We start from the raw sequence: 259,599 nt of genomic DNA on the forward strand, positions 1-259,599 counted from the left end.
ATCTTTCCTCTTTCCCCTTTATTTACCTGTACACAATTATTTATTCACTTAGCCAATGAATATCTGCTATTTAGTACTATGTAAAACATAGAAATGCACAAGATATTGTCCCTTTCCTCAAAAAGTTTATAATCCATATACTAAAATTTGATAACTAGCAAAATGAGTGGGTTCTTATCCATATAGTACATTAGCTTAAGCAGATAGTGACTTTAGGAAAGAATTCAGTTACTTATACAGGTATAAGACCAATGATTAAGTTGATTAAAAAGGAAAAAAAAAAAAAAAAGATTACATAAGAGAGAATTCTTTCCACGTCTAACTTAGAAAATTCACAGGAACAATCTAAATGGGAAATTTCAACAGTCTACATGAATTCAAAATTCTAGATTTTCAGAAAGTATTTCTTTAAATTCTAGATCACTGAATTTATAAGCTATAGCTTGTCAACCATTAGCTTTCTATAAATATTTCATTTATTGGACTTAAGTCAAAGAGTAGTTCTGCCTTGTGGGAAGAGAAAGGGATTGAATATCAGGGTTCTAGTTCTGATTTGGTCTGTAATGAATTGTGATTTGGGGGCAGCCATTTGGCTGCTCTGTGTCTTTTATCAAATAGGGATATTTATCTCACAGGGTGTTGAGGGATCAAGTGTTGTTCATTTGTATGAGGAAGTGATCCGTGCTAAGAAGAAGGCAGAAGGGCTTATCACTAGGGAAAGTGCGGCCCAGAAAAGTAAAAGGCAGTCCAGAACAGGAGTCCTAGGAGAAATTATCAAGAAAAATATTCTAAAAAGAGAAAAAACAAAGAAAAGAAATGAAACAGGAAGACCAGGGAGGAAGAAAAAGGATAGGGGAAAATGTGAGCAACTTTGAGAATGGGAAGATTTTGTGAGAGAGAACCCCTTCTGGAGAATAATTTTGAGATTTCAGAAGGAATCTGCTTGGCAAGGGATTTTGTGATGGAAGGTGCCATGTATTTGGCAACATAAACTGATTGGAATTTGATGGAAAATCTGCAAATAGGCAAAAAAAAAAAAAATCTCAAAATAATCAAATTCTTGTCTATCACAAGGATCTTGACTAAATATGTACTTTACCCAGATTTCCTTTCTGGTATCTGCTGCTAGAACCCAGGCAGACACAATGATTACAGAGAGGAGCAACCTCTGAAGAAAATAAACAGTTGACTTTGGCCTACTATACAGAAACCCTTTTATCTTATCTTCCTAACTAATGCCTTCAGATCTATAAAAATCTAGATCTTTTCCATCAAGGATCTCCTCAAATGTAGTGGAATGGGAATTGCTGGCCCTCGGTTAATTTTACTTAATTTTCTAAAATAAACCTTCTAAAATAGTACCACCATTTTCTCCCATTTTTTTTTCTGAGTCATTTAATTATTTTATTAAGTCCATCATGTAGTTAATAAAAGGGTAGTCACTTGACTGTCTCTCTTCTACCAAAGAAACCTAATAGCAGTGGGGTCACGGGTTATATATCCTTTGAAGAGGTGTTCCTGAAAGATAGCAATCAGTTCAGATCAGTTAATACAGACAGATGTGGGCTATGTTAAAATCAAGATCTTGAAATGTGATTTGGACTAATCAAGTCTTGATCAGAGAAACATCAGTTTTCCTATCACCGTATTATCTGTTTTGAAATAGGGAGAATCAACCTTTCCCCAGGCGTATCTGAGCAAGCACAATGCCTTAAATCTCAATTTCAATAAATAAATAGTATTGTAGCCATAATAAAAGACTAAGGTCCCATAACTGTCCACATGGTGTAGGGGACTGACAGATTTTGACATTAGGAAGAGTCTGGAGTCAAATGAGTGGGCTTTATGAGCTTCAATTTCCTCATCTGTGAAATGGAGATAACATACCCAGAGTCTTTTGAAGCACACAGGAGATCATGTAGGTAAAATGACCTGTAAACTTTAAAAGCTTCATATACACATCAGTTATTACCACTATGCATTTGTGCCCTCACTACGTAAGGTTTCTATTCTAAAGATGACATTCTTTCCTCCTTTCTCCAAACTCCCAAGAGGAAAAGTAGATGATCAAGTAGTTTGCCCAAAGATGAAGGATTAGTGGTTGAAGTACTTGTGATTATTGGGTCCAGGATCAGGTTGGGCAAGCATTTGGACTAAGTATGTTAGGTCTAGCTTAAAAAGGTTAGACCTTGGGAAGTGAGAATTGATAGGGTTGGAGATAGTCCCTGGTAAAGCTAGAGAAATCAGAAAGGGGGTTGATTTTGAACTCTGAGCTGAGGATACAAGATATTGTAGGAAGAACAGACTAGGTAGATGGGATAATATCCTACCCCTCCCTCTAGTTTGTGGTGATCTCACCATGCCTCCTCTATTTCTGGGTGTCGCTCCCCCCCCCTTTATTTTATTTTCACTTTCCCTCTGTTATTTCTTTTCCTTAACTACTCATAATATGGAACTAAAGAGCTTTTAAAAAGTGTATTTATTGAATCAAGTTTTATGTTTCCAGTTCTTGATATAAGGTGCTTTATATTAGTTCATGGTCCTTGTATTTTATTTTCTAATAGAAAACAGGTCACAGCCTCATGCTGTATGGTTTCCATGCCTTGATTTTCCAACTGTCAAGAGATTTGCTAGATAGGGAGGGAAGGAAGAATGAAGAAATAGGAATCTGTGTTTGAACCTATGAATGAACAATGCAGTTCACCAATTCCTGTTTATTTGGGAGAGTTGGGGAGTGGAGTGGAGAAGATGAAGATGATACCAATAAGAAAAGTAATAGATATCCAAAATGGGTATGGAGAAAGGCATGGGCTAGAGCAGTAACACTGATTCTATAATTGGAAAGGAATAGTGCACATTCGTAAGTACCTGGTGCAAGTCTTATAATAAACTAACTCACAACTAAGTACAGTGGAATACTACATTATACATTCATACATGTTTCTACCATTTGATGATTTTGTATATACAGTATATGTTCTGCTTTTATAAATGTACAGCTTGAGGAAGAGTGATCCTTCTTGTAATAGGTACAACATTACACATAAAACCAACATGGGCCAGCCACATTCCAATTTAAGACACAAAGAAGGCAACATGGATAACCCATTCCTCCTATGCCCCCTGCTCCTGCCCAGCCAGACCATCCCTTACAACCAAGTCTGGGCAAAGTGCAAACCAGCTGTTCCATATCTGCTTGAAGAGATTTTTAGCACAGCATCCCTCCCCTTCAGTTTGGATGCAAACTGTTCACTCATACTCTTAATTGTCAGTCTTCTCTCCAAGGGTGATCCAGAGTTTTGTTTGGGATAAATCCTTCCAGGGAGAGTTGCAGCTTTGGCAGAGAAGTGTAGAGAAGACTGTATCAAAAAGTTTGGGGTTTTTTGTTTTGTCTTTTTTTTTTTTTAAACCAGGGACTTCAACTAAAAGGCACTTGTCAACAAACAGCCATTAACACTTTCCTGGGCCTGCATTGGAAAATGACTTGCTGCTTTGACAAAAATCAAAAGGACTGAATGGACTTCACCTTCCATCTAACCAAGTTTAAATACAATAAATAAATCTCTGTCCTTCTGTATTCCTATGACTTAGTCTACCTGGTTGCCTTTTAGATAAGAATAATTCCTAACAATACCCCCCCCCCCCCCCCCGGCTTCTTAATAAGCTCCCTAGTGAAGGCGCAGTTCCGGGCCACAGAGAAGAAATTGCTTATTACTTAGAAGGGGAGTCATCTAAGATGTTCTGTGCTTCATCTGTTTCTAGGACTCCTTCCTAAATATGGTCCAGCATCGCTTTGTGTTCAGATCTTCGTCACATAGTTGTTGGGGAACAGTCCTTGTTTGCCTCTCAGTCGACCTGTCCACCAGCCTGAGGGGTCTGTGGGTTCAAAGAAAGATGAAGTTATCATTACTATTCAGCCCCAAACCTCACTTTTGCTGTGGGGCTGAACCAGCAGTTCCGTTTGCATGGGAAGAGAAAATTTTTTTTGCAATATAACAGTAAATACAGAATCATAAAACATCACAGCTGGGAGGGACCTTAGAGGATAACTAGTCCATCTCCTTTCTTCTTCCCTTGTCTTCCTCTTCCTGTCTGTCTCTCCTGTCAGCTCCCCCAGAGTAGGGCTCTAGGTCTGTTCCTCCATATCTCTGTGATACTGTGAGCTTGCTTCTGGGTAACTGATAAGCTTGATGCTTCCAAGACTCAGTCATATTTCTTTTTGGTGTGGGTAGATGAAGCAGAAGCCTTCTGGCTGAACCTGGAGTATCAAGTTCACTATGATCTCAGATACATCTCAGCTGTGACTCTGGACTAATCACATACCCTCTGCCTCAATTTCCCAAGTGTGGTTGTGGGAATCAAATGAAAGACTATTCATAGAGGCAGCTAGGTGGCGCAGTGGATATAGCACCAGCCCTGAAGTCAGGAGGACCTGAGTTCAAATATGGCCTCAGACACTTCTAGCTGTGTGACCCTGGGCATATCACTTAACCCCAATTGTCTCTGAAAAAAAAAAAAAAAATTCTGTCTAATCAGGAACTCTGTAAGTTGAATATTTGAACTCGGGTTTTTTTCACTGTAGAATTGGCTCATATCCTGATATTCTGATTTAAATGATGCACCTGACTTGAGATCTATCTGCATTTTCCAAAACCCATCATTTTCTGAGCACCAGTAACTGCAAATTTCTTAAGCCCTGGCTTTCTGACCCCAGGTTCTGAATCTCCCAGCTTGTTTCTGCATCTTGGCCACCCAACCTGGTGCAATGCTAAGAGTTTCCAGAAATAGTCTCAGATGATCAAACTCTTACCTTCTTTGATAATATCGATGATATCATTGGCATTAAAGCTGAGTTCATCTGTATCCTGAGCATCGTAAGCATACAGAGCCTTGCACTGTGGTACCTGAGGCTTAGGTTTGGGCTGGGGCTTGGGTCTGCCACCTGCTGGGGGAGGCCGATTTGTTGTCTGTCTCCGGACACTGTAGAGAGGAGCAAGAGAGTGGTGAATACACAGTCTATGGGGCATTCTCACTGCACAGGAATGAATGACTTCTGAAATGGAGACAGCTAATTCTAGCGCTCCACACTAGGCACATTTTTAGTGAAGATTGTGTGTGTGTTTTTAAGTTGTTTTTTTTTTATTCCTCTGACAACATGTCATTTTCCAATGGTTCTTTTCCTGTGATAAAGAAATACATGTAAGCAAAGCAAATCAATACATTTTCCATGTCTGAAAATGGGCTCCTCATTTCACTCACATAGCCCAACACATCTCTTTTGAGAAGCAAGCAAGTGACAGTTCTCTAAAATCACAGTTGATTACTGCATCAATCAGTTATATCTCTGATATAACTTGTGTTCATTACATAAATTCTTCTCCTGCTTGTTTTAATCTCTGATTAAAATCTCTGGAGCTTATTATTTCATCATGTCTCTGAATTCTCGATTAATCATTTCTTAACAGTATAATAATTTCTGATGATGTTCATATATAATTTGTTTAGTTGTGATGGGAGCTGTGTCATATCTCAGTCACTAATGAATAAGTTATGTAATTATTTCCACATAGGACAGAGAAAGCAAGTACTTAGTGGTCATTTTAAAACCTCTTAATTAAAGTATGAAATGCCTTTAACTAAAGATAAAACTTTTCATCACAAAATGTAGTACGTGAGAAAGACCACGATGCCTTAAATTCACACTAAAATTTACACCACTGACAGCTGACCGTCTTTTTCTAAGAGAAGTTTTGTTATAGCAAGAGAGCTAGGACAAAAGCTGGAAAAGTCTTTGAGAAAGGAAGAAGAGTACTGGAAGAAAGAGAAAGCATGCAGAGAAATCCTTCTGTTGTCTCCAAGATAAATGTGGTATCACTATGAGTGTGTGTGTGTGCACATGTGCACACATACACATATGGTTTCTTTGGACTAGTTGAACTTAATTTGAAAAATAGTAAGCATCACGACTTATCTTTCTTCTGCCAATCTATTCATAGAATGGAAAAATAAAAGGGAAAATCATTACATAATCCAATTCTTTAATTTTTTCATGTTGGTTGAAAGTTTCATTTTAAAGACATAAGTTGTATATATATATATATATATATATATATATATATTTTTTTTTTTTTCCCCCCTGAGGCTGGGGTTAAGTGACTTGCCCAGGGTCACACAGCTAGGAAGTGTTAAGTGTCTGAGACCATATTTGAACTCGGGTCCTCCTGAATTCAAGGCTGGTGCTCTACCCACTGTGCCACCTAGCTGCCCCTTATAGGTTGTATATTTTAAAATATCATCTGTCAGTGCTCCAACAAGGCTCTAAAAATGGAACAACCTTTAACTAAGCCCCTACTGCATCCCAGATGCTGGGAATACAAAGAAAGTAAAATAGTTTCTGCCATCAAGGGACATAAATTCCTTTGGAGAAAACAACAGATACCTAGAAGGACATACAAAACAAATAAAGGTGAGTAGATGTGGTGGTGTTGGAAATGAAAAGCACTAGCAGGTGAAGGAATTGGGGAAGGCTAAATAAGCTAAACTTTGAAGAAAAACTAGGGATTCCAAGAGACAGACAGGAGCAGGATGTGCATACCAAGCCTGTGCAAACTCATAGGAGCTGGCCCTGATACCTTTAGTACAGCTAAAGTTATATGATATTATACAATTTCATTTTACACCTGATTTTACTACTCAATCAAATGCTTAAAAAAGGCAACATAAACCTCATGAACTCTTGTAGGTTCTATGCTTTTCAGTTGTCAAGATATATTTTCTGATAGAAAATCATTTATGAAACCTCCCAATTCCCTTCCTTCTCATACATATGTATGTTGTTCACATAAAGATTTTATGGATATGTTTGTGTGTGTATAATATATTGTTGTTGTTCCTTCATGTACAACTTTTTGTGACCACATGGATGATACTGTCCTTAGGGTTTTCTTGGTAAAGATACTGGAGTGGTTTGCCATTTCCTTCTCTAGCTCATTTTAGATGAAGAAACTGAGGCAAACAGAGTTAAGTGACTTGCTCAGGCTCATACAGCTACTAAGTATCTAAGACCAGATTCGAACTTGGGACTTCCTGACTCCAGGCCCAGTATTCTTTATCCATTGATCACCTAGCCTGTAATACATATTAAATATTAACTCTTTTTTTCCCTTTCTTTCTCTCTTTCTTTCCATTTCTTGGCTTCCTCTTAATTTTGCTATTTCCCCTCTCCATAAGAATGCGTAATATTGTGGAGCTTACTATTTGACAATGAGCATCCTCCTTTGCCTGTATCAGTTTCTTCATCTAAATAATACAGGGGTTTACAAATTTTAAATATATATATATACACACATGCATATATACTCTTGTATTTGGAATTGATATCTCTGTAACGGAGACATAACTTCATATATCCTTATTTTCTGTACTACTTTGTATCTAGAAATCTTCATGTTTATTGCTTTTTATTTTTCTTCAGAATGACAAGAACATTAAAAAAAATTTGGGTGATTTCTTTTTTATTGAACACAATTTTGAGTGAATGTGAATAAAAAAAAAATCTTGATTAAATGCCCATGCATTATGCATGGGGAATACAAATATAGTGTGTTCCAAAAATTTTGAAATTAAATAAAAATACTTTGATAATTGTATTCTGGTATAATTTGAGTTTTCTTTATAATCCCATGCAACATATTTTATGCTTTTCAAACCTTGTTCTGAGAAGGGGTCCAAGACAAAAAAGATGATGTTAGGGGTTCTTTTCAGCTTTAAAACCTATATTACTATCCTATGAGCTAGAATTGATTGAGTCAAGTAGAAAGAAATCCTCTGCTCTTTTGCTTTCTGAACTGAAGTCTATCTTAACTTGTCTACCTACTATGAAATATGTTTCTCAAAAGGAGGATTCCATTTTTGCTTGTTGTACCCTACTGCCTAGCACACAGTAGGTACTTAATCAGTGCTTTCCGATAAGATGAAATCATGCATACTTGCACAAGAAGCACAGTATGAAAGTGGGTTTTTTTTTTTTTAAACCACCAAAGAAGGAAAATCCCCGGTATTTCTACTCATCTTTTGCTCCTACCTTCAGAGAAAATTGGGGGTTGGGAGACAGATTAGAGATGACAAACTGCTGGTGAGCACACCTGGCTCACAGTAATAATCACAAACAGGTGGGTGGGGAGGTGAGGGAGAGGGCTGCTGGTAGGAGAGTGGGGCCCCAAGAACCAGCAGGGGGAGATGTTCCTCCTGCTGTGAGACTCACTCATTCCTTTGGAACTTAGGCAATGTACCAGGAATGTGGCAGAGCCCTTCCATCCAGGAAAAATGGGACAGGGAGTAGGGCGGGAATAGAACCTAAAGGTCACTCAATATCCACTCCCTGGAACTGACCTCTTTTTCATACATCCAAACTGCTTTGCTTTCCTCTGAGAGGCAAATACACCTGCTATGCATCTCAGGCATAAATCATTTCCTAGTTAATGTTTATTGAAAATCCCAGCTTTCCTGTTCTGAGAAATGCTTACTGTGAAAGTATGCGGTGTAAGTAGTTTCTTAATTAAAGTAGCTTATACTGAGACTATGTCAGCACTGTACTAATAAAAGCCATTAGCCTAGGTATTAAGAGGAGTCATCTGATTTCTCTGCAATAAGCAAATTTAAAAAAAAAGGAAGGAAGGACTGGAGGTGGGAAAGAAGCTAAGAAGTAGTTATTTTACTTTCCATTTATGGAAGGTCAAATCCCATTATAAGAAAAATACAGCTGACATTTCCATTAAAGCAGGTTGGAGAGCACAAAACAAACTAAATACTGGGTGTGGGCAAGAGAGAATATTTGTCTGTTTCTTTATGCCAGGAAAAATGCACCATTAACACAAATTGGCGTGGCTCCTGATTGGTGCTTTTCTCGTAGGAAGAATTGGAAGCAACTGAATTCTACAGAAACTACTAGGAACCTTCTTTGTGCAAAGCACCATACCAGATGCTGGGCAAACAAAAAAGCTGAGGAAAAAAGTGGTTCTGGAGTCAGGGATTCTGGGTTCAGATCCTGCTATAATGTTTACTATCTGTGTGACCCTGTACAATTTACTCCACCTCCCTGGGGTTCATTTATCTTATTTATAAAATGAGAAGGTCCAAGTTTCTTTTCAGTTCTTAGTTCGTGAGCTTAAGGAAATGCAGAATTTTAACAAATAGGAGGAACAGAGGAGATTTTACCTGAACCTGTTCTTGAAAGAAATCAAGAACTCTTAAGAGGCAGACATAAGAGGAGGAAGTACATTTCATGACAGGCTTTGCAAACAGTCACATGAGATTGGAGAACAGTAGATTAGTGTATCATGACCATTGTATTGGAAGGAGAAAAATCTGAAGTTTGGAAAGGTTGGCTGGGGCAGACTGTGAAGCCCTTTCATTGCCAGTATGAAGGTTTTATTTTTATCTTAGAGACAATAGGGAGTCTTGAGCAGGGAAGTGAAATGGTCAGACCTATGTTTTAGGAATACTAATTCAGCAGCTGTATGGAAGACAGTAGGAGGTAGAAGAGGCTATAACAGTAATCCAGCTGAGAGGAGATGAAGACTTAAAGCAGGTTATCAATAGGTCATCAGAGAGAAGAGAAAACATGAAGGAGCTGTTGGAATCAGACACAGAAGTTGAAACCTATTCCAACCTATTCCAACTGGAATCAAGCTGTTAGTAGCTTGTAGAAGTTAGTGGCCTGGGATAGAGGAAAGTTTGAATTGTATAGTGAATCAGTAGTAGCATGTGAAAGAAGAAAAAGGAACTCCCCCCCCCATAAAAAAGCACACATGTAAAAATCATGAAATAATGTGACAGCATTTTGTTCCTTTCAAAATAGTCTCCCTGGAAAAATGTGCATTTATTTCAATAAAGGTCCTATGCTTAAAACACAAGCGACATGCCTGTTGTAGGACTGCCTTCAGGGCCAGCCACATCATAACCCCAGAAAAAAGTTAGTTTCCTTATTCTTGTGATTATGTTTTACCTTATACCTCAAATGATATTAGCATGTGCACATGTGTGTATGTATGAAAGTTCACCTGGTCTCCCCAGGAATCTTTAAGAACAAAGACTATTTTATCCTGCTTCTATATCTCCTAAAACATCTATCACAGCTATTTGTTGAAAGACTGCTCAGATATGTGAATGAAGGTTTTGACTAGCATAATCACTGACAAAGCAAGCAGCATTTCTAATTTTTACAACATTGGCTAGTTAAAGCTGTGAATTCTTCCCACTTACTTATGAAACAATTTGAAATAATATAAATTAATCTTAACTGCTCACACTCCTCTTCACCTAAAATTCCAACTTCTGTTCATTTACCTCAGGGAAATTAAAGACAGAAAGGTGCCATTTATGTAAATATATTCATGTGGTAGAAAAAAGCCAGAAACAGGCACCTATTGACCAGGAAAGACTGAACTAATTACAGTATGTGAATGTAATGGAATACTGTTTTTCTGTAAGAAATACTTAAGTATGAGGGATTGAGAGAAACATGAAAGAACAACGAATTGATGCAGTACTCATCTCAGAAAATAAATGAAAGAAAGCACTTCTCAGAATACAAATGAAAAAATGCACCCCCTTGCTTCCTTTAGAGGCATGGGAGTCTATGAGTGCAGAATATTGCCTCTGATGGTTGACTTTTAACTTCATTTATGACAAAGAATTCAAGATGGAGGGGGTTATACTAATAAGTTATCATCCAAAAAGGTAAATAATAATAAAAAATTTGATAAAAAACATTCAAGCAGATTACCGGAAAACTCACTTGCTGCTCTTGGGCCAGACCAACTTCTTTAGGCTGTGCAGGGAGGCACTTATTTACTAAGTGTGACCTCTGCCAACATGCTCTGAAGAGAACTGTTTGTGTATACTAAAAGGTGGAGGATGGTGGTGGAAGGTAATAGTTGGAAATGCATGAGAGTCATAGGTCTCAGTTTGCTTCCTTGGGACAGTTTCCTATTGTCCCCCCCCCCCAAAAAAAAAAGAAACTTGAAAATTTATGTACTCAATCAAGGCAGCAAAGACAAGCCATCAGAATTCAGCCAAAATCCCTACTTTAACCAAAATGACTCAAGCATTCTCTTCACTTAAGATTTGCAACACTCCCTTTGTTCTGGGTCATTTCACTTGGCTAAACAAGACACTCGTCATTCAGCAGCTGGAGCTTTTTTGAATCCATTACAGCTTTGAGATAATGGAGTATTATTTACCATTGAACTGAGCCCATGCCTTGAGAGAAGGCATGTGTTTGTGCTGATAGGGAGCCAGGCAAATGTGTAGGGAGAATATATGTTGGGGGAAGGGAAGAGAAGAAGACATAGGGCAAACAGCATTCCACTTTGCATTGCTGGATTTTTTAGCAGGTACTGGCCACACTATTGTCTTTCTCCTTTCAAATTTTATCCCATGACAGAAATAGATAGAAATAGGCAGGAAGCCTATTTCTTGTATACCCTCTCAATGTACATTTCCTAAACTAAATCAAAGTTCATTAGTTCAGAAAATTACAGATCTCTCAAATTTCATTCTTAGTGGATGACACAGTGGATGATCATAAAAATCACTGTGTACATTCTTAGTAGATGATCACAAAAATCATAGGATTTTAGCAAGTTGGAAAGGATTTCTGAGGTCAAATAACCTAACCTCTGAACTCAGGTGAGGATCCTTTCTATCCCTGATAGGTCATCTCTATACCAAGGGTGTCAAATTCAAAAAGATCCAGATCCCTTGGCTGCCTATTAGCTTAGAAAACCACAAATTAGCATCATCTGTGTTTTACTGTAACTTCATTTATATGTTAACCATTTTTTCAATTATATTTTAATTTGGTTTGGCCAGATTTGGGAGTTTTGGTGGGCTGTATATGCAAGTTAAACTTTGAATTTGGTCTTTAAGTTCTTCTAGTGACGAGGAACTCATTTGACTGTTGGATTATTAGAAAATTCTTTATATTGACCTGAGATCTACCTCTGTAATTTGAGTGTGAAGTATTTGGGGTTAAGTGACTTGCTCAGGGTCGCACAGCTAGGAAGTGTTAAGTGTCTGTCTGAGACCAGATTTGAACTCGGGTCCTCCTGAATTCAAGGCTGGTGCTCTAGCCACTGCATCATCTAGTTGCTCCTATTTCTTTGTAACCCTTTGGTGCCATATACAACATCTATTCTTCCACAAATTCTAATGTTCTTCAAAATAAGCATCCTTAGTTCCTCTATCTGTTTGTTATAACATGGTTTTCAAACCCCTCATGTTCCGGGAGGCTTTCCTCTGGATATATTAATTTGTCTATCAGTCAATTAATAAGTTTTTATTAAATCTATCATATATTAATGTGTAGCATTAGGCTACATAGGAAAAAAACCCACTATCACAATATTCCTCAAGGAACTTGAGGAAATTAGATATACTCATAAAATATATAGAACAACTGGAGAAAGAAAGACAACACATACATATTATGACACCCCAGAAGGGGCTGCAGACCACAGTTTAAGAAACTGGGGTCTATCATACTTTATCTTAGATTATTGAAGTTTTACTTTTTCCCAGTATCACGGGGAGCTGACAATATTTTTTTTCCAGTTGCTCATAAGTCACTTAATTAGCTTTGCTGTCATAATGGAAGAGAAAGCAGGACCAAGGGTCTTGTGTTGGTCAGAATGGCCATGTAGTGACCTAACATAATGTGCAGTGTAGAATAGAACATTGACCCAGAGACTCTCCACCCTGCTGATCTTATCTAAACATCACTAGCACAGACATGCTTGTTAATCAAAAGTACTACATACATGAGCAAAAGGCAATTTGTGAGCTTGGCTATGTATGTTATTCCCAAGAGAGGATTGACAATTCTAGTTTTCTATGAATATTCTTTTCTCTCTCAGTTTTCCTTATGTCACTGGATCACCATCTATATCTAGCCCCCAAGCTGTGAATATTATCAGCTAAAGCTCTGTACTCTTTATAAACTATAAATTTTCTCCTGGCAACTTCCATAGGTTCAAAGATCATCTCTACTCAGATAACTCCCAGCTCTCCTACCCAAGTTCCAATCCCATGGCACAAACTGCCTATCAGAAATTTCTAAATGAATAACGTAACTCAACATGTCCAAAACCCACTCCTTTTCCAAACTTGCCTATTTTTGTTAAAGGCACTACCATTATTCTTGACCTCAGGTTCATCTTTTCTCTACTCAGTCACTCTTTCTCACCACTCATATCTTTGTCAAGTTTTATCATTTCTACCTCTACAATATTTCCTGTCTCCATTTTCTCCACTGATACAGCCATCAACCTAAACGATTGTAATAATTTGTCTGCCTTTCTAAAGTTGCTCTCTATCCCCCTCTTCTGCACAGCTTCCAAAATGGAATTCTTGAAGCATAGATTTGACTATTCCTCTCTCTTATTCAAGAAATCCTGGTATCTTCCTGTTACCTCAACGATGCAAGCTCCTTTGTTGTTTAAAGCCCTACACAATCTAGCTCCAACTTACTTGGTGCATTTCACAATTCACCTCTACTGTTTTTTTCTATACTTCATGATGCTCCAACTCCAAGCTTTTGGACTGGCCATCTCCCCTTCCTTGATTGTTATCTCTTCTCTCATTTCTACTTATTTGAATAACTAGCTATTTTGCAGGCTTCATTCAAGTGCCATATTCTCCATAATTCCTAGTCCCCACCTCCAGCTGTTAGCGTCCTCCTTGAAATGGCTTTGAATTTATGCTTTACAAAATTATGTATACATTTTATCCATCCCAATAGAATATAAGTCCCTCAAAGACAAGGACTGCTCTGCATTTGTCTCTGCATCTTAAGAGAGTGACTGGCATGAATGAATGTGTTTGATGGTAGCAAAAATATTTTAAAAATAAATTTGTTTGACAAAGAAGGTCTTCATCAGAGAAATTTGCTTCAAAATTCTTTTCACAATTACCACTGCTAATTGTATATCTCCCCTCTTCATTTTATTCTCTTTACTTTCATCTTGTCCTTCCTTAAAAGTATTTTGCTTCTAACCATACCTCCCCTGATATTTACTCTTTTCCATCATCCTCACCCCTTCTCATATTTCCTTCCCCCTCCTACTATCAGTTTGGAACGGTAGGAAAGAGAACAACTGGAGAAATAAAGACTAATTAAATTAAAGTGCTTTTGCAATACAGAATGAGAACAAATGGGGAAAATGTTGTGACGGTAGAAATAATAAGATTGGCAAATAGTTACATATGGGGTCTCCATAAGGGACTTAGATTTCTTACTGTCTTTTATGGGCATAGTTGTCAATACCTATTCTGCTGGGCATTCCCCAGACCAGAAGGCTATCGAGTAGGCCTTTTTTCCTATTTTGTGTTGCCTCTCATCTGGAAATGGAGTTAAGTAACATCCATCTCCTTTCGTGTAACTGCTAATAGCTCTCTCCAACAACAAAGCACATGGGATGATACGAGTTGGCAAGCTTGACCAGCGAGATTTTCCATATTGTGGGTGACTTGCACTCATGAAGATCTAACTCTACAGGCTGTATCACTATTTCCCCTTCTTGCCTTTTGGAAACTGCTCATTTGCCTTTCCTTAGGTAGTGGGTGCCCCAACACCTATTTAGGCAAATAGACTGAAGTTACTTTTTGCACCACTAGATGGGGACTCTGCATAATCCAAATAAGACAAAAAACCCCAACAACTTTCTAGTATTTCTGGGAACTGACTTTTAAGTTGATAAGGGATGCCAGCAAAGTGGTCAAAAAGAAAGTGCTACTTAACAGCCAGTTTGGGCCTATACTATAGTTCCTATCAACAACAAAAAAGAAACTATAAACTCTTACTTTTGAGATTAATTTGCCCTTCCAAATGTAGACTCTTTAGTGTAAGCTACAGCTCACTGACAGCCATGGCCTATCTCATGTTGATAGGATCTGAACAGCAGGTTTATTATGCCATTGGCTTGGATTGGCTCAGTACCAAGCTTCATCCTTTGGGCTTTTTTTTTTTTTTTTTTTTTTTTTTTCAATGGTTTCAGCTGTGTCTGACTCTTCATGATCATTTGGAGTTTTCTTGGCAAACATATAGGAGTGATCTGCCATTTTCTTTTTGGGGTCATTTTACAGATGAGGAAACCGAGGCACTAGTGACTTGCCCCAGTCATAAAGCTAGTAACTCTGAAGCCATATTTGATCTCAGGAAAAATGAGTCTTTCTGACTGCAGATACTCAGTCTGAGTTCCAGATGCTCATTAGTCTACTATATTGCCATGATTTTCCTTTTTTGACCATTACACACTTGAATTGTTCCTGGTCCTTGGAGTGGTTCCTGAATTCTACCACGTCTGACCCTTTGCTATTAGTTGTCACTACTGCTAATATATACTCCTAATTCATCCAACTGGCTCTGATTTATAGTATTGTTGCTGGTTACTATGCAGATTTTTCTAGGCCTAGTTACTGGTCTTCCCTCCCTTTATAAAGATTAAATTTTATGAGGACAGAAGAATTACATAGTTTTTTCCCTGTCACTGACATACTTTAAAGACTAAACACACACATAATGCTCTTGTAATGTTAAGCTTTTTGGAAGAAACCAAGTGATACCCACACTTTTACTTTGTAGTTGAGCAGGGATAACCTTAGTAATACTGGTGGAACAAAAACTCAGGCAGGTCTGACCAAAAGAGAAAGGTTTTGAGTCCAGGTCTAGAGAAAAACTACCTATTTGTTTTCTCAAACCCAGCCCTGCTAAATTTAGAGAGGGCTGCAACTACCAGAAGATTAGCTACCAGATAACATTTTAACTCACAGCAATATACAAAGATCCTCCACCAAGGCACAGTAGGGCTGTAATCAACATTAGGAGTGCCTGCACTGATGAAACTGCAGACCTTTTAAAATATTGGATCCAGATAATAAGTGGGTGAGCCACCAAGACAAATATCAGTTTACGCCAATTATATTTTTTCTCTCTCCTAAAGAAAAACAAAAAGATGAGCCAAAAGGGTGAGAGGACAGGGCAGTATTAGTCTTGGTTCTGTTAAATATTAAGTGCTAAAAGATTGTTGTTCCTGAGAGGTTTTTTTATTAGGTTAATAATAATAATGATGCACATTTATATAGTGATTTAAGGCTGACAAAATGCTTTACAAATATTTCTGGATATGCATAAATTTCTATTTCTGAAATAATACCAAAGTATCCATTTTAAACCATCATAATCCTCATTTGGCTCCCTTATGGGATTTAGGAATTCCCTTCTGGGCCCAGGATAATGTTCTAACAGCCTCCTATAATAGAAGACAAATTCGATTCTTCTTGACATAAGAAAAACTATTATCCTTAGGTAATCTTGTAGCTTCTGAAACATCCTGTACAAGCTTTCTGGCTTCAAATGAGAGAAATTCAGTCTCTTGTCCTTTTATAAGATTTTAGAAAAAGTGCTGCTCTCAGGCCAAAGTGCCCTCTCTGTTACGGACACAGGACAGTTACATTAGATTTTTGTTCATAAAAGAAAAAAAGATAGTGCTTCATACAGTGTTCTGCACACAGTAGGCAGTCAGCTTATGCATTGTGATTGGCTAATGAATATATGGAAATACCAGTCCTCCTGTTAATGGCATAGTCAGTGGCTGAGATAATGAACTAAAATCTAGATGCATGATCTTTGGCTGTAGAGGAAATAAAGGGTATGCTGTACAGCCCAGGGGGGCGCCAGGCAGCTGAAGGCTGCACATGTGCCAGCTGAGTTAAGACACAAATTTTCTAAATTGCCTGCTTTTGGCTGACAGATGTTGCCATTCGTCTAGTGTATGAGCTTGTAACTTGCAAATGGACAGGAGATATTTTTGGGGACTGCCAACTTTGAAACAAGCAGGGGGCAGGAAAGACAGCAAAGGGATTTGGTTTGTTTTAATTTACTGCTTATTTTTCACACCTTGTCTACCCTGGAATAGCATGGCATGCACAGGAGGTGGCACAGAAGGTGCCACATGCGGCCCAAAGGCTCACCTGCTGCACCAGCTCATGCTGCTTGCCCCTGGCAAGACAGCCCTGTCCAATGGTGGCAGCTTCCATTGCTCTCGGAGGGAGGGGCCATTTAGCACAACTGGCATCATTGTGATTTATAAGTACATAACTCCAGCGTATAGTGGCGTGCATTCGCCTATGTCAGCTGCCTCACTTTCCCAACAGCATTACAAGGAAAAACCCTGACTTTATTAAGCACAGCCAGTCAGAAAACAGTCACCTTCTAGCCCAATTTAAGGCAGAAGACATCTAATTAGGCTGAGTACTTGGGGAAACCATATTGAGAACCCATTCCAGGGTGAGTTAATATGACTACCTGCTAGCTATTTATTTACTCTTTAAGGCCAAGTTTTCCCATCTGTAACACAGCTACAGTAAAGCTGGCCATTTTACAGAGAAGAAGCTGGCTAAGAGTGGTTTAGGGGATTGGGAACTGATTTTTTCAAATATCTCAATAAATAGGTTTCAGTATAATTAGTTTCCTTTACAAATCTATGTATTTTTGTTCATTTAAAAACATTATTCTGAAAATAGGCTTCACCACATGGCCAAAGCACAAAAAACTCCATTAAGGACCCCCTGTTGTAAAGGTTTTTGATACAGGGGAGAAAAGTGCTGGAAAAAGTAGTATAATGTCTACATCTAGCTACCCAAGTGTAAGTTGAATTTCAAATTAAATGAATGGTTGTTGCCCATCCAGGAGAAGGGATACAAAGTGGAAGCAGATGAAGAAGATGTTTCACAGCTATTATTACTAGAGTCAAAAGACTTGCTGAGTCTTTACTCAATAGTGGGTGATGTGAGTTCTTTAGTTAGCTATGTTGGTTTTTCTCTTACTGAGGGTCTATTTAAAGCCTTTTCAGAATGGTAGTGCTTGTAAGAGTACAACCCAATAGTGTAGCCTTCAAGAATCCAGGGTGATTGCTATGCTACAATGAAGCTTCAGAACAGGAGAATCAGAGTTTTTAGAAAAGCAATAAACTTTAATTTGATTTTTGGTATTTTAAATGTGAGATCTTTGTTAAATGCTCAAAGAGCATACATGGTTTTGGAGGAGCTACATTATATCAATTTAGACAGTCACTATAAATAAAACCAGCAGAATGAAATTGCAACAAAACAATACTCCTTGGAAATATAACTAAAAGAGAGTTGGCTGAGAGGGTTTTGGTATATTCTTGTAGGCAACAAGAAACATTATTGCATGAGATATTGTGTATCCTTATGTAGTGCAGTTTTGATGATAAACATTTAATAAAAGATAACCATGAAAACAACTACAGACTATTCAACAACATCTACTGATGAAGAAGAAAGTGAGAAGCTCTTTGAAGCACTTGATAACCTTTTCAACAATGTATATGCCATGTTAGTGAATTCAAAGGCATAGAAAAATAAGAGAAATATAGAAAGAAAAGAGAAATACATGGGATGGCATAGCTCAGGAAAAAAAAAAGCAATGAGAGAGACTTGTAGAATATAGAGGAGCTTCACACCTCTGATGTGTTCTTTGAAAAAAGAATTGATTAACTTTAGATATGGATAATACCAAGTAATACCACAAAGAACAAAAAAGATGAAATTCCATTTCCTAGCTATGTGACCCAGGGCAAGTCACTTAACCCCAATTGTCTTAGCAAAAAACAAAAACAAACAAAAAATGAAATTCCAATCAAAATGAAGACTTGGTATTAATGTAGGAATTTTCTCTGAGTCAGTTCTCATCATTTATAAAAGCTAAGAGCAAAATTAGTTTTTAAAAGAGTGATAATGAGTAAAAGATATGGTGCACAATTGACAAAACTTAACTTTAAACTAAACAAGAATTGAAAATAAAAAATTAGAAATCGACAACAGAAACAGTACAGATAATGGGTATAATATAAGTTCTGATGACATATATTCTCACAATAAAGAGACCAGAGGAGCTCAAAAAGTGCTTTAGTCAGCAAATGACTGATATACTTGCCAAATGGAAGAGAGATAGAAGCCAAAAGCAACACTAGGTTAGAATATAAATTAGTTTATAAGATCTTACACACACAAAAATATATGGACATATGAGAAATACTGTTTCAAAACAACAAGCAGTGAAGAGTAGAAATTCAAAAAAATCTTGGCGAGATATCTAACTAAGTAAGGTCACACCAAAGCATTCCAGAAAGAAAATGGAGAGACTACAAATAGAAGAAAAATGGAGATTTGTAAAAGGTGTAAAACAAAAAACCCTATTTTAACAAAATAGTTCCCCCCCCCCCAATCAAAGATGTTGAAACCACTATAGTTGAACATCACATATCCAGTGATGTTGGAAAGTAAAATAGGCTCGAACGAGAATCAAGCCTGAAAAAGTAGTTAGATTGGACAAAGTATAGAGGAGACCCATTATGAAGGCAAAACAATTATGAGAGTGCTGAAGGAGCAACATAGCTGAAGGAGAAGATACCAGCCAACAGCACCTTAATACAAAAGAGGCAGTTGAGAACATTTATCTGGCTTGCATTAGTAGAACTATTCACTAACTTAGATGCCCATTCTCCTTTCTATATAGAATCCTTGAAAATCAATTCTATGTAAGTAAAGGACATCTTCAATGAAGGCATTAACAGAGCATAAGAAAGACTTTTGTAAGCTATATTAAATAAACTGAAAAATATTAGGAATATAATATCCCATTATGCTTCTTATTTGATCATGAAAAAACATTTAATTTGGTAAAATAGCACCTCACAGACTCCATTACAACAAAGCGTCTCATCTATGCAGTAAAATCATTTAAGATCCCTTGGAAGAGGACATAATAATAGAAATTGTTCCTGTTCAACAATCCTTTTACAACAAATATCAGGGAAGTCATAAAACAAAATGCTCTCTAAAGGTATTAGCCACTATGATGAAGAAATCAAGTGCACAGTTCAAATCAAAGGGGGTTCCTAATGAGGTCCTCCAGATGATTCTATTTGTGGATGACATGTTGAATACATCAACACTTAGCATCCTGGAAGAGATCTGTAATCATTCAAAAGAGTGGCTTTTCAACTCACCATGTCAAGTCTGACCAACAGTATGTATATCTCTGGGCACATCATACAGATGGACAATGATGTGGACCTATAGATGAACAGGAAGAGGCAGAGAGTGGGCTGGATTTTGGCATGAAATTGCAAAACTGATTTACTGGCCAGATTATGGACAAATCTTTATCACTCTCTTAATTCAGGCTTCTTGTTGGGGTGACATGAGATACTCATAGATCGTTGAAGAGTTGATAAATGAAGGTTTATTTAGTCCCATTAACGCAAGAATTATGTAATAAAGATCAGTTGTTACGTTGGGACTCTTTATCTCCATGTGGAAAGGTTACTTCAACAGAGCAAGTTCTCATTTACATGGTCTTTCAGGATACATCAAATCTAAAGGGTCCTGACCCTATATGGGTAGGACCTTCTTTATCCCTAGATGCTAATATAAAGCCACATCAGCACAGCCAGCAATGACCACCTTAAAATTGGGTTAAGGGAGACAGTTTGAGGCTTGCCCCAACCCTGAGTCAAAAAAGTACTTGTTTTTTTTTTTTTAGGATCCCTCCCCCCTCCCTCCTAGTCCCTTCACTTATTCTCCTTTTCCTTTTCCCTTTTCCTCTCCCCCCTTTTAATGAGGTGAGAGAAAATTCTCTGAAAAACAAATATGTTAATTATTTACTCTTTGAGCCTCTTCTGATGAGAGTAAGATTCACACAATGATTCTCCCCCTCACTAAGTTCCCTCAGATATGGTGTATTTTCTATGTCTCTTCCTGGGATGTAGTTTCCCTCTTTTTATCATTCCTTCCCCTTTTTCTGAACCGACCTCCTTCCCTTTACTACACCCCCCTTTTTTTTCTTTTATATCAGTAAAATCAAATTATCCTTGAGTATTTTTTATATACCCACAACAGAGTTACAGTTCTCAAGGGTTCTGTGTACCTTTTTCTGTTTCTCTTCAGTCTTGTGGATGTAGATCAAATTTTTTGTTTAAGTCTGGTTTTTTTCTTAGAAACATATAGAATTCCTCTGTTTCATTGAATGACCATCTTCTTCCATGGAAAAAGATGCTAAACTTAGCTGGGTAGTTCATTCGTGGTTGCAGTCCTTGATCTTTTGCCTTACGGAATATCAGGTTCCAGGCCCTTCTATCTTTTAATGTGGAGGCAGCCAGATCTTGGGTGACCCTATTGTGGCACCTTGGTATTTAAATTGTTTTTTTCTAGCTGCTTTCAGGATTTTCTCCTTTGTGTGGTAATTCTGCAGCTTAGCCACAATATTCCGTGGTGTTCAAAAAAGTACTTGTTTTGCTATTTTTTGGGACCTAACTTATGTTGGAGTTAGCAAGCAGGACCTTGAGCCCATCATAGTTTCTCATAAAAGTTTTCAATATTAACATTTGATTGGTGTTTCATGGCAACAAGACATGGAATATTAGTTTATTCTGAAGAATTAATATTGAATATCACATGGGCACGGAGAAGTACATGGTGAGTGGCAAAAAGCTGCAACACATAAGAACTCTGAAAAAGCACAAGAATAAAGAAAACAAACTAGACTGGTTAGTAGCAAGTATGAAGTATAGGATGTAGAAGACCAGAGATCCATTGATATCCTTGCAATGCCAGGAGAAATAAAGGAGGATCTTTGGTATTTTGGGTGGAACTTTGGGTTTAACTTTCGGGAGGATGTGAACAAAAATAGCACTGGACAGCAGGCATAGATGAGTAGCAATCTGCACCATGAAATGAATCTTCTGAATAAACGAGAGGCTTTTAAAAGTAGGTAATAGGAAGCTAAGGAACTGAAACTTCAGATAAAAAACTAGGCATGGCCCTTATTTTTACAGCATGGTCATGTACCTCTTCCCTAAGCATAAGCCTAGAGTAAAAAAATTCAGTTTTCTTTGTGCCAAAGAAAACAAAATGAATTCAGAGAACTGTGAGAAAATCTGTAGATACTGATGCAAGACCAGTAGAGTAACATACTACAATATTCAGAAGAAATACATCATTAATGAGCATCTAAATGCAGATTAACTGTAATTACCAAACTTATTCTCAGAGGATAGATGATGAAACATGGTTCCCTCCTTTTATTAAGGAGGTTGGGGAACCACAGGCACAGAAGGTGGCATATATGGTCATGTGTATATGTAGGGATCACTGTATTGGTTGATTTTCCTTTAACAGTGGTGGTTTTTTTTTTTTTTTTTTTTTTTTTTTTTTTTGGAGAGGGGCTAAGAGAAGATACAAAGGAGAGTTCTAAGATAGGTGAGGAAATGTCAGGAAATGGATGATATTAAAAAATGGAGGATCCAATAAGTTTTTTTAAAATGTAATTAATAATATGGCAATTACTTTTTCCCCCCCAAACCACTGAACTAAGACTCATGTGACTTGTATATCTTCTTATCTCACCTATTTACTATGTAGACACAAGCACTTGTTTCTTCTGACTTAGTAATTTTGTGAAGACCAGACTTATATTAAGAGTATCTCCTCAGGAATGTTCTGAATATATCACAGCTATATGCATCTCTGCCTTGTCCCTTATGTGGCTAAAACTCCTTTGTATCATACACACACACACACACAACCAGGTGGCCATAATCTGTGCTCTTTGGAAGATTAAAACCACTTAATAACACCTCAGTCCTTTGCTTCAGGAACAAACTGAAAAGCCTCTGAATCATTCTCATCAATCATATGACTTTGGAATGGAATACAGACAATTCTGATCCTCATTCAAATTCTGTCTAGTCCTTTATGGCTTTCCTGGTCTCCCCAGATGCTAATAACTTCTCCTTTCAAGTTGCCTTCACATACTCAGTTTATATCTTATTATATCTTTCCCATTAGAATGGAAATTCCTTGAGGGCAATGATTATGTTTTGCCTTTTTTATTATCTAGGTGCTAAGTAGTGAGATGGATAGAGTACCCAGCCTAGAGTCAGGAATCCCCATCTTTGTAAGTTCAAATCTGGCCTCATATACTTACTAGTTGTATGACCCTAGCCAAGTCACTTAACCTTGTCTGACTCACTTTCCACATTTGTAAAACCACTTTAATACCTCTGCCAAGAAAACTTCAAATGAATTCAGACACGACTGAACAACAACTGAAGCTGGCTCCAAGTAAGTGCTTAATAAATGCTCTTTTAACTGACTGGCTACATGTGCTGGCATGTTACTTAATCTTGCAGTGATCTAAACAACTCTGTATCCCTAAATATCAGGAAAGATGCCATCTTGAATTAGCAGAAAATTCTTCAACTGGGAATTTGTTGTATTAATTAAATCCCAAGATGCAGTCAATAGCCTCTCTTTCTGTTATAGCCCCGGTAATACCTTTCTTAAAGGGCACATGGTATGTAAAGATGGAACAAAGATGTTTCAGAATCTGTATTGCTATTGAGACGACACAAGCTGCCATCTTGAGCTAGTGCTATGTGAAGACTCACCCAGCAGCTCCTTGATCTGGGACCTTTAAGAAGTCCAAGCTTTCAAGTTGCTGGGAAACTCGGTCAGAGCCAGTTGATTGTTGTCGAGGTAAGGGTGGACGTGTCATAGATGTATAAAGGCCTTTCTGATTGGACCTTGTGTTTCCAGGAGCCTGGGGATGGGAGACAAACTGGGAGGTTTTGATGACTCCATTTTGATGATATCCTAGACAGAAAATGGAAGGAGAAAGAGGAGAAAATACTGCTTAGTTTTTCTAAACTGAATTAATACATCTTATTACTCTTTCTTGAAGTGATAAAGAACTTCCATAACTTTCAAACATTTACATCCAACTTTCAGTTGTGCATTTTAAAGGTTTAATATGAATCAGGTAGTTACCATCTTCTCACTGACTCCATAAAACAGTCAAACAAGGTGGTACTAGGAATTGGAATAGGAGGGGGCCTAGACAGGCTAACTGCCTGGGCTGGATAGCAACTGCAGCTGTTTAGTGTGTGTGTGTACTGTTGTGGCCAAAAGGGAAAAATACATAGCTGTTTCCTAAGAGGGCTGGCCAAAAACTAGGCAGGCAAGTAGGCCACTGTCTAGCTAGACACATTTCCTCCTGAACCCAGATTCCAAATTTTCTTTAGGGGACACTTAAAAAAACAAATGAGCTTGACGCATGCAGTGGCAAATACCCTTTGGTTAATTAAATCCATTGGGATTGGGAGAACTCTAAGCCAAATACAAGTTAGTTGTCAAAAAGATCAAATTTCAACCCCGTGTGATTTCTACTCCTTGAGCCAATGCCAGTCTGCCTTTTCTTGGTCTCTTTCCCATAGACAAAAAGGGTCAGTGTTATTCTGCACTTGGGCCTCCTCTGATGCCAGCTTCCTGCTCCGGGGTGAAGAAGAAACAAGGGGGCAGTCTTAGGCTGGGATGACTTGGGTTTCATTCCTCCTTAAGCAAATTTATATGCAAGCCAGGAGAAAAATACACTTTGATTCTCACATGATGCTTAAGGAGATGTAGTCTTGGCTGAGTCATCCACTTACAATTGGAAAGTCACTTCTATTTCTTTTCTGTAAAAACTTGGTTGGGGGAGGTTGGGCTAGACAAGGTCTAGCTTGAATAATGTAGGAATCTCTGTTCAGTTTTCTACTTTTCACCATCTTTGGGAAAGTCTTCTGTTTTAAATAGTGACAGGTCCCACTATGCACAGGCAGGAACTGAATCTCTCACACTCAGACTCAAAATTCAACAGCATTATATTGAAAACTCCAATGTGATATGGGATGCTGAAGCAGGGGACTGAAGCAATCTGTTTAATTACTTGTCCTTGAAAACTCTAATAAAAGGCTATATTCACCTGTCTGGGATGATGAGAGAAGTCTTATTCTGAAAGGAGTTGGTAAGATGATCCTTTAACCTCCAATTCTCAAAAGTCCTTGTACATTTTAAAAAACTAAATAAAAAATATAATTTTTTGCTGAATTTTTCTTTTTCTTTTTTTGAGGCTGGGGTTAAGTGACTTGCCCAGGGTCACACAGCTAGGAAGGGTTAAGTGTCTGAGGCCAGATTTGAACTCGGGTCCTCCTGAATTCAAGGCTGGTGCTCTATCTACTTCGCCACCTAGCCACCCCCTTGAATTTTTATTTTGAGAGAGGGAGGTTTATGCTATCTCATCCGGGGCCATCTCCAGTCATCCTGATCTAAATCTGGCCACTGGACCCAGATGGTTTTGGAGGGGAAATAATTTCACAGCATTCAGTTTCAATTATAAAAGGAAGCGTTAATGCTAAATAGGAATAATAGGAAAAGGCCTAGAGAGATAGTGGATTTTTTTCAAATATTAACCAGATTCTTTAATGAAAAGAGTCTCATTCTATTTTACAATTTTAGCATATAATTTTTTTTTATTTCTTAAGAAATGAAAAAAACAAAACAAAACAAAATAAAACATTTGATTATTAAATTCCCAAAAGTCTCTAAGAATTCTGACTCTCATTTTTAAACCCTGGACTTTGGAGGGTAGTGGAAGGTTGTAGTACTCTAGGTAATGTTTGACTAAGAAGGACATTTTCCTCACTTCTCATTTGGGCTTGTAAACCACTAGTAAGTTATAAATGAAAGCCTGGTCAACTTTTTATTATGATAAAGCATCTTATGTCTTAATAGTTGAGTAGGAAAATGAATGTAATGAATGAGGACTTCTTTCTATTATAATTGATGGAAAGATGTTTTCCTTCAGTTAGGTAATGAAATGTAAATAGTTAATTCAGCTATAGAATTCAAATGCTATTCAAGTAGTCAGTGAAGTTATAACATTCAAGATTCTGTGTTCTCATGAAGGAATATTTGTTCCATTGTTCCAAACTGATCCCAAACAGACTTAGTAAATGCTTTGAGTGTATTCACTGATAGTTTCATTCACAAATAGGCTTTGCATATATAACAAGTAAGTTCACATTCATTGGGATTAATTCAAGAAATAATGTTTAAGTAGAAGAACCAGATCAACTTACCTGGAGGTGGGGGAGCAGCTCTCATGGGGTAGTTCGGATTCTGAGGTCTATTGGAATAACCTCTATTTTGGGTAACACTCCTTCTGGTGGGGCCTAAAAATCAACATAAGATACAGCATGAAGACGGCTAATGGGGATAGAGGATAGAGGAAGTGAGGTGTTTTTCCCCCTGTTTTATTTGATTTTCAGAAAGAAATATCTGGAAGAATTTGAGACCAAAATCCCAAATGGATTTGCAGAAAACAAAGGAAGGATGGTTAATAGCACCATATTATTAGATACAAAGTCCATGGAATCCTAGCTCTGCTACTTATGAAAGATGTGATCTCCAATAAATCCTTTAATCTCTTTGGGCCTTTGTTGCATCCTTCGTAAAATAGGGAGACTGGACTCGATGACCACAAGGATCCCTTCCAGCTTGAAATCTATGATACTGTACGTCTAAGATATATAGGACTACAATTCCACAAAGGTGGGGACAGTGGGCATTAACAGACTGGAGCTGTATAGGAAAATGAACTGAGCCATATTCTTTAATTACCATTTGCTGGCAGATGGTTCATTTGTATTACCCTTGTTCTTAGATAGCACTGTGTGCTTTGTCCTTTTTGAATTAAATTGTTGCAATACCAAAAAATGGAGTATGCACTTTAGTGTGTAAAAGAGAGATTTCTGAAGCCAAATTATTTATACAAGTTTTCTTTTGTATTCTAGGAATTCTAGTGTTCTTTTTCATAAAATTAAACTCGCTGTAGCATTAGACAATAGAAGGTAAGACTGAAATATAAACAGAAACCCTGTGAGCAACCTTGAAGACCAACATGATTGGAAGGCTCTTTGTAGAAGAGAATAATAAGATTCACTCCTGTGACCATCAGAAAGCATTCTTGCATGCCCATTCACTGATGGAGCTCTTTGGTGATGGTCTAAGGGATCCTCTTCTCAAGCCTCTTGTTATCTTTCAATAAAATTTAAATTTTGTTTTTGGGGAGACTTTAATAATATACTTTTTTTTGTTATTCTGCACTCGACAAACAGAGAACATGCACATTTTAATATATAAAGTACAGATAACAAAGATTGGATATGAAGGAAGTCTCTAGTACATTTCGCTTACTTTTAAAAAGTCTCTTTCTATATATGTTTGCAACATGGCTAATGTGGAAATGTTTTGCATGACTTCATATGTATAATGTGTATCACATTTCTTGCCTTCTCAATGGATGATGGTGAGAATAGGTTGCAAAGAATTCAGAACTGAAAACCAAAAAATTAATAAAAAGTATATGATATCTAACATATTAGTTTCAAATTTGTCTTGCTCATTTTTGTCTCCCATTGAAGTTCCTTCTCTTATATTGCATTTTTAAAAGAAGTAACTTACTGCCTTAAGACAGATGACAACAGAAAAAAATTACTTACAATGGAATAAAAGTACTCTTATGGGAACCTGGACTAGACTACATTGTGGGAAATAGCTAACATGTGTCCTTTTTGAAATGAGCTCACATTATTATTTTTGTGGAGATTTAACTTCTGTGAAATAGAATAAAATACAAGACAATAAAATCCTGAACAAAAAATTATTGGATGTTGATCAGCAGGATTTGACCAGGAGGAAATGACTAGGAGAGTCAGGTTGGGGGTACATTTCAAGTGAAACAAAGATAAGGAGGTAAGTATGAATACTGTATCTGAGTGTGTAGGAGGGAGGAAGGCAGCTTGGTTATAGAACAGAGCATATGTTTGGAAGAGCTTCAGGAAATAAAATGGCCATATAATTACAGTAGAGAGGATGGTACATTGATGAGAAGAGGATGTAGAGATTTAAACCACAGTGATTGTATGTTTTAATCCCACTTCAGATAGGATCATTCCAACTTGAAGTGGAATATTGTAACAATAGCACAAAACACATGGGTTCAAATTCTGATTCTTGACAGTGAACAGACAAGTAACAAATTCTCTGAGTCTCAGTTTTCCCATATAATAACCTGGAGATGATAAAACACACCTCAAATGTTTTTTGTGAATCTCAGATTAGATAGTATATGTAAAACATTTCTGCAAACTTTAAAGCAATATACAAGTACTATTAATATTATTATTTGGGGCTCTATGAATGGTGAATATTACTTATAAAAATACAAACATTTTAAGGAGAGATTTCTTTTAGCAATAGAGACAGAGTGGCTTTGAGATCTGCATCTCATATAGGACAATATCCAGGCAAGCTATAGCTTTTTGGATATAGGAGGGCTTCCTTCTCGTAAGAGATTCAGGTTTTAGAGTGTATGTAAGTGAAGGAAAGGCAATAATTTGATGGGCTCTTGCAAGAAAAACATTTTCAGGAAGTAATGTAACATGAAGGTGAAAGGCAGGAATGTGACAATCTCACAAAGTAATATTTGAAGCATCTGGTCCAGAGGACTTGAGAAATTCTGAGGATTTCAAAAGCTCAGTTAGTGTAGGGGACCCTGTGACAAGTTTGGGCTTGATTCATAGCACGATTGGTAAAACTAATGGAAAGATTAGGTAAAAAGAAAATGGGTAGGGCCAACCAAATGATAGCTCATTCATGTGGCTAATTAATAGTGTGCACTATACTGAGGCAACTTTTATGCAGGGGGAAGAATGTTGAAGTATCACCTTGGGCAGTAATGATAACGATGTAACATAGTGTTTTAAAGTTTGTAAAGCCCTTTGGATATGATCTCATTTGATCCTCAGGACAACACTATACTATTAGAACTTCAGGTATCATTGCAATCATATTTTATTGATGAGGAAATTGAGGCACAGAGTGGTTAACATCTACCTCAAGGTAGCCAAATAGTGCCAGGCATGGGTTTTGAACCCCTATCTTTTTGATCAAGACCAAACTTGAGCCACTGTGCTTGCCTAGTTATGAAAATATGAATTGTCAGCTTGAAATGCCCTCAAGTCCAAACCCTTCAAAAACCTGACTTGGCTAGGGTACACAGCAGGTAAGTATCTGAGGTAAGATTTGAGCCTAAGATCTTCCCAATCCAGTTTTCCAGTCCACAGAATGGTTATAATGAGAATAATATTTGCACTATTCCAGATAGCTGACATCATATTCTATGGCATATACATAATATTTCTTAAATCTTAAAGCATTTTATATAAGTATGGCATTATTATTATGCTAGGTACAATACACTTATCAGATTAGTCTAAGAAAATACATGTGCATTTATAGTTATATATGTGCAAAATATAGTTTTCTTGGGTTAGCATGAAATATGTACATTTTGGAAAATCTACCCAGATGTATGCAACTTGAAAATCCTGAATAAGAAGCTGATTTCATTAGGTCCCTCTTGGCTCTACGGTATATTCTAGACATCAAAGATGGAAGAATAGTATAAGAGAACTGAGCAGGGAGAGAGAAGAAAACCATCCCTCTTACTTCTTACTCAGCAAGGGGGAAGGGAAGTCACACTTACGGGAATTCTTAGGTAGCCCTGGTCCGATGCTGACCTGCAGCACTTTGTTACTGGGTTTGAGAATGGCGAGATCCCCAGAGCCTTGGTGGAACTGCACTTGTCGTGAGCCCCCTGCACTCCATGGGCCCCAGTTCTCCTTTTTCAACTTCAGTTCAAGCCTGTGACAAGTACATTATAAAAGTGGGATAAATGATTGAGAAGAGAGGCAGTGTAGCATTGTAGCTAACGTGAGAATCAGGAAGACCTGCCCTGATTTCAAGTCCAGCATCAGGCTGGAATTCCACTGGAAAATTCTTTGGGCAAGTCATGGAACACTGGCCAGTCTTTAATGGGAAGAGAGTATTTTCCTGAAGTTCCACACACCAGTGAAATGAGAGATAACGCAGAGATGATGAACAACAAGAACTGGGAAGCCCTGTCTATCCTCGCTGAGAAGTAAAGTTGGCAAGGACTGCAAGGGGTGGCCTGAGGCTCCTCAAGGCTTGGCCAGCACTAGTGTTTGTTTAGTGCCAAAGGTAGAGATATTCTAGCTCTGGTCCTTGGATTCTGGTTTCTGCTCGAGTGAAAAATGAATAGGGGCAGAGGAAGGGATGCCAACATGAATCTGTCCAAGCTACTCGAGTGAAAATAATTCAGCTGGCTCTGGTACTGGCATATTCACTTTTAGTGTATTAGCTAACTGGTAGGAGGATTTCTTTGCCGCAGACACATTGTGTGATATGCATGGGCCTTTCCTTCTTTCCCATCACTAGAAATAGAGCCTATACACTGGTGGCAGGGGATACAACAAACATATTCAAGTATAAAAGAAAACAAAAGGATAATATATTTAGAACTGGGAGGGACTTTAGAGGGAAACTGAGGTTGAGCCTAAGTGACTTGCCAGGTTGTTACAGCTACTAAATGTCTGAGAAACTTCTTGAATCCAGTCCTGGCACCCTATCCATGTACCATGGAGCTGGAACTCACTTTATTAGAGGCTTCCACATTCTATTCAAAGTAAGGATTAGCCCTCTTAAAGCACAACTATCCTTATCATCTTGGATGCTCCAGGAATGCACATTACTTTAATTTAGCAAGCATTTGTAAAACACCTACTATGGGTAAGGTGAGATAGCCAGGTGATGTAGCGGATGGAACACCAGGCCTGGACTTAGGAAGATCTGAGTGCAAATCTGTGATCTTGGGTAAGTCACCTTATTCCTATTTATCTCTGTAAAATGGGGATACAATGGAGGAGGAAATGGCAAACTAGTTGAGTATCTTTGCCAAGAAGACCCCATGGATGCTATCATATAGTACTGTTGGACATAACTAAATGGCTAAATAGTAATACTACCTAAAGTAGAAACATTGTGGTATAATATGTAAAGAACCAAAATCAAAGCTAGGAAGACTTGCATTAAAGTCTTGCCTTTGATATTACTTGAATTGAATACACAAGTCATTCTCATGCCCAAGGCAGCTCTCTTAAGACTGTAAATTGGGATCTGCCTCTCCTAGTTGAGGAAAGAAGTGGATGCTGCCCCAGGAAAATCCCAGAAGAGGAAGAACTTTCAGATAAACAGTGAAGAAGAAGAGGGGGTGGGGGGGAGAGTTACTTTCCTTGAGAGACAATGAACATTTCCATAAAAAACCCAAATTTGACAAAGAGTCAAGATGGTCAACTATGATAGCTGGGAAGACAGGCAGAAAAAAAATTATGAAGAAAACCAAACTGAACCCATTTGCTAGTTCTACAAATGAAGAAAAGAAAAAACAGAAGAATTTTATGATTATGAGGTACAATATCCTATCCAAAATGAAATATTCCTTCAGAAAAAAACAGTTGATTCTTTTGAAAAGCTATTGAAATAACCATTACACAGGGGTGACAAGTGCCATTTTTGTAGTATTATGTTGGAATAGCAAGGGATTCTTATTGCTATCAGAAGGGATGGGAACTCCTATGTTGGAAGGTGTAGACTTACGGAACCTCCAAGTTGGAAGAAACTTCAGGAGCCATCTATCTAATTCTGATCTCACCCAAAAGAACCCCCACATTAACATCCATCATAAGAACTGGTCATTCTGCCTGGAGAGGATGCTCTTATTGATGGCACAAAATGTAGCAATACTACTTTTATTGAAGATGTAAAATTGCCAGTATCTATAAAAATTTATAGAAAACAAATTAGTGATTTGTCCAGTGGACATTTATTTCATTAGTTAACCCAGGATAGTATAGTGTAGATGATATTGCAGGTGTTAAACCCTAGCTTGAAAAACCACTTTGTGTTTGTTCAATGAATCTGGGGACTAATCTACTAGTACAATTCATGCCAAAGGGTTGAATATATTTTTTAATGTGCATAAAGAAATAATTGGTGAACATCTTACTTAAAAAAAAAAAAAGACTAAATTGGGGTAGCTAAGTGATATAATGGATAGACCAGTGGACCTAGAATCAGGAGGAGCTAAGTTCAAATTTGGCCTCAGAATTACTAGGTGTTGTAACCCTGGGCAAGTCATTTATAAGTAGATGTGCATAGAGATAGGCATTAACCTCATGAGACCTAATGAGATCACTGAGGAAGATCACTGAAGATGATGGTAGGGAGAGAAGCGAGTTGCTGACCTCAACTAGTGGGCATCTGAGAGTCTCAGGGCATTCTAACATCTGAGCCTTCTACTGTAGGGAAAAAGTTACCATAGTAGAGGCTGAAGAAACAAAAATAGGTGATTATACTATAGATAAGCCAACTTGGTTGGTCACCCTTCTTTCTGTTGTTGACATGACAAAGAATCTGCACTCAGGAAGCTTAGATGCTAATAGGAATAAGATCATACACAGTAGTAATTAAGCTACAAGGGAGCATCAGAAGAATTCAAAGGAGAAGTCTAGGGAAAATGTAATGAGAAGTCACAATTATCTGGGAGGAAAGGGATTATGGAAACTTCCATGGAGGAAGGATGGAGAGATGGGTCACTGAATTGGGCCGTAAAGTGCTTTTCTTTAACATATGGATATTGGGGAGTGAGAATGAGTCTGCGCTCACACTTGACAGAGGAGAGTTACAGAGATGGAAAAGGACAATATGAGAATAGAATTGGTCAATCAATTGACAAAGATTTATTAAATACTTATTGTGCCAGGTATTTTGCTGGGGATTCAAAAATGCAAAAAATTTTATTCTGTGCTCTCAAGAGATATTATATTCTATTAGGGAAACAGCCCATGACCAGAGAAGCAAATAGAAAGTAAATGGGGCAAGAGGTTGGTGCTAATAGCTGGGAGGATTTGGAAAGGCCTCCTATAATAAATAGGTGGTGAGTTCAGTTTTTAAGTTAATTTGGAATTCTAAGAGTAGAGATGAGGAGGAAGGTCATTCTGAAAATGGAGTACATCTTGTACAAAGGCAAAGATTGTGAAGATGGCACATTGGCATGAAACCAATCTGAATGAACCATAGAGTACATGGAAGGAGTAATGTACAATCAGCACAGGAAGATGGGCTGTGAAAGCCAACTGCCCAAAATATGTAGTTTATTCTAGAAACATTAGGGAGCCACTGAAGCTTTCTGAGTAGAAGTTATCAGAGTTTAACCTGTTGGCTTTAGGAATATCACTTTGGCAGTTATATAAATTGGCATGGGGAGAGCAATCCCCTCCCCAAACAGGAAGCAGGGAAACCAAATACGAAGGAATAATAATTCCTGAAAGAGGTAATAAACTAAGGGGGGAAACCTCAACTAACAGATTGGTATGGGAGTAAAATGGATAAGACTTGACACATGATTGGATATTGTGAATCTGGTTGACAGGAAGGATGGTTTATTGTATTCCAGAAACTTCAAAAGAGTAGGTTTGGGGGAAATAAGAGTTTTGATCAGGCTGAGTTTGAGATTCTTATGGAACATCCAGCTTGAAATGTCTAAGTCAGTTGGTAATGAGGGACCATGGATTAGGTCTCGTTATAAAGACCAGAATCATGTGGGGGGAATTAGCCTCATGAGACCTAATGAGATCACTGAGGAAGATGGTAGGGAGAGAAGTGAGCCCAGCCAGGATCCAATTCTGAGGTACAACCACAGTTAGGGGACAAGATGTGGAGGATGATCCAGGAAAAGAGACTGAGAAAAAACAGCCACACAAGTAGTACTTGACAAAGTGTAATAGGAGATTAGATTGCCCAGGGATGGTGAAGTCAGATTGTAAAGGGCCATGAACACTAGAGGGAGAAAGGCAGAGGAGAGCCATTAAAGATGTTTGAGAAGAGAAGTGACATAAGTAGGGTAGTATAGAAGAGACTAGAGAGATGATAAATTGGAGGCAGGAAAAACCTACTCAACAGTCCAATATGAAGATAGTCAACTGAGAAAGCATGCGAGTGGTGAGGAGATACTGTATTGAGAGACAGAGGCTGATTGGGTGGGTGCAGGGGAAGAAAGAAAGGTAAATCTCAGGTTTTGAGCTTGGGATACTAGAAAGATGATGATGCTATTAACAAAAAAAAAAAAAAAAAAAAGACATTTTGGGTGGCTGGCATGAAAAATCCTATTATTTCCCACTTCATTTTGCTCTACTTTCTCCAAAAAAGGTTAAATAAATTACTTGATTTTGTCCCTAGTATCCTAGAAATGCATTCCCAGACTGAGTAATCCAAAGCTTTGATTGTCACTTGATTGGCTCCCACAGGTAACAAAGGAAAAGAATAGGATAAGAATGCAGACTTTGCTGAGATTGAGGAAATCAGGGAAGTTGTCTTGCTTTCCCTGCCTCCAGGGATCTTGTGGAGAAGGAACCATCCTTTAGTTAGATTCAGAAAGCCCAGCTTCTCAGGCCCCACTACTTACGTATTACTGAATTTCAGAGGTAGTTGCTTCTGGGTTTTCTCCTCATAACGTTTTGCTAAGAGGCTTAGGAATTCTGTCTTGAAGACTGATTCAAGCAAACTGTCATATTCTTGTTCATGGAGAATAAATATATCATCTTGTAGTGTGCTGCAAAGAAAGGAGACAGAACATCAGGTGAGGGGTTTGCACTTCTGACCATGCCCCCATTATAGGATCTCAGATCTCAAGGTGGATGAGACTTCACTACTGAAATATTGTGCAATCCTGTCATTTTACAGATGAAGAAACTGAGGGAGTTGAAGTGACTTACCCACAGTTACATAGGTAGTAAGCAAAGGGATTTTTGACCTCAAACTAATCAATCAACAAGCATTTATTAAGCAGCTGGACTCCTAAGTGCTAGGCTCTGAGAATACAATGACAAAAATCAAATAGTCCTTGACCTCAAGAAGCTTACATTTGATCAGGAGAGATAACTCCTCCAAACATATAAAGACATGCAAAATGATTTTTTAGCTATTCTTTATCTGCTCTTAGGTTCCAGCGAGATTTGGCATCTTTCATTAGCAATGATTATGCTACTCATGTACAAAACCAAATTCTGTTTTTAATATTTATACTAAAGCAAAACAATCCTTTCTCTTTCTGATATTTATAAAACTTTCCTTTTAAAACAAAACTGTGTTGTTTCATGAAGGGAGCCCTGGACAAGTGACCCTCATTTTAGACCTGATGCTGCTATTGAATAATCATATGACTTGGGCAAATCACCACCATCCTCGTAGGGTTTATCTCCCCAGTTGTAAAGCAAGGAACACATTATCTCCAAAGTTCTTTCTAGCACAAAAGTTCTATGATTCATTTCATGTTCTGTGTCTTTAAGATTAATAAAATAAAAAACAAAAGCTTAAGATAGCGTTCCTAAAACAGTCTTGTTAAAATAGATTGTTTGAGGAATGAACATACAACCAATAAGAAAAATTCTGATTGTCCTGGATCTATGACATAGAATAAATTGGCAATGCTATCCGACTTCTTTGAAACATACCAAAAAAAAAAAAAAAAAAAGTTTTAAAAACAGACACAATCATGAAGGTATCAACAGCACTAGTGTTACTTAATGAAAGGAAACAATTATTCTCAACACCACAAAAATGCCACAATAAAACAAAATTTTTGAGCACAGCTATGAAATTAAACACTGACAGGGAAACACAAGAAGACAACTCTTCAGAGATCACAGCATTTGGAATTTGAAAGACTTTAGAGTAGAGTTGTTAAGCATACGGTAGCATCCCACGTCCTGTAGCCCAAACCAGACTGAAATGAAACTGGGAAATAGGTCATGTTAACATATGGTTTTCTAAATCAGTATGATATCCACAAGGATCTTTATGTATGGTTTAGTGATCTTTGTTTCTATTTGTGTTTGACATCCCTTCATTTTTACAGATGAATAAAGTGAGCTCCAGAAAGGGAAAAGACAAGCAACATCACAAAGTTAACAAATATTTTTGCCATGATCCAAATCCAGATCTCCTCACTACAAATCCAATGTTCCTTCCCTTACAAGCTGCTACTTTCCAAGGTAGGGACCAGTAAAATTCAAGCCATATTCATGCCCTATAAAACAAGGGGTAAGGCATGTAGATTTTGTGAGAAGAAAGTGGAATGCTCCAGACAGGGTGTGTCCATGGGTGAATAATGATAGCTAATAAGACTGTCTAACCCTGCCACTGTTATTCCCATTTTATAGAAGGAATCTTGAAGCACAAGGAGTTTAAGTGATTTGTCCGGGATCACACAACATCATAAGTAATATCTCAAATAGGATTGGAACCCAAGTTTCAGTGATTTCTTGTCCACTGCCGTAGCTACTCCACCATCCTCAGGAAAGTTAGAAGAGACATCATCTCGGAAGAGCAGAGCTGAGGGAGGGCAGGATCCAATATGATCTTGAAACGCTGCAACTGATTTGTTTTTTAGGTGGGGCAACTTCAAAACTGCATCAGATGTAGACAACTCTGTTGTCTGTCTCTCCCCCTCTCTCTCTCCATGGCCCTCACCCTTTCTTTGTCTGTTGGTCTCTCCCCTTCCCTATCTGCCCTCCCCTTCCCGTTCAGTAAGACTTCACAAAGCTCCATGTTACATGTGCCTTCAATTACCTTCTAGTGCCACTTAACAAATGATCAGTAACAGCAGATGAGCCTCCTCTGGGAAGGACATTTTGCCAGGGGAAAAGAAAATTGTTTTTTCCTATTATTAAAAATAAATTAAGTGTAATGTGTTATTCATGAATTGTTGAGGGTGAAAATGTGAAGTCTTAGCGTAGGAAATAACCAAGAGCTGGTTGCCACAGCAACAACTGGCAGACTCTATTGTACTAAGATAGCCCTCTCTCCTCTATGATCTTTTAAGGTAGTCACCTAGGAATCCTTGTTGGTGCTTCCATCGACTGTTTCTTAGGATCCAATGAGGAAAGGGAGGTGATAGGGCAGAGCAGACTTTGTCACAGAAGCAAAAACTTTGTTTTGGGACTAACTTCTGAAACCTGGGGTGTTCTCTCTATTGCAAAGGAACTTGACCATATTTTCAAGGTGACCTCCATGGCACATTTTGCAGGCCAAGGGATGACAAAGAAGAGCTGCCTGAGGCTGTCTCGCACTCAGACTGTGCCAAGCTGTATCAACTGTCCCAGCTGTCTCATCCGGAAGCAGGGAATGACTTGCTATAGAGCTGACCATGAATGGTGTTTCCCTCCACCAGTTGTGGGCTCCTTTTTATTCCTGATCCTAACTCATGTCTTCTTGGCATTAGAAGGAATGGCTGATACATGCAGAACTTTACACCTTCCCCCAAACTGGCACTACTTCCAAATCCTCATGGATCCATGGATTCAATTTCTGGTTCTTTCTATTAGAGGTAAATAATAGCTTCTCTTTGTCTTACTTTTTTTTCTGGAAAAACTAAGACAAAAAACATCTGCAAAATGGGATAATAGACCAATCTCCCTTACAGATAACATGGCATAGTGTTGGCAAAAAGTGAAGAAATTTTGTTAAGGGTTAAGAAGACCTGGATTCAAATTCTGCCTCTGATATCTATCTACTAGCTGTATAATTCTAGGAGAGTCCTTCCTTTGCTTCCTACAAAGTCACAGACTGAAATATTTACATTAGTGAATGAAGTTCCCGTGCTGAGAATTTCTTATTTGTGACCAACTTTTCAGGATGATTATGATGATCAAATGGTCCACATTTGCCACCGTACAGATAATAGACAATTATATTAATGTATTCTCACACTTCTTTCTACAGTGTTTAAAGGTCAACAAAACAGTTTTCTCACTATCGCAAGTGAGATAGTGAAAATATAAAGGGGCAAGTGTGGTTATAGTGAAAATAGCACTTAAAACAGGAAAAAAACCCACCTAGGTTCAAATGCTGTGTCCAACATTTACTAGCTGTGTGATCATCGGCAAGCTATTTAATTTCTTCATTCTAAAATATGGAGTAAAAATCATCTTTTCTATGAAGCAAAAACCAGAATGTAAGAAATGGGGGATGGAGGAGGGCCAGAAATGGACAGACATAGGAGGCCACTCAGTCCAACTTGTAATTGAGCAGAAAATCCACTGTAAAATCTCCTGGACAAGCTTTCCCATAAACTGAACCTAATTTTCCTCACCTGTAAAATAGAGATAGTGATTCCTTTACTACTTACTTCCTTGGAGTGCTTTGAGAATGTATAAAGGGATGTGGCAAATATTAAAAGACTAATTAAGGCAGCTAAGTAGTTCAGTAGATAGCGCCCAAAGTCAGGAAGACTCATCTTTGTGAATTCAAATATATCCTTCCCCCTTCCCCCCAATATATCCTTAGACACTTACTAGCTGTGTAATCCTGGGCAAGTCATTTAACCCTGTTTGCCTCAGTTTCCTCATCTGTAAAATGAACTTAAGAAGGAAATGACAAACCTTTCCAAGAGTTCTCTGCCAAGAAAACCCCAAATGGGGTCATGAAGAGTCAGACACAACTAAACAACAGCAACCTATGAAAGTCTTTCAAACCATTTTGCTCATCAGAACCATATTACAGCAATTCAGCAGACTAGATCAACAGATTCATTCAATTCAATGGTCTATCTATCTATGAACCCTTCTTGACAAATTCAAGAAAATATATATTCTTTGGTTTGGTTCAGTTAGCTTCTCAGCAATGAGAGCAAATAGATGTTTATGCTTCTTTCTTGCAAAGAGACTTGTATCAGGAAAGTCTATGGAAATAAGTATCTCTAGTTTAATTGGTGACATAAGTAAGAAGATATCTTTGCATCATTAGTGGATGAACCAAATTCAAGTAACCTAGAGTGGCTTAATTTGTTTGCTTATCAGAAGAAGAAAGGCGATAAGATTATTTATGATCCTAGAGATGAAAGGGGTCTTATAAATAATTTCAGCTAACCTTTTTAATATTACAGATGAGAAAACTGAAGTCAAAGGAAGTCAAATAAGTTTCTTCAAAAGAGCAAAAATCAGTGCTGGAATAGGAAACCAGGACCTCTGACCCACCTTCCAGAACTCTTTCCACTACAATATATTTTTGGAAATTTTGTATATAACAAATCAGTGAAAAACCTCACTCCTAAGACCTAGGAGAATAAGTTGGCAATGCTATCCTACTTCACACCAAAGTCTTCCCTCTTTTGCCTTTCCTCAGTGCAGACTCATGAGCCCCAAAGCAAAACTTAAAAGTTTGTTTTTTCTAAAAAAAAATCAGACTTATCCTTGGAACTCACCACTGTCTTACTTGTATGCTCTAGCTGCAATTTCTTACAGATGTTTGACTCTATATAGAGTGTTGAAAGATGCCCTCTACTATCCCTGGATCTGCTGTGTACTCAGTTCTCTTTCATCTCTGGGGCTTATGGCTAATGGGACTTGAAAATATTGTTTTATTTCTTCTTTTTTCCCCCCCTCAAGAACATTAATTATTGAGCAAAAAAAAAAAATCAAAAGAAAATTATTTATTTTTCTAAACTGTGAAAATAATTTTTGTTGTTGTTGCTATGACCCAGTTTTATATATTCATAAGATTTAAACTCATTTGTTTTTCCTTTTTTGCCTCCAGAGGCAGAAAAGGCGTGGCATAGAGTGGACTCAAGAAACAAAGTGAGAGCAAGAGGAGGAACATTTGGGGACAAGGCCCAGCTATTTGGGGGCTTGGGTAGAGCCGACAGGAAAAACAGAGTTGGGGGCAGAATGTCGGGGCTGGAAAAGAACACCGACAAGGAAAACATGGAGGCCAGGAACAGCATCCTAATGTGGATAGAAGAGAGATGCAGAGGGGAAGGTACTATGGGGGGGGAGGGGAGGGTGGACAGAGTGAGGCAAAGGTCTTCTCTTTTTTCCAAGCCCTCATTGTAGGGGAGGAGATCTCTCTATAATTCTGAGCTTCTGCTTTTTCAGTTGGAGGTTTTTTGTGATATTTCTTTACAGTGGGGAGGCTGGGGCTAAAGGAGAGGGAAGTACAATACTGTACAATAAAGATAACATGCATGCTTTTTTGGAAAGCAGATTCCTTTCAAAATTACTTCATATCTATCTTTACATGTGTTTGGAAAAATAAAATACTATCAAAGGAAAAAAAATTTTTAAAAAAAGGGAAAAAAAATTCTTTCATGAAGACAAAGTCAATTTGCATAATGCAAATTTACATAAACCTACAACTGTTGGTATAGGACTTAATGAGTTGCCAGGCTTACTTAAAAGAATATGTGATTTGCATCCAGGCCTTCTTGATAGATTCCAAATTTGTGTCCATCTGGTGCTGCCTCTTAGGCGGCTATTAGAGAATGTTACTTTGTGAAAGCACAAAGGATTATGGGATTATGAACCAGAAGGTCAATTAATCTAGCCCTATCTTTTTGCAGATGAGGAACTGAGTTTAAGAAAAGTAAAATATCTTAGTTGGTCACATAACTAGTAAATGGCAGAACCATGATTTTGAACCCAGAGCTTAGACATCAAATCCAATCCTCTTCCCATTATACCATTTATGGCATTTATGAGTCAAATGTCTAAGTTTTCAAAGTTATCAAATAAAGGTCATGGTGATTCACTATTGTTCAACAATACTTCTGTCTTCTGTCCTGGTGGAAACCTGCGATGGAATGGATTGACTAAGGGTCTTAACCAACTCATTGGTCTATTAGTAAGGATTCAGGAAGGGAGGTCTGACAACAGTGTTGGAATCTATTTCTAAAATTGCTTATCAGATAAGTAAAATTATATAAATTCAACTTTCAATTAAATGTTTTTAGATTAAAAAGCATTAAATGATATCTTACTATCTTCTCACATTACTATTAGAGTGTTTTGGACAGTTATTTCTTGATTGATTTGGACATAAGCTATACAGTCAAGTAAGTATATTTATGAGTTTTGACATAGAAAAAGGAGAGTTTTGAAATAGGTTATCTCAAAGATTCTTCCAGCTCTAAATCTAATTTATATTCATTTTATCTGTGGAATTTGGTTAATTTTCCCACTGAAGAATGAGGAAGGGAAAAGCAAGCTGGCTTGGGTGGCAGCAGCTCTACTAATAAATATTTATACAGTACCTAATACCTATGTATTAGATCCTATGTTAAGTGCTACTTTTTCCTTCTCCCTTCAAAAAAACACATATTATCTTATCTAATCCTCACAATAATCCTGAAAGATGCTATTATCTCTATTTTACAGTTGAGGAAACTGAGGCAAGCAGAAATTAAGTGACTTGCTCAGGATCCTTCTATTTCTTTCTTTTTTTTTAGGCACATAAAACAGATTTATTACAGCATATTTTAAAAATTAATTTTATAATTATAATTTTTTACAGTACATAAGCATGGGTAATTTTTTTTTTTTACAACATTATCCCTTGTATTCACTTTTCCAAATTTTACCCTCCCTCCCTCTACTCCCCTCCCCTAGATGACAGACAATCCCATACATAATGTATGTGTTATAGTATAGGATCCTTCCATTTCTAAGGTATCTTTGTGATCTTTGCCAAGTCTCTTCATTTTTCTGGACTTCAGTTTTCTCATCTATAAGATCCCTATTTTACAGATGAGGAAACTGAGGCAAACAGAAGGGTCATATAGTTAGTAAGTGTCTGAGGCCAAATTTGAGCTCAGCATGATTTTTCATTGTTAGAAAAATAAATTAAAGTCGAATCAATATGAAATGCTTAGATGCACAACACATTCTATAGTTCCTGTATACTCCCCCTTGCTGAGATTGCATCTGGGATATTATGGTTGGTTCTGGACAGCAGAACAATGACAAGAAGGTAACCAGAATGGCTTAAAGGACAGGAGACCATATCATAATGAGAGGTAATTGAAGAAGACACCGGGAGACAGGATAGCTGCTTTCTAGCATTTGAAGAATCATCATGCTGGAGAGACTCTAAGCAGCTTTTGCTTGGCTCCAAACGGCACAATTCAATATCAATTGCAAAGAGGCAGCTTTTTGGCTGGATATATCAAATTATTAGAACTATTCCAAGGGGGGATGGGCTGCTTTAGAAGATACTGGATTTCTCCATGACAGGATATTTTCAAATAGAACTTGTATGTTATTCAAGGGACTCCTGCTTTGATGTAGGTTAGATTAATTGTCTTAGCATCATTGATTTAGATCTGGAAGGGCCTTGGACATCCATTCAATCTTTTCATTTTACAGATGGGAAAACTGAGGCCCAAGGACTGTAAGAAGTTTGCCAACGTTATCCAAGAAACTGCACAGTCAAGATTCAAGTCCAAGTGCTCTGATATCAAATCCAGAATTCTTTTCCCTAGATCGTGTGATCCCTCCTAACTGTCACTCAGTGAGTCATCTCTTTCACTCTTAAGCATTTCATAGGCTGAAGGCAGAGTTTTTAGACAATGACAGCCAGGTGAGCTAAACATAGTTAAGCTCCGTCCCACCCCCAGCAAAGATTTCAGGTACGCTACCCCCTGCATACTTGAAAAGTTATTTCAAAATGGTTCCAGGAACTGATTTCATTGGTTTGAAGGCTTGAAAAGATATTCTTTTCAGGTTCCTTCTACATCTGACATTCTGAGACATATAGGCCTGTGGTCATGTCCAAACACACCCGTCCTGCCAGTCAACTGGTCATCAGGCATAGGTTTGTACTGCCAACCTCAGAATATACTTTCCTTAAAACTAAATGGCTTCTCAAATGGAATTGGATTCAGCCTCCCTACTATGGCCTTTCTCCTCCTTTACCCATGCAAATCCTACAGGTCTTTCAAGGTGACTTCAACAAGGCACCTCTCAGCAATACTACCTAGAGGAATAAAAAGATGCTGAGACGTCACAGCTTGAGGTATCTTACTAATGGTCAGAATTTTTACAGACAGGAGCTGGATCAGCACAATGCATGGAGCAGGAGTCAAATTGCCATCTGAAATAAGAAGTTATGACTCTGTCTTCTGGGATTCAGGAAACATGCCATAGCTCTGAAATCTGCAGATGACTAAATCTGTGTAGGTATATTTACACCCTCTGATGATTCCACATCCTGCCAAGTCATCCATTATTGTTGGATTTGCTGATGTCAGTCTTCAAAGGTAGTTTTTATTTTAGGTCAGGGGGTTCTTCCCATTTTAACTGATCCTGGCTAAGGTAGCAATTACATTCTCTTAAATGCTGTATTGATGATATTGAAAAGAAAACTGCAGTTATTTTGCAATGAATTTTCCTTCTTTACTCCAGCCCCAACAAAGCTATCTTATAACAAAAAAAAATATGTAAAACAAATTAACATGTCGGCCTTGTTTGACAATGTACAGCTCACTTCCCATCTTGGTTTGCCATTTCTGATGACAGCATCATCTTCACATTCTTTTCAAGCTCCTGGCCCTGTTACTATCGTCAGTGAACTAGATGCCCCATTTTGTCAGTATTGTTACTATTTACAAAATGCGTTGTTGGGAGGTGTCAAACATGGTCTGAAGACTACATGCAGTTCACAACACTCCCTAAGTGAAGCATGACCCAGATTAAAAGTAATTCCTCTCTGATTTTAATGTCTTGTCGATACATTTATGAAAAGATATACAAAAACAGGTTGTTTTCTAAGTCAATATGTGGCCCACTGGGATTTGTTTGTATGGGTTAGTGGCTCCTATTTCTATTGGAGTTTAATCCCACTGACTTAAGTGATCTAAGGGTCTCCCTTGCATTGCCCATTCAAAGCAGCTGTTGAGTACAAGAGCTTTGGTGATCTGTGATTTTGTTCAGTTGGTTTTTATTTCCACTGACACAGGTTGCATCTGGGATCTACCTTAATTGGAGTCTCCCTGGGTAAATGGCTAAAAAAAGATTCGTCCTTAGTACCCAACCTGCTGCTTCTGAACATCCCTGAATTCAACAAAGCTCATCCTCATTGGAGACTGGACATGCCAGTTGGTGGTTAGGCCCCTTTGGACTGGTCAGAACTTATGTTCAAGAACCATAGCAGAACACAATTAGTCTTATCAATTTGAAAGGAGTTCAGCAACTATTTTATTTTTCATACTTTTGTATAAATAGGACCAACTATCAAGTCTTATTTTTGGAATTTCTCAAAATAATTTCGAGAATACAGAACATCAAGTTTCCATGTCTGTTTCCCCCTCAGTTCCACACCAAGTTTCGCCTGATTTTTTTCTACCAGATTTCTAGTCACTGTTGTAATACATGGTCAAAAGATATGGGAATAATCTCCATCATTTATTCCAACCAAAGTTTATCAGGAATGAAGCTTTCTTTTTTTCTCTTTAAAGGTAGGTTTTCATAACCTAACCCTTTCCTGCCTTATTTTCCAGATGCTCATAATACAAGGAACAAGCCTAAGGACTAGGAACAGAAACACACCAGTATTATTAACAGGTGCTTCACCTTTCACAGTGAATCAGAAAAACAAACAAGGTAAGCAATCTAGAAGGAAACATTTTAAGAATATAACTTAACTGTTTTTTTTTAATTGTTAAATACAATGAAGTCTAAGAATGTGGATTTAAATAATGTTCAGTCTTAAAAGCATCTTTCCTTCATTGAATACACACACACACACACACACACACACACACACATACACATACATTTGGGAATGGGGAAGTACTAATACAGACATACCTATAATCCTTGAATGTGTCTTTCTTGTAAATAATGTTCAAATTATTAAGTGATAATATAATAAGCAAGGCCTGTTTTTATATTTCCATTGAGATTTGTTTGCAAGACAGCATAAAAAAAGAGGCCAAGAAATTAAATGTGAATTTAAAAAAAAAAAAGGTCCAATATTATATGCAGGATTTCTCAATATATTGGGTAGGTTTGTTGAATTCATTTTTTAAATTCCTTTTTAAAAAATAAGAGATGGTTCTTTGCAAAAGGAAGGGGAACATTAGGTAACATAAAAACAAAGAGATATGAAATATGTACTTACCTTTATATCATAACTTACATCTTTATCTTGTATTTAAAATATAAAAATAAAGTTATAAAGTATATTAACAAAAAAAAGGAATGTTACACCCTGATTTCAGGTATGTAAGCAAAAGAATAAACTTTAGGAAGGATCTCTACTCTCTTCCTTAAGAAAATGAGCCACACATAGCTAAAAAGTTCCTGCTTCCCCAGCTTTCTTCTGTGGCTACTGTAAAGTATACAGAGAAAACAGCAAAGAAAGCAGAGCCGGGATCTTCACAGTCTAGCAGGAAAAAAAGACTCCCTCTTGGGGCTTTTGGAATAACTAGAATGATGCCTAGGGACTATTAGGGGTCCTTAGTGAACTGGGCTAAGTATGGAGAGCAGGAAGTGTTAACGATAATAGTAATAGCATTTATGTAGCACTACGTGCCAGGCATTATGCTGAGCACTTTGTAATAATTGTCTCATTTGATAAACCTTGTCCAATTTTCTGGACAATGGCAACAAGCAATTCCTCTCTATGAGATTGGTAATTTGTGTAACTGCTGTGAAGGGCATCTGAAAGCCAGACACAGGTCCAGGCCTTCCCAGTTAAATCTTCAGTGATGAAATATATCAGACATGAATTGGTGGGAAGACAGGAACTTGATGGACTCATTTGCCTAAAATCTTTACCACATCCTGAACTGGCCATCTTTTAAAATTCTTTGCCTCTCCAGCTCCCAGACCGCTTTTATTTGGGACAATTAAGTACAGAATTGGAAACCATGATGACACGGACAAGAAGAGGCACAATTTGAAGTCTGCTTTAGATTATTCAACTGATCACTTTAGTGCCAGGACTTTGAGTCTAGGGAGACAGAGACTTAAGCACATCAAACTTTTGAATTCCTGCTATTTGGGCTGATTACATTTTAGGAATTTTGAGAGTTGGCTTCCTCCCTACCCCAGCCCCGCCCAGTTTGTTTAAACAAGCCACATTCCTGGTGCTCATCTTTTACACCATTCTTTGTAAAATGGGGACCAAAGAGCTTCTCTGGAAGGGGATCAACAGTCTCCAAAAAGAGCCGGAAATATGACTCAAGGAGGAAAGACTTGGAATGGGAAGCTGTGGGGATCAGAAGCCTCTCTTCCTGTTTTGCATGCTTTGAGTTATTTCCTCTCATCAAAGCTTCATGAGGATGAGGGGTTTTCCAGGTGTACTTTTAGCCCCCAAAGGCAACCCAGACTACTTGGCGATGACTTCAGGATCTTTGAGCAGGTCGCCAAACAGGCCACAAGGCAGCTGCTGGGAGCCCCTGCTCCAGGTCATGTTGCAGGAACTGGCTCTTGGTACTGCTGTGGTCAGTAATCCCTGCTCCCTTCAGGCTGGTGGGTGGCCTTGGAAAGTACTCTGTGGTTTTGAATCATACTGATCATCTTCACCTCATAGAATCCTTAACCCAGCTCAAATGTCATCTTCTGAGGAAGGCTTTTTTTCCCAGCCCTGTTTTCTTTCCTCTTCCTCTCTCCTATTTCCAGGTATAAGAGGCTTCTTCCCTAAGATTATTTTTTAATTATTCTATATTATCTATTTTAAAAAATGTTGTCTTCTCCATTAGAATGTAAGCTTTCTGCAGGCAAGGACTATTTCCTGCCTGTCTTTGAATCCCCAATCTCTTACCAGAATGTCTAGCACATAGTAAGCATTTAAAAATTGCTTATAGATTTGACTAAAAAATAATTTGTTCTCTTTTTTGCCATCATTACATTATTGTCATATTAACATGCATTAGTGCATTGGAATAGAGGATATAATATTGTTCAGGGTCAAGGGTCAAAGAACTGGATTCTGCTCTCAACTCTACCTGCTTAAGTAGTTCTATGACCTTGAGCCAGGTGCTTTAGTTATAGAATAGGGATAATAATACACATGCTAATTCACAGGGTTCTTGAGGATCAAATTAGGTAATATATGCAAAATGCTTTCTACACCAAGAAGCATTATACAAATGCAAACTGCTATTATTACATACACAGCCATAAATAGCTTCTTGGTGTTTTGTTCCCATTGTACCAGGGTCCACGTGGCTGCTCAAAAAGTTAAGATTTCCATTTTGGGAGGAAGGAAAAGAAGAAATGATTTCTGCCATACCATTTGTGCAGTTGTTCTTTAAGCTTCCCACTAGCTCTGTCTCTGATTCCAAGCAGCCATAAACTTTTCTTTGACCATTCCTGGCAGGCTGCAGGGAGGTGATGGAGCCCTGATTTAGACTGATTTTGTCACTCACCTGAGAGACACAGACAGAATCCTCTCCATCTCAATTTTCCGCTTCAGCACCTCCTTCATCTGGCCCTTATCAGGCCCCTGCTTCACCTTTTCTCGGCCAATCAAATACAAACACTTTGGGGTCAGAACTAAATCTCGCTTTATACCCTGTAATAAAAGATGAACATGGAAAAGAGGTTGAGTAGAGTTGATAGTAGTTAAAATGACACTCATGGAAAGGAGCCAAACAGGAATATATTGAATGGTTTGGATCTGTGCTAGTAAAGACATGTTTGAGGCTACTATGGAGATTATCTTCGGGAAAGCAAAGTAAAACCTCCCCTTTCCTATCATCCGAAAGGGTGAAGGACAGAGGTATGATAGCACAGGATATAAAGCGCAATGATGAGAAGGGAGCACTGTGTAATGAAAAGAACACTGAACACTGTAACCAGAGGACCTGAGTTCAAGTCTACACTTCCCTACTTCCTGTACATCTTTGGGTCATTATTCAGCCTTTACTTTCCTTACTGGAAAAATAAGAGTTGGATGACTCAGGGTTTCTTAACTTTTTTTGTGTCTTGGACACAGTCCAGTGAAACACTTATAGGCCCCTTCTTAAAATAATATTTTTAAATGTAAAATACATACACACACAAAGGAAACTAATTATATTGAAATATAGTTATTAAAATTTTTTAAAAGTTCACAGACCCCAGGTTAAGAATTCCTGATTGTTCTCTGAAGTATCTTTTAGCTGTAGATCTAAGATCCTACGAAGAACGCTGGGGACAATAGTGCAAAGATTGCCTACCCAGAGGCTTGCAGGACTGTAACGGCGCCACATCAGCAGCTGGGTCAGCATCCAAAGACAGCAGCTTTTATAATTACTTCCCCATCCTCTGTAATGTACCGGGGCAGCAAATCTCATGTCGAGGCAAAAAGTAAAACACTTTGTTGCCAAAACTTGAGCATCTACACAAAGGAACCCAGGCTGTGGTTGGAGTTTTAGCTGTTGCTCCAGTCAGTCTCTGGGAAAGGGACTAACAGGCAGTGAAATAACAAGGAGGTGGCTGCTGGTGGTGCCATGGAGCAGAGTATTCATAGTAACCTCAACACTGAATAAACACTCCCTAAATTATCAAGGTTCTTTGTGCCTTTTACACAGTAGAAACAGTTTCTCCCTAATGAGAAAACTGTTTATAGCTGCAGAGGATATACAGAGAGAAACCAAATCTTTGGTGACTGGAAACCAAGTTGCCTGTTGGGAAAGAACCTTCTTTTATTAATCTTTGGTGTCTCAATTGCAATTATCAGCTCCAAATTTTCTACACCTGGGGTATGAAGCTGGCATATATGGAGCACAGTGCTGGACCTAAGAGGCAGCAGGCCCAAGATCAAATTCTACTTTAACCTCTATGGAACTCTGCATTAATTCACATAACACCTCAGCCTCTATTTCTTCATAAGAAAAAAGAAAGGATAATAATCGTACCTCACAGGATGGTTGTGAGGACCAAATTAGGTAACTTCAGTAGATAACTTAGTAAACTTCAAAATGCTATATGCATGAGAGCTATTATCTAACAGGAACAACAAATACAGTCACTAAAGATGGTGGAGGATATTTTTGGTTTGATTGTTTATTTTGAGTGATCCTGACTAAAGAGTCCTGTGGGGAAGAAGAGAAAGAGAGAGAGAGAGAGAGAGAGAGAGAGACAGAGAGAGAGAGAGAGAGACAGAGACAGAGACAGAGACAGAGAGAGAGAAAAAAAGAGGGAGTGTCCCTAAAATGAAACACTTTAAAGGTATTCATGGCAGAAGAACTAGGATAATTGATGAAATCTGAGCCTGGCACAGCGATCTGGATCCAGCTCCTTACTCTGCCACTACATTAGAACTTTCAGATTCTCAGATTTGGAAGGCCATCTATTCCTATTCATTCTTGATCAAAGATCTTTATGATATCATAATGATGTTAACTAAAACTTAGATGTAACTGCAAAGAATTTTACATACATTATCTCATTCTTTGTTTTATGAAGAAAGTGCTGTATTTCTCCTATTAAAGAACCTGAGATTCAGAGCTCTGTCACACAGGAAGAGACTGAAGTGTGAAGTGATGTGTGATTCTGGGTCTTGATGCCCTCAAGCCCTAGGTACCGACTCAATCCATATCTACTTGAACGCCTCTTGCAAGGGAGCAACTCCCACCACCTGAAGTCATCCATCCCACCTTGAGATAGCTCTAATTGTCAGAGTTTCCTCCTTAGATTAAGCTTCACTCTGCCTTTCTCATCAGGCAAGATTGTCTTTAGAATCTTTGCTGGATTCTGCAGCCTTGTAAATGTTTACCCACCAATTATTTATCAAATTATGTGGTTAGTAAAACTAAGTCAAATGAACATTTATTTCTTACTTGGTGTAAACTGTCAGTTGCTTGAAAGGAATTGTTGAGCAGCTATTTTGTAAAGTTGCTGGGGAATAACAAAAGATACAGCTCAGTGCCAGTCTTGTGGCTTCTGGGCCCTGGTGCCTACCTTAAATCTTCTGTCATACTTGATGACTGTGTCTGCAAAGTCAATCTTCTCTCGTTTGCCAACAAACTGCCGGAGCTCTGGGTGTTCATCCATTCCAATGTAATCACCGATGAAGTTCCTGTTAATGCTATTTCTTCTTCTTTCTTTCTTGTTCAGGAGCAGATCAGAGGCTGAGATTCCCCCAGAGGATAAAGGACACAGAGGGAAGAAAAGATCATGTAAGAAGGGTTAGAACAGAACTTAGCATGAAAATATCAGAGAATATTATGTGAATCTTTTAGGGGAATTACATGTTAATGTGCTGGTAAAAATTCACCATCTGGTACAAATCATTATCAATTTATTTATATACCTTCTTCTCTCATTTGGACATATTTTTTCCGGGCCACAAATTTCCTCCAAGTTTTTTGTATCACCCGAGCATATCCATCATATTTTCTTTCTCTCATTTCTTCAAGAAGAAATAACTGTTGAATGAAGAGAAAACCAAATATCAGCTATTTTCTGAGTTTTATTGATGTCTTTAATTTTATATCAGTCATTACCCTTTTCCTCCCTCTCCCAGGGAACCCTGCCTAGTAACATCAAAAAAAGCTAACCTAGTAACAGTGTCTGACACCATATGTAACAACCTACCAGCTATTTTTTTTGTTTTGTTTTATTTTGAGACTGGATCTTCCTAGTTCTCCAAGTTCTGCTTCAGTGTGGACCTAGGTTAGCCTTCTTTGTTATATATAGTCTTAAAGAGTTGCCTAAAATACTATAAGGTTAAAGGACTTGCCCAGTGTCTCAAAGCCCAGTATGTGATAGAGTACCTGAACCCTGGACTTTGACTCAACTCTCTATCCATGCTTTTTTCTCAGGTTTTCTATCCTCAATGGGAATTCATTTCAGCAACCAATTCTCATGCAGATATTCTTTCTCATAAAGATCTTGTGTTGGAAAACAAATGAATCTGATTGTATAGTCTGCATCATGTAATTTAGCACAATTTCATATGTTTGTATTTTAAAAATAATAACTTCCATTTTTTAAAGCTCTAAGATTTGCAAAGTACTTTACAAATATTATTTAATTTGATTCTCATAGCAAACTTGAGAGGTTGTGTGCTATTCCTGTTTTACAAATGAGGAAATGGAGGGATGATGTGTTTAAGTAACTTGCTCAGGCTCACACAGATAGTAAGTATCTAAGGTCACATTTGACCTGGGGTCTTCCTGACTCCAGCTCTTGTGGTCTATCGACTCAGCCTCCTCACTGCTTCATTTCTCTAAAAGCCTATTTATTTTAAGAAATTGATACTTGGTAAAAGAGTTCTTTTAAAAGAATTTGAAAAGTCCATTTCAAGATAGGAACAAGGCAGATCTTGGGCCTTGAAAAGGAGAGTGGTTGATTTTTCATTAAGTAAAAAAAATATCAGTTTTCTCTCTAATAAAATTTTGCAAATGATCTCTAAACTGAAAGTGATGAAACATGAAATGAGGGATGGAAAAGACTTTTGCTTCTGTAAACCCATATTATGTTAAGGCTATTGTTTGAAAGAGTGATTGGCATAGGTTGATCAATCATGAAAGTATGTTTTAACATGGGCAAAATAATTTCTTTGTCTTTTGCTCCATTCCTTTTATACTCATCAATTTTTTTTTAACATAGAAGAATATCTCTTAATTCCTATAATGAAACTGAAAGGAATAAAAAAATCACACAATGAAGAAAATTGAGAGCCCATAGTAAAAATATTCTGATAAAAATAGTTATGAAAGAACAAGACTTGATTTCTTATTTCAATATTCCTCACCACCCACATTCCCATCAACTTTTTGCAATCTGTCTTCTGTACCCACTGTGCCACTGAAGCTGTTCTCGCAAAGCCACCAATGACTTCCTAATTAGCAAACCCTATGGTTATTGATCATCATTTGTTTCCCTTGACCTCTCAGTCAACAAATATTAAGACCTACCATGTGCCAAAAAAATTTTTTTTTGCTTTCCTTTCCTTGCTTGTTATTAGAGATGCCACACTTTCTTTCAGTTTTCCTCTTACTTCTCAAAGGGTTTGTTTCTTTTCTTTTCTTTTTTTTTTTTTTTGGTCTCCTCTCCCTGACCCCATGTATTCGATGTTTCTGTTGGGTCTGTCCTTGGTCCTATATTTCCTATATTTTCTCCCTTGGCAATCTCATTCATCCTCATGGCTTCAACTATTATCTGGATAAAGTTGGCTTCCAAAATCTATGCTTCCATATATGAATAAAGTGGGATATATACACAATATAGACTTATAGATCCAACTACCTAATTGGCACCTCAATTTCACCATCCTCTATCAGCACTTTAAATTCATTATGTCATGAGATTATCATAGATCTTGAGTTGGAAGGATCCTTTAAGGTAATCCAGTATGACAATTTCAATTTAGAAAAGAAAATAGAGGTTCTAAGATTCAGGAACTTGCTCAATGTTGTACATATAGGCAGAAAATGGCAAAGCTCTGATTTAAATCTGGTCTTTGGACTCTAAACCCACTTTTTTTTTTTCTTTTTCATTTGCACTAGGCTAGGAGGGAAAGGAAAGGGAAGAGAAGAAAATAAAATGGGAATCAGCTTTATTAAGCACCTACTACGTATGCCAGGCACTGTGCTAAGTTCTTTACAAATATCATCTCATTTGGTCGCTAAAACAACTCTCTTGAGGTAGGTATGCACTTTTTAGTTGAGGAAACAGACAGAAAGAAGTTAAGTAATTTGCTCTGGGACATAAAGCTAAGTGTTTTGAGGCTAGATTAGAATTTAGAATTTCTTGATTAAGCCACATCACTGCTTCTAATACACAAGAATGATTTCTTCTTTAGATTTCACTGCTTTGATTAATGGTATGAATATTCACCTGATCTCCATGACAGAAACTTTGGTGTTCTCATTGACTCTTCTTTTATTTGTACTATCCAGTAAGTTAATAGGCTCCATTAATTGTACTTCCAATGTATTTCTAGTATTCTTGCCTAAGTCTTCATTATTATTGCTACCACCTACCTGCTGGGATCTTATTTAGCAGGGTTAAGGAGAGGGAGAGTCAACCAAAATGAAATCATTTTCCCAGTGGCAGACAACTAGTAAGTATCTTGAGGTTGGATTTGAACTCAGGTCCTTCTGACTCTCAAATCTGGTGCTCTATCTATTTGCATGACCTCTTTGTTCTTTGGCTGGAATCTTTTAGTATCACCCCAACAACTAATTTCACTCTTCTTTTCAATACAGATGTTTTACACACAGTAGAGAGGCATACTCTTTACACTAAAATCTAGTTGTATGGCCCATTCCTGAAAACCCTTTAATTGATGCCTACTGTCTACTTAGCAAAATTAAAACTCTTTTATCTGGAATTCAAAGCAAGCATGTCTTCAGAACCAGAAGGAACCTTGGAAGTCTTCTAGTTTAGCTTCCTAATTTTAGAATTAAGGTTAACTGAGACTCTTAAGAGGTTAAATGATTTATTCAAAGTCAGAAAGGTTCTTAGAATTCAACCCAGATTATCTGGTTTAAGAAGTCAGTTCACCAATATTTAGTGTATTCTAGGTACTAGAATGCACTGAGAAGGTGAGTAGTATAGTGGATAGAAAGTTGGAATGGTAATCTGGGAGATCTGAGTTCAAATCCCACCTCTAACACTTACTGGTTGTGTGACACAAGGCATCCTGGGCAATTCTATAAAATTATAAATTGTAGAGAAGATACTCACTTGCACTGGGAGAGAGAGTTCTCTATTCTAGTGTTCAGTCCTTCTTACCTACCATATTGTGCTTCACGATCTTTCTACTTTATTAGGTCATTCCCTTTACATAGTGTACACTCCAATTTTCTAGTTCTTCTGTTACTATGGCTTTATTCAATCACTCCTCTATGTCTAAATATTCTCCCCGTTCCATTTATCTGCTCCATTTATACCTATCTTTCAAGCCTAACTCAAATGTAACTATCTTCATGAAGACTTCCTTGATGCCCTCAGCTGGTAATGACCTTCCCCAGCTTGAATCTCACATATGCTGTTTTATCTTTTATACACTTGATATTTTGAATTATATTCATTTCTCTATATGAAATATACCACAGGAGGATATTGGGATAATATGCAGTAGGTTGATCTTAGAGTCAATTAAGAAAGCCTAGTTTCAAAAACAAGTATTTAATCTCTCCAGGTATCCTAAGCAACCCTCTAAGACTGTAACTAATAAATGAGTTTCCAATCTGCAATGATAGAATCTGTTTCCACATTGGAAAGTCCAAATTCAATAATAAAACTATTCTAGATCTCTCTACTTCCCCAAACAACTAAACTCTAAGTTCAATGAGGGACCTTTTCTCTTTCAGATAAATATTTGTTGAATAAGTTGAAAAGAATCCTCAGAAATGACTGCCCATACCCAGAATAACTGGTTGAAAGGGGGTCCTATCTACACATAATGTACTACCCCTTGTCCCAAAGTCACTTTTATGCTTTTCTTTGAAGCCTAATGACTACATGTCTACAAGAAGACAAAAAAATGAAAATTGAATAGGAAATGAGAATTCACTAGTACCTACAACTTAAGTGATTTCAGTTCATGTTATTTGTCCAAAGTAATCATCTTTTTAAAGAGGCTAAGTGAGTAATTCTTATCACTCTGAGAGCATTTCTGAGCAAACACATTTAGCTTCCTTTTGGTTTTGGAATTATTTTGGGAGTACCGGAGAAAAGACACCAGTGACTCACAAAATAGAACAAAGAGGCTACCAATTCACAACTGCCTAGAGGCTGTTTTGATGCCAAGTGGGATCTTTCCCTCCAAGATTAGCTTGATTTTTTTGCATTGCTGGCAAAAAATAACAACAACAACAGCAATAACAAATAACTTCTGGGATTAGAAATTAGGGAAATTAGCAGAAGGAAAAACATTCCCATCTTTGAGCCTTGCTCTCCAAAGAGGCTTCTTAAAACAAAGGGATCACTCTGCAAATTCAGCAGCATCATTACAAGGGCCAAGGCTAAGTTACAAGGTGAAAGAGCATTTAATGGTACCTTAGCAGAAACACTTGGAGGTTAGAGACTGATGAGTGTGTGCACAAGCTGGGGGCAGGAATTGGGGTGGTAAAAATTATTTTAGTCACACAATTGGGGAGGACACATGCAGAAGAAAAAAACAAAAATAGACCTTTGAAATTTTGGAGCTGAACCTCCCAATTCAACAAAAGAGTAGAGGGAAGATAGAAAAGGGCATTAAAGTGTGTTGAATATTTTAATTACATAGAAAAATCTACAAGTCAAAAAGCAAAAGAAGATCTAGAACTTCAGAGGGTATTCAGCATTGGACCAATAAATCAGTTGGTCCTATTTTAGAAAAAACTGGAGAAAAACAAAAACAAAAAAAAAAACAAAAAAAAAAAAGGAACTGTTCTGTGGGTTGCTTAATGATATGTGACGCAACATTTTAATTTTAAATATAGAAATAAAGTCACTGTGAAGCTACAAATAACCCAAAGTACAAAATGCTACCACATCCTTTTCATAAAAGGATTTTATCGATGTGTGCCATTTAATTTCTTATTTTGAAGGCCAAGAGGCAGATGTTCTGAATTGGAACAAAAAGCCACGAAAATACTCTGACCCCTTAGCCTTAGGAAAGCATCGCAAAACCTGATGAAAGATTCTTGAATGTATTAAACCAATTGCACAAGGATCATTAAATATTAACATGACTTATGTGGCTTTTTTCTAGACTGTTCTACTTAAATGCAAACAAAAAAGACCTTGACAAGCAAAGATCCAAATTGGTACTGCCCTCATCTCAAAACCATTTTCTTTCCTCTCCTGAAAACATTGATGATTGTTATTTTTTTGGGCGTCTCCTTTATAATATAAACCAACCTCTACAGTCATTTAATTTCATTCAATAACCATTTATAAATAATTACTATGTGTAGGATGCCACAGTAGGAACCTGAAATACAAAGAAAAATAGTTCCTGACCAAAAGAAGTTTACATTCATGAGCAAAAACAATATAGACAAAGACATATTGAAGAGAAAAAAACCAAAAAAAAACACAAAAAAACCCAAAACCCACTATTAAGGAGTTCAAGGGACCACTATGTTCATGATTCCATATCAGTTAACTCTTGAAAGATAAAAATTCTAAGATGGAGAAATGAGGAGGGATTTCTTTAATACCTTAAGGGATCTGAAGACTCATTATTATGGATACTTCTTTCAATAAATGGTATAGCTGTAACCCATTTTGACTTTTATATAACTTGTCCATATTTTTCTCCCTTTATACCATAGCAGGGAAGTACAATGGATAGAGTACTGGGACTAGAGTTAGTAAGACCTGAATTTAATTCCAACCTTAGAAGTCTTACAAACTGAATGATCCTGGGCAGGTCACTTCCCGTCTTTTTGCCTCAATTTCGTCATGTTTTTCCCATGTAAAATGGGGAAAATAATCATACCTATTTCCCAGAATTGTTATGAGGATCACATAAGTTAATAACTGTGAAGTGCTTAACACAGTGCCAGGCACATAGCAAGTGCCATACAAATGCTGGCTATTATTGTTTTCTATATCATTTGCACAGTGTCTCACTAGAATGTGAGGAGAGGTACCACATTTATACTTTTCTTTTGTGTACCTAGCACATAACACTTAAATGCTTTTTGGCCGACTGATTGAAACTTTCTGGTATATCCTCGATAGGAGTATTACTGAACTATTAATATTTAACAATGGAAAACACTGGTATTCCATATTCTCACTATATGACTGACCAAGCTCATTTTCTAGTCATACATCTTTCTGACCATGTCTTTTACAATAGTTAATGCAGTTTTTCCTAGGTATTATGTCATAGTTTTTGACCCCCCAACATAACACTCCAATGCCTACTGGGTGACCCAAAGTTTTCACTTTTTAGAGACTGTCATATTCTATTACTCAGCCATAAAGAATTACTGGAAGAATACTAATTTTAAAAAGATAGATCTTAGTTGCAGGGGGGAAAACTGGAGTCATTAAAAGCACTGTGAAATTTCCCAAAGGGCAATCTAGCTTTCTTTCTTCTACTTGTTTAGCTCTGGGTCTGCCTCATTGAATAATATAATTTGGATAATAGACATTTGTTATTTACATAGTTTTCCACACATGAATAGTTAGATTGAACTTTTAAAAGCAATTTATGGATCTCATTTAGGAGGGTCAGCTATGTTCTAGGGCTTAGCACAATGTTATTGGTAATCAGAAACATATATTGAGAACTCACTGTCTTCTATTTAGACCAGTGGTCCTCAAACTTTTAAAATAGGGGGCCAGTTCACTGCCCCTCAGACTGTTGGAGGGCCGGACTATAGTAAAAACAAAACCTCATACTCTGTCTCTGCTCCTCAGACCATTTTCCATAATCTGGCTGGTCGCATAAAAGTCCTCAGCAGGCTGCATCTGGCCCGTGGACCGTAGTTTGAGAACCCCTGATTTAGGCCCTTCCCTCAACAACCACCTCCTTAGTGGTGGCAAATATATTTGAAAGATTCATCTTAGTGAGTTCAATTCTAGTTTCAGATACTTATTATAGCTCTGTGACCCTAGGTTAATTTAATTCATCCTGTTCGCCTCAGTTTCTTCATCTATAAAATGAGTTGGAGAAGGAAATGGCAAAATCAACCCAGTCTCTTTGCCATAAGATTATCATGAAGAATTGGATAAAACTAAACAAACAAACAAACAAAAAAGATTTCTGCTAGTTTTAACATTCTCTGATTCTATGATTTAAAAGGGGGGTTATGTTTCCTTTCAGGTCGTTCTAATTAGGCTCTTTTTACCCTCCCTTAGATTCCATTTTGTAAGTCTTTTTCTACATGTAACTGAACCCTTCATGTTCTTCTTAAGCTGTAAAGCACAAAGAAGATACTCTGATATCCTAAGTAAAAATTTCATGACTAAATATAAAAACTTAATTTCTATATAATTTTTATATGTTGAGGACCTGATGCAAATATTACTCCTTATTCTATTTTTCTGGGTTAAGAATATATTTCTGCTCAAGTCTTTATTTTCTACTTCTTGGAAAAGCTGAGGATATACTATCTTCCTATTTACAAAAGCCTTTTACAAAATAGTTAGGGCAACTTCTGTACAATAAAGAGCGCTTAATACATGTTTATTGACTTGATGTCAGTTTGTTTGTGCTCATCCATGCTTGCAACAAATTACTGAGTTCTGTTTCATCATTCTGTTTTGATGTAGCCAATGAATATAATGTTTATGATTGCTAGTCTGGCGTGGAAACAGATTTCACAAAATCTGTTGATTTCCTTAAAAGGAGATCTAGCAGTTCATGGGGGTACATTTAGGAGCCCCTAGGGCCAAATTATTTGAATTTTATCACTTGTAAATCTTCTAACCTAGGATGTGTTTATTCATTTCAAAGTTGCCCATGATAATTTGGTGACCATATTGGGTTTTCCCCTTTAGAAGGTAATTTTACATATCAATGTTTAACACAGAGCTAACTTCCTCATCAGAAAAGACAGAGAATTCTCTAAATTGGTATACTGAGATCTAACAAGTGTGAGAACTACAAGACATTTATGCTTGACTGGGTTGCTTGCATAATTTGTATTTCTACCAATTTCCTCATAAGTGCTTCTAACCTTGTCTTTTTTGTTCCTCAATGAGTCAAAAAACAAGTACTTATTAAGTGTTTACTGTGATACCAGGCATTATGCTAAGACCTGGGGATACAAAATAAATTATTCTATCAAGAAAGTAGAAACATTTTCGCAAATAAATAGAAAACACACACAAAGTAAAATCAAAATAAATTCAGTGGGGATTTTGAGGGATGAACTTTAGGAGGCAGGAGGAGATGTTATTAGCAAAGGTCTCATGTATAATATAGCATTTGAATTGATCTGATAGAAGACCAATAATGATTCAATACCAAAGTCAGCCCCCTCCCTCTACAGCTTTTTAATAACTCATTCACAAGTGTGCTAAATACATTAACTTTGTGCTCCTCCAGAGTATAAGCACATTATTTATCAACAACTTTCCTTTTCCCTAAAGGTTCTTTCCTCCTTCCCATATTGATGTTGAGATAGTCCTGCATACCTTCAATCTCTAAGCTATGTGGATATATTATTGTCTAAGCATCCTATGCTTTGCTCAGCCTTCTGAAAAGAGGCATAGCTATGTATTAAGATGTCTTAGACCACCCTTAATGATTTAGAGGTCATTCAAGTTGCCACAAGTGCTCTTGCCTGGATGATTGGGGGCCTCTATCCCATTCAACCATGTCATGCTCAATCATGTATGTTGTTACACATACTTACAGATTCAGGGGCTTTGATGAAGACTTTACTTTTCCCAAGTTGGAACTGATCAGCATCCATGTTGACTGACTGCAGCAGGTGGATTACACCATGTTTTTCATCTCCTTTCCACGATGGCCAAGTTGCTTTGGTCAGAATGGCATATCTGAAACAATTGAGGAGAAAATAAGGAGAAAGAACTCAAGATTTAATGGCAGGATTCTTGCCCTAAATGGTGACTACAGTTATTGCAAGAATAGCTGACAGACTTGGAAATCCATCAGAATGGTTAGGAAAATGTTTATCTGGAGCATGTACAGCAAGAACTATGGTGAATACCCATCAATTTTAGAGCTATACATCTCTTTCCTATATGAGCAACATCTCTTTCTTGATCCTCTGAAATCTAGCTTTTATCTCTCCTTTCTCCCTCCTCCCATGACATTCTTACAGTATTACCCAGGAATTTTTTTTTTTTTTTAACGTAAATCTAAAAGTCTTAGTTCCTATACTACTCTTTAGTCTAGCACCCTTTTTTTGCAATGTTATCCTCCCTTGACTATTTGGCATTTGATGTCCTGCTTCTTTTCTTTTGTTTCCTCAATACCCACTCTAATTTCTTCAATTTCTTTTTCTTCTCTTACTGCTAAAGCTAACATTTCTATTGTAATATTGAATGGTAGCATAATAGGAAACCTTTTTTTCACCCCTGACCTTATTGGGAATGCTTCTAACTTATCTCCAACATTTTTTTTTTTTTTTTTTTTTTGGTCTGTTTCTCTTTTGCCTCTTCCTCTTCTTCTAACAATAAGTATAAAAGTTCCATTTTTGGTCCTCTAATTGTCTTTTCCTTATACTCACTGACTCTGATTTCCAAATTATCTTCAGTTATAACCTCTCTCATTACCTGTATTCCATTTCATTATATCCAACTATTTACAGAATACCTTTACTTGAATACCCCCAACTAATCTTTCTTTAAAAATCCTTCATAATATTCTCCTGATCAAAAAGCTACAACAGCTTCCTAATACTTAGTACATTAAATCCCAATTCCCATACTTAGTATTTAGACTTCTTTATATTCTGGCTCTAACTTTGTATCTATCCAATCTTACTTCTTCTCCTCTCTAATACACATACTACTTCTGACAAATGGATTTCTCAAGAGGAAGTATTACTAGGTATCACTTAATAAGGCACCATTTTCAATTGGCAAGTGAATTTGTGGTATGTATGGTTATTACCTCAGTGTTTTAAAAATACTCTAAAGTTTGTTTTTTTAGTAGACTAAACATTTCCTTGAGTATAGTCTGGTCTAAACTATTAAATTATTTAGCACATTTTGTGAAATTTAAAAGTAAATTCTAACCCTGCTCAGGCCCAGATAATCGTGACTCCTGCCCAAATCAATGGGAGTCTGGTTAATGAGAAAAGTCTCTGATGCTTATAGCTCTCAACTCATGCTGATCTATTTTAAGTCCTCCAATTTGCTTTTCTATAAATTTTATTTAAATCATCTATAAAATGTGCTGAAGGCCTGTTTGTTTGTTGGGTTTTCTTTTTCTTTCTTTTTTTTTTTTTTTTTTTAAGGCATTCCACCTGTTAATTTTCATTTGCAAAACATTATAGCTTCACTTTATCACAATATCTTTTAGTGCAAGCTATACATAGCTTATTTATACCCACTGTATTTCTACTGCACCTTAGGCTACCTGCAATTTCAACCCTGGTGAAATGGTAATAAGTCATGATTCAAACCTGAACAGCTAGACTGCTTTTGTTTCCATAAACAATTTGGAATCATTTAAAGTACTATATAATTTCTAAAATGGGATCAACTAAGGAGAATGCAATGTGTCAGGCATTAAGCTAAGCAATTTACAAATATCTTTTTCTCATTTGATTCTGGAATTATACTATTTTTAGCAAAGATATTAACAACAATTTCCCTGTCTCTGTGTATGTATATGTCTGTCTCTTTCTCTATCTGTCTTTCCTCATTTCCTTCCTCCAACTATTTATCTATCCATCTATCTAATCCAAAGTAAACCTAAGGGGCTGGCTGTCCATTCAAATATAGGCTGTTACTTGAGCAAGACATAGATTATAGATCAGAACAAGATAATTTCTTAAGAAGATGCTTAGTCCAATTATCCCACTGTATATTTGAAGAAACTGTAGATCAGAAAGGATAGACAATATGCAACAGACCTAAAAATCTGAATCTTGATCATCTATTTCCAGATGTTTTTCATTGACTTTGTTTTTCTTTTAGTTAAATTTCCTTTCAGTTAAGCTGATTTCTTTTGTGGGACAATAAATTTCAAAGAGAAGACTGTAGACTTTTGAGATTCACTACAATTATTATTTTTCTTTAAAGATTAATGTAGTCTTCTCAAACAGAATAAACACCATTGACAAAAAAGAAATAAAAAACCCTAAGGTCAATAAACAATTAAACAAAACCACATTAAAAAGTAGCACACATAAGCTATACCTTTTTATTATTTCCCAATTAGTAAGTGAAACAAAAATCATATGCATTAGTTTTAGTGATTGGTATAAATATTAACTATTATTTGGGACACTTAGTAGATAAGAGTCAGGAAGACCCAAGTTCAAATCTGACAGTAGACACTTATTAGTTGTGTTACCTGGACATAAAAGTAGCCCCATATTTGCCAGGGTTTTTTTGAGGGTCAAATGAAATAATAATGTGAAGTGGTTACATAGTGCCTGGCACATAGTAAGTGCAATATAAATATTAGATATTATCACTGCTATAACTAATATTTATATCTGGAGAAGGACATAGCAAACCAATATCTTTGCAAAGAAAACCTCAAATGGGGTCACTAAAAGTTGTACATGACTGAATAATAACAACAAAAATATTTATTTAGTGGTTTAAGATTTGCAAGGGACTAAATATTCTCACCTTATCCTTATAATAACCCAAAGAGGTAAGATACTATTGTTATCCCATTTTATAGAAAAAAAGCTGATGATCACATAATTAAATTAAGGGTTTGAGGTAGGCTTTCGACATGTGTTCCGTATTCTAAGTTCTGTGCTCTAACTACAACACCTTGCTTCCTTTCACCTCTATTATCCATGTTGTACCATTATATTTGTTGCTGCTTCCTGTTTTCTTCCATGAAATCATTGTGCATATTGTTTTTTAGGCAGTAATATTTCTAATCTATATCAGTTTTTGTAAAGCTTACCATGTTTTTCTGAATTCACAGGATCATAAACTTAGAACAGGAAGCAACCTTAGAGGCCACTGAGTCTAAACCCTTCATTTTCCAGATGAGAAAACTAAGGCTCAGAGAAGTTAAGTGACTTGTGCAGAATCACACAACTAGGAAGAGTCTGAGGCTGGACTTAGAATCAGGTCCTCCTAATTCCATGTCCAGTGTTCTACCTATTATACCACACAGAACCTCACTTTTCATATTCAATATACCTTATGACATAGAATATTTTTCTGTGGTACATTTTATTTAGCATTTCCCATTCATTAGATACACAATTTGTTTCCAGTGTTGATTTTCTCTGCTATTAGAAGGTTATGCTCTGATGAATATGTTTCTATAAAAGGGTCCTTTCTATTTTCCCACATAGAGAATTGAAGATAAACTGGAGGTTTAAAAGATTTTGGTATTTTTCTATCTTCTTTTGCATTTTGATAAATTTTATTCTATTTTACTTTGCTTTCCAAAATAACCACATCACTTCATGGGTTCTGCAAAAAAGAACTAGCATGATGATTTCTCCACATGTTAGTGAGCATTTATGTATGTTACTTTTTATCATTTCTTGTATAAGGCCTCAAGGCTTTCCTTGTTTCTCAGTGTGAAGGGTTCAGAACTCATGCACACTGGATAGACTCCTTAGGCAAACTTTTGAATTCCTCAAAACTGTTTTACTATGGACATATATCTGTATGTATGTTTTTTCTTCTCACAATTATCAACACTTTTAAAAGAAATTATTGATTGATGGATAGAATCAGCTACACCCACAGAAGGAACACTGGGAAATGAGTGTAAACTGCATTTTTGTTTTTCTCCCCAGGTTATTTTTACCTTCTGACTCCAATTCTTCATATGCAACAAAAAATTCGGTTCTGCACACATATCTTGTATCTAGGATATACTATAACATATTTAACATGTATGGGACTACTTGCTATCTAGGGGAGGGAGTGGAACAGAAGTGAGTGCATGGGATAATGCTGTAAAAAATTACCCATGGATATGTAATGTCAAAAAAAAAAAAAGTTATATTTAACATGTATTGGTCTACCTGCCATCTAGGGGAAGGGATGGGGGGGAAGGAGAGGATAATGTGGAACAGAAGGCTTTGCAAGGGTTAATGCTGAAAAATTACCCATGCATATCTCTCGTAAATAAAAAGCCATAATAATAACAAAAAATTGTATCCATTCCCTGCAATTAACATATTAACATAATGTTCCTCAAAAACTCTGCCAAAAGAAGGAACCCAACCTCAATTTGGAATTCTGAGAAGAATGTCCTGAACACCTTTGTTTTATGCATAGACATGACCGCTTATTTTATATCATGATACTGATTTTTAGTAGATCACTGAACAAAATTATTTCCAGTTATTTCTATCTTAGGACCCTAATGTTGAGTTATGTATGCATGGGAGACATCTTTAAGGCTAAATTTTGTTCTACTGATTCAAATGCTTTAAAAAAAAAAAATCAACAAATAATAGAGTGATATGATATTCGTTGATACTCTTGATTAATTGTGAGATTGGAAATGTTGGTTGCTATAGAAAATCATCAGCAAAAGCCTATCTATTTTCCTCTCATATTTTCATCAAGGATACCCTAAATACATAAAGACATCCTTGGATAGTTTATCCATTGCATTTTTTTTATTTTTTAAAATAATGCTTTATATATATTTACATGTTAAATATATATATATATATAATGGATTATTTGCCATTTAGGAGAGGAGGTTGAGGGAAGGTGGAGGAAGGAGGAAGAGGAAGGAAGATATATTATATCTTGGAATACAAGATTTTGCAAGGGTCAATAGTGAAAAGTTATCCTTGCATATGTTTTGAAAATAAAAAGCTTCAATAAAAATATAAAAAATTAATGCTTTTTTAATATTCTTTTTTATAATGATGAAAATGGTTAAGTAAAACTAACAGATATTATATTGAGTTGCATACATAACATCCTATACCTTTACCTCCCTACCTTTGAGGTACATTTTCTCATCTTTTTTCTGAGATGAAGATTGGTCTGCATTTGACTTAATTTCAGGGCTCTTTTCAAATACATTTCTGAATGACTATAGTAATGTATATGAAAAGAAGACTGAAATAAAGCCAAATGCTGCTCAATTGTAATGACCAACCAAGATATTAGAACCTCTGCCTACATCTGAACTCTTCCATTCTGGTATGCAGAAAATTAGAAACATAGTTGATGCCCAAAACCTGGGGAATGACTGAAATAAGCTGTGATATATGAATGTGATGGAATATTATTGTGACACAAGATAGTACAAATGTGGAAAATTCAAAGAAATGTAGGAATATGTACATGAACTGATGCAAAACAATAAGCACTAACTTTTCATGCCTAAAACTATTTCTGTCTTTACTCGAGTTAGATTAGACACTCACCATTTAAGCAAATCAAAATTAAAAAGAGGGGCAGCTAGGTGGCACAGTGGATAGAGCATGAGCCCTGAATTCAGGAGGACCCGAGTTCAAATCTGGTCTCAGATACTTAATACTTCCTAGCTGTGTGACCCAGGGCAAGTCACTTAACCCCAGCCTCAAAAAAAAAAAATAAAATAAAAAGAACAATGAGTTCTCTTGACATGATATTCTACCATCAATACATTGTGTTCCTAACATAAGCTGCTGTTATCTCTATCAAACAACCCATAATGACATTTTTTTCCATGAAATGCTCAATTAGAGTGAGCTATTACATGACTTTAGATAACAGACTGTAGACCAGAAGGCCTTTGGAAGCTAGCTGTCCATTTCTACAATTCTTTCAGAGACACTTTATTATGATGAATGGGTTGGTTATATAAAATTGTTCTTTTACATATGTACTTAAAAATCTAGTTCAAAGATCTACTCATTTCATAGAAATTGACAGTTTCTTTGAAGTGACTACTCCCAGATTTCTATTTGTTTGTTCTCATAATAAAAATTTTCATCATCAGAAGCCTTTTTGGTTTTTGAAAATTTATGGAAACTTTTGTTGAAAAATACAGACTTTATAAAACAACTGTTTGGACATGTATATATATATTGTATTTAATTTATACGCTAACATATTTAACATGTATTGGTCAACCTGTCAAGGGTGGGGGTAGGGAGAGGAGGGGAAAAATTAGAACAAAGGTTTGGCAATTGTCAATGTTGTAAAATTGCCCATGTATATATCTGGTAAATAAAAACTATTAAAATATAATATAACATATACATATATAAAGAAAATACAGACTTTACTGGTTAAAAACTTCTCTTTTCTCAAAAGCATGTTTTCATATACTCCATTCTTGCTGCATGTTTCATATTTGCACAAAACCAATGACATGTAAGAAGACTGAGCACTTTACTGGGGATGAGATGTTGGTCCATTTTCCAAAACAACGTTAAAGAATCATAGATAATTAGAGCTAAAGAATCTCAAAACTCCAGCAACATAGATCCAAGGATTGGAAGGGACCATATCACTAATTTAGAGCTATGTGATTGGTCTAAAGTCAAAAAGGCAGTGGGTAGATCCCAACAAAAAAATATTTAAGCACCTACAATGTACTACAATGTACAATGTATCACTGTACTGAGCCTACAAAAGATATAATTCTATTATGATCTACTTGGATTTAGCAGCTATTACTTTGTTAAATCCAGACATTTCTGCTTTGAAAATATTTCCTATATTATACATACTTGGCATATCTTTAGCTATATATTTCCCAAGACGTCGTTAATAGGAAGGAGCCACACTAGGTGGTAATTTATTATTATAATTATTGTTATTATTATCATTTTTAAAACCTCAACTAACATTTCATGCTAAGTAGTCTTGGTCATCTTGCCAGGCAGTCTTGAATGTATGATATCAGAAAGAGAACACTAACTCAAAAGGAAATGTTCTTTTTGGAAGTATTAGGTTTCAAAGGCTAGAGTTGAGTCGTCAAGTTCTCTATTACATCATAACTTTATATCCCATTTTTCAGGTCACTACAATGGATTATCTAGAATTCTATCTAGAACACGATCATTCTAGGGTCAGAACATGGGTTACATTACAACGTTCAGTAAGAGAAGATATTGAGTAGATATACAAAATAAAATTAAACCTCACTTTAGATTCACTCACAGGTCACACTGAATTAAAGTCTGAATTATAAGACAGTCATAAAAAAAAAAAAAAAAAAAAGCAGTAGATTTATTTATATACAATCCAACAAAGCAGAAGTCTTGCCAAATCTGAAATAATGTAGAGATAACCATTTGTAATTAGGGCATTGACTCATATGTGGTCCTCAGTTTTTTCTCCTGGATTCCTTTGAGTCCCAGGTAAAAAAGGAAGCTTGTCCCAGTCTCCTGATTCTAGTTCCTCCCTTCTATTAATTATTCCTACTTAATCTGTGTATAATTTGTGCTTAGTTCTTTGCATATTTTTTCCTCCATTATATTGCAAGTTCCTTGAAGGAAGAAACTGTCTTTTGCCTTTCTTTATGTAATGCTTGGCACATAGTAGGCACTTAATAAATGTTTACTATTGAAAAACTTCTTAAAATAAGTAAACATTCTTTTGAAACCTTGTTTATACTATTAACTTCAAGATTATAAACCCTTTTCCCATTCACAGTACAAAGATATACAAGCATAGCTAGGGTAATAATTATAGTGACATTTGAATTTATGATTCTATAGTAGGTCCACTAGCCATTAAGCACAGTTTTTAGCAAAACTTTGCATTCTATTGCAAAACTCTGTCAAAGAGTAGACAGTGATATCACTTTTTCATTACCTCTGTAAAAATTTCTGGAAAACTCGCCGATAAGCATAACCAGCTCTTCTGACCCGAATATTTTCTTTTAATCCCAAGTATTCCACTTGATGTTTTACCCTGTAAGGATCAAAAGGACATGAAGAGATTTAAAGTTAAGTAATATTCAAAGGTCCCACACTTTGTATTTCCTTTCTTAAATATTATTTTTCTCCCAATCACATCAAAACAATTTTTAGCATTCATTTTTACAAGATATTGAATTCCAAATTTTTCTTCCATCCTCTTAAAAATAGAAGGCAATTTGATATAGGTTATACATGTATTAACATGTAAAAGCACAGTTCCATATTAGCCACAGCTGTGAAAGAAATAGAACATAAAGAAAAAAAAAATGAAACAGAATAAAGTGAAGGGGAAAAAAGGCTTTGATCTGCATTTAGAGTCCATTAGTTCTTTATCTGGATGTAGATAGTATTTTCCTATGTGAATCCTTTGTATTTGTCTTTTGGGTCACTATGTTGCTGAGAAGACCCAAGTCTCTCGGGGTTGGTCATTATACAATGTTGCTGATACAGTATACAATGTTTTTCTGATTCTGCTCATTTCACTCTGTATCAGTTTATACAAGTCTTTTCAGGTTTTTCTGAAATCTATTTATGATTTCTTATTGCACAATCATATTCCATTACATTTATATACCACAGCTTATTCAGCCATTGTCCAAATTGATGGGCATCTCTTCAATTTCCAATATTTTGCCACAATGAAAAGGGCTGCTATGAATATTTTTGCACATATAGGTCCTTTCCCCCTTTTAAAAGGATCCTTTTGGGATACAGACTTGTAGTGGTACTACAGAATCAAAGCATATGTACAATTTGGTTGCCCTTTGGACATAGTTCCAAATTGTTCTCCAGAATGGTTGGATTGGTTCACAACTTCACCAACAGTGAATTAATGTCTCAATTATCCTCTCCAACATTTTTTTTTTGGTCATATTAGCCAATCTGATAGTTATGTTTTATGTTGTAGTTCTCTAATCAAAAGTGTTTTAGAATACTTTTTCACATGCCTTTTGGTAACTTTGATTTGTTCATCTGAAAACTGCCTGTGCATAACCTTTGACCATTTACTCAGTAAATTCTAGTAGATGCTCACCAATTATCTATAGGATCAAATTAAGATCCTGCTTGTCATTCAGACGTCTTTCCAGCCTACACCATTTGTCCCCACATAATTTTATTTCATTTTTCGTCGTATTTGATTTTTTGTAACCAAAGTTAGAATTTTCTTGGCAAAGATTGTGGAGAGGTTTGCTATTTTCTTTTCCATTTCATTTTACAGATGAAGAACTGAGACAAATAGGGTTAAATGACTTGTCCAGAGTACACACTTGTAAGGCTCAAAGGCCAGTTCTAAATGTTTCTTGAGTTCAAAGATGACTTTATGACTTATGACTCTCTCTACTACACCACCTACTTGCCTGACCTGCCTCCTATTTTTCCAGTATTCTTCCACTTTACACCTCAATATGCACTCTTTGACAAATGACAAGACATATCGCCTCTCAATTCTGGATATTTTCATTGACTGCCAGCCATGCCTAGAATGCTCTCCCTCCTCATCTCTTTTAAGACTCAGTTAAAGCATTACCTTTTATAGAAATCCTGTTCCAAGCCCATTTCTAACTTACTTTTTAATCTTTGGTCCTTTTTTTATTTCCAGTGCCTGGCACATAGTAAGTGCTCAATAAATACTTACTGACTGACTGTTTCTCTTCTTTCTCTTTCAGTGATCTCAGATCTATTTCCTTATCCAATACTTTCTCAAGTTCTAGGCCCTTACCTCTAACTGTATAACATATTAGCACCTCAGACTCTATATACCCTTTATCCATATCAGAGGTCATTCTTATCTTTTCCCCCCTTTCTTCCTAATGTTTTTGTTTCTCTCAAGGACATCCACATTCTTCTAGTCAGTCAGAAAAATATAATTTGAAAGTCATCCTTGACTCCACTGTGACTCCCTTCTCCCTCTGTCTTTTCAATTGATGGGTTTCACAGATTCTAGCTCCACAGTCTCACTACCAGGAGCCTCATCATCTTTTGCCTGAATTATCACAATCACCTTCCTTTTAACCTTTCCTCTTTTCATTCTATGTTAGGTACAGCTACCAAAATGACACTCTTGAATTGCAGAACTGAACATGATACTTTGCTACTTAAGAAATTTCAATGGTTTACCACTGTCTTTAAGATAAAACACAAAATCTTCTATGCAACATTTAATTCTCTTTGTAATCTGCTCTAGCCTATCTTTCTGGGCCATTTGATTACATATCATTCTTCCTAATGAATTCTATGCTCCTGTAAAACTGATGTCTTTGTTGTTCTCCATACAGGCCTTTTCATCACAACTGTGCCCCACGGCAAGAATATTTTCCCCTCTTCACTTCTGCTTACACCCTTAATAGTGTTTTCTCAAAATCAATATATATTTAGTTTGTATATAGCCTGTATCTATTTATCACTCTTATTTTCAACCCCCAATCTCAGAAAACATTTTTCTCTTAAAACTAGTAACTCTCTTTCTAGCATCTAGCATAAAGCTTGGTACTAATTCAGGGCTTAATAAATGATTGTTGATTGATTCCCAATTTTAAGGCTAGCCTTCTGTCTACTCTACCACACCGTTTCTCATGACCTTTATTATTATACCAAATTACAAATACAATTGTAGTTCATTACTGTGTTTCATCAATGGGATCTAATATTAGACCACAAGAAGGTAAAGTAAATAGAGCATAAGTCATGGAATTAGGAAGATATGAATTCAAATCCTGCCTCATATTCTTAATAGCATTATGACCCTGGATAAGTTACTTAACCTGCCTTCCTCAGCAAATTATCTGTAAAATGAGAATAATAACAACTGTTGTGATAATAAATGAGACAAGATTTGCAAATTACTTTATAAATATTAAAGCACTACATTACTGCTAATATTACCAGTATAACCTGGAGGAAGTTGCATGCCTTGAATTTAGCTGAAAGACTCCAGACCCAAAATATGAATTCTTTTTGTTTTCTTAACTGAAGCTTAATTTTGATTCAAGTTGAAGAGACTGTAGCTTTTGACTATCATCTAAATTTAGAATAAGACTAATAAAAGCTCATAACTACAAATGCCCACACAAAGTACTTGTGACCAATGAAAACTCAAATATCTTTGTTCTGCAAATCCTTTTTAAAGTAACTCTATTTTTCTTTTTGTTAGTACACAGCACTAAACTAGCAATATATTTTGGAACATGCATGGAATAGAATAAATACTGAGAAAATCATCCTAGAATCTACCATCTAATGTTCCACAGGGTGAACCAAAATTATTTTTCATAGGATAATATGACTTGTATATACACACAGAAATAACTAGATCAGTCCTTATTGCTAATTATATTAGAAGTTGCTGAGCATAAGATGGTAAGAGAAAAAAGGCACGATCCAATGTACATCAATGACTATGTTAGTTTATTTATCAGTCATCTGACAAGCATTTATTTAGCACCAAGTCTATGACAAGAACTGTACTTATAACTTATTATTTAAAACAACAACAACAACAACAACAACAAAACAACCAATACATACTTTCTAGGAATTTACAGTCTTAATAGGGAAGACAAAATGGGCAAATATAAGCACATTTGGAATTCAAGCAAAATGAATGAATACAAAGTATATTCCCTAGTAGATAATCGCTCATGAAGCAGACAGATCACTTTACAAAGAGACAGGAAGACCTGAGTTCAAATCTTGACTCAGATATTTGTTAGCCCTATGACAAGTCACTCAGCCTCTATCTGCCTCAGTTTCCTTAACTGTAAAAAGATGATAATAACAGTACCTCCTGCCCAAGTTGTTTTGAAGATCTAATGAGTAATATTTATAAAGTGCTTTGTAAACCTTAAAATGCCTTATAAATGCTAGTTACAGTGATGATTTAAAAGCTGGCCCTTAAATTTAGGTCTTAAAGGAAAACAGGGATTTTGAGAAGTGAAGGCAAAGGCATGGAGATGCAAGATATGTGCAGATCAGAAATACACCAATATGGCTGGATTGTATGCATGGAGGGAAATAATGTATGAGATGTCTAAAAAGGTAAAAAGCTTCTGGTCTATGAAACGTGCTCTAAATAATGAACCAAAAAATTTGGAGGAATGAAAAACTGTCAATTTTCAGAATCTCTTTCTTTTTATTTATTAGTTGAGATTTGAGAGTTCTACTTAGCTGATCAATTTAGCCTCCCATTTTGAACACCAAACTACAATCACTTAAGCTAATGACTTTGTGGGTTACTGACATTATTACAGATTAGAACACCAGCTCTAGAGTCAGAAGGCTCTGAGCTCAAATTTGGCCTCACTTATTAGCTGTGAGACTTTAGGCAAATCACTTAACCCCAATTGCCTAAAAAAAAAAAAAAAAAAAAGTTAAAGATCACCTGATCAAACTGCCTTATTGTATGGATAATAAACTGAAACCTAGAGGTCTAAAGCCCTAGCCAAGAGTGTAGGAATTAGTAGCACTGCTAAGACACACAAGATTCAGGTCTCCAGAATACAAGTGCAGTCCTATTTTTATCAATGGCTGTTCTCCCTTAACTGGATATTCTCCCTGTTCATCTTTGCAGCTTAGATTCTTTAGTTTCTTTAAAGCTCAATTCAAACACCACCTACTCCTTGAAGCTTTCTTTCATCCTCCCAAATACCGCTACCTTTCCATCAAGTATATATATAGATTTATATATATATATGTGGGTATTATGTATATAATATCATGTATTACAATTTGTACCTGTGATATTCTCCAGCTAAATTATAAGTTCCTTGAGATGAGAGACCATTTCAAATATTTAGCACAATGTTTGGCACAAAGTATGTATGTAAAAAATGTTTATTTGAAAGTTATCCATGACATCCATGCACTGTATTTTCTCAGCAAAAATTTGCTATTTAGAGCCTTAATTATTATTATTATTATTTTCAATTATTTTAACAGCTTACATAAAGGGGAAGGGGGGACTTTATTTTAAAATGTCCAGGATGAACTTTGAGAATTTTTTAAGAAATCTATTATAAAGAAATGTATAACTGTGATTGGGATAAGACTAAATAGTCAGGACTATCCAGACAATCCATTAAAAAAAGAAAGAAAGAAAGAAAAAAGAACCTACTTTCATCCCAAATATCTGGGTAATAGCAGCTGCATACTTTGGCTTGCAAAGGACTAGATTATTCCAATTCAGAGACAACAAGCTACCATTTTTTCCTATCCATTTGCTCTTACAATCAGATTCAACCACATTTTGGGAGGTGGCTCATTTTAATAGAAATTTCATAATTTTCAAATTTAGCTTAACTCTGAGATTTCAAAGTTCAGGAGCTACTGTCCAAATCCATTCTTTTGGTATAAGTCACTTGTAAGAGGAAAATATATTTTTTTTAATTTTAAAAATCCCTTAAAAAAACTCATTATGATTCACTCAAGCAATCAAGCAATTTCTGTCGGAGAGACAAATCCTTGGTAAAACAGATTTGCCGATCATATCTCCTGTGAGAGTACCAGAAATCTGTATTTTTTTTGTAGTCAAGGAATCAAAGGAAGTCCTATGTCCAACTACTAGCAGCAGTCACACCACCTTCATGATAGAGATCGGATGCTGAAAAATTATGTTTCCCTGTTTGTAGCTTTCTCTTGTGTTCACATCTGGAGAACACTGCCAAGCCTCATTATTCTTCCTTTTGCTGCCTCCTTGCCAACATCAGACAGTTTCTAGCAATACGGCGTTGTTTCAGAACCTGAATTGTTTTCCCCTCCAGAGAGGAGTCCTCTCATCAAGCCTCCCATTAGCCATTAACCTCAAGTAGGTCAAGGCCTGAGAATTGTGCTATGGCAGCATTTCAGATTTCAGGCCAAGTGGTTTTGCCAGGATCCAAACAGAAACACATTTTTCAAGGAGGAGTAAAGAAACCCAAACCCACAATGCACAAACTGCACACAGTTTCTGATCTGAGTAACAAAGTCCACCAATAGCTAAGCTTTGACTGCATAAGGACATCCAGCAATGCAGATGCCTTTTGATTAATCATTGTTACCTAACATTCTTGTTGTGTCTGCTCACAATTCATAGGTGGGGGAAATTAAATAACCCCAGCAAAGCTAATGTACTGAAAAGCTATTTCTTATTTAGTAAATAACAAAAAATTAGTAAAATTTAAAGTAAATTTTTACTAAAATTTAAATAAATTTAGGCTATATCTACTAGGGCTTAACCCACTAAAGTTATCTTTTTGAAAAGATGATGCTATAGTATTAGGAAATTACAAGATGATTTACTTCTGAGATTTCTTGAGGTCTTGGTCCATGAGTACTGGAATTGAAGTCAACAATAATCTGGGTTTGAGTTTTGATTCTGAGGAAGCTATGTGGAATAGCAGATAGTTTATATTTAAGTAAAATGAATACAAAGTAGTTTTCACTGGTAGCTAAGTAGTGAATAGAGTGCTAGTGCTGAAGACCTGAATTCAAATGCAGAAATGTGGCAGCTATGTGATCCTGGGGCAGGTTACTTAAAATGTACTTGCCTCCTTTCATTCAATATAAAATGGAGATAATAATAATACCTACCTTCCAGGATTGTTGAAAGAAATAAATGAAATAATATTTATAAGGCATTTAGCACAGTTCCTGGAACATAGCAGGCACCAAATAAATGCTTATTCCCTTAATCCTTTCTTTTTTCTTGTTCAAGATTTCTATAAATGTTACTTTAAACTGCCTATGATAGAGAGATGACTAAGGGTATGGGATGGATTGTATCAATTTGAAATTTTCTATAGCTAGAAATTCTTGAATTTAGAATGTTAAATAAATAAAATTGTTTCCAACCAACTTATGTCTGAGTATATTATTGATTTTTTTCTTTCACGAGTACAATGGTGATTCTTTTCTTCCCTTCTTTCTCTTCCTCTGACCCACCAGGAAAGGGAGGATATATTCAGAAATGGAGTATGCTGCTGCTAATCCAGCAAAATTCAGTAGGGTAGGAAAAGATATATTGGCTAACCTAGACTCAAAGTCACCTGACTTTTAAGAACCTCAGTTTCCCCTTCTAGGATTGTTTGAAGATCAGGAGAGATAATGTACATAAAATGCATTATAGCCTCATGTGAAATATAAAAAAGTTTATTTCTAGGGCTACGTGGAGATGAAGGGTGAAGTAAATACATCCTTATCCTATATAGTGTAGTCTCTAGCCTCACAATGGCCATAGTAAGAGAATTGGTTGCATGTGATGGTGCATGGTAATTTTCCCACCCATTTACTCAAGAAATAACCCTAATTTGAGGGGAAACGTTAAAGATACAACACAAGAAAAATTATCTCCCTTACATCACCATACTAGAAGTCTCCTGGCCTTGAAAAGAAGTAGGCTTGATTTTTCAAAAGGAAAATTAAAAATTGAAACGGTGGTAAAACCACTTATGTTGTAGAAGATGAATTGGAAGAGATGTTCCTAATAATAAAGATATTTACTGAATACAGTTTGCTAAGTTTTCTGAAAGTGATGCTTTCTATTAATTTGTAATGAGAAGCTGGGGAGGGTACTATATATAGAGAGAATGTCCATAAACATTCAGATCAGGTCATTATATTATTAGCCTCACTTAATTAATATACTGTGTTATCAGAAATCTCTCATGAAGTCATAGTAATCTATAAAGTTTTATAAAGTACAACACAAAATACACCAATAAAACTGAAAGTTAAAAAAAAAATTAGTTGAACTAAAATAACTGATGCAATTCCACTGTTCAAATGATACCTAATGATTTTTTTTTTTTTTTTTTTTGGATATTGACTTACTGATACCAAGAGAGGGTGATCTTGAGAAGGATGTGTTAAGAATTTCCTTTATTGGAGATTTCTTAAAATATAAAGTTGATTCCTAGCTGTTTAGTTCAGCTTTTTCACAGGATTAAGAATGAGCAGTTTGGAAAATTTTAATCCCAGCTCTCCTCCTGACTTGTATGTGAGCTAGGGGAATTGCACTTGGAGAAGTCCAGAGCTCATTCCTAAATATATCACTTAAATCTTTTTAGGCTTCCCTTTCTCCATTTATAAAACCCTCTCATTTTATAAATGGAAAAGGGTTCCTTCCAGACATGGGTGTGATGTTAAATGTCTAACACAGGCTCTTCTGAGAGGAGAAAAAAAAAAAAAAAAAAAGGTATACAAGACACCCTTTTCAGTAAGTTGCATTATTAACTTCATCACCTTACGTTTGGCAATCAACAAAATTATAAATCAAGCCATGACGTGTAGCATCTGCTGATTTCTGAGACGTAAATACATTAAAAATTTAGAAATGGGCTCAATTGAGTTACCTTTGTGCTGCTTCGGTACAACCCTTCTTGCAACTCTATATTCTTTATTGACGTCTATGTCTTTTCCCTTCTCCCCACCTGCCCTGGACCAGCCTAGCCTGATAAGGTAAGTGATTTTTAGATTGTAACAATACATATGTGTGTGTGTTTAATATAATACACAACAGAAGGGGGGCAATAACATAGGATTCTCTTTTTCTTGACTTATTTTCCTTTTATTTTAATTTTCATAATGTAGGATAATAAAAAAAATAATTGTATATGAAACTAATTCCACCATGTATAATTTGCTATTCCTTCTAAATATACAAAGTTATTAAGTAAATTTCTTTTTCCTTCCTGCACCACACTAGAAATGGTCTAATGAAAGTCCACAAATATACAAATATTATTCTGAGAATGGTTCCACAGGCTTCACCAGCCTGCCAAAAGTTAGGACCACAAAAGGGGTTAAGAACCCTTTATCTACCAGCTGAAATGGGTACTTTGCTCTAAGATTCATGGTGTTGGATGGCCATGATTTCTCATCTCACATTCCTTCTCATGTTCTCTTAGGTTCAGGATCAAAACTCCTGAAATGGGTTTTTTTTCAGTAGGAGACAATGATTACATCTGTGAATTACCTTCTGGCACTGCCTGTACCCAATCAAGTACAGGACAGGTCTCTCTGAGATATTTATGAGGGAGAAGGATCTGGACGACTGCAACTATGCATCTGTGTGACATGGGGCTCATTAAGGAGCTAAGAAACTGTGGCGAGGGTCTCTGAATGCCATCTATGTTCCCCACTGCTCCCAGAGCTGTTTCCCCTCTAACACAGCCACTCTTTGAACATCAATACTTTCCTTGGATGGAGAGACAGAACATAGAGTATTTTCTCCTTGCTGCTTTTATAAGCAAGCTGATTCATGAGAGCAAAAGTAAAGGACAGCTTGCTTTTTAAACCAGCTCTCAGAGTCAGTGTTTTTGAGGCAGAGCCTAAGCATTATATGCCACATCCTGCTAATGTCTTCAAGGATCTGGATACATAAAGAATGCCTACACAGAGCTTTGAACTAAATTTAAAACCCATCACGACCCAGTAATATTATCAAACCTGAGGAATTTTTGTCCCTGGATTATACCCAGACTGACCAAAATAATTTTCAGAGATGGTGGAAAATCTATATAGGTTTGACATTGTAAAAATTTCTCAAAAAGCCTTTGATGGGTATATCTGGGAGCCATTCCAAATCATCTTGTGGTAAGGTGACATAGAATGATTAGATGGATGAGCATGTTCTCTGACTATTATAATACATCTTTAGCCACACTTAAACAACAATCTCCCTCCCACTCCTTCTTCCCCCCCCCCCTCTCTCTCTCTCCCTCCCTCTCTCCTGCAGCAGCAGTCATGACTCAAAGAAAGCATTGTTTATATCAGGCTCCCTTCCCCCATCCTTTGATTTCACATTACCTGCTTTCTTCCCAGTCATGGGACTTTTTGGTCTCATTGGGCTTTATGCAGCGAATATAGTGGGGTGTACATCTCATCAGGGTACTGACAAGGTCATTGGCTTGTTTCTGGGGAGAAAAGGAATAGATACACTTTTAGATGCATAGAAGATCCCCAATATATAGCAATTTTCAGATTTTTTACAAGGCGTCTTTATGGAACTATTGCTGAGTATAAATGTTATCAATATAGATTAAATTTAATAAGCCACATGATATTTTATTAACAAAAGCTATTGATTTTTCTTGTTCCTCTTTGCCATCCTTCCAATGCTTTTGTTATGATCCTCCTACAAAACATGCTGATTGGAATATTTGCCTACTTGAATTATGGACATTGAAGTCATAAAGACATTTCTAGTGCCACCAATAAAGCTCATTTTTATTTAAAAAGCAGACTGATTCAATATGACAAACGCTTAGTAAATGCCTCCTGTGAACAGCATTCATTGTACAAGATACTGGAAGGGATACAAAATTTTGCACAAGTACCTGTCTGAACCTTCCTGTATCTTACAGCACAGTGTAGAACCCAGACCCAGATGACAGTGCTAGATGATAATGTACCACAGAGATGATTTTTCATAGAAGAGGTGATATTTTTATTGATTTTGACAAAGGTGCTCAAGGAGAATATTCTAAGCATAAAGTATCTTAAGTAACATAGAAGGGGGAAAGTGCATGTGATGTTTAGGACTCCAGGCTGGCTGAAGGTGATATAATGGAGAATAGACTGAAATCAGATTCAAAAAAAGGCAGGATCCAAATTGTAAAAAGATTCAAAAATCAGGAAAAAGAGTATGTCATGAATTTAGGAGTGATGGTGACACCTCACAATTCCTGAGGCAGTATGGTGCAATGTTGGAAGTTTGGAAGAGCAGGATTGCAAACTTGCATTGGACACTTACTAGAGGTGGCCATAGATGAGCTATTGCTAAAACAGAGGGAATGCTGAAAGAAGTTAAGATGGCTAAAAGACCTTTGGAGGAATAACTGCCTTAAGTGATTTAGATAAAGATAACCCAGGAAAGGAGATAGAGAGGTTACATTTAGAGAAGGAAGAATAGAACAAGGAAAAGTTTTCTCTCAATCCAAGAGAGACAATGTCAGAAATTATAGAGAGAATGAGGAAAATGAAGACTGAAAAAAGCTCATTTAATCAGATAATTAGGAAATCACAACTGACTTTCTCTAATAGATTCAGTACAATGGTGGGGATACAAAGGCTTACATGTAGATAATTTTTTTTGGGTGGGGGTGATTGAGGTTGTCCAGGACCACACAGTTAGTGTCTAAGACTGGATTTGAATTCAGGTCCTCCCCATTCCAGGACTAGAAATCTATCCACTGTGCCACCTAGCTACCCTGTAGGCAAATCAGCTGTAAGATAGAAATGGAAGAGTAGCTGAAAAAACTTAGTCATCCATGTTCCTTTTATACTATCCAAGCAAAACAGTACATAATTTTAAAAATAGGAAGTAAAGTGACTCTATCCTTTCCTTTTAAAATATGAAATTAATTCTGGACTCAAATCTGATTTACTTAGAATAATAGAGAAAAGACTGAACAACTCCAGAGTTGGTTATAATAAATCTCTCCCTCACTGTCCTTTCCACTCCTGCCCTGGCTTACTCCCTTTCTGAGTGAAGAGATGAACTAGAAAGCTTTTAAGTGCTGGCTTTGCATTACAACTTCTACATAGTAGCATTAGAAAAATCCAAAATGCCAAAGATGACTTAAGCTTCTGGGTCATTCAACTCAGATAAGGGAAGATTTAGAGAATACAATAAGAATTACATCAGATGGGTGAGACAGCTTTAGGCAGGGTCCAATAATAAGTGGAGAGAGAATAGTCATTCTATTTGAGAAAAATAAGCCATAGTTATCTTTATTAGGTACTAGGTTTCTCTAAGAAAAATTAGGAATTTATAGATGACAATTCTCCCATAAGATCAGAAGGAAACTGATGAATTTAAGTTAGAATCCACTTTTTCAAACACCACCAGAGATTTAGGCAGCTAGGTGGTATAATGATCAGAGAGCTGGATCTGAAGTCTAGGAAGACCAGTTCAAATTTAGCCTGAGACACTGAATGACCTTGGGCAAACCATTTAACCTCTCTCATTTGTACATTTCCTCATTTTTACAAGGAGGATAACAAAGCACTCACTTCCCAAGGTTTATTGTGAAGATAAAATGAAATAGTATTTGTAGAGTTTTGCAAATCTTATGATATAAATGTTGGCTACTTATTATTAGAAGGCCTTCAATAAATATACAGCTACACAAATTCTTGGTAATCCACTCTTGTCCAGAGAATTTTATTAGATATTAACTATATAGAAACCCTCATCTCTGAAGGTGGGGCAATATTGAAGACAATTTTAACCTGCCTTCTCACCCTATGATTCAGGAAGAATGTTAATTTCCATTTAGTGCTACTTTTGTTCATAAAATTATAAATAGCTTGATTTAAGAAGTGAAATGTTTGACATTTCAAATAAACATGGAATGTAATCTTTCTTACAAAGTATAGCTAAATGCTAGATAAAATTCTGAAATATAGAAAAAATTTGCCATATCTATTGATTCAAAGAATTCAAAGAATTATCCAATCCCAGGTGGAGAGCTGAAAACCTTGGGATTTGCTCACTGACGATAACTCTTGGATAGTGAGTGATTTGGCCCAGGCCAGAGAGGCTTTTGGCCCTTTGAACTTAAGAGACTTGCTATTGTTCATATAAATATTCTCAAAAGTTTCCACCAACCTCAACTCCTATTAGACTCTATACTTCTCATATGGCTCCTAGCACATTCTGCCTTCCAGTTCAGGTATTTGCATAAATGCCATGCCTCCTTTTCTTTAAAGTTAACTAACTTTCTTAAGATCTTGAAGGAGTCTTAGCTTAACCCTTAGTCCAGAGAAAGGAAAGAAATAAACAAGGTCTGAGACTCTTGTCTTTAAAAAACTGGGGAAAAGGGAAATTAAATGAATGAACATCCTTAGAAAAGACTTATCTGTCATCTCTCTTAGAAGAAACAACAATACCACAGTTATAACCTAAGTCTCTGTCTCTCTCTCTCTCTCTGTATATATATATATATATATATATATACACACACACACACACACACACATACACACACACACATGACACTTGAGGTTTAACAAATACTTTATATATACTGTCTCATCTGATTTCCCCACCAAGTCTGAGGTATGTGCTATTATCAACTCTACCTCGCTGTTCAATCTTTTCCAACTCTTTGTGACCCTATTTGGGATCTTGTTAGCAAAGGTACTAGAGTGATTTGCCTTTTTTGAGACCTTATTTGAATGAACAAAGATGAGTCTTCCTGACCCCAGAATCATACTCTAGCCACCGTATCTCCTAGTGGTCCATTTTAGATCCTAATAAATTGAGGCCCAGAAAGAGTTAGTTGGGGGACTTACTTGTCCAGGTTCGCATAGCTAATAAGCATCTGAGGACAATTCAAACCCAGAACTTCTTGACAGAAAGTCCAGTATTCTTACTAGTACATGTTATGCTGTTTTGCTGCTTCTTAAGGCAAATCAGAGTCAGTTTTTGGTTAGGGCTGCCATGTGGCAATGTGAATCACAGTCTGAGGTGTCTATTTGGGTATTTGGGGAATAAAGCACATTCAAGTATAAGAATGAAGTCAGTCATTCCCCCCTCCCCACCCCATCTCAGGGCTATCCGAGGCTACAAATAAGAGGGAATAAACAGCAAAAGTTTCCTAGACCAGCCCTCTTCACTACAACCCTCCTGGGGCTTAAATGAGAAGGCTCTTTCTGACCTTAAGTCATAAGGCTCTCTCAGACCCCGAGCCAAGAGGCTATCCTGGCCCTGTAAGTCATAATGAGAGGCTTCTATAATTCGTTGTTTTGCTGTAAATTGGAGAAATAAAGTAGAAGCACCTCCTGGAAGAGGTGTTTGTACCCACCCACCCACTCACCATTCTTATGATGGCAATTCCAGTGCTGTGGGGGAGGGAGAAATAGGTAGCTAAAAAAATACAATCCTTCAGAGGCCTATGGCTGAAACTAGTCTACTCCTGAGTCAAAATATTGCCTTCAACATTGATTAAAAAAAAAACATATGGTGGTGGGGGAGGAGACTGTCAGGGAAAGCAAAGGGAGGGAAGGTGAATGAGTTAGGTAATAATAACTTATACAGTATTTATGCAACATAATAGAGCAATCATTCTATTATTTCCTTGGCACAAAGTAGTTTATTAGTTTGTCAGCACAAGGTCCAAAGGGAATGGGGTTATAAAGAAAAAGTAGGGAAGGGAAATATAGAACAAGAGGTGTTTTATTAATATTTATTAATATAAGGCTTGGGAAGGTACTTTAAGCATTCAGGGGCCATAGATGGGCATTAGTAAGCAGAAAATTAAAAAAGAAATAAGGGAGAGGGGAAGAGTGAGGAACAGAAAGAAAAAGGGAATAGATGGAATCAGAATTTCCAAGTTGGAAGGGATATCAGTGGTCTTATATGAAAATGAATTCTTTCTATACTGCTCCCCCTACCTCTTGCCAAGGCAACAAATGATCAGCAAGATTCTGCTTGAAGATGTATTATAAAGAGGAACTCATTTACTTCCCCAAACTGTTTTTTTTAAAGTTTTGAATGATTGATTGTTAGGAAATATATTTCTTTTCTGAGCTAAAAATTTCCTCTCTGCAGTGAAATATAAATCTCTTAACAGTGAAGATTTTTTTTTTTTTTGTCTTTGTCTCCCTAGAGGCTATCACAGGGTGTCAAACATGGAAGGTTAAAACTCAGTATTTATGAATTTGAATATAATTCTACTCCCACTGTTCTAAATTCTGTCCCTGGGGTAAAGCAGGGCAAGAGAGTGATCAAATCTCTTCACAACTGCTTACTTCTCCAAGCCAAATCCCCCTCCCAGTTCCTTTTGTCTCTACTCCTCTTTCCAATCTGGCTGTCCCCAAATTCCATTTTAGAACTGAATACAGTACTCCAGAGATGGCACTGAACTGAAACTCTGCCCATGTCACAATTTCCTCTGGGGCCAGGCTAGGCAAAGGACCCTTCATGGCAAATCCAATTCACAAGTCCAGAGCCTCACCAATGCCAATGTTTTCCAGCTTCTCCTCCTCCACTATGTCATTAGGAGAGCTAATGACAAATGGAATCATTTGCTTGAATTGAATTTTGCCCAAGTAGCATTGTAGAGTTGGTATTAGAACCCTGGGCTCTATGACTTACCAAGTCTCATTTAAACCTCTCTTTCTGAGCCTTACTTCTCTTATAAAAATGTATTTATGTAAGCCTATGATTTTATTTCTGTATGAAACACCTGGTAAGAAAAATCTGCCACAAATGCAGGTCCACAACTTGTTCACAATGAACAGTCTTACCCCAGAGAGAAAGGGCAGCTGGGTGGCTCAGTGGTTGGAGTGCTGAGCCTGGAGGCAGGAAGATTCATCTTCATGAGTTCAAAATCTAACCTCAGACACATAGTGCATGGCTCTGGGCAAGTTAATTAACTCTGCCTCACTTTCCTAAGTTATATGGCAAATCACTTCAGTATTTTTGCCAAGAAAATTCAAATCGGACCAACAAGAATCAATCAGAGATGACTGAAAAAACAATAACAACTGAAAACCAACAAAGCATTTAGAGTCTAGTTGGTTTGCTTTAGGGTCATGTATCAGAGACAGGATTTGAACCTCAAGTCTTCTATCCATTATGCCATGATGCCTCATTTTGACAAAAGAATGATAATAGTGATACATTATCACAAGATTGTTCTGGGATCAAATGAGATCATGTTGGTGAAAATACCTTTTAACTACAAACCACAATACAAATTTGTACAGAGATTACTTCTCTTTCCTTAAGGGAAATTCTTAGGAATAAACAGAAGGAACCAATTAGAAAATGAACAAAAATAGAAAAAAGGGCCATATTAAGTTCCCCTTCCCTTGCCCTATTTCGTAATTTTGCATATGAATGGTCTTGATATAAATAGCTCCTAAATCATTAAGCCATAGATTTATACAGTATACAGGAACATTGGGGCCCCATGGGTTCTATTAATTCAATTTTCTGTTTAGCTAAGGTATGATACTTACCATCTATGGATTGTTAATTTTTAAAGAATATTAAACACAGTAATATACTATACTCAAACATCAACATTTAAATTTAACTCTTAGCACTAAAATTATATTGAACCCAATCTTTCTTTGATACTCCAAAATAATGGAGACTGGGAAGCTTGGAGATGTTCTAATGATTCTGTCACTATCACTAAACAAATATTTACTAAATGCCTAATTATGTGAAAGGCATCTTGACAACGTGAATAAAAGGCCAGTCGGGAATCAGGGAAACATATTAGCATTGGATCTAGGCAAGGAATTTCAATTCTTATTGTTTCAGCTCCCTAAAACAATAGAGAACAATTGTATTGTACTGGGGGAAACAATATCCTCTTTAGGAATTCTCTGTACCAATGAAATCATTAGATTGAAAAAACTAAGTAAAACACGAAAGGTATGTTAATAAGCAGCAGTGAGGATACAATATGGATAGCATACTAACCCTTTTTTCAGATTCATAATCTAAGATGGAAAATAAATATACGTACAATATTCCTGGGATACAAAAGAGAATGATCAAGAAGACCAAGAAAATTTGAGATATATAACATCATCATCATCATGATTCTGAAACAAGGGGTGGTGTTGAGGAAAGGCTTTATGGAAGAAATAGTACTTGAAAAAAAGACTTTGAAGTATGGGAAGGACATTAATGTATGGAAATGGGGGTGAGGAGGAACAGGAAAGTCTATTCCAAGAAAGTGAGCAAAGACCGGGAAACAGATGACTGTTCAAGGCAATAGTTTGGTTTAGTTGAAAAATACAATATAGTATGTGGAGGCATGAAATGTGACATAAAAGTAGAAAAACTGGAACTAGACTTTAGGTGATGAGTAGTTTATTTTATAATATTGGCAGCTGGGAGCCATTGAAGGTTTTTGAGTGGACAAGTAACAAATCTAAAGCAAATCTTTCAAACATTATTAAAGAGAGAAAGACAAATTTAAAATTCAAGGCAAGAAGACACCTGAATTACGGTTGCTAATTATGAACTTGGGCAAATTATTTTTCTATGTTTATGATTCTTAACCGTAGAACAGATGTTAGATGTGATGACCTCTAAAGCCGTAAGATCACAAAATTATTGCTGGAAGAGAACTCAGGAGTCATCCAAGCCAAGCACAAAAATTTTACAAATGAGGAACTGAGACAATGAGATTAAATGATTTGCCCAAGAATCTACAGGCACTAATTAAGTGGTCAAACTAGTTTTAGAATCTAAGTCTTCTTGTCACCAAGACAAGGGCTTTCCCTACTGAGCCATGTTATCTCCCTGAAGAGATTCTTTTCAGCTCTAAAATTCTATGATCTGGGAATGCCTCAGAGACATCACTGAAAATATCAATGAATATTCCTTGGAACTGTAGATGTAGGAGGTATGGGACCAAGAGTTCTACTCTAAGCACTGAGAAATGAATCTATCTATATTTGCTGACTTCACTTGCAAAAGCAAATGGTAGGTGTGGGTTACTCACTGCTTAACCATGAATCATTAACTTCAGAAGTAAATCAAACTCAGGCTTCTTGCTCAGGTACTATCTTGCTTTCCTCCATTCTTACCCCAAACACATCTCCATGTGAGCCTTTTCTTTTTATTCATTTCCTCTCTTTTACTAACCTGACAAAATTATTGTTATTAATGTACTAACCAATTATCAGAGTAATAGCTGAAAACTATGGATATTCCTCTCATTAACAGCTGAAAATTATGGACAATCCTTTGTGATTTACCTCTAATTCCAATGCCATATATGCATATTATTTGATCTTACTGTTATATTATGCTCACTTGAATAAAAGACAAAAATGTAAAAATCAGCACAGATGAAGTGGGTGTGAAGTTTCCATGGTATACACACACACTCCACATATATCTCTGTTCCTTAACAAGTTATAATTTCAAGACTAATGAAGAGTGAAGAAATCAGTTCAAAATAGACTTTGATTATGGTAATGTAAAAATAGTAGCAGTAACAAAAATTGATAGGATAGAAAGGAAAATCTACTTTGTTATATATTTTTCTTTTTAACAACTTTAAATAATAATGGCTAACATTATTAAGCTCCTACTATATGCCAGGAACTTTGCTAAGTGCTTTACAAATACTATCTCATTTATTCCTCATAACAAACTTGGGAGGTAGGTGCCACTATTTATTAATTTGTTTATTTATTTATTTCCAATTGAGGAAGTTGAGGCAGACAGTAGTTAAGTGACTCATTCAAAGTCACACAGCTAGTTAGGTATCTGAGGCTGGATTTGACCTGAGGTTTTCCTCACTATAGCCTCAGTGCTTTGTCCATTACCTCAGCGATCATAGGTCTGCATATGATTTCATCACTTATTTGATTTGACTAATCTGATTATTGTTAGATAAGAATGTACCTGTAATTTAATGGGAATAGGGAATTCCCAATGAGAAACTCCCATTATTTATGCAAATGGGCCCAGAAACATTAAGTGACTTGCTTATAACCAGTCCTGTCAGAAGCTAAGTCTGTGATGCAAGAGCCAATTAACCTACTGAGGAAGCTTCCCAGCCTCTCTTGTATTGCTGACTATTAGACTTAAAAAGATGCATTTCTGAACAGCAAGACTAAGACAACTAGTAAGGGATAGATAGATCTTCTTATTTAAAATCTTGTCACCTTTGAGTGTCGGAGGTCAAACTAACAAACCCTGAAGGAGACTTTCAGGAATAAATTCCAGCTCATGGCTTGTTTTGTCTTTCTCATCAAAGTATCAAATGTGTCTTTCTCACACAGCAAAATGTAAGAAGTCATAGTCTCCTGAGCAGAGGGATTCTGCTGTCTCTCTGCAGGCTTTAAATCTGTATCAAAGAATCAAAAACCTTCACAGTCTTTTCATCCTTTTGATTATTTTGGGTATTTAAATCATTCTCCATTATCTCACATGTTCTAAGTAACACAATGTGCCACTTCTACCACCTTATCAGTAGCTTCAACTTGTTCTTTTTTTATTTGAATTAAAGTCTCTCCAATTGGAATATCATTTGAAATCTTGGAGTTATTGAGTACTAGTTATTCTTTTAAAACACATTTCCAGAGCCTTTAAGTTTGTCTTCACCAACAAGGTTGTGTGGAAGTAGAGTGGAAAAATGTTAAAATTTGAAGTCATATTTATAAGATTGGGGTTCAAATCCTAGCTCAGTCACTAACTAGTATGACTTTGAATCTTGGATATGCTGGAGCCAATCACTAAAATATAAATGACTTAGATTAAACTTAAATGTGCCCAACTTTTTGGTTGTTAAATATTAATCAGCATACCTCTTCCTCAAACAAATAACATAACTTTTCCAGGCTTTGAATACCTGATGTGAAAAAATGGTTACACCAGCTCATATCTAAGGTCCCCTATAGTTCTAGATCTATAATGCTTTAATTCATACTGCTGCCACACAATGCTAGGACACAATTTCTTCCTAAGTGCTCCTTCATGTTTCACTTTTCATAGAATTTCAAGGACAAGAAACATTAAGATTTTGTCTTTAATGTTTCAAAATGAAATGGAATATCTGTTATTATTCGATGAGTCAACTTTCTCAGCAAATCTCTTTTGTAATAGCTTTTCATATCGAAGAATGCCCAGAACTATAGGAAGATTTCCAAAGAATAATAAACATTAAGCTTATATATCCTCAGGGAATTCTCTCCCAAATACTAGTAATTCACAGGCTTTGTCACATTTTAGGACAAATCTATTTTATTCTAATTTGCATTTTCATTGCCAGTACAAAAACATGGGGCAGATAGTCCCCCCCCCCAAAAAAGTGCTTTGCTCATTCTCATTTAGACTTTGTCATCTAAAAGAAAATGGTCAATGTAAAGGACATTTGAAATCTTTGTAGTACTTACACAGTCTCATTGTCAAAGCTTTCTCTGTATGATCTCAAAGCATTAATACATATAGGATCAGTTAATCTCTTTGTACCCTGATCAAAACCAGTGGCAATGGATCCACTTACATCCTCTAGAGTAGAATTTGTCAAGAAAGATGAAAGTAAATTGGTTTTTATATGCACCATAAAATGATTTAAAGTATAGATAGTGATCATGAGTGGTTGCATTTCTAAAAATATTTCACAGATTTTTTTCCCCCTACAGTGTTGTGATTGCTTTTCACTAAATATATCTAAACATCTAATACAAACTTTTAAAATACAAAGATGTATTTTAAATACATCTCTTAAAATGGCTCAAACTATTTGATTTGCTATTTCCTGTACCAGAATGCCTGTCTTTCCATGACCACTAATTGAAATCTTACCAGTTGCCCCCAAATTCAGCTGAAATGTCACCTCCTAATTCTCAATAATATTTGTAAAGGGCTGAAATTCTGAGTTGATGCAGGGACAACTGAGTACTTAAGGCTAATTACAGATTGGACAATACTCTATTAGCATATGCTTGGAAAATGGCCCATCCCACTATTCTGTGCTGGTTCAATCATTTGGTGTATACAGAGAACTGTAGGAGGGACTAGGGGGTGGAGTTAGTGAGAGTCACTTTTGGTAGTAGACAAAGGAGAGGAGAGATCATGGAGATCCTGTGTAGAATTCACTTCTACCCCTAAAGACCAAGAATAAAAACCAAGGATTTTTGCTTATCCTGACTCCGGCTGATTCTGGGACATCCAGGGTGCTAACTCAGTCTTAACAAATATTAATTAGCTTCTATGAAGCACTTCAAGGTTTTCCAAAAACTTTACATGCTAACTCATTTGATTTTTACAAAAATCCTGTGAGGTAAGTACTAGTCATTCAATCTCCATGGGTCTTAATATATTTACTTATAAAATGAAGGGGCTGTACTTCCAAATTTAAGCCTATGAATTCTTCAATTTCTAACTCTATTTAAAAAAACTTTATTTATTTGCATCAAATTAATTCCCTAATACATGTTAGGATCTATAAAGGTACTGGGGACATGTCTAATGACTTTATTTTCCCCTCACTGACTAGGACAGAATAATAAATTTGGCTAAGTTGAATTAAAAGTACTTATAAGAAATCTTTTATCTTTCAAAAACCAATAGAATCAGAGTGTATGCTGGCTAATAGATTAACTAAATACTCAAAAAAAGTATTGCATTTTAGGGCTTTAGATTGGAACTCATGCTTAACTTGAACCATTGATTTTCTCACTATGCTTTGCTATTGCTCAATTAATTGTCATTGATTTAAGATATTTGTTTACTATATTGCTTTGTACAATAACAGTAGCTAGCATGTATATCGTGCTTTAAAATTTATCTGTGAGTATATATGCTATTTCAGCTGATCCTGATACATCAACCCTGCAAGGCAGGTGCTATTATTCTTCTCATTTTATAGTCGAACTAACTGAAACAAACAGAAATCAAATGACTTACTCAGGATCACACAGCTAATTATATGTCTGAGGCTAGATTTTAAATTATGCCTCCCCAATCCCAAGTCTGGTACATTATCACTGTGCCACCTTGATATGCAGGGCATCAAGTCAAAGAGCTGAATATGTCTGGAGGAGGGCACTCTGAGGAACTCTTTGCTGATACAGCCCTTGGGTGCAAAACATTCCTCCATTTTTACTTGCCTGTTACCTTAACTAATCTACACAAATCACCCCAAATATTTTGTTCTTCTCTCTCTTATCAATTGCTTCTTCCAAAAGGTTCAATGTTGGCTTCGTCCTCTAAGATCTCATCATGTCATGGAAGAGAACCTGGGTTCTAGAAGTCTATAGTGGAAGAAAAGAGACTCTGACAAGTCCTACCAAAAGCTAGACAGATTAAATTTAGAGAGAGTCCTTGTGAACAGTTTGCAGAGGAATGAAATTTTGGTGTTACCACAACTGGCAAACATCATCTATTCATTAAATGATAGTAAAGTTATGTTCATTATTTTGGGAAAAGGGGAGCCCAAATGCACAAAGTCATGGGCCTCTGAAGTAATAAAGCAAAGACTACTGTATCCACAGAAAATAACCTGTTCGGGAAGACCAGAGTCTCCCTACTGGATTGTAAGCACTTTGAGGGAGGGATTGCCTTTTATCTCTTTTTATATCTGCAGGATTTGTCACAGTGCCCAATACTTACTAGAAGCCATAAACTTTCAGTGATTGATTGACTAGGAGGATCTTCATGAGTTTTTCTTCTGATGGCAAAGCCTTCTGGAGACCTGGGTAACCACCATTTTTCAGAGGAATAGCAGATCTTTAGGGAAGGATACCATTGCATGGAAGGAGGTGGATTATAGAATCCTAGAGTCAAAAGGGATCCTGAAGTTCCCCACTATAATAAACTGTAGCGATTTAAATAGTTATCCCTACTACATTGCAGTTTCCATGTATCATGGATTGGCATAAGAAATTAAATGGAAAATTTGGGGGAAGTTTTGTGGAAACTACAGAGACACAAGGTGAGAAGATGACACACAAAAAGTTTAGAAACTCAGAAATACACACACACAGAATTGTATAATATCAACCCAAATTTTATAATAAAGTACTTCTATGGGATAAATACCCCATTTTTTAAAAAAATAAAAAATTTAGACTTCTCTGGCACAAAAGAAAGGTTAAATTTATGCAGATTATCCAGATTACAGGGGTGCCACACCCCTAACTCCTACAAGTGGAAGGGATACAGTACATGAACTATTGATAGGGACAATATTCACATCAAGGGAGAGTAGCTAGATGCTACAGTGAGTGGATCACTGGGCTTTAAATCAGAAAAACTCAGTTTCATGAGTTCAAATCTGGCCTATTTACTAGCTGTGTGAGTAAGTCACTTAATCCTGCCTGCCTCAGTTTCTTCATCTGTAAAATGAGCTGGGGAACAAAATGGCAAACCACTCCAGCATCTCTGCCAAGAATACCCCAAATGGGGTCAGGGAGAGTTGTACATGATTGTACATGACTTACAATAACTTACAGATATTATCATTAGACAATTTTCCTAAGATTAAAAAGACAACAATCATATTTAATGTGATTTTTGTAGATCCACACAAGTTGTAGTCATCCTTATATATAGCATCATATATAAGTGTAGAACTGGAAGGAGCCTCAGGCCTAGGCAGGTTATCAATTGTCAAGGTCACAAAGGCAATAATCATTAGAGGCAAGATTTCAATTGACTTGTAGAGCCATTGTTCTTTTTACTGTTACCCTGATACAATCATGTATCATGCACACTTTTTGGTGCAACCATTATTATTAATTATTAAAAATTAATTCAATAGCTATTGCTTTTCCTATCCCTCTATATTTTTTTTTTGGGGGGGGCAGGTGGTTGTTAGGGGAAAGGATCAAATTTGTGATTCTTTTTCAGTATGGGAAACTCCTGGTGAAAAAATACCTATCATTGAAGGTCATTTTAAACTTATAAATTTAGATAATTATCTGAGGGATTGAAAAGGTACATTATTAGCCCAAGGTCACATAACCATTTGTAAGACTTTAAATCAAGCTGGTTTTTTTTTTTTTTTAACCACAGCATCTATTTTCACTGTCTTTCTTTAAGAGTTCGTTTTCTTATTGAATTATTTTTTAAGTATCCTTTTTTTTTTTGGGGGGGGGGGGCTTTGGACTAACTAAAAAAAGTTTAGTGAATATGATATTTTAAACATTTTCACTGACAGAAAGCATACCTCTGAGAGTGAAGAATGAAAAGAATCTCTAGTTATCTGTCCTTAACACCAACACCCACATCACTCCTTTACCTAGCCAAGAACTGATAAACAAAAGCATGTATAAAATAATTATATACATATGTACATACATCTTCCCCCACATACATATTTGTGTATAATGGTAGCAGCCATCTTGGGGGATGGGAGAGAAGGGTGAGGGAAAGATAAAAGAAAAAAATTGCATAATAACTTTATCATATGTTTAAAAGAAATAGCAAGTGTGTATTTATTAAATCTATATTTTCATGTATAATCATCTTTTTTTTTTCTATTCTACTATGTTATGGAAATACTTATTTCTTTAGTTCAGAATAAAATTAATAAAAAGTCTTTCCCTATCTTACTTGTGGCTCAAGTAGTCAAGTTAAAAGGGAATTAATTCAGGGAGAATAAAGGAGAACTTTGGAAGATACACCAGAATATTTCACTCCTTCAAGCCCAAATGATACTTTTAAAGTCTTTCTTTAAAGAGGTATCTCACTTATGAAGAAGTGTCTAAAGGTGGACAATACAAGTTAAAAAGGGAAGGAGAAGGTGAACATGATGAAACTGTGGGTACCTGTAACTAGAAGGCTGTGAATTACTGGAGAATTTCAAACTTCAGACGTCCTCCACCCAAGCTCTGCTTTGGACTTTGATCAATTGAAAGGATTTTGCTCCACAATGTCCTAGAAAATAAACTGGGAGCAGCAGCATCTGGATTTTCACTAAGCTTCTCTGCTGAGAGTTTCACCATGTTTTTCTGCTAATTTATAGTTGGCTCAGTGGGAACCAAATGAAACATATTTTTTTTTTCCTATCTCATAAACTGGGTATTCAAGTGCCATTGGCATAGATTTCAATACTGTTCTTACTTCATATTCCTACAACCATAACGAAGAAATCCTTCTTTCCCAATGCCACGTACATCATTATGCAACGCAATAAAATCCTTTTAATGTTTTTCAAGAAACTCCTCAACAAGGGAAATAGTCTTAAGAAGAGGAATGGAAAGTTATGAACCTGCAGACAGATCCTAAAATTTCAATATACCCAATGGGAAGGAATGTCTCAAAATGATATTACAATACAGACTAGTACAGTATGTTTTGCTTCATTTTGAGCTGAATTTTTAATTTTATCAGTTTTGGAAGAACTCTTAGTGGGGAAAATCTTTCCACTGATAAAGATCAGCAACATGCCTATAAATTATTATCTTAGAGAGTTTCTTGAATGCACTGTTAGGGTAGGAAATTTGCCCATGGTGACAGCTAATATGTATCAAGGGCAGGATTTAGAGTCAGATTTGCCAACTCAAAAATCTACCCCCTACTCACTATGCCACATTGTCTTAGTATAGTAGAGTGTATACTGTAAGAAATCCCCTCTAAAGGAAAGGGTGGTCAGGAGTTTCCAGAGCACCATTTCATATGAACCATATAGAAAATGAGATATGATGAGGGATAGAAGTGAGGAGATTGCAGAAATTGCTGGATAAAATGAAGGTTAAACTAGATACAGAACAAAAACCTTGAATTCATTGGCTGACAGTGTTAGCCATTAACACTGTGTGTGGCACTGGTATTTATTAAGCCACAGAATCAAACTAACCAACTAAATAAATAATTAAACCTATTGAAGGGAGAAGGGATGAGGAAGGGGAGCATCAAGTCAGAAACAGATTATCACCTTTTTTTATAAGCATCTTTATACATCATGAAACTGACATGAGGAAAAAATCCAGCTAGTTTCAAATTTGGGTCATGTGCAACCCTGCTGATCTGGGTCTTTTGGATATGAATTTGAGAGCCGTGTGACCAGATTTTCCATTCCAGACTTAAAAGTCTGGACCTACAACTGAACTCATGAGTCACAAGCTGCATGTAGATAATAATGCTTGTGGCTTCTGAGAATTTCTCTTATTTCATGATGAATATTCTTGCCATGGACACTGAGCTCCAGCCAGACTAATTGGAAGGCTGTCCATGGCCGGACTGTTTACTCCTCCCTCCAGCCCTAGGCACAAGCTGACTTCTTCCCTTTTCCCCAGAAGCCAGCTTATAACTTACTTCCTCTATGAAGCCTAATGAATCCATAGAACTCTAATGTTGCCACTTGTCTGACTCCTTCAGCACTTATTCAATACAACAGCTATTTCCCAAGGATATATTTTAGTAAAATATAGTGTAAAGAGCATTGAATTCAAGTCCCCAAATCTAAGACTCTGTTCTAACTAGATGCTAAAAATCTGAACTTCAATTTGCTCTTCTGTACTTTGATTATTATTTATTTGTATTATTTTATATAAATAATAATATATAGTATATTTACATATATAACGTATATTATATTTATGTTATATTTATTTGAGTATAACTATTTATACTACCTAGTCATAAGGTTGTTGTGATAAGCAAACCAGAAAGCATGGAAAAGTACTTCATACCCAGAAAATACTAATAAATCTGAGCGGTGATTATTATGACAATGTGACTAATACAGTCCTAGACATCCCAGAAAAGAGGAAGCAGATAATATTGTCCAGTGCCCTTAAGAAGCTTATAATTCCTTTGGAGAAAGGAGACAATACGTATGAATTAAAAAGAAGTAAATAGTAAACCTACTATTGACTTATATACAATAAATGGGGATATTCACTCACAAAGAGAGGAAAGAAATGCTGACTGGAGTCACTGGGGAAGGCTTTGTCAATGAGATGAGTTTTACACTGAGCTTTCAAAGATGGATAAATGTACCTTCCGAGTACAATTCTTCCTTTGCAACAACAACAAAATTCAGTTCTGCATATATATATTGTACCTAGGATATACTGTAAGATATTTAATATATATGGGAATGCCTGCCACCTATGGAAGGGGGTGGAGGGAAGGAGGGGAAAAATTCAGGACAGAAGGGAGTACAAGGAATAATGTTGTAAAAAAATTACCTATACATATGTACTGTTAAAAAAAATGTTATAATTATAAAATTAATTTAAAAAAAAAAAAAAGAAAGATGGATAAATGGGTCTAGAGAAAAGGAGAATGACATTTCAAGTGACATTTAGTGAAAACGAACGAGGTGCATCTGTGGGATGGGTATAGTAGGAATGGGATGATCAACACTATAGCTTGCCTGAAATATGGAATTTGTATTAGGAAGTAATGGAAAGTAATGTTGAAAAATTAGTGTTATTTATTAACATTTGGTTACATAAAATTTATTTGAAAGTGCCGACTTATCTCCTTGATCAAAGCCTTTTTTTTGTAGGCTTCAGGACCACAGAGATCCACTCCCTTCCCTTTACCAATGAGGAATTTGTCCAGGGTTACAAATGTATTAAGCAGCAAATCCACATTTGAACTCAGGTCTTTTAACTCCAAATCTACTAATCAAAAACATGGATCATACAACTCTCTTCTTGAGCATTCTTCTTCCTTGTTCTATATAAACCGAATAGTAAATATATGTTGACAAATGCTGAATTCCTTGCCTTTGAGTATCCAAATAGACAAATGAGACAATCAACATTGTTTGTTTGTGAAGGCAAAAAGAAAATAAAAAGAGAAGAAGAAATGAACATTCTCTATAATAATCCAGCAGAATTTCAGGTCCATAAAGTTCTAAAACTAGTCAGTCTCAGGTCTTGATTTGGAACACATCTTTGAAACTAGACTTCCAGACATGACTCTGAATCAGAAAATTTCCTCTTAGATTTAACAAAAATTCTTCCAACTTCAGCTAAAACCCACTTCCTCTTAGAGAGCAGCTGATTATCATCTGCTGAATAATAGTCAGTGAAGGTACTTAATATACATTTGGGATTTATATGCTGCCAAGGTAAATTCAGCTGATGACCTGTGACCCCTATTCAAGCCATTGCATCAGTACACAAGTGGTTTTTTTGTTTTGTTTTTTTTTAAATCAAGCGCCTTCTATCTCTTTGAGCTTCACTTTTGCCCTGGAGCCTTGAAGCTCAGTTCCTGGCTAAGTTTTCCCCAGCCTTAGACTAAATGACAATTCAAAATAAAACATACCTTAATCTTGCTGCCAGCAGTGGTTGGACGTCCTTTCTTATCTGCTTGTAGATTTTCCGGGAATAAAGCCTTTATAAAAGGCCTGAAAAAAGGAGTAAGAGAATAAGTAAGAAATCAGAGAAGAGCTTTAGTGGCTAAAATTCTCCTCCTAGAGTGGTGTTTTAGAGAACAAGCATATTCAGGTACAATGGGACAATCCTGGTAGAGGGCTCAGAGCATAGTAACATATGCCCTAAGACACAACAGTTATTACTAGAACGTAAAGCTGGACATCTGATTCTCAAAACCTGTTTCCCTACTTTTCTCCTTTCTTTTATTTGCCCTTTCAATTTAGTATCCCCTGAAGTTTAAAGCCTGAATATATTATTCATTTTTGATTTGACAGTGTAACCCTCTACTTTGGTCCAATAAACTCAATGGGACTATGTGTCCTCTAGAATCTGTAAGGTAGATGAGGGTAATATACTTTTCAGCAGTTTAGTGTAGTATCTGGCACATAGTTGGCATTTAATTGCTTACTGACTACAAATTTACATTTATACCATTTAGATTTTAATATTATGCAGTTGTTTTGTGAATTTGATAACAGAGAACCAAATCCCCACTACTCCCAAATAGTTAGTTGGAGCTGGTGGAATTATTCAGATTATTTCCTTGTTTTGCTTTACTTAACTTGGCCAGAGAATAAGCCTAGTCATATTATGTGTTCTGGTGGATAGAATGATGGAGTTGGAATCAGTAGGACCCGAGTTTGAATTCAGCCTTATACACTTAGTAGCCCAGTGATCTTAGCTTAGTCACTTAATTTCACTCAGCATCAGTTTCCTCACCTATAAAAGGGTATAACAAGAGTGCCAACCTTGTGATGATGATCAAATGAGGGAACCAATGTATGTGGAATGCTTTGGAAACTTTAAAGCACTAATATAAAGTTCTTTACCACTCTTCAATAAAGGAATAAAAAACCACAACACACTTTCACTTTGGTAAAATTAAAAATGTGGAAACATTCCTTGTTCGGATTTTTGATGCAGTTAGGTCTTTATCATGAATTTTCTAGCATTTTCAGGGAATATGCTAGCAATGAAGAGAGATGTAAAGAATCCTCACATACGATGTCCAAGGTGAAGGGGGAGCACTAGCATCATCTACCTTCTGATAATTGAGATCACAGAAACAAAGGTCTGTAGTAGGAATATAATTCAAAAACGTATGGCAACATGGGAGAGAAAATGAGTGAGAAAAAGAAAGAATACTTTTCTGGTCAGGAAAAACTTACAGATCTGGCTGGAATAAAAGGCTTGCTCTCAAGCATGAGAAAAGATGCTATAATGGAAAGCAAATTGGATTTCAGTCATATGGCCTTCGTGAAAATCCTGGTTTATATCTTCTTGATCTTGGCAAGTCTCTAATTCTGGGGGGGGTGGGGGGTGTCATTGTTCTCATCTGAAGTTTAACTAGATTACTTCCACATTCCTAAACAGATATAAATCAACAATCCCAGAAACTTTATCACATGCATATATTCTTACTCACAGCTCACTGCTCTGCATTAGTTCAATCAGATCCATGAAGAGAACATCACGATTCCTTTCACAAAAGCCATCCATGTCATAGGATACCTGGCCCATATAAATAAGTAATTAAGCTTGCATCTTGGTAAATCCATACTAAAACATTTTCATGATTGATAAAGGCATTTTTCTGATTTGAACAGACATTGCACTTAGACTGAGCACATGCTATATGTCAACACCGTCAGTTCACTTGTCTGATAAGTAGACAGTTCTGCTGAATATTGCATATCTGAAGAGCTCAGACTTTTTCTTTAAAAGGGAACTTCATTTGTATGGGTCAATAGGGCTTAATTTTGTAAAAAATTTATTAACACCAAATAATCCTTCAGCTAACATTTCATGTAAAAGGCAAACAAAAACATATTGTTATTTTATTTTAAAAGATAGTGCTAATAACAAAAGACTAGGAAATTATTTGTTTTGAGGGTGTCCCAATTTCCTGTAGTAACAATAGCATTTCACTGCATTCATTCACACACACTTTGGCATTCCTTATGAATAACAGCAAAATGAATCAGGACCAATCTCAGAGATCAATAACAAATTCTGATAAAAAAGTTCACTTCAATTATTCCATGTATTAGCCACTAAATGAACTAGACACAAAGAAGTCACATTGCATTATGAGTGCCTCAAGGGAAAGGACTGTCTTTTGTCTTTTTGTATTCCCCACACTTATCACAGTGCCTGGCATATAGTAGGCATTTAATTAATCTTATTGACTATTTCCTATAAAACAAATTGAATAGGTCAATAGTGAAATCACTTTTTCCTTTTCTTTCTAAAATCAAAGTTTCTTACCATACCTTTCCTGCATAATGATGAATGATAAATCCTTGATTCCAGCTGTTGAAGTGCTCATGGGTTCCAATCTGCATCTGAAGTTTTTGAAGCAGTATCTGATCAGCACCCTCACCCACTGCATGCATTGTGGCACAGACATCATCCAGGATGCTCATGATTCCAGGAGGATTCTAATTTGACAAATCAAAAGGGCCAAATCATCACAAATTTCAAATAATATAAATCATGTCAGTTTCTTGCTTGAGAAAATAAACAACTGTCTTGAAAAGCAGCATTTCCCTTAAAAAAGAAAAAAATTCAATTAATGACCCTTAAAGAGGAGGGCCAAATAAGAGGGATAATGATGGAGGAAAAAAAAAAGACTTTTCTGTGAAAAGCTATTTAATAGCCTTTAGGTTTAATTGAAATTTCACAGAGCACATGGTGTTCTGAAATATTTCCACCATAATAACTCATGTATTAGGTAATATCACAGTAGAGAGAAATAGTCTTAAAGCCAGAAATTCTAACTGTGATATATATTGATTGTATGAACTTGAACAAGTGACTTGACCTCTCAATGCTCTAGGCAACTTCTAAGATCATTGGCACACAGTTTAGGTGAAAATTGTTATTGTAACTCAGGGATAGACTACTAACATTGATTAAGTTATTGAAAATGTCTTATATGAGGGGGCAACTAGGTGGCACATGGATAGAGCACCAGCCCTGAATTGAGGAGGACCTGAGTTCAAATCTGGTCTCAGACACTTAACACTTCCTAGCTGTGTGACCCTGGACAAGTCACTTAACCCCAGCCTCAGAAAAAGAAAAAAAAAAAGAAAGAAAAAAAACGAAAATGTCTTATATGAGAATACCAGATTACCATAAAAAATTATCTTATCATCTACATATACACCCCCATTCACAAAATAATTTACTAGCTGATATCCTATGTCCATCTTTGTTGAATTATTCCTCATTTGATTTTAAAGACCAATTTTTAAAATTTTTTATTGTTTGTCACCTTTATTTCCAAGTATATCCCTCCTTTCCTTGGAGCTCTTTTGTCAAAAAGGGGAAGTAAAAGAGCAGGAAGACAGGGGTAGGAAAGAGAGGGGTGGTTTGAGAAGACACATATTCAGACACTTAGAGAGAGACTAAGAGAAATAGAGGGAAAAGAAATCCAAAGGGAGGGGTGGAGGGTGTGTGTGTGTGTGTGTGTGTGTGTGTGTGTGTGTGTGTGTGTGTGTGTGTGTATGGGTGTGTGTGTGTATGTGTATGTGTGAGAGAGAGAGAAAGATAGAAAAAGAAAGAGAGAGAGAAAGAGAGAGAGAGAGAGTAAGAAGGAGAGGGAGGGAGAGAGAGTTCAGTATAACTAAGCCACACATTAGCAGAATCTAATGTTATTTATAATGGGCAATATTCTGAGATTGATTTTATTTAAATTTTAATTACATGTTTAAAAATACAGAAAATCTTATTATAATCTTGGGAACATGGAAATTTTAGCCAGGCTCAATACTTACAACTTTGTTCTCTATAAGGTCACACACGATTTTGTTGTTAAAGTACTCAATTGGAGTCCATCTAATGCCTTCATGCACATACTCCACCTGCAAGAGATAAGTCAAAATTCTCATGATCCCCTTTGATGTTGTTAGTGACTTCTGATATGTAAGCAGATCAGGCTGGCTGCATACTGGCTGCACTTGGCCTTTTTGATGTTTCTCACACATGACACTTCACCTTTCATTTCCCTCCTCCCTTGCCTTTTCCAGGCTAAACATCCAGTTCCTTCAATCAATCTCATATAACATGGATTCAATTTCCTTTACCATCTTATCTTAGTTGTCTGGTTTCCTCTGGGAATTTTCAACATCCTTCTTAAAGTGTGGTGCCCAGAGATGAACACAGGATTCTACTAATGCTGTTTCTCATACACAAAATTTCATCTACCATTTCTGTGAATTTGTTGTAATGGCCATCCTCCTACCTGAAAGGCACTATCTTCTTCACCAGTTCAACTGCTCAAATGACACTTTTCATATGAAGTCTTTCCTAAATCTCCTAATAGCTTGTACATACTTGTTTCTACTCCTCTATATATTTATTTATGCACATGTTATTGCTATTGCTATATTACAAGCTCTCTGAGCACTGTCAGAAACTTTTATTTTGTTAGTGTCTCTCTAGTACCCAGCCTGTCATTCAGTATTTATTAAAAACCTTGTTGATTGACTAAAAATATACTAGAAAAAAATTTAACATAGAAGCTTTGTTATCATTTAAAAAACTACTCTTGAGTAATTATGATGTAAGACCAGTAATTTTTCTTTGACTAGTAATTAAAACTTTGTGAATTTATTATGTCAAGTGAATGCTGATTATAACATTAGAGATATAGAAAAACTTGAGCTTTATAAAGAGGTGGATGTGGTATCTGTTGCATTCCACTGGTCTTTTTGATATAAAAATGAAGCTTGATAAAAACAAGCAAAAAAAAAAAAAAAACAAAAAAAAACTACCAAAAGAAAAAACAGGAAACACAAAAACTTATCTAATCAACTACCTGGATGCAGATTAGCCAAGAACTGTTGAGAACTTCAAATTATAAGTCTGGGATAACCAGGAAGAACAGGATAAGAGGCAAAAGTATAGTATATGGAAATGGTATATGCAAATTGAAAGGAACTGAAAATGGGATTATGTTCACTCAAAAATTACTTTGCCCAGACCTATTAGAGGAAGAAGTATTAAATTTGTTATCTTCAAACTTATCAGCTCCCAATTCTTTCTAAGTAGAAATTAAACAATGGTAAGAACAGATCAATAATACTAATTTTTTGAATTAATCAATGAATCCCATATACCTATTATGTACCAAATCAATGTGCTAGCTGCTGTGGGGGAGAGATGTACAAAGAAATATAAATTATATCTTTTAACTCCTACAATCTTTTGTATGGAGAAGATAATAATACAGGTTAATATGGTAAGAAAAAGTCTAATGTAAACAATAAAGCCCATAGAGAAGAAAGACAGAGATCAACTTGGGCTGAATTGAAGACAGGATTCATAGAAAAGATGTAATCTGCACTGAGCCTGGAATTGGGAGGAGGGTAAAATTGGATGGGGAAGAATTGTCATAGCAGACCAAAAAAAAAAAAAAAAAAAAAAAAAAAAAAAAAAAAAAAAAAAAAAAAGATTGGCCTGGGGGCTTCAGAGGAAAACAATGGTATGAGGAAAGTACTGAAGATGAAAAAACTTAAGATGGAGGGGATAAGTAGCTGATATGAAGGTTTTATATAAGTTTGTGGATATTGGAAAAGTTATATGGATCCAATTCATGGAAGCCCTCAATTATGAAGATAAGGAGTTTCAACTTAATCTTATAGTCAACAAGAGACCACTGAGGATTTTTAAGTAAAAGAGTAAGTTGTTAAAAGATGTTCTATTCTTGGGGTGGCTAGGTAGCTCAGTGGATAGAGCACCAGCAGCCCTGAAGTCAGGAGGACCTGAGTTCAAATATGATATCAAATACTTAACACTTCCTAGTGTGTGATCCTGGGCAAGGCACTTAACCCCAATTGCCTAAGGGGGGGAAAAAAAAAGTTCTATTCTCATGATTAAACTAAGATATTGATTTCTTTCAATGAGAAACAAGTCTTGCTACTCTTTAGAAACCAAAATAAACTATCTCAAGTCAGATTCCAAATCCTTGCCCCTATTAAGAATTTATTTATTTATAGGGAAAATTGGGCATGGAATAACCAAGTTTTTCCTTTCAAACACTGTGTGTGCCACAGACAATGACAATCGAGGCTGGAACCAGGTTTAGATTTTCCACTTTGGTCAGTGAGTCAGAAAGTAGTAAAAAAAAAAAAAGTCAAATTAACAAACTCAACACCCAAAAAACACAGTCAGTCACAAGACCAAACTCATTGCATCTTTGCTTAAGAAGAGAAAAAAAGGGAAACAGATGGTGTTATCACTTAATAGGCTAAGTTGACAACATCATTGAGCTTCTTTGCTTGATTCTTTGAAGAGGCATTTCATTAGTCTAGGCAAACTTGAAGAGGAGGAGAGCTGTCGTTCTAAAATTTTAACCAATTTAACTTAAAAACAAGTAAACCAATTAAATAGGGAACCGGGTGTTGACTTACCTGTTCTGCTTTTAGTGTTAGTTCAATAAAAATCTGTTGTAGTTTTTCATTAACAAAATTGATGCAAAATTGTTCAAATCCATTTTTCTGGAAGATAAAAAAAAAAATCAACTAATTTTAAAACTTTATTCTTCCATGTTTTTCTAAATCCACAACTCACCACTTTCTACAGCAATTTATTGGAATTGCACTGTCTATATGATATCTTATACTATATATTATCTAGTTGTTTTAAATAAATATAAAACAATATTGATTAATATGGCTGGCATATTGTGTAGTTTCCCTATTTTTCTTTTTTGATTAATCCTATTTTAGTTTTAACTTTGTCTAATATTGATGCTTACCAGCCCTGCTTTTTTTTCCTAATAAGTTCTATTCCTGACGTTTGTGTGTATCCTTTTTTCCTTATCCCTACTGACTCCTCTGCTTTAAGACTTTATTTTTAAAGTACCGGAAAAAGCCATTTCTGGAGCAGTTGGAGTGGTGGGGTTATTCCAATCCTATAATAGAGCACAAAACTGTATCATTTGAATCTTAACAAAAATTATCAGAGGCCTGATTTCTCACATGTTTACTTGTATTTATTGGAAACTATTGAAGTAAAGAACAGACAGTGTTCAGTGAAAAAAAAAAAAAAAAAAAAAAAAAAAAGACTGAAACAGATCTACACTTTTCTTCAATTAGCCAGAATCACTTTTTGGCACTCCAATGAAATATTTCACCCTTTTCCCAACCTTTCACCCTGTCTTCTCCTAATACTCACCTGGAATATTTCAAAGCCATAAATGTCTAAGACACCAATATTGTATTCTTCATGGTCTTTCTCCATTGCTTTATTGATGGACTAAGAGAATAAACAACAAAATTATAGTCAACATCTCTTTCAGTAAGACAAACAAATCACTCTTTCTCTGTGGAACAGCAAGTTAGAATGTTATTAGTCTCATTTGGGACTGAAAAAAACCTGAAACAAGGAGATTAAATTATTTGGCCAAGTTCATACATTTTATGAGAGCCAGCTTGCAAAACTAGTTTCTTTGATTCCAAACCTAGTGTTCTTTCCTCACCACATGAAGTTGCAACTCCAAATAGCAAAATTATTTAAACAAAACAAAACAAATCCCAAGTGTGATCAAAAAAAAAAAAAAAAAAAAAAAAAAAAAAGTGGAAAAAACTCCTCCTCTTTATGATGAAAGTTGTTCAATTCTCGATGGCTCATCTTTTCTGTGGAGTCTTTAAATTAGAATAGATTCTCATATGGATTGATTTTACTGGAAATATAACTGAACCCAGGAAGCTACATTACAATTATGACTTATTCTTAATTTTGCATTTTATTTTCCTATTTAAATTGATGATCTGAAGGGATCTAAGTCCATAATGAAATAAAAGGATACAAGATTGAGCTTGAGTATTTTTATTTCTGGGTGTGGTTAAACTTTTTATAGACTTAACCATGGAAAAACCATTCAGGGAATCAATCACATATAATACATTCTAGGGAGGGGCATCTGGAGTCACCTCATTCTTTTTGAAGCAGGTAACCCAGATAATCTGATTAACTCAGCTACTTCCACATCAAAATAACAGTTGAGAAATTACTTTAGCTCTCCAATGTGTGTGTGAGTATGGTATTTACAAACAGATTTTAAGAATTAGGAGTTATTAGGAGCAAAATAGTTTACAATATTCACTTGCTTTACTTTATCTTTCAGTGGTCAATCCTAACTTAATCAACTTCCCATTCAGAATTCTTAACCATCTCAATTTGGAGTTATGTATCTCACAACTCAATTTGGGAAGTGAATGGCTAGATGAGCCTTGGGCTTGAGGATAAAGTATAATTAAAAAATGAGTGAGGAGGAAGAAGGGGATTCAAATTGAAAAGTGAGTATTTAATAGCTTTACTATAAAAGTGTATGTGAATAAAAAACCTCACCCCAAAGAAAATTAATTTTACTTACATCTACTAAATAATCAAAGACTCGAGCATGGAGGGCTTTGGCAAGAGCATCTCTGGTGTAGCAGGCTTGCTCTACATTGAGAGTCACATGAATAGACTCTGACTTGCCTCCCCATTTACTATCCATCTGCCGACTGGTTAGTTTCTCTTTTAAACGGTCTTGGTTTATTCCCAAAAGAAAAGCAGGAAAGGCCAAAACTGTTGAAACAAACACATTTTCTTATTTTTCAAAATGAAAATATTTTACCTTTCACCTGGATGGGTTGTTTGAAAACTATACAACTATACAAAGCATAAAATATCTGGAAGTCAATATACCAAAACATACTTGAGGTTTATTTAAATTTATGGCCTTAGTACTATAACAATCAGGCTACCCATGGGAGTACTTTATAAAACTAGACAAAATAATTCCAGAACTCATTAGAGGAACAAAATGTCTAGAAATTCCAGGGAAGTAAAGAAGAAGAAAAAAAAAGTAAGAATGAAGGGGAATAACACTTCTATGCTTCAAATGATATTATAAAGTAGTAATCATTGAAACTATTTGGTAATAATTAAAGAAGAGGAAAGTAGATTTGTAGAATAGATGAGGCCAAGAGAGAATAAAAACCAATTTAATTCAGTAACACAATTTTTGATACAATATGAATATAAATTATTTGAGGAAGAATCCCCTCTTTGACAAAAGCCACTAGAAAAACACTTTGATCAATACCATGCTTAGATTAACATATCAACACATACTATGATAAGTTTGAAAGGGGCATGACCTGAATATTTAAGGACCCACAACAAAAAATTAGAAGGGAATGAAATCAGATAATTTAATAGCTGTGATTTTGACAGAGGAGATCACAAAAGTCAAAACAGCTCATATTAAATAAATGTAACTTAAAAGCTTTTACACAATAAAATCAGCACAGCTAGGTTAGGGAAATGTCTTAGTTGGGGAAAAATATTTATATGGACTATCCCTCCTAAGGGCCTACAATCTAAAGTATAGTTTGATAGCAATATATAGGAGAGTCATTAGATTAATAGCAATATATAGGAGAGAACAAAGGAGGACAAAACAAAAAGCTATTAAAATAACCTAAGCAGTATGACTGGAGAGGAGGAAATAGATGCTAGATATATTGTAGAATTAGGAATCATGGGTTTTGGGAACTGTTTGGATTGGAGGTTAGATAAAAGGTCCCAAATATACAGGACCAAGAGGAGACAGGGTATATTGTAAACCAAGGCATGGGGGAGAAACTGTGGAAAAAATTAGCAGTAGAAAAAAATAGGATACTACATCTATTGCTAGGGAGACTATATATAGCAATCATATACCTGTATCTTATTAATTCTCCCCAGCATAAGAAAAAACAACTAAGGATATCATCTACCTAAAAATTACAGCATACAAAATTCTATTTTTATTCAAATCTTTATAATTTCAGCAATGATTAAGTAACAAAGAGAAGAATGATACAGGTAAACTTTTTACATGAGTGTGGGTAGGGAAAAGAAATTGTTCAGACTTTTTCAGTTTTGTCTTACTCTTCACAACCCTTTTTGAGGGTTTTCTTGGCAAATATACTGGAGTGACTTGCCATTTCCTTCTCCAGTTCATTTTACAGATGAGGAAGCTCAGGCAAACAGAATTAAGTGACTTGTTCAGGGCCACAGAACTAGTATATATCTGAGGCTGGATTTGAACTCAGGCAGAGGAATATTCCTAACTCTAGGCCTGACACTCTATCCACTGTGCTAGGTAGCTAGGAATATTATCATCTTTTACTTTTCATCATCAGGGTAGAGTACATCTATTTCTCCAATATGATTTCAGGGGTAAATTGTTTATTCCATTTTTCTTGAAAATGAACTTTTATGGAATATATGGATTGAATTAATCTAGGCCAAACTGTTTCACGAGACTGGAACATAGCTTCCTGCAGTTTTTTTGTGTTGACTTATCATTTCTGAAATATGCAAGTGAAAGGATATAAATTTTTTATAACATCATTATAGTAAGGTTCCATTGGTTAAAGGTTTTAAGGGAAATTTTGCTTTTCTAGACTAATCAAGAGATTGTGGTGCTGGGAGAACTGCAAGACTTCCTATAATAGGACAGTTAGGAGGAAGTTTGCTGGATACATTAGTATGGGATTATCCAGGACCATCCCACCACCAGCTTGGGCCAAGGAAATTCACTAGTAGATGCCAATGCTGGGTCGTTCCCAGTTGGCTGAAAAGGTCACTTCCTCCTGTCATCAAACCACTTCATCTTGGCTCAAACAGCAAGAGAAATAATTGCAGCTTCATGATTTTATTCTGGGATATAAATAGGATGCAAAGGATTCTAATATAACAATGGCTACAAAGCCAAGGAAAACACTGTTATCTATGTAAAAATTCCAAAGAAGCCCAAACTGGAAATGTTACAGAGCAAGTATCAGTGACCCTAATGAGAACTTTTGTATGATTATCTGTAATGTATATGTGTGTGTTAAGTATAGATGTGTGTGTGTGTGTGTGTGTGTGTGTGTGTGTGTGTGTGTGTGTATGTATCTGGGCATGTTTGTATATACGTTTATTGTATTGGGGAAAAAACTAGATCAATTAAGGAATGCTCTTGTTTTCTACTTCTTACCCACAATGCTATATATGAAATGTACCATATCTGCTTTATCAAGATTGACAATATCAGAAATCAGGGAGTAAGCAGTATTTCCTTCTTTATCAGAAAAAGAAAAACAAAAAAGGAGCCTTATTTGGAATGGAAATATCCCCATGCCTAATTTTCCACTGCATTGTCAGAAATGAGTGGGATACTATTTATTTCTAAATTTCTAAATTTATCATCCTCAAAGAATGCTGAGATGCAAAGAAATATTTTCTTGGGTGGTTAAGGGATATGTGGGTTCTCTAACAAGACTGAAAGAAGTCTAACATTAAAGACCAGGAACATTTAAAAATGAAAAACTTCAAAGAGTTTGCAATTCAAAAGCCTAGGACTATTTCCCAATAGTTTTGTATAGACTGAAAGTAAAGGTAACTAGTAACTCTCTTCTAGTGAAGTGCCATTTTTCTCTGTATGGCAAAAATAGGTATTGGAATAACTTCAATGATGCTTGGGAAAGTAAAAGAACTGAGAACATGCATTTCTCTCTCTTCTTTGCCAAGATGAGGGACTATGTATAGGAAACAATGCATACTCTGCTGAATACAATTGAGGTGTTTGATGGTTTTGCTGAACTGCTTTTCCTTCTAATTTTATAAATTTTTGGCAAAAGGATGGCTTGCTGGAAAAGGAATGAGGGGACGTATATATTCAGATATTAATTAAATTAAAAAACTAAAGGTATCAAAAAAATAAAAGAAAATATTTAAATAGAATGGTTTGTATTTATTACAACTTCTACTTCTCTCCAATAAATGGGAATAAAAAATATGCATAGATATGCAAATAATTTTTGCTGCTTCAATTTTTTTATCCCAACACTCCAAAACTACTTTTGAGGAGTTTTGAGTATAAGGTATGAAGACATATCAATCTTAAATAAACATAATTTATCATTGTTTTTAGAGGTTTTGCATGTATGGAATGTAGGAATTTGGGGTTTTTTACAGAAAGATTAATCCTTACAGGTGTGTCAGCTGGCATAAGAAATTCTTTCTAGGGGGCAGCTAGGTGGCGCAGTGGATAGAGCACCAGCCTTGAATTCAGGAGGACCTGAGTTCAAATTTGCTCTCAGACACTTAATACTTCCTAGCTGTGTGACCCTGGGCAAGTCACTTAACCCCAGCCTCGGGGAAAAAAAAAAAGAAATTCTTTCTATTTACTTTTTATCTTTATTTATTTATTTCTATTTTTAATGAGGAAAAATAATTTATTTTATCCAGAGATGAAATTCTGCCAGAATGTTCCAAGGTTCCCAGGGACTTGGATCACTTTCCTTATCCTATAGGGGCATTGCTATTCATAGGAAAGGTGAAAGTAGGGAAAATGGAAAATGGATATTACCCTTAATCCCTCATAACAAGATAGTTTGATTTAGTTCATGTAATTTCTCAAATGTGCTTCTAGAACCTGCTAACTTGTGGATTGGTCTAACTATCCCAGAAAGCAATACAGATATATGCTGAGAAAGCAACCAAAATATCCTAATCTTTTGACCCAGAAATGCCACCACAAAGCATATCCCCAAAAGAGGTCCAAGAGAGGAAAGATTACAAATGCAGTCAAATATTCATTTTCAAATGACAAAAAATTGGAAACAAAATAAATGCTCATTGAAAGTGGAATGGCTAAACAAATTGTGGCTCATAACTGTAATAGTATAACATTGTTCCATAAGACACAATGAAGATGAATAATTCAGAAACATGGAAAGACTTGTACGAACTGATGCCCAATGAAGAACGAAGAAAATAACGCACAATGACTATAATTATGCAGATGGAAAGAACTAAAAGAAGCCAAACACACTATGAATAATATTAAGCATGTTTGACCTGGAAGAAAGGATGAAAAAATTCACTTCCTTCCCTTCTTTGCAGAGGTGCAGGACTGTGGATGTGCAATGCTGCATAAACTGTCAGACTCAATAGATATCTTGGTTAATTTTGTTGAATTTCTTTCTTAGTCTTTGTTGCAAAGGAGGGCTTTCTGGGTAGGATATAGGAGAGGAATATGTTAAGAAATGAAGGAGATTAGAAACAAAAGATATCAATAAAAAATTGGCATTGTAGCTATGGGCTCCAATGTCTGCTAGGTAAAGTTGTTGGCCATTTCAGAGCAGTTAAACTGGATACATTCATTCCATTATATTTTTAGAGCCACCTACACTCTTCGCTCTCCACAGCAGCATAATTGCCCACTTCTTTAAAGCTGATGTTCCCCAAGTGGAGTACTCCAGCTACAATCTGTAGCACCAGGGCCTGCTCTTCTGCAAAGATCCCGATCACATTCATTGCATGCTACAAAAGGAAAGGTACTGAGTTACATAAACAAATCATACTCTTATCAGTTCTTCAAGTCATCAGAGATAAGCCATGAACAGAATGAGTCAGAGTTCAGCTTGGGTTATAGAGAAAAAAGATGCTGGATGTTTAAGACAAAAGAATATAATTTGGCTTAATATAAATTGACATTGTTGGTAGGGTGTCAAAATGAGTGAGTTCAGGTTGGTCTCTAGGAAGAGAGCCTCTCTTGGCTATAATTGGAATTGTTCTTAGTCTGAAGTGAGTGTTCTTAATCTTTTTTTGTGTCATGAACACATCTGGCAGTCTGGTGAAGCTTGTTAGAATGTTTCAAAATGGGTTATGCAAGGATCAATGTTGGAAAAATTACCCATGCATATGCTTTGTAAACAAAAAGTGTTAATAATAAAAAAAAAAGGACATTAAACAAGAATAATAATAAAAAAGAATGTTTCAAAATGCATAAAACACGGAAAATTACAAAGGAAACCAACTATATTGAAATATAGTGATCAAAATTAAAAAAAAAAAATGTTCAGAGATACCAAATGAAGAACTCCTATTTTAGAAGCTGGTATAAGGACTTTGAAAGTAGAAAAGAAATTAATAATTGTGTGGAGAGGAAGCAATGATAGGTATTCCAAGAATTATGTTAATTAACCTTTAATTCTCAATCCTCCCCATCCAGATAGGTGAGTGACTCATATGGCTCTTTAAATCAAATGAGAACTGTCCAAACTACTTTCTATCTTGACCACCTACTCCCTATGCTCCTCCCAACAAGTCTTTCCAAATCCATAATTAGATTAGTACAACCACTGCTGTTAAATAAAGTATGTCAATCTTTTTTCCACTCACCACCCAAAGAACCAAACCAAAGTATTCTTCTCAGGTCACTACTCCCATTTAAGTATAGTCTTCTAATTTAGGAAAATAAGCTCCTTATGGACAGGTACTATTTTCACTTTAAAATTTGTTTCAGAAGAATTTAGCACAATACTTAGCACATGGTAAGCACTTAAGTCTCTCCACTATGTTCACTATTATCATTAACAAATTAATCATCAGATAGATGAGAGGAATATAGTAAAAATACATAAAACTCTTCTTTGTAGGTCTCAGATAATCAATTATAACTTAGATGTTTGGGAGAGGGGTTGTTTGTAAGACTTTAACCATTTGATTCAGAATAAATCTGAAATTTACTTCCTGGCTGGCCTGACCATCTTCACTACTGTGGTCAGCAACATTTCACAAAGCAGAACCCACTTAGTCATGGAGTCCATCCATACCAATGTTTCCTGAAATTCCTTCCTGTCATCAATGTCATCAACTTTGTATGATCCTGAAAGGCTCAGGTAGTAATAGTAGTCCATGCTTGTGATACCAAGGCTGTGTTTTTGCTCTGCAGAAGCACCTTCAATGAGCTACAATAAAAAAAAAAAAAAAAAAAATGACATGATGGATAGATTCATATTTGAGTCTTGGCAATGTTGTTGACACAGAATCTTAAATCATAGAAGGGTTATCAGAGGCATTTCACTAAGCTATGCCTGAACAAGAACCCCCTCTATAATAAATCTAACAGGCGATCATCCCAGATTTGCTTGATCCAATTAGAAGAAATTCTTAATCAGCAGCCAAGGGAAAATATTTCATCTTTGAATAGCTATATTTATCAGGAAAGTTTCCCCTGTATAAAACACAAATTTTCCTTTTATCTATTGCTCCTTGTTCTGCTCTATGAACACAAGCAGAACTATCTTATTCTTCTTTCATGTGATAGTCCTTCTTGAAGATAGCTGTCATTTCTCCACTAAAAATGTCCAAATCCTACAACTAATCTTTATGCAACATAATCTCAGGATCCTCTACTCCCTAGCTTATCAGAATCCTAACAAAACCATAAATGTGTTGTATTGTGTCTTTTTAAAGAGCGAACACATGGGGGCAGCTAGGTGGCGCAGTGGATAGAGCACCAGCCCTGAATTCAGGAGGACCCGAGTTCAAATGTGGTCTCAGACACTAAATACTTCCTAACTGTGTGACCCTGGGCAAGTCACTTAACCCCAGCCTCAAAAACAAATAAATAAATAAATAAATAAATAAAGAGTAACAACAAAGTGGCCTGAACAGGACATAACCCAATAGGATTACGAACTCCCTCCTAGACATTATAATACATTTCCTTATGGTAGATTAAGAAGGCCCGGCATTTTCAGTTGCAATCTCTTGCAGTTGATGCAAACTGAGTTGTTGTTGAGTCTTTCAATTTGTCTTACCTACTCTTTGAGACCACCTTTAGGGTTTTCTTGGCAAAGATACTGCAGTGGTTTGCTATTTCATTCTCCAGCTCTTTTGACAGATAAGAAAATTGAGGCAATTAGGATTAAGTGATTTGCCCACAACTATTATATGTCTAAGATCAGATTTGAACTCAAGATGCTAATTCTTGCTAACCAGTATTCTATCCATTGCACCACTTAGCCAGCAGTTCACTGAAGTCTCAAATATTGTTTAGCCTTGGCTTCCCAATTCTGTACTTATAATGCCTTCTTCCCAAGCATTTGTTGTGATATTTATTGTCTATATCAGATCAAAGACATATCCTTTTACCCTACTTAAGTGTGCCTGAACCAGATCAAAATTTTAATTGGGAAATATTTAGCAAAGTACACAAAATTTCAACAGTACATAGGTAATATCAATATATGGTTTTCTAAGTCAATAGTTAGCCTTCAGGAATTATTATGTATAGGTTAGTGAAGGGCTTCTTAAATTTTTTCCATTTGTGAGAAATTTTTACATGATTCTGGGTATATAAATACATAAAATAGATATACAAATCAAACATTTATTGATAATAAATGATAATTTTGCTATTCAGTTATGAGACCCTGTATGGGGTTGCAAACAGTTCAAGAAGCTGGGGTTTGGTGGACCATTTGGTAAATACTATTGGTCTTCGTCATTCTTTTGGCAAAAAGCTATGTATGGTCTTAGAATAATTTTTTTTCATACTTTCATTTAAAAGAATTTAAATCTGGAAATAATATATAGTTTTTAGTGTTTGTATTTTGTCAGGATAGCTAGGTGACACAGTAGATAGAGTGCTGGCTTGAAATCAAAAAAACTCATTTTCCTGAATTCAAGTGACACTGACTAGCTATGTGACCATGGACAAGTCCCTTAAGCCTGTTCACGTTGGTTATTTTATCTGAAAAATGAAAAATGAAGAAGGAAATGGCAAACCACTTTATTATCTCTGCCAAGACTAAACAATTTTGTTTCTCCAGAATTTATAGTTACTTTAAGGCAAAGACTTTCTTATATTCCTTTGTGTGCTCTACCAAGACTTAACATAAGCCATTCATTTACAGGAAGTTGTATGCCTCATGTATTTGTGTTTGTAAGAGTGCTTGCTTATTGCTGTTTGTATATACCAGGACCCCTCTAATACACAAGAAAAATTCATCTGGAAAGAAAAAATAATTAGGCAAAGTTTCATTTTTTAAAAAATGGTCTAACCTGATAAAATATGTGAAAGCTACGTTCTCCAGGATTCCTCATCACCACTCTGGATTTTTCCAGAAGGAAGTTGGAGATCTTTCCACCATCTGGTTCTCCACCTGGACTAAACTGGATTTCAAAGTATTTCCCCTGCAATCAAGGATTATTTTGGATTTTTTGAAGGTTAAATATTATTTTGAAGAATAGAAATACCAAGCACTTAAGTGGCTCACAATACAGCATAATTTGAGGAAATTGATTAATTAAAAAAATACATTTTCCAAGTTACTTAACTCCCACATCATAGAGTAATAGTTAAGGCTGCAAGGAAGGAGCCTCAGAGATTAAAAATCACCATTTTATAAAGAACTGAAGTGGGTGAATGACACTCAGTTAGGTGGCACAGTAGAGGCAACTAGGTTGGAACCATGATGCACAGAATGCTGGGTTGTAATCAGAAAGTCTTGTGTTCCTGAGTTCAAAGATTGCGTCAGATACTAGCTGTGTGATCCTAGAGAGTTCACTGCATGCTATTTGCCTCAGTTCCTCATTTGTAAAATGAGCTGAGAAGAAAATGACAAACTATTTCAGAATTTCTGCTAAGAAAACTTCAAACGGGCTTACAAAGAGTCAGACATTACAGAAAAATGAATGACCAACAAAAAGGATTACTACAGCTAACATGCTATCTAAGGAAAAGAATTCAAACACAACTACTAGTTATTACTCCAAGTCTAGCTGCCTCTCAATTTACCATTTCTATCTTGGGATGTCTTCTGAAATAATCAGCCATTTTGGGGGGGTCCCAGTCATAGCATTTTATAATGAGGGATCTATATCCTGGATCAAATATGTATTGTGCTTATTCACATGATGTACCCCCATTTCTCCTCACTGACACTTCAATCCTAAAAAAGGGAAAGGATGGAGAGATCATGGATTGTCATTGCCCGGATGATGGTGAACTCTGACATCCTGATCAAGTGATAACAGAATTCTCCTTGGCAGACTTTGTGACTATTATCAAGAATACTGACCTTCAATTTGGGATAAGAGCCACCAAAAAATGGGAAAATAGTCACTGAGTATGACAGTTTATGAAAGTAACTGGTTTTTTTTTATTTTATTTTATCATTTTCTATATCATATCCACCCAGAGAAATTAATATAAGTAACCTCCATTTGGGATTTTCTTGGCAAAAATAATTGAGTGATTTGCCATTTCCTTCTTCAGCTCATTTTATAGATGAAAAAACTGAGGCAAATAGGATTAAGGAACTTATCCAGGATCACATAGCTATTAAGTATCTGAGGCTAGATTTAAATTCAGATTCTCCTGACTCCAGAGCCAGCAGCCTTATCCACTGTGCCACCTACCTGCCCATACTGCTACTGTATCTGCTTGTATTTAAAATAAACATGGACTGCTCTTAACATGTCAAACACTTTATAAATCTTAAAGCACTATATAAATAATAGCTAATAACAACCAAGAATATATTTGATGGAGGAAAAATATTCTTTAGTAATAAAAGCATTAAGCTAATTAATTTTTTTAAATTTACTGGTCAGTTAATTAAGAGAATGGAATTATACTTTATTTACCTGAACCCAGAAGATTATCACTTACCTTATTGTTATGAGAGAAGTATTCTTTTAGCTACTTAATCTCTTAGAAATGAATCCCAAACATATCAGAGAAAGAAATAATTTTCAGTATTTATTTTCCTTCCTACTAAACAGAAACTAGAATAAGCTACTTGAGGACAGGGACCTTGATTTGTATTTTTTTCCTATCTGTCCTCAGCACCAACTATAATACTATGCAAATTTTAAGTGTTTAATATATTATTTATGGAGAAAAAGAGGAAACACCCCCCCACAACAAACCAGAATTCAGTGAGGCAGCAACTATCAGTCAGACCTTCCCCTTCTTTCCCTACCTGTCATTCTATCTGATTTCTTATCTTAATTTGATATTGAACAAAACCAAAGAAAATAAGAAACCCAGAAAAGAAAATTCATTTCAATAGACTGTCATAATGAATTATAATTATTTCAGGAAGAGCCTTCAAAGATTAAAGTTTTTTTCTAAGAAAAAATACATCTTGTACTTTTTTTCTTAAAATGACATGGGGTGAGGGTAAATATGCAAACAAGACTGTCACAGACACTTGGCCACTTTCCTAAGCAAAGTACAATTTACACACTGGGAAAAGAGGAAAGCAGGCTTACTTCATTGATTTTATTGCCAAAGTGGTCCCTATGGGGAAGGCAGGCTGTTTTGAAAAGAAAAGTAAATTGTGTGGCCTGGTAAAGTTTCAGCTTTTTTTTTTTTTTTTTTAAAGACTCAAAAAACATATAATATATAAAATGCAGTATGAGGGAAATTGGTTCATATCCTGGTTCCCTATCTCTCACTTTCAACCCCCACTTCTTTTCCTAACCCAGTCCTGGCCCCCTACTTCCTTCCCTAACCCAGCTCTGGCCCCCTCAAAACTCTCTACATGTCAATGGAGTGCAGACACCAAGCAGAAAAAGAAACATTATGATGTGAGGTAAATATCTCAAATAACATTGGGCTGAAGGGAGTGAAAGGTCATTAGACTGACAGGCATAAATCATTAGGGAATGTGGGAGTTGTGGGAATTTCACAGGGCTCTTTTAAAGTTAGAAACTTCCCATTACACTGATTTAAAAAAAAAAAAAAAAGAGAGATTGCTCTTCTCCTTTAAAAGTCTCATTCATTTATGAAAGAGATTCAGAATGACTCCCATTGGCTTTTTCATAGTACTTCAATGCCAAGAATAAACTATATTTTAGATACTATAAACCCCAACATGATACATTGATGCTTTTGAATAGAGCCTTCTCTATAAGAGATGACTTCACTTGAGAAAAATAACAATGTAACAGAAAGAGCCATGTATGGCCTTTTCTAGTTAGAAGCCTCCAGTCTGAGCACAGGTCCTGCCACAGAACCTGGGTAAGTAACCTCTCTGCACCTCACTCTGCTTTCCTCTACAATGGGGATGATAATAACAATAATAATAGTGCCTATTTATACACTATTTTTAACAATTGCAAAGCATTTTTTGATATATATTTGGTCATTTAATTTTACATTTCATTTTATACTACCTATTTTAGGGTTTTTGTGAATTTCACACTTTTAGGACCTCAAAGGGCATCTAATCTAAACCCTGATGAACAAGAATCTCCTTTTATGATGATGATGAATTGACATTTACATACACTTTACAATTATTACAAATATCTCCCTAAATCCTCACAAAGACTCTGGAAGGGAGGTGCTACTATTATTCAAATTGTAGGGGTGTTTAAGTGACTTGCTCAAGATCTCACAGCTATTATATTTGAATTCAAGTCCTTTAGATGACAGGTTTAGCCCTCTACACTCTGTGTCACCTAGCTAGAATTTCTCTTACGGGGCACTTAACAATCTTTAGTTAAAGACCTTCAGTAAGGAATCTACAATCTGCAGAGGCAGCCCATTCCACTATGGAAGGGTTTTTCCTTAACTCCAAACTGAATTTGCTTGTTTGCAGCTTCTACTTGCTGCTTTTAGTTCTATCTTTTGGAACTAAGTGGAACAAGTCTAGTCTCTCTTGCAGGCCAGCTTTTAAAAATGTTTAATGACAGCAATCCAGTCCCTCCAAATGGATGAAGAAGTCAAATTAGAAAAGTACTTTGTAACTGTGACTTGTTGAGATGTGAGATACTATTACTTAACAGATTACAAAATGGCAAAAAAAAAAAAAAAATAGAGTGCTGGGCCTGAAGTCAGAAAAACCAAGTTCAAATTCAGCATCACATATTTGTGTATGGGATAAATTGAGTGAAGATCTCTTATAGAAATATAGCTTTGAACTATACCCTAATTGTGACTTAAGACTTTAGAATAACAAATTGAGCTATAGCTAAAAAGCTGGGATGAACACTTCCCTCTGCTTTTCCACCAACTCTTAATTAGCATATAAGTACTTCTTTTAAAGGCAATGATGGCTTTGGGAATTCAGATAACAGAATTCTCTCATCTGCTTGGATAGCAGTTCTCTTTGAAAATTTAAATTAAGAGTTTGTTATTTACTAATATTATTTTGTTTTTGGGATAGACTTCCGGGTTTAAAGAGTAAGTCTGGAGTCACCCAGATAATGGGAGAAAAGGCTGGGGGTAAGGTTTGAAGGCTTCTTTGTTCAGAGTCTATTTAATCTTGTATTTTGCAATTTGTGCTTTGTACTCCTATATTGACAACACCTTATCTATTTAAGGAATTGTCCTTTCTTGCAAGATCTTAATAAATCCCTTTTTTGCTTTTTCTTACATTGAGAGTCTCTGTTTTTGTGATTGCTATTTTCCTACATACTAGCTATGACCCTAAACAAGTTACTTTAACCTCTCTCAGTCTCTTTCTTCTTCATCTTAAAAAATGGGGATAATAATAACATCTATCTTACAGAGTTGGTGGGAGGATAATATGAGATAACATTTATACGCTTTGCAAAACTTAAAAGCGTTACATAAATGCTAGTTATCCATGACTAACAGAAACATGATTAAAGTGACTGTACATGTATAACCTATATCAGATTGTTTGCTGATTTGGGGAGGGAAGGAATGGAGAAAAAAAATTTGAAACTCAAAATTTTACAGAACTGAAAGTTGAGAAGTATCTTTACATGTAATTGGAAAAATAAAAATATGGGAAAAATGTAGGGAAAAAGTGGAAAAAATAAATAAAGTTATTAATGAAAAAATGCTACTTATCATCATCATCATTAGCTATCAAGAAAAATAAGCCCAAGGACAAATAAATACTAAGAAGTAGAGACACAACACTGTGGGTGCTGAGGTCAACATTATCTTGTTGATGTTGAGAAGGTTCCACTGGACATTAAGATAAAAGAGACCTTCAATGTAAACTTCCAGGCAGCTAAATCAGTCTGACTTAGTGATGAAGCCTGAACTCCTGTTCTAATCTTTGTTATAAATCAATTTGGCAGGAAAATCAAAGCTGATTTATTTATTCTTCTCTTCCAGCCCAATCTGTTCTCTTCATGAATTCTGATTTCTTTAAGAAAGCTTCAAATTCAGGAGAGTCTTGAAAATAATCTTACTTACAAGAGCAAATGCCTACAAATAATTACAATCAACATGTAACTGAAGCTAGCCAATGAATGGGTCTGGAAAAGAAAAGATTAAACACAATGCCTCCTGAGAAAATTTAAAAAGCCAAGTTTCCCCCAGTTCAGGAATGTCAGAAATAGAAAATTAATTTGACAGAATTGGACCATTTGATCGAATGCTTGCTTATGAAGACTTACAAATCTGCTGGAGTTGTTGTTCCGTACAGTCTTGGCATTTCCAAAGGCCTCCAATAGTGGGTTGGATTGTAGAATGATATCCTTTACATGCTAAAAATGGCACACAAAACAAAAAATTTGTCTATTCAATTCTTATTAAAAAATGGCTGTCTGGTAGGGATAAAAAAGGGAAAAAAGCAATTGCTTTTTAATATGTATTTTATTTTCTATTATCTTAGATGCATCCAAGTCTATACACAGAATAGCATGCTTTCTTTCTTTTTAAATTTTGTTTTTAATCCATAAAAATCCATCCTTATCACTTTGGCCCTGATAACTGGAAAAGAAAAACAAAATTATTGTATCAAGCATGTATAATCCTGCAAAATTGACATATTTAACTGTCTCAAAAAAAAAAAAAGTCTCAATCTACATTCTATCACCTCAGTCAGAAAGTAGGTGGAGTATTTCATCATATGTCCCTGGAATTCCAGTTGGTTATTTTGTTGATCCAAAATCTTTCAAAGTTATTTATCATTACAATGTTGTTTCATGGTATAAATTGTTCTTGCTCATTTCACTTTACATCATTTCATACACATTTCTCTGAAACAATCCCTTTCATCCTATCTTATGGAACAATAGTATTCCATTGCATTCACATACCAAGGCTTATTTGGCCATTCTGCAATTAAAGGGCATTTCTTCAGCTTCTAATTCTTTGCCACCAGAAAGAGTCCCCTCTTCTCTCTATCTCTGATTTCTTTGTGATACAGACTCAGTAGTAGGAATATGACAATTTCTAAATTCATTAAAAAGAATGGTCAGATTATAGACATCTATAAAGAATTTATTCTTTAAATCTGAGCTTTCCTAAACCTTTATTTAACTATTTGATCATTCAGTCTCCCTTTCAGTGAAAGGTCCACTGGAAGACAGGAAAGTGTGGTTCAAGGGAATAAGTATTGGATTTGTGGGTAGTGGGTCAAAAGGCTTGGGTTCAAATCCCAGCACTGTTGTTCCCTACCATGTGCTCAATTTCTAGCAGTCTTTTCTAGATTTCAATTTCTTTATCTGTAAAACAAGGGGGCTGGAATCAGAGACTTCTAAGGTCTCTTCTGACTCAAAAATCTGTAATTCTCCAAGAGAGGAATATACCAGCACATTTCAAGTCTTAGCTGGTAGACCTCCAAGTTCACTGAAACTGCCACACCCAGCTCTGATAGATTTGTTGGTCAGTTTAGTGTCCCCTCCCATTCTCCCCCAAGGGTCTATCCTGTTAGTAACCACTTGCCCATTCAATGACTTCACTGGCATCATAAAACAGAAATCCTTTGCACTTAAAGATTGAGAAGCTACAATCTGTAGAAGCTGATCCCAGATAGGCAAGTCCTAAAAGGGAAAGCTAAATTTGACTTCCACGGATACTTTCAGTCCTATATCAGTCTGCATGCTGTGTAGCCTCCCATCAAGCCCATGAGACAGCTCAATAGACATTAGTTAATACTGATGAGGTATCTGAAACAAAAATGAGTCATTTCTTCTACTTTTAATTATTCACAGGCTATGGACAATTAAGTTCCAGAAATAACAATTTTCTGGGTTATTCTTTCCTTTGCTACTGGTTAATTCTAAGCCAGGAACTCCACATTATTGTCTTCTTAGAAAAACAGGAAGAATGGAATCTTAAACTATAAGTCTACAGACTAGCAACTAACTACTGAAACATTAAAATTATTATAACATAAAATTATAATAATAGCCTCAAATAATGACACTAAGGAGCATACTGTAGGAGGGCAAAGTGTCCTCAAAAGTTATACCTTTTTATCTAAAGATCAAAATATTACATATCTCAAAAAGGAAAGCATTTCAAAGGCTACCCTAATTCAACCCTCTCATTCTACAAATAAAGAAACAAAGGAAGATTAAAGATTAACCCACAGTCACATAATTAGTGTTTATAGTGGTAGAACTTGAATCCAAGTCCTATGATTCCAGGGCCAATATTCTTTCCATGATATTATGCTATCTCTCCTTGCTGCATCACTTCAGAATAACTATGATTCCATCAATATGGGTAGTCACTTCATTGAGATATTGCAAATTCTCCACAGCTTTGCAAGTTGCTTATGGGATAAAAAATATCCTAGCTTTCTTTAATATTCTCATACTTCAGTGAAGTTGTGATCTCATCAACAGCATGTAAAAATATTGCTTTAATATTATCTGACCTATCAAATCAGGGCAACTTCATTTTCCATTATGAAACATATATTACTGATATGTTTCATTCACCAACTTGTTATCTGTCTCTTTCACAACTTTTAGGCCTTTTAGGACTTCATTTTACTATTTGCTTAAATAAAAATACCTAAGTGATGCCCAGTAGGATTTTGCTGTATGAAAACATGGTGAGCAGCACATCACTGACTGGAGTGGGTAAGGTGGTAAGTAGTATAGAAGTGGGGGGTAAAAGGAAACTTGGTGTCATAGTGGTTGGGGAATGAGACCATCAAACTTAAAAAAAAAAAAAGGAACAGGTACTTAAAGGATGATGCCCAAAAAAGTGAATCAGAAAATGCTAACTTGATGCTCTTATCACTCACTTCCTGGTCATCTCTGCTGAAACATCAATTCTGTACCAGTAAGTCACTGAATACATATTAGAACAGAGGACATGGTACACCAGTTTTTAACTTAGAGAACCTGGGTTAGGCAAATCACATATCCCTCCTGGACCTCAATGTCCTTATATGGAAGAAAATGAGGGAATCTAAACATGAAGACAGAATTAGAAGTATATTGCCTAGATCCTAACTTCTTTTCTTGTCCTCAGAGGAAACCATTCCAAATCCATTTGACCTTTCCCTGCATATTCAGCACTTCAGGAAATTATTTTCTTCTAAGTATCATGTTTTAGTGTCATGGGAATTCCAAAGGTATCTTTCTTTTTCAAAGCCCTTGTCAATGTGCAATTAGTCTACGTTTTAATTCTTGTTTGTCTTCACATGTATTGGCGATGACCTTCCTTGCCCTGCTCTTCAGTTCTGCAAGCCTTCTTACTTTGACCTAACTGGTATCTCTTTGGTTGGCCCTATTTGCCTGATCCTTATTACTGGTGTTCTTAAGTCACTTCCTGTGACCTTTTCCTAGGACCTTGCTGTCTCAATTAGTCTCTCTCTTTTCATCTTCAATTTCCCTGCTTCTTAATTGGCTTTTTCTCTTTTACCTATAATATACATAAAATGCCCTGGTTCACGAAAGGAAAAAACAAACAAATAAACAAAAAAAATCCTTAGGTAAACCAAGAGATTCCTATATTATTTCTCTTTTTTATAACTGCTTGCTAGTGGCTTCTACCCAGTGACACTCCTGAAGCTGCTTTCTTAAAGATTACCAATCAACATATTCAGTTGCTTTTGATTCATCTTCGTTCTCCTTCAATTCAATTGAAATACCAAGATACTTCAAATAATTTCCTCTCTATGCTTCTATGACAGTTATTCTCTCTTGGGTCTCCTGCAACTTTCCTCATAAATCTATCTTCATTACTAGTTTGTCCTTTTTTTGGTGGGGTGTGTGTGTGTGGATGTATTCGAAGAGAAGTCATTGATTCTTCTTTAAACCTCACTCACCTAGAGAGCTTATCCATTTTCACAATGTTAAATCTCCTTGCTATGTGAATGATTCTCAGATTAGCATCTCTAGTCCTGATCACTTTGTGATTCTCTAGACCCATTATTTCCAGTGTATACATGCAATGGATACATTATGGTCAGAAACAGAACTAGGAGTCCTGCTGCTCAAAGAATAATAATCGTGATGCAACATAGGACACATTTTAAAGAATGAATTAATGTATGCAATGACAAAATTTTCTTAAAAAGATATATAACCTCCTTTTGTGAAATAATTTGTGTTATAGTTCAAAGTCTTCAATGAATACATGGGACATAATTTTAAAGACTCTTTTGAGTACACAAAGGCCTTGATTCAGCTCAGTTCATGATCACCTTGAACTTAGTAGGTCTAAAATGGAACTCTTCTCTTTTGTCTAGATTTATTATTTCATCATTGTGATAACTCTTCACAGATGCAGATGAGAAATTCATGTCTAATGTATAGATTTACAGAGTTGTCTGGGTCACATAGATAGTTAGAGGTGACACTGGAATCCAATGCTTCAAAATTTCAAATCCAGGCTTCTATCTATTACCATATCATATCTTTCTTCTTCTGGACCCTCCACCCTATAAAATTTCCCCTTCTGACTTTCTTAATTCTGACATTCTCTGACTTATTGATTAAAAACTGTTTCTGAAAAGATCTGAAAGATCTTAGACAAAATCTCATCAGAATTTAACCTTTGAAACCATTTTAAACAGAGTATGGCAAGATTTTGAAGATATAAACCACAGAAATGTTAACTACTGTTAACTCCCAAAAGTTGCTAATTTGCCTTATATTTTTGCTTGTTTAGAGTTGAGCTGTTTGGTTACTCATACAATTCTTCACTGAAATTTTGGTCAGAACAAGAGCAAGAAAAATTGATCTGTAATAATTTTTATTTTTTTGCATTTCCATGTGCATTCTTACTCTGATCCTAAGGGACTTCAGTTAACTCACCTTGACTTTGGGGCCACCTCCAGAAATTCTGGAGATGTAACTCATGATGTACTTGGCAGCTACAGTCTTTCCAGCACCACTTTCACCACTGAAGAGAGAAAAGCACACAGAAAACATCTATGAAGTGACTCATGACATAACACCAATAAGGAACTGATTAAAAATGTGTGAAATTGAATAGAGAAGTGAGAAACACTAGGGTTCTGCCAAACAAGTGGTTTCCATGAAAAACTTAATAATATATTTAATTGATGGGTAAAACCAAAACAATTCCATCTCTTCAAGGAGACTGAGAAAAGAAATGTCACCCCCATTAGATATATCTGCTATGAAATTCTGTACAGAAAAAGATACTTGCTTTGGAAGTGTGGGATTCATTGCCAATAGAACTGGTACCCTTGTGAATCTTTCTTTTCTTTCTTTCTTTTTTGGCAAGTGAATGAAAATAAACAAATGATTAAGCTTAATTTTTTTTTTTTAAAGGATAGAAAAAATATCAGATTTCAAGCCATTTGCCTGGAACTGATGTAGGCTTTCTTATTTTAGGCATTCCAAAATTAAATGATGAGGCAATATTAATCACATCCTGAACAACAAAGAACTGCCTTCCTGTTCTTCAGTTTTATGGCATGTACAGCTTTGTGTGTGTGTGTGTGTGTGTGTGTGTGTGTGTGTGTGTGTGTGAGAGAGAGAGAGAGAGAGAGAGAGAGAGAGAGAGAGAGAGAGAGAGAAAGAGAGAGATTGACAGCATTCTATTTTTCACAATTCTATCCTTCCTATATAATAATGACATCAGTACAGTACATGCTGAAATCAAGTCAGATATGTATTCTTCCTACCGCTGGCCACAGAGGTAACATAGTAAATGAGGTCAGGATATAAGGACCTCAGTGACTTAGGTTTAGACCCAAACTTTATTTGGAAACGTTGGTTTGCTCCGTGCTTATAAATAGAGTTTGAGGTTTTTGTTTGGGAAAGGAGAACAGGACCTATTCTCTTTCAAAGGTTTTCACATGGAGCTTCTTGTTACTACCTCCAGACATATTAGCAGGAAAACTGGAATAACAACAGTAACAATCACCATTATCACCTCAACAACAACTGTTAGTGATTGCTCTATCACTTTGTTCTTGTTCAGTCGTGTCCAACTCTTCATGACCCTGTTTGGGTTTTCTTGGCAAAGATACTTGAAGTGGTCTGCCATCTCTTTCTCTTGCTCATTTTACAGATGAGGAGCTGAGGCAAAAAGGGAAGTAAACTGCCTAGAATCACATATCTAATAAGAGTTTGAGGCCAGATTTGAACTCAGGAAAATGAGTTTTCCTAACTCCAGGCATGATACTCTAAAACACTGTACCACCCAGCTACCCTATATACATACATATGTACACATATAAAGGGTATTTTCAACATATTTTTCATTTAAGGCTTCATGGAGTATTTTATCTTTTCCCCAATTATATGTACAAACAATTTTTAACACATTTTAAAAAAAGCTTTGGGTTCTAAATTTTATCCTTCCCTCCTTCTCCTCCCTGAGATGAGAGCAATCTGATACAGGCTGCACATGTGCAGTCATATAAACATATTTTCATATTATTTTGTATAAAAAAACTTGAATCATGGAAATAAAGTAAAAATTAGTATATTTCTGTCTGAGTTTAGAAGCCACCAGTTCTTTCTTGAGAGATAGATAGAACTCTATTTCATTATGAGTCCTTTGAGTGAACGTTTATTAAGCACCTACTGTATCTAGCTGCTGTGCTCAGTGCTACAGATAAAATTAGAAACAAAAGACAGTTCCTGCCCTGTAGAAAAGACAAGAAAAAAGAAAGGGAAAAAAAGATATATGATAATTTTATTACATTATTTTAATAGCAAGTTGTATAGACTAGGTTTGAAGTTTTATGTACAATCATCTTATTATACTAAGTCATGAAAATGCTTGTTTTATTTCATAAGTTAGAAAATAAAAACAAACCCTGATAGCATTGCTCCCTATCCTTATGACTGAAGCATTTTCTCCTTTCCTGAAAGCAAATGAAAACAATCACAATGGAAGGGAAAATAACTGATTTTATACATTAAGTAAGGGCTTCTGGTCTAGAATTAAGACCTCTAAATGTTTAGCAATTTGTTGTGTCTTTCAGTAGCTTCAGTGGAATAGAAATTGTCTAGACATTGATTCGAATTGTCATTACGGGTTTCAATTTACATACACTTTTAAAGAGTATTATTGATTTGAACCGGTAATTTGCTCACAATATTGTACAATGATGGAATGTTACAATTATCTGAATTGTATAGTAAGTATATGGAACCATAATTATACCTGGTGCTCTCTTTGGTAAAGTCAACTGCTTTTCTTCTCTTGGGGATAGCACCAATGAAAGATTAAAGCAAAGTAACAGGGAACGGAACATAAAATGATTAACCAATGTCTCAAGAGATTTCAGCACCATCAGCTATGCTTATGGTTACAAACAATGTGAACTCCCTTTTTCTAACTTAGTTTTCATAAAAAAAAAACTATTCTAAGAGTTTATTTTCTTTATGTTTAGAAAACCAGCTGCTAAAATGCTTTGAGACACTTTCGAACAAAAACTCTCAGAGATTTCATACAAAATGTCAGTTTAAATAGAAGCATAATTTAACATTTCCGTACACAATCGTTACAGAAATTGGAACATGTGGTATAAATTCAACAAGAAATGGGAAGAGTGTCTTACAAAACATAAACTACTTATGACAGTAATTTAATTATTACCTCCAAGGACATTTTTTTTGGTAGCCAGGTACAAGGTCATTCAGCACCAAAGAGCAATTAAATGATTTCAATACATTTCTACCTCTGCTATCAAATTCAAATTCATGACACCACACAAAACATTTCTTCCAGTGGAAAACTACAGACTCTTCAGGGCCAAGTTCATCTAAGATAAGAAATATCTCCCCTACCTTCCTCTGCCCCCAAGTATTTTCAATACAGGCTTTATATTACAATGCTTTTAATTTTTATAATATTTGTTCCTTTTCTTTAAATATAGTACAAATGTGCTCCTTTATTTTTTGGTAAGAGTAAAAACTTTTTCTACTTAGCTGGGAAACACTATTCAGTTAGTCAGCCAATAAGCACTCAATACAAAGTTCGCATTGTGTTAAGTGTATATAAATTGAAACTCAGTAAAGGAATACAAATACAAGCAAAAAAGATAATTCCTGACCTCTGGGAGCTTATTTTCTAATGGAGAAAGCAGCAGATAAAAGGAAGCTGGAGAGAGGGAGGGAGTAGCTAAAGGGCACAGAAGATAGAACACAGAACTTGAGGTCAGAAAGACTCATCTTGCTGAGTTAAAATCTGGCCTCAGCTGTATGACCCTGGGAAAGTAATTTTAACTCTATTGGCTTCGTTTCCACCATCTACATAGTGAACTGGAGAAGAAAATGGGAAATCACTGCAGTGTCTTTATTTAAAAAGTCCCAAAGGGGTCACATAGAATAGGATAAAACTGAAATGATTGAACAACAACAATAAGGGAGAGAAGAGAAGGTACCCAACAAAGGGACACAAAGGAGGAGATCAGAGGAATATTATAGACTGGCTTGAGTGTCCTCCTTAAACGGAGGTTCTGGGAGGAATCATTCAATCAGGGAAAGGGGCTTCAGATGCAGAGGATACACTTCAGAGGTATGAATTCCAGTCTAGTGAAGAGATTTCTGGTGCATGATGGAGTAGTGCAGATTCAAGAATCTATAAAAACTCAATTAATAAATCACATAGAATTTTATAGAGTAGAGTCACAGCAAAGACTTGAAGCTGGAAGAATCTTAGAAATCACCTTACCTGCCTCCTTCCCCACATTTTAAAGAATAAGATAAACATTTGTTATTGTTCTTCAGTTTTTTCAGTCACGTCTAACCCTCGGTGACCCTAACTAGAGTTTTCTTAGCAAAGATACTAGTAGTTTGGTTTGCCATTTCCTTCTCAGTTCATTATGTAGATGAAGAAACTTAGATAAAAGGATTAAGTGACTTGCCCTGGGTCATACAGCTAGTGAGTGTCTTTAGTCAGATTTGAACGCACAAAGATAAGTCTTTTTCTATTCAATGTACCACCTAGCTATCAGAGAATTAAAATCTGAAATCACCAAAATGTTTTGTGAATTAGCCAAGAAATGAGATGCAAAACTAGGATTTGAACACAGGTCCTGGGACTCCAAGTTCTTTCTTTTGCATCACAGTTTCCAGAAATCAGAGGCTGCTTGATATCAAAATTGGCTTTTTTTTTTTTTAATAGTGAGGAATTTCTCAAGTAAGAAAAGAATCAAGTTAATGAAAAATAAAGGAGGCTGCAAATTACGAGGTTATACAAGGCCAAAACATTGCTGTAATTGATCATTAGTCAGGAAGAAAATGTAATAAATAATGCCATCAAACAAGGGAAGATTTGAAAGTTGACCTTGCTGAAGCAATCACAAATGTGAGGAGGATTTGGTGATCCTCATTGGCAAATGACTCTCATTAATTGGAATCAAAATCTTAAGGACTCCAATCCTTTCCGCATCTTTATGCAAGCACATCCCTTTAGTAATCTCATTTTGCCAAAAATATTTGCTATCACAAACAAAATCGGAAATAACAAATAATAGCCTTGCACCAAGATGATCACAAGACAAGATAATCTCCAGAGAATGAGAAGCCACATCAAAGAACTGTTCTGGCCAACCCAGCATCACTCACAACTCAGTTCATGCAGTCCCTTCTTGGCAGAGATACAGTATCTGAAGGGAAGATGTTTATTTTTTTTCTTCAAAACATCTTTTCTTTTCTTTTCTTTTTTTTATTACAGCTTTTTATTTACAAGATATATGCATGGGTAATTTTTCAGCATTGACAACTGCAAAACCTTTTTTTCTAATTTTACCCCTCCTCCCCCCATCCCCTCCTTTAGATGGCAGGTAGATCAATACATGTTAAATATGCAAAACATCTTTTCTAGTCATTTTGGAGGGAATGAGAAAGGAGATAAACAAAACCCAAACCTTGAAATTGGCAATTAAAATGTAATTATTATGTGTCTATATTGGCAATGAATTTAAATGCTTCATCTTCCATCTCTGTACCTGTTTACAGGTTGGCCTCTCATGATTAGAATATATTCCCTTCTTATGCCATCTCTTGGATTCCCTGTCCTTCTTCAAGAACAGCCCAGGTGGTGTTTATGGGAAGTCTTTCCTGATCCTATTCATACTGGACAGACTGCTGGACTTATGAGGCAGAAACACTTAAAATTTGAAACCTGCCTATTAACTATATGTGACCTTGGGAGGGCACCTAGATGGCACAGGCGGCAGAACAACAGGCCTGTAGTCAAATCTGGCTTCAGACACTTACTAGCTATGTGACCCTGGGCAAATCATTTAATCCTATTTGCCTCAGTTTCCTTATTTATAAGATGAGCTGAAGAAGAAAATGGCAAAATACTCTAGTAAATTTGCCAAGAGACCCCCCCAGATGGAGTCATGAAGAGACAGATTGAACAATAACATTAACTTGGACAAATCTCTCTATAAAAGAGAAATGAAGAATGCTTAGTACAAAATGAGAGATAATAACAGCAATAACAATAATAGATAGCATTTATATAATGATTTAAGATTTTCAAAGAGCTTGACAAATATTACCTCCTTTGGTCCTCACAACCAACCTGTAAGACTTATATTACTAATACCACCTTTTTACAGAAGAAGGAAACTGAGGCTGAGACTTGTTCAAGTTCACATAATTAGTAAGTATATGAGGTCAGATTTTAACTCAGGTCTTCCATATTCTACGTCCTATACTCTAACCATTTTGTCCTTTAATGTTAGCTAAATTATTAATCATTCTATCATTATTGCTTCCTTCTCTTCGAAACTTCATATAAATACACAAATATATCCTATATCTCCTAGTCAAATTCATTCATTTATCTAACAAAAATTTACTAAAATTTAAATTTGTTGTGGAAAGGGATCTTTTGTCACTACTATTAAGTACAGTGGATTGCATATAATGGCTTTTGCTGAATTAGGTTGGCAAAATGTAATTACATGAATGATGACCACAATTTTATTTCCAGCATTTTGAGGACTATGTTGCACAAAATTTTGCCTCTTCCAAAATTGCAAATAAATCTATATTTAAATCATATTGTCAAACAGGAAAGCCCAACCATTTGGTCTGCAAAGAAAATGGACAGCATAGACATCTTTCTAGGCAGTATTTGTGGGCACTTAGTAAAACTCCAACAGCATCAAGAACAGTTAAATTATGCATGTGGCCCAGTCAAACCCTGCCTCCACTCAGCAGTCTGTTTGAATCAGATAATTAACCAAGCTCTCTGTTTTCAGTCAAAAGTGAACCAGTTTCCACATTCCTGTTCAAAGAGTTAATAATTTATCACATGGAACTCAAAATTTAAAAAAGAAAAGAATGCCAAAAAACCTTTTTTTTGGGGGGGAAAAAGAAAGGCCAATATGAAAACAAGTTTTGCATGATTTCATATGTATAATTGATATCATATTGCTTGCCTTCTCAGTGAGTGGGGGAGGGATAAAATTTGGAATTCCAAATTCACAAAGAAAAGAATTCTAAAATTTTAAAAAATAATAATTTCCATGGCTTACAGTCAAATTTGGGACATTTCCCCTCAGATGCAAAGCTTTACTCAGAAATGACTAATTAAATGGTTTTAGAAAAAGCTTACCAAAGCTAAAACAATAAAAATACCCTCCCAACTCATCCTTCCTCCTCTGTGTCCTGGTGCTCAAAAGAAGTTGCAAAATGATTGAATCTAGATAAAATTGTCATATATATTAGTGACTGAATTTTGCTTCAGCTTCAACCAAACAACATTTTACTGACAAGATCTTATAAATGCAAAATGAATAAATGATTATTGAACTTAAGTAAATGAAGAAATAATTTTTAAGTTTATGGAAAATTACAAGGTAATATGGGAAAACATTCCCAGTTTTTTACAAAGAGAAGTGCCCTTGGTTTCATTGAAATCGCAGTATCAAATTGCCTCCTGGAAGTGAACGTGAAAGTTGCCATTTTCTTCTATAAAGATGGTGCTTTGAGGTATAAGATGCTATCTTGTACTACTGCCTCCTGCTTATACAGTTGATCAATGAGACAAAAAATTACTGCTTTTTTTTCCCTGCGAGAACTAAATTTCAAATGAGAGTGATATAGTTTGACCTGTTTTGAGTACTAGTTTTGAATTATAGTAGCTGGGTGACTACTAGGATGACAATAATAATATTAAAAAAATGTTGACCTTAAACTTTATGAAATGACTACTATATCTTCTAAAGACTCTGCACTTGATATCACTGAGAAGCCATTATTGTGCAGTGGAGAGAAGCCTGGACTTTGCAGTTAGGTAACTCTCACATGCAAAGATTGTCTTTAAGCCTCAGTTTATCTATAAAATGGGTATAATACTGACAATACCCCTCACACAGAGTTGTATTTAGAATCAAATGAGATGAGTATAAAAAGCTTTGTAAAATGTAAGATGATATATAAATTTTAGTTACATTATTACAAAGATTAAATGAAATATAATCCCTGTCCTCAGGGAAATTACAGTCTGATAAAGAGATAGGATAAGCAATAGCAGCAATAGTTTTCACATTGTTCTTTCTGGAGTGTGTGTGTGTGTGTGTGTGTGTGTGCACACGAAGACTGACAGAACCACTTGTGCCTCTTGTCTCTCCCCTTCACTCCTAATATCACCAAAAATGCTTCTCTTCTCCATCATACACTAGGCACATGTAGGAACCTTTACCTTGCACACTTCTTGTAGATAATTTTCTAAAAATCTCTATTAAAAAAAAATATATCCAAGAAAGATTTCCAACAGCAAAAGGTGAAAAAACAAACAAACCCCTCAGTTGCATAATAGTTAAAGACTTTCATTGGTTTTCTTTATGAAAAATGTGTGCTTTCTTTGGAAGATGAGTCTAAACACCTGTGCATCCAAGACCTTCAACAATTTTGCCACACTCTGTCTCCTTATTCCAATCCTATCTCCCTATCTATTTAACCCAATCTCTCCTACTAATCAATTAATCAAATGTTAAGTACCTATTAGATTCTGCAGCACCATGTTACCATCTGTGGGACATATCAAAGTAGTACAAGACATAATCTCTCCTTGCAAGAAGCTCGTAACAGTATTTCCCAACAAAAGCCTTCTGCTGCTCCAATCAGTCCTACGTCTTCTTGAAAGTGACATGGTGATCCTATGTGCCAAACTTGTGTCCAGGCTAGCCTTTTCCTGCCTTCCCTCAATCCCCCAAAGTTTAGCTGATACACCCATTCTGTTGCTTACATGGCTATTACCTCCCAATCACTTTCTCTTCCCTTACTATATAATGAAACCATTTCTGAAAAACAAAACAAATCAACACCATGGCTGTGCCAGACAATGTGTCTCATTTTGTACTTATATAGTCCATTGAGGCTCTCGCAGGGGTGAGAGGCAATCTTCACCATAGACTCTGGCTATTCTCCCAATGCTCTCCTTCCTAGTTGACTAGGACTACCCACATTCCACCCTTGATGGTTCTCTTCCTTAAGATCCATCCTGAGTAGTTTAGCCTACATTTATCTCCCCTTCTCAGAAATCTTATAATCATATACTTTATAGTACATCAGGGACCCTTGTATAAAGATTATAGAGGTTTATATTTATTATAGCTTTACTTATATCATTTTGGGACATAGTTATAATTTATTTGATACTGAGTTCTTGGTTCGGACCACAACCCCCCAATTACAACACTGTTTCCAAGGGCAAAATATAATCCATTTAACCACATGGTTTCTAAGAGTGCATTGTGGCAAGAAGCAACGACTGCAAGTGTATGGAAATCTGGCAGCGCTCTACTCACACCTGTTCCTCAGTGGATGAGGGCTATGGGGAATTGCATGCCAAGGAGACTAGCTGCCAGGAGACTAATGCAGAAGTGTTATGGGAATGGAGCCATGTCCCAACCTCATGGTAGTTTGGTGTCTTACTATATTTTCCCTCTTCTCTTACTATTGGAACTCTTTCTTGTATATCATAAAGACCCAACATTGGAATCTTCTTTCCTGATCTCTTTGCCTTCTTTGAAAGCTCTGCTAAAATTCTACCTTTTACAAGAAGTCTTTTCAGGGTCCCCCCTCAAAGCTAGCACCTTTGGTATCATCTCCAATTTATCTTGTAAACATAGTTATTTTCATGTTATTGTTATTTCCCCATTTAGACTGTCAGCTCCTTGAGGACAGGTTATTTTTGCCTGTGTTCATATTCTCAGCACAAGACTTGATGCTTGATAAATGCTATGTTGATTCACTCTCAGTAATGTTTAGACTATCGAGAAGTAAGTCTTTAACTTTTGGGCAAACAGCCATTTTCCAAATGATTCTTGTAACAATCACACCTGCCATTTACACAGAAAGCCTTTGATTTCAAGTTCTGGGCCAACATCTTATTAAATCGGCCAACACTGCCCTACAACTAATGCCAGATAGCAGGAACGCCATTAGATCATGGGGAAAACAGGGAGAGAGAGCTTAATGAAGGGATTTCAGTTAGAACTTAAGACAAGGAGAAATAATGGAAGTACACTTGACTTTCAATTGAAGATGCTATATCATTGCTTTAGAATTGGAAGAAAGGCCTATGGAGGTCACTAAGTCTGTACTCTTCATTTCTTAGAGAGGGAAAAAGACACCCAGAGAAAGAAAATTATTTCCCAATATTACAACAGATTATTGTTGGTTGATGCAGAAATCTTATGAATCCATAGCATTTATCATTTCAAACTATAATAACTGTTTCCTAGGGAGAGAGGCGTATGCCATCCCTTCTTCCCTTTCCCCCATATTCAATCTCACTTAGCAGATAAAAAGTAAGGCAAAATTGGATTTTGGCAGCTCCTAGTGTGACCACCCAATCAACCCCAGTCTTCAAGAAACAGACCTCTCTATTCTGCGTCCAAACATGGTAGCATGGAAATGGCCCTGAGAAGCAACAGCTTTTTAATTCTTGGATTAATTCATTGGAACACCTGGTTAACAGCTGGCAGGAAGCATGATCTTGATTGAACAGAAGCAGCTCCAGTTCACGCCTGTTGAAAGCACTTAAAGCCTTATATTATTACACACATTAGGCTCTGAAAGCATATGCTCTTAGTGTGCAGAGCTAATAGTTATTCATATAAATAAGCATTTAGTTTTTCAGATACATAAGAACTTGGTTAATATAGAGACCTATGAATCACTCCTGAGTAATCTTTGGAAAAACATAATTCTGACCATATTACTTCTCTGTTCAAAACATATCAGTGACTCTTCATTACCCTTCAGAGAAATTCCAAATCTTCCACAATCTAGTTTCAGCCTCCCTTTCCAGCTTTACTTCTCCTTAGGGACTGCATGCAATCTAGCCAAACTGAGTTACTTACTATTTCCTAAACATGTTCCATGTTGTCCTGCCTTCCTGTCTTTGTTCATTCTATTCCCAACTGAAACAGATCTGTTGTTGGGTCCAGCTTCTTCCTATGTGATATCCCCCAATTCACACAGAGGTAGAATTTTGAGACCAGATCCTCTGACTTCAGAAGTTGTCTTTTTCTACTGTACAACACCACTTCCTGATCATTATTCCCCATTCCTGCCAGTCAAAATTCTACCAAAGGCCCAATTCAAATAGCATCTTTCATAGGTTCATAGGATTGTACATTTAGAACTGGAAGAGAGCTTAGAGGTCAAAGTTTAATCATCTCATTTTTATCGATCAAGAAACTGAGACTTATAGGAGTTAATTTATTTTTGCTGCTTGTTTTAGCTGCAGGTTCAGAGGAAAAGAAAAGTGTGTAGGAGAGAGACTTTATTAATAAAACTCATCCCCATGACTAACTTCATTCTCTCTTCCTCAAACTTGTCTTGACTTCCTTTCTGACTAGTAGCCTGTGAACTCCTTTAGTTAATGGGCACGACAGAGACTCTCTTCTACAACTCAATTTAGTTATTCCCCCCCCCCCCGCCCCGAGGCTGGGGTTAAGTGACTTGCCCAGGGTCACTCAGCTAGGAAGTGTCAAGTGTCTGAGATCACATTTGAACTCGGGTCCTCCTGAATTCAGGGCTGGTGCTCTATCCACTGCGCCACCTAGCTGCCCCTCAATTTAGTTATGATTGGAAAGCCTTTTGGGAAGGAAAATCAGATAGGACAATCAATTTCATTGCTTACTTCTGAAAGTTTTAAAAATTCAGTATATTAATAAGATTCTTTTCTCTTTTATTTTTGTTCATTCGTTTTAATTATTATCCTCTAACCCATGTCTCAAAGTCATAGCCCTTGCCCTTCCTGCTACTGACTAACTTAAGAAGTGTTAGGAAAAAAGAATAATGAAATGGGAAGTAAGAGAGGGCAAGCAGAGAAGTTCAACTGTAATTCTCTCATACAATTCAAAGCACACCAGGAATATTCACACTAATAAGAGACAAAATTCTATTATGGAAAGAAAGAGAAAAAGGCTCTGGTTGACATGCCAAAAGGAAAAAAAAAAGCTTGGCTAGAAATATTCTTACATAGAAGTTAAACGTCTATGTATTCCCTTCTAAACTAAAGGGAAGTTGAAGGTGAGCAAGGAAATTCTCATTTCCAAGGGCAGCTGCTTTACTATTTTAGTGCAAAACATGGCAGGAAGGCCTTTCCTTCTACTGATTAAAGTAATCTTGGGTTGCATCATGGGACTTGAAGCCAAGAGTCAGTTTTTATTTTTTTTAGCCATGTGGGACAAATAGCAATACTGCAGAAGCTACTTTTATACTAGTTATTGCTGCTTTTAGGAAGCTAAGATAAGATGAAAATAGCCAGCGGACTTTGGACTCAACCACGTGAACAGGCTTGTGGCACTGCCTGCTGACATGAAAGTACCACTGATTGACAAGGATCAACAAATAGCCCAATGGGCAACATGCCCGTGGACAAGATCATGCAATTAAGTGAGTGTTGTAGACATCAACTTTGCTTGTATTCCTTCTGGAGAAAGCATTTGGCATGGTTTAGTAGGGAGCTTTGCCAGACAGTCCCAGGAATGGAATTTATGAATATCATACCTGATGATGACACATTGGTTTTCTCTATCAATGATCATATTTCTATACATATTGTCAGCAAGCGCATAGATATGGGGCGGATTTTCATACTGTGCCTGCAGAGGAAGAAAAGGGAAAGGCATCCATGATACATCAATCATAAAAGCAGATTTTAAACATTTGACAGAACCAGAGACACTAGTAATTTGTCCTAAGGACATGTGGTCAAACAGAACAAAAAAAAAAATAATTACTGTGGAAACATTCCTTTCTCCTCTCCTTTCTAGAGCACACCTTTATTCAGGTCAGGTTCTTGCAATTGCAAGTTGTTTGGTCGCTCAATGAAAGGTCAGAATCTGACAGCTCTTTGTCAACAGGAGTTCCACATACATTTAAAAGTGGAATTTGACTCAAGGCATTTCTTTTTTTGAAAACTGAATGGCAGGAATACCTAATAGGCAGATGTGATTCAGCTCTAGACATGACCATAGTCTTCAGATATTCTAACACCACACCCTGCCACTTAATGCCACACCTTGGTGAGAGCTGCCCATTAGTACTGCCCACCTATGGCCTTTGGGCTGAACTAAATTGAAAACTAAGCTGTTCATGAGAGCCAGCACATAGAATTTTGACTTAATTGCCACCTGAACTCTAGTGCTCTAATTTTCTTGAAGACAGGAATTGAGAACACTTCAGGCCTTGAAGGAGACATGAGGTAGGGGAGGTGAGGTGGGAGTTAGGTGGAAGAGGTGGGGCTTTCTATGAGGAAGAGGGGGTGGTAGTCTGAGGAAACAAACTGGTTTGACCTGTTTGGTTTATCTCTAGTGGATAACTAACAAACAGGACTCAATTGTTTTGTTCCTTCCAGTTTCAAGGGACCTCTTTGTTAGTTTTCAAAATAGAAGTAACTCAGTTCTCTGTAACCAACCAAATTCTCCTTTTCACACCGACTTCCATCCAGTTTTTGAAACTATCCCTGCCCCATCTCTAGTTCCAAAAAGAAACAATACTCCTACTTAATCACAAACTCGCTTTGAATCACAAACTCTTAAATCCAGGTCAAGGAAGGAGATTTGGACTAAAAGTCAGGAGATCTAGGTCACCAGCTTTGTCAAGGCCCACAAATCCCTCAGATCCTGTCCTCAGCAGTAAAAAGTGGATAACAATCTCTGTTCATTTCTCAGGATAATAGTGAGATTTAAATAAAATAATCAAGATTAAAATGTTGTAAAAAAGACAAAGTGAACAGTGTATGTGTTAGTTTGTACTAATGATTTCTTAACTCAAGGGAACTCCCTTTGCTGATGGAGATGGCTGGCTACTTACAGTAATTTGGTCTTAACAGAGTTTGCCTGAGACACTGAATTGCCCAGGATCACAGTCATAAGGGCAGAATTTTTAAAGCCAGCCCTCTTTAGACTGCTGAGGTCCTCTGAGACCTGGTTTGGTTCTGGCTCTGAGTGGAAAGCTCAGTACTTCTACTACAATGATGAATCTCTGTAGATTATCTTTTTTATTTTTACAAGATCAGAATCAATGAAAGTTCTAGAGCTTCTGGAACAAAGGAGGAACAAAAAGGAGAAAAGGAAAAAGAAAAAAAGGTAGGGATGGGAAAGAAGAAAACAAGCAGGTCTAAGGGGGAAAAGAAAAAGTAACCAAGGAATAAAATACATCCCCACTCCAGACTATGTCATTATACACATTTATACACTTGCATCTAGGAAAAAAAAAAATATCCTTTGTATATGATATAGGAAAATAGAAACATTTACATACAGCCCAATTCTAATCAGAAATGGCAAGAGTACTTTTTTTGTAATTAATTTGGAATTGTGTAATAATAGTATTATTAGTATTATAATCTAATAATAGCATTATTAGATTATAGGATCTAAGCCTTTTTTTAAGTGAGGAAAAGGGAATAAAATCTGAATAGAAAAAAAATATCTAAACCAAATGTCAAATTCCACTGAGCTTCTTCAGTTTCTGGAGGCAAGATGGTACAAAAAGAACTCCAAATTTGGAGTTGGAAGGCCTGAGGTCTGACTGCACCTCTGCTACTACTACCTCTGGGTGACTTTAGGCAAGTTCCAAAATCCTAATCAGAAAATATGAAGAAACTCTACCTGATGACCCCTGACATTCTTTCTTTCTTAAATCCATTAATACCATGTAAAACTACAGCCAAATTAGACAGTCCTATGTTTTTTGCTTCTCATACTGTGGAAAACATAGATTTATGATCAAACACTGTCCCATAATTGAATTATCCAAGGTAAGGTGATACGCAGGAATGTATTTATGTAAGGTGAATATACATATAATTTTAAGGAAAAGAACATCTATATTATAAAGCTCAGAATATTATGGTCATTTACAGAATGTTACTTACAGCTCCTTGGTACATTTCAATTTCCTTGTCTCCAAAGTATGGCATCTGTTTAAAAGGGTTGACAGAAATTAATACAGATCCAATATATGTCTGTATTTACATTTAGTTAAGGTCCATAATTATGAAATCTTTAAAGTGAATGCTCTTCCACCCTAAGAACATTATTGATCCAACTTAGAGTTATTTATTCTTCCTATTTATTGAACACTTTTTCTTCTTGAAAAATGTATGTGAAAAATTGAACAGCTGAACTTAGTATCAAAGAATCAAAGATTTAGATTTAGAAGGAATGCTTGAAAGCATCAAGTCTGACCATAAAGATGAGTAACCTCAAGTTAGAAATTAAGTGATTTACCCCAAGGTCACATAGATAATAAGAATCTAAGTCAGGATTTGAATTCAAGTCTTTCTGACTCAAAGCCAAGTACTCTAAACACCATATCACTAAAGACTCTGGAAGTTAGCAAAGGTGGGTTCTAGAACTCTGCCATTCACTAGGCTTAAATTTACAAATAACAATTTTATTTATTTTATCTGTCTTTTATTTTTATTTTATCTTACTCTCTTTAACTTTATAAAATCAGTAAAATTGGATTATGGGAAAATGTTTTGTAAATTGTAAAATATTATACCATCTCAGATAAAAATAACTTGAGACAAAAGAAAGTCAATTATTTCATGATTAATAATACTTTAAAGCTATTAGGCAACATCCTTAATGTCCATTCATGCCCCCTAACATGGCAGTCCATATTTATTGCTAAGCTTTTGTCAATTCCCTTGGGCAAGTCAAATGTCCTGTCTACCTCTCTACCTCTTATTAGCAAAATACTTGATGACCTTATATTAGTTAGGAATATTTACTGCTTTAAGGTTTGCAAGATGCATTACCTTCACAACAACCCTAAGAAGCAGGAATTAGTATTCCCCTTTAGGATGAAGAAACTGAAGCTGAGAGATTAGGTTAAATAACTTCCTTATCAAAGGTCACGTGGCTAGTGTAGGACCATTTTTTGAATTTAGATTCCCCCGATTCTTGGTCCAATAGCATACAATCATTATTGTAGTTCAGTTTTTTCAGTTATCTTTGACTTCATGACCCCACTTAGAATTTGCTTGGCAAAGATATTGGAGTGGGGTATGCCATTTCCTTCTCCAGCTCCTTTTAGAGATGAGGAAACTTAGGCAAACAGGGTAAGTGACTTGGTCTGGATTACAAAGCCAAGTATCTGAGGCCAGATGTGAATTCTTACTTCCTGAGAGTCTTCCCACTCCAAGCCTGGTACTTTAGCCATCTAGTTGCCCCCTAAACACCGAACGGGGGTTAATTAGGGCTTAAGAACATAAACACACCCCCAACCCCCAAATATGTGCCTATCCTCAAGGAATTTTAATTCTAATGAGGGAGAGAAAATAAAATACATGTAAAGATAGCACAAAATATATATAAAGATAATATCTTAAATCACTCTTCATTAACTCAGATTGAAATGAGGATGGTCAAGCATCCAGAAACTGACCATTAGACATTCCAATGATGAATAGATAGATGGATGGATAGATAAGACAGATAGATATAGACACCTATATCTAATTATATGCAAGGGCAAGATTATTACTCTGAAATTCTCACAAGACAGAATTTGGTTAGTAGCTTATATAGTCTCTACACAATTCAGACTAATAAATGGGTGCAGTGGAAATGTGCAGATTTAACAGGGATGAGTTAAAAATCCCACCTCCTCTATTTACTACTTATATAAACTAGGATAAATGTTTTTATCTCTTTAGACTCAGTTTCCACATGAATTAAGTGATAATCATTAATATTCCTTCCAGATCAAAATCTCTGATTCTATGAATATGGGTTATTCTGGTGTTAACTGCCAAGTTAGTAACCAGAATGATTTAACAATAAAGATAGCAGTAGACAGAAAAGGATAAGTGGGTCTATCATGCCTATTGGCCTAAGCTTTAAGTTGTTTTTTCCCTCCCCAGGATAAAAAGTCAGTCAATAAGCATTATAAGCCATGTAGCTGCCCAGGGTTGGTGCATTCAGATGTGCAAAACACAGAAGAAACAAATACAAAAAATACAAATAGAAAAACAAACAAACAAAAAGATAAAGTTCTTTTCAAAGAGGAACTTACAATCTAATAGAAGACTGTACTCACAAAGTACAATGTAGGGAGGGAAGAGAAGAGTTGAATGCAAGAAGTCTGCAATGGTAGTAAGAAGTTAGGCTGTGGGGGCCTTGAATGCCAAAGAGACGTTTACATTTGATCCTGGAGGTGAGAAGGAACCATGAGTTTACAGAATGGAGGATAAATACAGTAAATATTAGACTTTACAAAGATTAATTTGACAATGGAGAGAGAGATGTAGCCAAGGAGACTCACAAGAAAATTATTGCAATAGTTCAAGTGTGAGATACTAAAAGACTGCACCAGGATGGTGGCAGTGGCAAAGGAAAGAAGAAATTGTATATGAAAGATGCAATGATAGCAAAATAGCCAAAACTTGGCAACAGGGCAAATTTTGGGAATGGAATGAGAAAAGCAAAGTAGAAATCAAAGATAACCATCAATATAATCCAATCACTCCCAGCTCCTACTACATAATTCAGGTGGTCCTTCAGAAAGATCCAGATAATTGCTTCAACCCACTGGTTAACCTTTACCCATATAGGTGTGGCCTAAAAGTGTAATTTTCAAAATGTGTTTTTCTGTGACACAAGGTACACCATGCCAAATAAAATTTTTCACTGGAAAAAGAGTGTGTCATCTAATCCTCTCATTTTACAAATAGGCAAATTAAGAATGGCTAGAAGGAATGGGCTATAGAAGAATGAGTCCTGGATTCAGAACCAAAAACAATATGAACTCAGCACTTGCTCTGTTAGCTGAGTTATTTTGGGCATTTCACCTTTTGATTCTACTTTGGGAAATGAGTTAATAATATTTGCATTATTCAGTTTCCAAAGTTTTGAAGAAAGAGTCCAGTAAACTGCCCAAAAAACTCTATTTGGATGTAGACTATTGGTATTCCAGATAATAACCCTACATAAGTGAAATGCCTAAAGAAGATATGACATAGTTCAGTGAATTGAGCACCCAGTTGGGACTCAGGAAAACCTGTGTTCAACTCCAGCCTCACACTTGGCTGTGTGACCTTGGGCAAGTCCCTTAAGCTATTTACCAGCCCTGGAGAAGGAAATGGCAAACCCAAAGAAAATGTCAAATAGGATCATCATGACTGGACAACAAGGAAGACACAAAATGTGGTGGCTACCCAGGTTTTCTGATTCAGTCTTCCTACATCTCATTGCCTCCCTCAAATCTAGAACAGGAATGAGAAAACAAATTATAATTTTTTTTTTCAGTAAAAATCATTTTGTTGAGTTCTTTGGTGCTTCATTGAGTTCATCTTAATCCAGACTTTTGGAAACCCAGAACCTTTCCTTCTCAGAATTAAATCTTCTCTCTCTTCTGCTTGTATTGGTGTGTCCCTATTGATACATGTTGTTCTCTTCATTAGATTGTCAATCTGGAGGGCTGGGACTGTTTCTGTTCTTTTTGCTATCTCTAGGGTTTATCACAGTGACTGGAATTTAGTAAATTTATGTTAATTGGTTAATTATAAAAAAGTAATGTCACACAGGAAAAAGTTCTTAAGATGGTTGTTGTTGGGTCGTTTCAGTCACATCTCCCTCTTCATGACTCTGTGACCCCATTTGGAGTTTTCTTGGCAAACATACGCAGTGGTTTGCCATTCCTTTCTCCAGCTCATTTTGTAGATGAAGAAACTGAAGTAAACAGCATTAAATGACTTGCCTTGGATCACACAACTAGTAAGTGTCTGAGACAATTTGAACCCAGGAAGATGGATCTTCTTGATTCCAACACCAGTGCTCTATTTTGCCACCTAGCTGCCTCAAGACAGGGTTGGTGCATTCCATTACTATTAGCTTTGTGACTTTGGGCCTTTGTTTCCTTATTTATGGGGCAGCTAAGTGGTACACTGAATATAATATTGGGTCTTAGAGTCAGAAAGACCTGACACCTCCTAGTTGTATGACTCTGGGCAAATCATTCATCCTGTTGGCCTCAGTTTCCTCATCTGTAAAATGAGCTGGAAAAGGAAATGACAAATGACTCCAGTGTCTGCCAAGAAGACCAAATTGGATCTCAGAGAATTAGACACGACTGAAATGACTGCACAACATTACTAACTATAGTCTGACTCCCTGACACTGGCTGTCTTCCATGTTTTTAATACCCTCTTGTTTCCTTGGATTTCTTAAAGTCTCAGCTAAAGTCCCATTTTCGGCAAGAAACCTGTCCTCATCACCTTCAAGAGTAATGTCTTCCCTCTGAGATTAATGCCAATTTATTTGTCTGTTTCCTGTATGTGCATTGCTGCCTGGTGTCTCTCCCATAAGATTGTGAACTCCTTGAGGGCAAGGTGATTTCTGTTTTCTTTGTATTGTCAACACAGTGCCCAGCATAAAGTACAGATTAAGTGTTTCTTGACCTGACCTAAGCTTCATTTGTAAATATTTCAAGGTGCTAAATATAACTTGGGGTTGGTCAAGTGCAAAAATAGCCTTGAAGGAAAGAAGTGCCGAATATATAACACTGAGTGACTTTCACAGTAACTGGTGTTTGCAGCCAAGAAGCTAGACATTAAGTCATTCCAAGCATGTCCAGAGAAAGCCAGACAAGTTCAGTCTGGGGAAGGGGATAAGCTGCAATATTTCTCTCAGAGAAAGCAGAATTTAAATTTTAAAAAAAGTGACCATTTTCCAAGGAAACAAATATGGAGGATAGAGCATGCTTTTGTGAACATTAACAGCTGAAATGTTGGCTTTTGTTAGTAAACAAAGTAAGTATTTTCCTGGTCAACCCGACTTTGATGTAGCCCAAAGAAATGGCCATTCAGAAGGGAAGCATTAACAAATGATTGATTCAAATGCTGATCTTTAATAATTTAAAAAAAAAAAATGTCCTAGAAGAGGGGCTGCAGAAAGCAGCTTCAGAATTTAATGTGAAATCTAATACTTTAACAAGAAAGGAAAAAAGAAAAGAAAAAGAGGAGAGGAAGAGAAGAAAGGAAGAAAGGAAGGAAGGAAGGAAGGAAGGAAGGAAGGAAGGAAGGAAGCAAGGAAGGAAGGAAAGAAGGAAGGAAGGAAGGAAGGAAGGAAGGAAGGAAGGAAGGAAGGAAGGAAGGAAGGAAGGAAGGAAGGAAGGAAGGAAGGAAGGGAGGGAGGAGAAAAAACACTATTGCTTAAACTTATTTTAATATAATGCTGCTCTATGATTTCTATGATATCTATTACCCTAAGAGAAAAGGGAGTAAAAGCCTTTATGTGAGGAAGATATATGCTGCCAAACTTGGTATTATTTTATAGACATCTATGGAAGTTATTAGGATAATATAGACTAAGAAGATCTGAATCCAACATCTATTTATTAGCTATGTAATCCTGGTCAAGTCATTTAACTTCTGAGCTCTGTTTCCTCATCTGTAACTTGGTAAACCTTGAAATGCTGTAGAAACAGAAATTATTTTTATTTTCAGAAAGGATGAAAAATATTTTATGTTGAATGGTTCCTAATTTCTATAGATGTTAATCAAATGAATGAAAAAGATGAGCTTCATGTTTGTCAAAGCAAGTGGTAACTGATGAAAATTCCTTAAGGTCCATGAGTAGCTGCATGCAATCAGGATAGGATGAGGAAGGCTTCTAGAGCCCTATAGAGAATTCAAGGGAGAACAAAGATGGAAGTCACATAGGCAGGTTAGCATGGATGGCTTGTGTTCTGTAGCTTTTAGAGGGATTAGAGGAAACTAGATTTTAAAGCTGAAAGGAAGCTCAGAGGCAATCTTCTCATTTTAGAAATAATTGTTTAGTCATTATTCAGGTATGTCAGCCTCTCCATGAATGGTTCTTATATTTTTAATAGTTTTATTGTATTTTAAAATGTAAAAACTGTTCTTTGCTCAAAGGGATGTAAAACCACAGGCAATGAGGCAAGTGTAGCCTAAGGAAAGACCACATTGAGGCAATTAAAGATATAAATTTAACATAAGTTTACATTTCTATTATACTTTAAGGTTGGAAAATGCTTTGTGTATCTAATTTAAACTTGACAAGAGCCCTGTGAATATGGAGGGGGAAATATGATTTGAACTCAAGAAGATGAATCTTCCTACAGATCCTCAGTTCTCTCTGATGTATTACCTAGCAGCCCATACAAACTCTTTGAAATTCATAGTGTAACTAATATATTCACTGCTAGAGTCATTGTTAGAATATTCTGGGAAATGACAAAAAAAATTGTATAGAAAAAAAAAAGCCAAGTTGTTCAATGATATTTGACTGAAATGAAAATTTTTTTGTGGTAGTAAAAAACTAGAAAGAAAACGGGTATCGTCTGGTTGGAGAATGGTTTATCATGCTACATAAATGTAATGGAATATTCTTATCCTGCAAAAAACTCTAACTATGAAGAATTCAAAGAAATGAGAAGAATATGAACTGATACAAGGTGAATTAGGAGACAAATACAATGAATATAGCAATGTATATAAAAGGAACAATAAAATAAAACTGAATATTATATAATTAAATGGCCAATCTTGGTCCCACATAGAGATAATCATATAGTTCATTTTATTGGACAAATGGAGAACTATGGAGAATGTTGCACACATTGTGTGGGTTGATTTTAACTACTTTTTCTTTGTGACAGGGAAGGATCATTGGAGTGGGGGTAGGGTAGGAAGAGAGGAAGGAGGAAAAATGTATCTGAAAATGATTATGACACAAAATCCAAAATGAATCAGTATAATTCCCCCCTAAATGTCAATAATGCTCAAAAAACTCATTCCCTTTTTCATTGAGAATTTAACTCTAACATGGATACACACTGGTGAATACATTCTTAGTCAGCAGAAACTTAGGCAATTAAAATCAAGTTGCATACTTTAGCCCACAGAAATGAATCACGGTTTCCATCCTGCTGTGTAAACTCAAAGAGAATGTCATGATAAACAATCCATCAGGAAATATTTATTGAGAGTTCACAAATTTTAAGGCACTGTGCCAGAAGTTATGGTGGAGGGTAGAAGAGGCCGTGAAATACAAAGATAAATAATACCAGCCCCTAACTTCAAGAAACTTATGATCTCCTTGGGGGAGATAATTACTGTTGGGAAAGGAGGTGCTACCCCAGTTTCCTTCTCACTATAAGGTTAACCATCACTGTGGCTACTGCAGGAGACTGTGGGGGTTCGGGGGGAGCCACATATCCTGTCATCCAGTATTCCCTTTTGCTGAGCTATCCATAATTGTAGCTGACATACTGCTTTTATAGCTGTTCTGAGAATTTAACCACGAGGGATATATGAGAAAATGTATTCCCATTTCCAAACAGCTGATTTGCAAATGTTCTTTCAGGATACAACACAGAAATACAGGCAAAATTGTAGGGAGACCATTGTGTAAGTGGCCAGTAATGGTAATATAAACAGGCAAATTTCAGTTTTTTGGGAAAAAGAAAATCAAGTGGGGGAGCCAAGATAGCAGAGAGAAGCCATTAAGTTGCTTGAGCTCTCTCCCCAGTTTTCCTTGGAAACATTAATTCAAGCCTCTAAATGGATTCTGGAGTGAAAGAAACCACCAAAGGAGTGAAACAATACTCCAGTTTAAAATAGTTTAGAAGGACTTCAGGAAAGGTCTATCTTACTTGGATAAAAGGGAAGCACAGTCCAGTGAAGATGGTGTCTGAGCAAGCCAGTGGGAAGTTCTTAGCTACAGCACAAATCAGCCCCTTGATCCTGGCTCAGCAGGCCAGCGGTGCAGCAGGCCAGCTGTGAGGCCTCTAGCCCCAGAACAGAAAGCAACCTGTGAGCCCCAGAACCCTGGCACAGCCCTTCCATACCAGGTCACTCCAGGATGGAAACCCAGTGATCAAGTCCTAAATCCCAGCATAAGAAGCTTGAGACAGTGCTCCTTGTTCTCCAGGAGCAGAGCTTGACTTTAAAAGTCATGAAATGGGCTAAAAATGACAAAGAAACAGAAAAGAGCTCTGACCGCAGAAAAAAGCAAATCAAGACCTAAGCTTGGTAACACCTAGGAAAGAGTCAGGGTGAAATTAAGGACTGATTATTAATAGGTCACTTTAAGTTTTTAAAGATCATAGAACCACAGATTAAGAGCTAGAACGACCTTCATAATTTTTCAGATGAAGAAACTGGGAGGGAGGGGACTTGTCCAAGATCACACAAGAACTAAATTAAATTAAAATTCAGGCCCTCTGATTCATCAGATCCATAGCATCATAAAAGAATGAGGTTCACAGAAGATGCAGTGGGAAGAGAGGGCAGCAGATAGTGACTACAAAATTTACCATGGATTCACCTTTGACAGGACACTGATGTTCCCAACTGGTGTCCCACATGATCTGGTTGTCTAGAGCAGACAGTTCATCCCTCATCCTGGGGCAAGTGGAATCTTGTGACATCCAGATGGTAGCCAGGTGGGACAAATTAGTGTAGTGAAGTGGGATTGGGGGTTGGGAGGGTAGCCTCTCAGATCTGGCTTTAGGAAGGGATGACCCTAGGGGAAAGGAATTGTACCAGCCTGGATGCTGGAGCACATCTGGGATCCAGCCCCAATCCCAGGATGCTAGCTGCAGCTAGTCATCCATCATAATGAAGGTAATCCAAGTTTGTATTGAAATTCCACATTGCTTTTGCAAAAATTTTTAAAAGTTGCCTTTGGCATGCCCAAAGTGAAATACAAAGAAAGACAAGAATTTTAGGTATTCCTTGGAATACATTTGCTGCTGAGGTTTCCTTAAGCATAAGAATGCGGAAAAATTGGCATTTTTTTTTTTTTGGTATGGAATAATTTTTGAAAAACTAACCCCCCAAAAATTCCATGCAAATCTGTCTTTTAAAATGTACATATTTGTTCTTGAACTTAAAATATATATATATATCTCTGTTAATTCCTTGAAAATTTTTTTTCCAAACCTGGAAGGGTATTAACAATATGTTATGTCTGTCTATTAGGCAGAAGAAACTCTTTCTGTCCTGGTTCCAATATTTTTTTCTCTGCTAGCAGCACTAGGAGAGGGGAATCTGAATGCTCCTTCATGGGAACATTAGGAAAGCCCATGACATCTCTGACATAATTCTAGATTAAAACCAGCTGAGATCAGTGCTGAAAACAAAGCCTTTGTAAGCTCTAGGCCAAAGCTTTTTGAACTGTGGGTCATGACCCCAAATGGGGATGTGTAACTGAATGTTCGGGTTGTGAAATTATAATTTATTATAAGTAAAAATTTAATTTGTATATTTATGTTATATACCTATATTCCCAGGGTTGTGTAAAAATTTCTCGGGCAAAAAGAGGTTGTGAATGGAAAAAGTTTAAGGAGCCCTTAAAATTGATTGCTTTTACTCCCACACCCCAACTTTGAAAAGTGAATTTCTTGTGTTTCTTTAAAAAGCTATGAAGCAGAGTAGAAAGTGCCCTGGATTTGCAGTCAGAAAAATCTGGATTAAGATCCTGCCTCCTTTGTTCATTAACTGTGGCCAAGTCACTTAAATCCACTGATTCTTGGTTTCTTCATTTATAAAACGAGGGGATCTGAGGTCTGTACCAACTCTACAGCTATGACCTTGAATTATATCATATACCAAATATTAACAGGAGTATTGTGGTAGCCAAAAACTAAAAACAAAGTGGACAAATGGACTGAGACTGAAAAAAATTGCTAAAAGGAAACCTTAAGTCTAAATCACTGAAAAACCAGTGAAGGTCTTTGAGAACAGATAATGAAACACTCCTTCTTCATGGCAGAAAGGCAGAGGACCACCAGGACATGATATTGTACATACATTGGGAAATGTGATCATTGAATTGAAGGTTTTTACTTAATTGCTATTCTTTGTCAAAAGAGATGTTAAGAGAAAGGGGAGGAATTATTTCAAGATAAAGGACATAATAAAATGTATATTTTAAAGAAAATATTAGTTTCTTGAGCACTATTGTGCATAAAATATTTGAATCTTAACATTATACATGTGACTTGACATCACAAAAGTGCCATGCAGGGTAAAATTTCTGTCATTAAAATTAAATGAATTATTAAAAACATTTTATAAGCTTGCTTATGCAACTGGTCCTATCACTTCTTGGTAAACAGAAGGAGAAAAAAGGAAGCAGTGTTAGATCTATCTATTCTAAAATATATTCTTGGAGTCAAAGATCGGTGCAGTCTCTGTCTGCACCCATGAAATTAAAATATGCTTGTTCCTTGGAAGGAAATCTATGGCAAATCTGGACAGCACATTAAAAATCAGAGACATGCTGCTGATAAAGGTCTGGACAGTCAAAGCTATAATTTTTCCAGTAAATGTATATGGCTGTGACAGTTGGGCTATAAGGAAAGCTGAGCATCTCAGAATCAATGATTTTGAATTATAGTGCAAAAGCAGACTTTTGAGAATGCCTTCGTCAGCAAGTAGACCAAACCAGTCAATAATTAATTCAGACCATTAATTAATAATTAATTCATAATATTCTTTTGAAGGACAAATGCTGAAATTGAGGTTTAAATACTTTGGCCACATAAGAAGCCAGAACTTTTTGGAAAAGATCTTGATGTTGGGAAGATTGAAGGCAAAAGGAGAAGGGGATGGCAGAAGATGAGATGGATAGGTAGGGTGATGAAAGCAATGAAATGAGCTTGATCAGTCTTTGGGGGATGATAGAAGAGCCTGGCATGCTGTGGTCCATGGGATCATGAAGAATTGAACATGACTGAACTACTGAACAAATTTTGGTATAGCACTCTAGGTGAGTTTTCCATGTTTACTCTTACTGGTTCTTCTGGCCACTACAATAGTCTCAAAAGTTACAAGTTAAACTTATTGTTATAAAAGTTAAATAAGGTAGGATGCCAAGAAATCTGTTTATTCTGTTAAATATCAAGAAAATTGGGTAGAATTCAATATTACTTTCCTTTTTCCAATAGTTTGGACCTTACAATTTCATTTATAAAACACTCTGATCAAACCTTCAAAGGATACAAAAATATAGTCATCCATGTATCTTTTCCTCAAATTCTCTACAATGGAGTCCTCAGTGATTTTTGATAGGAGCACCATGTCATCCACACCACTATGTTTGACATTGTGGCTTTGCCAGTGGTATCGATAATGTCCTTTGCTTCCCTAAAAAAACAAGCAAACAAAAAACAAAAAACAAACATGATTATCAAGTCACATTTTTCTTCTGGAATTAAAGATCTGATCACTTTCTGACTTCCTAAACTTTTCCACAAAGACTTATTTATAACTTTTTAGTGAACAAAATAAATGAATAACAAAAAGCTTTAAGCATTTGCCCCGTGTAGTTTTACTATTCTGTTTATCTGTATCTATAACAAGTGTGTTTTACATACAAATATATAGTTTCAGCTAAAAATCATAAAGCCACTAAGATCTCAAGAAAACAGAACAAACATATGTGTATTTCCTTAAGTATATTACCAATGAGGATTAGCATGAGAAAAATTTCATTAAAAAGCTATCAACAAAGAAATGCATAATTGGAAAAGGACTGAGTCAAACAATGAAAGTGATTAAGTCTGAGTGGTCCATAGATTTTTTTTTTTTTTTTAAACTGAGGCAATTTGGGGTTAAGTGACTTGCCCAGGGCCATACAGCTAGGCAGTGTTAAGTGTCTGATATCAGATTTGAATTCAGGTTCTCCAGACAGCTGGGTGGGTACTCTATCCACTGTACCACCTAGCTGCCCTGGTCCACAGAACTTTTAAAGAATTGATGAAATAGCTCCAATGTGCTGGGTGAAATTTTAATAGAAGATTTAAAGAAGGTCATGGATGAGAATTATACCACTGAGGAACAAAATCCATACTGATAAGACTTTTACAGGCTCATGGAGAACACAATCTAATTTTTTTTGAATAAAGCTTTTTATTTTCAAAACATAAACATAGATAATTTGACAACATTGACCCTTGCATAGCCTTGTGTTTCAGATTTTCTCCTCCTTCCCCTTACCTCCTCCCCTAGATGGCAATCAATCCAATATATGTTAAACATGTTAAAATATATGGAGAACACTTTCTAAAACTCAGAAGAATCTAATAGTACAGTATGATTACAACTATGTTTACACATCCTCTTTCCCCCAGGTAACTCAAAGAAATGTGAGTAGAGGGGAGGGGACTATGAGTTTGCCTAAACATATATTGAATCCCCTCCTTCACCTGAGGCAAACACATTCAAAGGACAGATTATGTTATGACAACATAAGATCACTGAAGCTATTATATAACAAAGCATACAGAATTTTTAAATAAGGCAAACAATGACTTCTATAGATTTCCAAGAAGATAGAAGTTGATAATTTGGCTTTTTGGCAGGCCAAATCAACCCCTAGACTCAATGTAGATTCTTACCATCACCATTCATGATGATAATAATTCACTGCCTTCTCTATGTGCTTGGGAGTTCTCTTGTGGCTATAGAACTTGAGAATACAGGCATTTCTTTTTCTTTTGTTATTTCTTTAAGTAACATCTCAGCACTTTGTAATCGAAATTGGAATCCTTATTTTTACCTCTGACCTTGTGGTTTTTTCTTTCTCACAAACAATGCTACCTCTTGGTTTTGAATAGATAGCTGCTTTGATCATATGAAGGAAAGATTCTTTTCATGTTTTGAACACAAATGAGCGTTTTTTGTTTTGTTTTATTTTTTTTTTTTTGGTCAAAGGTTTTTTATGCCTCTTTTGAAATTCTTGGTTTCAATCAAGGCTCAGCTCAAATGATACCTTTTACAGAAAGCCTTTTCCAGTACTCTCAGCTATTGGGACTCTAATTCTAAATCCCTTTTTGTTTAATTTGTATAAATTTGTGTTTACTTATCTTGTCCAGCTTGTCTTCCCTTTCCTCCTCCATTCTGTCCCATTATAAGTTCTTTGATGACATAGGGCTTTATGTATTAATTTTTATGTCCACCACAGTTGCCCAGCATAGGGTACACATGAAGTCATCACTTATATTACTGAACACACAAGAGGCGGCTTATTCAATGTAAAAATATAGCTAAATTAATGTAAAAAATGTATATGGCATATTTCCATTGGACTGGAAATAAATGACCATATTCTTGAAGTAATTATAACTTCAAGTAGTGTGAATTCAAATACAAGTAATCATTTTGGGGGGTTCATAATCCCTCTAATTGGGACCTACCAGTAACAAATCTATAACATATTTATTATATATGTAATAAATACAATATTATCAATATGTCAAATGTATTCAATGATCATATTTTGCCTTGCATGTTTCTAAGTGCTTTATTAGTGGTAAGAGTTGTTTGCTCCCCAACACCTCTGTAGCCACTGCAGTTTCTTCTAGCCTAGACATATCATTTCCAGGAAGGAAAAAAGGAGCAGCATACTTAGAAGGGTGGGGCATGGGGGAAAATAGGGATGATACTTTTGGGTTTTTGTTCTTGATATCCTGTCATGCTCCTTTTTTAAAATGTTAAACTCAGGCTAGAAATCAAGCCTTATTCATTCATTCATTCATTCATTCATTTATTTATTTTACAGAACAAGTCCTAAGAAGTTTTCTCAATGAAGGCAGATTAAAAAAGAAGGGAAATGGAATAATTATATTCAAATTAAGGATGAGTAACACAAGCTCTAGCCTCAGAAGGCAAATGATAAAACGGGAAGACCTGCCTTTCTTTTAATAACAAGTGAGATTTTGGGGTCACAAATTATGAATAATTTAATAAATTATCTTGAGGGATTCTAATTAATCATGGTCCAAATAGTCGAACAATTTCACAACTCTACTCATGATTTAGTGTGTCCATCGTCAACAATCCACATTAATTTTCTTGCATTTTAGCAATCTGTTGTGAATTTGTGAAAGTGCACTTCAAATGGTAGTATGATTAGCATTTCTATGACCGTTATAACTTGACATTTTTTTCAGACTAGTCATTGATAGCTTTCTTTCCATTTATTTAGCTGAAGCAATTGGGGTTAAGTGACTTGCCTAGGGTCACATAGCTAGGAAGTGCTAAGTGTCTGAGGTCAAATTTGAATTCGGGTCCTGCTGACTTCAGGGCTGGTGTTCTATCCACTGGTGCTGCCCCAGATAGCTTTCTTTCTTTTAAAAACCAGGTAGAACCTTTCTACTTGCTTTTCTAATAGGGTATAACTCAAGATATTTGTGTGAATTCCCTATAGCATTTAAATACTTGTCCCAATTAACTCAAATAATTTCATCTATTTAATTCTTCTGATTTTACTTGTATTTTATTTGTATGAAAACCTTTTAATTTGATAGGATCAAGATTCTCTTCATAGCATCGTACCTGTAAGGCTGTAAAAGATCTCAGGGGAAACTACAACATCTCAAGACCATATGGATAGCAAATGTCAATGATGGGATTTTTACTCAAATCTTGTGACTCAAACTAAAGCCCTTTTCCCATTTTACCACTCTACCTCCCTACAAATGACAAGAGTTTGAATGACCTATTAGTTGTATTTTTTGGTATCAATAGTTGATTTATTTATAGATTCTATATTTGTAAATTCACTTACTCTCTAAAATGTATTTGTAACCCCAAAACCAATACTGAAGGTGACTTCATAGTGATTTGTGGACATGAAAGATTGGCTTTCTTCATATTTTTGTGCATTTTGTTGGTGATTTCAAATGTTAAAAATGGCCCCAAAGAGTAGTGCTGAAATGTCTTCAAGGTTTCCTAAGTACAAGAAGACTATGATGTGCCTTATAGAAAATGTGTATTAGATAAGCTTCCATTATGCATGGCTTATAGTGATGTTGTCCAAGAATCAACAATATGATACATCCAGAAAAAAGGAAGAAGAAATTCACTGATCTATAAGTGACGCCACTCTGCAAAATATTAGTTGTGACTAGAAGCTCCAAAGAACCTAATCTTCTATTTATACCCCTAGGAATAAATGGTTCAATATTCAGTGTTCAGTGACTTTTTGGACTACCCCAAATGAAAAAAATTTACTATATGTAGAAATTTGATTATTTTTGTGGATTTATTTTATATTCTGATAGCTTACTAAAGCTATTAATTTAATTGATTCTTTGGATTTCTCTAAGTAGTTGTCATATCAACAGCAAATGGATAATTTTGGCTGTTCTTATTTTTATTTTCTTTTTTTATTTCTCTAAGTAGCATCTCAGCACTTTGCTGAAGAAACAGATATTGGAATCTTTATTTTTACCTCTGACCTTGAGATTTTTTCTTCCTTACAAACAATGCTACTTCATGGTTTTAGATAGATGCTTTGACATATGAAAGATTCTTTTAATCCTGCCTTTTCATGTTTTGAACACAAATGAGTATTTTTTTTTCTCAAAGGCTTTTTTATGTCTCTTTTGATACGATAATGTGATTTTAATTTTCATTACTAATATCATTTAAATGTTGATCCATCCCTATATTTTTGATAGGGCCATAGTTTAGTTATAGTAACTTTTAAAAAGATACATTAATATAGTTTCTTTGCTAATATTTTTACATTAACATTAATTACGAAATAAACTGGCCTATGGTCTTTTCTGTCTTCATGCTTTTCATGATTTTCAGCTTTCAGTCCTATCAATGTCCTTTTTCCAGTAAATCAGAGAGGAAAAATAATTTGACTTAATGATGAATTTAGGTGAAATAGATAATTGAACTAATTCTCTCTTTAACTCTTCCCAAGTTCCCTATTCCTTAAAATTACTTTTATCATATCACCAATTTGTTAGAAATATTTAGTACTTTCTTACTTCCTTTCACATTGCCTAAATTTCTCTGCTTAGCTTTTGAGGTCCTCTACCATCTACTTCACTCATTCTTTCTGGCCTCCTCAATCTTATTTTTCATTATCCCTCTATCATGTGCCTTCTGGCTTAATTGTCCTTACCTGGGTCCTGCCTAATGCATCACCACTATGAGTCAATGTGGTTATTCAAAAAAGTCAGAATTCAAATCTACTTGTTACTACCTGCCTGATCTCTCAGTTTTCTCATCTACAATATGAGAAGAGGAGGATGGACTAATTGGCTTTTGAGGTCCTTTCCTATTCTAATTCTTTGATCCTTTGAGGAATTTTAAAACTAAAGCTGGAAGGAGATCTCAAATCTCATCTAATTTACTCCCCCATTCTCCCATGTTTCAGAAACTGAAATTTTTTTTTCCCCCCTGAAGTTGGGATTAAGTGACTTGCCCAGGGTCACACAGCTAGGAAGTGTTAAGTGTCTGAGACCAGATTTGAACTTGGGTCCTCCTGAATTCAAGGCTGGTGCTCTATCCATTGCTCCACCTAGCTGCCCCAGAAACTGAAGTTTTTGTACTTGAATTATCTTTCTTTCTTCCTTGTACTTTTATGAGTTCTCATGGGCAGAGGGTCTATCTTCTCCAAGACTTTTCCTTTATTAACTCTGACTTCTCTTTCTTCTGAATTTTTATGGTACATATGGCACATATTTAATTTCTAGTCACTGTTTTATGTTTAGTGTAGGGATAAACAGTCCAACCCAGACCAGTCCAAGACAACACGATATAGTCAAAGGAATGTCCTGTTACTTCTTGAAGCAGAAATTTGGACCACAATGTACAATGTATAGTCAAAATTTAAGGTAGTGAGAAGCCAAACTTTATATTTTCCTTAGGGAAAAATGACTCATTTCTCATGAGGTAAGCAGACAAGGACTCTGGAAAGCACCCTCATATAAGTAGTTGGTAGATGGGGATGCTTTCCACTTATTCATTCATTAAATATGAATTCTTGTGGGAGGAGAGAGAAGACAAAGTACTAGCTCTGGAAAGAATAATAGTGTGACCTTGGGCAATGGGCAAATTACTTCATGGGTTTCAGTATCTATAACTTAAATGAAGGATAATTTACAATCCAAGGTTTGGAAAACTAAGGCCTGCAGACCAGATCTGGCCTGTTTTTGATGGCCTTCAAGTGACTTTTACACTTAAAAATTTTTTTTTAAACTAATTGTGTAAGTTTATAAAATTACAAAACACTTTTTTTTTAAATTATTTTTTAGCCCATGGGCCATACATATAGGTGGTGAGCAACATTGGGCTCTTAGGCCATAGTTTGTTGATCATTAGGTGATACTATATGATCTTTTAAGTCCCTAATAGTTATAATTCAGAGTTGGATTGAGAAGGAAGAGAGGATTATTGCAGGTTGTTCTCTAAAAATGTAGCACAATTAGGCTAGGCATGATGAACAGATTAATGAATCATAGAAAAAAGCATTGATTAAATGTTACTATGGGACCAAGCCCTGTGCTAGAAATTGGGATACAAATAGAAAAGCAAGATCATTTCTAAAGCAAAAACACTCAACAATTAGTACCTTTCCTGAAATTATCCTCAATTTATTCTACATATATATTGTATTATACAGTTGTGTGCAAGTTGTCCTATTAGACTGTAAACTCCTTGAGAGCAGGGGTTTATTTTTGTCTTTGTATCCCTAGCACTTAGCACATTGTTTTTGTTCAGTTGTTTTCAATTTTTTCTAACACTTTATATAACTCATTTGAGGTTTTCACGGGAAGATGTGGGAGTAGCTCGCCGTTTCTTTATATCAGCTTATTTTGCCAACCAGAAATTAATGTTAATAGAGTTAAGTGACTTGTCCAGAGCCAGGTTTGAACTCAGGTTTTCCTAACTCCAGATCTATCCACTGTACGATCTATCTGGTATTTAGGAGTTGCTTAATCTGTTGTTGGCTGACTGACTGACAATTGAATTGGGGAAACCACAAATATAGGGGAGCAGAAACCAGGGAAGGAAATTTAAAAGATGTTGGTTAGATAGGAAATATTTGTTACTTCCAGAAATCTAAATAGATTCAGGATATCTTGGGATTTTATTTCCCTACTCTGTAATTCATCATTCTAAGTTGTTTTTTAAAGTTTCTTTTTGTGTGTGTGTGTCAGTATCTCATAGGTAGTCATTAATGATATGATGAATCAAATTAAGAAACTCGATTATTTAAATTTAAAAAACAAAATTTGAATTGATTATTCATTTACTTAGAGCAAAGGTGCAAAATATTTTGATAACTCAAATTCAATAGAATTTATTTCCTTTATAATCCTTTTTATCTTATTTTATATCTTTAAAAATTATCTTGAGGAGTCCATAGCCTTGATCCCATAGGGTCTGTGATACATAGAGAAAGCTTAAGAATCCCTGTCTGAGAGAAAGGATTTAGAACAGAGTTTCTTTGATTAATATATTTAATGCATAACTACACATGTAAAAAATTGTTGATCTCTGGGCAATTTTGAAAGAACACACCTATTACATAAAATGAAGTACAGCCTGTACTCCATGTGAGTCAGTTCTTCCCCATACATTGAGAACAAACTTTCACCAAGGCATGTAAAGGCAATTGTGGGTGCCCTTAAAATAGAGCCAAAGCCTCTGCTGATTCCCTGGCTGACTTTCATTGGTGCAATGTCACTAAATGGTGTGTTTACCAGGGTGTGACCTAAGGAGAGGAAAGGTGAATCATTCAACAAAGCTATGATTATTCCCTCATTGAAAGGATATACTCTGTTCTGGAACTGGGGCAGCAGGAGGAGAGCAGTTACAGAAACCAATATTTGGAACATTCGGACTTCAGCAAGTGTGTGACTACTCTACTCTTCATCCAGACACATATACACAGTAATGTGCACTGGCAAAGCTAGCAAATTTAGTCATGCACAAAAAACTTTAAGCCTAGATGTATATGCAGTAAAGAGGTTTTTAAAGACAGTATATTTCCACTGGTTTTCCTCCTTGTCTAGAATGAGTTCCCTCTCCTCTTTTCCACTTCTGATTTCCTTGAAACCACTAACTTTGGGTTAACATTCTATTATCTCAGTCTACCCTCACAATTTTAACAATGGTGCCTCAGTAGGCAAAAAAACAAATACTTTTAACTCCCCACCAATCTGAACTCCCATGATCTACAAAGATTAAACTTACAAGTAGTTTTCTTACATCCACAAAAAAGTGAAAGCCTAAATGCTGTGTTATTATAAACATGACCATTTCACAAAACTCCAGCTGTTTAAGTTTAAGTCATAGGGTATAATAAGTCCTATAGGGTTGCTACTTCCTCTGTGGCCATAAAGCAGCCCCAATTTCTTCACTTTACTCCCCTATTACATTTTTATCTTATAAAGGCAGGGTAGTTCTTGTTTCAATCAACAAGGGATATAAGGCATTCAGTTTTGAATCAGATTGTTTTCTTTTTTTTTAGATTTATCATTTTTTGAATTCAGTTTGAAGCTGAAGTGATACTGAGTCTGGAAAGAGAGGAGAAACTGAGGCCTGTGATATTGCTCAGCCCTCTTTCACTCATTGGCTAAAATAACAGGAACAAATAATGATGAATGTTGGAGGGGATGTGGGAAAACTGGGACACTAATACATTGTTGGTGGAGTTGTGAAAGAATCCAGCCATTCTGGAGAGCAATTTGGAACTATGCCCAAATAGTTATCAAGTTGATCCAGCAGTGCTACTACTGGGCTAATATCCCAAGGAAATACTAAAGAAGGGAAAGATACCTGTATGTGCCAAAATGTTTGTGGCAGCTCTTTTCGTAGTGGCTAGAAACTGCAAGATGAATGGATGTCCATCAATTGGAGAATGGTTGGGTAAATTATGGTATATGAAGGTTATGGAATATTATTGCTCTGTAAGAAATGACCAGCAGGAGGAATACAGAGAGGCTTGGAGAGACTTACACCAACTGTTGCTGAGTGAAATGAGCAGAACCAGAAGATCACTATACACTTCAACAACAATACTGTATGAAGATATATTCTGATGGAAGTGGATAAAGAAGATCCAACTCACTTCCAGTTGATCAATGATGGACAGAAACAACTACACCCAGAGAAGGAACACTGGGAAGTGAATATAAATTGTTAGCACTACTGTCTTTCTACCCAGGTTACTTATACCTTCAGAATCCAATTCTTAACGTGCAACAAGAAAATTGGATTTACACACATATATTGTATCTAGATTATATTGTAACACATGTAATATGTATAGGATTGCCTGTCATCTAGGGGAGGGAGGGGAAAATTTGGAAAAATGAATACAAGGGAAAATGTTATTAAAAAAAAAAAAAAAAAAAAAAAAAAGAATATTGGGATGTCAAAGTTCCTAAAAGGCTTCCATTGAGGAGAAGTTAAAATTTTTCTCCCACTTCATCAACTAATTTCTTGGGATATAGAAGATGGCTTTTTTCTGAGGCTGGGTGAAGTGATACCTGAAAGTTATTCTGTCTGGCTAATTCTCATCTAAAGCCTGGGAGGGGGTGAGTGGGAATGGAAGGAGAGGGGAGTCACATAAAGTGCTCCAAATTAAGTTGGAGCTAGACTTGAATGAGTCTTCAGGGTAAATGTGTGTTTTGTTTTTTCCTTCTCCCCATTATGAGTAGAGTTGGTCAAGTTCTTTTCTTCTTTCAATTAGCTTGAATTTATTTGTGACTATGTTGCATTCCTTTTGAATGGAATCTTCCAAAGGAAAAAAGCTGCTAAAATTTTGTCTTTGTATCTACAGTGCCTGGCATACCTGGAATATGAGATGTATAATAAATGTTTGCTGAATTGAACATCAAATAAAAAAGGGATGCACCAATAATTTCCACAATTTCTTTTGGTTAATGAAATTGCAGTAGTTATGGTAAATGAGGGAACATTTTCTTATGGTTCATTATTTTATTATTATAGCTTTTTATTGACAAAACATGTGCATGGGTAATTTTCCAACATTGATCCTTGCAAAAACTTCTGTTCCAACTTTCCCCCTCCTCTCTACCTCCTCCCCTAGATGGCAGGTAGTCCCATACATGCTGAATATGTTAAAGTATATGTTAAATACAATATATTTATATAGTTATCTTGCTACACAAGAAAAATCAAGTTTAAAAAGAAGGTAAAAATAACCTGGGAAAAAAACAAAAATGCAAGCAAACTACCAGAAAGAGTGGAAATGCTATGTTGTGGTCCACACTCATTTCCCAGTGTTCTTTTGCTGGGTATAGCTGGTTCTGTTCATTACTGATCAATTGGAACTGATTTGGATTATGTTTGTTACTTAAAGAAATTTTGGATTATATATGGAATATGAGATTATACTCTTCAGAATGTGGGAAAATTTTTAAAATGAATGTTGCATAGTACTCTCAGCTCTAGAACACATAGATATAGGAGTCAGGAAATAATTTCAGATTTATAAACTACAAGAAAGTCTTGATTGAAGAAGTGATTAACAAATATAAGAGTTGGGGGATTCCCTAAAACTGAGATTTATATAACATTTGCATACATTATCTAATTATGTCTTTCTAGCAATATTATAATATGGGTATTTCAGACATTATTAGATCCATTTTACAGATGAGTTTCACAATTTACTTATGGTCACATAGCTTGTGTCAGGAGCATCCTTTGAACTCGGGTATTTCTCAACTCTCTCAACAAATTGGAGATCCAAGATAAGAGTTATACAGATTCTACAAAAAACATCAGGATCTTCCAAAAGATTAGAACTTCTAAAGACCCAGTCTTGGACACAAAGGAATTGAAAAGGCACGAATGAAATAAAGAAGCCCTTGAAATTATCAAATATAGTCTTTTGAGAGAATTAACTAAAAGAAAAATCTGTAGAAGAAATATGAGCTCAGAGAAGGATAGTCATTACTAACAATAAGCAAGTTGCAAACATATGGATCCAGTCAATGTCATGAAGTTATACAACAAGATTTCTCTATCTCCATTTGACTTTTTATGATTCTTATTAGATTGCAGTGACTAGACACTAGGATCACATTGATTCTACTCACTTTTCCAAAATGAGCCTGTGGAGTTTGGGAACGACAAGGCTTCTATTTGCCAACTGTAATCCATTTCAGAACAGAGGGCTGGCTGCAAGATCTAAGCTGATGCGCCCCAGTGGGGTTGACCTACAGAAGTATTTGCAACAGGAGCACCAGCCAAAACTCAAGTGTCTTGCTTCCTGCCAACATGGCTGCCTGAATGGGAGGCAGACTGCCCAGCAAAACTCAGTCTGTGCCTAGTCAAGTCTCTTGGGACTGGACTGCTAGTTCAGGAGATCTCCCCAGCCATTCCCATGCAAACTGGGTAAACTATGAGAGAAGAAATAGCAGCAAAAATGACATTTTTAACTGAGAAAACCATTGGCTTCACAAAGGATGGCTCACTCAGGTTGAATGAATAGAGAGATATTAAAAATAATGAAAACCAAAAAACGTAAAAAAACAAAGATCACTAGATTGTTAAGTCCTTGATGAAAATCAGGTTGTCTGGATTTTTTTCATCTTTTCACCCTTAAGAACCAGCACCAGAGAGGCAGCTAGGCAGGGCAGTGAATAAAGCACCAGCCCTGAAGTCAGGGGGACCTGAATTCAAATTTGACCACTCACTTAACACTTCCTAGTTGTATGACCCTGGGCAATTCACTTAATCTCAATTGCCTCAGGGAAAGAAAAAAAAAAACACCTAGCACACACCTGAATACTCTGCCCATAATAGGACATTTGACAAATATTTACTGAATTGGATTTATTTAAAACCTCCATAGTAAACTATATTTTTGTCCTTGCTACAAAAGTTGAATGTCATCACCTTAAAGACAAAGACATTTCACTTCTTGTTAGCCCCCAAGCCTTACAGGGTAAGCACATGGGAGATACTTATGGTCTATTGATTGGTTATAATAAAGCCTGGCTATATTTAGTGGGTACTCAATAAATGTTTGCTGATTAGTTCATAAAGACAGAGGGAACCATGACATTCTTCCTTCGCTGTCCTAAATCCTGCCTTCTGCAACAGGATCCTTCAGAATTAGTCTTCAAGATTACTACGGCACATTTCTTGAAGATTAAAACCCAGTCTCTATTCTTAAGGAAAACAACTGTGTGCAAACTAGATATATAAACAGCATAAATTGAAAATGATCAACAGAAGGAAGGCAGAACTTACCAAAGGTCAAAGAGTACCTGCAATTAGACTATGGATTGCCTCAAAGCAAGATGTACAGAAACTAATTTATTCTCAAACCCCAACCAATCACCTATTTGAGGAGAAATACTGATTTGGAGCAGAGTGCTCTCTGTCATATACGGAGAAGGGTAGAGTCACAGAATCACAGAATTTAGGAGCTAGAAGTGACCTCAGAGATCATCTGATTCCCAGGTTCAACATTTTGTTTTAGGTCATGGGGTTTTGTGGAGCATTTCTCAAAATATTTTTAAATGTATACAATAAAATACATAGGAGTACAAAGAAAACTAATGTTGAAAGTTATTTAAAAAGTTTTAAAGTTCATGGATCCCAGGTTAAAAATTCCTGATATAGTCCAATTCTCTTTATTTTATATAGCTAAGGAAATTGAGAGCTAAAGAAATGATATGATTGATGCAAGATTTGTTGCATAGATAGTACCTATGTATAACCGATGGCTTATTTTCTTTTAGTCTTTCAGTTGTATGGAATTGCTATGAGGCTCACATGTGCATTTGCACATTAGGTGACAAACATTGCTAGGATCCAGCCCTAGAAACCCACCACAATGATTCCCTTCAGTATTTCTGAGTCTAGAAAGCTGAGCAGAGAAGGCAAAACAACTCTAGCGGATTCCTTAAAGCTCTCTGCACTGCAGCAAGGTTCTTCACGCTGAATTGACCTGGATCCCTTCCTGGGAGACATGCCAAGGCTACAGATTAGTTACTAATCAAATAACCAACACCCAGATATTTGGGAGTGACTGCACATCAATTAGGGTTCATGGGAATCAGGAATGAAAGGCAAAATGCAAAGGGGCAGTCTAACTAATGATTATATTTCCATTTTAGAAGTAAAGGAAAAGCAATATAATTTCATTTTTCAAAAATTGAACCTAGCAAGAAGGAAATATGCTGAGGAGACTGAGAAGGTGAAATAGCTTGAGAGATTGGGGAAGATAAAAGACAAATGATTTAAATTATACATGAGGTAAACATTAAAGAAGGAAGGAAATAAAAGTAACCTCAGAGATTTGAGGATACAACAGAGAAAAATTGTTTGGTTATGAAGTAGGCAGTATGAATAAATTAAATAAAATGCCATAAATGCTCTAATGAAAAAGCAGAAGAGGGAAAAAAATTCTCTTTTCCTGCTAAATCTAATGCACTTTCTAAAAAAACAAAACAAAACCCACAGATCTTTGGGGGTTGGTACATTGAAGATATTTTGTACTAATTCACAAAATTAACTAAAAGCTGGAAAGGTCAATGTTTTCTTATAAGAAACCAAAGTGAAAAGAATATCTACTCAAAAGTCAGCCCAAATTGTTTCGCAGATAGGTCCTACCTGTCATTTGGAGGAAATAGAAGTCTTTCATTATGTGGGAAAATGTAATTAAAAAAAAAATCTGGAAATCCAATGTAAATTCCATTAATTTAGTTGAAAGAAATTTATACATGAATACATCTGGATCCTTTTTTTTTTTTTTTTTTGAAGGTACCTATTTTTATGACACCCTTTTTAAAGGCACCACTTTTTAAAAGTCACATAAATACCTTGAATAGAATCTTTGCCCTTTTTTCTTAAAATGTACTTGATTATTTCTCTCCATTAAGAGGAATTATTGCAAGTGTTATGGTAATAGTTCAATGCAACATACTCTAAATGGGAGGCATGTGAGTTAGGAAGACCCTTAAAGCATATTACTGGGAAATGGAATTAACATTTGCAATAAGCTTGGACAGTAAGACAAAATGCAACATATGGCATTAGAGGCTGCAGTACAATGCCCAGTTCCTTTCCATTCTATTCCGCCTCATTGTTTTTTGAATAGCATGTTTCACTGCCCAGTTTAGGGAGAGCAGCAATGAAAGGCCCCATTGTAAGGAATATGCTTACCAGAGCAGACTTAAGGTTGCTGTAGTAACCTTCACTATGAATTTCCTGACCAGGGTGATTAAAATCTCAACTGTATTGTGGGATTACTATAGTTGCAAATGAGGCCATAGAAAGCAAGGCAGCAAAATGAACACACAGCCTGGGGGTGGGAGGAGTGTGTGTATGTGTGTGAGGGGCTGTCTTTTCTTAATCCAGACACCAGACTACCCCCTTATGATACCTGGGTAATCTGAACTGGCCAACATGCCGCAGCGTTTCCAGTGGCTACATCCAGAGGATGAATGAACTAAATAAAAGAGGGCAAGATAATGAATTCCTTGTGAGGTTTTTGGCAAATCAGTTGGATAGGTCCTTTTGGCTGATCCCTGAGAGTGCAGGTCAGGCATGGGGTGGGGCAAAGTATTCCTTGAATTGAATCACAGGATTTTTGGAGTTGGATGGACCTCAGATGTCATCCAAGGCAATATCTCCTCTCCAGCACACCCAACAAATGGTACTCTAGTCTTTATTGAAGAACTCCAGTGAAGGAGACCCAAGATTCTACCTTTCTAACAACTCTCCTACACTTCTCTCTTCCCTTTCCCCCTTTTTGTGCTATGACATTTCAGCCATCCTGCTGCTTTCATCACTTCCTGCTCAGGCTCTTGACCCAACCTGATAATTTGTCTTCAGGCTTCAAGCCTCTTCCCATTTCAGTCCATTCTCCACTCAACTCAAATTGATCTTTTTAAAAAGTAGTAGAGGTCTGACCACATTGATGTAATAGGACTCTATGTCCCCTCTGATCTTTGTGGACGATGGGCCACCTGGCCTGGGGAAATTCCTAAAAATGATCCCTACCTAAATCTCAACCCATCTCCACCCTCCTACTTGGTTCCCATGGGAAACTTCTACTTTCAATTGATCTGGGAATCACTTTGGGCTGGGAAAAAATCACCACCCTTATTGATTTAGAAATTAACCCTTAATTGCTCTCTAACCCCAAACCATAGAAGGCTCAGTAAAAATCAAAACTGTATCCCAAACTTTACTATCTTCTTAATCAGAAAGCTGCCCACCGAGAGAAATAGTTTCTCAATGGAATAAACCCATTTTTGCCAAAAGCCTCCTTCAGACTGGGATTGTGAATTCCTTCGCAAAACCTGCGACACTGGTGGGGGTTAAGGTCCCTTTGAGATTCCTCTCTGACTGCCCAACACCCATGGCTGACCTTGATTCACAAATCCTGGTCAAAAGCACCCTTTTGAATATCTGGGCCCAGCCCCACTATCAGCTCAGCTTCCCCCAGCCCTCACCTGATCTGAGCTAACTGAAAAGCCCACCAAGAACTTGGAACTGCCCACAATCTTTTGGGTATAAAAGGGTCAAACCGGAGCTATCTCCTTGCAGGAGCCCTCCCTGCCAACACATGGTATCTTATTGACCATGTAAGGGTTCCTGCCCGCCCAGCAGCCACCTCTGGCCCTGAAGTCTTTCTAACTGAACTTTACTTCCAAATTCCTACAATAAACCCTATTTATCAATCTAGGTTTTCAGGCCTGTAGGGACACTGCACCTCATGGGATTATCTTTGCTCCAAGAAATGGGGTTCCCCCTTTCCTTTCCCTCATTAACACCAGCTTGGGGACTCTCATTGCTGTTAGGGTATCTTCACCCCTCAACAAAATCACTTTCTACTCCTTTCCATAAAATTTAGAAATCCTCTATATGAGGACCTGGTCCCTTCCTACCTTTCCAGCCTCTTCTCCCCTTAAACTCTTCCATGCACTGTTTAAACCAGCGACCCAGATTGCTCTTCTTTCCATAGGACATTTTGTTTTCTGATCATTCCCTATTCCCAGATTTCTCTTCCTTTTAATCTCTGTTTCTGGATTCCCTAGTTTTCTTCAAGTACCAACTAAAATCCCATCTTTAGGAAGCTTTTCCCAAAGTCCCTTAATGCTAGTGCCCCAGTTTATTGTTTATATATACAGACATACCTATGCTTTTAAATATATCTCATTTGTACAAAGTTGTTTTCATGTTGTCTTCTCCATTAAATTGTGATAATTTTTTATTTTCCTTTTATTGCTTTTCCTTGCTTCTCCAATGCTTAGCACAGGACCTAGTACAAACTAAACATTTAATAAATGTTTTTTGACTTACCCTGCTAGCTTCAGAGGCTGCCTATTCCATATTTGGATAGCTCTACTAGTTAGGATATTTTCCCTTACATCAAGTCTCAATTTCCTTTTTTTTTTTTTTTTTTTTTTTAATTTCCACACATTGCTCCTGGAACTGTCATCTTGGCCCAAACAAAATAAATCTAACTCTTCTTTGAAGAACAGCCCTTCAAATACTTCAAATACATATCATCTTATTTCTAAGTATTCATTGTAGGCTAAATGTTTCTTTCCACAGATCCTCATAAGACATGAACTCAAAGTTTTTCCATTGGATGCTTTATCTGGTTTATCAACGTCTTTCCTAGAATGTGATGCTCAGAACAAAATACAAATATTTTGGGATGGGATTTGATTAAAGCAGAATATAGTAGGACTATTCATTTTCTTCTTTAGTACATTAATAGTTAGACTAGATCCCTTTTAACTCTTCCTCATTTTCTTTTTAGAATACTTAGTTCTGGGAGGGAAAAAACTACATTCAAAGATGAGAGGACTGAGATGCTCATATTTCAAGTGCCAGGATCAAAAAATAAATCTGTTCCTTTTCACTTCCTACTCTGTTTGTATCTTAAGTCCTGAATCTGGACTGAGCTGGGAACAGACAGCTCAAAATTAACTAAAAATGCCCTTTTCCCAAGCAAGGTATTAACAACTCCAACTTGCCAAGACAGACTTGGGGGAGAAAAAAAAAAGAAATCCTGTTAGACCATTTATCTTATCATATTGAAAATGTCACTCTTTTTGTCACCTTTCCAAAGAATTGGAAATAGCAAATGTGGGACAGATAAAAGCTAAGAACCCTTTTCTGAGGTCTTGGATATTTGAATGGTAGAAGCTCAATTCCCTTGACCTCTATCTAGTCCCATCTACTGGTTTGGGGAAAAAAGGATCCTTTCATTGTACAGCTGAGGAATATGTTAAAATCAGAAAGATCTGGGTGTTAAGCAGGGTCAAGAATGTCTGTTCAACCTGACAAAGATACCAATGCCAAAGAAAAATATTGGACACAAGAAACATGACAAAGTATACTTGGTGCACAATTTCACAGAAGTAAAACAGGTCTAGGATCTTAGACAATTGTTGCCCACATAGCAATACTATTGTAAAATAATTTTCTTTGACTTTAGGAAGAATTGTGGTCTCATTCCAGATAACTTCTTTTATACCTGGAATTATTTTTAGACCTAGAAAGTCCTAATTTCAGAGTTTTTGAGTGCATGACATAATTTGTAATCATTATTATTGCCAATATAAATAGCTAGTTTTTAGAAAATGCTTTTAGATTTTCAAAATGTTTTATAGAAATTATCTCAAGTTGCTATTATTATCCTCATTTTACAGATGAGGAAATCTAACTGACAAATGTTAAGCATTTAACTCAGAGTTCTAAGCTTGATTCTGCTATTAAATATATGAATTTGAACTTACAACCCTGACTCCAAATCTAGCTACGGCACCTAGTTGCTTTAAAAACTGCTTAACCCCAATTGCCTCAGAAAATGAAACAAAACAAAAACTGCTTTTAAGACTATCCCATTTGGGAAAAACAAAACAAAACAAAAATAAGTTAACTTGTTACTGACATTTAGATTTATTCTAAACATTTATTTCACTTTAACTATGCAAAGAACAACATGATACTGGGTGAAATGCAACATTTAGATTCCAAAGAATCAGACCAAATGATAAAATATGTATTCTAAGACGTGGGTAGCAGCCATCATGACACCAAAACTAGCCTTCAGATTAGAGAAGGTGGAAGCATTGAGGGATTTGTTCAGTAGAGAGGAAGCCCTACATGGGAGTACCAATTTCATGCCTTAACAAGATATAAAGGTAATCCTGGACATTTAGAGGTCTTATCACTAGAATTCAAGACCTAGAAAATCCTACAGGAAACTGGAAAGATGTTGAAGCTGGGTGACAGACTGTAAATCTTATCACTTGAGATCAATGCAGCTATTTTAAAAGGTGTTCACTACCAGGTTGGTACTACCTGATACATTTTCCCATCCTCAATATTATACAGTTTACTAAAGAACAAAAGGGACACATTGAAGCCTATTTGTACAGTTCTCAATGTGGGGCAGTTTCAATGATTACTTCTTATGTCCAAAATTTTTTCCCTATTCACTCTGACTCTCAGCTAGCATTGCATCTTCTAAAACATTTTTGTTTTCCTCTAATACCAATTTATCCTGTATCTATCTTGTTTGTATATTTTCATTTTATCTGCTTCATTAGACTGTGAGCGTCTGGAATCAAGGATTGTCTTCTCCCCAAAATTTAGCATAAAGCCTGGCACAGAGCAAGACTTTAATAAGACATGTTGACTGTTTAACTGACTGACAAATCCTTTGCTACAGAGAATCATGAAGCATAGTAGATACAGTGCTGGTCTTGATTCCAGAAAGATGCACATTCAAATCCTGACTCAGATGCACCCCTGAATAACTATTTAACTTGCTCAAGTTTCTTTCTTTCCCTGTTCCTCAGTTTCTTCATATGTAAAATGGGGACAATGATAAGACTGAATCTCAGAGTGTTGTTGTGACACTTATTTGAGAAAATTTCTATCAAGGATAATGGAAACATTAAAGTATTCTACAAATGTGCACTATTATTCTTATTTTTAAATTTCACTATGCTAATGACCCCCTAAATATTTCATATCAACCCAAAATGTGCAACACAAACATATCACTACTAATAATAAGAAGCAGCTAAGTGGTGCAGTGAATTGAGTGGCAGGTCTGGAATCAGGAAGACCCATCTTCCTGAGTTCAAATCTATTCTCAGTCACTTAGTAGCTATATGACCCTGGGCAAGTAATGACCCTGTTTGCCTCTGTTTCCTCAACTTAAAATGAACTGGAGAAGGAAATGGTAAACCCTTCCAGAATCTACACCAAGAAAACCCCAAATGAGGTCATGGTCTGGATTAAGGTTTGGTGAAACTTTTATATCTGTTTAAAAACATTCTGTTAAGTCTGGACTTATATCTGGAAAGGTCTTACTAAATGAAAAATAGCTGTCCCCCAAAACAATTTTCCATTTGAAGTTAATCCTTGAGACCTAAACCCAGAAAATAATGGAAAAGAGTTTATAAATGTAATTGGAATACATAAAGCATAAGGAGATAAATACTGTTCTAGGGTGATGGTCAATCTGAAGGCCTGGACAAATAGAAAGCTGGCTTTGGATAACGCACCTTTGGAGAATTCTGCTTCCTCCTCTGTAAGATGATGGGTGTTTAAATTGGTCCTTTCTAACTCTGATATATGAGTCTATAAACTGCACCTCTTCTATGAGTAAATGTATTTTTCAAAAATTTCACTAACATTTTATCAGAAACTTATAATTCCAGCAATTCATAACACTAATATATTTTACATATGTGCTGTGCCCTAAAACATGATAGGCAACATTTATTGCTCACTTGTGTCTAATGTGACCTCATTTGGATTTTTTGGGGGCATAGATGCTGGAGTAGTTTGTCACATCCTTCTTCAGCTCATTTTATAAATGAAGAAACTGAGACAAGCAGAGTTAAGTGACTTTTTCAGGGTCATACAGCTACTAAGTGTCTGAGACCAAATTTGAACTCATAAAGAAGAGTCTTTCCGACTCTAAGATTGACTGACACTGCACCACCTAGCTACTCTATAGGTGACATGGTAGATGAAAAAAAAAAAAAAAAATCTTAAGAAGTATTGTTCTTGTCTTCCAGGAGCTTACAATCTAATTCATCAAAAGAGCTGACATGTAAATGAGAAAGAGAGGGAGGAGAAGAAATAAGGGTTCACAGGTGTGGAAAACTGCATATAGTGCCATTTTTTTTCATTGTGAATTGATTTTGCTAAATTTTTTTTTTTCTTTTTAAATTTTTTGCTATAAGGCACAAGTCTCTGAAAGGGTGGAAATGGAGGTATCTGAGGTAAATAGAAAAATAAAAACTGTGGATAAAAATCTAATTTTAAAAATTACAATAAGTAATCAGTAGACTAAGTGATGACTATTCAACATGCTGACTATTACCCATTAAGAAAGGGACAAGGGGTAGGAAGAGGAAGTCAGAACCAGTCACAGACCCATACTGTTTTCCTGCTAGAAGACAATGCAACAATAGCATTCTGAATCGGCTTCTTAGAGTTCTAAAAAGGCATCAGTTGGGGATTGTAAGCCTAGCTATGTATGACCCTCTGCAGAAGAAAGGATAAACTTGAAAGGCACTGTAATGTAGTCTCAATCACTCACTCAACTATAGTATGTTGCTATCCAATGCCAACTACAAAGTAAAATGGGGAATTACAGTAATTCTGCCCACAGCTATTTCCCATTTTAACTGATGTTTCCTGTTTTCTATGCTTGGGTATCTTATGAATTTTCAGAACCAAACCCACGTTCCACAGGCCATCATTTTACTGGGGTACATTCTTCTCTGGTCACTCATCACATTGTGTGCATTTACTACAACTGAAAACAGATCTGTTTTCCTACTGACCTCAATCTGGAGCTGTTATTGCAATCACTGAGCTTGAGTTTTTGGCTCCAAGGGGCAGAGATAGGCCTGAGGACTTTAAGTGCTTGGAGAGAATGACTGACTGTTCCCTTGATCCAGAAAGAGGAAGGAGCTCTGGGTAGTGGCTGGAGAGCATTGGATTTAAGCAAATGACTGAATAAGGAAGGAAGTAAATAAGAAGATTCCTCCCCCAAAGCAGATTTTTAAAGATCTTTTTGAAGGTATCAGAAAGATCTGAGCTCAGTATTATCACAAGTCAAATCTCTACTAGTCAGATGCCTTGAATGCCTGAAAGGTTCCAAATACAGAGTGTTGAAGTAAGAAGTCTTTCCTGATCTTTTAAAAATACATAATTCCCTCTGTTAGCCTCTTAATGAGGCTATCTGGAACATAAATTAATTGTAAAACTCAACTACTGTACTAGATTGTACTATCCATCTTAAAATGTCCCCAGGGACTGTTGAAGTTTCCTAAATGAGACCAGACTACCTTACTTTTCTTGAGGTGTTAAACCCAATTTATTATTGTTATTGTTCTACTTGTAACATATTAATGCATCTGCTCAATACCAGCAATACCCCTTTAAAACTTTCTGACCATAGGGAAAATAGATAACCTAATTATTGGAATTCAATATAAATTCAGACTGATAAGATTAGAGTGAGAATCTGAGTGGGCTTCTCTTCAGCATATACTTTGTGATATCATTTAAAGTCATCCTCTCAAACTAGTTTCCACCTACCCTCTCCCCATTTCATAATATTAGAATTGATCCACACTCTATTTCAATCAAAGCAACCTATATACATCTATCACCCTCCTTTGCATAAGTTGCCCAACAAAAATATAATGAAAAAAACAAAACTGAATGCCATGTAATTATAATGATACAACTTATCCTCAAAGAAGAGATTAAAAAATTTTCCTCAGTCCCTTCATTGGAGTTGAGGACAACAGATATGCAGCATTGTATATATTTGCCAATCTCAGTGGATACACAGTAGCTAATTTTTCTAAATTGTTTTCTTTCTTGGTTTTTTATTTTTCTGTTACAAGGATTGGTTGCTGAGTTGAGGAAGAGATATAATTTGAAATGCTAGTGCACATTGGTAAATTTTTTAAAAATTTAAATGCTATTGAAATGTATGAAGAAAAGCAACAAAATGAAGCCAGGACACAGTATTAGACTAAATTGTGAAGTTTGGAAGTTTCTGTTTTGCATGATTTCACAAATATCAGTTATATCAAATTGCTTGCTTCCCTGAAGAAATAGGAGAGAATTTGGAACTCAAATTAAAAAAAAAAAAAAAATGCTAAAAATGTTTGTTTACATGTAACTGAGAAAATAAATCAAATTAAACTTTCTCTTTGGCACTGTACCACATTCCTGGAGATGGTACTCTTATTTGAAGTTTATGAAATGATCTCTTTCATAGAGGTTCTTCAAAGTGGGTTCTTGGGGCAGCTATGTGGTGCAGTGGATAGAGCATCAGCCCTTAAGTCAGGAGGACCAGAATTCAAATCTGACCTCAGACACTTAACACTTTTCTGGCTGTGTGATCCTGGGCAAGTGATTTAACCCTAATTGCCTCAGCAAAAGGAAAAAAAATTCAAAGTGGGTTTATATATATATATATATATGTATATATATGTATATGAATATATATATGTATATATATATATATATATGTGTGTGTGTACACATATGTACATATAAATGTATATGCATCAAGAGAAAGTTATTTAGGGGATTAATAATAAAAACATAATAAGGAAACAAAAGGGACAATTAACTTTGTGTAGAAGAGTGTCAAACATATTTGGACCATAACACTCCTGATTATGTATGGATATATGTGGGTAGGAACCAGATAAAAATGTAATTAGGAAATATTTAACAAAATAAAAAGTTTTAAACTTGCTGTTTAAAAACTAAATTAATTGCTGCCCACAGATTTTTATGGGTTTCCATGTCTGAGTTTGACAAGGCAGGGATTTGAACTGAGAGCTTTTGGTTCATAACCAGAACTCTTCCCAATACAATATGAAGCCTTTGTGGCTATTTCCCTTTCTATAAAGTGTAAACTTGCTCCAAAACCTTCTTATTTTTCTGTAGCTTTCAAATTTGGCCTCCCATAAGGGAATTGCTTGATTGCTCTTGTGACCAACCTCCCATGGTAGCCTTTTCTGTTGCCAGTTGGAAATCCAACAGAGAAGGTATACAGAGGACTATGCTAGAGGAATTGTTACATCCTTTTACCCCTAAGTGCAATAAATGCATAAAGTTGGAATATTTTTCTATATCAACAAGCAAACATAATATTTACCAAGGTAATAAGAAAATAGATTCAGGAATGGAAGGCTGTATTATCTGTATCCAAAAAGATAAAATATCTTGCCCTATGAATGTTCTAATCGTATTTTTAGTTATATATATATATATATTTAAAGAAGACCTGGGGTTTATCTATTAAGAGAATTACCCATCAGAATGATAGCTCAATAGCTACTAATAAAACTTTCATGTTAAATGGCTCTATGATCTTATCTACATGAATACTCTTTTAAAAACACACAAAATTAATTTGGCTGCTCTGTAAAAAAAAAAAATGCTAACTTGACACAGGACACATATGCATTATAACATATTTCTTCCCCCAAAATGAGTTGTTGCCTCCCCCTCCTCCACCTCAGGGACAATTCTGAAAAGTAAATTCATATAATTAAGAAGTACACATCTAAATATGCATCCATGAGAATTCTATGTAAAAAAGACAATTAAATTATTTTGGTGAGCTTAGGTCATTGAGCACTCCTTAAGTTATGACTGAAAATATTCATTGTTTCATTTTTATTCTTGTGTCTTTTTAAATTGAGCTCATGTCTACAAACAGTGAAAAATTATTTAGAAATTAATGAATTTGATTCTTTTTTGTTACAATATTATAAAGAATTTTGGTGAGAAGACCAATTCTCTTTCATTATGTAAAAATACTGCATCAGTCCCCAAAAGGAAATGAATAATTCTTATAATTGTGAAATATTGCAGCTTACAATCAGATAATAATGACTTTAATAGTTTAAAGAGACTTTAGTTTAAGCAAATGATTATAGTTGACTATAGAAAAACTCTCCATTACACTAATTAAAGGATTTGGTTATAGTCATTCCCTTTTTAAAAGAAAATCAGGGTTCTGGTAGACCCATTTCTTCACATAAGGCACCATTTAATCTTATTAAGCAACTCATTTAAAACTTGTCATATTTAACTTTGGGGATCCTCAATAATCAATATCTTGAGGAACTGAAAGGATGTGAAAAATATCATGATTGCCATCTAAGGCCTGGCATGATCAACTGAAGTTTTAACATCAGAGAGCTTGGTTTTAAATACCAACTGAAGTCCTTTAATATTTAATGCATAAATTTAAGTTTTTCTGCAAACACATTGGTACAACTCTCATGACAACAGAGTTGTTTGGACCCTGTTATTGTGTCAGTCCAAATGCTTTCCCCTCAGATCACGCTTCTAAAAACCCTGATTACTGTCTATGATCACTGCAATTTTTAAAAGAATTCTTTTAGTTCTAATCACCCTGTAGATAATATAGGGAAAATAACAGCTTTTATCTCAGGGGGAGGTTGTAAGGAAGAAATGTGATAATGTTTGTAAAATGCTTTGCAAATCTATTTGTGCTCCATAAAGACTAGCTGTTATGGTTATTGATGTTGTTCATTCTTTTCAAGATAGACCAATGACATCATTAGATAATGTCTTGACTCATGCATGAATTGGATTTAACTTAGTCAGAATTGCACAAAGTTCTAAACTTCATTTTCTCTTCCAGGGTTACTGAAGTCCAGTGGCAAGAAAATATTCAAGATGACTGGTGAATGACCAAATTTTAAGACTCCTCTTTAATTAAAAAGTTGCCTTCATGGCCCATTGAAAAAATGATTCTCATCTGCCCATTCCATCAAGATAAATCTTCACATGCTTAGAGCAGACATACTTAGCAGTTACTCTTAAACTGGTTTAAACTTCTCTGTGAAGACTTTTTATCTCTGTGGGGCTACTGCCTATGCTACAACTTCTTGGAGACACACCTCTCACCCCTTACCTATGGTTATGTCTTTTGGAAAGGATTAGTCTTATCTCTTTAGCCTACAGTAGTTGCATTAATTGGAATTCATAACTCATTCAAGCAACTGCCTTTGAACAATAGTGACTTTCTAGGTTATATGAAGTGCCTAGGAACAGCAAGAAATATACTCCCTGCTCCACCCACTTACAAATTTCCTAACTCACAGTAGACTCCCTGGGGAAGGCAGGTCTCCTTCCTGTTCTCTCCACCTTGAATGTCAAAAACCATAATTCATTTTATATCCAAGTGACATTTATAAGTTATATATAAAAATATATATTTTCACTAAAATTTATAAGAATTCAAGGCATGCTCCAATTGATAAATGGTCAAAGGATATGAACAATTTTCAGATGAAGTTGAAACCATTTCTAGTCATATGAAAAGGTTTTCCAAATCACTGTAGATCAGAGAAATGCAAATTAAGACAACTCTGAGATACACACCTATCAGATCGGCTAAGATGACAGGAAAAGATAAAGAAGAATGTTGGAGGGGATGTGGGAAAACTAGGACATTGATATGTTATGATTCTTACAAGGTACTAAAACAGTGGAATTGATAGAGACAATAAATATCTAATTTAGCATGGTTCAGTATGAATGATCTGATCCTGCAAGATGTTATGGGCCAAAACTTGAAACAAGGTACTGAGTGGAACTGAGGAGACAATGATTAAATCTAATTTAGAAATGATTTAATCCTACAACAAATAATGGTTTCCTAGTGATGTAATGATTGGCGTATAATCAGTGTAGGGCATATAAGCAAGAAGCTCTCGGGGCCAAAAAGGCCTTCCGGAGATTCAGAGCCAGGATTCAGTGGGGGAGATTCACAAGTCAGAGATGGCCGTCAGGCAGAACGGAGGAAGACAGAGAAGTGGTGGCAGGCTGTCCTGTGGAGAACACTGAAAGCAAGATCCGGAAGGCCTCCAGAAAAACTAGCCGAGCCCCAATGAAGGAAAGAGAAAATAAAGGATTTGGACTTTAACTCCTGGCTGCATTTGGGGTGATTACACTGAACTAAAGGAAGGCTGCCTCCAGAAGCTCCCCAAGAAACCTGCTCCCAGAGAACTTTAGAGAAGAAGTTACTTTAGAGAAGAAAATTACACAGATACATTGTTGGTGGAATTGTGAATGAATTCAACCATTCTGGAGAGCAATTTGAAACTGTGCCCAAAGAATTATCAAACTGTGCATATCCTTCCACTCAGTAGTGTTACTACTGGGGTTATATCCCAAAGAGATCTTAAAGAAGGGAAAGGGACCTGTATGTGCCAAAATGTTTGTGGCAGCCCTTTTCATAGTGGCTAGAAACTGGAAGATGAATGGATGTCCATCAATTGGAGAATGGTTGGGTAAATTATGGTATATGAATGTTATGGAATATTATTGTTCTGTAAGAACCAATAAGTAAGATGGTTTCATAGAGGCCTGGAGAGCCCTACATGAACTGATGCTGAGTGAAATAAGCAGAACTAGGAGATCAGTGTACACGGCAACAAGAAGATTATACCATGATTAATTCTGATGGACATGGCTCTTCTCAACAATGGAATGATTCAGGCCAGTTCCAATGATCTCGTGATGAGGAGAGCCATCTACACCCAGAGAGGACTGTGGGAATTGAATATGGATCACAACATAGCATTTTCACTTTTTGTTGTTGTTTATTTGCATTTTATTTTCTTTCTCATTTTTTTCTGGTTTGATTTGATTTTTCTTGTGCAGCAAGATAATTGTATAAACATGTATGCATAGATTGTATTTAAACTATATTTCTATCATGTTTAACATATATTGGACATCTAGGGGAGGGGGTGGAGGAAATTGGAACACAAGGTTTTGCAAAAATTAATGTTGAAGAATTATCTATGCCTATGTTTTGAAAAATAAAAAGCTTTAATTAGAAGACAAAACAAAACAAAACAACAACAAAAAATATATATATAAATAAATAAAATTTATAGCCAATATAAAATTAAGGAACAGGGACTGGATCTGTGGCTTTAGCTGAGACTTCATTTGTATAGGAAACTCCCATAAAATGGGCCAACTATGTGGCATCATAGTGCACAGAGCGCTGGGCCTGGAATCAGAAAGATCAAATCTGACCTCAGACACTTACTAGCTGTGTGACCCTCAACAAGTCACTTAATCCATTCTGCCTCAGTTTTTTCATCTGTAAAATGAGCTGAAGAAGGAAACGGTAAATCATCCTAGTATCTTTACCAAGAAAAACCCAAATAGGGTCATGAAGCATCAAATACCACTGAGAAATAACTGAAACCCATATAAAGAGATTATTTCTACCAATGCAGCACCTTTTCTGCCATTTATATTCTTAGAATTGCTTAGGGCACAGGCATGATGACTCACCCAGGATCACACAGCCAGTAAGTTTCAGAGATAGGCTTTGAACCCAGATCTTTCTGGTTGTGAAAGCAATTCTCTGTGGTTAATAATCTCTCTATCCATTCAGTGATTCCCAACTTTTTTCCCCCAACAAAATCTTTTCAACTAAAAAAAATGAACTTTTATGGTAATTGCTGTTCATACTATTGATGTAATTTACCTTGTAGAGGAGACAGCAATAATTTTAAGGTCCTTAAATCTTCTGGCTTTGGAATCTGTGATCCTGAGGCCCTCTGATCAAATGATTATAAAAGTCCTCTGACCTAAGAATATGATAATATTTCTTCTCTTAGATTTTAGGGAAGAAATATTATTCTGAGACTATTATTCTAATACTCTGTCAACGATTTCAAGTCTTCTGGCCTTAGAAGAAACATTCAACTGTCTTTTAGTCAGTGATAACCAAATTCTCGAGCCCAATCTTTCGTTCTACACCTAGGGCATAAAATTAGCACATCAATAACATGAAAAACTAGATAAAATGTGTCTCTTTACTTGTGTTACTTTTCTAAGTTCTCTTGGAATTTAGACCTCTTCAATTGGCATTATAATTACAATAAACTTTGTCCCTTGGAAATAGTGTCAAGCCTGCAAATTCTTGAGACACATGTCTGTGACCCTAATCTCAACACTGTGAGTATAATAATGATCTTATCCAAAGTCCAAATTAAGATTTATAATATAATAATTTATAAAATAATTTATATAATTTATAATAATTATAAAAACTTTAATTATAAAAATTATGAATATTTTGTGAAAATTCTTTAAGAATTAAAAGAAAGAATTCAGCAAGGCCTTATATGCTTACTCTATTATCCATAAGATTTTGCATTAAATTTCTTTTACAAATTTTGTCAAAATAACATTTTTAATGAAATGAATTACTACTTGGAAAATGTGTAATGAAATAATAATCATATCACCTTAATCTCAATGCTAGATCTTTTGTATTTGAACAAAGTTTTGTAGTGTTTGGCTTGACACCAATCAAACATAGATTTGATTTCAGTATTTTGATTTAAAATAAAAATGAAGTAAAAATGATATCTCACACAAATATGTAGTAGAAAATGGAAGAATTTTACAATCTCTTGCTGAGACAGAAAATCATTTGTTATTCTTAACCACTTAAGAAATTAGTGAAAATAGCTACTAATGAATATAAAATTTTTATCTTTCCATTGGACCACTGCTGTATTGATAAAAATCTTAAAATTTTAAGGTTCAACTGCATTTATTGCTTTATTTTTAACATTTACATGTAATCTAAAGGAACAAATCTTTTTATAAATGATTTTCTTCTCTTCTACCACTAACATAGAAATTTCTAAACTACTAAATGGGAACCACACTTATTTTCTCACACATGCATATAAATGGTACATCATCTTTCAATGAAGAAAGACTAGAAAACAAAATCTTGATATTCCTAATCAATTTATAAAAATCTTTCTCTCCAAACGAACACACATACACACACTTTAATACTTCATGTAGGCTTTTGGTGCCTAAGAGATGTGAATGTAAATCAATGACTAAAATCTAAGTTGTATATCAGTGTGATTTTCCCAAAGAGTAATCATTTTTGGAAGTTATGTGTTTATCTCTACAATACCAACATTGTTTCTGTACTGATTGATATTTTTAAAATTTGGTCTCTTCGGGTGGATAACTGTTGAAAAGGAAACTTCGCAGGATATTATTGGGATTTAAAAACTTCAATAACCAACAATTGAATGTAATACCACAGGAGTCTGGGGTTTTTTGACTGAAGTTTGCAAACTGGTTCTGAACAAAAAAGACCCAATTAGAACATACACTAGAGGCAGTGATCCTCATTTTTGAAGCAAATTTTGAAATATATTCCGTAACACTTCAAAGTCATCAGTATATTCTATATTCCCAGTCCATTCTGGACCTTAATCTCATCAATATGTAATGAGTGCTGTTGTATATTGCTATTATGCTCATCAAAGGCTTCATGCATGTAGATATCCATCTCACCAATTAATGATGCAAAAAGAATTTTTTGCATCTCATGCAAATTAAGCATGATGTTAAAGGTTCTTAGTGAACATTTGATTGATAATGCATACCTATCTTCATCAATTCCTACCATCCTTTGGATGTTATAGTATCACTGAATGATAGAGCTAGAAGACCTTTGAGATTACTGAGCTCAACCTTACTTTTAAAACAAGAGAAACCTGAAATTAATGTTTTGAAAATGACAGATCAGGGCTTGATTTATTATTTTGTAGTTGAGACTTAAGAAAGTGATGAAGAAAACATTAATAATGCACTTTACTTTTAAAACTGTACTGTGAGGGACTTACTCCAGAACTCCCCTGCCTGAGACCTAGAGGTAAAGTAACTTGTCCCAGAGATTCCCAATACCTAGGAATGCCAGGGATAGAACCCACATTTCTTGATTTCTAATTCAGTGTTTCTCTATTAAATCAAAGTTTCTAAACTTCTTCTCCAAAACAGTTTTTCTCAGAGAGAAATCATGAAGATTTGACCTGGGTTATTTAAAATATTCTGATATAATCTACAAAAAGGTCATGTCATTAGTCTATATTAAATTCATTTCCTTTAGAAATTCTTCCAGAAATTCTCACATTTTTGTCTCCTAATGTTTTTATTTTTACAGGGAGAAAAAAACAAGGGCAGTTTCTACTCTGTAAAATATCTACTTAGAAACCAAATCTCTACATCAATAGAATTACCACTTAAATATACCAGCTATACATAAAATTAGCAGTTGAAAAAGATTTAGGAGTCAGTATGTCTGCATTTTGTGAGAATTTGGTACTAGTAAGGAAAGAAAAAAAAAACACTATTTGTTTTTTTCTAAACTTTTTTCCAGAAATGTCATGCTTTCTAATCTGTATCAACTGTCCTTTTGACATTCCCAGGTAGCGAAGAACATATTCTGTCTCCCCTTTAGTATGGAATAGCCCAACTCTTGGAAAAGAGCATCCTTTTATCAAATCTTTGTTCAAAGGAGAACATCTTATAAAAGCAAATTGTTTTAAACTGAGGGTAAACTTTTCTTGCCCTAAAAGCAATTTCAATTCAAAAGAGCTCAGAAAAATCACTTCAAAAAATTAAACACCATTTAATTCAAATTAAATACTTTTGCTACTTGTAGTTGCAGAAAAGTCTTGTTATTTCCCCCAAAATTTCAGGGAGGCAACGAATTCCATAGTACTAGAATATAGAGGACAATTTAGGAATAAAATAGTGCAGAAGGGTTCCCAATCTTCTTTAGTCCATGTTAACTTCTTTAGTTTTCAGGAAAGTTTCCCCCAAACTCTTCTTGAGGACAGGAGCTGTCTTTTGTCTGTTTTTGTAGCAGCAGAGCTTAGCACAGGTATAAGAATACTGCGAAGGGGGAAAAAAAAAACTGGGAAGATAGGAGGGAGCCAAATTGTAAAAGACTTTGACAGAGCCTTTTATATTTGATCTTCAACTTCCCCAAAGTGATTTCTCTTTCCTCTGAGTTAACATAAGGCTACAGTGTGTGCTACAGCATTTTAACACTTAATTATTTACTACTTTGCATCGTCCTCTCTCTAATACATATATCTCAACTCCCTGTTGAGATTATAAATTCTGTGATGCCAGAGACCATATAATAGTACTGTAAATTTAGCCTTCCAAGGGACCTTAGAGAGTTTAGATTTCTCACATTTCTATATCCATTTCTGAATGCCAAGTTATCTAGCACAGTAGGAAGGGCAGCTAAGTAATTCAGTGTATTGAGTACTGGGCCTAGAGTCAAGAACAATCCCCTTTATGAGTTCAAATCCAGACTCAGATATTTATTAGCTGTGAGACCCTGGGCAAACCATTCCAGTGTCTTTGTCAAGAAGTCCCCAGATGAAGTCACTGAAATGATTCAACAACAGAAAGCAGAGAATAATCACAGTAGATATTCAATAACTACTATGTTGATTAAAAGGCAGTCTTTGTCATCCTTAAATGGAAAAGGTTCTAGTCTAAGCTCTAATGACTAGCTAGATGTGTGAACTTGGGAAAAATTACTCTATTTCTATAGCATGAGGGTGGCAAATATGATTGCGACTCCAAACTCTGTGATTTACCTCTATCTCTTGCCCCTTTCTCCCCCCCCCCCCCACTTTTGAATCTGTCATTGATTTAAAGATCTGAGTTATGAAGCCACTAAATGAGCCATGGCAGTTGAAATATGTGGGAATTGCAGAATAGGATACAGAGTAAGTTTAATAAAGCTGGGAAAATTGACATATCTTTAAAAACATGTATTTTGGAGATAGATGTCTCTGCTCTTATAGAACTGCTTTTGAGTTTTCTAAAACTTACTCTAATTATTACCTAACCAAAAGGACTTAAACCCATTGGTGAGTTAGGGGGATGTTTACCCCAAGCATGTGAACACTTCTCCCAGTAGAATGAGCAGCAAATGAGAATAGTTTGTTCCAATGGTCATGAAAGTGACTGAAGCGGGGGCTGTAGAGGCTGAGAGCTTAATCAGGCATTGGAGACTCTAAGGTCATCTCCTGCACCCCAGGGCATGATCAGACATCTAGACTTTTGTCCAACCACCAGACTTTGGCGATCCAAGCAAAGAAAATGAAGTTGACAACTTTGTATAACTATCTCACTTGTAGATAGAACCCTGGGGCCCTGGAATTAGGAGTTCAATTCTGACCTCAGACACTTAACACTTCTTAGCTGTATGACTCTGGGCAAGTCACTTAGCCCTGATGCTTCACCAAAAAAAAAAAAAGAAAAAAGAAAAGAAAATGAAGGATGCACAACAACTGAGATGAGATAAAGGAACAACAACAAAAAACAACAACAACAACAACAACAACAACAACAACAACAACAACAACAACAACTGAGTTTCTCTTCTGAATTGAAGAACAGCCTAATAATGTCTGGCAAACTGATAATTTAATAAGTGATTGATTAATCAATCAATCACCACCTTTACACTAGATTTAAAGATTACTTCCAAATGATTCAGTACCAAACCTAGAAATGACTGCAAAAATAGATCTGGCTGCCAGTTGGTGTGACCTTCTCCTTTATGCCCAGATCTCTTAACTTTATTAAGAATGTGTGAGAGTCACCTTGAGATGCAACCCTCCCATCTCAGGTTCTGTGATCTTGTCTGCCTGTGTAAGCTGAGCACATCTCGGCTTAGCTCCCAGAAGCCCTCAGGGATAATGAAGGAGTGCCTACCTTTCCTTTAAACATCTGTGCCCTAGATGGGAGATCTGCTCTAGCCTTGGGTACCCTCTCTCACGTCTTCTCTTTCAAATTCTATTAAAGTAGTGGATTTCTTTATAAATCAAACTAACTGGGAGAAGGGGCAGAAGACCTAGCAGTCTGAATTAGAGAAACTTTTAAATTCATAGGCTAGTTTTTTTTAAATGTTTTTGATTATAAAAAAGAATATATATATATATATATATAGGATTTTGGTGTCAGATGATCCGAATTCTACTTCTGCTTCTTCTAGGCTTCCACATATAATTCTTGGTAGTTTACCTACTTCCTTCACCATAACCCCTCTGGACCATACCGTGCTTGATTTCACATCCCATCTAACCACCCACATCACCCATCCTCTTGCCATGTGCTCAGCTGCTTCACTCTGTTATCTCTGGGAACTCAAAGACCAGATTTAAGGGAAGGGTTGGGAATGTAGAACATTTAATTCACTCATTTTTAGAGCTGTCTTGATTGGTGAGAAAGTGGCAGGCATTTACACAGGCAGCCCCAAACCACTATTCCTATACCATCCAGTTGACTAGCCTAGTCATTCTCTAAGTATCCATCCTATCCCCAACCTCCTTATACCCTTCCATCTTTTTTTTTTTTTTCTGGGAACTAAAAAAAAAAAAAAAAAAAAAAAAAAATCAGTGGGGCAGCTTAGGTGGCACCATGGATAGAATGCTGTGTCTAGAATCAGGAAGACTTATTTTCCCAAGTTCAAATACAGTCTCAGACATACTAGTTATATGACCAAGTCACTTAACTTTTTACCTCAGTTTCCTCAACTATAAAATGAGTTGGAGCAGGAAACTGCAAACTACTACAGAATGTTTGCCAACAAAACCCCAAATGGGAGTTTCAACTAAACAGCAACAGAAATAAATTCAATACTATCATTATTTGGAAATGTATCAATGGGCTCCTCAACAGTTCTCCTGCTCATCTCTGTGAATTGCCAAATTAGAAAAAACATTTTCCAAGGCTACAAGTAACTCAGCTATGTATTATCTCCTCCTATTAGAATTGATTATATGAAAAACAAAAACAAAAAAAACAAACAAAAAAAACCACCTTGTTTATTTATTAAGGAGTTGTAATGTGCCAAGCTCTGAGCTAAATGGCAAGCATTTAATTACAAGGATTTTAATGTAAAAAGCAAAGAGAGTCCCAGACTTCAAGGAATTTACATCCACTGTGTTATTATTGCTGTTTGAAGAAAACCGTAACAGCAGGATCCAAGGACATTCAAGTGAGTTGGATTTAAGTGAGAGAGGGCTTATAGAGAAAACAACAGATAAGTTATGGCTAGGGAGGAGCAAAGCACTTAAGGATGAATGGGGACATAGGGGACCAGATATCCCATCCAGATGGGACAATGACAGAATTGATTTAATCAAGTTTCAAAAGTTCTAGAATTAAAAGGAAGGATTGGTAAGGAAAAGTCAGTCACCAGTGAGGAAAGTGGGCTACAGGGCAAAATTTGTTTTAGAACAGTCTTTGATGTGGAAGGAGGCTGTAGAAGTGAGAGGAAGAAGTGAAGCAAAGTCCTGACTTGGACTTTCCCAAAAGTGGTTAATAATCAGGAATGTAGGGCCCCAGAGTGGAAGTTCCTCCAATGCATGTTCTCTGGTGTGGATATCAAGGCAATCACTGAAGAAATTATTACCTTCTTTTAGAAGGGGCAGGAATGTCTTGATTTTTCTATTGGTATATACCCAGCACTTAGTAAGTGTATGTAATTAGCAATTCTCATTCTGTCATTTTGTAATAGTAGAATTATTATTCTTGTGTTATGAGAAAACTGGGACTAAGAGAAAATGACTTACCCAGGGCCCTGATAGCTATCAATATGCAGGGAAAGGAAAGGAATCAGCATTTATTAGGTACCCAATAAATGCCAGGCACTGTTCTAAGAGACTTACAAATGTTATCTCTTATTAATGGGGAAAAAAAAAATAGCAAATGAAGGTGGACTAACATCTAAAATCTAAATCTAAAATAATAATCTAAAATTATATTATAAAGTGGGCATCAAGACCATCTGGTACTGACTAAGAAATAGAGAAGCTGAGCAGTGGAATAGGTTAGGTCCACAAGACACAATAGTCAAGGACTATAGTAATCTATCTTCTGAGATAAGAACTTATTATTTAACAAAAATTATTGAGAAAATTAGAAATGAGTATGGCATTTTCTCACACCTAACACCTCATACCAAGATAAGGTGTAAAAAGGGCTCATGATTTAGACACAAAGAGTGATATTAGAAGAATTAAAAAACAGTCTACCTCTCAGATCTGTGAAGGAATCTGTGTCCAAAGAATACATTAAAGAATGTGAAATCAATAATTTTGATTATATTAAGTTAAAAATTTGTGTACAAACAAAACCAATTTAGACAAGATTAGAAGGGAAGCAATAGAGGAAAAAAATTTTTTTTGATGGAGTTATGAACTGATCCAACCATTCCGGAGAGCAATTTGGGACTATGCCCTAAGGTGCTATAAAACTGTGTATACCCTTTGATCCACCAATGGGGCCAATAAGGCTGGGGCCTTATCCCAAAGAGATCATAAAAAAGGGAAAAGACCTATGTGTGCAAAAGTATTTGTAGCAGCTCTTTTTGTAGTGAAACTAGAAGGAACTGGAAACTGAGTGGATGCCCATCAACTGGAGAATGGCTGAATAAGTTACGGAATATTATTGTTCTGAAGAAATGACCAACAGGATGATTTCAGAGATGCCTGGAGAGACTGACATGAATTGATGCTAAATGAGCAGAACCAGGAGATCATTCATTATACACAACAAAAATAAGACTATACAATGATCAATTCTGATGGACATGGCTCTTTTCAAACAATGAGATGATTCAAACCAGTTTCAATTGTCCAGTAATGAAGAGAGCCATCTACACTCAGAGACAGGATTGTGGGAATTGAGCGTGGACCATAGCATAGCGTTTTCACTCTTTCTGTGGTTGTTTGCTTGCATTTTATTTTGCTTCACTTATTCTCTTGTGTGGCACAATAATTGTATAAATATGTATACACATATTGAATTTAACATATAATTCTACAATGTTTAACATATATTGGACTACTTGCCATCTAGGGGAGGGAGTGGGGAAAGGGGGGGGGGAAATTGGAACACAGGGTTTTGCAAGAGCTAATGAAGAATTGTCTAAGCATGTTTTGGGAAAAAAAATAAAAGCAGTAGTTAACTAAGATCTAATATATATATTTAAAGGCCTTAAAGAGTCCCTACTATCATTACAGGAAAGAATAATTTATTTCATTATACTTATTTAAATATTTATTAAGAAATTAAGTATTTATTACCAATATTTATTTAAACCTATACTGAGTGTAGAAACTTGGCTAGGGGATGGTAAAGGTTTGATTAGTCCTTGGCCCTGACTTTAGAGTTGTGTATACTGTACTTGCCCTCTATACTACTGAACCAAGCTAGAACTGTCAGTCTTGCCCTATTTGCAATAAGATTTTTTTTTAAGCCAAAGGAATAAAAAATCCTCTTGTGTTTATGTCCAGAGAGGAGGTGGGTGGAGAGGGAATTGTTACAAATTCTAAAAGTGGGAAGCAAGGAAAGTATTTTGGGCTTGAGACTCTCTGTCCCACACTAAATTATGCCACTGGCTTAATTGTTCTTGTGTATTAAAAACCCAGGAGAAGCCATAATAGCTAGGTTACACCCAGACCAACCAGAGCAGTTCAACTTGCTATGCCCCAGGAATCAGACAGAGCATCCTCCTGCCAGCTCAACTACAGCCAACATACACATAGACACACACACACACACACACACACACACACACACACAACCATGAATGGCTAGATCCCAAGTATGTCCATAAAGTTTAACTTTCCCACTGTGGATACTAAGCACCATTTTGAAAGCTGATTATTGTTGTAGAAGAACAAAAACAAGATTGACTTTGGGGGAGGCCTGAGTTAGATCTAAGGCAGATTTTGCCCTCACTAACTGTAGGACCTTAAAAAATGTTATTTGTGCTCTTTGTGCCTCAAAAACCCCATCTGTAAAAAAAGGCTAATAATAAATACCTAGTCTGCCTTGTGTCACTGGGGCATATAAGGGAAAAGTAAATTAACAGATGGTTTTTTGAAAAGCTAAGATTCTTCCGTAAATTTTGTTGGATTTGTCATCAAAAGACTTACGTTTGAATTCTGGCTCTGCCATTGGGTAACCTGTGTGATTGTGGGCAAGTTACCTTTCCAGGCTTGTATTTCCTTGCCTATAAAATAAGGGTTTTGGAATATATGGCATCTCATGTGTCTCAGTTCTAAATTTTATGACAGGGAACTACGCCTGTATCCAGGCAAGAAATAAATGAAATTAGTCCTTCAGAACTCTTCTTCCTGCTCCCCAAATCATCTGAATTATTCATTTTCTTAGAAAGCCTTTTCTTTAGAGAGAATGAAAGATAAAACCTGAGACCATTGTCTGTCTGTCTGTCTGTGATCTCAAATTCTCAATTAGTGAAATCTCAACTTAAAAGATTTCATCCGTAGGAGAAAGGCCTTTTTTGGTATTACTTTATAAACCAATCCCAAAAGAAGCTTCTGGCCTTGAAAAGCTTATCTTTTAAGAAAATATTTATCTCATATATGTTTTCTTTGTTAAAATAAACTGAGTGAAGACACTCTCATGGGAATATAGCCTTAAATTATACCTTAATTGTGACTTGAGATTTTATAATAACAAATAGAGCTATAGCTAAAAAGTTACAGGTGTTTTTTTTCCCCTCCTGTTTCTCACTACCTCTTGGTTAGCATTTAAGTACTTCTTTTAAAGGTAATGGTGGCTTTGAATTCTCTTATCTGAGGATATCTGCTTGTATAGCACATCTCTAGGGAAATTTAAATTGAGCTTTTTATTATTATAGACTTGTTCTCTTTTGTTTCTGAGATAGATTTCAGGGATTAGAAGGTAACCCGGGACATCCCTAAACAATGGGAGAAAAGGCCAGGCTAGGGGGATGAGGACTTCTGAGTTCAGGCTATTTAATTTTGTGTTTTGCAGTTTTGAGCTTCTTTTGTTGACAAAAACCTTGTCAGATGGGAGATGCCTTCTCATGAGATCATAATTAGACCCCTTTTTGCTTTTTCTTACTCAGAGTCTCTGATCATTTTTGTGGTCGATACTGTCCCACACAAGGTCTTCAACTAAAAGACTGGCTAAAAAAGTAGAAAAAGGCCCAGAAGTCTTACCCTGGGAATGCAGCTATCTATATTCACATACTTTCAATCAGACAATTGATGCTTTTCAAATCCTGTCCATCAAGTAACTTAGATACCTTGGTGAAAGTATATTTCGGTTTTTTTAGGACAGAGAACTCTCTAAGGAGTATGCTGAATTGTGTACATAAGGCTATCAGGTTCATTCTTATTGATTTCAAAGACAATGAAAGACCAGAGGAGAACAAACAAGTCCAAAATAAGAAGAAATAGAAAAATAGTGAAATATACAAGCACTTCTTCCTACTGAAGCCCAACAAGTTGACACTATCTTAAGAATTTAGCCTCTAGGCCCTCATGGACAGTCAAAAAGTCCTAAAAACAGTCAAAAGTCCTTTGTTATTTGAATATGAAGCCAAGTCCATTGCAGGCTGGATTCTTGCCAAAGTCTACTTGGCTGGAATAAAACTTCATGTCAGGGGAGTGGGTGCCATTTTTTTCACCCCTTTTGGAAAGGGCTCACAATGGCACCTAATTACATACAAAGGAAAGAGTAGGATTTGCTCTCCAGACAGAAGGCCAAAATGCTAATTATTTTATGCCAAAGGCAGCCAAAAGAATTGGTAGCCAAGCTTCGTCTCTCAGAGAGAGACTAGAAGAAAGGAAGAAAAGGAATGGTAAATAGTAGAAAGGAAAGCAAATTTTCTAGTTTTTGCATCTTTCTTCATGGTTTATGCTCTTTGCTTCATTTCTTGTCCCATCTTGTACAGACTACGGACAATAATCTTCAGCAGGAAGTAAGGTAAAATTCAAATGACTTGAATCCATCCACACATGAACACCTGGCCTTCTGCTTACATAAACTACTTTATGAGGTATCTACATGATTTCCTTTTGGGGCAAGATTTTCAGGTCCCATTATTGGTGGCTTTTCATCATCACTGAATGGTGTGATATAGTTCTATAATTTGGACAAAACAAATGAAAGAGGCTAGCATTAAAGCCAAATTTCTCTGAAGGAAGAAGTTAGAAAGAGTTCTCTTAGAATGCCAAAAGTGGTCTCTTTATGATTCTATAAACAGAAAAGTCAAATAGCAGCAGCCCAGAAGTAACTTGGCTTAAATATCTTCCTAAAAATTTGCTGCCTACTTGAGAACAGGGGGAAAAACATTATAATATTATAGATTTGGAGCTGGAGTCTGACTTTTTATTTTACAAATGAGGAAAGTAAGGTATGGGGAAGCTAGATGCCCAAGGTCACATAGCTAGTGAGTATCTGAAGTAAGATTTTCTTGATTCCAAGATTGTGCCGGTCCACTATGCCATGCTGCCCCAAAATATTAATTTTTAAATCATTTTTTTTAATGTCACAGATAGAAGGAAGGAAACCCAGCATTTATTAAGTGCTTCCTATGTGCCAAATACTGTGAGAGGGACTTTACAAATATTATCATCTTATTTGATCTTCACATGCTATTACCTAATAGCATGTAGGTGCTATTATTATTTGTTCTTTTTTACAGTTGAGGAAATGAAGGCAGTCAGACTTGCCCAGGGCCACACCGTTAATGTCTAAACCCAACTTTGAACTCAGGTTTTTCTGAGGGCCCTATCTATTGTGCCACATTGACTTTAAAATAAATCATTATCAATATTGCATATTTTTCAATATTGTATAATTTTTTTATTAATAGTGTGTTGACATAAAGATATGTAGAATATTCCTTTTAAAAACAAATTACCTAAGATTGGGGCAGCTACTTAGCTTAGTGCAGTGGATAGAATGCTGAGCCTAGAATCAGGAAAAATCTTCATGAGTTCAAATCTGGCCTCAGATACTTGCTGTATGACCTGGGACAATTCAACTAACCTTGCTGGTCTCAGTTTTCTTATCTGTAAAATGAGCTAGAGGAGAAAGTAGCAAACTACTCCAGCATTTCTGCCAAGAAAATCCTAAATGGAGTCATGAAGAGTCAGATATGACAATAATACATAAGATTATAAGGCAAACCAATTATATTGAAACAATATTTTTTAATCAGATTATTTATTTTTAAAGTTAAGAAGCCCTTTTCTAAAGAGACTTAGAAAGAGGGAAATGAGTGGGGCGTTTGTAAAGAACAATTATAAACTTGAATCTTAGGGTCAAATAAAATGTTTTTGACAAATCCCAAACTGACATCACAACTATCAAATAGGATCAAAGAACAAAAGAACATGATATGTAGCAATGATCCAAGAATCTTCACAAAGCAGGAAAGGGCCAGGAAAGGCACTCTCATTTTAATAATGCAAAAAGTACAAGCTACTGGAGGTGACTAGACATCTCATTTTCATATGGCTAGATCTGGAAGGGACAAATCCAACCCACTTATTTTCCAGATAAAGAAACAGACAGAGAGATGAAATAATCTGCTTGTTGACTAAACCACACAAAAGGTCCTGGGTAGAAGAAAGTAGGATTCAACTCAGTTGCTCTATCTCCAAATGCAGTGCTGATTTTGCACCAGTTGACCACTGAATCATGCTGGTTTGGAACTAACTGACTTAAATGAATAAAAGTCAATACAAGTGTTTTATGTCGGTTTAAACATCTGGTTACCTGACAGAGTATGATACACAGAAGTATCTCTTGCCCTAAGCCTACTAGTGTCCTAACAGAAGCTCCATTTCAATTTGACATTTGATCCCTTGCTCCCATTCAGCACATTTTCATAAAACTATTTCCTTTACCTGGATTGCATTTCTCCAGAATCCTGTCTTTTTACCTGGTTCAGAACAAAACCTACTACTTTGAAGACATTGCTGATTCCCCTTTTGTCCCTAATTAGTGCTATCTCTCTTCAATTTGCATATTAATCTATGAACATGTATGTAGCATCTTGTAATAGAATGAAAACTCCCTGAAAACAGAGTAGGCATTATTTTTGCTTTTGCATCCAACAACCTCATGATGCATTGAAAGTAGATGGCTGATAATAAATGTTTGAAGTTAACATTAGTTCATTCCTCACCTCATCCAAATTCTTTAACCTTTAAGCCCCTTTAAAACCTAAACTTAGGCTGGTCTAATTGTTATGGTTCATAGCTTAAGTCTTGTTTAATGTTCTATCATTTCAGCTAAGTCTGACCCCTTTAGGGATTTCTTGGAAAAGACACTAGAGTGGTGTATTATTTCCTTCTCTAGTTCATTTTTTACAGTTTAGGAAACTAAAATAAGTGACTTGTCCAGGGTCACATAGCTACTAAATAACTGATTAAACAGATTTAAACTTTAAACCCGACTCCAGGAACTCCATCCACACTGTATCCCCTAGCCACTCTATATGTCATATATTTACTGTTTAGCTTCATTCTAGCTCTTCTCTCCATCTCCATTTCCAAATATTAAAATCTTCCTCATTCTTCAAGATACAACTTGGCTATTAAGTATAACTCTTCTCAAATAATCTCAACTAAAAAATGATCTTTCCCTACTTTGAAATTCTGTAGTATTCTGACATTAAAATTGCAAATGACCCAGCATTGGGAGGGACAGATAATACAACAGATGATGGAAGCAAGATCTAAAAATATCTCTGAATTAATGGGCCTCAAATAAAGCAGCAATATTTAATAGTAAAGGCCTATATTTATGTTGAAAACATCAGTCCCTTCAAGTATAGGATAGAAGAAACCTGATTTAATGCCAAATTATGTGAATACCTAAAGATTTCAGTTTAGTACAAAGCTCAATAAAGACCAACAATATGCTATAACTATAACTCAAAAACTAATGCAACTTTACTTTATAAATTTATTATAAGGGAAGCAACAGTCCCATTGAATATTTCATTAGTCTAATCACATCTGGAGTATTCCATTCAGTTCTGGGTGCCAAAACTTTTAAGAGAGCCATTAACAAACTGGATTGCATCCAGTGTAGAACCGAATGGTGGCTGAGTGGTATGGGAAGCTCATACAGGACAATTAAGGAAACTCAAAATGCTTTTTAATCTGGCAAAGAGTAGACACCAATGAATGCAAGTTATAGGAAGGCACAGGTTGGACTCAATGTAAGGAGGAACTTTCTTACAAACATGGCCCAAGACCATGATAAACTAAAAGTCCAAAAGAATGAAGATGAAACATTTCATTTACTTCCTGAGGGAGATGATGAACTTAAAATGCAAAAAGCGACATTCATTTTCAGATATGGTTTCTGTTGTAATCTGTTTTGCCAGGCTATGTAGATTGTAGATATGAATTTAGAGGTGATAATATGTTTTTGCATAATTAAACATATATCATTTATATCAAATTGCTGACTCTCTTGAGGAGAGGAGTGATGAGGGAGAGAGAAGGTTTAGAATTCAAAAATGTTTTAAAAATGCCTACAAAGGACAGATAAAGAAAGAAGCTATCTGCATTCAGAGAGAGAACTGATAAATAGATGTACAGAATAATTTTACACACACACACACACATGCCCCTACCACACAAATAGTTCTCTATTTGTATCTAATGGGAGTGAAAGATGGAATAAAAATTTTTTCATAATTTTGTTGTATATTTAAAAATAGCAAATTGAGCACAGCAGATTTGCAGTTTCATAGGTGATCATCTTTTTAATGAATTATATTATGAAAATGCTTGCTGTATTCAATAAACTAAAAAATAAAAAAAATTTAAATGAATGTTTAAAAAATTGTCTTTATATATAAGTGGGGAAATTATTATTAAAAAGAAAGAGATCTATATTTTGAGGGATTTCTAAAAAGATTATTCAATTGGGAGTGTGAAGGCCATAGTTTGAGAATCACAAAAATCAAAGCATACAATTTCCTGCCTCAAGCCAACAACGACAACAATTACAACAACAACCACAACAAAACAAACAGACCTATCCCAAAATGGAATGAATTTATGACTGACTGGCGGGAGAAATAAAGAGCACCTCAGGACAACAAATATTTAAACATTGTGAATAGTCACAATCTAGAGCTGCTGTAGAGAAATTCTATATTAGACAAGGAGCTGAATTATAGAATCACTGAAGCTGATTTTATCTTTAAGATTTTATTATTTTCTGTGAAAGACCAACTCTGGCGGAGTTATTACTTGTATTCTTTGGACACATATTATCACCTGAAAGTGTTCCTATAGTTATGTTTATAGGCTTTAATTATTTCTTGGAGATTCTCAGACTTAATCCCTTTAATGTTTAGTTTGAGATAGACACATCACTTAAATAATTCCCTCATTCCCTGTCTCTACCATTTCTGACTACTTGGCACTTAGTGAGCAATAGGATGGTCTGTGTTCTGGTACAGGAACTAAATGGTTCCCATAACATTAATGTAACATAAGGCCATTTACCACATGAAAGCTGTCTATATACATATACACACACTGTTTTGAACATTGTAACTTTAAAAAAATTGAGTGGTAAGAAGGATCATTTTTTTAAAGTTTATACATACTTGTTTAAAAGAAAAAATAATACACTGAATGGAACCTCAATGTTATAATGTACCAATTGTCTCCTCAGGCACCTGGATTCTGTTTGGGGGTAACAAACACTGTAGTTTAAGTTCATTAAAACATTTGTAAAGGAAATATAATTACAAAATGTTTCCATTAGAAATGAGTTATAATCTGTTCATTTTAATTAATTTTCAGCAAAGTTTTTTTTTAAAGAAAGGCTTGCTAATTGACATGTCTTCGTCCTCCATTGTCTTCTTTTTTGTTTTTAAGTTCTATTACAATAAATTTTAGCTAATTCAACTTTTCCCTTTTTATTGCAGAGGATAAATACAATGCTGAAAATATTGTAGAAATGACTCCAGTTATTATCTCTGTGCCTTTGCATTGGCTATCTGCTAGACTCCTCATTTTCTTTCTTTTTTTTTTTCCTAAAGTTTTTTATTTCAAAACATGTGCATGGATAATTTGACAACATTGATCCTTGTATAGCCTTTTTTTCCCTTCCCCCTACCCACTCCCCTAGATGGCAAGCAATCCAATATATGTTAAACATGTTAAAATATATATAAATATGTTTATATAATTATCTTGCTGCACAAGAGAAATCAGATAAAAAAATGAGTAAGAAAACATGCAAGCAAGAATGCTATGTAGTGACCACACTTAGCTCCCACGGTTCTCTCTCTGGGTGTAGATGGCTCTCTTCATCATGAGATCATTGGAACTGGCCTGAATCATCTCCCTGTTGAAGAGAGCCATGTCCGTTAGGATTGATCATCGTATAATCTTGTTGCTGTGTACAAGGATCTTTTGGTTCTGCTCATTTCACTCAGCATCAGTTCATGTAAGTCTCTCCAAGCCTCTCTGTATTCATCCTGCTGATCATTTCTTACAGAACAATAATATTCCATAATATTCACAATTTATTCAGCCATTCTCCAATTGATGGGCATCCACTCAGTTTCCAGTTTCTGGCCACTACAAAGAGGGCTGCCACAAACATTTCTGCATAGGTGGGTCCCTTTCCCTCCTTTAAGATCTCTTTGGGATACAGGCCCAGTAGAAATATTGCTGGATCAAAGGGTACGTACAGTTTGATAACTTTTTGAACATAGTTCCAAATTGTTCTCCAGAATGATTGGATCAGTTCACAACTCCACCAACAATGCATCAGTGTCCCAGTTTTCCCACATCCCTCCAACATTCATCATTATCTTTTCCTGTCATCTTAGCCAATCTGAGAGTGGTAAGACAGAGTTGTCTTAATTTGCATTTCTCTGATCAATAATGATTTAGAGCAGCTCATATGATTAGAAATAGTTTTTATTTTTTTATCTAAAAATTGTTCATATCTTTTGACCATTTATCAATTGGAGAATGCTTTAGATTCTTACAAACGAGGCTTATTTCTTTTTTAAAAAAAATCAGCTCTGTCTTCTCTTCCAGGGGGCTTACCCCAGTTCCCACAGCTATGAGTGCCTTCCAAACTTAATTTATCCATCAGTCATTGCCTTAGGGGCAGGGACTGTGTTTGCTTTTCTTTGTATCCTATGTTTTATCTTAGCACAATGTCAAGTTTATGAAAATCATTTAATAGATGTTAATTGACTCTCAGATTTGGAAGTCAAATTTTTGAGAGACAATACCAATTATTGTAGTTCTACCAGAAGACCACAGATGCTGGAAAGGACCTTTGGAGTCATCTCATTTTATAATATATATATATATATTATATTATATATATATATTATAATATATATATATTTTATAATTGCCACATTTTATAAGTGAGGTAAAATACTTCACTGAAGGTTATATGGATAATTAATGGTAGAGCAGGTTTTATACCCCAAACTTCTGATACCAAACTTGATGGCATTCTTTGCCACCAAGTGAACTTAATGTGAAGTTTAAAAAAACAAATATGCATAATTTATTTATGGAATTTCTTTTATGATCTTCCTTCCCATTGAGATGAATGGTATAGCATTTCAGCATTTTCTTCTGGGTACCTGAATAAATAGGGAGATGGTGATAGTCCTTAGGATCAAGGAAAAAACACCATTTCTCCCAAGTGTAAGAGGCAGTAGCGCAGTTTATACAAGTTGGGGTATAGGTTTAGGAGCCATAAGATTACATATACAGAACTGAAAGAGACTTTAAAAGTTATATTGTCTAAACCTCTCATTTTATGGATGATCATATGTGAGGCCCAGGAGGATTCTACATAGGCTTGCTCAAGGTCACAAGTGTACAGAGTTCTTTAAATATTAGCTTCCTCCTCAATCCTTTTTACTTCATTGCTTTTAAATGGTCAAATATTTCATGGGAAGAAAAAAAAAATAACCTAAACAACTCAGTACTTTTCAATGAGATCAAATTAAGTCATGCCGGGCAAGGGCTTCCTAACCATAAACTTTTTTTTTTTTTTCTATACAAGTAAGAGTTACTGTTTTATTTCTATTCATTCACAAATGATTCTCTCTTCCTCTGGAAAATTCAACCACAGAACACAGAACGTTGGGCAGACTTGGAAGATTGGCTCATGCTTTCTAAATCACAGCATATTTTTCAATGTCACTCACAACAAGAAATATGAACTAAATTGTTGGCTTTAAAATGCTTAGCCTCTGAAGAACTTTTTCATGGTGAATTTATGATTCTATCATCCTATCAATAACTTTTATGCACACTCTCTTCTATCGATGATATGCATTGCTATATTTCATCAATTGTTTTTATAACTGAGTTTTAATTGAAAGTGAGAATTAAAAAATATTAGAAATTCTTTTCCATTCCTTTGTGGAAATATTTAACTTCTAGGATCCCTTCCAGTTCTAGTAACACACTTCTTTTTTTTTTAATTTTTTTTATTTTATAATTATAAATTTTTTGACAGTATATATGCATGAGTAATTTTTTTATAACATTATCCTTTGTATTCATTTTTCCAAATTTTCCCCTCCCTCCTCTACTCTCTCCCCTAGATGACAGGCAATCCCATACATTTTACATGTGTTACATTATAACCGAGATACAATATATGTGTGTAAATCCAATTTTCTTGTTGCATGTTAAGTATTAGATTCCAAAGGTATAAGTAACCTGAGTAGATAGACAGTAGTGCTAACAATTTACATTCACTTCCCAGTGTTCCTTCTCTGGGTGTAGTTGTTTCCGTCCATCGTTGATCAACTGGAAGTGAAGTAACACGCTTCTTAACAGAAAATGCAACCAAGTTATCTTCTTTATGACCTGATAAGGCAAGCTAGATTCTCTGGTTCAGAGTTCAGATCATTAACCTATGGAGAAATCTTCTGCAGAACAATTCTCTATTTTCATTTTCATCTCCTTTCTTTGTAGGAAAATGAGTGTTAGACTTGGAGCCATAGAAAGTCAAACTTCTTTAAAGCCTCACTTTTCTGATTATAAAACATGTGGGAATTTGAATAAATGGGCCTTACCGAAGTTTTCTTAAAGAACTAAATCTATAATCTTAGGAATGTGGCTCTCAACTAAATCTATAATCCCAGGAATGTGGCTCTAAGACACCGGAGGAAAGGTTTGTTTTTCCCTTTGGTTTCTGTTGCTATTGTTGTTCAGTTGTATCCAAATCTTTGTGGTCCCATATGGGGATTTTTGTGGCAAAGATACAGGAGGTGTTTGCCATTTCCTTCTCCAGAAGATTAAGACAAATACAAGTTAAGTGATTTGCCCAGAGTCACATAGCTAGTCAGTGTCTGAGGCTGTATTTGAACTCCCTAGCGCTTTATCACTGAATCCGGGTAGATAGTGCTCTGCAAAGCTAGACAGACTAAATATCAGTTATTCCAACCCAATCCAATAAATATTTATTAACTGCCTACTGTGTGCCAGGTACTATACTAGGGATATAATCACTAAAAAGAAAGACAGTCCCCTTCCCAAAAGGATCTAATGCACAAAAGGAGGGAGCAAAAAGGTGGGGGAAAGTGAGGGAGACCAGAGGATAGTAGAGTGGGAATTGACAGCAACAGATACAGAATGGAGTGAGCCAAACTACAGTTTCTGCTCTCTATAATATTTAGGAGGGTTTGATACTCCAACCTCTTGCTCTCTAATCAGAGGGGAAAGGAGGCTGATGGAGGTAATGGCAATCAGGACATGAGTTAACCAGCAGTGATGAGATTAGAGGTGATAAACTTAACCTAGGAGGTTCATCTTGTTCAATAGAATTGAACCAGACAGATGTAGAATGGAGATAGATGGACAAATGCTAGATTACCTAGATTCAAGTGGAAAGGCGTGTCTACTTCAAATGATCAGATTATTCACTATTTACTGAGGACCTAATATGTGCAGATCCATAGTATAAAGCCTACATGGATTATCAAGGAACTAGAAGATATACTCTATTGCTGGTCTCATGGAGTTTAAAATTTAATGGCAACTACAGGATAAACATAAATGTAAACCCAATCATAGAATTAGTCAGAGAGACTTACAAATATATTTGCATCTAACACTATGGAAGGTATGTAGAAATTTGCAGATAACTCATCACCTACAATGTCTCTCCACTTGGGTAGAGTTAATCTGGGGGCAGCTAGGTGGCACAGCGGATAGAACACCAGCCTTGAATTCAGGAGGACCTGAGTTCAAATATGATCTCAGACACTTAACACTTCCTAGCTGTGTGACCCTGGGCAAGTCACTTAACCCCAGCGTCAGAAAAAAAAAAAAAAAAGTTAATCTGGACATTTATAGATATTGCTCTACACAAATATGCATGAGTATGCTCCCTGGGAAGTTTAAAAAAAAAAAAAAACCCTTTCTGGGAGATCAAGAATTAAAATATTTTAACTTACAAAAAGAGAACTTGGAGAACTTTACTATTTAGTTTCACAAACTTTAAGGCTGTGACTACAGTGGTCACCTCACCTAAAGCTCTCATTTTACTTAATGAGGAATTAGAGTGCAAAGGGGTCAAGAGATAGGCCCAAAGGACATATGGGTAATAAGTGGCAGTGCTGACAACTGAAATAAGGATTTTGGGCTCAGCATCCAGGCCTCTCTCATGTCATGCTGACTTCAAAAACAAACTGCAATCCTTGTATATTGTTGTTGTGGAATAGGACAGAACAGAGTGATTACTGTTGCTACTTAAAACTTCCCTACACCTAGAGGAAATGAAGAAAAAAACACAAAAGAAACTTTCCAGTATTACAGGAGGATAAGTAGAAGGGGACCAGAAATGATCTAAGGGCCAGTGTTCTACCTACAACTACAGTACCATTCTTAGTGTGAGCTCTTTGAAAATGGCTGGTTTTTGCCTATCTCCAGTGTTTAGTAGAGTACCTGGCATATAGTGGACACTTAATAAATGTCTGTTGACTTGATTACCATATTGACTGATTATCTAAATACCGAATCAGATATGTATTATGGGGAAAATGTTTCTAGCACTCATGTAAACACATCCAGATCAATACCAAAGTCAAACAGATCTTGAAATATGTTCAAAGTTCATTGAGCTACAAGGAAAACTTTAAAGGATATTCCAGGCACTTTTAAAATCGTTGGGCAAAAAAAAAAAAGCCAATAACAACAACAACCCCCCCCAAACCAAAACAAAACTAAACAACCTGGCCCCTAAACTTTCCCACAATCTTATTCCATCCAAGTTCATGGAATCACATGATTTGATATGGAATCTGCTATTTGGCAACAGGCAGCTGTCAAATCCTGGGCAAGCAAACTTCCTGCAAGCCGCAACTATTCCCACTTTCTAGAATCCTTTGCGGATTATAGACAGAGATCTAATCCCCATGGACAGGGCGGACTGGTATTTCAAACACGAAAAACATTGGAATGACAATTAATAATTTATTAATAGGGAAGTGTCTTAAACACATAGACACCCCCCCATTCATATAGAGAAAAAAAAATACCACACCAAACTTCAAGACAAGAAAAATGAACTGAATTTCAGCATTTTAAAGAACTATAAAATATTTCTTCCATAATTAAAATTTTATCCTTGTCAACACATGTTCTAAGATGACACTGATTAATACCAAATATTTCACAAATAAGTCCTCTTTATTCTGAGTGTAGGTCCATCTGCTCTGAACAGATAATATATATTCCAGACTTTAGGGCCATAATCAAAGAAAGCCACAACAAATTCCTTAGCTGTAATAGATATTTCACATGGTTTAAGATGGTGCAAAAGTATGACTTGAAAAAATTTAAAAAAAAATCAAAATATTGGAACTGAATTTCTCTTAAAACAGTATAGTATTGACTTCTACTAGTATCAAATGCTGATATCAGAAATTACTTATGGGTTTATTTCATTATCTTAATGCTTGATACTCCTTGGAAGTCAGAATTCACGAAGATAACTATGCTGATTTAGGGTGAAACCCAAGCATTTGACAGCAGATTTATCTGTTTGGCAGGGATCCGAACAAGATTGGTTACAGCTATCTTCTAATCTCAGGATTCTTTGTCTATGAAACATGGAATATTTTAGCAAGAACTAAGCATGTACAATAACTGTGAAATTGCTATATACACCAGGATTCCAAGCTCTATGCTATTTCTATAATCTTGCCCCCAAATTTCTTGGCTTTGGACTGGTGAAGATCAGATGCAAATTGGCAAGTCTTCCACATTTAAAGTTCGTATCAAAGAGTTTTTTCTTAAAAAAAAAAAAAAAAAAAAGCAAAATCTTTTGGATACAGTTTTATATCACCTATATTTTCCAATATGTTAATTCTTCCCTCTCCTCCCCTCAAGTTTTATCTTAAGTAAAGAGCTCATTTGTTTTCTCCTGTTAGGCTACTTAAAACTGCAACCGGTACTCCAATTAATAACATAAACATATATATCCTGTTCTTTTGGGATTTTCTTTTGATATTCATGAATCGTAAAGTGAAGGAAAACATGGACATAGAGATTGAGTTTGAATATACTCCACAAGCAGAAAGTAACTTATGTTTATAATAAATCTGACAATATAAGAATAACAAACATTAAATGTCCCCTGTCCAATTTCAACTCATCCTTTCAAGAACAGCTTAAATTGGAAGTGATCCCTTCTTCCTTTTAATTAATCCAATTCTTTATTTGCAACTCATATTCTATTTTCACATTATGCTGTGCATTAAAGTTATTTGTAAATATCTTACTTTTAATATTATCATTGTTAATGACTAAAATTACATGGAAAGATAGTTTTTAACATTCATTCTTACAAAATCTTATGATTTTTTTTTTAAATTATAGCTTTTTTTATTTACAAGATATATGCATGGATAATTTTTCAGCATTGACACTTGCAAAACCTTCTGTTCCAACTTTTCCCCTCCTTCCTCCCACCCCCTCCCCTAGATGGCAGGCAGACCAATACATGTTAAATATGTTAAAATATATGTTAAATACAATATATGTATACATATCATACAGTTACAAAATCTTATGTTCCAAATTTTTCTCTTTCTTTCTCTTCCCTTAGATGGCAAGTAATCCAATATAAGTTAAAAACAGTAATTTTTAAAAGAATGTAAATGTATTTTGAAATAAAAAAATTTCATTATTGAACAAGTGATTTCATGAGGTTAAAAAGTTTTTGATTCCAGATAAAGAAAATACTACCTTTTGCATTTTACCTGCTTCTGTTGTCTAAATTGTGTTCCAACCATAATGACCATGATAAGGAATATTATCTTTAAAGGGGAAAAAAAAATCCTTCAAATGGAATTCATACTAGTCCTATTCCCAGATTTCTTTTCTATATCCTACACTTAGTTCTACTCAGAAAGTGGTCTTATCAATTATACTGTACCAAAATACCAAAATTTATTGGTCAATAAACCCGAACAAAGGCAACATCAATAATTTCAAACATAATAATCTTTGAAAATGTTACCAATATGTCCAAAATATTAGGTTAGAAGCCATAATGATACCACAATTTGGTGTAGGAATATTAAATTTTGTCAAAGTTGTTCCTCAGATCTGGGAGCATTTGAGAATCATTTTGGCAGGACTCAAGGTAACTTGGATCCATCTTTTAAATAGGCAACTCCAGACTTAACCATCACTATCACAGAAAGAAAAGAATAATGGAACTTTTGTTTCACTAAATGACTATTCTACAGTTATATTCATAGGCTAATTTATGTGCTTTTAAATATGTAAGAGAAAATGCATTTTATTTAGCGTAAAAAGTTCCAATAACCAGGCTTACTTAGAATTACCTGAGATTTTTAAAAGTTATACCTTGAGGATCACTATTTATTTTTTTGTTTGTTTTTGTTTTTTTTTCCTGAGGATAGGGTTAAGTGACTTGCCCAGGGTCACACAAATAGAAAGTGTTAAGTGTCTGAGACCACATTTGAACTCGGGTCCTCCTGAATTCAAGGCTGGTGCTCTATCCACTGTGCCACCTAGCTGCCCCCAGGATCACTATTTTGAGCAAGCCTATAATTTAAGTTTTAAGAAATAAATGATCATTTTTTTAAAAAAAGAAATGAATCAGAAATATTTCCCATTTTTCCATTTACAATTATCTTTAAAAATAAGATAAACTTGTAGTCACAACACTATATGAACATATACATATAAACACACACACACACCCCAGCAGGACATTACCACAGGGTTGAAGTTCTAGGAAACACAATAAAGAGTTCCCAGTATGAATTCCTTAAAGAAAGAAAAACATTGGTGAATATGTACTTTTATCCTGTAGTGCACATATCTGCCAAATGTGAACTCTCAGGATTTTTCCACACATGTACCTCTAACAGATATAATTCAATCTAATGTAAAGCACATGCTTGATTTTGTTCTACAATTTCACATTTGGCAAAAGATAGGGCCTTAGTCTATGGCAACAGATGTAAAAGAATATTTAAACCCTACCAAAGTCTAAAACATCTTGCTTATAAACTTATTTCAGGGAGAAGTAAAAATCTAAGCTCAAAAATAAAGGTCTTTAAATCCTAAAGCAAATCACTTAAACACATTGCCTAAAATTTCCCTTCTATAATGTGGCTGATGTGGTTAAACATAGCTAATTTTATCTTCCCATTAACTAAGAAATTTATACCCAAGGGTATAAATTAATGAAATGAAAATTTTCTATAAGAAATAAAGTGATGGAAGATAGAATTTGCTGCTAGCTATGTATTTAATGACCTTTTTTATTTACAAGTGTTTTACAATCAACAATGAATTTTTACATCCCTTTGAAAGGAAGTGATATCATAATCCAGTGACACGTGATAAGGAGAGATATAGGTCAAGTAAGATCTTTTGAGTATAAGATTCAGACCTCTAAGGTACTTTAGAGAAGACAAGTGAAATCTGCAAACACTGTAATATGTGCTATCAAAAAAAGGACAAAAATAAACAGTCATAATCTCAGAACTGAAAGGAACTTGGAAACTATCCAGTGATCCAACGATCCCTGATCATGAACAACTATCTCCATCATCATTCAATAGGTTTTATGCTAGGAAATAAGTCAGAAAGGGGGCTCCTTAGATGGGATCGGTTCAAGCTGGAAGACAGCATAATTAATAAAGCATGTTGGTGGCCAGTATTCAGAAGAATCAGGATATCTAGGAAGAAGAAGAAACAGACAGAGCACTTGATCTCCTGAGGCATCCCACTGCAATCTTGGATAGCTATAATTGGTTTTTTTTTCCTCTTACATATAAATTTTCACCTGCTACTTCTACCCATTGTTCAGAGGCTAGTTTTGTATTCTGGAGTCAATCAGAGAAAGGTTAATTCCTCTTCCAAATGGTAGCCTTTCAAATACTTGTAAAGACAGTATACAATTTCTGACGAGAAGGGATTAATTCTTTGTACTTGTATTCTACTATATGTCTGGCACATAGAAGGTATTTTAAAAAATACTTATTGCTTGATATATACTTGAAGTCTTCTCTCATCTAGGCCAAATACCTTCAGTTCCTTCAATCTTATATGCCATGAGTTTCAGACTTCTCCTTATGCTTGTCCCTTTCTGAGCCTTAGAGATATGAAATGATACACCCAAAAAGCCACAGAGGTAATAAGTAGCATGGTTTGGACTTGAACTCGGACTCTTCTAACACAAATCTAGTGCTAATATTTTACTGATGTCACAATGATTTTCTTGACAAAACTGAAAGAGGACCTCTTCTACTTTTACTCATCCCTTGACCCTATACACACCTTATAATGAAATAATTCATACATAAAATCATGCCTTCACATCCCATTAGACCTGCTGGGGCTATTTGTTTGAGTCAGCCAGTCACACTTATTGCAAACCTAAAAATGGGCAAAGCATGATTAGAATGTCATAAATTGAGGAGTTAGTAGTTTATTAGACAATAGCCTAATAAACTATTGATTCCCAAGCCCAGTGGCTACTAGGAAATTAATAGAAGAGATGCTGAATTATACCTAGCATCTTTCTTTAAAGAGCAGAAGTGCTATTAAATACTGTGCTTCTTGTAATTCTTAGGTGGAAATTAATTTCTCTTTCTAACCAATGGCTTGTGCGACATGTAATAAGGAAGTTTGCTCCTAAGATTTCAAAAAAAATAGTCCATGTACTGACTTTGGGGTTACAAATAATGATTAGGAGAGCAATAAAGAGAAGACAATCCTAAGTATTGTTTGTTGTTGTTGTTTTTTGAAGACAAATAATGAGTTCAATAAGTCAATCAATTAAATGACATTTATTAAGCACTTATTATGTGTTAAGAACTGTGCTGAGAACTAGACTAAAAGAGAAACTACAAGTTACAGAGGAAAAGAAACAGGATAAGTTGAAAGTAGCTAGGAATCCATTAAAGATAATGTCTGCCTAGGTGGCACAGTGGATAGAGCACTAGCCTTGAATTCAGGAGGACCCAAATTCAAATCTAGTCTCAAGACACTTAACACTTCCTAGCTGTGTGACCCTGGGCAAGTCACTTAATCCCAGCCTCAGGAAAAAAAAAAAAAATGTCAGCAGTGAGAAAGTGATAAAAAAGAAGCTGAGAAAAATCCAAGATATGCAGATTTGAAAGGAAAAGCCCAGAACCAAAGGGAAATGTCAAATGGAGGATTCCTAAGGACATTAGTTATCAAACATTGGACAAATTGACAGAGAAGGAGGCTATAAGAAAAACAATTTTAACCAAAAAAAAAAAAAATCATCAATTAATCAAGAAGGAATTATTAAACATTAAAGCATGATCCATATAAAAATATTTAAAGAATTTTTTGTGATGTTCAAGAACTGGAAACTGCAAAATGGAGAATGGTTGAACAAAATGACAAATGAAATATTTTTTGAAATTGCCAATGTGAGATTTTGTTTTTGCTGGATATATTTGTTTGAAAAAAAAAATTTTCCCCCTAATGGGGGACAGAAGGGAGTGAGAAAACAAATGCTTATAAACTAAAACAAACAAACAAACAAAAAAATTTAAAATGAAGAAAACAATTCATTCAGAACTTACTATTTACCATGCATTGGGCTAAGCTCTGGGAATTCAAAGCAAAAGCAAAAACAAAAATAATCCTCAAGGAGCTTATATTCTAAGGAAAACAACACATATAAATGAAAATATACTAGATAGAACAGAGTAGATAAAAGAGAATCTTAGCTGAAGATAAGAAGGTCCAAGAGAGAACACTGAAATCTGGAGTGTGGAGATGTATAAACATTACATTATACCATATTTTATTACATATACAACACACATGTACAAATATATTGATAATATATAATTTTATTTATATCTATTCTTTATATATATAACATAAATTGCTGGGGCTGTTATTAACTATTATATTAATATATATTATTAACTATAGATATAGCATATATTACATATGATCTGTTACATATCATACATATCTACATACTTCAAACTATAATTTCAATGTTCTTATTATATATAGATAACACCCTAAACTCTAAATTTTGATGTTCTCTCATACACACAATATATAAACTCATATACATGCAGATACACATACACATACATACAAAATTACATGATTATTTGATATACAAGAACTATTTATACCAAATTTATACCAAAGTTTATACCTTCTCATCCTTGTTGTGCAATAAACTAAATTCTGAATATCTTCAATTATAGAGGACATGATGGGCATCAAGTTTCCCAAGACAAACATGGTCCTGGAAAGAAGGAAGATGAATATTCTGTTTGGATCCTACCTCACTTCATTATATATCCTATGAATACCACTTGTTAAATACTAGAGCAAAAAATAAAAATATAAGGACAGTCTTCATTCCTGCTCAATTTGTAAAGTCCTCCAGCAGCCAGTTCTTCACTGGTAGGTCACTACAGCTTTAAAACTCTATACCTCAAGGGAGGATGGCCACCTCAGAATTTAAGTCACATATGTAAATTCTTAAGTGATCAGGAAAAGGGAGATTTCCAGTTGGACACCTGAAGCATAAAATATCCTCTCTGAACAAAGAGAACCTGGTGCATCAATTAATGGTGTTTGGAGGAGGATGTTTAGCAGGATGTTTTGCTGCTCCTGCTTCTATTTTCTTTTATATACAAAAGCCATAGTGATAGGCCATTAGTCATCTATACTCTGTTCCTGGCAAGTCATCTAGTCCCATCCTGCAATCTGAGAGTCAATATTGCAAATAAGATATATTCAGAAAGCTCAAGATGACCTGAGCTAAAGCTTCTTGCACATCTGGACCTGCAGAATTTTGCCTTCTTTGGCTTAATTTGAGTTCAGCCTGACTTAACTATTTAAGGAAATCAGACTTTCCTCCTCCCTCCCCTCCCTCCCCCAAAGGACTTATACAATGAATTACATTCAAATTTCACCTACTTTGCATCCGGTTAAATTCCTCAACACAAAGTCCAAAGTGCATGAGAAATTGGCAAGAAGAGGAAATTTCTTAAGTGGGAACTGTTAAAGGAAAGGTGTTAAGGAAGGGATAAGGTCCAGGAAGATTAAAAAGTGACTTTTTTTTTTTTTTAGTACTAGAGTTCTTTTGTATTTGTTTTTTGCACATCTTAGCTTCAAATCTTTACAGATGAGCTCATTCAGAACTGTCTTCTATTTCTCCTCCTGAGTTGTTTTTTTTTTTTTTTTTTCCCCCTAAAAGGGGAATGAATCAGAAGATTCAGGAGACAAAATAATGATCATCAACCTGTTTCAATTTTTAAACTTTTTCATTCATACAATGGTTACTAAGAAACAAGTGTGGTTACATTATAAATATAGTGCATTTGGAGCCTGAGTACCTGAATTTGAATCCTGTAGCTTCCATTTTTCTAGGTTTTTGAATCATAAGGATTATTCGAATCACCCAGTTGTTGGTGATTTTTTCAATTATTTTAGTGGCAAAGATAATGGAATAGTTTACCATGTCCTTCTCCATCTTATATTACAGACAAGGAAACTGAGGCAAATAGGGTTAAGTGATTTATTCCAGAATCACACAGCTAGTAAGTGTCTGAGGCCAAATTTGAACTTATGAAGCCAAATCTTCCCAACTAGATATTGTGCCCCCCCCTTCTGTCATCTCACTCTGTCAAAAAAAAAATTTAAATATTATGATTTGATTCACATTCAGTTTTCATTGTTCTCGTGTTCTCTCTCTCTCTCTCTCTCTCTCTCTCTCTCTCTCTCTCTCTCTCTCTCTCTCTCTCTCTCCAAATGGCATTTTTTATCCCAAGTCTATTGGAATTTTCTTAGAATATATTGTTGAATGTATGGGACTACCTGTCATCTAGGAGAAGGGGTGGAGGGAAGGAGGGGAAAAGTTGAAACAGAAGTTTTTGCAAGGGTCAATATTGAAAAATATCCCATGCATATGTTTTGTATGTAAAAAGCTATTAAAAAAAAAAAAGAATGTATTGTTGAGAAGAACTAAGTCTATTATAGTTGATCATTACATATTCTTGCTATTACTGTGTATAATGTTCTCCAGATTCTGCTCACTTCACTCAGCATCAGTTCATGTAAGTCTTTCCATGGTTTTCTGAAATTATCCTGATCTTTCTTTATAGAACAATAATATTCCATTACATTCATATACCATAACTTATTCAAACATTCCCCAATTGATGATATCCATTCAATTTTCAATTCCTTGCCACTGCAAAAAGAATTGTTATAAATATTTTTGTACATGTGGTCCTTTTCCTTTTTTTATGACTCCTTTGGCATATAGACCCAGTAGCGCTACTGTTGGATCAAAGGGTAATGCACAGTCTAATAGTCCTTTAGGCACAGGTCCAAATTGGTTTATAGTATGATTAGATCAGCTCACAACTCCACCAACAATACATTAGTGTCCCAATTTTCCTCACATCCCCTCCAACATTTATCATTAGCTTTTTCTGTCATTTTAGCCAATCTGAAAGGTGTAAAGTCATACCTTAGAGTTTCAATTTGCAGTTCTCTGATCAATAGAGATTTACAGCACTTTTAAAAAATGACCACAGCTGGTTTTAATTTCTTCATATGAAAATATGTACAGATGTACATGTGCTTTGCCTTGATTGGGGAATAATTTGTATTCTTATAAATTTGAATTGGTTCTTTATATATTTTAGAAACAAGGCTATTACCAGAAACATTGGCTATAAAAATTTCCCCCCAAGGTTTCTGATTCCCTTTTAATTTTGGTTACATTGGTTTTGTTTGTGCAAACTCTTTTTAATTTAATATAATATTTTGATTACATTTTATAATCCATGTATTTGTAATTGATTGCATGGATCATTTTGGAGCCATTTTACATTTCATAGTATTCTCTAGTTCTTATTTGGCCATACATCCCTCCCTATTCCAAAGATCTCACAGGTAAACTAAACTTTGCTCTTCTAATTTGCTTATAGTATCCCCTTTTATGTCTAAATCATGAACTCATTTTGGTCTTATCAAACATATTCATGTTGATGTATACCTAGTTTCTGACATATTGTTTTTCAATTTTCCCAACAATTTTTGTCAAATAGCTGGAATCTTTAGGTTTATCAAATAGTAGATTACTATTATCATTGACTATTGTGAATTGTATATTTAAATCTCTTCCACTGACCCACTACTCTATATTTCTTGGTCCAGGCATGATGCCTAGGCTTAGCTGCCTAGCAAGGGCCAGTTACCTTACCTATAAAATTTGAGGATTATACTAAATGATCACACTCCTCCACTCTGTTGTTGGAGTCATCTTTCTCAAGTCCTGGATTGACCATGTTACTGTGTTATTCAATAAACTTTCAGCTTGGCATTCAAACCCTTTATAAATTGGTCCCTTCTACTTTTCCAGTCTTCTTATACCTTACCCCCACAAAGTCTGTGATCTAATGACACTCAGTTTCTTAAACAATGTACTTTATCACGCAACTCAGTTATTTTGAATTATGTCCCTCCAGGCTTCCTTCAAGTGCCAGCTATAAGAAGTGTTTCCTGGGCACCCTTAATGTGAAAGCCTTCCTTCTATTGATCATCTAATAATTTATCCTATATATCTTGTTTGTACCTAGTTATTTTCATGTTCTCTACCTTCGTTAGACCATAAACTTAATGACAGAAGTGATTATATTCTATCTTTTTTTTTTTTTTTTTGGTTCCTCCATTACTTAGCACAGTGATCGGCACACAGTAAAGTGCTTAAAGATGCTAACTTTTCTTCCAGCTCTGAAACTATAATTCTAAGTATATCTAAGGAATAGTAAAGAAGTTTTTTACATAGAGTGTTATTTCAATTTTAAAATTCCGTGGGAATTAGGGAAGTCAGGTATCTATAAATAAACATACATATACATATATATCTTCATAAATCATGCCAGTTTCCTGCTTTTGCCTGCTGTATGATAAATATATCACAAGGCATGCTTTTTATATGTCTTCACCTAGTTGAAAGCAAATAGTACTCACTGTAGAGAAAATCATTAAATTGAGTCTAATTTTGTCTCTCATCACACTAGTATCTTCTTTCTGTATTCTTTCTTTCCTCAAATTTTTCCTAACCTCTTCCAACAAAACAGAAGAATCTGGTATCTTTCATTTCTACTCAAAAGGCAGGCAAACTCAGACTGAATGAAGTATTAGCTCAACAAACCATTTGCAGTCCATCTTTTATCTCTGTTCTCAAACAAAAGACTTCCTTCCTCTCACCTCAGACTCTACAATGAAAAGAAATTTAGCAAGTAGAGAAAAGAACAGAGGTACTCTGAAATCAGATCTACTTAGTCTATTCTAAAGATAAGCTAACTTCATTTTTTTCAGGGTGGATGATGAAGGGGTCACAAAAGATGGGAGTACTTCCACCCCACCTCTCACTACCAGGTAGCTCCTTACTTCCTTGGAAAAAGCCAATAGCTGCCAACCTACTGGTTTCCTTACCAAAGAGCCTGTGTTACTTCAAGAAACTACAATCATACATTGCCCTTGCAAAACTTAGTAGATAAACTAATTTTTTCTCTTTCTTGCCCAAATCATTTTAAATATATCCCTCATCCTTTAAATTTAATCTAATCCTTGCTCTTCTAGCATTCAATCTAAAGACTGCATATTGACTTCTGGCATATGTGATAATATTTTATTTAGCATTAAATTATAATTTTTACTAGAACAACTTTGTCACAGTTCCTGGAATGTACTTGTAAGTTTCCTATAGTATTCTAATTTTGACAATGAAGTAAAAGAAGATTACTGAGATGGTGCTGTCCATAATCTAAGATGAGAATAATTAATTTTCTCAACCAGTCATTATTCAGGTCATCCAATTATATGTCTTCTCTCCTTAATCCTAGGCTAAGACCATGCAGAGAAAGGCTTATTTTCCTATTCCTAAATTAAATAACTTCCAGATACAAAAGGGAAAACTGAATTTAAGAAACATTTAATGTTGAGATTAAAAAAAAAAAAAAAAAAAAAGTCAATCAGTCTGGCCCACAAATGTCCAGATTGAGGCTGACACAGCCCAAGTTCACTGAATTGAAGATGTCAAAAGATCTGCCCAGGGCCACACAGCTTATGAACCAGAACAGGATTGAAGGAGAAAGGCATGGCAGATATATCATTTCCCACTCTGCCTTAGTACTTCATCTTGTGAATCTGGAACTCATCACTGTATCACACTGTTAGCATCTCTGACTTGAGAATCAGCTCTTTCCACTATGCCACACTGATAGAATTCAAGCCCAGAGCCTAGGGCTCCAGGCTCAAATCACTCTTTCTACTGCACAAAATTTGATTTATTAATTTAATGTAAAACAAAACAAAACCAAAAAAAATGCATTCATTACATAATGCAAGGCACCCCTCCAAGTATAATTGTCTCCACTATCCTCATTTTATTTGAACATATTGGGGTAAAATCAATTGTGATTTCAAAAAATATTTTGAATAACAAACCACTACATGTTTCAAATGCAAATATATTGCAATGGAAGATATCTGTATGAGGCATTCAACAATTTAAAGTGGCTTACTACATGTAATTCATTTACTATACATAAAGTGCTCAAGAAACTATATAAGTTTTTCTGATATAAGTGAACTTCATGCCAACACTTTGGAGCATTTAGACCTATGTATGTTAAGGGACTGAGGGGACCTGTGATTTCAGTGGTATAGAGAACTTCCTAGTTATATAAAACTATCAATTCAAGTAAGCATCTTCTTTGCGACTCTTATAGGGTTGACTAGCACATGGAGGGATAAAATGACTTACTTAAGAGTCACACAGTTACAGATGTGTCAGAGACAGGACTTAATGCAGGCCTATTTTGTTGCAAAGCCTGCTCTCTACTGCTGCCTCTCATCTAAATGGTAATATGGGAAAAGGATTGGCCTGGGAGTCAGACCTGGAATTCAAGTTCTAATGCCCTTCTTATTAATTCTGAGGAGCCAGTCCCTGAATTTCTGAGTCCAAGTTTCTGAATTCATAAGATGGGCTACTAAAGAAAGTACTTAATGGAAATGAGCCATTACTTGCTCCTAACTTTAGCTAGATAAGAAAATGGATAGAGAACCAGGCCTTCAATCAGAAAGACCAAAATTCAAATCTGGACTCAGTATCTGGCTGGGTTACCCTGGGCAAGTCAATTCACCCTGTTTGCCTCAGTTTCCTTATGTGTAAAATAAACTGGAGAAAATAGGAAAGCATTTCAGTGTCTTTTCCAAGAAAACCCCAAAAGGGTCAGTCATTACTGAAAAGACTGAACAATAAAGAAACCAAAACTTTAGTCTTTCCCCAGAGGCTCTTTGTACACAGGGCTTTCTTTATACAATGAAATCTTTGTTAAATGATTGACTCTGAAAAAGGTCTAATCGAAATGCAAATATGAAGTTAGCTACATTTATGTTAATGCAAGAAGTTTCCACAAGCAAAAAAATAGAAAAATACTTCTCTGAGCTGGAAATTCTGGTTTTCAGGGAATTAGAAAGATGACAAAATTTACTTAGGGAAGCTGGTTGTTTATTCGGCTAACCCTAAATTGTCAATACAAGGAGAGATAGTAGCTGTAGTCAAAGCCAATGAATTTAATGGTTTTTAATGGCTCTAAAGGACCCCCTAATTTAGATAGGTTCTACTTAAACTCAGCTGCTATCACAAATAAAGATTCAGAAAGTCAAAGTTCAATTGCTCAGAAAAGCATATCCACATCTCCTCAAGCAATTGTCTGGTAATTAGTATCAGCAAAAGAATTTCTGTTCCTTTCCCACCACATCCTATAGTTCTGGGCCAAGAGTTAAGGGCTTGAATCTCATACTTGCATAGCAAGGATGAATGAATAATACGAATATCAATGCCAGCTGACCATAGGATGGAAGAGGTTCTTTCTCCTAGGAGCCCAAGTTCTCATATAACAGCAATTTTTAAAAGGTCACTATTACCACTAGTAGTGTGAGGGTGGGAATGTGGGACCTTTATGTTTTGCCACTGAGAATTATCAGTAAAAATAGGCTGGCAAGTTGTTCAAAGCAGTCAGAGGCTTGAGTTCTAATCCTGATACTTCCTGGATAAACTGTGTGGCTTTAAGCAAAAGTACTTCAGCCTTGGGATTTGGAAATTAGTGACTTAATAATTTTTAAGGCTATCAATGTAAGAGTTCAAAGAACACAACCAAACCAAAATTATCTAGGAAAAAGTGGTTGTGGGAAGGATACAATCAACAATTTGCTAACTGGTGGGACTTAATACCATCTTTAGATTACCTCTTCCCTACAGAATCTAGAGTTAAAAGGAACCTTACATGAAAATCTAGTCCAGCAAGTTTTTGCTTATATAGAAACTGTATCCCAGGCTGCTAAGGGGTATAGTAAAACTGAATCCAGGCTTAAATCCTTCCTTAGACATTAGAAGTGATCCTGAGCAAGCCAGTTAATCTCTTCCAGCCCCATTTTGTTTATCTGTAAAATGGGAATGAATAATAATACTATCTTGTATAAGAGAGCAATGAGGATAAAATGAGAGAATATATGTTAAGTGCAGTCCAATCCTTAAACTGCTGCGTAAACGTTAAATGTTTTTATTCATTTATCATCCCAAGGTCACAAAGGTGAGCTCACAATACTAAAGATCAGAGTTAGCATTTTTATTCATTCATTAAATAAACATTTATAGAATGCCTGGCACTAAGCAAAAGACAGTCTCTGACCTAAAGGAGGGGAGTCTTAACAGGGGAGACAACATGCAAACACATATATACACAAAACAAGCTATTTAAAACCAAACAGGGATTTTATATTGAGTCTGGAGGTGATAGGGAGCCAGGAAAATGAACAGAATAGGAAGATGAGCAGGTCAGATTTGTAATTTAGGAAGATCAATTTGACAGCCAAATAAAGCATGAACTAGAGTGAGGAGGGAGACCAACCAATAGACTATTTTAATAGTTGATACATGAGATGATGAGGTCCTGCACCAGATTGTAGCACTGTCATGACAAAAGGAGGCATATGGGAGAGAAATCACAAAGACACAATCAACACGATTGTGGCAGTACTTGAGACATTGGATATGGAGGTGAGAGATTAAGTGAAAAACTGATGATAAAATACAGGTTGTGACCCGGGGGGGGGGGGGAGGGGGGACTGAGAGGAAGGTGGTGCTCTCAACAGTTATATGGAAATTTTTTGTTGACAGTTTGCTCCAACTTCAGCTATATCTACCAGAGTGGAAAATAAGTAGTACTGATGACTGAAGGAGAGACGCCATGTCCATTGACAGTACACCTTAAACTAGCTTCCAAGGATGAACAATAGTTCAAGGTAAAGCTTCTAGGGTAAGCATAGCAATAATCCTAAGGTGCCTTGGCCTTTGAGTGCAGTCATTTTAATTATCTGTCAATGATTCTAAAGTCTCTTGGCCTTAGGATAGTCCTACAAATATTGCTGATTGTCAGACAGATAATTTGCTGGTCAGTAATAACCAAATTCCAGAGACCACCCCTAAGTTTTATCTCTAAGCCAGAAAAGTAGCATATCGTGATATGAAGAACTGGATAAATTTGTCTCCTTGCTTTAGGTCTTTACTAAATCCTTTTGGAATTTAGCTTACCTCAATTAGCATTACAATTACAATAAACTTTGCCCCTAGACTTGGAGATAGGTTCAAACCTGCAAATTCTATCAACACTCATTTCAACCCATAATCTTTTAAGAAGCAGTAGATTGGTAGCTTTTTGTTTTTAAGAAGTTTCAGTCACACCAAACTCTTTATGACCTTATTTTGAGGTTTTCTTGGCAAAGATGTGGTTCACCATTTCCTTCTCCATCTCATTTAGTAGATAAGGAAACTGAGGCTAACAAGGTCACACAGCCAAGAAGTGTCTAAAGCCAGATCTTAAATCAAGTCTTCTTGATTTCAGGCCCAGGTAGTAGCATCAGCAACCAAAGGGAGAAACTCTATTGAGAGTCTCCAATCTTTTTTCTATTTAAACTAATATAAACCAAATTACTTCTCATTTCACTAGGCTGAATAATCGAGTAACTTCCCATAGTAGATTTTCAGCATGACACTATTTACATAACTCCTGACTCCACTACATTTATTCAAAAGATAACAGTCCCAGGATACTTTTAAAGATTAGATTAACCACAGAAAGGTGGGATACAGCCAAGAGCAAAACCTCCCCGAGGGTACATAGCTTATGCAGATAACTACATCCCATTTCTGGGGGCATAATAACGACTCAGGAAATAATAACTTAAGTAATAAAATTCAAGCTCACTTTTTATAGAACCTCGTATTCTTGGCACCAAAGAAAAAGGCCTAGATTTGAGGTTAGAATCCAGAGTAGAATTCCAGTTCTTCCTTTTATTCGTGTGACATTGTAGACAAGCATATTTCCATTTCTGGGCCTCACAACCTCATCTATAAAATGAGGACCTTTAAGGTCCCTTCAATTCTAAAGAATGAGCCCAGGCAGATATTATCTCCACCTGTAGTATTTTTTCATATGACTACAAATAGTTTTGATTTATCTGAAAATTGCCTGTTCTTTTCCTTTGACTACTTATCAATTGAGGAATGATTGTGTGATTCAATTCCCTATATTTGAGAAATAAGGTATTTATCAGAGATATTTGCTGTAAAAAATTTTTTTCCTTCTAGTTTTGGTTGCATTGATTTTGTTTGTGGTTAGGGGAAAATAAGATATTATTTTCTAAAAATATGTTCTTACCATGAAAATGAAAACGATTCCTCTTTTAAATGACAAATACAACATTAGAGAAAGATTATGCATTGAAATTCAGGGTAATCAAAGTTTGTTCAATTGAATGACCCAGGAAAAAGATGCTGCCTCACTGTTTTAAAGGCAAGCAGGAAAAATGAGTCAAAAAACATTTAGTTCCAGTCTGTCTGCTAAGAGCTGGGGGGGGGAGGGGGAGAGGGTATTACAAAAAAAAAAAAAAAAAAAAAGACAGTCCCTGTCTTCAAAGAATTTAGTCTAGTGGCAAATATGAAAACACAAAGTACAGATGGTAGAGTATACAATTCTTCACTCCTTTGCCTTAATAGGTAGAATTTGAGGTAGAAGGAAGTGTTTGAAATAGCAGAAGAAAGCTTCTTTGGTACTGAATGAGATAAGGAGAGATCTTTCAAGACAGTTGTGAAAATCGAGTAAGGCTTCATCTACTTCAGTGTTTGAGTAGGCCTGAAGGACTCTGAACATGGAGTCAAGAGCATAATTGCGTTCCCCTCTCATGATATCTCCCTATTTCAACCAAATATGGGCAACTTTGTATTTATTGGTCAAGTTCAATTTCATGGGTAGATCTCGAGTTTAGAATGTAAGGCTCTCAGCCAATCAGGATGAGAGTCAGTGGTGGGAGGGGGTGTTTTGCGTTAGGGATTAAAGGGGCTCTCCTGGCACAGGAGGTGCTTCCTCTCTTCGATAGTCTGCTCGAAGAGTCGGATGCCCTTCTCATGAGAATGTAAAATAAACTTTGCTTTTCTCTAGAGCTCTCTCCAGCTTTTTTATTAAATGGTGACCCCCTCACCATTTCCATACCGCACAGGTACTTTAAGTTCTTTCATTCAAAACACTTTGTAAACTCTCAGAACCCTCAATAGGAATGAGATTTCTCTGGTTTCTAAATAAACAAATCTTCCGTCTTTCATTTCTTGCTTCTCTCTCTTTTGGGGAAAGTCAAAATGAAGAATAGCTCTTAAGTTTAATGGATCTGGTTGGATTTCAAAAGTGAATGGTCAAGGCTAAGATTTACACCAGCACTTGGAAGCTAGAAGGAATCTTAGAGAAAAACAGTAAGGCCATCTTCAAATCTGACTTCAGCCCATGGCTGTGTACTCACATGTATTCCAGTTACTAAGTATCATGATAAGAAATAAGAGCTATTCAGACTGTAAAAGCAGCCCTGGAATTAACTAAACTCATGCATATACACCATTCATTTAAACATGACTTTTATAGGAGGACAGTTGACTTTGGACATATAATACTTCTGCTTGGAGGTTTGGAGTGAAATATAGCTCTATCCCACCCAACTAACCAATTATAACTTTAAAGAGCCTCCTAAAGCATGACAAAGATAAGATTACCTCTATTCTCAATGGTGAAGAAGGCTCTACTTTAATAGGCCTCCCTTACTTATACTTGCGCTTAACCTAGGGTCCATGGACCCTTAGATTTCTGGGGAAAGTTGAATAGGGAAAAATGACCACTATATTTTCACTAACTATTGACTGAAAGTTAACACTTCCTGCAATTATAAATGCAGGTGACAAAACATTCTTATAGGGAATCTCAGTCAAAACATTCTGATAGGGGACCACAGGCAGTATATTAAAGAGATGCAAGCCTCCCTCACTTAGAATATTGAACCAGTGATGACATAGTAGTGGGTGGGTTTTGTTTTTGCTTTATTTAGAAGACAATGTGAAAGTATACATTTCTGCACAAGTCCTTCAAATATTAGAAGAGTGATCACCTTCCCCTCCAAGGCTTTTCTTTTCTAAGCAGAATATCCCTCAACCATTCCTCCTAGCTGCATTCACGAATGTTTGTCATCTTCCTTCCTCAAGTAGGACATCTACTTTTCACCTAAAATTATGCTGGCAGTACAACATAATCTGTACATAATGTAGAATTGTTGGTTTTTCTAACCAATTGGAAAGTTGTCTCATAAGAGACTCCCAGCTACTTCTCTGGTTAAGTATTATTCATTGCCATGGAAACATACTGTATAAAACATATTATTTTTATGTAAATAATATTAGTTTTCCTTCATGTTTTTCTCAGTTTTTGTTTTAATATCTAGGGCTGAGTCTATACCAGAACAAAATATCTGCTAGATCGAATTACCTACAGCTTACAAAAAATGTGGTGCTAGTAGAAAGCCAAATACTTCTGGATTCCTTGACATTCATGAAGAAACATAGACAGGACTGAGAAAAATTTGGTCCACCACATATTCTGGCTGAGCCTAATTCTGCTTCAAGTAATCAAAATAGCAATTACTAAAACCAAAGAAATCTAATGGTTTTGATGAAATTGCTGACTATCTAGATAATAAGATGTAGGTCAGTAAGGACAAACGTGCCCATCTACTACCTCGTCTTGGGGTCATATCAGGGAAAAGAAGAGTAAACCTGATAAAATAGGATTTTGGTCAAATATCACACTTCCTGAGTTACAAAGCTGTTAAATATGTAATGCGAAGAGAATTATTATACTCTCTAATATCCATAATGTTCTTTGATAAGAGTCTGCCCCTACCTGCTAGGAAACAGGAAATAACTTAACCTTATTTATAGGCTTGAACATTATTACTCCATAGAGGCAAAGCATTTCATAACCAGGTTCTAAGTTAACTTGAATTACAGGCACCAGAGTGACGAACTAGGATTTTATTGGATATCCTAATTTGTTCAATTTTTCTCTCATATAAAATGACTCAATTGCAGTATAATTTTTTCCTCCTTAGCCTTTATTCATTATGTCTAATCTATCTTATATCACCTTTAAAATTTGCTGTTAGAGGAAAAAGGAGGGACAGATAAAATTTTAAAACCTTACTACTTAAAAAAATAAAAATACTATTCCCAGCAATACAATGATATAAGACAATTACAAAGGACTTATAATAAAAAAAAAAAAAATACTATTCTCATTCAGAGAAAGAGCTGAAGAGAGAGTGAATGCAGGCTGAAGCATATAATTTTTTACTTTCTTTTTGTGTATGCATTTTTTTTCTTTTGGTCCATGTCCTTTTTTTCACAATATGACTAATATGGAAATATGTCTTGCATGATTGCACATGTGTAATCTATATCATATTGCTTACCACCTCAGTGAAGGAGGGAGAAAACCTGGAGCTCAAAATTAAAAAAAAAAAAAAAAAAAAAAAAAAAAAAAAGGAGAAAATTGCCATTACATGTAATTAGGAAAAATTTAGCAAAAATCTAAAAAATAAATAATGCAAATCCCTCTGCCTGAGAGAATTTATATCATAAAATGTCTTTTATACATACTATTTCTAATGCTGTTATTACTAAAATATATACCTTTGCAAAGATAAAAAAACTTTTTTTTTTTAAACAAATAACAACAACAACAACAACCAGGAATGGTTACAAAGCCTATAAACTGAAAATTCCATGTATTATCTAACAGACTTCTTGGATCAAGAAATTTTTAAGTTTATGTTTTTAAGTGGAAAATAGCCATGATGTATATAATATTAAAATATTGGTGTTTAACTGTACCTCTCTCGGTAGGGGAGAAAATAAAGTCAAAAAGTACACAGCAAAGAACAAAATAATTATCTACAAGGAAGCAAAGAAAAGATGGACAGTCATGAATATATGCTCTCTTTTATTATTATATATACTTTTTTGAAATGGAAACTTCAAAAATTTCTTACACATTTTGAATCCTCCCTAGTCTACTGGGCACATGACAATATTGTTTTGGGTTTTTTTTTTGGCTTTCTTTTCTGATTTCTATTTTTAAAAATTTTGTGTTCAGTTTAAAATAAATCTTTAAAAGAATTATAAAAAAAAAAGACAATAGTCATGATGTGACTAATGTGTAAATGTTTAAAGTGATTGTATATGATTGCTTTCTGTCTTGGGGGAAAAAATTTGGAAATCAAAAATCTTACAAAATTGAATGTTGAAAACTGGCTTTACATGTAATTGGAAAAATAAAACACTATTTAAAAAAGTCATGATGTTCCTTGAATCACAATTTCAGTATCTAATATGCTTGATATGTTAATACATGATCTCATTGCTCAACTCTGGGCTCTACCTCCAAATTACAGGAAGGGAAATAAACCTCTTCCCCTGAAACCCTCTTCAAGTCTTGGCTTAAATTAGATTCATGTTTACCTAATTGAGGCTGGAAGCCTAAACAGTCCTCCGCTCCAACACATTTGTCTGCTGCCTTGGGAACAATGCTACAAAGTGTGAAGGTCCATTTGCACATCAGGGACAATACCAGTTATTGAGCACAAAGAAACCTGTCCCTCTGCCCGGGGTGAACTTATAGACTCATTATTGAGTAGAGGGAGAATTTTAGGTGGCACAGTGGATAAAACATTTGGCCTAGAGTTAGGAAAACTCCTCTTTGTGAATTCAAATTCAACCTGAGACATAGTTGTGTGACTTTGGGCAAATCACTTAACCCAGTTTGCCTCAATTTCCTCATCTGTAAAATGAAGTAGAGAAGGAAATGGGAAACCACTCTTTGCCAAGAAAACCCCATATGGGCTCATGAAGCCAGACATGACTGAATTAACAACAACAAACCTAGAGAGAACTCTCTCCTATTAAGTCCTCTTATAGCAGCTAACATTTATATCGAACTTTACAAAAACCTTGAGAGGGAGGTGCTATTATGACTGGGAGAGTTTAAGTGAGTTGCCTAGGGTCATTCCACAAGCTGGAAGTGTTTGAGGCTTGTTTTGAACTTGGATTTTTTCCTAACTCCTAAGTCCAGCACTCTACTCTGTGTCATCTCTTCCACTTATTAGTTGGAGAATTAGTTCATTGAAACTCTTCACTATAGCAGAATACCTGGTCTAATGCTCACGTTCAACTTGGACTAAGATTTCATACTAGTTTAGACAGCAATGGTGGGAGATTCAATTTATTATTCTGGTTGTGTCACTAAAATAAATGCTGTGTGAACTTGGACAAGTCACGTTCAAATTAAGTTTTTAAATCTTTAAATTAAATGTGTTGGACTCAATGATCTTTAAAGGTCCCATCTAGTTCTAATATCTGATGACCACAAGGCTATGTGAATAGATTTTTAAATCAAATGCCAGTATAAATCAAATCCAAATGAGTCCTGTCTCCCTTGCCATAGCCAAGTGTTACACATTCATTACAACACTGCTGCCATTATTCAAAATGTCTTTTTTGGGGGTGGGGAGGTGAAAGGGGGAGAATCTCCTCTTCCAGAGCTGCTTTCAAAATCTATCACACATTCTCTTGAATATATTCCATGATCACAGTTTTTCAGACTCTAAAAATTCTAGAAATACCCAAAAGTTAGTGTTATGAATTAGGTAAGTGGCCAAAATACAGGATACTAATAGGATAAAATACACACTGCTACTCATACAAAATAATTAGACTACTTTTCTTAAACAGTTCAGAAGGCAACTGGCAATTCTATAGGAGTTCTAATGATGATTGAAAGTAGTGGCAGGAAAACCAAGGCAGTTTCCCAAAGTAATTGCTTTGAAAGATAATATTCATTTGACTATATATAAAGTTCTGGTCTATTATTTAAAAATCAGTTCCACTACTTTAGAATCACGCCATATAATCTATTTCAAACTCCTTCAATCTTATTTCTCTAGGGAATGGCTGTCCCTGAGAAGCAGACAAGAGAGTATCATAGCCTACATTTGCCCAAATGCAAAGTTCCTAAAGTCATGCAGTAGCAAAACCTCTTGTCAGCCACATCAAATGCTGAAATTGAAGTTTGAAAAAATAATCTGCTTAACATAGCACAAAATGTGCCCAGAAGCTGAGACTTTTTAATGCTTTTGATATTTGGAAACCTCTTCTTTGTTCTGTAAATATCAAGTCTTAGTCAGCAAGATTAATAAGATGCCAAAAAAATGAAGCCAGAATGAAAAACATATTTTTAAAAGTAAATATTGTCTTCACAAAAAGGCAAGGCACAATAATAAATTAGCCACATCTTCATTAAAAAATAGCAGAGGATTTCAAATTGGAAAAATAGCCAATTATGAATAATTTTATAATCTCTATTATATGTGATAATACTTCCCATTCATGTGGGATTTTATACTCTAATCCCTTTCAAGGTGATGAAGAGACTTTACAAATTTTCATCAAATATAAATTACAGAATTCCAATTATGAGAGAAAGTAATCAGCAATTTCTTCAGTTCATTCTCATGAAAACTCATAAAAGTAAATACTAAGAAGTTAGATGAAAGTTTCATTCAGTTCACATTAACCTTCTATTCTAGCTCTATATATAGTTTCTAAAACAGACCTTGAATTAACTTGATATTTAAAGTCAGGAAGTAAGTAAAAATAAAAGTTTTTCATTTTGCACTCTGGGAACAAAATAACCCTAAGGAGAAAGGTCCAGAGTGTAGGCCTAGCATGGGTGGACAGAAAGAAGGTCTATGGAAAGAACTTTTGGCTCAAGAAGGACAAAGCTACCCTAGCAAGTGGGGTGGCTGGGTGTTGTAGCTGACAGAGTACTAGACCTCAAGTCAGGAAAACTTATCTTCCTGAGATCAAATGTGGCCTCATAACTCACTAGCTGTGTGACTCAGGGCAAGTCACTAAACATTAGTTGCCTCAGTTTCCTCATTTGTAAAATGAACTAGATAACGAAATGGCAAACCACTTTAGTGTCTTTGCCAAGAAAACTCTAACTGGGATCATGAAGGATCCAACACAAACGAAAAACTGCTGAAAAACTAACAATCGATATTGTCAGAAAATGGGATGGGCTGCCTTAATGAAGTAGAGTTCTCTCCACTGCAGGTGACAATCAGAGAGACTGGCTGTCAAGTAATACTGCATTTATCAAGGATGTTACAAAAGTGATGCAAGCATCACATAAAGAACTGGACTCATTTAAACTCAGATTCTAGGATTCTGTGAACTATGGGAATAGATTCACTTAAAATTGAATTTTTAAAAACTAAGAAACAAGATAAATTTGATTCTTCACAATAACCCATTATTCTACCTATAATCTGGATGGTATCATATAAGATACAGACTTATATCATTTTATAAGTATAGAGGCTCAAAATGGATATAAAATCAGTTAACTTTTTACCACATCCTGGGTCAAAAGGTCTGAAGAGACAGAGATAGAGACAAAGAGACAGAAACGGGGGGGGGGGGGAGAGAGAGAGAGAGAGAGAGAGAGAGAGAGAGAGAGAGAGACAGAGACAGAGACAGAGACAGAGAGAAGGAGAGAGACAGAGACAGAGACACAGGGAATGTGTTTTGGAAACACATTTGAAAATAGAACTCCTTACCTAACAAACTAATCAGTAATTCTTAAAAGTTACCCTTCCCAATACAGTATGTGGTGGGAAAACTGCTGGACTTCAGGAAAGAAATTTTTGTTTGACTTGGCTCTTGTCACTCAAAATGAAGAAAAATTACTTCATCTATAAAATGGTGTGTGTGGGGGGGAATATATATGTATGTATGCTATCTATCTCAACAGGCTGTTGTGAATAAAGCACTTTTATAAACATTAAAGTGACATTTACATGACTTGTATTTCCAGGAAATTTTTCTAGGACCATCTAGTGATAATTAATACCTTTTACCAAAGAAACCTTCAGCACTCTTCCTCCCTTCAAATCATACTAGATGAGAAGTTACCTGCTCAACATGGAGTCAGTATGGAAGAAGTGATGGAAAAAGTTCTAGCTCTAAAATCAGGGAATTTGGATTTAAATCTCATTTCCAAGACTACACTAATGATTTGGGCCTTGGTTTTCTGATGTGCAAAACAGAGGAGAGAAGTTGGACTAAATAGTCTCAAAGTTCCCTTCAGGTTCATTGTCATGAATGAACTCTAGTAGCTTCCTGTTTCAAGTACAAACACAAAATGCTTGGTTTGGTATTCAAATTCAAGACCTAGCCCTCTCCTATAATTCCAGTCTTTTTATAAACCTTGTGATTATAGTTGAGTTGTTAGTCATATTAGGATTAAGTGACTTGCCCAGGGTGACACAGCTAAGAAATTTCAGGGGCCAGTTTTAAACTGAGGAAACTGAGTTTTCTTTACTTCAGGTTTGGCATTGTATCCACTGCATCCACTTACTTAACACATTATTCCCAACATATATTTTCAATGATAGTTTCATGGTTGTTCCTTGAAGAAACCACTACATCTCTTGATTCTAAGGCATTCTCTCTAATTGTCCTCCATTCCAATTGCTTCGTTCCTGCTCCTAGCTTCTCTGGCTTCCTTTAAGTTCCAACTAAAATTCTACCTCCTCCAGGAAACCTTCAATTCTTCTTAATTCCAGAGCCTTCCCTCTCTTATTTATTCCCTTTTTATTCTGTAAATAGCTTGCTCTATATATGTTTGTATATTGTCTCCCTTATTTGATTATAAGCTTTTTCAGAGCAAGGGCTGCCTTTTGCCCCTTTTTGCATCCCTAATGCTAAGCACAGTGTCTGATACATAGCAGGCACTTAATAAATATTTATTTAATTTATTCACTTAAATTCTAGTATCTATGACTTTGCATAGGGATGGTAAAGTGTGATATAATATGTAATATAGATATATTGAAGGTCAAGAAACCTAGTTTCTAGTCCTGGCTTTCTACCACCAACTGTGATGTAGGCTGAGTCATTTGCCTTTCTTGAGTCCTCAATTTTTTAATCTGTAATTAAGTTGACTGTATTAGGTGATCTCTAAGATAGCTTCCAATTCTAGCATTCTATAAACATCTTATCAGAAAGTTGCACAATAGTCATTTAAAATCATTATCAGGCATTTAATAATGAAATATTTCAATAGCTTTATTTTTGGTTATGGGAGATAATTTTTAAAGATAAAATTGCTCAAAAATCAAAGCTATTTCCATTACAGAATATAACTGTTAATAATAATAATAAATGTATAGTTTCCTCCACATTCTGTTTTACCTGAGTCTTAGATTTCTACTTTACTTTGACTTGATAGTAAATTCTTGTGTGATAGTTATCTAGTTGATATAATAGACTGTAGCAAAACTTCAGGTCAGACTTAGAAAGGTCTAACTAGAGATTCATTTCTGGATCCTTTGATTGAATATATTATAAGGTCTCATGCAAATCTATTTTGATTATTCTGTCTCTCCTCACTAAAGTAGGCTGAGATCTGAAGGGGAACTAAATAGTTCTCTAAATATGCCTCTTTAAAAAGAAAAGCTTTGATAGTTTATGTTTATGGACATGTTCACAAAGAGCACAAACTTGATTTTTAGGACCTTAAAAAACTCTCTTCATTGAACATTATAAACTCTGTTCTCTTCATTTAAAAATGGATCCTATTCCCACTTTTCCTACTACAGTACTTCTGTATTTCTACTCATAATTAATGGATTCTGAATCTATAATTGACCAAACTACCTCTTTTTTTTCCCTTCCTTGAATCCCCTCAAAGTTTTAATCATACCTCATCCAGGAATTCTTTCTAAAATGAGTAGAATGCTATATAGATTTCCAGTAGCTCTACCATCAACCAACAAAATCCCTAACTTTAACTACTAGGGGAGAGATAAACAGGAAATCTACAAGAGAACAATTTATATTTCTCTATCTGGAATAGATAGACCTCAGCTTATGATTGCTAGATTCAGACATGTTTTAATTAGGTTCTTACATCACCTCACAAAAAAACTACCAACTATTTAGAGTATTACAAACTATATTTTGAGTTACAATTTCCAAAAGACTTTTTAAAGCAAAAATTGGGGTTTTGCCTGTAAATTGCCAGGCATTGGTTATCTTTTATATGTTCTGTTAAGATTTTTAGCATATTATAAGAATGCGCTGATGTTACAGAAGTATGGACAAAAGATTTGGACCTAAAAAATTCAACTGTATTTAATTTACTCAAGCCTCTAGAACAACACTAACAAAAAAAAAAAAAAAAAAAAAAAAAAAAAAAAAAATCAAACTGCCATTTCTGGGAACCCGGGGAAAGTTTACTTATGTACATAAGGCTCTAGTAATAGATTAAGGTCAAAGAAGTATAACTATTGGTGGTTGCAATGGTAAGAAAGAAAACAAAACCAATTCTGGGACATCTGTATCTTTACATGCATTCTCATTTGAATTTCCTAACATTGAAGATGGGGATATAGGTGTTATTTCCTCCCCTCCCCCCATTTTACAGAGGAAAAATATGAAACTCAGAAAGGTCGAGTGATTTGCCTATAATCACACACACAATCATTTAAACCCAGGTTCTTCCTAATTCTAAGTCTGATATGTTCTATCATCCATCATATTACATGGTCTCTCTGAGGAAATTTATATGTTAGAAAGAATCCTAGATTTAAATAGTCACTTGGTGAAGCCAAAGGGGATTTTTAAACTTTCCCAGAAAATTTATGCTGTTATAGTATTGCAAATATCTTTAGCTCTACATTCAAATTTGCCATGCAGAGGTAAAGATTTCTGCCATCAAATATTCATAAACAAAGAAAATTAATAAGCTGGAAAAATCATCAATACAGAGATATTAAAGGAAAGTCTCTTAGACCTCTAAGCCCTAAAATGGCTATTTTCCATATGAGTCAGGAATGAATCAGTTTTTGTCAGGACAGGTGGGGCTACTTTCTGATGAGGTGTAAGACTAAGGTCCATGCTATATTTCCTCCCTTAAAAAAAAAAATCATCCAGCTCGGGTATTATCTTAGATCTTGGCTGAAGTTATGCCAATTATAGTCTCCGTCCTAACTTTCAACCACTTCCACCCTATGCTTCTTCCCTTCCTGCCCTAAATTACAGTAGGGTGCAGCTGTGCACAGCTGAACAAAGGTGCATTTTGAGGTTTTAGCATCAGATGACATAATCCACATACAGTGCCCAAGTTGGCATGGAATCCAACGTAAACAAAATATCATATTTTTTTATTAGAATAAAGTCCACTCCCCTTAATAATGAATGTCCGCAATTCCACATTTTATAAAAATGAGCACACTAAATTCTTCATGGTAGTCAAAAAAAATCCATTTTATTTTTGCAAATTAGTCTAGATTACTGTTGATTTAGTGATGGCCCATCTCCTATTTCAGGGCAGCCAGCTGTTTCAACTTTCCTGACAGAGAACCTTGGCCTCAACAACCATATCTGATACACAGATAGTCTCTTGGCTGCCCACAGACATGCCCATCTGTGTCCATGGCAAAGTGCCCACTAATAGGTAAGTCATACTCCTAAACAATGAAAGACTTAAAATAAATAATTTACAGAATTTTGGAAATATCATTTTTTTTTTTCTGCCATAACATCCTTCTTTTGCAACTCTGTTTATGGATCGCCTCAATTTATCCAACGATGTACATAACTTTTTGGGGGGCACTCTTAGGGACATCTTTTAGAACATTAAAAATGCATCCATCCTTTTGGATTTTCCCTCACTATTGAAATATTATGAGAGAATATGTTTTATCATAATCTCATTGCCCAAATTTTTAGACTGATTTGTAGAAATCAATTTTAGAAATTCCTAAATAGCAGAACTATCAATTTATCTTAACTTCAATTCCAACTAGGAAGCACAAATCCCAAACACACCCTCTACTTAAATAAGCTACAGTTTCCAAAGTTTAGGGTTAAACAACTTCTTGAACCCTGATGATTGAAGAAAAAATGATGTGCATTTTATGTCTTTTTCTTTAGGGACAGAGATGATGCTATTTTTCACTGTCAATTGAAAATGGACTCTGGAGTGCACCCTTCAGATTAGAGAGGTTCTCTCCAAGAGAAAGATCGATCTTTGTAAATAAATAGGACTTCCAAGACAGTAGGAGACAAGTAGCAAGTGTAGGCCCTATGGGACATCTGTACACTTCCCTGTCCTTTGTTACAAAGTCTACATTTTTAAACTAGTACTTTACTGTACTAAGTATCATTTTCATTCATCTCCATTTCTACAATTGTTAAAAGCACACAGTGCACACACACGAATTCAGCTCATTTAAGTTTCCTGAGCTTATTTCAGTAAGGCAAATAACCAAACTATAAAGTCTCTTTAGTCTTTCAGTATTTTCTCAGTAGTCTTTTCTGTAGCCTTTCCAGTCTTTAATTTTTTTTTTTTTTAATCCCCCTTCCCCTTCCAACACTTTTCTTTTAGGGCTTTCAAGAAGGGAAAAGACCCAAGAAAAGCCTGACTGACTAGGACTCTGTTGTGTTGTGTCTATGGGTGGGGAGAGAATGGGCGACAACCACAAATTCGAAAAAGGGCAGGCAAAATTTGAGCATGAAGGCAGAGCCTTCAAAACTTTCGCGGTTATTTATACCACACAGAAGAGCTGTTACCTTGTAGCTATGGGGAATTGGGCAGCGAGGCTGTAGTTTAATAAATATTAACAGCTATTTTTGTGTTTCTGAGTAGAGATTTTGCCAGCCCTGGTTCTCTTAAACCTACAGGATTTTTGACTCTGCCAGTCGGTCACTTTCGCTTGGCGCAATCAGCCGAGCCCAACAGGAGATCTGCAGGTACTCTTTACCTGTTCCTCCCTTCCTCCTCCTCCCTTTGTGGCCGAGGCTATAGCAGTGGCGGTGGCGCTGTCTCCTCACCCTCACTCTCTCTTCCTCCCTCTTTCTCTTTCTCCAGGACAGGCCAACAAAAGCAACCTCCAGACTGTTTTTCCCACTCCACATCGCAAATGCCAGCCAGCATTAGGAAGCCCATCTTGGTCCCCAAGGAACTAAGAATCAGGGCTCTAAACGAGAGCCGCCTCTAAGAAGAGGCGTATCGGCTCTTTGGCGGCTGGAGCAAAAGACCCTGCCCAGAACTCGGGGAGGGTGGGCTGAGGTTAGGCGGCAACATCGCCTTGGGCAGAGGTGGCCCAAGAAGGAAAGAACGCAACTAGTCAGTGCGGGTCCTCCCCACCCTCGAACAGGAAGAAAGGGGACTCACGCACCGAGACAGGGGCCGTGCCCGCAGTGCCCCTTGGAAAACACATGTGGTTTGTTCCCCTCCCGCTCAAGCCCCACACTTTCCACAACTGTCTGCGGCCAGATGCAGACGGCCAATCTTACAGTCAAATACACATCACACACACACACACACACACACACACACACACACACACACACACACACACACACACACACACAAGTTTGGAGACTGAGAAATTACTTAAAGCACTTTTTGTTTACTCTTGGTTAAGGAAACCTGTTGAAAAAGGTAGGAGAAAGGAGTCGGGACCCCTATCTCTTCTTTCCCAACCTTTCCCTGGGCCGATGGACTCAGCGGCCGAGGTGTGTTTTCTAGGACGGACGAGTAAGTGGCCCGGCAAGGTGGGTTTCTCTTCCGGACAGCTAGGTCCAGCTCCCAGGTCCCAGGTCCCCTGACCACCCCGGCATAGCCGGCAGCTCCAAGCCCCGGCCAACTCACCATGGTGATTTCGGTTGCCGTCGCTCCTCCACCTCAATCCGATTGCTGGGGGATCTGAGGTTCTGAAATGTATTTTCCTTTTAACTTCAAAAGTTGGTTCCTTTCGCCAGAAAAAAAAAAAAAGAAAGAAAGAAAGAAAGAAAAAGTAGTATTCTTCCAATACCGCAGACACTCAAAGGAGTCAATGGGAACACTCGCGGGACTCCATCCAAGCAGGATCGGCAGGGCAGGTTAGAGAGGGAAGGGGGAAGGGGATTGCTCTCCTTTAGCAGACTCTGTTCATCCTACATAGAAATGAACTGCTCAGTGAGGAATCAGATGTACACTAGAGCTTCCTCCGGCCTCCCAACTCGAAGTGCTAGTTAAGGGGCAGTCCCGGCAGTTGCAGCTCCGCCGCCAGCCTAGCTCCTCCTCTTTCTTTACTCTCCCACTATGTACTCCCCAGGCTAAGGCTCTGCTCAGTCCAGGCAATCTGTCCTTAAATGGAGAATTCAGTTCGGCCCTGACGAATCAGGGTTTATTTTCGTAGCGTCATTCCTCAGGGAAACTCCAGCAGCCAACAAGCATGGAGCAGCTAGGGTTTCCAAAGGTTTCTGGATCCTGTAGTCTTCTGGCCTTTTCCTTTCTCCTCCCCTTCAGCTTCAAAAGAACTTTGTTGACTTAAGCTCTTAGACTTGGTACTTTTAGAAAAGGAAAGAATTCCAGAAAAAAGAAATAAGATAAAGAAAAGCTTTAAACTTCTTTCAGTATGAAAGTCTGAGCTGTGCTATCTTCCAAGTTAGAGAAGCAATCTAGTCCAGAACAATGAAAAAGAAGAAAAATATTTTATCAGCAAAAAAGATCAGAGTCATGGCAAAAACCCAGAGGAAATCCTTTTTTTTTTTTTTTTTTTTTTTCTTCTCCCTCAGGTCTAGGATTATAAGGAAAATAAAAAAATGGTGACCGTTATCCTTTCCCCACCCTTTCCCTCAACTTTTACAGAATATCTGATAGCCACAAAAAGTACTAGTAATGGACTATTAATATAGAAAGTTTGGTGTTATGGTAGAGAGAGTGCCAGTCCTGGAATCAGAAACACTTATCTTCCTGAGTTCAATTGTGATCTTTTATCATTGTGACCCTAGGCAAATCACTTAACCTGTTTGCCTGAGTTTCTTCCTCTGCAAAATGAACTAGAGAAGAAAAAGAAACCACTCCAGTAACTTTGCCAGGAAAACCCCAAATGAGATCTCAAAGAGTCATTGTTGTCCTTAGTTGAACCCTACTTTAGCCAAATCTTGTATCTTCCCTGTGAAAGATAAAATTTCTAGTGTATCTCTGAGGCTTAACTTCTACAGTGATATAGAATCAATTTCTAAAGCTGAAAATAATCTCACAAATAATAATATACAGTGGCTTCCCCTAAAATATCTTTGGATCTATTTTGCCTTTAGTTGTTATGCTTTTCCCCAATAGAATATAACTTCCTTAAGGGAAGAAGCTATTTCTTTCTTTCTTTTTTTTCTTTTTCTTTTTCTTTTTTTGTTATTGTATCTCCTCCTGGCACATGAGCAAACATAATAAATGTTTTTTGGAGGGAGATCATGGCTTATCTGAGGCTGAGGTTGGGGCTGGCATCTATAAAGAAGTTGAATAAATTGATTATTAATTTGCATCAATTTCTGTACCAAGGCAGGCAGATTTCACTCATTGTAAGAAAAAACTTAGCAACTAGAGCTGGACAGCTCTTAGACAAAACTACAATCCTGTCTCTACTAGTTATATAGGGAAGATCATACAACAATAGCTGGAAGAGCCATCCAAATCCAAATCAAAAAAAAAAAAAAATTCATCAACAACTAGATAAACTGAGACTTAGGAAAGCTCTGGGAAGGTTTCCCAGAGTCAGAAATGTAATAATGCCAGAAGATGGTTTTGAAAATAATGCTTGGATTCTAAAGCCAGTCTTCTTTTCTCTGTGTAACTCATTTTGCTTCTCTTGACCTCAGTTTCCTCCTCTGTAAATAGAAGGAATTGGATTTGGTGCTCTTGACATTTTACATTCTATGAACTGCTCTGAGAGTTAGTAGAAAGTTTTCAAACAGAAACTGGATAACTGTTTAGTAAGGATGTTGTAGAAAGTATTTCTATTCAAGTAGAAGTTGAATTAGATGCTCTCTGACATCTCTTCAGATTCTAATTGCAGTGATTCTTATTCTTTGGGTGTGAGGGAAACAGCAATAATTCTAATTTCAGGGTCCCTGTCATATATAGACTTAACTATATCTAGAAGTCAGGCTGGTGCTTTTACCTAAGGCTAAGGCTATAATCAGTCTTGGATACTTGGATTTCAGTACTGTCAAGTCAAGCCAACAAGAATTTACTTTGTGCCAGATACAGTACTAAACATTGGATACAATGTAAGACCAAAAACAAAACTTGCTTTCAAGGAACTCACAATTTAATAGGAGAAACAACATGTAAATAGCTACATACAAACAAGATATATTATCCATACAAGATAAATTGGAGATAATCAACAAAGGTAAGACATTAGCAAGACAGGAGAGATTGGAAAGTTGTTGGAACTTAAAGAAAGCCAGGAAACTGACACAAGGAGGAGAAGATTTCAGGTAAGGATGCCAGTCACTGGATCATAGTATATGGGGAAGGGAATAAGGTATAAGAAGATTAAAAAGGTCAGAAGGAGCCACATTGTACTTTTCAAGCAAAATAGGTGATTTTTATGCTTGATACTGGAAACAATAGGGAGAAAATGGAGTTGATAAACAGGAGAATGACTTGTTCAGAACTGCATTTAGGAAGATCACTTTGATAATTGAGTGGAAAAAGTTGGATTGGAGAGGTAGGCAAATCTACCAGCAATAGTCTAAGGGTGAGGTAATAAAGACCTGCAAGAAGATAGTGGCCATATCAGAGGAGAAAAAGGGGGTAATTATATTTCAAAGGCAGTTGACAGGATTTGGCAACAAATCGATGCTTTTTTTCCAATAATGTTATGTGATTGTGAGTCATAGAATGCTGTTTAGTCTCCACAGGATTAGTTATAATCTCAGAATTTCAGTGATGGAATATACCTTTGTTTCAATCTAATTCAACCTATGTTTGAAAAAGATTCCCCTATATAATATAGTTTAATGAAATACTATACATGAAATGCTTCACAAAGCTTCAAGTGCTATACCAATGTAAAGTTATATTATTATTATTTTTAAATAAGTGATCATCCAGCCTTACTCTGAAGACATCTAAAATGGAAACCTAGCTCTTCCCAATGCCAATGCAAATTCCCACATGCCAATTTTGAATACTTTGGACAATGGATTCATTGTTATTATTGAGTCATTTCAGTCATGTCCAACTTTTCATGACCCTATTTGGGGTTTTCTTTGTAAAGATACTGGAGGGGTTTGCCATTTCCTTCTCCAACTCAGTTTACAAAATGAGGAAACTGAGGCAAACAGAGTTAAGTGAATTGTCTAGGGTCACCTAATTAGTTGAGTCTAAGGGAAAATTTGAACTCAGAAGAGGCAGCTTTCTAACTTCAGGCCCAGGACTCTATCCACAGCGCCACCTAGTTGCCCTTGCTATACATTACTAACAAAGAATTGCATAAGATAAGACACATAAGGATGCCACAAGAAAGGCAAGTGATGAGAAAAGAAATCAAACCCATCACATAGTGAGCATAAAAATTGATAGCTTCCCTTATGTGTTGCACATGTGTCCATAAAATATCATATAAAAAAAAAGCACCATGGGAATTCAAAGAAGTATATGATATGGTCCCTTATTTCAAGGACCCTGCAATCTAATTGGGGAGAGAGAATAGATATGAATAATAAGAGATGTAACCAGAGCAAAATATATGTGATATGTCGAGCTGGATTTATCAACTAAATGCTATAAGAGTGGAGTTCCCTTTTTTTCCCCCTCCAGTGAAAGGAAGTTAGAAATCGTAGAATTTGATTTATAACTTAAGGGATCAAATTGAATTTGTGTAGGATAAGAGAAAAAAGATCAACATGGTAAGGAAGCAATGGAGCAAAAATGGAAACAAAAAAGGTGGAACTAAGAGAGCATAAGAGATGTTTGGGAGACAGTGAATTTCAGTTTAGCCATGAAAAATTAAGGAATTTGTTTTGTTTCTCCAGGGATGCTTGTTACAAGGGCGTTGTTTATCTTTTTCAGTGGGGAAAAGAAGGAAAGAAAATAGATATTTTCAATTTTTTTAAGAGTATTAGGTTTGTCTTCAAGTATGATGAAAATAGGTTGAGAAAATTGGGAAAGTAGGTTGGACTAATATTGTTATAATTTGAAAGTTAGGTTAAAGAGCTTAGATGATAAAAGATGATAAGAAACTATTGAGGATATTTGTGTAGATAAAAGACATGATCAAAGTCATGTTTGGAGTGTCATATTTGTAGTGGGAGGGCCTAGATTTAAATCACATCTCTTCTATTTGCTAGCTGTATGATCTGAGGCAAATCCCTTAAAATTTAGAGAACCTAGTCTCTCTGAGGATTGAGGAGATGAGACTCCAAGTTTAATTCCAATTTCAAATTTTGGTCTCTTGTTACTGAGATTACTCTGGTTATGGTAGGAAGGATAAATGGAAGGAGGGAGGAGAATGAAAACCAATTCTAAGACCTTGCAATATTTCAGACCAAAATTAGGTTGGTACAAGAGAATATAAGAAGAAATAGATAAAAAAAAATGAGAGAAGCACTATCAAGTTTTGATAATAAGAGGTTTTTAATTTACTCTGCTTTTGACTTTACTATCTCCCAGTAATGGTATGATAATTAAATTTAACAAAAGCAGGAAGTCAGGAGAGGAAAATTATTTTGGAGAAAATGTGAGGAATTCTGTTTTGGCCTTGATGAGTTTGATATAATATTAGGATATCTGTGTAGAAATATCCAATAATTGGAGATGTAGGACTGTAATTCAAGAGACTAGAAATACAGATTTGGAAGTGATCTGTAGAGTTAAAGCAATGGGGAGAAATGAGATCTCTAATGATCAGAGTATATAGAGTGAAAAACAGAAGACTGAGATCTGAATCTTGGCCAATGCTCACTTTTAGGAGAAAAAAAATAAAGTAGAGTCAGCCCAAAAGAAAGAAGATTAGAGTGGTAGGAAAATCAAAAGATTATTTCTCGAAAGCCAAGGGAAGAGAGAGACAAAAGGGAATTACAGTTGATTTTGTATTAGTCAGAGTTCCTAAGGTCTTGCAATATCATTGTTATTATGTTGGTTGTTCTCCTGAATTGCTTGCTTCATTTTATATCACTTCATATGTCTTTCCAGATTTTTCTGAAGCCACCCACTTCATCTTTTTTAAAAATACAATAATATTTTATTACATTCATATAACATAATTTGGCCAGCCATTTCCTAATTGATGGATATTCCCTCAGTTTCCAATTCTTTGCCATCACAGAAAAAACCTTTAGAAATATCTTTGTACATATGTGTTTTTCTCCCCCTCCCCCTTTAATCTTTTCTTTAGGGTCAAATTTAGTCATTAAAATGATAATGCTTTCACTTTTTAATCTTGTTAGTCTTTGTTTTTGTTGTAGTTGTAGTCATTGTATACATTTTCCCCCTTCTTCTGCTTACTTCACCTTGCATTAATTCATTTAAGTCTTACTTTGCCTTCCTGTATTCTTCATATTACTTGTTTCTTTTATGAACTGATTTATCACATCCCATATCACAGATTTGTTTGTTTGGTTGATTTTTGTTTGTTTTTGCTGTTCCTTTAAGTAATGGGTAACTATTTTGCTTCTACTTATTTGCTACAGCAAAAAAAAGAAATTAATAAAAAAAAGTTACAATAAATATCTTGGAATTTACATCTCTTTTTCTTTCTAATCCTTTTCTTTCTTGGGGGCATAGTTCTAAGAGTAGTATTTCTAGTTCAAAAAGTCACTTTCTTAGCACAATTCCAAATTACTTTCTATCATTCTAGACTGGACCCAATTCAAAACTCCACCAATGATACTTATGCTTTTTTTTTTTTTCACAGTCTCATTAAAATTAACTATTTTCATTTTTTATCATCTGTAGTAATTTGTTGAAAATAAGGTGAAATTTGAAAATTACTTGATTTATATTTCTCTTATTAGTGATATAGAGCAATCTTTCAAAATATTTATAGGTTCAAATATTTAAGTGAGTTACCTAATAAGTTCAGTTATGTAGAATATCTCATTCCACATTGATAATACTTAAATGAAACATTTATACATTTAGTGATCTTCTATTTTATTTTTATTTATTTATTTTTTCTTTGGGGAAAAAAGATAACTTTAAATTCCACATAAACACTGGGTTGAAACTGGGACAAAAGAAGAAAGAGGAGAAATAAAAAACCTGGAAGGAGAAACAAAAATGACTTTGTTAAACTACAGATCACCCGGACAGAAGGAGGAAATAAATGAGGAATTTGGGAAAAGGTTATTATTATCTAGACATTTGTTGGAGTTCTTTTTCTACCCAAAGCAAAGGAGCTAATTATTTCTTAACTTGTAGTCATTTTCATACATCTTCATACTGTCCCATCTTGTTCTGCCCTCTACCTCTTACTTGGCACTCCAGTTCCTGCCTTGGGATCTTATGCTCTTAACTAGTGAAAGTTCAGTGTCTAGGTATCATGATTCACCACTACATATATAACCTTGTTGCCTACTCTTCTTACTCTCCCACCCCCATTGCCATCCCTCTTGCTTAAGATGTAGTAAATATCTAATAAATGTTTTCTTCATCCATTCATTGCTAAGACATTGGATGACAGGATCCTGATTCAAAAGAATCTTAATAGACTAGAGCATTGGGCTGAATCTAATAAAAGTAAATCCAATAGGGATTAAAATATTTTTATTAAGTACAAAAATAATCAACTTCATAAGTACAAGATAATTTGGGGGCTAAATTAGAAAGCAGTAAAAGATCTGGGCTTTTTGTAAACTTCAAGAGCAAGTGATATTGTATAGCATTAAGAGAGGAATAGTTTCTAAAAAGGTAATAATTCACCAAACTCTGCTCTTATCATACCTCATCTGGAATATTGTGTTTAGTTTTGGGTAGCATAATTTAAGAAAGACATTGATAAACTAGAGAATGTCTATATGGTTGCTTTGTTGGTTTTTGTCCTTCATTTTCAAAGAGGACCAAAATGACATCACTACATTAGAGTCAATTTACAGTGTGTCCCACTGTGGTTGATCAGACCCAGATGAGCTCAGAATGCTCTACCACAGATCAGGCACAAATAACCTGTGAACATTTGGGGTAGATTCTTTAAATTTGTTCATCTTTCTTTTCTTTTGCACTCCTTCAATTCTGCTTTATTCATAGAGCATAGTGCCTTCTTTGATGTGATTATGCCATACTGAATGGTACTTTGCCAGTGTCTTCCATGTCATGGAATCAATTCCAAAATTCTTTAGAGATAACTTAAAAGTGTCTTTGTGTCACTCCTTCTGATCACCATGTGAGTACCTTCCTCGTGTGAGTTCTCCATAAAATAGTCTTTTGGGGAAGAGTACATTTGGCATTCAAATAATGTGGACAGATTATAGCAGTTGCACTTTGTGAACTACAGTTTGAATGCTTGGAAGTTTAGTTTGAGAAAGGACTTCAATATACCTAATCTTGCCACATGATCTTTAAAATCTTCCTAAGACAATTCAAATGGAAGTGATTCAGTTTCCTAGCATGGCACTGGTATAGGTTTCACAGTCATATAACAATGGCTCTCTTTAATTTGATTGTCAATCTAATACCTCTCCTCCCAAACACTGATCTAGCTCTGGCAACAAGAGCATCAACTTTATTATTTTTTTATTATATCTTTTTATTTACAAGATATATGCATAGGTAATTTTTCAGCATTGACAGTTGCAAAACCTTTTGTTCCAATTTTTCCCTCCTTCTCCCCACCTGCTCCCCCAGATGGCAGATAGATAGATGTTAAATATATTACAGTATATGTTAAATATAATATATGTATACATGTCCAAACAGTTATTTGAGCATCAACTTTATTAATCAATGTGTTCATTCTTGGGCAGATTACTGCTAAGGTAAGAGATGATAAAAATGATAAACTGTTTAACTGAAGAAGAAGACACTCAAAGGAGACATAAATATCATTGATACGCATTAAAAAAATTAGATCTGTTCTGTTTTGCTCCGGGAGTGGTAGTAGAGGGAGGCAGAATCAGGAGCAATGGATAGATGTTACAAAAGGCAAATGTAGATTTAATTTCAAGGAAGAAATATCTGTACTTATTAGGAACATCAATGTCCTACTGTCTACTCCCCACGAGTGATAATTTGAATTTCTATATTACTCCAATTAAAGTTTCTTGTCATGATATTTAAAACCTTTCATAACTTAACTGCTGCCTATCTTTCCAGACATTTCATATAACTCTTCTCCATATATACTACATAGCACTTTCCATCCAACTTGACCCTTATAGTTCCCCCCAAAGCATTTTTTTATCTCCCTGTGTAATCATGGACAATTTATATAACTTCTTTGAGCCTCAGTTTCTTCATCTTTAAAATAAACACTTCTGTTTTTCATTCATATTGAACTTACCTTAGGAAAATTGGACAGAGTGTGTGTGGGGGTGTGGTTAGTGAAGGAAAGGAAGCAGGGGAAAGTAGTTCAGTGTTCTAGAAGTTTTAATTCAGCATTAAGTTATTAAAGTTTAATCAATATTTAAACTTTAATTATTTTTAAAAAATATTTAAACTTTAATAGCTCAAACCTACATATGATTTTAGATACTTGGTGCTACATATACATAATAGGGGAAATATGTTTTACATGATTGCACATATATAACCTATATCAAATTGCTTACCATTTTAGGAAGAGGGGAGGGTGGGAGAAAAATTTGAACTCAAAATTTTGTAAAAGTGAATGTTAAGAGGTTATAACTGGAAAAATACCTTAAAACCATATTATGTGCCATCAGTCAGTTCGAATGCTCTTTGTATGAAACAGTACAGAGTCAGCAAAGAAAATGGCATATACTAATTCATTAAACCAATTATATTATATTTTCTCTGTGAATAATGTCTTAGTAAAGATATAGATTTAATCTATTATTCCTAATATCACATTCTTTAATTTTCCTTTAACATGTGGAACTATTCTGCCAAAGCTATTAAACTGTGTCTACCTTTTGACCCAGCAATATCTTTCCTAAGTTTATAGAAAAACAATGGACACAATGACTAGAACCATAACAGAAACAAGGAATGGCAACTTCACAATGCAAATATAATAATAAAAAAGGATATTAGAACACAAAGCTATAATAATAAAATAATAAAAAGAAGAGGATAGATATTAAAATAGATTCACTTGCATGCCATGGCATCAACTCCCTGATGTCATGATCTTCTTCAAGAACAAAGGACAAATAACTCACTCAGACATATATACCATGTAGCATTTGGAATCAGTTAAAGAGTGTAAAGCATAGTAGAGGGAGAAAATACTCCTAGCCATTCTCATCCCTTCTCCCACCTCCACTGGAAAGCAACTACTCAAGACTGGAAGCAGCTCCAAGCTCCAAGAAATGGGCCCTTTAGTATATACTATGTGAATCTAGGTTAATTACCCTTTCTGCGCCTGGTTCTCATGTGTGTTTATGTGTACACATGTACATACATATGTGTATATATGTGTGCGTATATGTATGCAGTTATGTATAGTGTGTATGCTTATGTATATGTGTACATGTTTATATATACATATATACCTATATATACACACACACAGAGATTGCATATACACATATACATAGTCAAAAATTGACTGATGAAAATTAAAAAGCTTTTGTACCAACAAAACTAATGCAAACAAGATTAGAAGGGAAGTAATAAATTGGGAAAATATTTTTACAGTTAAAGGTTCTGATAAAGGCCTTAAAATCTATAGAGAACTGACCCTAATTTATAAGAAATCAAATCATTCTCCAATTGATAAATGGTTAAAGGATATGAACAGACAATTTTCAGATGATGAAATTGAAACTATATCCACTCTTATGAAAGAGTGTTCCAAATCTCTATTGATCAGAGAAATTAAGACAACTCTGAGATACCATTACACACTTGTCAGATTGGCTTAGATGACAGGAACAAATAATGATGAATGTTGGAGGGGATGTGGGAAAACTGAGACACTAATACATTGTTGATGGAGTTGTGAAAGAATCCAGCCATTCTGGACAGCAATTTGGAACTATGCCCCAAAAGTTATCAAACTGTGCATACCCTTTGATCCAGCAGTGCTACTACTGGACTTATATCCCAAAGAAATACTAAAGATGAGAAAGGGACCTGTATGTGCCAAAATGTTTGTGGCAGCTCTTTTTATAGTGGCTAGAAACTGGAAAATGAATGGATGTTCATCAATTGGAGAATGGTTATGTAAATTATGGTATATGAATGTTATGGAATATTATTGCTCTGTAAGAAATGACTAGCAGGATGAATACAGAGAGGTTTGGAGAGACTTACATGAACTGATGCTGAGTGAAATGAGCAGCACCAGAAGACCACTATATACTTCAAATGATACTATGAAGATATATTCTGATGGAAGTGGATATCTTCAACATAAAGAAGATCCAACTCACTTTCAGTTGATCAATGTTGGACAGAAACAGCTAGACCCAGAGAAGGAACACTGAGAATTAAATATAAACTGTTAGCACTACTGTATTTCTACCCAGGTTACTTATACATTTGGAATCCAATTCTTAAAGTGCAACAAGAAAATTGGATTTACACACATATATTGTATCTAGGTTATACTGTAACACATTTAATATGTATAGGATTGCCTGTCATTTAGGGGAGGGAGTAGAGGGAGGAAGGGGAAAATTTGGAAAAATGAATATAAGGGATAATGTTATAAAAAATTACCTATGCATATGTACTGTCAAAAAATTATAATTATAAAATTAATTAAAAAAAAAGAATTGACTGATGAATTAAAATTTGAAATTCAGACAGATAAATGTTCCATCCAGCCCAGAAAAAGATTTGTACTATCACAATCTTTGAGCTGAGAGGAAAACTTGAGAGTTTTGAAATAGAGACACATAATTGGTAAGAAGTCAGAATAAGAGAAAGATATTAGATTGCAGCAGGAGCTGGCAACAACAGCGGAAGTGGTGAGAGCAACACTTTCAGTGCCCTCTTAGGACTTAATGAGGTGATCTACAGAGAAGTCAAGGGGCAAAGGATGATTAAAGAGAGAGAAAGAGAAAAGGAGAATCGAGTTAAATTTGAAAGAGATGAGAGAAATTATCGTAGCATCCTTGATGCTATCTTGAAAAGTGGAATAGAAATTGCTAGTTGTGATTGCCTTTTTAAAAACTGACAGAAGTTCCAAAAGGTCCACTCTTTCCTTGACTTCCCTCCCCATTCTCCTTGATAATAAACATTGTTATATGCTCTTTTATTGATTCTTTTTAATCTATTTCCTTTATCTTGAATTTTATTTCATGTAAAAATCTATGATTGATTATGAAGACTTATTCTGTATGTTGATAAACTTTGTATCAAGCAAAGGGATTAATTGGAAATAAACAGAATTTAAATAGGACAGATTCAGAAACTTCTGACTCAAATCACAAGTTAGTATAATACCTAGTTAGAGAATTGGCTTCAGAATCAGCAAGACCTGTATTCAAGTCCTTCCTCTTGTACACTGGCCATGTGAACCTAGGCTATTCATTTTGCCTCCTGGATTCCTTATTATCTCTTACCCTACATGTCCAGCCTATGGCTAAGGGCTGCTGATTTCACCTTTGCAACATTTTTTGAATACTCCTTCTTTAATACTGCTACCATTCCAGGCCCTTATCTCTTTATACCTGGACCGCTCCAATAGACTGATGGTAGGTGTGCCTGTCTCACACCAATTATCCTCCATTCAATCACCAAAGTGATTTGCCCAAAGTGGAGGTCTGACCACTTCATCCCTTTACTGAATAAATTCCAGTCACTCCCTATGACTTCTGAAAAAAATACAAAATCTTGTTTGGCATTCCTTCATAACCTACCCTAACTACCTTTCCAGTCTTCTTATGCTTTCCTCCTTGGCACATATTCTTCTATCCAGTGACAGAGGCCTCCAGGCTGTTCTCCAAATAAGATACTTCATTCCTGAGTTCCTGGCATTTTCTCTGGCTGTCCCCCATGCTTTAAATGTTTTCCCTCCTCAGCTTTATCTATTGATAGATGTTAGAATATATCTTTCTTACTGGCTTTCTTAAAATCCTAAAGAAACTCCCACCTTTTACAGGAAGCTTCATTAATCCATCTTATTTGCAGTGCTCTCCCTCTTTTAATTATTTTCCAACAAACTATACAATATATAGTTTGATTTGTATATATTTGTTTGCATTTTTTCCCCTATTAGTCCCTTGACAGGGACTATTCTTTGCCTCTTTTTATATCCTCATCACTTACTGAAATATAGTAGACTCATAATAAATGTTTATTGGATAAATAAACCTATAAAATGGGGATAGTAATATTTTTAAAATGCAGCATGATATAATGGATAGAGTGATGTGTCTGGAATCAAGATGGCTACAATTCAGATCCTTTCTCAAAGACAGACTAGCTGTGTGATTCTGGAAAAATTCTATGACTTCTCCATGCCTCAGTTTTCTCATCAGTAAAATGAGGTGACCAGACTTCTAAAGTCTCTTCCAGATTTAATACAATAATTCTATGATGCTAAGGTTAGGAAGTTCCCTAATCAGGGCTCTAAGCTGCTATGATTTGATAATAACATTTTTTCCCCAATGTAAGGTCCATAAAATAGCAGGAAAAGGAGGTCATATGGACCTGAAGGCCATTCCATCGCCTCCAGCTAAACATGAGCTGAGTATTATTATAAGATATTGTTGATACTTGGCTGAAATCTGAGAAATCTCATTTACGAGTCTTTAAATAAAAATAAAATAAAATAATGGAGAGGGGTAAAACTGTTTACATGTACCTACCAAGCTAGAAATCATTGAGTAACTATACGGAAGGGAAAAAAAAATCATAGAGGTGCCTAGTAATTGACAAGGTGTCTACACAAAACAATAAAATAGTCATGGATAAAACTTATATTCTATATATAAATGAATAAAGTCTTAGGTAACAGTATGTATTTGTTGTTTTGGAGTAGATTGAAACAAACTAGATGAATTAGAGATGCTGATGTAAGGAGGCAAATTTAACCAGAGAGAGCTATCCCTGAGACTTTGTGAGATATGACCCTTGATCAGAGTATGGACTGGAAATATCTTAAAGAAACAGAATAGATAACAGGAGGTGTAGAAGATATAGGCATTATGATAAATGTGGATAAATTTAGAAGAGTTGCACATGGTTAACCTATATTAGATTACTTGCTGTCAAGGAGAAGGTAAGTGAGAAGGAAGGGAGAAAAATTGCAAGAGTAAATGTTGAAAATTATCTTTGCATATATTTTGAAAAATTAAAAGCTATTATTTTAAAAAAGTATATATAGACATATGAGAAAATCCAGGAACGAGAGGAAGGAAGTATGGTAGGGTATTTGGGTTACAATTAATGGAGGTAGAAAGAGAAATGGCATTTTTGTAGAGATATACCAAAAGCTACCTGGACAGAACTAGGAAATAGATAAGAAATTTGGGAAATGATTCAAAGCTTGGCATGGAGACTCAATAGTGGTAGGAGACTTTAATTATTTGGATGTCTGCTGGATATTTCTCCATTTAAACCAAAAGAGAAGCAGCTGGCTTTTGACTTTCCTTCATGATAATTTTATCCTTCAAAAGGCAGAGGAAATGATATGCAGATCCGCTCTTCTAGATCTAACTCTCACTAAAAAGGAAGAACTTCTTAAAGTAGAACAATGGGATTCTTCCAAGGAAGCAACCACTTCACCTTAGAATTTGTTGTAAGATTTAGAAAGGACATACTCCAACATGTACCCCAGATTTTAGGAAAGAAGATTTGAAAAGATTTAGAAAAAGTATAGGTAAGGTTTCATAACCTAAAGTTCTCAAAAATGAAAATTTGAAAATACCAAGAGAAAAATTCTGATGGAGAAAAGGAAAATTATTTAAAAAGAAAGATTTGGATGCACAAAAAATTTATCATCCATTGAATAAATTGTAGTATATGAATATTATGGAATATTATTGTTCTGTAAGAAATGACCAACAGGATGATTTCAGAAAGGCCTGGAGAGACTTACATGAACTGATGCTGAGTGAAATGAGCAGGACCAGGAGATCATTGTATACTTCAATAACAATATTATATGATGATCAATTCTGATGGATGTGGCCATCTTCAATAATGAGATGAACCAAATCAGTTCCAATAGAGCGGTATTGAACTGAACCAGTTGCACCCAGTGAAAGAACTCTGGGAGATGACTATGAATCACTACATAGAATTCCCAATACCCTTATTTTTGGATTTCCTTCACAAGCTAATGGTACACTATTTCAAAGTCCGATTCTTTTTGTACAGCAAAATAACTGTTTGGACATGTATACATATATTGCATTTAATTTATACTTTAACATATTTAACATATATTGGTTAACCTGCCATCTGGGGGAGGGGGGGTTGAGGGAAGGAGGGGAAAAATTGGAACAAAAGATTTGGCAATTGTCAGTGCTGTAAAATTACCCATGCATATATCTTGTAAATAAAAAGCTATAACAAAAAAAAAAAAGAAAAAGAAAAGAATTTATCATCCAATTCAGATTTTCAAAAACATAGAAAGAAGGTAAATCAAACAGCATTATAGAATGAATTCACAAGCCTCTAACAAGTAACTAATGCTCAAAAAAGACACATGTCATATATGAATGATATACAAGGCAATCATACTGTGTAAAAAAAGTGGAGTCAAAAAAGAGATAAACCTGATACTCAGGGTAATTGTGACCAATAATGGAAGCTCTAGAGAAGGAAGAGTTATTCAAATTTAATTTGTTTTGGTTTACTTTGTCAAAGAGAGTGATTTTTTTTTTTAATTGGAAAGACAGAACTAGAATGGACTGAAGAATGCTTAAAACTAAAGATAACTAAGACCACAGAAATAGAGTCCTTAGTTCCCTGTTTGAAAGAAATTTCTTTTAAATTTTCAATTCACGGAACAAAACAAAAAAGATGGTCCTACATGAAATTGCAAATCTACCATGTACAATTTGCTATTCCCTCCAAATATACAACAAAGTTATCATGTAAATTACTTTTACTCTTTTTTTTTTCTTCCCTCCACCTTCCCTTTCCCTGCCTTAGGGTTGGCTGGTTCTTTTTGATTAATTTAAGTCATGAGTTAGTTCCTAGGCAAAACTGAAAAACTAGCAAATGTGACTTTTTTAAAAACCACTGTCAGTAATCCTTGAAAAATCACAAGGAATAGCAAAAGTTCTATGGCCTTGGAGAAGAGCAAATAGTATCCCAATTCTTGCAGATGAAAAAAAGGAAGACAGTACTCTTTAAACTATAAACTGTTGAGTATGACTTTGATTCCCAGCAAAAGTCTAGAAAATACTATTGATTTAGGAAATAGTTAACAGATACTTAGAAAAGACAAAGTCATCATAAAGAGCCAGCATGGCTCCATCAAAAAATAGGTCACTTCCAGTATAATCATAATAAGGAAATACTAAAAATGTAGTTTACTTAGATTTTAGCAAAGTATTTGAAAAAGAGTTGTGTTTTTTCTTTTTTTTTTTTTTTTTTTTTTTTTTTTTTTCCTTTTGAGTAAGATGGAGAGAAGTGAGCTAGACAACCACAACTAGGAATTCTGGTACCTGATGCAAATTCAGATAAGCAGGTTATGAAGGTAGAAAGTCTGAGGTATGGCCATTCTATTCATGGCTAAGATGAGTAGAGACAGAAGTCATGGAAATGAGGATGTGATGTAAGGAAGTTGGGATAGTCAATCCTATTTTCTCTTTCTTTCTTTCTTTCTTTCTTTCTTTCTTTCTTTCTTTCTTTCTTTCTTTCTTTCTTTCTTTCTTTCTTTTTGGTTAAAGCTTTTTATTTTTCCAAAAATATGTGTGGACAATTCTTAACATTAGCCTTTGCAAAACCCTATAATCCAATTTTCTCCCCCCTTCCCCCATGCCCTCCCCTAGATGGTAAGTAGTGCAATAAATGTAATGATAGAAATATAGTACACGTTGTTTCTCTCCAAAATAATGTAATTTTACTAAGGGCAGAGACTGTTTAAATTTGATTTTGTATCCCCAATACCAGCACAGGACCTTGATGAGATTAGATTCAGGGAACCAAAATGATGAGATTAGGGTTCCTGGTGGTCAGGGAGTTAGATGATGAGGTTAGTGACAGGTTTGGGATTCAGGAAGCCAAATGAAGAAGTTTGGTTCCCCCCAATCCCCTTTAGGATTGGCACAAGGTTAGGAGTTGTGGGAACCCCCTTTTGGTGGTGAAGAGATCTTTCATAAAGGAATTTATGAACCCAAAAAGCTAGACTGATAAAAAGAAGTTTATTATTGATATTGGGAAGTCAGCCTTTGTTATACAGGAATAAAAAGACTGAATTCCTTCGTGGCAAGGTCCTAACAGAGAAGTAAAGTTTCTAGTAGAGAAATCCTGGCAGGGAAATAGGTGAGGATAAAGAGAGGATAACTCTGAAAGAGAATATCATTTCAGCGGGCAGAGGTTTCCTTGGCATGGCATAGCATGGAATGGCATGGCATGGCATGTGAGGCACCCCAAGAATCTGTACTTGACCCTATGCTGTTCAACATTTTGGCTAGTGACTTCAATAAAGACATAGAGGATCCATTGACACATTTAGGCAAAACTAGGAATCACTAACATGTTTTATGACTGAGACAGGATCCAAGGAAACATAAGAATTCAGGTAGAATTTAATAAGATGAAATTCAATAGGAATAAAATAAAATTCTTATATTTGGGCTCAAAAATCAATGTTCCTATTATCCAAGGACCACTAAGCCTTGCAACTTTTCTTATCATTCCCATATACTGCATGGTATTGCTGAATTCTAAGAACCATAAGGCCTAGCTAAACCCTCCTACATGCTATCTGCCCCTATTAAGATGTGATGTCCTTGAAATTGAGATTTTCTTTTTTTTTCTTTGTATTTCTAGAGTTTAGCATTCTGCTTTGTATAGTATAAATGCTCGATAGAAGTTTTTTCTATTTCTAGATGCAGAGAGGCATGGCTGAGGGTATATTTTGCTTAATATGAATGGTGTGATATGGTAGTCCCAAAAGGATTATTGTGATCTTCAGCTATGTTAAAAAAACAACAACAACAACAACAAAAAACGAATAGTTTCCAAAATAAGGAAAATGACAATCTATTTGTTCTTTGCTCTGGCAATTACATAATTGGAGTACTGTGTTTTGGGCACTACTTTTAGGAAGCACATTGATAAATTGGGAAGGGTCTAGAAGAAAGGAATCCAGATAATGAAGGGCCTCTAGATAGAAGATTTGAGAAAAATGTAATAGTTATTTGAAAAGGCCTTAGGTACAAGAAGAATTAAATTTGTTATATTATTACCGAGGGAAAGAATTAGTAGTGAATGAAAGTGGTAGTGAGATAGATTTCAATAAAATACAAGGCAAAACTCCTAACAATTAGGGGTACCCACAAATGGAATGGGATATCTGGAGACATAAGAGTTCTCTTGCCTTATTGAAGGCTTACTCATAGAAAGGCTGATAGATTTTTTGTTGGGAAGGGTGTAGAGGGAATTCTTGATCAGACATTTGTTGGGACTTAATGGCCTCTGAGTGCTTTTCAACTTAGACTCTTTGATTCTGTAGGAGTAGAACACACTGGACATAATGTCAAGAATAGCTGAATTACCTAAGCAGTAGTACCAGCATGATTATAATTAGTGAACACCATTGGAAAGATAGATGAATGAGTAGAGAATTATCCGTTATGGAGAAAAGATTTGGAATGGGCCTGGAAGTACTGTGAAGAATTGGAAAGGATGAGACAAAAATGAAATGTATTCAGCACCAAAACCCTATTTGCTACAGTCTTTAGTCTTCAGTGCCTGATGGTCTTCCCTGTCTGCCAGTGTTGAAAGAAGCCTAAGACATTTTATATTCACAGCCTCTATTGAGCATGGTTGAAAGAAATTATTTCCAAGGGATCTATGAGGTGTATAAATCTGAGTCTTTAAGATCATTCAAGACGTTACATAGGTGAGAATTACAAAATATATGGAAAAACCCCTACAAAGGACTCTTTTCTTTCTATGACTCTTAAGAGTTAAAGGTGCATCAAATTAACCTGGAAAATTTTTATCAGTCCTATATTCTGGGAGAAAAACATTACTTCAGATGTTATAAAAGAAAAAAAATTATTTAAACTGGGGTCCTATAGGATTTTTATGTTTCTTTTAATATTATACTAATTTTATTATTGCTTTATATTTAATTTTTTTTAGGAAGCCCATTTTTTTGATCCCAAGGATGAAGATATAAACTACAGCAAATTCCAGAGTAAAATCCTCATAAACTTGTGTGAGTTTATAATTATTTAGTGGTAGCATAGTACCATTCAGGTAATTTGACTCTAAATCTACTGTGAGCTAGGTTTTAAAAGATAGGTAATATCCAATCAAAGGGAAGATTTTCTGGGTTTTTGTGCTTACACAGTACCTGTATTATTTATCTTTGTTTTCTCTCTTTACCTTACTTGCAATAGAATAGAATTCAAGTTGCAAAAGGAAGAAATAATTTGCCTCAGGCCTTGTAGCTAATTATCTGTCAGATTTTTTTTCTCCCCAATCTATGATTCCTTTCATTGCACTGTTTCATGGTGGGATTTTTCATGAGCCTTAAAGGATAGGTAAGATTTTGTAGAAATATTGAGGAAGGGAGGAGGGACATTTCTGGCGAAGGTAGAAAGGTGGGGAGAAAAGTAGTACTGTAGAAAATTAAAAATATGATAGATTGGGAAAAATATGACATGATGTAACTAACAATAATAATTGATACTAAGTCTTGGATCTAGGGCAGTCTTCCCTTTCTCATCTCCACTATATGCCTTCCTATTATACCTGCTCCATGTGGTCATAAGGGCTTAGTTGTAGGAAAGCCTGATCTGGAGGAAGGAGGCAATAAGTTTTCTTTTCTCACATTCTTTTTCACATTCTCATTGTATCCTCTATCCCAGCATCCAGAGGAAAAATTGCTTAAGGTTTAGGTGTTGACTCATATCTAGAGTCTCCACAAAAGAGAGTAGAAAGGTACACAATGCACACTATGGACCATTTATGGACTATTTGTGGGATAAATGCTAAGTGATACAAAAAAGTTCACAGCATGCAAAATTTCTAAGACTTAAATAATCAACAACTTATCAATCAATTAATCAATAAATATTTAAATTTCTATATGCTAAGTGCTGTGCTAGATTCTGAGGATATAAATACAAAGAATATCATATAACTTGTAACTACTATTGCAATTCATCAGTAATTTCAGTTTTAAACAGCAGAAAGTGAACAGTTTGTGGTCCTATTGAATAATTATTCCACATTTCATCATAGCTTTGCACTCCCTTCAAGGGTGGACTGGGGAATTAGGTTCATCTTCTTGCTGTTAATAATCTCCAATAACACTAGAATTTATATGGAAGATAACTGAAATGCAGTCAACTCAACTTGATGGATCCATATCTTCCAGATCTCTTGAACTCACAAGGTTTTTCAAGCATGGCCAAATCTACCTTGAGACCAATGCTCAATCACTTAAGATTAGAAAGACAAGTCAAATAGACATTTACTAAACACTTAATATGTATCAAGAACTATTTCAAGTTCTGGGGATACAAATAAAAGCAAAAAGAAAGCTAATTCTGGATGACCTTATATTCCAATTACACACACACACACACACACACACACACACACACACACACACAAGAGCTGAAAAGGAGTGAGGTTAAGGAAGGAACTTCTGTAGAAGCGTGGTTTCTAAATCCAGAGATTTGGAAACAGAATCTAGAAGGGAATAAAAAAATTTGGCCTGGGACCCATGTCCAAATGAAGGTGTTAGGAGGATTTTGCCATGTCCTCCAGACAGAAGGAGATTATAGGGTCAGAAGGCTCAAGATGATGAGGGGAAACATCAGGCATAAGGATAAAGTCTGGAAAGTCAAAAGTAGATCTGGGAAAGGAAAGAAGGAAGCCTGACCCAAACCTCCCTCAAAGTGGAAACCTTAGAGGAACTCCCCAACTGCAGAAGGAGATTAGCCTGATAGATATTTCAAAGTGAGAAGACCTGGTGATGGAGGAAAGTTTCAGAATGAGACAGCAACTGAGGTTTGGAGGTAAAGTCTGAGAATGTCAGAATCAGAGCCAGGAAAGGAAAGAAAAAACAAATCTAGGACACCAGAATCCAGGGTTTGATTTTCATAAGTATAACAGCTGATGTAGAAGATCATGTTATCTGTATGTCCTACATTGCTCATGGAAAGTATCTCTAGTCCATATAATCTGAAGCCTGAATGAGAAGAGAAGACCTATGTAGGGATGAATTTACTCCCTCTCTAAAAATCTGCTGAGTCCTAGCTCAAAGGCCAACAGTGAGATTGTCATCTCAAAGAGTGAGATCATTGAATCACACCTCAGGAAGCACCAAGGAAGCTTGTCCAGGTGCTCAAGGGCTGAATCAACTTATGTGGCCAGAATCAGAAAGGACAACTTTGCATCTCCCCTTTTCAAGCCCAGTTCACACTTATGTGAACTGAGGAAGAGTGAAATGAAAATAGAGTATGCAATGGCTACAACAATGTGAGAGAAAACCAATTTGAAAGATATTAGAACTCAATGGAATCATGACCACAGAAAATTGATGATATAGCCTGTTTCTCACTTCTTGGCAGACAGGTGATGAATAAGACAGATATTATCAGAAACAGTCCATATACTAATTCATTTTTTGATGATATTTTTTACATGGAAGGACTTCTATTTATAGTAACAGAAATGTAATGGGGAAGTGGTACAAAAGCCCATTTTTGACTGACATCTTTTTATACATGACTTATTTCCTTTTGTATAATAAGACTTCTTTCAACATATCCCTTATAAATACAGTAATTTCTATGTTAATAAGTGATAGAGTTGGCTAATGGTTATTTAATGAACAAAAAAGAACCAATGAATAAATTAGTCTTATTTTCAAGTTACCCATATGTCAAAATTGTTGGGCTTTCTAAAAAAAAAAAATCATGATTTATATACATTCAATAGGTAATTATTTGATTCAAATTTGGATACAAGATTAGATTGGTCCTTTGTTTTCTATAACCCTTTACAAAACTTAAATAGAATTTTCTTTTTTTTCGCTTTGCTTTAAAATCTTAATACAGTTCTGAAAGAATAATTTTCTAAAGTGGAATTTTAGGAATCTGGAAAAGTCTACTGCTATGTTTTAAAAAGAAATGTACTGCCTTAATTGCTTTTTAATTGATTTAAGCTGATGGTAAAAACATTCATTGATTTTTGTCTATTTAAACATTATTGAAATATGTTTAGAAAAATTCTCTAAAAGTTAGACCAGGTTTTATGTTTTATTGAATAAAATTATTTTTCTTAATGCTAATATGTCTGAAAACATCTAAAATAAAGTTTCATAATATCTATAAGACTTTCAGTCTTCAAATCACACATCTTGATCTAGAGATTTGGAGATTTCACTCTTTTCTGGCTCATTGCCTCCTCCCAGGTGGAGACTGGGAATGTCAATATCTGGTAATACTACAAAGACAGTCATCACCTCCCTTTATAAGTACATACTCATAAGGTTTAAAAAAAAGGAACTATTTCATTTATAAAGAACACAGAAAAGACTTGCAACTAAGCCCATTGTGATTTAAGAGATTGCCATCTGATCAACTAAAATCTGGTATGGCCTCCTTTCTTCATATTCCCTCCTTTCTCCCATTCATTATTTTGATATTCTTGAACTTCTGTTCTTCTAAATGAATGTGTTATAATTTTTTTCTAGCTCTATAAAATAATATTTGATAATTTGGTATGGCATTGAATAAATAGATTAATTTAGATAGAATTGTCATTTTTATTATATTACCTTAGCATATCATGAGCAATTAATATTATTCTAATTGTTTAGATCTGACTTTATTTGTGTGAAATTGTATTCATATAGTTCCTGGGTTTATCTTGGCAGGTAGACTTCCAAGTGTTTAATATTTTTTGCAGTTATTTTATTTTTAAAAAATTTAATAGGTTTTATTTTTCCATTTATGTAAAGATAATTTTCAAATTGATTTTTGTTAGATTTTAAGTTCTAAGTTTTTTTTCTCTCTTCTTATTTCTTTCCTACTGGCAAGTAATCTGATAGATTATGCATGTGCAATCATTAGATATATTTCCACAGTAATCATTTTGTGAAAGAAGAATCAGAAAAAAAGGGAAAAAATGGAAGAAAAACAAAACAAAAAAAGTGAAAATGGGAATTTAGACTCCATAGTTCTTTTTCTTAATGTGTATAGCATTTTGCATCATAGATCTTTGGAATTTTTTTTTTTAAATCCTTGTGTTGCTGAAGGGAGCTAAGTATCAAAATTGATCATCAATGTTACTATTATTATAATTAACATAATAATTATTTTTAACTAATTATTATAGTATATATACAATATTGTCCTGGTTCTTCTCCTTTCACTTAGCATCAATTCATTAGCAATCAATTTCCAGATTTTTCCAAAATCTGCCTGCTCATTATTTCTTATGGAACAATATTATTCCATTACATTCATATATTGTGGTTAGATTTATATAATTCTGAGAGGAGAAAGTTGAGGTTCTCCACTACTATAATTTTATCATCTATTTCTTCCTGTAATTCATTTAACTTCTTTAAAAATCTAGATGCTTATTTGGAATTTTGCCCAAAGGGGTATCAAAATGTGCGTACCCTTTGATCCAGCAGTTCTACTGGACTTTTATCCCAAAGAGATCATAAAAGAGGGAAAGGGATCCACATGTGCAAAAATGTTTGTGTCAGTCCTTTTTGTAGTGGCAAGAAACTGGAAACTGAGTGGATGCCCATCAGTTGGAAAATGGCTGAATAAGTTATGGTATATGAATATTATGGAATATTATTGTTCTATAAGAAACTATCAGCAGGATGATTTCAGAGAGGCCTGGAGAGACTTATATGAACTTATGCTAAATGAAATGAGTAGAACCAGAAGATCATTGTATACGGCAACAACAAGATTATGAGATGATCAGTTCTGATGGATTCAGGCCAGTTCCAATATTTTTGTGATGAAGAGAGACATCTATACCCAGAGAAAGGACTGTAGAACTGAATATGGATCATAACAGCATTTTCACTCTTTTTGTTGTTGTTTGCTCGCATCTTATTTTCTTTCTCATTTTTTTTCCCTTTTTGACCTGATTTTTCTTGTGCAACAAGATGACTGTATAAATATATATGCATATATTTGATTTAACATCTATTTTTACCATGTTTAATATATATTGGATTACTTGCCATATAGAAGAGGGCATGGGGAATAGGGGGGAAAACTGGAATACAAGGTTTTGCAAGGGTCAATGTTGAAAAATTATCCATGCATATGTTTTAAAAATAAAAAGCTTTAATAAAAAATCTAGATTTGGTGCATATATGCTTAGTATTGATATTACTTCATTATCTATAAGTACCTTTTAGAAAGATATTTTCTTTATCTCTTTTAATTAGGTCTATTTTTGCTTTTTCTTTGTCCAAGATCATAATTATTATTGCTACTTTTTACCTTTATTCTCTGTGTATCTCTGTGCTTCAGATGTGTTTCTTGTGAACAACATATTGTAGGACTCTGTTTTTTAATCCATTCTGCTATGGGTGAGTTCATCCCATTCACATTCATAGTTCTGATAAATAATTGTGTATGTCTCTCCATCCTTTCCCCCCCTTGTTTATCTTTTTCTCTCCTTCATCTTTAATTTATCCCTCCTCAGTTGTGTTTTACTTTTGATTGTCACCTTCTCCAATCTGATCTTTTTTCTATCAATCACCTATCACCTTCTCTTATTCTTCTCTTTTTACTTCCTTATGGCATAAGATAGATTTTGATATCCAAATGAGCGTGTGTTATTTCCTCATTGAGCCAATTCTGATGAGAGTAAGGTTCAAATATTGCCTGCTACCCTCCTCTTCACTGTAATATCTCTTTCATGCCTCTTTAAAGTGAGATAATTTATCCTATTCTCTCTCCTCCTTCTCTCTTCTCCCAGTGCAATCTTCTTTCTCACCTCTCAATTTCCTTTTAGATATCATTCTATGATAGTTATCTCATAGCCCACTGTCTATTTATATTCTTTCTAATTTTTATCCTTATATTGATAATTCTCAAAAGTTACAAATATTATCTCGACATATAGGAATATAGTGTAATCTTATTGAATCTCTTATTTTTTCTATGTTGGTTTTTTAAATGTTTTTATGCTTCTCTTGAGTTTCTGAAGATCATTAAATTTTTTTTTTAACAACAATTCCTTTTAATTAGGAGTGTTTTCTATGCCATTAAATATGCCATTAAATATCACTATTTCCCTCTAAAGGAGTACACTTAGTTTTGTTGGGTAGATGATTCTTGGTTGTAATCCTTACTACTTTGCCTTTTGAAATATCATATTTTAAGTCTTCTGTTTCTTTAATGTAGAAGATACTAAACTCTGTGAATCCTGACTATGGCCTCCATGATATCTTCTGCTTTTAATATTGTCTTTTTGATCTGAGAGCTCTATAATATTCCTTGGAGTTTTCATTTTAGAATCTCTTTTAAGTTGTGATCAGTGGATTATTTTATTTTGCCCTCTGGATCTAGGATATTAGGACAATTTTCCTTGGTAATTCCTTGAAATATGATGTCCACAATGAAGCACTCGTATGTTAGCAAGTTTCTCTAAACATCACTCATTATTGCTTCATGTTACTCTTTACTCTACTTTCAGGAGTTACCAGCAAATTCAACTAGCAACTTGGAGGCCCTGTTAACTGCCTCCCACACCTCCATTTTCTGCAGTTAAGCTCCTGGAACCACTGTCCTTTTAAACTGTCTCTGGTAATTGAGCTTCATTCCTAGTTTCCTGGTTGTTTCACTACAGCAGATGGTGTTCATCATTTTCTTATTTTTCTTTATTATTTTGATCTTAAACACCTAAAAAGAGAGCATTTTCACACATATATAGCAGAACACAAAAATAGGATTCTATTTTAAGGTATGAATCTTTATTTCATACTGCTTGCTTTAGAAAAATATTATAAATTTTAAATGTTGCTTTTAAAGCTGTCCTGCTTGTCTAGGCTTCCTTCTAAACTTAATTTTTTTCTCTTCTGTGCATTAAAGAATGCTTCAGCAACCTTTTTTTTTTTTTTTTTTTTTTTGGAGGGGGGTGAGGTTGGGACATCACTATTGCTCTTTCCTGACTCTTGTCCTTCATTAAATAAGAGAAAGAAAGGGGATGAAAAATTCAACTCATATAATAAATAATCATAATAAAACAAAATGAATACACAATAACCACATCAAAAATGTATATTTATACCTTTTATCTGTTATCTCCCTGCCAAGATATGGGTAACATTCTTCATCACAGGTACTTTGGAGACATGGTCAGCCATTTAAAAGAAAAGTTTTTTTTTTATACAGTTGCCTCCTCTTTTAAAAGTGTTCTAATTCTGGTAACTTCACTCTTCGTCAACTATATTATAGTACACTCTTTAAAATTGTCTTTTAAAATAATTTCTTATGGAAAAATAATATTTCATCATATCCATGCTGCAATTTGTTCATCTATTTTCTTGTTGTCAAATAAGCAACCTAAGACACCTTCTTATATTCTGATTCTTCTCTACCCTACTTTTTAATTCTTCCTGTAAGAAACAGAAAGTTTGTTTTGCTTATACCTATTCTTTCCCAGGTATTATAATTCCTTTTAATCCCTTCTTTTTTATCCCTATGTGTTTCTCTGTTAAGTCTGATATATTTTTATGCCAAATTCTTTGCATATGTACATGCTTGAGTGTTCAAGACCTTCCTTAGATTAATTTTATGTCTATTCTCCTCACTCCTTATTATGAGAAATAACAAATCCCTGTTCCTTCCTCTGAATCCTTTTTTTATGAGTGTATTCCTCTTTTTAATCTCACTTTTTTCTCTCTTAAGAAACTTTTGGACTTAATTATCATCTATATATATACTGTAGGGAACTGCATGTCCTTGTCTTTACCCCCAACTTGGCATCCACAGAGCTTACTATTTAGAATTCATATTTCCAAGAGACAGATGTAGCTTTTCTCTATAGTGATGATAATGCTAATAATAATAATAGCTCCCATTTATATAATACTCTAATGTTGGCAAACTACATTATGTACATTATTCATCTGATCCTGTACAATCCTATAAAATATCATTGTTATTATCATCACCATTATTATTTCCATTTTAAAAGTGAGGAAACTGAGGTTCAGAAAGGTTAAATGATTGTTTAGATTCATACAGTTATTCAGTGTTTCAGGAAGGATTCAAACTTGAGTCTTCCTAACTCCAAGTCTAGTGCTCTATCTACTGTGCAATCTTGTCTCTTTAGAATGTCTTTATAAAAGATTTCTATATGTAGATTTAGATTATAAAATTTAAATTCAGTAAACTGTATCTAGCTTTTTTGCATAGTGGCTAACTTCTATTAAGGTCTTGTTCTGAGGTCTTATTGTAATTTGAAAATACACCTTAAAGATTTTATGCAGGATATTTTTTAAAGGTCTTGTCAACTTGCAATAGCTTTGAAAATATTCTGTTGAGAGATTGTTATCTGTACCTAAGTCCAGGGAGACTTGGTCACCAGAAAGTTGGTTATCAGATGATATAGTCGGACCATAGCAATTCTTGAAATTATTTGCTTCAGTATGGAGTAATTGTGATTTGTATTGGTGAAGTAAATTTAGGAAATGAAATGATGGATTTTGAAGTATTATAGGAATAATGCCTAGCACGCAACCATAAGCAGCTTTTGTTTTATTCTTTAAAAAAATTACTGAAATAGGCTTATGTGACAGAAAAGGAAAATAATTAATGTTGGAAAGGATGTGGGAAAATTGTGACATTAGTGCATGGTTGGTGGAATTATGAATTGATTTCAACCACTCAGGAGAGCAATTTAGAATAAAGGGTTATAAAACTGTGCATGATCTTTGACCCAGCAATACCTTTCAGGGTGTGTTCCAAAGAGATTTGTAAAAAGGTGAAAGGACCTATTTCTACAAAAATATTTATAACAGCTTTTGTGATGAATAATTGGACTTTGAGGGGATAACCATTAATTGGAGAATGCCTGAACAAATTGTAATAAATAGAATTCTATTACTAAATTATAAGAAATAACGATCAGGAGAATTTCAGAAAAACCCAGAAAGACTTATATGAATTGATGCAAAGTGAGTGAGCTGAAACAGGAGAACATTGTACATAGGAATAGCAATATTGTACAATGATCAACTTATGAATGACTTAGCTATTCTCAGCAATACAATGATCCAAGACAGTTCCAAAAGGCTTAGGATGAAAATACTATCCAGCTACACAGAAAGAAGTGATGTAGTTTGAATGCAGATCAAAGCATATTATTTTTCACTTTCTGTTTTTTTCTTCTTCCAGTTTTCACCTTTTGGGGTCTGTGACTTTTTACACAATATAACTAATATGGTAAATGTTTTGCATAATTGGTATGACCTATAACAAATTGCTTATTATTTCAGGGAGAGGGAGGTGAGAAAGGAGAGAGAAAATTTGGAACTCAACTCAAAGTATGTTTAAAATTGTCTTTACATGAGGAAAGATAAAATATCATTTAAAAAAAAAAGAAAAAACTACTGAAAATACTAAAAAATGGACCTATATTCTCTCTTTTTAAAAAATAAGGACTTATAGTCTCTATAAAATGGAGATAATAATATTTGTCCTACTATAAGATTGTTATAGGGAAAATGTTTTGCAAATTCTATTAGTATCATTTAAAGTATTATTAAGGTAAGGCATTATTTAATTAAAGAGGATACTTTGAACAAGATTTTCCCTTTATCTGAACTTTTTGGATAATGCACCATTTTTCTTTAATAGTTTTATTTGGACATACATGCTTGTTACATTTTTAAATGATAGGAAAAGAAGATAATGAATAAGGAAACAAGGCAAAAGAGAAAGGAAAAGATGAATAATAGAGGCCAGAAAATAGAAGAGAGACTGGAGGAAAGATTCTTTGGTTGATGCCATGCTCCATGACTAATCTGGTTATTGGGTTTATTTCTTTATTTGTAAAAAAAAACACCATGTCTGATTATTGTAAACTTAGATGGAATTACTAGGCTACAGTATTGCTAGTTCTAAAGCCATTTCTAGGACAAATCCTTTCAATAATGTAAATACTGCCACTAAAATTAACTTGAAATTCTGTAATTGCCATTATACATAGTTTAGATCCTATGATTATTAACATTCATAGTGTAAGAAAAAAGCACAGCAGGGTTTGGGGGTGGAGAAAAATCAAGGAGAAATGCATGAATTTTATTTTGGATGCTTGCCAAGAACATTTCTGCCTTCTCAGGGCTAGGGGGAATAGCTGGGGTAAGTTCTGAGCTGATTTGATGAATGCTTTTGCACTGGCCTGAAGTTAATCAGGGCATTGAGGGGGTCAGACAGAAGAAAAAGAATAAATATATATTTGGTTAGGCTTTACCATATGTGAGAAAAGAAAGTGTGTGGGTACAGAGTAAATGGGAAGACTAGTGAGTTTGAGAGAAGTGGTTCAGTAATGATAAGTGGTATAATGGTTCAGAGATTTTAAAACTCTTGGATTTTGCTCTCGTGTTTCTGTTGGGGCAAATATAGAGTTTTTGCAGGGCCTCTATTGGTCTAGATTTGTGTATATTCCCTATATATTATACGTCAGCTTAGGGAAGCTGATGGTATGTTTTATATCAAAATAGTGAAGTCAGCAGAGATAATATCTACCTACCTAACATTTTGCTCTTGATTAATATAAAAAAATCAAAATCCAACAGGATCTACTAGAGATAAAAAATTTCAAAGTATCAAGATTTGTCAATACAATCATTTTGTCACAAAGGAGAAGCAAAGCCATTTAAGTAAATTAACATTAAGCTCCAATAATAATAATGTTAATACTTAGAAGAGCTAGCATTTACATGGCTCTTTAAGGTTTACAAAGCACTTTCAATTTTATTTCATTAATAACTTATTTTCTTAGAGTCAGGAAAACTTGAGTTCAAAGTTAACCTTAGATACTTTTTGATTGTGTAACCCTGGGTAAGTCACTTAATTCTGCTTCAATTTTTTTCATTTGTAAAATGAGCTAGAGAAGGAAATGGAAAACCATTTCAATATCTTTCTTAAGAAAATTCTAGATAAGATAACAAATTTTCAGATATAACTGAACAAGAAGAAATACCAACTTCTACTTTTATGAGGATTGCTATGACAAGATTCTACTTTATCCTATTTAAATAACCTACAACTGAATTTTCAAAAAGAGAAAGTATAGAATCACAAAATCCACAAGAGCACTAAGCAAAGCTAATTCTGTCCTTAGATTTATCTATCTTTCTGTCTGTCCTGCCTATCTATCTATCCTATCTATCTATCTATCTATCTATCTATCTATCTATCTATCTATCTATCAACAATTATATATGATGCAAAAAAGACCAGCAAAAATATATCCTAATATTTTGTGCTCCCTCTGCTGGTTCTGCAATAAGAGTAGTTAGTTTTAAAAATTCTTGAGCAGCTGTCATGAATGATCTTTTATAAAAACCCAGGTGTCTGACACAACATTCTATATAAAGGGAAGTTATTAACAGAAACAATTAGGTTTATTTCAGCTTGTTTCAAAACTTAAGGAAAAAACAATGCTTTTCATTTGCAAAAAGGAAAAAAAAGATTTCCTATGTTCTAAGATGTTTCTTATCAACAACAGAATACTAGTAAAAAGCTATCAACAATAACCTATAAGAATGGCAGACTTTTTTTTTTTAATGTTGATTAGTTTTGCTGAATTCCTTTTTAAAAATTTGAATCCCACCAACAAAACAAAACCTTAATTTTAATAGATGTATCACTAGAAAGTGGTGTGAAGAGGTGAATATAAAAGGAAATTAGGTGATGTAAAAGTAAAAATATTCATTTAAAATGACTCTTGTAGGATTTATTAATTTGTAGTTAACTCAATTTTTAATTTGTTTACTTATAAACCAAAGAGTAATGTCACATAGATTGAACCCTTAATTTGCCCAAAGTTAAGACACTTTCATTTGATTAGAACGTCACATACTTACAATATTTTTTCTAAAGAGAGAGAAAAGCAAAAGCTTGCAAACACAAAATAAACAATATTGTTATCAGTTTAGATCAAAGAGAACATTGACAACTCTCTAATATAACTGCTACCACATATGTGCATGGATATTTATAAAAATGCACAGATTTTTACTATGCCAAAAAACCATGAACATGATCTTGTTGTGTTCCCTAGCTAATATTCTGTTTTTCTTGTTCTTTATACAACAAACTGCCAGAGTAGTTTGCAATCCTTTGCCTCTATTTTTCAACAACCTCCTTTCTTAAAAAACAAAACAAAAACTTCTCTCATATATAATTTATCTTTCTCCTTTACTATGTACAAATTTGTGTGTGGATGTGGATATAATTCAAATTTAACACTATTTGTGTCCTCTTTTGAACTTTGTACTGCTCTCTTCTGCATAATTTAAAAGTAACTGATTGATGTTAATTTTTTTTAAAGTGTCACTACAATTTCCTTTCACTTCTCTTTCTCCCTACTCTGTCTTCTCAAAAAACAAAAACAAAAACAAAAACAAAAACAAAAACAAAAACAAAAACAAAAACAAAACCCAAATCCTCACTTGTAACAAATAAGTATAGTCAGGCAAAACAGACCTAAATCCAAATCCAAATCCACATATTTTTGGAGACTAAAAATATTTCTTATTCTATACTTATTCTTTACTTTTCTTCAGCATCTGGAAAGCATGATTCATCCTTCTTTCTGAAGTAGTAATTGATCAAAATGTTGATCATGATTTTAAAATTGCTTCATCATGGTTTTTCTTTATAATATTGTAGTCATTGTATACATTGTTCTCCTGCTCAATTCACTTTGTATCAGTTCCGAATCTTTTGTCCTTTGTTATAGCCCAGTAATATTCCATTATATTTAAGTAATTTGTTAAGCCAATTTACAATTAATAGCTTAATCACTTCTTTGCTACAACAAAAAATGCTGTTAAAATATTTTTGTATGGAGAAGACCTTTCCCTCATTTTTTGGTACCTTTTTTCTAAAAGCCTAGAAGTATTCTCCTTAGGTCAAAAGGTATTTGTTCTCTTTTTAATTCTATGCCTCAGTCATTTTACTAGATCCCTTAAAAGTTATAATGTACAACTCTATATAATATGCAATGTTAAATTTCTTCATATAATATATATCACATATATTATATGTAAAATATAATATGATATATGACTTTCATATAAATAAAATGATGGCTTTCTCATTGCCAAATTCAGTAGACTTTTCTTAATACTCATTCTCATGTCCTTTCTTTTTACAGAATGTCAATTATCTCTGGATCTTCAAAGACTTTCTCTGTTAGATTCTCTGACATTGTTTTCCTTTACAGTCTTCAAGGTTTAGACTTTAACTTTCTGTATTTCTCTCTGTATGTTTGGAAAAGATTTATTCTCAAATGTCTAGCCTATCACTTTTGAAAAAATGACTCTCAAATTTATATGTACAGTATTCTCTTCTGAGAATAATCCTAAATCCACAGTTATTTGCTGGGCATTTCAGTTTGGATAAACTACCATTAGATCAAAGAGAACATGTCTATAATTTATCATTTTCTTTCAATGATTATTGTAATGACTTCTGTGGGTTATCACTATTTGTTTATACATTAGGCTCAAAACCTTTGAATCATCTTTGTTAACTTCTCATTTCTCCATAATAAATCACTCACCAAATCCTTTGTAATACATTTTTAATTGATTCCTTCCTACTGTCACAGCACTAGTTAGGGTTTTATTTCTTAATTCTTGGACTATTATAATAGGTTTACAGATTTCAATCTGAAAGGAATCATAAATATCATTCATTTTGTAGATGAGGAAACTGAAGACCAGAGAAATTCTGATCACACAATTTAAAAAGCAAAACTGAACTTAGGTCTGTGGACATTAAATTGAGTTCTTTCATGGTGTTGACTCTTATTTGGCATTCCTACTTCCTGTTTTTTACTTCTCTATTTCATTCCCCACATACTGGTCATATTAGTCTTCCTAAAACATTGATCATTGATTATTTCTTTGCAGATGACACTGATATCTACATGTCTAGTTCCAGTCTACTGAATTTTATTCTCATACTACCAACATTGAACATCTCCAATTGGATTCTTATAGTCATTTTAAACTCTATATTTCCAAAATAAAATTCATTAGCTTTTCTTTCTTTCTTTTTTTTTCTCTGAGGCTAGTGTTAAGTGACTTGCCCAGGGTCACACAGCTAGGAAGTGTTAAGTGTCTAAGACTAGACTTGAACTCTGGTCCTCCTGAATTCAAGGTTGGTGCGCTATCCACTGTGCCACCTAGCTGCCCCTTCATTAGCTTTTCTATGAAACTCACCCCTCTTCTAAATCTCCCTATTTCTTTTGAGGGTACTACCAACAATATCGTATTTCATATTACTCAGATTTGTAACCTAGGATTCATATTCTAATCTTCATTCTCCCTATTCTTTAATTTTCAATATTCAATCAGTTTTTGAGTCTTTCCAATTCTATCTCCATCATATCTCTTCCAACTATTCCCTTTTATTTGCTAACTTTTCTGCTATCTCAATTCAGGGCTCCAAGCTCTTGTTTTTATAGTCCATTGCACAACCTTTTCAAATGGTCACCTTGCCTTCAACTATTCTCTATTCAATCTATTCTTTTGCCAGCTACTAGACTGAAAATCCTAAAACACAGATCTGATCATGCCATTCTCCTGATCAAGATGTTTCTGTCATCTAGAATAAAAAAAACACAAACAAAACAAAACCCACCACTATTTAGCATGTAAAACCCTTCACAATCAATTACAATTTATCTTTCCAGACTAATTTTTGCACTACTCCCCCAACATATTCTACATTCCAACCAAATTAGTCTGTTTGCTGATCCCTGAACATATAATCCATCTCCCACTTCCATATCCTTATGTACAAAGCATTCCCTTGATACCTCTACCCCTTAGAATCCCTATTGCCCTTCAAAGTTTAGCTCCAACTCAGATTCCTCCATCAGGCTTTCTCTGTCTTATATCAAAGGATTTGTATTTACCTCATCTATTTTGTGAATCTAACTAAGTTTATGTTTGCTTTTCATTGGTAGAATTTAAGCTCCTTGAGGATAGCAATTGTTTTGTTTCTGTCTTCATATTCCTAGCACTGAGCAAGGTTATCTAGGACACCACAGGGGTTTGATAAATGCTTTTTGAATGAATGAATTAATAAGAGCTAAATTCCTTAGCCTACAATTCAAAATTCTTCACAAACTGATTCTGATCCAATCCACTTAGGATGCTTCCGGATATCAGTCCCTCTTCTCTTCAAAGCCTTTAAAATTCTGATCCTGTGAATTCTCCCACACTATCCTCACCCAAAGTGGCCTCTCTTGCTATCGAAGTACTAAAATGCATATATATATCTCATTATTAATTATTTTTTATTTTGTACATATCTT

The 259,599-nt window shown here is 35.5% G+C and overlaps 1 protein-coding gene across 2 annotated transcripts; it reads right to left on the reverse strand.

The window, feature by feature from the left end:
- Window positions 1-2,702: 2,702 nt before the first annotated feature.
- On the reverse strand, window positions 2,703-226,115 carry MYO1E (myosin IE). 2 transcript variants are annotated; one of them, XM_074294635.1, is made up of 28 exons: window positions 225,658-226,115; window positions 147,378-147,521; window positions 136,272-136,361; window positions 133,898-133,992; window positions 121,736-121,823; window positions 117,128-117,217; window positions 111,800-111,931; window positions 109,564-109,698; window positions 108,136-108,268; window positions 103,299-103,495; window positions 102,098-102,178; window positions 101,332-101,418; window positions 98,695-98,781; window positions 97,189-97,356; window positions 96,342-96,427; window positions 94,806-94,887; window positions 76,895-77,001; window positions 67,008-67,106; window positions 58,964-59,108; window positions 49,960-50,074; window positions 49,608-49,777; window positions 47,090-47,235; window positions 34,349-34,495; window positions 29,513-29,670; window positions 26,043-26,135; window positions 23,535-23,739; window positions 4,811-4,980; window positions 2,703-3,876 (listed from the first exon to the last, which is right to left on the reverse strand). In XM_074294635.1, exons 1-28 carry the CDS (start codon window positions 225,658-225,660, stop codon window positions 3,800-3,802), a joined length of 3,330 nt encoding a protein of 1,109 aa, XP_074150736.1. In that variant the 5' UTR covers window positions 225,661-226,115; the 3' UTR covers window positions 2,703-3,799. The 2 variants fall into 2 exon arrangements, with proteins under 2 accessions (XP_074150736.1, XP_074150738.1); XM_074294637.1 differs by lacking the exon at window positions 225,658-226,115 and adding an exon at window positions 202,626-202,719.
- Window positions 226,116-259,599: the final 33,484 nt, after the last annotated feature.

Source organism: Sminthopsis crassicaudata, chromosome 2, assembly GCF_048593235.1.
Source record: "Sminthopsis crassicaudata isolate SCR6 chromosome 2, ASM4859323v1, whole genome shotgun sequence".
NCBI classification, from domain to species: Eukaryota; Metazoa; Chordata; class Mammalia; order Dasyuromorphia; family Dasyuridae; genus Sminthopsis; species Sminthopsis crassicaudata.

What these genes read in the sequence shown, in the direction of transcription:
- MYO1E (XM_074294635.1), bottom strand. An exon ending in ACATGGATGACTATATTTTT is followed by an intron (nt 136,362 to 147,377) that starts GTATCCTTTGAA and finishes ATGTAAATACAG; the next exon opens with ACATATATTGGATCTGTATT. An exon ending in AGCTGCTCCCCCACCTCCAG is followed by an intron (nt 23,740 to 26,042) that starts GTAAGTTGATCT and finishes TTTTCTGTCTAG; the next exon opens with GATATCATCAAAATGGAGTC.